This window comes from Musa acuminata, chromosome BXJ3-10, assembly GCF_036884655.1.
Source record: "Musa acuminata AAA Group cultivar baxijiao chromosome BXJ3-10, Cavendish_Baxijiao_AAA, whole genome shotgun sequence".
NCBI classification, from domain to species: domain Eukaryota; kingdom Viridiplantae; phylum Streptophyta; class Magnoliopsida; order Zingiberales; family Musaceae; genus Musa; species Musa acuminata.
In genome coordinates, this window is record NC_088358.1 from 21,817,105 (window position 1) to 22,037,500 (window position 220,396).

Sequence of the window (220,396 nt, forward strand, 5' to 3'; positions counted from 1 at the left end):
CGAAGTGACATATTTTAGAATTATAAGGACTATAATACGATAACTCTAGTTTGAGTGGGCTCGGTGGCTTGGAGGACACGTGGCGAGCATTGGAGGCGGCTGCGATGGCAGGATGGCGATCAACCACAAGTTGGAGAGAGAACAAGTGAAAACCAAAAAGAAACACTTGAACGCGCAATCCACACGCTTTTAACTTCGACTCACCGGTCCCACAATTTCTGTCCAATAACAGAGGGGTGGTGGAAGCATTACTGACGTGTGTGGGGCGCAAAAATGTTGCGTGGTTGTGGTTCGAGGACCAATCTTCCTTCTTAAGACTTGGAGACGCGTCGAGACGTGGACACGTGCAATTCAGTTTGGCTGTCCGCTGCGAGCAACGTCACGAGTAACGTCACGTGCCCGAGTGAGTCAAGGGGATTACTCCCAGTCGTCGGATATCGTAAGGGCCCCACCACGAAGCATTAAATATTCCTTCGACCTTGGCTTTGGTTTCGGTGCGTATCAGCGCACATAAACAAATTAGTTTGATCATGTTGTATGGACGGCTGAGATGAAGGAACGGAGTTGACGGGTGGTGCAAGATCTTGATCGGCCGCGAGATTTGAAGCATGTGGGCCCGAAGAACCAACGGTGCTTCATCCAATGGTGCGGAGAGTTCATGCAGTCAGTTGTCGGCATATGGGGGTGGAAATGTCACGTGAGAACGGAAAACGTACGCAGCTTCCAAGAAGGTCTGCCTTCACCACCCCTCCCCTTCGTGCGACTTCCTCGATTATATATCCGGCGCCCCGTAGCCCGCATCTCCCTACCTTAGCAAGTCGCCTCCACCCGAACTAGTGTTAGATCTTATCCACTGCTCGGCGATCATGGATGGGCTCCTCCTGGTTGATGCGGGGGCGCGTCCGCGAGACGACGCACGAGGCCGGAACGTCGTCAGCCAGGTTGTTTTCCTCGTCATGGTGTTCTGCCTGTGCGACCTTTACTATTCCATTGAGAACAGCCCTGCGCCGGGGGAAGAGGCCGCCTTCGTGATGCACATCTTCACGGTCTACGTGATGTGGCTGCTCGCGCTGGTCCTCACGCTGCTGCTGGTGATGCCCCTCCCAGGCCACCGCTGATGGTGACGGTGGCTGCGCAGGTGGCGAAGGGCGTCTTGTTATTGTAGTATGATCTCCCTCTTTTCGGATTCCCAAGGAGAACTGTGAGTTGTTTGTTTAGCGGGATTTACCTTGCGTATTTTCTGTACTGAAAACAGATGCATAGTGAAGAAAATAAAGAGATTTCTACCCTGTGTTTTAGTTCAAATGAGGTTATCATGCTACATATCTCAAGTATTCCTTTCTACATATGAATTAGCTTCTACTTTAAATGGTTTACAAAGGTTTCTGGATTGTCCCCATCCGCAAGCTGAACTTTCTTTTGTTTCTGAAGTGCTTCTTGGGAATTCACCCCGGCGAGGTTTTACCAGCTTATCCCACACTGGTGTAAAAGGAGGAGGAGGAGGAGGAGAGAGACTTGTTTGCACAAAATCCACATAAGTTTCCTCTCTAGTAGACCCACCTACTTTGATGATTTGCTAGCACAAGCATAAAAAAACTAAGATCTGTTGTCGAATAGCCGACAAAAGAGGAATATAATGGGATGACAGGAAAAGAGAGGCAAGAGGATAAGAACCAGATAAATGTCAACCTATGTGGTACAGATATATTAGACGATACGAACTCCTTTTGGCCTTTTCTCATCTTTTCAAACCTCTTGACACATATCCAAACTATTAACGTATGTCGAGACCAAGTCCAAGGTTGTGCAAATCATAAGTGACTTGGCATGTTTCGGCATACACGACAGCACGGCCAACTAGTCCCCATCACCTTAGCCTCCTCTCCGTACTCGGGCTGGGATCGTGGGGTATGACCCCACCCGAGGAAACCGGTTCGGTGCCTCAAGATCAAAGCCGACCCCGAGAAATCGGGACAGAGCCGTCAAGTATAAAAGCTACCCCCAAAACTCAAGACGATGCTATCAAGTACAAAGCCAACCTTGGGAACTTGGGATGGCACCGTCAAGTACAAAGCCGATCTCGAGAACTTGGGACGACGCCGCCAAATACAAAACCGCCCCAATACAATAATTGATCGCACAAAAGGTACGAGCTAGTCGTTTGCAGAGGTCGATAGTCATTAGACAAACCCTGTACGATTAACCCTCGGGTGTAGGTATAAGAGTCAACCCCTTACCTGTGCCAAGGGGGAGGTTGCTTCTCGAAAAAAGAACAACTAGGGAAAGGACTTTGAGTGAGATCCAACTCCACTAACTTGATCTTCGGAGGGGTCGGGTCGGGAAAACATCCCCCCTGGCTTTGACCTATATGCAGGACTTGACAACAAGGAAGCAGATGATGAATTGCTCTGCCCGACCCGACCTAACGACCTGTCACAGACTTAGCTGGTTTTGCCTAAGTCGTGCGGCACCCTTGCGTGTCCGTCCGCAAAGTTCAGCCTCCCCAAAACCTTATATGGTCCCTTAGGACATACAAAAGAGAAAACGGGTTAGAAAAAACGCCTCACTCGGGATCAACAAGCAATCATTTCAAGAAACACTTCATAACCAATGCAAATTACAAACAAACTTTACAAACTCTGAACGGTCGCACAACAAAGGATCCAAAATGGTCCACTACAAACCAAAATCTCTTACAAGTATTCATATGACGCAATCTTTATTTACAATCCTAAAATGGCTATCAAACCCAATTAAAATGAGGTTGTTAAGCCTTCGACCGTCCCTCTACATGCTGTGCAAAGCATGAATAAACCAAAAGATACGGACATACATAAACATTACATTGAACACTCTGTTTACAATTTTGTTTGTGACATTCTCCCCCACTTATTCCTTTGACGTCCTCGTCGAAGCCTTTGTTGATGCTGCAACTCCTTACCTTTATCGAGTCTTCAATCTTCTACTCCAACTGCAATGCACCTCTTGGCTCCCATCTACTCTCCGCCACTATTATTGAGTAGTCGAACTTTTGATCCGCCATGCTGCTTTAACTCGCCTGTGACTCTGACTCTAGTGTGGGGTTGGCTGAGTTGTATTGATCCTTGTTGGTTCCTGCGGATCTTTCAGTTAAAGGAAAAGACCATCATTAATATGTGCTAGTCTCTCAAATGTCTCATGCCGCTTGAACTGGGTTGATGCTTATTGGGGCTTTAACGAGCATTATCTCATAAACTTTTGAAGTTTTTGGGTCCTTCCTCTACAAAATTTGCCCATCAACTCTTCTTTCACTTAGTTGTCACTTTCAAGTAGGTTCTTATCACTTCCGCTTTCGATTAGTATTTCATTGGGAAATGAAGCAGACGATCTACTCTTAGTAGCACTGATCACCGTTAGTGAGTATTTGACAACTATTATCTTCCATTCGGTTTCTTCGAAGGGTCTTTGAATATGTGCAGAGCTCCTCTGCTGGATAGATAGAATAATTAGGGTACTTGGTTTCGCTCATTCTCTTAAGAGTTGAGAAAACAAAGGTTACTTGACTTCGCCCGCCTCCTTGAGAGTTGTACTCCATACATTAAGCTAGTTATTGGTCTTCGCCTGCTCTTTACTCACACTTCTGAAGCACTTAAAGTGTTTGCACTCCTTACATTGAGTTAGTTACTGTGATTCATCTTCTCAATGCCATCGAACTTCTGGAATGCATGAAGTTTTCACCTTAACTTGGAGTAAGTCTCTAATAGTTTTGGTCACCTTTGGGATTATACCGTCTTCTCCATCAACCCTGCCGCCTACTCCACTGAGTAGCAAAGGTATAACACCACGTACTGCCTGCTTCGTTCTTTGGCCGTGCACTCTTTACAACGACCCGAAGTCCTTCACTTTCGGTTATATTAATAAGAAGCTCGTTAACACTAGTCTTACGAAGTTCCCTAGCCTCTGCCCTTCAGCCTTATCTCGGTACTTGGAGTTTGCCTCTGCATTCTCTACCTCCTCAGACCCTTTCACGGCCAAACGCTCTCCCCCTATGAGAGCAAGGGATCGATAACTTCACGGAAGTCCCACCTCTGTGGTACCATGGCACTACCATGCCCATGGCCCTACTATCCATCGCCTCGCATCTGCATCCCTTTCTTTACGATTAGTAGATCTACCTCTGTGGCACTGTGGCACTCCTCCGAGTCCACCTCCATTCTAACTAATGCTTGGTTTTGGGTAGCTAAGTCTCTTTGGACTCATCGTCGCTTACTCGCCCCTTTCGACCCCTTGCTCCAATACATTTGTATTCTCCGAGCAGTTCTCCTTGGTCAATGGAAAGACATACTACAACTCTCGCACATGACCTCCACGATCCTATTGCAGGGTTCGTACCGATTATGTTCTCCTTAGCTTCATTGGTAACAACGTTCGTTTACTCGGTCTTATGCTCTAACTTATTGAGCTCCCTTAAGCAAATATGAGCTCTAGAGTAGTCCAACTCTCCAACCGCTCCGATCATACCTCTGTATGATCAAGTCCCCCCATGAGACTCACTAGTACTTGCATTTGAACTTTTCCCTTGGTGGTACATAGCCCCCATATGCTAATGACCAAAGTTTTCATTTGATACAATATTCGATGCACGCACAGAAGACCTGCCTCTACGATACCTTGGCATTCACTCCTTGAATCCATAGCCTTTCTTACCATCATGTTGTTCACCGAAGTAGAGCTCCCAATAGCTCCCGTTCATAACTCCGTATGACATAGTCCTTCACGGGACTATATTCGTGTATATCATATTGCCATGAACTGTTCTACCACGATCCACTATACTATGTCGCCTCCCGATGGCATCTCCATTGTATTTTGATCCTTGTTGTCACGGCCTTAGTTGGAATTGCCTAAGGTGTGAGGCACCCTTGCGGCCAAGACGCGAACTTAGCTTGCATTGCCTAAGTCGCGAGGCACCCTTGCGGCAAATACGTGAACTTAGCTTGCGTTGCCTAAGTCGCGCTTCGCCCTTGTGATATTGCTCCGCAAAGATCAACCCACTTGTAACCTCTCGCAGGTCCCGAAGGACCTGTAAAAGAGAAAGTTGATTAGTTCGAAAGAACGAGCGACTGACAAGTCCCGACGTCTCGCGAAAAGGGGTAGCTTTACAAGCAATTCAGTGAGCACCTTGCGTGTACAAGAGAAAAGAGGGAGAGGGGGAAAACAAGGACTTTAGAGGGTTGAACGAACAGCTGCAAGTCCACAAACAGTTGCTCACCAGGTGCCGGGCGCGATAACAAGTTCTCGTCAAGGTAACGTGCGAACTTGCGAAAGGTTGTTCAACTCCTAACACTATACCGAAGCCCCATCCAGCCCTGTGCCACCTGGGGGGTTCCAAGGGGCTGAGATGGTTGATGTTTTGTGAGCGGAGGCGGACTGCAGAAAATAGCCCGTGGCATACGAAAACGAAGCTGTTATGGGCTGTTTTGGGGTTGTTTTGCTCGGTTCGGTGAGCGGTCGCTTTGTAACACTGCAACTTGTTCAAACTTATATTTTTACAACCAAAATGACTTAAAACCAAGACAAAATATGCTGCCAAGTAGCTATACATGTAGATGAGAGCGACGAATGGTTCGTTGAATGGAGTTGTTGCGGGTGCGCGACGACCGTTCGTGACATTCTCCCCCACTTAAACTGTCGACGCTCTCATCGACGCTTGTTGATAGTTGTTGATGATTGCTTCTTCATGTCGTAAGGCGTCTTCAGGCTCCCAACTGGCTTCTGTTCGGGGAAGCTTTCGCCACTTCACCAAGTACTCTGTTTGCTCGGCTTCATTGGGTAGCTTTATCTTGCGGTCCGCCAGAATGGTTTCAACTCGCTTCTCGTAGGAGGCTGTGGTGGGGGGTAGCCAAGTTGGAACACTTCGGGAAGCATCTTGCGGATCCGAGTGGTAGGCTTTTAGGTTGCTAGCGTGAAGAACGTTGTGAATTTTGAACCACGCCGGCAGCTGCAACTTATAGGAGACGTTGCCTACCCTGCTGATAATTGGGAAGGGCCCTTCATACTTGCACACCAATACTTCGTAGACCTTGTTCCTAAAGAATTGGAGTGATGCAGGTTGGAGCTTTACCAACACCAAATCGCCGACCTTGAACTCTTGCGGTCGCCTTCCCAAGTCTGCCAACTTCTTCATCCTTTTTATCGCCTTCTCCAAGTAAGCCCACGCAATATCTGCATTTCGGTGCCACTCCTTTGCGAAGTGGTAGGCTGACGGACTACTCCCAGTATACCCGATTGCCATGGTATGAGGAGTTGACGGTTGTTGTCCTATAATTATCTCGAAGGGGCTCTTGTTGGACGCAGAGCTCCGTTGCAAGTTGTAGGAGAATTGGGCAATGTCCAATATCTTCACCCAATCTCGTTGGTTGGCACTCACATAGTGCCGAAAATATTGCTCCAGGAGAGAGTTTATCCTCTCGGTTTGGCTATCCGTCTAGGAGTGGAGGCTTGTGGAGAAGTATAACTTGGATCCCAACAATTTAAATAGCTCGGTCCAGAATCGTCCCAGGAACTGAGCATCTCGATCACTGATGATATTGTGTGGGACTCCCCAATACTTCACCACATCCTTCATCATCAGCTTGGCTGCCTCCTCTACTGAACAGTGTAGGAGAGCAGCAATGAAAGTTGCATACTTTGAAAATCGATCGACTACCACAAGTATCGATCCGAGTCTCTCTACTTGTGGCAAGCTTGATATGAAGTCCAAGGAAATGCTCTCTCACGACCTTTCTAGTATAGGCAACGGCTCCAAAAGTCCCACCGGCTTCCGCTGCTCCACCTTGTCTTATTGGCAAGTGAGGCACGTTCGAACATATTCCTCCACATCAATCCCCATCTTCGGCCAGTAGAAAGCCCTCTCCACGAGAGCCAACGTCCGGTGAATACTTGGGTGTCCAGCCCAAAGGGAATCGTGACACTCTCTTAAGAGTTCACACCTCAAATTATCCACTCAAGGAACATAAACCTTATTCCCTTTTGTGTAAACGAGTCTCGCTTGGACCCAAAATCGTCGTGCCTTGCCTTCTTTAATGAGCTGCATCACGGTAACTGCCTGGGGATCACTATACAGTCCATTCCTGATCCTAGAAAGGAAGTTAGAGTGCAACTAACTTGCTTAGCCTCTGCCCTCTAATTGCACAGCATTCACATGCTCCATTTTCTGACTCAATGCATCGGCCACAATGTTTGCCTTTCTAGGCTTGTACTCCATTGCCATATCAAATTCAGCCAGGAAGTCCTGACATCGTGCTTGCTTTGGGGAAAGTTTCTTCTAAGTTTGAAAATAGCTCAGAGCGATGTTGTCTGTCCTTAGTACAAATTACGATCCGAGAAGGTAGTGTCGCCAAACTCGTAGGCAATGGATCACCGCTGTCATCTCCTTCTCGTGCATTGGATACCGCCGCTCGGTCTCGTTGAGCTTGCGGCTCTCGTAGGCCATCGGATGACCCTTCTGTATGAGTACTCCCCCAATAGCGAAGTCTGAAGCATCTGTATAGACTTCAAAGGGCTCCCCATAGTCCGACAATTTGACCACCGGTTCTTCCAAAACAGCAGCCTTCAGATCTTGGAATGCAATTTCACATTTATCAGACCACCTCCAAGATTGCTCCTTCTTCAACAATTCCATCAGTGGAGTTGCACGCTTCGAATACCCCGCTATGAAGTGTCGATAGTAGTTGACGAAACAAAGGAAGGATCTCAACTCTAGCACCTTCTTCGAAGTTCGCCATTCTGCAACCGCTTGCACCTTTGATTTGTCCATTCGAATGGAGCCATCCCCGATTCGATGCCCCAAGAATAAGATCTCTATTTAGGCAAAGTAGCATTTCTCCCTTCTCACGAACAAAGTGTTCTCCCTGAGAACCTTGAAAATTGTTCGAAGGTGCTTGACATGCTCCTCAAGCGTTTGACTATAGACGATGATATCGTCTAAGTAGACAACCACGAACTTATCCAAATACTCCTTGAATAGCTGGTTCATGAGAGTGTAGAATATGGCCAGAGCATTGGTTAAGCCGAAAGGCATCACCAAGAACTCAAACGCTCCATACCTGATCACACAAGTAGTCTTCGTTTCGTCGCCTTCAGTAATGCGCACCTACCAATACCCCGACCTAAGGTCGAGTTTTGAGAAATACTTGGCTTTGCCCAACTAGTCGAACAAGTCCGCGATGAGCGGGATGAGATACTTATTCTTCACTATCACTTTGTTGAGGGCTCGGTAATCGACGCATAGTCGGAGGCTCCCATCTTGTTTCTTCTGGAAGAGAACTGGAGCTCTGAATGGTGCTTTAGAGCTGCGGATGAGACCACCGCTTAGTAGTTCACCTAACTGCTTTATGATTCAACCAACTCTGGTGGGGGCATGTGGTAGGGTGGTCTCGCTGGAGGCTTCACTCCTGGCTCCAACTCGATGTTATGATCCACGCCTCTGCATGGTGGAAGAGTCTTCGGCAACTCGGGTGGCATAACATCAGTGAACTCTTTCAGGACGTTCGCCACCACAGTAGGCTCTTGAATGGCCTTCTCGTCAAGTGGCTCTAGCTTCATAGCAGCCACGAAGGTTAATTCACCTTTTCACACCCCTTTCTTCAGTTGCAATGCCGATATATGTTGAGGTTCCTTAGTTCCTCTCCGAGAGACGGGAACCACGCAGGGGTCGTCACCACCCATTATACACAAGGAGTTTAGGAACGACATAGGCACCAACTTCACCGCGTGCATGAACTCCATTCCAAAAATCACTTGGAAGTCGTCCAGTGGCACCGCCATTATGTTGGTGTTCCCGCTCCATATCTCGATCTTGATGGGAACTCCCTTCGCCAACTCGGAGATTTGCCTGGCCTTCGAGTTCACCTCCTTCATTCGACTTGGGCTCTTCTCCAAGATCAACCCAAGTCGCTTTGCTTCTCGATCGGCTATGAAGTTGTGGGTAGCACCCATTTCCACCACTGCACGGGTCGTTTGGTCATTTAGCTTGATGTCTGCGTACATCAGCTCACCACTTCCTGCTTTTTGTAGCTTTGTCTTCGTGTTCTCCCCCACTTGACCCCGTATGGCGTTCAACAAACGCATTGCTCCCATCCGAGGTCCTTGCGACTCCTCGTTGTCACTGCTGGATTCAGAACCGCTCGAACTAAGAGCAACAACATTGCCCTTGTCCGACCGAGGGGGGTGGATGGAAGCTGTTAAAGCATTGAGTGCCTATTTTTGTAGGCACTCCCTCACCATGTGCGGCCCTCCGCACAAGAAGCATTCGCCAGGTTTCAAGGCCTTGCCCTTCGGGCTTGGCCCTTTGTGGGAACTCTTTTTCTTTTGTTCGCCCCTGAGCTCCTTCCCTCGAGAATACTTTGGAGGGCAATTGCTTGAAGATTGTTTCCTTCTTCCCGGGTCTTCAGAGGAAACAAAGTCGGTGAGCCTTTCTACAACAGCAATTGCCCCGACCACATCGGTGACATTCCTTCGATTTAGTTCTTGTTGAGCCCATGGCTTCAAACCATCGAGGAAACTGAACAGCTTGTCCTTCTCAGACACGTCTTGTATGTCTAGCATTAGTGCAGAAAATTATTTCACGTAGTCTCAGATGGAAGTATTTTGGCGGAGTTGTCTCAACTTCCTTCTTGCGACGAACTCGGTGTTCTCTCGTAGGAACTGAGTTCTCAACTCCCGCTTCAAGTCCTCCCATATGTCAACTCGACACCGACCTTGTTGGATCTCCTCCCAACGGGTTCTCCACCAAAGTTTTACATCTCCGTTCAGATACATTATTGCTATAGAAACTTTGGTATCTTCAGAATCGAGCCTCGTAGCTCGAAAGTAGTGTTCTATGTCGAACAGAAAGTTTTCGAGCTCTTTGGCATCTCTGGCCCCTTTATAACCATGAGGCTCGGGTGCCCTCAAGTTTTATGGTGATGCAACGCGGGTGTTGCTTCCTCCTGCATTTAGTGCTCTTGTGAGCATTGCCACCCTTGAAGTGAGTTCCACCACAACTTCCTGCAAGTGTTGCACGGAGTCTTTGGTGTCGTCTGACAGTCGGTCGACTAAGGCCTCGACCTTATCGATCCTGGACTCCACTTCCTTTTGCGAGCTCTTTACCCCAACAAGCCTTTGTTGGCCATGGTAGAGTTACTCCAAGCTCGCTTCAAGAACATCCAAGCGGGTTTTTGCCGTTGAGAGTCTCTTCTTGTGACTCTTCTTTCCAGTTGGCGCTCCAGATTGCGCCTCCTCCACTCACGGAGAGTAGCCAACTTCTCGCTCATCATGTTCGCTGCCGTGCTCCTCTTGAGCAACTCCAACAGCATGAGAGCGAGTGTGCACATGCAGCCCACCTGCGGCTGCTTGGGGCAAGGATCCGGCTTGCCCCGTCTTGCTTGATTCGCCACGATGCTTTGCCATGGCGAAGTTGCGAAGTTCCTTCATTGCTCGCTCGAAGTGCTTGCCTGCTCTGATACCACAATGTCACGGCCTTAGCTGGAATTGCCTAAGGCGTGAGGCACCCTTGCGGCCAAGACGCGAACTTAGCTTGTGTTGCCTAAGTCGCGCTTCGCCCTTACGATATTGCTCCGCAAAGATCAGCCCACTTGCAACCTCTTGCAAGTCCCAAAGGACCTGTAAAAGAGAAAGTTGATTAGTTCGAAAGAACGAGCGACGGACAAGTCCCGACGTCTTGCAAAAAGGGGAAGCTTTACAAGCAATTCAGTGAGCACCTTGCGTGCACAAGAGATAAGAGGGAGAGGGGGAAAACAAGGACTTTAGAGGGTTGAACGAACAGCTGCAAGTCCAAAAACAACTGCTCACCCGGTGCCGGGCGCGACAACAAGTTCCCGTCAAGGTAACGTGCGAACTTGCGAAAGGTTGTTCAACGCCCGACACTATACTGAAGCCCCATCCAGCCCTGTGCCACCATGGGGGTTCCATGGGGCTGAGATGACTGACATTTTGTGAGCAGAGATGGACTGTAGAAAATAGCTCATGGCACACGAAAACGGAGCTGTTTTGGGCTGTTTTGAGGCTATTTTGCTCGGTTCGGTGAGCGGTCGCTTTGTAATGCTACAACTTGTTCGAACTTACATTTTTACAACCAAAATGACTCAAAACCAAGACAAAACATGCTGCCAAGCAGTTGTACATGTAGATGAGAGCGACGAATGATTCGTTGAACGAAGTTGTTGCGGGTGCGCGACGATTGTTCGTGATATTGTGGGATGAACTTGGATTGTGATCCCTCCATGTGTGGCCTCTGCTAACACATCGTAGGGTCTCTTTCATCTTTGATTGTGTTTGGTTCTTTTGATAATCGACCTTCGTCCACCCGCTCTCGGGTCACACCTAGACGAAGCACCGCTTTAGGACAGTTCGTCACATAGTAGCTCCCGAAGTCCACTAATTTCACTGAAATTGGCACACTATTGTTTGGATCCTGGGCCTCTACTCCTATCAGCACAATCTTTGCTATGCACCGCTCCCTTCATAGTAACTTGAATAGCAGCACTATGACATATTCTTTAAGAGTACCCGCCTCCATGTCCTCTTGCCCCATGCCAAGGCCTTCGGAACCCAACTTCGCCTCCGCAAGTTGAGTCGCCTTAGTTCCTCCGTAAAATACTTCTCTGAGGTAAGGTGCATGTGCCTTGAAGCTCCCTTCATCTTTGGCACCATACAGGATGAGCCTACTCCATCAAAATGAGGGACCCATGGAACGACATGATCTCGCTCTTCCCTCTACAAGAGTTCATGTCCTTGACCTCTATCCAAGGAAAGCTCTATGCCTCTACTCCATATTTCATCTTCTATGCTGGCTCCCTTCATGTGGCTTGGGTACTTCGCCAAGTTACACCCAATGTGCTCCACTCCTCGATTTGTATTGAGTTGATGATGGTCTTTACACCTACAATTCCACGAGTCAGCCCTTCATCAGTCCGATCTCCACATCGACTCCAAGTGTGCCTTCATTCGTGTTGCCTTAGATCGCTCCCCCACTTGATCTCGCAATGCATTCTCTAATGCATTATCTCAAGCAAGATCATGCGATGACTCCTCGTCGCTCGCTCGGTCCGCTGAGTTTTGTGGAGTTGTTTTGAGGTACTCCTCCTCAACATGTGTGGTCTGTTATACATGGTTCTCCCTCTAGAGATTCGGAACTTATCCCTCCTATATATTTATCCTGTCGGAGTAACTTCTCTCTTCACTTCCTTCTCTTTAAAATTTTTGGAGACCATCATCCCCTTGGACTACTCCACCTTACTGAATAAACTATACATTATTCTACCTCCCGCAAACACACTTGCTAGATTGCGACTCCACGTTAATACAATCCCTGCTGCACCCCTCAAGGCTTAGGAACATGTTGAACTCGCTGCACACTTTAGCCTCCTATAGACGTATCTTTCTCATGCTAAAGAGAAAGTTTCAATTCTCCATGGCGTCGAGTTTTGATCGCCTTGGGATGGCCACGAACACTTCATCGTTCACATACAAGTCTTTGCGTAAGTACCGAATTCTTCGAGTTAGCAATTCCCCTCGCCTCTATGAGCTTTGCATAACTCTTTCGGTCGCTGAACAACTTATTCCACGTTACATGGTCTCATCCTTTACCAATCACCTCGCTTGCCTTGAGTACCATCAAGTATGGTTGCCAACGTTAAGCCATAGCTCAAACTCAGTCATCCCAACCTTTGTGCGCTATACATTCTTCTCAGTTTGCTTGTCCTTGTGGTGCCTCTTGCACGAAGGGTTTGTCATTCCTCTGAATGCCAATCTCAGATGCCCGCTCCTTTGAGTGACTCATTTTCCCTACATCTCCATGCTCGCTTTCTCTTAAACGGTCGCGCGTGCTGGTTGCCCCCAATGTAGCCCAGCTAGGTCCCCCATGTTTGCATGCCAAGTGTTTATATAAGTGTTCGTCCCGCTCTGATACCATCTATCACGGACTTAGCTGGTTTTGTCTAAGTTGTGCGACACCCTTGCATATCCGTCCGCAAAGGTCAGCTTCCCTGAAACCTCCTATGGTCCCTTAGGACCTACAAAAGAGAAAACGGGTTAGAAGAAATACCTCACTCGGGATCCATAAGCAATCATTTCAAGAAATACTTCATAACTAATGCAAATTACGAACAGACTTCACAAGCTTTGAACGGTCGCACAACAAAGGATCCAAAATGGTCCACTATAGACCGAAATCTCTCACAAGTGTCCACATGACACAACCTTTATTTACAATGCTAAAACGACCACCAAACCCAACTAAAATAGGTTTGTTAAACCTTTGACCGTCCCTCTACATGGTGTGCAAAGTATGAATAAACCAAAAGATACTAACATACATAAGATTACATCAAACACTCTGTTTACAATTTTGTCTGTGACAGTACGACACCCTTGTATATCCATCCGCAAAGGTCAACCTCCCCGAAACCTCTTATGGTCTCTCAAGACTTACAAGAGGGGAAAACAGGTTAGAAAAAACACTTCAGTCGGGATCCACAAGCAATCATTTCAACAAATACTTCATAACCAATACAAATTACAAACAAACTACACAAGCTCGCACAACAAAGGATCCAAAATAGTCCACTACAGACCAAAATCTCTCACAAGTATCCACATGACACAATCTTTATTTACAAACCTAAAACGACCACTAAACCCAACTAAAATGAGACTGTTAAATCTTTGAACGTCCCTCTACATGCTATACAAAATATGAATAAACCAAAAGATACGAACATACATAAGCATTACATCGAATATTTTGTTTATAATTTTGTCCGTAGATCGGTCCAAAAATTTTTACAGGTGTCTCTTTAGACATCCGGAGCCGAACCAACGACTCTCCAACCATAGTGTAAGGTTCACTGACAACAAGGGGCCGGGAAGAAAAGGTTATGGAAAGAAATGATGAGAGCTGCAGAATTACTTACTGTTGTTTCTTCAAGAATGAGATATGGGAGTCATCTCCATCTATAATGTCATCCACGTAGGTGGAATGGCGTCGATAAGAATTCAACTAAGGAAGGGAAGACTGCAAAGGTCAAGGAAAACATATTCTAGATCGATTGCGTCGTAGAACGATGGTCGGCACTGCCGCTGTCGTCACCTCTTACCATCGGTGGGTGGTGGGTGATAACCCACGACACGCCAAACCTTCCAATAGGCGTGGGCTCCAAACGCAATCTACTGTAGTGGAACGAGGAAGCTGCTGGCTTGGGAGGTATCCTCTCCCGTTACGCGATCCAAGTCAACTGTTAGACCTCACGGCTTCCGAACGGAGAGGTTCTCGATCAAGACCAAGCACGAAAATTAAGAAATCGATTCGTCGACGGTCGGTTGAGATGATCTAAAGGGATGGAATCGACGGCTCGCGCGGATTTTGATGGGGATGCGGTCGAAAGAACAACGGCATTGTATGGCGATACGTTTCATGCTATAAACAGAGAGTCTGCTGCAATTACCTAAGAGCAAGTTTACGGAAGGAAAGGAATGCTGTAGAGCTAATGTTGTGAGATAGAAGTGACTGTCTCAGGAATACTTGTTTGGTTGATCATGATGAATTAATTAGTACTAATGGGGATGAACTAATAATACACTTGTTTTTTACATAAATGTCCTTGTTTCATAGGAGCTTACATGGCTCCTATATATCCAATCTTCTTGACTTATAATGCATGTCCAATCCAACTCTCAATGTTGATGATCTTTGCATGAGTTTTGGCTTGGTTTTGTTTTGCTCCGGAGAATTTTGAGCAGTTTTTAGCTTTAAATAAATTCATATCATCCCTAACCTCTCTCCCAACGCTTGCAACAGTGAAATAGTACGGAGGATATTTTGTCGTGAAGAAACCTGTTAATACGGAATAATCTTTTCCCTCTTTGTGTATCAGAATGGGTTCCTCATCAAAATACCAACTTGATATCAAAATGCTAATATCAATCAGCACAGCATAAATAATAGAGCAATAAATCAATCACACAGTGAGACCAAATCTTTTTAATGTAGAAAACCCAATGTGGGAAAAACCACGGGACCGTAGTCCACCTCAAACTTCCACTATCAATAATAATGATAACAGGTTTACAGTAGGTCTTCTCTAGAATAACTAGAGGATCAGAATAACATCAAGATCATAGATCTTGGCTCAAGGATAGCATATCTTCGTCATGTAGGATGGATCTCCTCGAAAGAGAACTCTATGTCTCACAAAGTGGATATCGCAGGAAAGTACCTTAGAGAGGGTAAACTGCAGATCAACACCGTTAGGATTGTAGAGTTTGCTGCAAGGATTCTCCACATAAAATTTGGGCCGAAACTGACAACGTTTTGCCACCGCCGCACGCTGCACTCTCACTATGCGCACACACGCACCCTGCACCCTAATTTCGTTCTCTCTAATCTCCAATTAGTTGATTTGGGCTTATGGCCCAAATTGTCCAAGCCCACATATGGACTGGACCCAACAATTCTCCCCCTCCAGCTTATATGATAAGCTGTACCAAGCCCGCTCTTCGCCTACATGCTTCAAGCTTCTCCTTAGGCAAAGACTTTGTCAACATATCTGAACCATTATCATTGGTACGCACCTTTTCCAACTGTAATTCTTTCATCTCAAGCACATCACGAATCCAGTGATATCTCACATCAATATGCTTGGATCTAGAATGGTATGTTGAATTCTTGGAGAGGTGAATAGCACTTTGACTGTCACAGTAAACAGTATATCCTTCCTGTTTCAAGCCCAATTCATGTAGAAACTTTTTCATCCATAAAGCTTCCTTGCAGGCTTCAGTAACTGCTATGTATTCTGCTTCTGTGGTTGATAGAGCAACACATTTCTATAACTTAGACTGCCAAGAGACTGCTCCTCCTGCAAATGTCATCAAGAATCCCGAAGTGGACTTCCTGGAATCAGTATCACCTGCCATGTCTGCATCTGTGTACCCTTCTAACACAGGTTCATCATCACCAAAACATAAACACAACCTGGAAGTACCTCTTAGATATCTTAATATCCATTTAACTGCTGCCCAATGTTCCTTTCCAGGATTTGAGAGAAATCGGCTAACAACTCCAACTGCATGAGCTATATCTGGCCTAGTACAAACCATAGCATACATCAAACTGCCTACTGCAGATGAGTAAGGCACTCTGGATATTTCTTCTTTTTCTTTCTCACTTGTAGGACATTGTTTTGAACTCAGCTTGAAATGACCTGCAAGTGGAGAACAAACTGCTTTGGCTTTACTCATGTTGAATCTTTCAAGAACCTTTTCAATGTAAGTCTCCTGAGATAGCCAAATCTTCCTTTTCTTCCTATCACGAAGAATCTTCATGCCAAGTATTTGTCTCACCGATCCTAAGTCTTTCATGGCAAAAGACTTACTTAGCTCTCTTTTAAGCTTTTCAATTTTTCCAACATCATGGCCAACAATCAACATATCATCAACATATAGCAGTAAAATAATAAAATCATCATCTGAAAATTTCTTCATAAACACACAATAATCAGATGTGGTTCTATCATACCCTTGGCTCATCATAAAGGAATCAAATTTCTTGTACCACTGTCTAGGTGCCTGTTTGAGTCCATATAAGCTTTTCCTAAGCTTACATACTAGATTTTCTTTTCCCTTGACTTTGAAACCTTCTGGTTGCTCCATGTAAATTTCTTCTTCTAAGTCACCATGAAGAAATGCTGTTTTTACATCAAGTTGCTCAACTTCTAAATTCAAGCGGGCAGCCAAACCAAGAATAACTCGGATAGAGGACATTTTCACAACCGGAGAAAATATTTCTTCAAAGTCAATATCTTTCTTCTGACTGAATCCTTTCACAACTAGTCGTGCCTTGTATCTTTGTTGTGAGCTATTATTTTCAGTCTTCAATTTATAAACCCACTTATTCTTGAGAGCTTTCTTCTCTTTCGGCAGCTTTACCAAGTCATAGGTGTGGTTCTCAAGCAAGGATCTCATCTCTTCTTGCATGGCTTTAACCCACTCACTCTTATTCTCATGTAGAATAGCTTCTTGGTAAGTTTCTGGCTCTCCCTCGTCAGTAAGCATAACATACTCATGTGGAGGATATCTGGTAGAGGGTTGTCGCTCTCTAGTGGATCTTCTCAATGAAATATCAACTGGTGGTGGAGGTGCCTGTTTAGTTGGTTCAGCATCATCAACTGTAGGTGTATCATCACTAGTATTCTCACCACAATCTTCTTGTTCATCTCCCCCATGATCATCATGAACTACAGGTGAAGGAACTGAACCCAAACTCCAAGGAATATAAACAGAGGTTTCTGGCTTCTCAACATTATCACCATCATCAAACAATTGGTCTTCAAGAAACACAACATCTCTGCTTCTAATAATCTTCTTGTTCACTGGATCCCATAATCTGTACCCAAACTCTTCATGACCATATCCCAAGAAGATACATGCTTTTGCCTTATTATCAAGCTTGGACCTCTCATCTTTGGGAATATGAACAAATGCTTTACACCCAAAGACTCTCAAATGATTATAAGATATATCTTTTCCTCTCCGTACTCTCTCTGGAACATCACCTTGTAGAGGAACTGATGGAGAAAGATTTATCAGGTCAACTGTAGTTCTCATAGCCTCCCCCCAAAATGACTTTGGTAACTTGGCATGGGAAAGCATACATCTAATCCTTTCTTCAATGGTTCTGTTCATCCTTTCTGCCACACCGTTCTGCTGAGGAGTTTTAGGAACTGTTTTCTCAAGCCTGATACCATAGAACATGCAATAATTCTCAAAAGGACCCCTGTACTCGCCACCATTATCTGATCGAATACACTTTAGTTTTCTGCCAGTTTCTCTTTCAACACTGACATGAAACTCCTTGAAAGCATCGAGTACCTGGTCTTTAGATTTCAAAGCAAAAGCCCACACTTTTCTAGAATGGTCATCAATAAAAGTAACAAAATAAAGAGCACCTCCAAGAGTTCTAGTTTGCATAGTACAAACATCAGTATGAACTAAATCAATAACATCAGATCTTCTAGATGATGGATATGTCTGAAATGCAACTCTATATGTTTTTTCGGCTAAGCAATGATCACAAGATTTAAGAGATGTACCTTGCAACTCTGGTAAGAACTGCTTTCTAGCAAGAGTTTGAAGTCCCTTCTCGCTGATATGTCCAAGCCTCTTATGCCAAAGATCTATACTTTCACCTTTTCGAATTGCATTAATCTCTCCTTTGTGTAACTTAGCTTCCATAACATAAAAAGAGTTAATCTTCTTTCCTTTTGCCACAATTAGAGAACCTTTAGTGAGTTTCCATTTACTTTCACCAAAATAATGTGCAAAGCCCTCATCATCAAGTCTACCTGTAGATATCAAGTTAAGACGAATATCTGGAACATGCCTTACATCTTTGAGTATCAATTTGCTTCCAATACTGGTCTCCAAGCAAATATCTCCAATACCCACAATCTTAGATGTACCATTATTTCCCATTCTGACATTACCAAAATCACCAGCAGTGTAAGATCTAAAGAAATCACCATGAGAAGTAACATGAAATGAAGCACCAGAGTCAATTACCCAATTACTGTCCTGAGCTACAAGGCTAACACACCCTTCATCACAAACAATAGTGATATTACCTTCAGCAGCAACTGTATTGGTCTCTTTCTCATTTTTCTTCATTTCATTCTGTTCTCGCTTCCAAAACCTACACTCTTTCTTCATATGACCTGGCCTATTACAGTGAAAACATTTGATATCTCTTCTAGACTTAGATCTTCATCTATAACCATATGGATTTCTGCTATGACTTCTTCCACGTCTTTCTTGTTTTTCAGTAACAAATGCACCAGAAGAAGATTCACCCTGTTCTTTCCTTCTTGCATTTTCATTTAGCAAACTGTCTTTAACCATATCTATGGTTAGAGTCCCCTCTGGCGTGGAGTTACAAATAGTCACCACATACGTTTCCCAACTTTCTGGTAAAGAGCTGAGAAATAATAATCCCTGCATCTCATCATCTATATTCATTTTCATAGCAACCAACTTGTTTGCAAGACTCTGAAATAGGCTTATGTGCTCAACAATGTTACCACCATCTTTATACTTCAAATTTACAAGCCTTCTGAGGAGAGAAATTATATTTCCTACTGTCTTTTTCATAAAGAGATTTTCTAACCTTTGCCAAACAACATCAGCTCTGATTTCATCTGAAATATGCTCATGCAAGTTTATATCCATCCATCTTCTAATATAGGCAATAGCTTTTCTATGTTGAACTTCTCATTCTTCATCGTCCATAATATAAGGTTTATCTTTAACCTTGATAGGCTTATACAAATCTTTGCAATATAGCAAATCTTCAATCAGACGCCTCCAAGTGGAATAATTTGATGAGTTCAATTTAATCATACCATCTGACTGCTCTATTTCAATCACACAAGAAAACTAGCACCAAACAACCTGATGCTCTGATACCACTTATTGGGAAGAAACCTGTTAATGCGGAATAATCTTTTCCCTCTTTGTGTATCAAAATGGGTTCCTCATCAAAATACAAACTTGATATCAAAATGCTAATATCAATCAGCAGCACAGCATAAACAATAGAGCAATAAATCAATCACACAGTGAGACCAAATCTTTTTAACGTGGAAAACCCAATGTGAGAAAAACCACGGGACTGTAGTCCACCTCAAACTTCCACTATCAATAATAATGATAACAGGTTTACAATAGATAGAATAACTAGAGGATCAGAATAACATCAAGATCATAGATCTTAGCTCAAAGGATAGATAGAAGAGAACTTTAGGTCTCACAAAGTAGATATCATAGGAAAGTACCTTAGAGAGGATAAACTGTAGATCAACACCGTTAGGATTGTAGAGTTTGCTGCAAGGATTCTCCACATAAAATTTGGGCTGAAACTGACAACGTTTTGCCACCGATCGTCAAGCAGAAAAACTCAGAAACCTTACTTTCTCTCTCTATTTCTCTCTCCTCTTTTCTCTGCGCCGCCGCAAGCACGCTGCACTCTCACTGTGCGCACACACACACCCTGCACCCTAATTTCGTTCTCTCTAATCTCCAATTAGTTGATTTGAGCTTATGGCTCCAAGCCCACACGTATGGACTGGACCCAACATATTTGACCTTGCTAATACATATTTATGTTTGATAATATACCTTCTATCTATTAGCCAGGAATTACTATACTAGCAAGTGCAGATGTCCTCAGGTTCTTGATGAAGACAAAAGAAGGCCACACAAAAGGTAACCAACATTAAGGAGGATAGAAGCTCTTTCTGGGAGTCACACCCTTAGTGAGGATAGGTTAAATCCTTGCTAGGTTAGCAAGGATATTTTTTGTCATTATTGTATCCTATGATTCATTATGGTAGGGTAATACAGCTTTTGATCTCTTACTTGAGTGATATTTAACTTTGATCAAGCATTCAAGCTCCAAAGATCCTACTGCATCTACTGAAGACTCTCCCATATACCAACCATGTCACACATTTTATGTCAATTAATTTTCAGTCTCACTCATTCTCTAATTCTAATGTTGCCCACAAATTGTTTTTGCTGTAATTTACATGCTAGTATCTAAGATAACAGAAGCTTTACTATCCAATGTTCCATTTGTTTGTTTTATGGCTATTCGATTCAAGAAAGCAATGTTGGAAGCCTCACCTTGAAGCTTCCAAGATTCTTATCATTAACCAGAAAGTAACAAGAACAAAAGAGTGAGTTCTTATTACTGAAACATGCTGGTCTTTTGCTGGATTTGCTCAACGACATACATGAAATCATTTTATTAGGATGGTCAGTGTGAGGTTTTGGATAGAAAATGTGATAATATGTCTGTAAGTCATAGGTTGTGCAAGGCTTTTCCTTTCTATCACACAGTGGGCCCACCTCAAGCCTCTCATAGCCTTCTTGCCTGGATTTTCTTCTACCTTTCACTATCCAAATTCATTCGATTCAGAATTGCATCTGTTGCTGTGTTGGGTTCAGCCCATAGCTGAGCTTGGACTGGACGTGCGCGGTGTGACAAATGTGCGAACGGAAACGTGTGTCGACGCAGGAAAAAAACCGAGAAAGGGAGGACAGAGAAAAAACAAGGTTTTTAAGTTTTTGTTAGACAATAAAGCTGCTAAATTTTATTGGTTTTGACTCAAATTTTGTGAGAATAATTTTTATAATAAGTTTTACGATCGTAAAGATGTTAGATCTATGATTTATCTTTTTTGAGATACTTTTCTAATATACTTATTTCGTGAAATCTAAATTTTTCCTTTGATGAAATCGATTTTTGATGATGATATGTTATTGTTGAATCATATTTTTGATATTATTATGATCCTTTAGTTATTCTGGAGAAGACTTATTATAAATTTATTATTATTATTGATGATAGTGGAGATTTGAAATGGACTACGATCTTGTAGTTTTATCCACATTAGGTTTTTCATGTAAAAATTTGGTATTTTATTTTATGATTGATTCACTATTCTACTGTTTATGCTGCTCTGGTTAATATTTACTTTTAATAATAAGTTGATATTTTGATGAAGAACTCATTTTGATATATAATAATTTTTTCTAACAAGTGGTATCAGAGCTTCAGATTGTTTGGTGCTAGTTTTTCTTTTGTAATTGAAATGGAAGAGTCAGACGGTATAATTAAATTGAAATCATCAAATTATTACACTTGGAGATGTAGGACAAAATATTTGCTCTATTGCAAATATTTATATAAGCCCATCAAAATTAAAGAAAAACTATTGTTTGACAAAGGTTAGAAAATCTGAAAAAGACAATGGAAAATATAATTTCTCTCCTTATAAAGCTTGTCAATTTAAAATATAAAGATGGTGGTAATATTGTTCAGTATATTAGCCTGTTTCGGAGTCTTACAAATAAGCTGGTTGCTATAAAAATGAATATAGATGATAAGATGCAATGATTATTACTTCTTAGCTCTTTACCAAAAAGTTAGGAAACATGTGTGATGATAATTTTTAACTTCACACTAGAGAAGACTCTAACCATAGACATTAAAGATAATTTACTAAATGAAGATGTCAAAAGAAAATAACAAAGAGAATCTTCTTCTAGTGCACTTATTATTAAAAAAATAAGAAAGACATGGAAGAAGTCATAGTAAAAATCTACATGATTATAGAGAAAGATCCAAGTCTAGAAAAGATATCAAGTGTTTCCACTATACCAGGTCACGTCATATGAACAAATAATATTGGTGATTTTGATAATGTTAAAATGGGAAACAGTGATACATATAAGATTGTGAATATTAGAGATATTTGCTTAGAGACTAGGGAGCAAATTAATACTCAAATATGTTAGACATGTTTCAGATATTCGTCTTAACTTGATATCTACAAGGAAACTTAATGACGAGGGATTTACACACTATTTTGGTGAAAGCAAATGGAAGCTCATCAAAGGTTCCCTAATTGTGACGAGAGGAAAGAAGCTAAACTCTTTTTATATCATGGAAGCTAAGCTACACAAAAGAGAGATTAATATAATTTAAAATGGTAAAAGTACAGAAGGGACTTCAAAGTCTTGCTAAAAAGTAATTCTTACTAGAGTTACATAGTACATCTCTTAAATTTTATTATCATTGTTTAGTTGGAAAAATACATACAGTTACCTTTCATACTTATTCACTATCTAGAAAATAAAATGTTATTGATTTGGTTCACACTAACGTCTATACTATAGAAACTAAAATGTTATTGATTTGGTTCACACTAACGTCTATACTATAGAAACTAGAACTTTTGGAGGTATTCTTTATTTTGTTATATTTATTGATACCCATTCTAGAAAATTTTGGGCTTTTACTTTAAAATCTAAAAATTAGGTACTTTTCAAATAGTTCAAAGAGAAATTGACAGAAAACTAAAGTGTGTTTGAGTAGATAATGGTGACGAGTATATTGGTTCTTTTGAGAATTATTATAAGTTCCATGGTATTAAACTTGAGAAAATAGTTCATAAAACTCCTTAGTAAAACAGTGTGATAGAAAGAATGAACAAAATCATTGAAGAAAGGATTAGGTGTATGTTTTCCCATGCTAAGTTACCAAAGTCATTTTGAGAGGAGGCTATGAGAAAGATAAACTTTTCTTCATCAATTTATCTGAAAGGTGATGCTCTAAAGAGAATATGGAAAGGGAAAGATGTATCTTATGATCACTTGAGAATTTTTGGGTATAAATCATTTGTTCATATTTCCAAAGATAAGAAGTCCAAACTTGATAATAAAGCAAAAGCATTTATTTTCTTGGGGTATGGTAATAAAGAGTTTGGGTACATATTATAAGATCTAATGAACAAAAAGATTAATAGAAATAGAGATATTATAAGAAGATTAATAGAAATAGAGATATTATGTTTCTTGAAGACCAATTGTTTAATAATGGTGATAATGTTGAGAAGCAAAAAACCTCTATTTATATTCTTTATAGTTTTGGTCCAGTTCCTTCATCTATAGTTCATGATGATCATGAGAGAGATGAATAAAAAGATTGTGGTGAGAATATTAATGATGATGCTCCTATAATTGATGATATTGAACCAACTGAACAATTTGAGCAAGCACCTGTACTACCAATTGAGATTCCATTGAGAAGATTCACAAGAGAGCGACAACCATCTATAAGATATCCTTTATGTTATAATTATTGATTGGGGAGAGCCAAAAACTTACTAAGAATGTAATTTAAATGAGCACAAGAATAAGTGGGTTAAAGCCATGCAAGAAGAGATGAGATCCTTATTTGAAAACTACACATGTGACTTAGAAAAGTTGTCTAAAGAGAAGAAAGCTCTCAAGAATAAACGAGTTTATAAATTGAAGACTGAAAATAATAGCTCATAACAAAGATACAAAGGCATAACTAATTGTGAAATGATTCAGTTAGAAGAAAAATACTGAATTTAGAGAAATATTTTCTCTTGTGATGAAAATATTCTCTGTCCGAGTTGTTCTTGGTTTAATTACTCGCTTGAACTTAGAAGATGAGTAACTTGATATAAAAACTGCATTTCTTCATGGTGACTTAGAAGAAAAAATTTACATAGAGCAATCATAAGGTTTTAAAGTCAAGCGAAAAAGAAAATCTAGTGTATTAGCATAGGAAAAACTTATATGGACTTAAATAAATTCCTAGACGATAATACAAGAAGTTTGATTCCTTTATGATGAACCAAGGGTATAATAAAACCACATTTGATCACTATGTGTTTACAAAGAAGTTTTCAGATGATGATTTCATTATTCTCCATCTATATATTGATAATATATTGATTGTTGACCATGATGCTAGTAAAATTGAGAAGCTTAAAAGAAATCGAAGTAAGTTTTTTGCCACGAAAGACTTGGGATTGATGAAATAAATACTGGGCATGATGATTCTTCGTGATAGGAAGAATGAAAGATTTGACTATCTTATAAGACCTACATTGAAAAAGTTCTTAAAAGATTCAACATGAGTAAAGCCAAAGTAATTTGTTTTCTACTTGTTGGTCATTTCAAGCTTAGTTTGAAACAATATCCTATAAGTAAGAAAGAAAAAAAATCCAAAATACCTAACTCATATGTGATAGACAGTTTGATGTATATAATGGTTTGTACAAAGCCAGATATAGCTAATGCAATTGGAGTTGCCAGTCGATTTCTCTCTAATCTTGGTAAAGAACATTGGATAGTAGTGAAATGAATATTAAGATATCTAAAATATACTTCCAAGTTGTGTTTATATTTTAGTAATAGTGAACCTGTGCTAGAGGGGTACACAAATGCAGACATGACAGATGATACTAATTCTAAGAAGTCCACTTTGAGGTTTTTGATGATGTTTACAAGGGGAGTAATATCTTGACAATCTAAGTTATAAAATTGTGTTGCTCTATCAACCACAAAAGTAGAATACATAGTAATTTCTTCTGAAGTCGGCAAGGAAGCTTTGTGGATGAAGAATTTTTTACAGGAATTGAGCTTAAAATATGAAAGATATACTATTTATTATGATAGTCATAGTGTAATTCACCTCTTTAAGAATTTAACATACCATTCTAGATCCAAACATAAATGTAAAATATCATTGGATTTGTGATGTGCTTGAGATGAAAGAATTACACTTGAAAATTATGCTTACCAATGAGAATGGATCAGACATATTGATAAAGTCTTTGCCCAAGGAAAAGCTTGAAGCATGTAAGCGAAGAGCAAGCTTAGTACAGCCCACCATATAAGCTAGAGGGATAGAATTATTGGGTTCAACTCATAGTTAGGCTTAGACCTGACGATTTGAGCATTGAGCCCAAATTTAATTTATTAAAAAAAAAAAAAAAAAAGAAAGTGGAGACAGAGCGTGGAACGAGAAGCGTGTCAATGGAAATGTGTGTTGATGCATAAAAAGATAAAAAGATGAGAGAAAGAGAGGAGAGAGAAAAAATTAGGTTTTGAGATTTTTGTTAGATAATTAAACGGCTAACAAATATCTCAAGGATGAGGAGAGAGAATTCTTGTAATAAGTTTACGATCCTAATGATGTCGATCTGCGATTTATCTTCTCTGAGATATTTTTTGATATACTCATGTGATGAGATCTAAATCTTTTCTTTTAAAAAAATTATTTTTGGTGATTATGATATATTACTATTGAATCAAGATATTGTTTTTGATGTTATTGGGATCCTTTAGTTATTCTGGAAAAGACTTTATTATAAACCTATTATCATTATAGGTGATAGTGGAGATTCGAAGTGGATTACATGATTTTTTTCATATTTGATTTTTCATATAAAATTTCAGTGTTTCATTTTGTGATTGGTTCATTGTTTTACTATTTATACTGTTCTGGTTAATATTTAATTTTGGTAACAAGTTGATATTTGGATAAAGAATATATTTTAATAAAAAAAACTTTTACAGTAACTTTTCCCGATATACTGCTTAGAGCAACTTCATCTGCTTCCTATGACACCACTAAGCATCAAGTCTTCATTTATTTATGATCATCCTAGGATCCACTCTCCCTCAAACAAACAAACAAGAGCTCTTGCCATGAACCATCGAGCTTCTGTGACAGCTTCACTCTCAGTTCTTTTAGCCCACTGGTCTTTATTATCTTATCCTTGATGACTTCTCTTGTCAGAAGGGGTACATCAGCACATGGATTTTGTGGCATGTTTTACAGAGGTTTCTCTTCCTTTGTTGGTCCAACCTCCGACTTTATTAGTTTCATCCACCTACAAGCAACGTGACCACCACCAACTCCAATCCCACTTGCTTTACAAAATGCACATAGTTTATGCTAGTCTACGCAAGCAAGTTTTGTGCTGTACACAGCCTACTTCTCCACCTTGGAAAACCTTGATCGTTTGTAGCTTGATTGATCTCCCAGTCTCAATGCACAAAGAACAATAATTCACTGATCAGCATAGTTGTTGAAGACAATGGAAAGGAGCAGAGGTCAGGCTGATGACAATATGTTAGTCTTCTATCAAAGTAAACCAAGCAGCACACATCTACTTAAATAGTAGGTATCTGACTCCAGTTACTGCCTCAGCTAGATTAATCTTTGACCAACCAAGTCTTTCTGCGAGCTATAGTAGATTTGTTGAGTTCTTTAATTCAAGAAGCTTTCATGCTGTATTCATGCTCCAGGAAACTCTTTCTTTCAGCAATGGAGTGACTGATGCAACATAGAAAGCCTACTCACAGTTTCGTACTTGTTTATATTGCAACTTGCCTGGAGCTGCCAAAAGAAGATAAGAGAGTCAGAAGATGATAGATCGTCATTAAGAGTATTGGTTTCGAACAATCGTGCAAAGTAGACGGCTATCAAATTGTGCAAATAGGAATTGTCAAGTCAAACTTGATGGTATTTTTTATATTATACATTTTTCATTTATATAATTATACATATAGTGCAGTTTTCAAAGCTTATACAATTCCCCACTAGAGAAGAAGAGAGAGAAGTGACAGCAACATGAGAAAAGTAGACGACTAAGACTTCGCAGTAGCTAACGTAGTTACTATCGACGCAACTGCACGTGTACGTCCTCAGACTACATCACCTTCCATCAAGCGGGCCCCCGCCGCCGCAGCCTTACGGTCAATGGCGCCGCCATCTCGCAGGACAGTCGCAGCACCTCCGAGAGGTCGACTCCACCAGCCGCCACGTCGTCGGACGCCGGCAGCCACTCGAACTCGTGCGCCAGCGCCGCCACCCAGAGCTCGACGGCCGCCATGGCCAGTCCCTTCCCAGGGCAGCTCCGCCGCCCGGCCCCGAACGGCGCCAGCCGCAGGTCCGACCCCATCACCGGCAGCTCGACCGCGTGCCCGTCTGGCCCCAGGAACCGGCCCGGATCGAACCGGAGCGGATCCGGCCAGACCGCGGGGTCGTGGGAGATGGCCCACATGTTCACCATCGCGGTGGTGCCCGCGGGCACGAGGGCCCCGCCGACGATCGCGTCCGATGTGGCCATGCGGGCCCACGACATCAGCGGGCCCGGCGGGTGCATCCGCAGCGTCTCCTTGATAACCCCCTGCAGGTACAGCAGTGGCCCCGACTCGTCGGTTCCCGTCACCGCCCGGTCTCTGCCCACGACGGCGTCCAGCTCCTCGTGCACCCTCGCCTGCACGTCCTTGTGCATCACTAGCCTCGCGAGCACCCACTCCACCAGCACCGCGACGGTGTCCGTACCACGAAATATCATCTCCTACACAATTTGCCACATCATTAACTCCACCAAATCACTCTTCACAATAATTCCTCCGTAATAATTCTAATTATATGAGCTAAGAATTACCCAAAGGACGGCGATTATGTCGGGATCGGATAACCTATCGGCGCCCTGCAAGGACAGCAGAACATCGACATAGTCCCGCGGAGCCGCCTCCGGGTCGCGCGCCCGCCGTGCTCGGTGTTCCTCGATGATGCCGGTGACGAACCGGTCGACCCGGCGGACGAGGGCGGAGCAGCGATGCCGGATTCGCTGCAGGTCCAGGCCGGCGAGCATTGGCAGGTGGTCCGACCAGTTGAGCTTGCCCAGGAGCTCGTAGCCTTCTTCTACCATGCTTCTCAGCTCCCTCATCTCCTCGGTGTCCTGCTCGATCGCGTACTGCTTCCCGAAGGCGAACCACATGACGTGGTTGAGGGATGCCTGTTTCACGATGTTCCGTACTTGGACAGGCCGAGAGACGAGGTCGTCGAGGGCACGTACCATCTGAGCGGCGATCTCAGCTCGGTGGCTGGCGAAGGCGGATATCTGCTTGGCGGAGAAGAGGTGCGTGACTGCGATCCTCCGCAGGGCGCGCCAGTAGGCGCCGTAGGGGGCGAAACCGATGGAGCGGTCAAACAGAAGCCCGTAGGCCGTCTCGTTGGCCGGCCGGTCGGCGAAGTCGGGGCTGTTGAGGATGTCCCTGGCTACGTCCGGGTCGCAGGTGACGACCGCTCGGGTGTCGCAGAGGCTGAGCGCCATAAGCCTCCTGGAGCCAGGGACGGCGTCAGCGGCGGCCGCGAGCTTCCGGTGGGCGAGGCCAGACATCAGGTCCATGCTCCCGACGACGGGGAGTCCCCGGGGACCCGGGATGACATGGCCGAAGCCCCACAGCCGCCGCCTGCTCCACCAGTACCTCCCCCACGCGGGGCCACCGGGGGAGGCCCAGTGCAGCAGGAGAGTGGCGAGCCAGCAGACCGCAACGACGACAGCGAGAGAGAGAAGATGGGCGGGGTCGGTCGAGAGCTCACCGCATTTGGCGGCTACGGAAAGCAACACGAACCACCCGTTGTCTGCCTTGGATCCCATGAACAAGAGTTCCCTAGTACCGAGAGAAGCAGCAGCTCCCACGAGAGTGGTGTCAGTGTTACGAGAAGAAGAAGATCTCAGGCTTCACGTATTTATAGAGAGAGAGAGAGAGACCGAGGAAAGCCAGCAAAGGAAACCAAACCATCATTAACATAGCAATCAAAGTAAACTAAGCGCAGAGACCGACGCCATGAAAGGCAAGAAGGGAGTAGGGCAGCCCGGGAGAGAAACGGACGAGGGACAACTACATCATGGCTGGCGTAGGTATGTGTACCCTAGTTTTCTAGTCCAAAAACGTGGATTTGACCATGACGCGGTACACGAACGAGTGCAGCACAGTGCGTGATGGGCTCCGTACCTCGGGATCCTGTCAGAAACAAAGACATGGCATGGCGTGCCCTTGTGTTCTAAGCACCAAGTCACAGGCTTACGTCCTAACGAGAAAGCCATGGAGTTCCGTCGCTTGAGGGAGGGCTGATTGGCTCCACACTTGGGGCATGTCGCAGAGGATGAAGACATGGTGTTGTTGCTCATGTCTTTAAAAACATGCATGCCAACGTGATGGGAAGCTTTGAAAAGTATTAATCCATGGATTAATTCCACATTAGGCTATTCTTAATCTAATAATCCTCTGTCCAGGATCTGTAATCTTATGCTAAAGAGAATGAACTCAAGGACTAAATGCAAACATAAATTATTAGAACAATAATTTAGAGAGTAGGAAACCATGCCATTCTGCAGTCACAAAGACCTGACCAGTTTAAAGTCAACAGTCAAGGAAGCAAGAGAGTCTAAATTAGGTGCAATAATTGCTGGTATTATTGATAATAAGTAACTGTGAACAGCTAAATGTATAACCCATTAAAAAGAAGAAGAAGAAGAAGAACAGATTCCACTGGTAATGCTTGAGGCATCTCTCTATTATATGTAGTGGGTGAGCAATGAATCTAACCTCACAGATTTTAGCCAAGCAAATCATATCTTCTAAGGCAATCTAACAGCAAGTCATTATCCAAAAGGCATCAAAGGACTGTCGATCTTAGTAGCCTGACCCTTGTCCGGATGTCTGGTGGAGATACCCAAATCTATGAATGATCAAACATATCGTATCATTCTCACAAAGGAATCATTTCCTTGTTTGAGTAGAGTAGATGAGGGTGCAAGTTGCAGCGTTTGAAACTGTCAACATGACAATGCATTCTATGTTGCAGTCACTGCATTGCTTGAAGACTTTCTTGGAGCATGAACATGGCAAGCAAGCTTTTTGAGGCAGATGTGTGCTGCATTGACTCTGCTGCCTAGTTTGCTTTGGTCTTCGACACCTCCTCAAACTCAGGAGCAAACAGCGTTGGATTGCAAGCTCACGTGAGCTCTGATTACTGGTAGTTGATATCCCTCCTGGCTGAGCTGAGTTCCTCATCAGCGATAGAACGATAGCGATTCGAGGATCGATCATCTTCGTAGCTTTAACAGATTGATAAGGACTTCCTACCCGTCACTACAAACTATGAATCAGGTCAAGCTTTGAATGAGCTCATCCCTCACTTAGGATAAGGGAGAAACCAGCTATGATCATGGCTCTTTCTTAAGCACAAGCTCTGTTACAGATTTATTTAACTTAAACTGGTTTCCTGGATGCTTCATTTATCTTCCCAATTAAGCACTCTTAAGTAAGCATGAAGGACTTTGAGCGTAAGCTTACCAGATAACAATGGCATCATTTGATCTTATGAATGGTGGACAATCAAGCTGTAGATTAAATGGCATGATGAAGTCTTCCATTGTCAAATATAGGCTGTGGACTGCCCAAAGCTTAGCTGTATAGACCAACATAAACTATGTGCATTGTGCAGCACAAGGCAAATGGGATTATAGTATGTGCTTTATGATGCTAATGTTGCTTGTAGGTGGATTAAACTTGTAAGCTTGGACCAACAAGGCAGATGATGTCTCTATGTTCCATGCCATGGAATTTTGTGTGCTGATGTATCCCTCCTGACCCCTCGACTGAACCAGATGATGGCTTGTTCTACTTGACAAGAGAAGAAAAGTCATCAAGGAAGAAATAAAAAGCATTAGGACTAATGGACCACAAAAGAATGCCACAGAGACAACAATTCAGAGTTGGAAGCTTGCTGCTCTGGTGACAGGAGCTCTTAGTGGTTAATGTGGAGAGACAGAAAGAGAGAGTGGACCCAAGGAAGATGATCATAATTTAACAAGGATATGAAGACATTTTTTTGTTCAGCTCAAGCAGAATCATATCCAACTCTAAAGGGGCTGTGATGGTTAAATTATAGATAGCAAATCCTGGCAAGATGCTATGAAAGATTTGTTGTTGGGTGGATGAGTAGAAAGCCTTTCATGTGATGTGACTTGCAGACACATATCATCACATCTCCTATGGAAAACCTCGCACTAAGCATCCTAAATAAAATGATTCGTAGGATGCTGATGTTGAGCAAATCTGTTTAACCATATATGCAACTTGCAGAGGGTGAAATGGATTGCTGCTTTTGGGACAGGAATATATCATGGAGAGGCACTGGTGGCAGCCAGTTGAAACCAAAATTAATAATATATTATGCAGTTAACATCACCTATAGTTGTTTAACATAAATATGATAATAACATTTTCAGAAAACCTTGGTCACCATGTATAGCTTTCTGTGCTCTGTTGAAGATTCCCTGGTTTCAGATTTCTTTGATTTAGGCAACTCATGGTGGACACCCAAGACTGGGGAATGTTCAAAGATTAGGTGGAGTTTATGGTCTAAGCTGATCAAACATGACAATTAAATGAGTGGAGTAGGAGGATTTTGATGCTGGTGTGACATCACAAGAACAATATGTGCTACATTTACTGAAAAGAAAGATGCACTTAATTGCAGTAACACTGAGAAAATTGGGTGAGCTCATATGGTTTCTTGTGTTTCCTTTGAGACTGCCTTAGTTACACATCAATCTTTGGGCTTGATTTGGTCAATGATGATCACTCCTGCCATCCATTTGTGAATGCCAGCCACTACAGACAACATCTGGAGTTCTGATACTGTAGAATGTTGTGTCAACAGTGTTCTTAGTATCAATCAGAACTTTGTTTTCCTTGTCCTCTTAGGCATGCAGCTCAGCCTCCATCATTCTCTCAACCTCATCCTCACAAAATGGCCATTAGATGAGCCAATGGTGATGTGGTGTTCCTTCACTGTTGCATTGTCTTTAGCAGAGTTGGCATCAACATCAAATGCTGACCTCAGTCTGCCTACCAGCTCAACTTCACCAAAGAGCTTGTTCATGTTGACCTGGGGGTCATGGTTGTCAGGGACAGTGGAGAAAACCTGAACATGGCAACAAGAACAAATCTACTACTAAGAAATCAAGTAAGCAAGTTCATGTTGCATATGGAACAGAAGAAGAAGAAGAAGAAGAAGAAGATGATGATGATGCCAAAATCTGGAGATACCACTTCATCTAAGGGATAACATGGTTAATGATATGATCCAGAAACCATATGCTACATGAGATATCAAGGTAATTCTTCCTTGTCATAGTGTCCCCAAACTTAGTGTGCTTGTGTTCTTAATCTGATGCTCTTGACTGTTTTGCTCTACTTAGCAAATTGAGGTAATTCGTATACGCTCGTAACAAAGATGTTATTTTCATGAATCAAATCCTAATCACTCAGATCGTGAAGAACAATCTTAAAATCATATCAACACTTGCTCCAACTTTGTAGATGCTGTATGAATCATATACTTCATTTTCATTTCAATTTTGTACAAACAATTTACAATCTCAGTAAGGTTTCCTGTAAGATCAATTAATTTGGATCAATTCTGTTCTCTGACTGTATCTAGATAAGAATCTATTGTGCACTATGCCACCAGAATCTAAAATCCTATCTTGGCACCTTCGTCTACCCTTTTTCTTTCCTAAGTTGGTGGTAATTTTTTTCTTAATGTTTGTCTCATTTCAAATTTGCATCTGATGATTCCTAAATCCTGCATTCCACTCTAATTACAGAGAGAGATGCTTTTTGTAGCAGTGTGCAATTTTCTATCAAAATCTTTCAGCTAGCAAACAAATTATCTCAGGACATCAAATATCCTTGTGCAGATACATAAGCATATGAGAACAGTTGAAACTTGCATCTCCCAGAAGAAAAAGAGAGACAAAGAAACAAATTTCTTGACTCTTCTTTGTTAGAATAACTAGTGACATCTCCCAGAAGAAAAAGAGACAAAGAAACTTGCATCTCCCAGAAGAAAGTGACAATGGAGTGACATCCACAGGAAGACTGCCACCACCCAGGGTTGCAGCTCCCTCCCTCCCCACTGCAACAGTTTCATCAGGCTCACTCTCTTGCTTGGATTTCTTCCCTCCCAAGAACTTGGCAGCTCTGCCAGCATCCAAGCTCACTGGATTGGGAATTTGTCTCTGTTCTTTGCTGGCACTCCACAGGCTTTCAGCTGTTCCAACCACTGACTCTGATCTATTTTACCAAGTATCTGTTTACAATTCTACAGCATTAGTGTTTACTTCCAATAAACATCTTGTGAGCATGTAATCCAACTTAAGCTTGGCTTGAAATCAGATCAAGAACTTGAGAGCATGGCTATCTATTTACAATTAAGAAACTAACTTGAGAGATTACATAATAATAGATTCTAATAAGATTTAGGTTAGTGATTTGTTAACCATAGGGGGTAGTGTTTCTATCATTAATAAGATTTAGAAAAAAAATAAATTATTAGTTGTTTTGGCAAAAAAAAAAGAAAAAATAGATTATGAATCAATTAAATTATTTACCAGCTAAGTTTAGAAAGAATCATTATTTAGGTTAACTTGATATTAAGTAAATAAATAAAGGGCAAACAATGTTGTCAATAATAACATTAAAAAGGAACTTATTTTATTTTTTGGCTTATGTTTTATTAGCCATCTAATTAACATATTTGTTGGGTTATGTTAACCAGAAACAAAATAAAAGTGGTATTTTTAAGAAAATTTAAAAATATTATATTAAATGTAATAATGTATAATTATATTCAATATAATTATAATATTTATAAAAAAATATTATTTGAAAATTAATAGTTTTGGAATAATCTAAATTAGTGACTCATACAATAATAATATATAATAGCAAAGAAATTGATATTAATACTCGTTCCAATGCCATTACCCGTACTTCCCCTCCCAACTCCCCCCTTTGGTCTTCGTTCGATCTTGCATGAATACCCCTCCCCGGCCTCCCCAAGCTTGATATCGGAATACAGAGAGCGAAAGGAGAAGGCGACGCGATGGTGAAGCTCTACGTGAAGACGGTGCCGCCCACGGATCTGAACAAAAACACCGAATGGTTCATGTACCCCGGCGTCTGGACCACCTACATACTCATCCTCTTCTTCTGCTGGCTCCTCGTGCTCTCCGTCGTCGGCTGCACCCCCGGCATGGCATGGACCGCTGTCAATCTCTTGCACTTTGCGGTAGGCGGCCTTGGCTTCACTTCTTGACCCTAAAGTTTTGATTTTTCCCCACTTTTAGCGACTGTCGAAGATTTCGGCTTGAATTATGATGATAGTAGGGTTTTGGGGTTAACGTTGTGGCTTGTGCAGTTCGGATTCGGTGCTGAATCTGGATTTGGTGAGAAGGAATAGGGAGACTACGATTTTTCGCTCTCTTTTTTTACTGGGTTTGGGTTTGAGTTCATCTAAAAGATTCACCTTTAAGTGTTCTACTTTCCGTCTAGAAAGTATTATGTCGTTCCTAATTGGTATCGTAGGGTTGAAACAGGCTTCATACGTTGATCAGTGCGATAGAAAGTTCTATGGATGAGCATTCCAAATATTATGGTCAAAAGTTATAATCTTTGGCACGTCTCTTTATCTTTGACTTGTAACTGGATGATATAAGGGATAATTGGCACAAGTCAAAAAACTTTTCGTCCAAATTATTAAAGTGGTTGACTTTATAGTTTACTTTTTGTCATGCCAAAATATGATTCAGCTGCTTAAATGCTTTTACAGCCAGTTGTGCTTCAATGTGGAAACCTGAAGCTGATTGTGGTTGTCTGAATCATGATTGCATCATTTGGTTGAATTGCTTTTGTTGAATTTCATTTTATGCTGTGTACTGAACATACTGAATGATTCTTCCAAAAGAGTTTGTACCCACGGGTTTAGTTAAAGCAGATTAGCCTTTTGAAGTTCGAAGTTTGATGTTTCTTGCATATCGTTTTGGTGGTTAGTGAATATACCTGATAAGTCGCAGCAATACCGATTCTCTTTTCAGTATTTTCTAACATCAGGATTGACCGATACATTAGCAGTATGACTGTGTTTGAATTGACAGGTTTTGCTGAGTTTCTTGGTTTCCTTCACTCAGAAATTTGCCATGTTTACTTTGTTTGCCCACGCTCACTTGCCTGGAATTTTGATTGTCCACATAATGATTTCTAGTTAACTGCCTTTCAGGTTACCTATTACTTCTTCCATTGGAAAAAGGGCACTCCCTTTGCTGAAGACCAAGGTATCTATAACAACTTGACCTGGTGGGAGCAGATGGATGATGGCAGGCAACTAACCCGTAACAGGAAATTCTTGATTGTTGTACCTGTTGTCCTGTGAGTATCTTCTTTTAAATCTCTCTCTTGTGTATAATTTTGATACACTATGAGTCTTTATTAAAAATCATGAAAGTTATGTTTATGAATAGCTATTTTGTGGATAGGCAGTTTGATATTCCAAAGACTAAAACTAGGATGACTAGTCATTCTTCTTGTTGTAGTTCAGTAAGTCAAACCAGATATTGTTATGGCATCCTTATCAGCAGGAAACCTTTACCTTGCAACTCGATATACTTATGGCATATCATGTGTTCTATTAGCATATAACAAAATAAAATTCAGTACATGTATATAATATGTACTTGATGATATTTATTAATGTCATTTAGTTTCAGAAATGTAACAAGGACAAATGAAATCCACAGGAATTCTGACTCAAGAATCCTTTAATATGACAAGCACTAATTAATAAAAAAATTGTTGTTGAGTTCATAGCTTCAGATCTTTTACCATTCTTGTTAGTGACCCAACTAGCTGTGTATCTACTTGGTTAAAAAGTCAAAGCATGTTATTTAATATAACAAGTGACCTTAGTAAGCAAATCAATGTGTATCATGATCCTATATCCATCATGTGTCTCCATTCGGGACATTCCATGTTCTTGGCACCTTTTCTTTACTATTTCTGCATATCTTGAGCAACTGGAAGATCTTTTTTAAGGCCTGATAATTGAGATACCTCACCTTGTAAACTCTTAGACCAACACAGCACAGAATCAAGATATGAAAACTTGGGTGATGCGGATACGATAGTGATGCGATAAGTGAGTACCGTGGGATCATGCTTTGACAAACGTGTCCATTGTCATATTGCTAACATCAGTTTCATGGTATATTGCACATTCAAATCCTTTGGATAATTCGTTCTTCACATAACCATAGGGTTGATGCTACTAGGACATGGTGCGGTTCAGGTGCCAATGGTCTGGATGAGCCTCACTTATTAACTGTATTGTGTCTGAGGCTTGCATATCTTATGTAGCGAGAATTACCTGCTGAAACATTAAGCATTACAACCTTGAACATAGCTTGTAAAAGAAGATATTGGTGGTTGAACATTAAGAGAACTGGTCCCATGTCGTCAATATTTGGAGTGAATATTTTATACATGGTATAGACAACTAGGGACTGATATCGACAATTAACAGGATATTGTTGCTGATTCTTTATGCTAATGCCAGCTGCTCTTTCGAGTTATATTTCTGACATGCTGAAATATCATTTTGTCATTATATCATCTTTACGTGTTACAATTCTGAGAAATATGTGACCGAGCATGTCGGACTTGTAGCAATTATTTCGCATGCTTTGTCAAAAACATGTGTATTTAACAAGTTAATTCTATCAATGTTTAGTGATTTTACTTGGGTATCTAGTATATGCATTTTATTTTATAGGTTTACGGTATGATTAATGCATGTGTATCCTTTTCTTATATTCTCATAATACTTCATCCTGATATACTGGGGCTATTCAACATACCCATTAATGTGTTATTTGTTATTGTCTCGAGAAAGCATCCATATACTTTGTGCATTGGAAGACAATTTCTTTGCATTGTTATCTGTTCTATTATTTCCTCAATTTGATATCTTTTGCTTTCTGTATCTGGTCAGGTATCTGATAGCCTCGCACACAACGGACTACCGACATCCAATGCTGTTCCTGAATACACTTGCGGTAGCCATACTGGTAATTGCCAAGTTCCCAAACATGCACAAGGTCCGCATATTTGGGATCAATGGATGACTTGTGCTGCATCACCACCCCATATATAACTTGATTGTTATCTTTTTCATTGATAACTAGGCCAGTAGGTAATACCTAACATTAGTCCAAGGCCACAGTCATAGTTTGTGTTAGTGTACAGTACTAGTGTTCTGTATTCTCTTTATGAATTTTCCATATCAACAAAGTGTTCATTGGGTATAAATATAAATTTTTCTTCCTCTTTGAGTGTACTCATAAGTTGAATAACATGCTGAGACATGGACTCTCCAGAAATTTCTTACTGTGGCTGCATCAAGTTGCATAGACAAACTTTTCTGTTTCATCTATGTGAGTTTATTGTTTTACACAGTAGATTGAGCTTAGAGAAGAAATTATGTACAAATAAATCAATACATCATTATCATACTACAGTTATATATATATATATATATATATATATATATATATATATATATGACCAGTAAAAATATTAAAAAAAATCTAATTTTGATGTTCATGAGATGGACAAATGATTATTTGTTTTTATATATCCAATACATGTTATACATAAACAATGAAATGAGCTCAATTATGTGTCCATAGAAGTCGAGCATATCCCAAGACAATCGATCATAGAATGCAATTTCACCCTAACCGACAAATAGAGATGATTTAGACTCATATTGGCCCGATTAATAGATCTATACAAGTCAACCTAAATCTAACTCAATAATGTTTAACTCTAAATAATCGAGATATTACAACTTATTATTGTCTTTATATTCCTTCCTTTGTCGGAAGTGAGGAACACTCGGCGTTTCTCTAATCACACGCAAAACGTAGGAGAATCAAGAAGTCTTCACTGCGGTAATGGCTTTTCAATCGTAGAAAGACCTTGGAACGATCAACAAGAGAGTGAGCTATCTCCTGTGCAGCTAAGATTCTAATATAAAGTTTCAACTTTGTAACAACCATGCAAGCATCAACCTATCGGTATGATGAAGAAATCATGAAAGAGAAAAAAATTGCATTATAACTCTGAATAATCTGCCATTATTTTTATAATGTGTTTTTACATGCCTGTAAAGCTTTAAAAATATATATATATTTCATTATAGAACACACATTCATAGTCCAACCAGACATGATCTGATTCAGGCTAGGATGCAAACATATTACATTTGCTCAAAGTACAATTAGGTTTCTTATCTTTCTTCCCGATACGATCACCCGTATCTCCTTTCATGGATTCTGCTTCTCAGGACACCGTATAATAACTTCAACAATTTTCACACTTCTACTAGATCATAAAAATCGGAACAGTGGAATTTGCCTTCCAAACATAGAGACTAGGAACGGGAGCGCAATCACCTTGTTCTAGACCTCCTCTGGTGCTTGGTTGCTGCTCTATACAATGTTGTACTTGCATAAGGGGCAAGTGGCATTGATGTAGAGCCATTTATCTATGCAAGCACAGTGGAAATGGTGGCGGCAAGGAGGCACCCGCAGCTCTACCCCATCCTTGTAAGCAAAGAGGCAGATGCAGCACACCTACATACACAAAGACGGCGAACTCACGGCATAACTAGATGGAAATTTAAATTACTAGTGTTCTTTTATGGAACCGCAGCCATTTAAGAAACAGAAAAGATACTTGCACTTAGGTCCCAAGTATAAGAAAGCAAAGGAAAACACAAATATAAAGAAAGATCACAGTTTATCAAGTCAAAGAACTATCTGCTCTGACCTTCTTTGAAGAAGATAACATTCGAGATTTGGATTTTAATTTATTCATTTTGATAACATATTTAATTGATAAGCTTTCATATTTGTAGAATGATGGAAGACGAGATTTTCAATCAAAAATTGTACATAGATCTTAATGTCAACCTTCAAACGAAGGTAGCAGGTAAACGTTGATGTGTCTTGCATTCACTTAGTCCATTTAAATAATAAATTGGAATATTAAAGAATGAGATATCCATTTGGCCTTTAGCCCATGGCAGACTGGCAACCTCCCAAGGCAATCTAAAGGGTGCCGCCATACAATCCAAGCTACTCAGTCCATCTAGGATCTTGGAGCCAAATCCTACATAGAAGTTAAAGGAACTTTCTTGTCTTTCTTCTAGTCAGATTGCAAGTCTACAAAAGCGAAAAAGAATTCGAACAATATTTTTAAATTTATTTGGGTTTTGAAGGAAAAACAACTTAGATAAAAGAAAAATATTTTGGCAAGGTACAGGAACATTAGCAGTTATATTAACCTCTCTCAAAGTATTTATAACAGTTCCAATCGGATTAGGCTACAATCAACCTGAGATGAGTTTTGGCTTTGTTTCATGTCAGAACACATCGGAACTTTTTCAGCCGATACCTCTTATCAAGAAATGGTTAGTGTGGAAGATAAGAAATGAGAAAAAAATAAACTAAAAGAGAAAATGAGCAGAGGTAAACTAAAAGGAGTAATAGGGCCAAGGGAAGCAAATGCTCATAGTCATAATACACAAACAGCAATAAGCAGTCAAACGAGAGAGCTTACAGCATCCTCTGCTGATAGAACATGCTCAATTGGTTCGTCACTGCCACACTCGATCATCATCCCACCTTTTGATCTTTGTACTTCATTGAAAAGTATCTCAGAATTGTCAATCCTTCGGAATTTGTACGTGGGAAGCTGGCGGATATCTTCATCAGATGCACCTCCTTGCTTTAAAAGAGAATAAGGCAAATAACTATTTGTCATCTCTTTAAACACTTAGCAACAAACAAAAGAATCATTGACTAAATTATTAACATAAAATTAAAGTATGTTTTAAAATATCTTACTCTGGTCGCACCAGCACAATGATGTATTTTTATTAATCTGCAAATAGGCCCTAAGCTTTTCATAATCAGGTAATTTACAAGATGTGAGTTGGTGAGCACTTAAAATGCTCCGGATATATGGCAGTCTACACATCAATGGGGTGTGCAAGCTTTTCAGAAAATAAAAATAAGGCACCCATTCAGAATAACAAGAGATTCTTTTGTTTCAAATATTGAAAAAAATAGAATGTCCTGCAAAATAAGGAAAATATTCTAAATCTTAGAAGTTCAAATGCAGTATTTTGTCAAAATGTCCAATGAATTTGAGTTTACAGGGGAAAAGGAGCAAATATCATACTTTGACCTCGCCATAAAAGCTATACATGTGCATTCAATAGCAAAAGTATGAACACTTAGTATGATAACCATTAGAAGAAAATTCTCTCTTTTGCAGTATTTATTTTAATGGATCATAGGCCCATAATTAATCAAATTTAAGCATTTAGGCCAAACATCTTTCTAGGTACACATAATACCAAACTGAACCATGCCTCAATTTTGATCCTTGCAAAACTACGAGGCTTTGGACCAAAGAAAGCTCCTTGAAGGAATGGATAGTAGACCAACTTCGGGCAAAATAGTTACCATACAAGTACAGATATGGCTTATATCCGCAAAACATAATTTGAGATTTATAGAAACATAAGACTAAAACTGAAATTATATGGCAATAAAACCAAAAAAAATCCTCAATCGTTTTCTATTGGTATTGCTGATAAAAACATAGTGACCTTATGTATTAACTTATACAATTTATCATTGGATATTGAATAAATTATGGATGTCCCGATCAAGCATAACAAAACTTTAGCTATAGAAAAAACCCTATATCGGTGTTTAATTTGTCATAAAAGCAAGTTGTCATAGATAAAAAGGCTGTCATTAGTGTGAAATACCTGATCTGTGACAACATAAACAATGTTGATGATACATACGCAACAGCAAACAGCAATGCTAATGCCAATGCAATCAAATGCTAGGAAAACTATGCAAAGCCTGAAAAGACAGATCAAGCAGGAAAAAAAAAAAGTAAAGACAAGACAAACATGCATTATAATCCAATTATTCAGATATTTATTTAGGACAGTACCAGTATAGCTGTGGTGCATCACGTATCAAGGCTTGGCCTCCAGCGGATACACAGTAAAAACCAACGAACCACCATATGCATGAGAACATATTGCTTGCAAACTCCAGATCCTTGGCAACACTACATAATTAGTCAACAAGAACATATGATAACTCCCAAGAACACAATATCAAAATTAGCAAAGTACATCTAAAGAGAAGCACCCTCCAGCCCGAACAGGATATAGTTGAGGATTTCTACAGAAAAGACCATAAATTACAAATCATAGTTCCAATTTCCAACCAGTATATGTCATGATAAAGCAACACAACCCCACAATGCATAATTACGGCTAGTCACCATTTTTTTCCCAGAGCATTAGTCCTAAACAATCTTAATCAACACAAGCATCACCATACAAGATTGTCAAAACAGAACCTAGAACTAGTTTTTCTACAATAATATTGCTCATGGTTTGCATTTGTTTCTGTGGCAACCAACTTATAAGCTCCATTCATGGACCATTGGCTATCTTGTTGTCATAATGGAACAAATTCTTCAAATTCAACAGAGACCTAATATAAGATAGAACTGAAACCACTGCGGAAGGGCATGATTCAGCTTATCTTACCTCCTCGCCTCCTCGTTCTGAGCCTGATCAGCATTGCAACCCCTGGCTTCCACCACATCGCTTGGAGAACTAGGGCCCAAACCCCCCCGATCGTGGCTGCTCCGCTCCTCCACGTCCCTCTGCAGATGCCTCCGCTGGAACCGAACGCAGACGCACACAATGAAGAGCACGCACTGAAGGGCATACCCTCCAATCCACAGCCTCAGCGGCATCGACGGAGCCTCGTCCCGGCTCAGGACGAGGACCCCGGCCGCCGCCGCCACGAACGCCAAGTTCAACAGGGTGTCGAGGAACACGACGGTCCTCGAGTAGGCCCAGTCGCTCTGCCGCTCCTCCAGCTGCTCCGTGAAAGCCTCCCAAACCAGCAACCACGGCTCCATCATCACGCGCCGGCTGCCGGCCCGGCGGATGGAATCCGAGACGCAGCGTCGGTCAGAGAGATTTCGAAGCAGCAGCATCGGCAGCCGCAGCAGCCCAAATAATAAATTTTGGATTCTTCGGGTTCGTATTATGCGACTCGCCTACCACTTGGGTTGCCTGCCTAGCAATTCTCACATGGGACCCGCAAAAGTTCTCAATGCCGCCAATCAAAACGCGGGTAGATCAGAGAGTCAGTTTGTAGCATGACGGGCTTACACGATCCGAACCCGAACACGTTTAGCCATTTAATCTTTTTAGGTGATTTCCCTATAAACTATTTATATTTTGAATACCTTATCAAACCGTCATCCTTATTTTCTTTTTTTAAAAATATTATTTTTTAATTTATGAAAAATGCCTAAATTGTCTCTTGAAATTTTCTTTTTTTTTGACTGTTATAATGTTTTGATATATGTTATAATATTTTTTTAGCTTTTTATAATATTTTGACTACTATAGTAAAAATATTATAAAACCTATTTGAGTGCAGAGTTAGCACTATGATATGATGCTGATCGATCGGGTTCTTGATCGATCGATCATTATAATATCGATCAGTTGGAGATCCACATCGCCCTCCAGTAGGAGAACCTAATACTACAAGTAATATAAATAAACTTCTCACTTTAATCAAACTAAATATAAGTTTAAATATATGATATTATAATGATCTATGAGCAATCACAAGATGTAATATGACATCATTTATAGTATTTTTAAATAATATTTAAATATTGTTAGTATATCAATAAAACACAGCAAATACTATTAAAAAACATGAGTCAAATAAAACATGAAGATTATAAATAAATAAATAAATTGACAAAAAACAGTTAGGGATATTTTGAGAATTCTTTAAATTAGAGATATTATTTAAAACAAAGATGTGGCACCTTTTAAAAAATATCTAAAATATAAATATTTTCTAAGAAAATCATCCAATCTATTTATAAAAGAACCAAACTAATTACAATATATTATAAATTAAATTAATTTTTAATACATATTAACTAAGCTATAATTATAAATTTTCATTACCTTTTTTTCTTTATTTTTGGTAAGTCAAATTTTCATTAACTGATTGAATTGTGGATTAATTTAAGTGGCTATGAAGAGTCCAACCCACTATATTCCTAATTTAATTTAAGTGCCCAGGTTCTCACATATATCAATAAATCTAGCATATATGGAAACATAAATAATATGCATGTGTTATCATAATCTAAAGATATCTTTTATAATATATATATATATATATATATATATATATATATATAGGTTGAATTAGTTTAATCATGTTTAAAATAAATTTGAGGTTTAAACAATATGTATATGAAGGATAATAAATTACTTAGGTATGGATGAAGTAATAGATAATTAAGTAAATAGAAAAAACGAAAAAAAAATGTTATACTAAAAATGTTATATATAAGTGAGAGTAAAGGATGGACTTAAACTAAAAATGCCATCTTTATCAAATCAAATTAGACTCTGTTGTGACATTAAAAATATGTTAGTAAAATCTTAGATCTCAAGCAACATCTTTAAGTATCTCTACTCTATTTTAGCCTTAGCCTCCTTACCCATATGATAATTTATGACTTCTTTCTCTCCCTCGTTCATTCTTTTCATCATATCTTCGTGGAGACCAAAAAAACCCGAACTCTAATAGAAGCTCTCTAACACACCCAAGCATTGAGGAACAGGGCCCTTCGATGGAAACTTCATTGTACATTGAATCAGGTAAGTATATGTTTAACTTACTGCAAAATAGTAGTTATATATATATATATATATATATATATATATATATATATATATATATATATATATATATGTATGTATATATATATATATATATATATATATATATATATGTATGTATATATATATATGTATGTATATATATATATATGTATGTATATATATATATGTATGTATATATATATATGTATATATATATATATGTATATATATATATACATATATGTATATGTATATGTATATATATATATACATATATGTATATGTATATATATATGTATATGTATATATATATGTATATGTATATATATATGTATATGTATATATATATGTATATGTATATATATATATATATATATATATATATATATATATATATATATATATTGTACGAACTCAAATATATTTTTAAAGCACATATTAAATGATAAGATAGTTATGAGCTTCACCTAAAAGAATGTCTTGAAAAATAAGAACAAAATAAACTTAAGGTGTGTTTAAAAGCATATTTTGAATGATAAAATGATAATGAGTTTAATATATTTTTGAAAGTATATTTTGAGTGATAAGACCTAGGTTTACACTGTTAATACGTACATTATATAAGAATGAAAATATATAAATTATAATGAAAATGAATGATATGCATGCATATGTTATTATATGTGATGTAAAAGTGGACGTATACATTATAACGTGTAGTGTGTGAATATACAGACATATTTATATGTTATCACGAATTTAACTAGCTTTGTTTAAGTTATATGCCATCCTTGCGCATCGACTTATAAAGGGTTAGTCTCTCTGAAACCTCTTATGATCTCATAAGAACCTACAAAAGAGAATATGAATTAAAGAAATCATTCAACTCGAGTTCCCATAAGTAAATATTTTGATAAATAGTGTAAATTATAAATATAAACTTTGCAAGCTTTAAGTGACAATGTGACAAAGGGTCCAAGGTGGTCACCAAAAGTTTCCATAAATGCTCACATAACACTGTTATAGAATAATAAAGTGAACCAGTCCTAGACAATACCCTAAAATCTCCATAAATTGCTAACATTTTGTACCACCTACGAAGCTAGAAAACTCACCAAAATAATTATATAGATGACCTATTTTTAGGCAATTTTGCCTCTATACGATAACTGCACATAACCTGCATTTATAAGATAAACGATTATAAAAGTCAATCAAAATAGGATAACTAAGTCTATTATAAGTCTTCTGCATGTTGTACAAAATATTAATAAAATTGAAAGACATGAATATACCCAAATATTATATTGAATACCTTATGTACAAATTTGCATAATATGTAGAGGGTTTACAATAGACTTGGTAGCCCCTTATATACAGATTTGTCTGTAACATTCTACATTACTTATTCCTTCGACGTTCTTGTCGAAGCCTTTGGTGATACTATATCTCCTCGCTTTTATTAAATTTTCAATTTTTTGCTTTAGCTGCAATATACCTCCCTTTGCTTTCAACTACTCTTAATCATTGTTGTTGTTAAGTAATCAAACTTTGACATACGAATACTATTTCAACTCACTAGTGATTGTGACTATAGTGTGGGGTTGGTCTAATTGTGTTGATCTTTGTTGATTTATATGGATCTCTTAAAAGAAGAAAAAGACTCCTTATTGTGTGTTAGTCTCTAAAGCGTTTGCTAGTCATATGTGGCCTACAAGCCAATCACGTGAGTGATGGTATACGTGACTTGACACATAATTTTTTTACTTATTATTATTTAGTATTTTATCACTTTATAATTGAATATTATTTGAATATATTGTGACGTCCATGGGTCTGCGCAATGAGAGTCGAATCGTGATGAAATCACGATAACGAGATCGATTTACCTTTAAACATAGATCCTAAATAATCTTGATCATAGATTACTCGAGAGGGATATCAAGATAACCGGATAGACTGATTTGTTGTATACTCATCCATATGATATATGCAATTGGTCTCATAGTTGCTCGTGTGGGAACACTATGGATACAATACAAGTGCTCATTGAGGAATGAGTTCACTAATTGATCCGCTTACAAAATACTGAATGGTTGATAATATCTTATTATTAAACAATGATTCCATTGTTCCAATGATATATCTGGTCCTTAAACTTGAGATACTAAGGATGTCCTGTATGAGTACTCCACTCTTTAATATCAAACTTATAGGTTTTGATATCCCAAATATAGCACAGGTGGTTATCGGAAGTGGTAGTTAACCTTACGAGGGTTATTGAGTACCGATAGAGGATCATTCACTCTTTATGTCATGAGAGGAATGTCTCGTGTGTTCTTGCTCTAACAGTTGTAGCCAAGGTCATTCGGATTGAGAGAGAAAGAATTCTCCAAGAGAATCCGATTAGAGCGAGACTCGAGTAGAAACCGTATGGGTCTAACAGTTGTAGGCTAGGTCACATCCATGAGGGAAGGATTCAAAAGTTGCTAAATGATGGATATCTAGATCCATTCGACTATGAGTCATATACAACTTACGATGACTCATAGTCGTCGATCATATGCCTTGCTTTCGTGGAAAACTGACCAACTTTTCATTTAGTGGAACTGGAGAAAAAGCCATTGAGCTATTGGAACTCATATATAGTGATGCATTTGGACCGATGTCAACTCATACCATTGGTTGTTACTCCTACTTCATTACCTTTACTGATGATTTCTCAAGGTATAGACATGTGTAGTTAATAAAATACAAGTCCGAGGGCTTTTGAGAAATTCAAAGAGTATAAGAATGAAGTTGAGAACCAGATTGGAAAGAATATTAAGACTCTTTGATCAAATCGAGAAGGTGAGTACTTACGTACAGAGTTTACCTAGTTCCTCAAGGACCATGAGATTATATCCCAATGGATATCTCCTTATACACCTCAGCTCAATGGTGTATATGAAAGGAAGAATCGTACGTTGTTAGATATAGTACGGTCCATGATGAGTTTCGCTAACTTACCTATCTCATTCTGGGGATATGCCTTAGAGGCCACAACTTACCTTATGAATATAGTTCCAACTAAGTTGGTAGTATCTACACCATATAAGATATGGAAAGAAAAAAAGTCTGATCTTAAGGTTGTTAAGATTTGGGGCTGTCCTGCCCTCGTTAAAAGACACAACCCTGATAAGTTGGAATCAAGGACGGAGCGATACAAGTTCATGCCCAACGAAACTTATGGGTATTATTTCTATCAGCTCGAGGACCAAAAGGTCTTTATAGCCAAGAGAGCGATGTTCCTTAAAAAGGAACATATTCTTGGCGAAGATAGTGGGAGCATGATAGAGTTGAGCAAGGTTGGAGAACCTAGCTCAAGCACCACTCTATAACCCGAGTCTGTTCAGGTACCTAATACATAAGTTCCAACTTTATGTGGGTCCGATAGAGTATCACATCCTCCTAAGAGATATGTGGGATATATTGGAGCAGAGGATATTGAGGAGATTGATCCTTAGACCTATGAGGAGATTATTATGAGTATAAACTTCGGGAAGTGGTAAGAAGCCATGAATTTTGAGATAGATTTTATATACTCTAACAAGGTTTGGAATCTAGTTGATGTGCCTAAGGGTATTGTACCCATCGGTTGCGAGTGGATCTTTAAAAAATAATATCGGAGTAGATGGAAAGGTAGAGACCTATAAAGCAAGGCTAGTGACTAAGGGGTATCGTCAAAGACAAGGTGTTAACTATGACGAAACATTCTTACCCGTAGCCATGCTAAAATCCTTCCTAATTCTATTAGTTATTGCAGTACACTATGATTATGAGATCTAGCAGATGAACGTGAAAATCGTATCCCTCAATGGCAACCTCGAGTAGGAGGTGTATATAATACAACCCGAGAGATTCATGTCCAATGACTGCCTAGATAAGGTATGCAAGTTACATAGATCCATTTATAGACTAAAACAAACTTCCCGAAGTTGGAATATGAGATTTGATGAGGCAATCAGATCTTATAACTTCATTAAGAACGAAGATGAGCCATGTGTGTACAGGAAGGTAAGTGGGAGCGCTATCACCTTTTTGGTGTTATATATGGATGACATCCTGATCATTGAGAATGATATATGAATGCTATACATAGTAAAGACTTGGTTATCTAGATACTTCTCCATGAAGGACTTAGGGGAAGCATCTTATATCTTGAGGACTCAGATATATAAAGATATATCTAAGAGGATGCTTGGTCTATCAAGTCCAGGTACATAGACATCATTGTCAAAAGTTTTGGCATGAAAAATTTCAAAAGAAGTCTCATACCGATGAGACATGAGATATCGCTTTCTAGGAGTATGTCCCCAAAGAAATGGCATAGTGACATAGTAATATCACAATCGATGAATTGAGTGAATCATTATGGAGATAATATTTCATTGAGTTAGAAGGAGTTCTGATAGGTATGACTCACATCCAGCTTAATATTGGGCCTAGAGGATCACACACATATGGTAGGCATTGTGATGAGTAGATGTTCGGATATGAGATATCTATCAGAACCTCATATCTTATTGGATATCTAATAAGCCCCTGAATTATTGCATCATATGGATGAGATCCAATAAGAGCTCATGGGAGATTATTGGATATATATCCACTAATCTAAGAGGCTTAGGTAGTTGGATGGAGATCCAATACCCAATAAGGGGATGATCCATTAGGGTTAAGTTGACAGAGAACCTCTATAAATAGGAGGGATTCAATAGTTCATAAGCTAGAGTCTTTTGCTTCCTCTCTTATTCTCCTCCACCTCACAGTAGACGTGAAGTCTTCAGGAGTGTCATCGCAGTCCTGTTATGTGGATCATCGCTAGAGAGGAGGTCGCTTGACCTCCTTCACCATCTCTTAGAGATTTATAGGAATTCAAGGATATACGATCTCCCTAAGTAATATAATTTATTTCAAACGTGGTTTTCTATTTCATAGATTTTTACGCATCAATCTTTGCACGACGACGAACATATTTTTACGCACCCTTGGATGTCCATTCGTAAATAGTCAACCTCTCTTCGATCATTATCTTGCTAGTATCAAGTTTCCCAATATGTAAGATCAGGTATTAGTTGGTATCTTCAATTTTCTTGTCTATTTTTTATGGTATGCAAAGCACTACATCAATAATTTATATTTATTTAAAAGTTGATAAAGCTTATGTGTTAATACATGATGTGGTATATATGACATGCATTGGTATATATGACATGCAATGTGGGAGAATACATTTATACATATGATAATATATGATGTGGGAGATCATACATGTATTACTATTTTATATTGCAAATGTTACAACCTTGTACAAATGTATTATGACTTATCTTGAATAAGAGTTTTACCTCTTGATTATGTATCTTTATCTTGATTATGTAACTTTAAAGAGGCTATAAAAAGATGAGTTCATAATAAAATGTTTATTGCATTTAGTGCTGTGGGGTTGCAAATATAGCACAATGCATGCTCACCTTCATATATTAAATTAGAAATTAGTATTTATTGAGTTTTCCCTCGTAGTATACACCATGTTTTATAGGTAAAGATATTGTTAATCCATCCATATAATGGGCAAAGAAATGATTAAATATAGGCATTTGCCAAAAACAAATATAGACGATACCCTATGACTATCTTTTTATGCACATGAGTTTAAATAAAAAATACATATACCATATATTTGAGTGTATATGTTTATAATCAATGTGCATATATTAAATATCAATTTATATAAGAAAAACTCTATCATTTTATTTAGCAAGTTAGGATGTTCAAATTTGTACACTTTGCTGATGTGTAATAGCATTGATAAATAAAAAATATAACATCATATTTTAATAATATATGTAGGATATAAATGAAATTAAAAAATAAGATGTTATAAGATAAGGACTAAATAGCTATCAAGTTTCCCAATATGTAAGACCAGGTATTAGTTGGTATCTTCAATTTTCTTGTCAATTTTTTATGGTATGCAAAGCACTACATCAATAATTTATATTTATTTAAAAGTTGATAAAGCTTATGTGTTAAAATATAATTATATATAGATAATTAAAATTTTAATATATTTAAATTAACGTTATTGTTGTTATGATAAATTCTGAATATTCGACTCATGGCAAAATTATTAAAAATTATTATTTAAAATTTTACTTTCATGTATGAGGTAGTTTATAGTAGGTTTTGTATCTGCTTCAGTTATAATATTTTTCAATAGATTTATAATATTTTAGTAAAAATATTAAAAATTATAAATCTATTCAAATATATTATAAATATCACTGTAAATCTTACATGTAAGAATTAGACTGATCCACAGTACTGTATTAATCGATCTAAATTGATGAACTGATTCATCATATCAATCCATATGTATATGAAAAGCAGCAACCACAAAAAAAAAATAATAATAATAATAAAGATGGGTTTTTCCGAAAACTCGTCCAAGTGTAAGGGTATATAAGTACTAAACTAACATATAGTTCTTTCGATTCACGGCCGAAACGCACGCGGCATACATTGGTTCGCTGATTCTGCTGTGTGGTACATCAACGACGTTCCTTTGCCATCTTCATTCTCTACGTGCCACACGCATTCCACAGCAAGCGCCACCGGCCACTCCTCACACGAATATTGACGCACATCGGACGGTCCTCGTCGCAGGCCCTCACTCCGGGCCCGGCCGTAAACACAAGGCACCTCGCCTTCTCCCAAGTCACGAAACCTTGTATTCTTTATCCGTCGGTCCGCCTCCATTTGCCCTTTATAGAAGTCTGTGGACGTCTTTAGAATTCGCTTCCACCGCTTTAAATGCCTCCCCCTCCTCGATTTTAGATCGTTTCCGCCCCTTCCCTCTCTGCGATCGAATTTTGGACCTGCAGCAAACCCTAGTCGACTCGGGCGAAGCGGGAGACATGGCGAGGTTCTCGCGGGATGCGATCGACACCTTCATGAGCATCACCGGCGCCCCCGAGGCCGTCGCGCTGCAGAAGCTCGAGGTACGATCCCCTAGCGCGGTCCCGACGGTTTCTGGTTGATTCGCCTTGGGTCGGATCCAGAATTGGGTTTTTTTTCCTTTTCGTCTTCGTTCTTCTTTGGCGACTTGCGATCCGAATCGTTAGTTCGATTGCTGTTCTTCGATTAATATGATTGCTTAGTGTAATTTGTTGGTTTCTTTAGATTAAATCGATCGGGCCATCACTTGTCGTGAGGGGATGTGTTCTTAAGGTAAGTAAAGTGACCTTAGTGGGGAATGTGTTAGGTGTGCTTGATAAAATGGCTTCTCAAATATGTTCTGTATGAATAGTTATTAGCTTGCATGTAGCTTTTGCAGGTATGTAACGTTCTTATTATGCTTAAATTTAAGGCAATCGTGAAGCATTTTTGTTTTCCTTTGGTTGATGTTCTTATCTTTCCCTTTTAGAAGCATGCATTCTTTACGTAACAATTTGAAGAAAACTTTGTGCGATTGGTACAACCTTTCATGAGAACATCTCATGCGTCATGAGCAAAGGAGAGTGGATCAGTATGGCTACCTTGACTATATTACTTTCTCACACTTCTTGCTAAAATGCGTGTGAATTTTGGGAATAAATCTCGGTTTATTAATATATTGTTTTTGACGGTTTCTTAAGCTTATTGTAGAACAGTGAGTTAGGTCTATGGAGCAAGGTTTTAAATTTTCGTTTCATCTCACATGAAAGGGTCTCAATTGAGCAGTTTTGGTTTCATCCAATACTTTATCTGGGATGAAGTTATGTTCCAAGGATGAATAAATTGTTGAAATGCTGACTTGAGCTATGTACTGTGAAACTTTTGGTCATCCTTTTTTGCTCTTTTTTCTTTTTTAATCCTTATCGAAACTACGGCATTCAAATGGTTTGTGAGTTAAGTTGGCTGGATTGTTGGGAAACTTAGTAGAAGGGTTGGGCTAGGTTTTATAGTTGTAAATTGCATGAATGTTAAATAATATCCTTGTTTCTGTTATGACTGTAATCATGTCGTTCCATGTGTTCGACTTTAGTGCTTTTTCTTTTGTTAGATCAAATTAATCAGATGGATTTACATTTTTGCAATCTTAACTGGAATTTCTTCTCCTTACAAAATCAAATTTTTCCATGAATGATACTCAGGAACGTGGTGGGGACCTGAATGAAGCTATTAATGCTCACTTTAGCGAAGTAGATAGGGTTAAGTATGTGGTCTACACTTACTGATATGCTCTTACTTGTGATTACCGGGTTTTTACTTAGTTATCAGTTACATCTAACAACTGTTTTAATATCCAGCACAAATCAAGGGTCTGTCCCTCCTCGTGAAGATTTGATGCAGACAGATGACGCTTTTGACAGTGGGCCTCTAAGGCCTTCTTTTCCATTATTATCTGCTACTCGAGATGTGAACCCATTTTCTCTGCTTGATTCAAAATTTGGCCTTTTTTCAAGCCTTTTTGATGGTGGAGGTGCTTCCAGTTTTCCTAGACATGGTCCACGTGTTTCTCACCCAAGGGAGGTAAGGGAAATTCCCATTGATTTCAAGGATGACAACAGAGGAAGTGGACCTTCTGGTGTAGGACCTAGAATTGAGGAGGTCACTGGAAATGAAACTGCACATGGTCATGAGATTCATGGCACTGTCATCATTGATGATGAAGATGATGATGGCATTCAACCTACTCATGGTGGTCATGGTGTTAAATCCTCTGCTGACACCTCTCTTGGTCAGTGTGCTGGACCAAGTGTTTCCCCGTTGGCTGATATGACTGATTATAGCAATGAGATAGAAGAGGAAATGATCAAAGCTGCTATTGAAGCTTCCAAGCGAGAAGCTCAGCAACATGTAATTAAACAGTTTGATGATCTTATAAATCTTTGATCTGTAACTAATCCATCGTCTTACCAATCATTTTCACCTGTGTCGCTGTAGGATATTCATGATCACCCAAAGTCGCCTGCAACTGATGATACTGATCTTGCACGAGCCGTTTCATTGTCCTTGAAGGTCTATTTTATGCTTATCTACTCTAGTATTAAGTGGTTATTTTATCTGTACAATGTTTTGATGTTTCCTTAATTACAGACAGCAGAACAAGAGAGAGTGCTACGTCAACAGGGTGTGTATGTTGGAGAGAATCCATCTATTATGGAAGTAGATGATGCAGAAAAAGATGCTGCATTTAATGGAAGGTGTGGATCTTTTATTACACATTGATGTGGAAGTAGAATCCACAAAGGTGCTGCATTATTTCTTTGTGGCCTTTTTCTAATCCTATTATCATCAGATAGGGAATGGTATCGTGCAAATATTCTAATTTTTCTACTTCATTTCTTTTAAGTCTCTTGTGTGCATGATCTTATGTGTGGCTGAACCTAATGGAAGTTGGCTGTTTAATCAAGATCAGCTAGAGTCAAAATGGAAGAACACTGTGTGGAGGGAGGGAGGTGGGAGGGAGCAAGTGTGCGGTTGTGTGTGCATCAACACATGGCCAACCAACTGGCACACACCTGCATGTGGGTGTGTGTGCGGGTGTGCAGCATGTCTTAACACATGGCCATCCACCCTGATGTCTTTTTCTTCGGGTAATATTAGATGGTATGTGTCTGTTCACTATCTGATGTACTGGAACCATATCAGTCCAGTAGGCTATTGAAACCAGTATTAGGCCAAGATTTAAATCCTTGATTCAATCAAACACTCTTGGAATTTATGATGATACTTAATTCATCTAATAGTGGCAGTAAAATACTTAGAGCATTTAATACTTTCTTCTTATGTTTCAGTAGGCATTATATCAACAGCGGATAAATAAGAGGTTGTTTAGAACATTTTTTATCTAATGTATTTTTGTTGAAAACTTGTAGAAGCTTTTGGAACTAGTTCTATATTTGTTGTTTTCCTCATTTTTAAAAAAAATTCAGTTGCATTCTGAACCAATGTGTGACATTGTTGAGTGTCAAAGCATGCAACCAACACCTCATGCATGGTCAATTTTGGCTGTGCTTGCCTTGCTGGTCATGAGTATCCATCACATGTACCTTTCTTGGTATGTGATTTTTATGGCTGCTGCAACGCATATTTCATGGTATGTGCTATAGCTGCCCATTCAGTGTGGTACTATTGCGTGGCTTGACATTTCCTCGATTAAAGCCTTGGAGTAATGTTGTTTTGGTCTTATTTTGGTGACATTATCCTCATTCAAATAGTTTAGGTAAAAATTCTATTATGTCTAAGTTGTATCCATGCCTATGTATAACATTCTGCCTTGATGTGCAACAGTAGTTGAAATAGTCTTTTAGGAGACCATCAGATATCCATTTGTGGAGAAGTCCACATTGTTCTTGATGTCTCATGATGTTGCATGAGTTATGCAATCTGTTCTAGATTTTGGTGACTACAAATACTATTCTGGTCATTCTTCGTGAAACATTTAACTAATAATTATTTTGATATGAAAAGATTGTATCTAGTGAATTGCCTAAATGATACTCTTGTTATTGATACATGCCCTTTTGTTGTTGGAGGCATGGATTTGTTTCAGCTGACACTGGAACCTCAAGTCAAGTGAAATCAGAGGAGGAAAATCCATTTGTTTTGGAAGAAAGTGAAGACATAGAGGAACAACCTTTAGTGAGACACCGTTCCAGGCATTTAACTCCTGCTAATGTAGATTCTGCAGACTCTGGACAAGTCAGCTATAGTGCTTCAGGTCCTCCACAGCCTATAGATAGGCACCCTCAGCATAATGGACATGTTTTTGAGAATGACGAGGTAGGCATACGAACGATGGAGTATGTTATTATTTTGTTCATGAATGAATTGAACTCAAACATCATAGTAATATGAACAATTTTCTCTTTATTCTTTGGATAAGTGGGGTGGGATATCTTCCGAGGAGCATGATGAAGCTGTCATGCTTGAGGCTGCAATGTTCGGTGGTATTCCTGATGGAACATCATATCGTTTTGGATATCCACCTCGTCAAATGCCTCGTCCACCATCCCCTACACTTACAGCACAGCGCTTGTTAAGAGAGCAACAGGTTCGATATGCCCTTTTACTTTCAGTTGGTTGCTGCTGCAGTCAACTTATGCAAAGTGTCGTTGATTTCAGGATGATGAGTATCTTGCAGCACTGCAAGCTGATAGAGAAAAAGAATTGAAGGCCCAGCAGGAGGCTCAACTTCGCCATTTGGAAGAGACTGCTGCCAGGGAAGCTGCTCTTCAGAAGCAGAAGCATGAAGAGGAGGAAAATCAAAAGAAACAGCTTGAGGAAGAGGTAATACATACTGTCTCTACATGGCGAACCAACAGCAATGGAGATGGTTTTTTGGACTAAATTATTTACTGCCTTAAGGTTTATAGTCTTAAGATTTTAAATATCATGTTGCTGCCAAATTAGCTATATATAGCTATAGTGAGAAAAATATGACTTGCTATTATATTTATATTAGTTCTGTAGATACTGTGGGCACCCTTGAAGCCCTAGAGTTGTATATCTTAATTTATTTGTATGTGTCTACAGAATTTCAGACTTCACATTTGTAACTAAAATTTGGATGGATGACAAATTACAATGATTTCATATACTTCACAATTTTAGTACTATTAGTTTTTATATTGTTTAAAATATGAAATATAAATTAAAGACTAGCAGCTATAAAGTCTTGTTTATAACATTTTTGACATGACTTTCGAAAATAGAGGTACGAGGGAGAAGTTATATGATCAAGGATACAAGAAAACCCATTTTCATTTCAAAAAACTGGAGAGATGAACTGAGAATAGAGATTATATACATGTGTTTCTGAACAAATTTTAATGGTACGACAAATGAGTTTTTAAGCTTAATAGTCATCTAGTAGTCTTTTGCTTTCTTGAAGTTTGTGTCTAGTTGTCTTGGCATGGAAAATTAATCGACATTTTGACATTCATCCTCCAGCTGTACTTACCTATGATTAAGATTACCTTGTGGGGAACAGTTCAGTAGTCTGTCCTTAAAGGTATATTATATGCAGAATGTGCAAGTATTATTAACATACAACAAAGACTCTTTTTGGGTCGATACTTATTGGTTTAGTGGTTGGGATAACCTGGTTTGTTGCAGGAACTTGAGTTGAAGCTTGCTGCAAAGCAATCATTATTACCACAGGAGCCTTCTTTAGATGATGGAAATGCTGTGACTCTTCTCGTGCGTATGCCTGATGGAAGTAGGCGTGGACGTCGCTTTCTGAAATCTGACAAACTTCAGGTTGAACTTTTGGATCGGCCATCATTGACAAAGCATACAGAAGCATTTAATTCTTCTTTTTTTGGGGGTTATATCTTTAATCACACTTTTGCCATTTGTTGCAGTTGCTTTTTGATTACATTGACGTTGGAAAGGTGGTTAAGCCCGGCTCCTACAGATTGGTAATACTTCAGTTTGTGATGTTTTGATTTGTCGCTCTTTTTATAATCACAGTACCTTTCACTTCTGGAGAACTGTCATATGTCATATGTATGTCAGACTCTTCGATTGGCATGTTTCGATTCAGTTGGTCTTGTTATGGGGTTTGAAAATAAGATTTGGTTGTCAATGTTTCCGAATCTAACAGCACACTTCAAAGCTGCTTTAGTCTGCCTTGTGCATCATTTCATTGCGTCGTGTGGATCTATCAATTTATTTGCCTCGAGTTTCAGTATTATCATTGTTGCCCTCATTTCATTTCTCTGAATCTGACAGGTGAGGCCATATCCTCGTCGTGCTTTCACCGAAGAAGAAACCCAACTATCCTTGAGCGAACTGGGCCTGACGAGCAAGCAAGAGGCACTGTTTCTAGAGTTGATTTAGAGCCTGCGATGCTTGGAAGTGCTAGAACAATAGATCAACTTATCACATGAAAATTGGATGCTTCCACGGGTGTTTGCCTGAGATGTTGGTGGTCTCAAACCATGACACAAGTGTTTGGTTGAACTCAGTCCATGTGTGAAGACTTGGTGATTTGCCCCTTTTGGTGAGATTTGAATGCTCTTTCAGGAATGGTTTCATTTCTATGTTTGCAGTCGTCGGTCCAGAAAACCGTGTACATATAAAGAAAGGTCGCCACGAACCATGTTTGCTACCAAAAAAATGAAAAGAAAAAATAGAGGTTTAATAAAGAGAAACTAATATTCTCTTCCTTGAATTATGTTAAACTATGTGAGCTGACAGCCACTTTCAGAAAGCTCAACCAAGGAAATCCGGCATTATCTTTTCTGACCTATTGAATCATGAATTCAGTAAAGCTGGAAATTTCTTCGAGCAGCAGCAGGTTTTGTTCCTCGATAAGCTTTTGCTGCAGCCACAGAAGCTTCTCCCTCCCTCCCTCTTTTAAGAGGCCAAGATGTCTGTACGTACGGATACCACGCAGCGTTAGCGATAGAATACATATGCATAAACCATGCAGCGTTACTAGCAACGGAATGGAGATTTCCTATGTCACTCGAGGCCAATTAAAGGCCATCTTCTTAGAACTCGGTGGGTGATGGAGAGGCAGAATGATGGATGGAGGGAGTCGAGTAGATAGGTAAATTGTGTCACATTAAACTACATGTAGTAGACTAATGAATTCTAGATGTTCTTGTCTTTCCATTTGTTTCTCACTGAAGTTGATCAATCAAGATCGGTCAACCCCATCTCTCTCTCTCTCTCTCTCTCTCGTGGTAGAACTCCAAGAGCGAGGAATTAATCTGCTTCCACTCTCTGTTAATCCATCGATCGGGCTGCGAATATAGGATCCATTGCACCATTTTTTGATAAGAGTCCACAGCACCACTCACCAATAACGAATCTGGACTCGGAACAACGACGTAGGATGACTCGCCGAGTCGATCCGCAACGACGACACTTAGTCCCACATCACAATTACCAAGATATCTTCAAGCTATATTATAACCCCAACGGGAGAACAGAGCACGACCTTACTTGAACAGGATCTGTTCTATAGGTTCGTACAACTGTCTCTTAGAACTCTAACGAGACAGGCACAAAAGTCTGATTGATGATTCAGGACCTCAGGATCGGAGCGTGATTAACGGTGGGGATCTCTCGAGGTCTCTCACAGTAGGGGATCGTTCTCAGCTGTTGTTGCCCATCGGCTGGGACGATCCTGGGGTTGTCTGACAGACCCAAAAAACGTTTTTTGGACGTTCGACTCGAATGTTGGGTCAAACACTTCTTTATATAGATATGATAATGAAAGGAAGAGCTTACGAAGATAATTGTGAGAGCAATAACAAAAATATTTTGAAGTAGTTTTTTTGACGTGCACACGTGACGAAGATAGAGAGAGAAGAACCTGAAGCTTAGACGCATCGCTCAAGCGGATGATATCGAGATGCGTGAGAGAGAGAGGAAGAAGAAGAAGAATCGACTATTGTTTACAGCTTAAGGAACCCCAACCTGAATCTCGTACGCATCGTTTAGAGAGAGAGGAATATGGCAATGTATGTAGCTTGGCATCGTTTAGAGAGAGAGGAATATGGCAATGCATGTAGCTTGGCAAACACCAGCCTGAAGCTGGCGGGCATCATGACGTGACAAAACTCGCCCAACGCTTCTCTTCACTCGTGATAGAATTATCCGCTTCATAGACAGGAATCCAATAATATCAAGTCCCACATCCTAAATATCACAATGTTCCAAGCCATATATTAGAGATAAAACCAGCAAATTAAACGTTACACGTACTATGACCCTTGGGATCAGATAGATCTCTCTCGAGGTCAAAATAGCAGGAGACTACAATCCGCTGAGCTTGTGGTTTTCTGTGGGTTTTTTTGTTTTTAATGTACATGAGTTTAAATGAAAAACGTATATATTTATAATCTATGTGCAGATGTTAAACATCAATTTGTATAAGGAACATTTTATCGTTTTATTTAGTAAGTTAGGATGTTTAAATTTGTACACTTTTCTAATGTGTTATATTTGATAGCATTGATAAATAAAAAAGGTAACATCATATTTTAATCATAAATATAGTATATGAATAAAAGTGAAAATAGAGTGTTATAACATAAGAACTAATTAGAGATCAGGTATTGGTTGGTATCTTCAATCTTCCTATTATTTTTGGGTATGCAAAGCACCACATAAATAATTTATATTTATTTAAAAGTTGACAAAGTTTATGTGTTAAAATATAATTATATATATAATTAAACTTTATACATGTTTAAATTAACATTATCGTTGTTATGATAAATTATGGTTATTCAACTGTTGGCAAAATTGTAGAGCCAACCAATATTAACTTCTAAGTTTGGTATATGTTTTGATTTACATAGTGCATGATATATCCGACAAGACCCGTATGATACTTAAATTAGTATTGAATTACATAGTTCTATCAGATATTAAACGAAAATGGTATAATTCATGACAGGGCTTAAGAGACAATCCTCGAAAAAATATATTGAAGTCTTTTATAGTACGATATGTGACTATTGGGTTAAGATCATAGTTAATGTTGGGAATGGTTATCTAATCGTTAATGAGATTATGAAATCATGCCATGAATTTAATAATATAAAGTAATAATTTGTCGTTAATGCTACATGGCCAAGCTCGAGCCCACGTGATGTATCGATCAAATGAGATTGGAGTATAAGTTAAGTAGAGATGAAATTATTAGGAACGAGTCGACACTAAGAGTGGGAGTGAATTAGTGCAGCGGTAAAAACATCGATTTAAGAAAAACTCTTCGATTAAAATCGATTTTGAAAATATGCTTAGATTGAAATCATGTTTATTATCGCATTGACGATAATTTGCGGTTAATGTAAATTGTACAAAGTAAATGTAAAACAAATTTTATAGTTGTTCGGTCGTTGTGACCTACATTTACTCCGTCGATGCCACTAACATCCACTATTGGTCTTTCTTCACTAGTGTACAAATTTAAGTTAGGATGTTTAAATTTTTACACTTTTCTAATGTGTTATATTTGATAGCATTAATAAATAAAAAAGGTAACATCATATTTTAATCATAAATATAGTATATGAATAAAAATGAAAATAGAGTGTTATAACATAAGAACTAATTAGAGATCAGGTATTGGTTGGTATCTTCAATCTTCCTATTATTTTTGGGTATGCAAAGCACCACATCAATAATTTATATTTATTTAAAAGTTGACAAAGTTTATGTGTTAAAATATAATTATATATATAATTAAACTTTATACATGTTTAAATTAACATTATCGTTGTTATGATAAATTATGGTTATTCAACTGTTGGCAAAATTGTAGAGCCAACCAATATCAACTTCTAAGTGGGGTATATGTTTTGATTTACATAGTGCATCATGATATATCCGACAAGACCCATATGATACTTAAATTAGTATTGATTTACATAATCCAATCAGATATAATTCACTATAGGGCATAAGAGATGTATTTATAAGCTTCAAGTTGATTCAAACTTGGAGCCTAAAAAGATCTCATCGTAGGTTTCCTGGGTCCTAGCGGTACCATCGCCTGCAGCACTGACACTAGGTGGTATTACTGCTTGGAAGACTATGTTTGGATGGTACCATCGCCTAGACTAGCAGTACCACCGCTTGACATAGTCTCGGAGACTATGCCACGACGATGCCACTTGTTGGGTCATTGTTTGGGCCTTCTACTTAGCCCAACATAGCCCAAACTTGGGTCACTGAATAACCCTTTCTTTTGGCCCAAAACAGTCTTATTTTTGGCTTAGTTGGCCCATAATTGAGTTGGTCTAATTACATTCTAAATCGACTCAATTATACTCTAAAATCTAACTCGATCTAGGCAAATTATTACAAGCAATCATGTATTGTCCGACATGTCATTGGTTCTTCCGATGCTTCGTCCGATCCTTCGACGCTTCGTCCTCTTTTGCGGCCTTTGCCCAATCGGCATGTTGACCTTTGTAACTCCGATCTCCTTGGCGCAATGTTCGTTCTTCTAGGATCGATGCCTGAATTCTCGACCTGAAGCCTTCTGCTGACAAGTCGACCATTCCTCCGGCCCAACGTCCAATATTTTGACATGTTCAATTTGTCTCTCCCGATCAACGTTAGCCCTTTGTTACTCAAACGCATATTAGAACAACACTATAATTGGTTTCATCATCAAAATCCGAGATTTAACAAAAATATTAACTAGGTGTCAACCAGATCGTGATGACATTTCGACCAAGTATTTAATTTCTTAGTAATCATGTTTTTGAATAATGGAAGTGCTAAAAATAAATGTGATAAAAGTATTGTAAACATAGTTAAAAATACTAAAATTGATATAGAAGTTGGTTGTTCTTATTTCTAAACAATTAAAAATTATTTAAAAAATATTTTTCTGTATGAGCTGATTTATATAAGGTTTTGTATTCATTTACTTCACTCATAATGTTTTTCAATAAAAAAATTATAAATCTATTCAAATATATTATAAATATCACTATAAATGTTACATGTGAGAATTAGAGTGAGCCATAGTTCAGTAGTGATCGATCTAAATTGATGAACTGATTCATCATATCAACCAATCCATATGGTGTAATGTGGTATTTTAGAAACGTATCTCAAGAATTATGATGAATAATAATATCTGAGAAATATGAAAAGCAGCAACCTCGAAAAACAAAAACAAAAATCCATCGACCGGGATCCATTGGCACCATTTTTTGATAGAGTCCACAGCACCACTCACCAACAACGAATCTGGACTCGGAACAACGACGTAGGATGACTCGCCGAGTGGATCCGCAACGACGACACTTAGTCCCACATCACAATGTCTGAAGATATCTTCAAGCTATATTAGAACCTCAACGGGAGAACGGTGTACGACCTTACTTGAACAGGATCTGTTCTATAGGTTCGTACAACTGTCTCTTAGAACTCTAACGAGACAGGCACAAAAGTCTGGTTGATGATACGGGACCTCAGGATCGGAGCGTGATTAACGGTGGGGATCTCTCGAGGTCTCTCACGGTAGGGGATCGTTCTCAGCTGGTGGTTCCCATCCGGCTGGGGCGATCCTGGGGTTGTCTGACAGACCCACAATCCTTTTTTGGACCATGCATATTTTGTTTGTTAATTGGACACGCATCTTCTATTGCTGTTTAAGTTCTTTTACTTGCAAAAAGTCCTCAATTAAAATGAGACATATATATCTAATGTTAAACATAAATATAATTATATTTGTATATATCCATGTTGTTCAGATGGATATATAATTTTCGCTTTTTTAATAATAGTTGGGTTGTATCATCCCATTATTTAAAATAATAAATATTGCGCCCAGAAGAATTACATCTGTTGTTTCTTTGTTTCTCTCCTTAACAAACAGTCAGTGCATCAGAACATTCCTTCCATCTCCATTATACCATAAAGCTCGAAGAAGCTTTTATATATATATATAGCCCACATCTGGTCCAATCAGGCAAGTGCTACTTCTCCCAATCATTCAATTCAAAATTCCCTTAGTTTCATTGATTGGTATACAGGCAATGTTTAAAGTAAACTGCTACTCTGCATCTCAATTTCATTCAAACATAGCATAAGGTGCATGAACTGAGATTATTGACAAATAACTCATGCTCTTATGCCTCACTTAACAGGTTAGATACTGAACATCTTATTGTTTTCCGTGACAATGAAAGGATGGAGTTGAATCATCCACACACGTGTTGATGAACAAATTGTATCGAATCAAGAATTGATAATTAGCTCTAAGCAGCAGCAGCACTTTGTTGTTGATCTTGCACTTGTGTCCATTCTGCTGGCCACCAATCCGGTATCATGGCCTTGATTCTCACTTCATCCTGTCCCTCGATGCGTAGGTTTGGTGACTGCTTGAGGACCTCTTCCAGTCTCACCAGTCCCATACCACGGCATCCGAGAGCTGTTGTCACAGTCCCGACCTTTTTATCGGAAGCATAATTTACTATGTCTGAATTGGGCGATACTGCTTGCTGTAGGTCTGAACAAAAGGATGAATGAGCACAGATGATCATATGCAAAAATTCAAACCCAAAAAGTCGTCTTGAAGCCAGCTATATAGAAATTAGAACCTTCTCCGTTGTCGTTTACAAACTTCAGTGGAAGCAACCGCTTGCGGATGACACCTCGATGATGTGTCCGAGCAACAAGCTCCTGACCTACATAGCATCCTTTATCGAAGGAGATGGCATTCAACCCCACAAGATTGTATTCAAGAGGAACTGCCTCACCTATGGTGAAATAGAAAGAACAAAGGGTAATAATCTACAAAAGTTCTCGACTATCAATGGCCACCACATGAGAAGGTTATGAAGAGCAACTTGACATGAGTTATGGAAAGGAAATCATATATGCTGTCATGTCTGGAGCGCAACCATGCAGTGAAACAATCATAGACTAGATCTACACTTAGATTCTACACTCTTACTTATTTTCACATCTTCAAAGTAAATATCTACTTGATCTTTCCCTAGCTCTGTTAACTTGATAATTGTTTTTTTCCTCGTACTTAATACCTGCTTTACTAAAAATAATCATAGGCCTCCTTTTATGCCATACTTGTAATTTATTTTCCTCTTTTATCTACTATAGTTGTTCTAGAATTTTTTTTTTACAGTTTTGTCAATATTTAAAGTGTGTCGTCTGTAGTGATTGATTTTTGAACTTTCTCAGAATCATCAATTCTCTATTGAAGCTATACACCTAGCTTCAAACTTTCCAAGAATCTCTTTTGTCACACTCCTAATCTCAGTGACTATCAGAGTCCATATGACAGATATTATATCAGTCTAAAATTCCAAGCCTCTTCATTGTTCATCTGAATTTTGAAGAGTCCTATATTATTTATCTTTAACATTGTACCATCTAATTCTAGAATCGAGCCAGCACCCCAGATACCTCCAATTTCATACTGAAAATATATGATAAGAGTGTGAGCATTTACAAGCTTTATGACCTATTCATCCTAAAAGCAACAAAATTTGTTAATGTAATGAACCAAAAATGTAGAGAAGGTAGACAAACTTATGATGAATTTGAAGATGAGATTATCATTTAAACCTCACTGCATCAGTACAAGCATCAAATACATTCTCCTAAGGTATCAATGTCTACACTTTGGATATCAACAATTAAGAAATGCATTCTCGTAACAAGAATTCATAAACGAACCAGCGCATCAGGTTCCAACTTATATTCGATGTCTTTACAACCAATTTATGTTATGAAATCATGAGACATAACATAATATGTCTCCTTTTGTTGTTAGTTCTGTTTACAAAACTATTGAAATGGTCCAGTCCTCAAAAAACATTATAGGATATCTGAATTGATTTCTAAGATGTTTGATGAGTAACCAGCCAAACCTTTTGGAATCTCAGTGGAACCTTCTGGAACTCCTTTCTCTAATCTCCACTGTAGGTAGTGCCATTCACTAGCTTCCTTATCAGCCTCCACTAAGGGTGCTGCATAGAGAAGTAAAAGAAGTGAAAATTAGGATATCAATAGTGAATCTTTGTTTGCACTCTCATGACAAGTAGTTGACAGAATGAAAGACAATTTAGTAGCCTCACGAGTTGCATTAGCGGGGAAGATTCCTCTAAATCCTAGGCAATTCAATCTAGGATCCTTGAACCATTGCCAACTAAGATCATTTCCTTGTGCAGCAGCTATACCAGCATAACCAACTCCTCCCCAACCAACCGATGCAGCCTCAGGTTCTTCAGCTGATGCTGAATTACTAGAAAGGTTGCTGCCAAATCGTTGCCAGCAGGAGAATTCCTTGTCCACGTTGTCTATCCCAACCTTTGATCTCAAACAATACCTATAGCACATGAATAAAAGAACCATAAAAGTGACATCCTTTTTGGTTGCTTAAATGAACGGCAAGGTTTTCTATAAAAGATTGATAGTATAGAGAACACTGGGGACTGTGTTTTATGTCTGTCTTCCAATCTTAACAAATTGACATTGGCAATTCATGCTCCATCAGTTTTGGACATCCCGCACTTTAGCAACTCCAATGGGCCATGAGAAATTCAGTAAACTGATGTAGAAGAAACAAAAGTGTTGAAAATAAAAGACTATCTTGGATTCCAAGTAACTGCTATCAGATGTTGGCCCTGCTTGAAAAGTGGCTAATTGATGTTAATTGATCTTATGTATTCGCTTGTCTGCTACGTAGCAAAGAACTATTTCTAGTTTCTATCTTCTTTTTACTTCATCTTTTTTTTTTTGAATGACATCTATCACACTTTTCTGATATACATTCAGTTATTAAGCTGCTGTAACCTGTGATCTTTAATTACTAGGGTTATCATCAATGTTATTACTTGCAACAGCACTGACAGCAGAACAGCAGTGCTTAGTCATCTAGAAACTCATTTTTAAGATAAATGATAATCCTTATATGACAAACTGTAAAGAAGCAATCAGCTAAATTCACCATATTTTCATTTTAAAAATTTTGAAACAGCACTAAATACCTAACTATAACATATTAGTCACTTTATAATGTTTGATAAATGACAAATTGATGATTTCTATTCAACAAAGAAGTACCATTTTCACCACACAAAACCTGAAAATACAGTAATACACACAGTTACAAATAACTATCACTATATTGATAGATAAGCAAATAAAAATAACTGGCAATGTGTAGTCAATGGGGAATCTTCTCGTATAATTTCCAACCAAATGCTCCTAAAACTTACAGCCGGAAGAAGATAGGGACATTGAATACCTCACTAGCAAGATGGCACTTAATCAAACTGTAAACACTCCAGATGTACTAAATTCACTTATCCTCCATTTTAATTGAAAAAACTTGAATTTTTAGCATAATATGCAAGACAAACTTCTTCATTAGTCCATGTTTATCCTTTTTGTCATTTCTTTTCCCTCTAAGAGTTGTGCATCCATAAGCAAACTTTTGACTCGGGTAAAGAGACAATATGATTAAACATAACAAATATCAAGTTAATTAGAAGTTTTCAGACAACGAGAAGACTCAAGCTGCCAACCAAAATATGTTCATAGCTTCATTTATAGTTAAAATATCATGCTATAATGAAATGAAATAACAATTAGTGGAGGTAGGAGAGGTAGAGAGAGACCTATGAAATTTTATTAGTGAAAATAAAAAGACACTCAGTTGCTCTTACAATAACAGGAAAATTACCCTAAACATGGACATGGATCCATGATGGAGAAAGATCCATAGAGCATTACAACTGGTTGTTGTTGTTTTAGCTTCATCCATGATCTGGTTAGTCAACTCTGTCATTTGTAGAAATTTACAGATGTCTTATACCCAAATTTAACAAAATTGAAGCAATTATGTCTTCATTGTTGAAGTGTTTGATTGACTCTCCAAATGCATGCAAGATCCTCTAATTAATCTTTGATGTTAATTGGAAGGATGAGGTCAGCACATACAGATATTTCTTCTTATAATCAGATCTAGCTTAATAAAGCCAGCATATATGATGATAACACAAAAAATTGAAACCCAACACCTTCATAGTTTGATGCAATACTGCCAGTGTTTGCATATGACAAGGACCAGACAAAACTATCATATGTCAATGTGTGCATTCAAACTAATGCATAGTTTCTACTGAGGATATGTCAATGTGTGCATTGAAAGCAACGATCTTCCTGCAATATGAATTTAAGGGGAAAAAGGAGAAAAGGAAAGGTATCGAACCCTTACTTCTTGAAGCAATCAAGAAGATCATCCACGACGGCGGTGTCGACATCGGCGAGCAAAGTGAAGGGCTCCTCAGAGTCGGCCGAGCCGGACCCCGACCCAGTCCGCCCATCGAGCTTCTCGTCGGGCCGAGGGGGGCGGTACAGGAAAAGGTCGTACAAGAACCTTCCTTGGGGGGTGAGCAGGGCAGCGTATATCGGCGGCGGGGAACGGTAAGTGAGATTAGGCGTGGGGAGGTAGGAGGCCTGAGAGACGCGGCTGTCAGTGGGAGGGGTGCGGGCCGCAAGGGGGCGGATGTCGTTGGTGAGTAGGCCCTGGAGGAACTTGACCGTGTCGGGGCCGCGGAATCGGAGCACGGAGCGGGACTCGAGGCGGCAGGCCAGGGGCCCCGCATCGTCCAGGCGACGCCCCGGCGAGGTCTGAGAGTGGACGCTTCGGAGGAAGGAGCTGGAGAAGGCGGTGCGGAAACGCGATCCGAAACGGAAAGAAGACATCTTACTTGCTTTGTTACTGTTGTTCCTCTCCTTCTTCTTCTTCCTCTCTTCTGCTCCTCCTCCTCGTCGTTGAGGGGGCGGAGGCGGAGGAAGCTGCGGCGAGAGCGGACGCGTGTGGCGAGGAAGACGTGACAGTGAGGTCACGTGCGAGAATGGATCTATTCCTTGGCGACCCTTCATCTCCACCCTTCATTCTTCGAATCAGATGATCTCAGCCTTCCACCCGCCGAGATGATGGGTGTTTCCACTCCGGATGGTGGACCAGCGGAGGATGCTTGATATCATAGGATTGAACGGTAAGTAATGGAGTATGGGGGAGATGGAGGGTAGAGATGGTGGATTGGAGGGAAACGAATTCATATGAATTGCATAGGATCCGAACACTGATTGATCTCCGAGTTTTTTTTGCTCCGGTTTGATTTCCTACTAATTGAACCGGTTCAACTTTAGAGCTGAGGGATATTAAATATAATCTAATTTATAGATTCCAAAATAAAATTCAATTGAAAATTAAAATATGATATAATAAAATACTATTCTCATGCAGACATTTTTTGTTTTATCAAATATTTTAATGAAAAATAATATTAGTCCACATGTTATAGCTTATGTAATATATATTAACATAAATTATGTCAAAACTTATTAGCATAATTTGTATTTCACTTTGATGTCAATGATAAAGATAATAGACTTAAGTGTTATTTAAGTAATCATCTACTTTTGACATAAGACATATGATATATTTCCCATTTAAATTATATGTGTGATGAAAATAATTATCTTCCTATAAACTTTATCTTGATGAATTGACAATATAAAATGAAATTGGTGTATTATCTTTAATTTTTTTTATTTTGGAAGTTAATTTCTCTGGTAAAAATGGAAATTTATTTCTCTAAATTTAAATTCAACACATAAATTTATACTAAAATCTTACTACCTGCCTTTGTGGTCATTTGATTATTAATTAAAATTTTAATTAACATTAGTTTATATATAAACTCAAATTAGTTAACGTTATCATAATTAGGATAATTAAATTGAGTTTTATAGATGGATGCATTGATATGGTAAAGTTTGAAGGTACTACTTTTCTTCCGTACCTAGGTTACCCCGCTTGTCATTGGTGAATCAATGGGGCCGGAGACACGCTGTCTTTAATTTCGGTGTAGGTAATTTTGACAGGTATTTTTTCTATGTAATGATAAAATAGAAGCGTAAAGTACTCGATTAATTGGCTATTCGACTATAAATCGAAAACGTCACCGATAACCTCTCCTCGTGAGAGAGGGAGGGAGAGACTTGGCGGCAGAAGGGGCGGGAGTGGTGATGGTGTTCTTTTGGCTCACTGCCTTCTTCCTCGTCGTCATCCTCATCGCTCTCGTAATCCACCAGGTACCCCTCCATCTTTCGCCCAACAATCATGTACAGTTTCGGGCTTTATCCGTGCAAAAACCCTCCGTAGAATCGAACTCTATCCCCGTTCTGATATTTGAGGGAGGAAAAATATGGTGTTTGACAGGATGGATCGCGTTCTTTCTCGAAAATTAGACCTTGTAGTTCTTTGTTCCGTTTGAAGCCAGCTAGATTGAAGTATGGTTCGGTAACTTATCGGGATATGAAAGGGGTCTGATTCCAAGTTGTGACAGCCAAAGTTCCGATTTACTGTAGTGTCATTCTGTTGTTTGGTTGTGAAACAGGAGAAGAGTGAAATAGGGAAAATGCGGGTTCAAGAATGGTCAATGCCCTTAGTCCTTTGGTTGATTATTAGGACTATTGGGTGTTTTTATGACAATAGTGCTGAAACCAGATCCAGCAAGTTAGTTTGGGATTTTTGAACAGATTGCGAGGATGTTTGCTGCTACTCATGTGGGATTCGGCACCTGCTAGAATCCTTGGGTGAAAAGAAGTGTTAAGCATGCAAATTTCCATTTTTGTCATCAGCAATGCACTATTTCACGAACTGACCAAGCATATACATGTCAATTTTCATTTCAGCATGAAGCTAGAAATTATCCAGGGATTTTTCTCCACAACAGTTTTGGTGGAAATGCAATGTATACCAAGTTTTTCAAGTTGTTTATGAAGTGTTTATCTGTTTCGTGAAGGGTATTCAATGTTTTAGTTTAAAGAAACATGAATCTTGGTTTGATTAGTCCAGCATGCCCACGAGACGATTTTTGGCATGTAGTTGTGTCTCTACACCTGTTGCTAAACAGAGTGATGTAGTTGCCATGTGTTTTATTTAATGACTCTATGCTATAGTCACAAAGGAAAATTATGCTTGACATTCTGCTTAGTCACAACTTTTGCATGAAACACAGGAAATTTATATCACAGAACTGTAGTCCGTTAATATTATTTTCTGTGAACATGGTTGTGTTTTGTTGTCTTAAGTAACACAATATGTGCTACTTTTTTGGCACTATTGAGATCTGTTTTGCAGCACAAGTTTCTATATACTTCTTGTAGGACATTTTTGTAATTTTTTTTTCTTTTGAAACACCGGTTGGAAGTTGGACATGGATATTAGTTACCAGTTTTTAAACAAGGTGGCTTAGGTTTGTCATATTCTAGTCTTGCTACATTAGGTGGTTTAACTACGCATTCTTTGCTCACTTTTAATGCCACCTGGAAGAACGTTTCCTGAATAATGATTGTTGACATTGTGTTTTGCAGCTCATGTGCTTGGCAGACCTAGAATTTGATTATATCAATCCATATGACTTAGCTTCCCGGATAAATAAGGTGATATATCCAGAATTTGCCTTGCAAGGAGTCTTGGGTCTACTCTTTCTCTTGTCTGGAAATTGGTTGATGTTCACGTTTTGTGTTCCAATCATTTTCTACAATGTGAGATTGTAAGTTGCTCTCATTACTATCTTGTTGCTCTCTCATAATTTATACACTATATGTGTAAGAAAGATAAAGCAAACAACATTCATAGTCTATTTTCAAATGTGTCGCACTACTGACCCTTAATTATCTTCTTGTGCATTACAATTATGAAAATCTGGCTGAAATCCCTGTTCTGTAGAGGTGATGGATACGCATGTCTATAGCTACTACTAGTTCTGTGAAACACTAACTCCCTTTTCTCTGTTTGTCCACATTGCTCTAATGGATATATGCTTATGGTATTCAGCTCTAGCTGTAAACTGAAGACTATTGCTGTCTTAATGAACTCCATCCATGAAGATTGACAAAAATTGGAGTTTATCATCCAAGCCTTGTCCAACGCATGTGTTCTATAGAGCATAACTCTTTAAGTCAAGGGATCCATGGTAGATTTAAGCTGAATTCAAGGCTTCTTGTCAACCAGGGTCCAGGCATGCACACACAAGGGCTGATGCATGCGTAACAATCACAATTAGAAAAGTGAGAGACATATATAACTGTAAGATTAGAAAAGCGCCATCAAGCCTGAAGACTAGTCAAATAGTAGGAAAAGTTGAGATAATAGTTTCAGAACTGACACAACCAGGGAGGTACATAAAATTTCTCAAAATTTGGAAAGAGTCTGCATAGAACCAGAAATGAGAATCTTTGATCGTAGGAGCAAAGACCTTTAAAGCCAACATTCAAGTGGAACAATGTGTATCCATTTTATAATGTAGGGCCTAATCTAATAATTTTCCTAACGGCTGCATGTGCTACTTTAACAAGCTATATAGTGATATCCAGAGTAGTAGCACTTGATGTAATCAAAGTTTTAGTTGGAACCTCATTTCTAGAAGAGATGGAATGTTGGAGCAGATCAGATCCATGGAGCTTTTTTTTTTGTTTGATTGTTGATATCAGCAGTTGATAGAATATCCATCTCAAATTGATAGGATTTACATGTTCATTTTCAGTTTCATATCCAGGCCCCTACACAGAAAAAATTAGGGAGGATCCTCAATTAATGTCCCAAAGTCAAGTACTTGGTCTCAACCATGAAACAGTGGTGAGCTTTGGACTAGGAAAACAATGACAATCAATTTAGGATGTGGATACATAGAATTCAGAAGTTTGGAACTGTTAAAACCCAAATGGGTTCTCCTTCTGGGTTAAAGAAATCCTAATTTTTCATAGCTTTGGATTGGCTAAATTTCAGCGTTTGATATTACTCTCTCATCTTCAAATAATAGCATAGAAAGATTGATTGTCAGTCTGAAGGTTGAACAAATATTTGCATTATTAACAAATTGTATTAACTTGGCACTTAATGTATGCTATAATTTACTTAAGAATGATATCCAAATTTGTGCATCTCAAAAGGTAAATCATTTTTGCTTCATTTCAAAACAAGCTGTTGCATCTTATTTTGGTGCATTTTGGCATCAAAATATACTAATTTTTTCCACCTAGAATATTTTCAAATGACAAACTTAATATAAAATGGTTCAAGATTGAAAATTTGGTGTTTTGGTTGTTTGGAAAATCATTCCGCAATAAATAGCACTTATTTCAGGCATACATATGCACTCAGTAAGATAAGAAAAATGCCAATTCTAAGAATTAAAGGGTGATGCTTGATATAATGTATAGAGATGGCATTATGCAACTATACTGTCTTAAGTAGATATACACTAAGCTATAAAACTGGTGAACCCCATGAGCATGATTAAAATTGGATTTTTAACATACAAAAAACAAGGGTATCTACCAAACAAGTCATTTTGTTTTGTATTAGAACTTGCAAGTTTCTGTCTAACATTTTGCTTTGACTAAATATTTATGCACCTTACATAAGGTTGACATATGTTGTTACTTACCGAGTGTGTGAATCGTGGAAATAACTTGCATTGGTGGAAGCCTCAGTGTACTTGATCACCCATTTTCTCTCGAGTTGTGTTCTATGCAGACCACATATGCATGTGCCGTACTAGTAGTTTTACACAAAAGTTAATGCAGTCTTGATCGTTACTGTTGAAAGCAGCTGCATGTGTCAAGTAAAACATAGAAGTGTGAAATTATCAGTTGATTTGTTGTCTTTTTACAGGTACCAGCGGCAGCAACATCTAGTAGATGTGACTGAGATCTTTAATCACCTCAACAGAGAAAAGAAAAGGCGTCTTTTCAAGCTCATCAATCTTGTTATTCTTCTCTTCTTGTGTTTGATTTGGTAAGTGACATACATTGGATCCAAAATTGAATATTGACTGGCACACGTTATGCTAATTGTTGTATTCTTTCATGAACTTTGTAGGATGATTTATAGCATATTGGAGGAGGCTGAATAGTTCATGAACTTCCATGTCCTCAATTCATACTGCATGCTGACATAAAGGTCAACTTTAGTTTCTTTTTATCCATTGATAAGTTAAACTTCTTGGTCTCCTGTTCCAATCATAAAATTCATCAGTGATCTTCCATAAGCTCTTGAAACTGGAAGCATCCATCACCTCTCATCGATCAGCACTTGGTCTCTGAGCTCGTCTTCAGCAAAGCTGTCATGCTACTCTATCCATGTAAAAATGCATCTTTCGGATAGTGATGCACTTGTTTTTTTTTCCTTTGATAACTGAAATATTCATTGTTGCATGATTAACATTGTCTTACAAAATAGAATTTCTGATAAATGATTCCGAACTTTGCTGGCATTTTGCTTTCACTTAAAAGTAGATTAAGTTGTTCCGCGAGTCCTAATTTTATTCGCGGCATGACACTAATTCTGTAGGCTTGGTGCCATGGTAGCATTCTTTGTTTTGACACTTGATGATCGACATTTGGCTTGTGTAAATAACTCTTTTCTTGAACGATAAGATTATAAATATTGAATTGACAACTTGCAATGTTGTCTTTTAATGTTGGAGAGATCAGTATTAATTGTTGATGGTAGCTTTGAAATCTATCTTTTTGGTTGTACACAAGTTCCCAAAGTAATTTCTTTGATTCTTATGATTGAAAAATGACTAAATCTAAATTGAGTTGAACAACATGATTTAATCTCTCTTATGTAATAGGGATTAACAAAAGATTAAATAACTAAGAAGTCAAAATTAGAGATTAAAAATGATACTAAATAGGAAGTCTAGATTTGGATAGCTTAAAATTCACATTTTAATATTTGGAGTTGCTATAGTAAATACCAAATTCACATAATCTTCTTAGAACGCAATCTTTTCCTGTTCCAAAAACCCTTCCTGTCTTAACCTCTCCCAACATTTTGGGGGGAAAGGAGTAAGTATCCAGCAAACCATAGAATCTAATAGGTCAATAGATCTACTCATCGATCTCACTGTCTTCTCCTCTCACATGTGACAGAAAAGAAGCTCCCTTTTGTCATCATCAGTCCAACACTTCTCTTCCACGCATGGAAGTCCCCTGGCCATACCTCTCTCTCTCTCAAATCCATCTCCATCCTATATATAAATGGCTTTCATCAGATCTCTCAGTGAAGTGGTACTTCTCGTGTACATCACATCTCCCAGTCCCAGCGCAGTGACACTTGACGACGAGGGGACGCAATGCACGGGCGCCTCGGTGACCGTGCGCCGGCCCTGACGCAGTGGATCAGCGGCCGCCCAATCCGCGCGCCCTTAGCGCTGACACCCCATCAAACACTGCGTGGGCAAGGTTAGTGGTTGGTGCGGAGTGGTTGGATCCAGCTCGCCTGCCACGGACGAGTCACCGACCACGAAAATTACGAACGCAGCTCGTCCCTGATGCGGACCCCGGTGCGGGGCCTACAGAAGGAGACGCACTGTCCCCCCTGTACGGCGTTTTCTAGTTCTCTGCAGATGGCCCCTGGAGGTTCGTGCCGTCCCGACATCTGACTTGGCTGGAGATCCACATGCGTCCCCACTGGATTCTGATACGTCCAGGTGTCGCTCTTACTTCGACTACATATTTTAATGACACCCGCAACACACCAGTCTTGTGATCGGAGGAATCGATGTGGATCCCAGCCTCTTACGAGAGGACTAGACGGACGGGTAGCATCGTAAAGCGTAAGAAAAACAACTTTGTCACCGGTGACGGATTCCATAACGTGGGAGCCACGCTGTCTCTAAAGTCCAAATCGAGGTGGTCACCCCAATAATATCAAATTCCGTGGCACAGCAATCAGAGTACAGCGTTCTAAACCAATCGTGAACGTTCTTGAATCAGACAAAGCAATACTATTGCTGGAATACGGCGAACTGCATTCGCCATGGACACCGAATCTTTGGATACTGCAGGGTGCTGATAAGTATGAAGGGGTGATCTTTTCTACAGCAAAGCTAACCTTGACTGGGAAAGCTCAGAGGCAGTTCGAAAGATTGTCGTTGGATTGACTGCTATATAGCATACAGAGAAAGGAAGAGACGAGGAAGAGGAAGGGAGGAGATCTGGATGGGGAGAGGGGTTGATGGAGAAGGAATCAGTTGGGTTGGGACAGAGACAAAGAGAGGAACAGAATAACTATATAACAACGGAGACACCAAACTCCACCATCAATCATGTCTCTCTCTCTCTCTCTCTCATCTCTCATCCCTCCACCCTTTGACCTCCCCTAACCCTAACCTTCCCTCCTGAAGCAAATCCCAAGCCCACTTGCCTCCCTCCTCCTCCTCCCCTTCCTTGCCGCCGGGTAGCTAAACAAATACCAAGCGTCAAAGAAAAATGGCACAGTTGATGGAGTTCCTTTCCACACCCAATTAGCAGGGTTTGATTCCTTGGGAAAGCGAAGAAAGGAGAGACAGACCGCCGCCTTCCTTTTCCTTTCTACCTTATCTTTTTCTCTACTGGATTAGATCGTCAACCGTCTCTCGATCTTTGTCTGCAAACTATCAGCTATCTGCTTACCTGTACTGTTCCATTTCCTGAGGTCGCGCACTAGCTAGCCTCATGGATCCGATTAAAGCCTCCACACATGGCCACCATCTCCCTCCTCCGTTCCACAACCGAGACTTCCACCACCCGCTCCACCCCTTCCAGCATCTTCAGCAGCAGCAACAGCCGCCGCCTGCTGTGGAAGAGGAGCACAGCGGCACCAGTGGCCTCCACCGCGGCATGAAGCGCGACTACGACGGGGATAACAACGATGGGAACGATGGGGGAGACGGCAAGGAGCTGGTTTCGGCGCTGTCCGGCGAGGGGGATATGGTTCGGAAGCCGCGCGGCCGCCCCGCCGGGTCCAGGAACAAGCCGAAGCCGCCCATCATCATCAACCAGGACAGCGCCAACGCGCTGAGCTCCCACGTGATGGAGATCGCCGGGGGGTGCGACATCGTCGACGGCGTCGCCACCTTCGCCCGCCGCCGGCAGCGCGGCGTCTGCGTCCTCAGCGGCAGCGGCACTGTCGCCAACGTCACCCTGCGCCAGCCGGCCTCCCCCGGTGCGGTCGTCAACCTCCACGGCCGGTTCGAGATACTCTCCCTCTCCGGATCCTTCCTGCCGCCGCCCGCGCCGCCCGCGGCCACGGGCCTGACCATCTACTTAGCCGGCGGGCAGGGTCAGATCGTCGGCGGCAGCGTCGTGGGGCCACTGATAGCCTCCGGCCCAGTGATCATAATGGCAGCATCCTTCGGAAACGCCGCCTACGAGCGGCTCCCCCTGGACGACGAGGAGCCCCTTCAAGCTCAGCAAGGTGGCCTTGGCTCTCCGGGACTGGTCGGCCAGTCTCCCCCACTGCAGCAGCAGCAGCTGCACGACCCCAGCAATCCACTTCTCCATGGTCTGCCGCCGAACCTGCTCAACAATGTGCAATTGCCAGGCGAGCCTCACGGCTGGGCCACCGGCGGAGGAGGACGCACGCCCTACTGATCCCAGAAACATCTCGTTCGTCTCTCCAAACCCTTGCCAGTCCAGGTAAAAGGGATCAGCTGATGCCGAGTTGATTCAGGCTTTCTTTCTCTCGTCATTTTCGTTCTGCATAGGATCATGATTCGTCTTTCTTCTCGTTTGATGATGAACGAAGGCTTATGGGTTAAAGCCATGGAGGAAGAGTGAGAGAACGCAAGAACAGTGTGATCGTCTCCTCACCTCTCACTCCAACAAAAGCAAAGAAGATTAACCCTGGAATTAAAGAAGAGGTTCAACGTTGTACTTCTGCTCTTAATTCTGCTACTTCGAAGCCTTGCAACCATAGTTGTAATCGTAATATTGCTGCATGCATATACTGTATGCTGTTCAGTTGAGCGTCTGCTTAAAGTTAGAGATCCTTCTGCTCTCACAGAATCGAATCAGTCAAGCATTTTGTTTGATCCGTAGGAATATATATGCATGCGAAGTAGACTGATGTATTGTTGATCCATTACGATTTAGGACTTGCATGCGCATCTAATCAGTAGATATGGTTGGACACACCACTGCTCTGTGAATTAGGATCATCAAATGCCATTGGCAAAAGGCATGCACACGATCTCTTTCCTAGATTCTCATGCATGAGATTGGTTTCTTACATATGTATGGTCTTAGAGCAATGCATGGAGATTAGAAACTTAGCAAATAGATCGATGAACACAGAATCTTGAATTCGTTTTCTTTTTTTGTCGATTAGGTGATCGATTTCCGAAGAATTAGGTCAATGTAGTGAGCTTGACATTGGTAACCTTTTGGGCAAAATGGATGAGGATAATGTATTTGAGTCTCAATATTGTGAAGGACTGTATCCTTAGAACCGATTTGTTTTTGTCCAAAATTAAAAGCCAAAACGAATCTATTGCTAATGATATTGTTGTTCTTCACAATGCCAATTTCTTATGCTTAGAGTGTGCAAATCTTCTATAGAAGTGAGACATGAAAATGTGCATCAAAGGGGAAGTATATAGGATTATCATATCTTATAAACAAACTTTTTTTGGGGAGAAAAATAGGTTAAATGATGGAAGAAGAGAAGATAGAAGATAGTGAGAAGAATCAAAGGCTTCTAATTGCCATGATTGATTAGCCAAATATTGATCAAGGCTGATCAACTCATACATAAGATGAGATTGGTGTAGACTTTATCAGTTCATCTCAAGGTTTTGAGATCAAATTCCACCTTCATTACTTACCATTTGTACAGAAAGAAAAAGTCAAAGGGAAGATGAGATTTGGCATCCACTATCTGCTCATTGTTGAGCACTGATTGGGATTTGATTAGATACCCAAATTAGTCAATTTCTCCTCACTGGCTAATCCTATGAGTGAGGAATTCATAGGTGAATACCAGTTTCATCTATCATAGGCTAATATTCTTGATAGCTTGTTGAGATATATTGAATTTAAATTGGATCTTCTATGATATGTGGTGTCATATAAGATGTAGTAATTTTGTCAACTGAACTCCTCTCTCCATCTGAATGAAACTAATTGGTATCTTCTTATAATTCTAATCCATTTTGGATTTGCATATGACTGGGTTTTCATGACTTGAGCCTTTTCCCCTTAGTCACAATGGACCAATTTTAGCATAGTATCAAAGTTCATCCTCACTAGCTGTAATATGCCAAGGATGATACTAAAAACTAGTTGTGTTTGATTTTTAGGAGCATTATCTGGACATTCCTTGTCAAAAGAGCCATAAATAATTATAATGTCAAAAGTCTTGTGTTTCAACTTCTTGACAAGTTCTTCATTAATGAAACTATTAAGTTCACTCTATATCCACTAGACCAGTGGTTTTGTGATTCTTGATGAGTCACAAGCTTTGCAAGCAGGAAGCCTTCCCCCTCCCCATGAAAGGCAAAAGGATAATTGAGATTGGTATGTGGCAGTGCATTGTTTCTTTGAATCTTTCTGTACTCTTCATTGTAATTAATTGTTCATTAGCATATCATCATCCAAAGAAGTTGAGTCTCAGTGTCCTACACTACATTTTTCATGATAATGAAAGAACAGACCTTTGCTGCTTTGCAAGGTCAGAGGTAGTAGGAATTCCATTGTGCCTTGAAACTTTCTGTTGTGGAAGCCATGAAAGAAACCAATTTTGACTATAAAGTCTTACCAAATCCTTTTTATAGAAAATTGGGTGAATATGAAGGTTTTGGATATCATTGATGGTGAAACCTTTTTTTTTTTTTCTTTCTTGCTGCATGAGCTTGTAAAACAAACTTTAAGATGAGTTGTGGATATATATATATGTCATAATTTATATATTTTTATGCTTACAAAATACATAAATTTACACTCAGCTCATGATTAGCTCACGATAACTATATTAGTCGAAACATGCTTTTCAAAATACATTATGTATATAATGATTTATACAATAATTATTTTATAGTAAATTAAACTTATACTTACGTATCTCAACATTTAATATTACACTCTTATTTTATTTACATCTTCATTTAATTTTGAAATTACCTACCTTCCGTTATACTCTTATTAATAGCAATAAAAAAAATTGAAATGTGACATCCTACTTTAATCATGTGTGTAAGGTATGGGTGGAATTAAAAGTAAAATATTATATATATATATATATATATATATATATATATATATATATATATATATATATATATATATATATATATATATATATATTAGATGATTAGAATTCGCTTGATTAAAAAGCTTGGTATTCAAATTGATGTGGAATGAAATATTTTCGTTTGTAAAAAACAAGATAAAGTAGAACTTATGATATAAGAAATAAACTGAAAAAGAAATCTCCTCTTACTTCTTTCTGAGTTTATGGTAGGTTTTACAATTAGTGTTTTAGTTCGTGAATCATTTTGCCTCTCATATATTTATCAGTAATCGGGTTGATGGATCCAGAAAAGCGGATCCGTAAGTATGGAATAGCCGAATAGGTGTATCACTGTACCTTGAAACCCTTTGTTGCTGCCCTAACCTCACCTCACATGGCCTCCGTCTCGGCCTCTAATCCCAAGTCAGGTGTGACCTCCAAGAATATAAATTCAAATATCTTTTATCTTAGGGAATCACTATTTCTATTTTTTCGGATGATATAAACGGGTTGACGGATCTATTTGCACGAGAAAAAAGGCCACATTCGATGCGATGGATTGAACGGCAAACAAAAGTATAAACTTGCACGAGAATTCCGATCAAGTGGTTATCGGGTTCCTAATTAATCCTTCATCAAATAATGAAGGCACAATCAAATTCAATTCGAGTAAAAGTTGTGTACATTAAGAAATTTATATTTATGAGATTAAAAAAAGATAAATAAAAAAATGGCATGGTTTATAGAAAAAACAAATCTACCGATGAATTCAAAGATCTTTGGGTTGACAAGCTGACAAAAATAACGATCAAACAGGTAGACGAGGAACAGCCTGATTTGGTGGGCTGAGACTGATACCACTTTTTCGATGGGGCATTACGTCAAACAAAACCAACAGGAAACGTAATACTGGAATTTAGCAGCTGATACACGAGTCTTTCACAGAAGAACACAACAATTAAAGTGCCTATTGATTAGAAGGTCAGAATGAAATAAATCAAACCACTCCCGTTGTTGCTTCGATAGAAGGACTGTTGCAGAATGCGCCAACGGCAGCAAGCATTAGCATATCTTATCAAACGCACCGGAGGTAGACGAATTCAGAAGGCTCCACTGAAATCTGAGGAACAAGTCACCTGTCAAATCCATGAGTACAGATGCCCAGTCAACCAACCGCATAATTTGCAGAATGTGTAAGAATTAGAATACGGTGTAACCCCTGTCGTCAACCCACAACCATAATCGCATCAGCTGAAGGACAAGATTTCTTGCTTGTGATTGTGAGAAGCACCTAATCGAACATGTACTGTGAAGATTTTGTGTTGCTATTAGATGCTTGTGTGGTTCTGGGTCTGTGCCTCAGGAAAAACGGGACCCGATGGAGGCGGTCCATGTCGCACATGGAAGAAGAGAGTGCGGCTATTAATATCTATTGGTCTCATCTATAAAGCATTATGAGATTGCATGTACAGAACTGTGCAATCCTACGGCATAGATCACAAAGAAATTAATGCTTGTGGTACGAGTTCAAAATAAATAATGTCCTATAATGATGATACTCTGCAATCCAGGAGAAACCACAAAAAAAGATCATGATGATTTAATATGACAAATAATAGGCACTTGTCTAAGGGTTTTGAAAAATATAAAATAATGGGTTAGTGCAAGTCACAAGTTGATATATTGTGGTGCTTTCTTCCATTTTTTTGAAGGAGGGGGGAAGTGTTGAGAGGTCTTACTTGAATAGGTATTTCAACTTGAGGTAGAGTGTTACCTTGACAACAAACAGACCAACAGGTATTAAGGTCAGTCGCTTCCAAATTCCTCGTAACTGACTCCTTCAGATATGGTGTCTAGCTTTCTAATGTCTTCCTCTAAACAGAAAGAAAATATAAGCACCTCAAGGTGGAAAAAAAACATTAAAAAAAAAAAGAAAAGAGAAAGAAAGAAACAGCAAAGTTACCTTTAAATTCCCTTGCCGGAGAGTCTGATAAGTTATTTGAATCAGGTGGAAGATAAGGAGACCGATCATAGTTCTCCAGGATATCTTTTAAATGAGAAAAGACAACATTAGTATATTGTTTGGAAGAAAGAAAGAGCATGCAAAGGGAAACAAAACATACCAGAACAGTGAGTAAAGTCATCTGCTAGATCCGAAAAACTGAAATTTCGGGGAATCTGACCAAATCCAAGCGAAGATGTATCAATATCGAGGAGATTATCTTGTAATGGTTGGCCACTCAACTCTGAGCTACCAAAGGACCCAGCTGAAGTATCTCCAATTGGTTGGTGTGCTTCCAACATGCTGTTATCATTACTGAATGGAAATTCAGAATTGTTGGGATAATTAGGTTCTGACTTAACAATCATTCCGTTCATCCCAGGAATCCTTCCCATGTTGGTGTTTGGAGTGGATAGCATACTTGTTGAGGCATTCATGCTCCCAGCAAGAATTGCAGAATCATTCCCAAGGTAGTTTCCATGTCCTGATGGCCCACCATTTACAAGAGCACTTGTGAAACCTCCAGCACAAAGCATGTCATCTAGCCTTGATGACGTGGAAGTTTGCTGAGACATATAGCACGATGGAGCTTGATGCACTGAAAAAAGTTATGAGAGTCAGATATTTCAAGAGTCACATGCCAAAACATTGCCTGTCCAATTTCACATGTTTAAATAACCAGGACTTAAGAAAACATGTAAATTTTAATAAAAAATTGAAAATACACATCCATCGCATGTTTGCATCTGGATCAGCATTTGCTATCTGGAGATGTCAATATTGGTTGAGATTGACTTCAGACCTCAACATATATTATTAGGATACACCCAGAAGTAACAACAATTATGCAGACTTTTCAAGTGAAACAAATACGGCTGGTTCAATGTGTTACAGGGTCTATTCTCTCTGATACTCTTATGACTGCACCACACCCATATTATGAATTTTGCTCATGCAATTAGTATTGGTTTAAATGCTTAATATGGGTAGCTGATCAATCTATATTTCTCTTTTTCATATTATCATTCAACGGTAACACCTGAACACATTTTATGGTTAAACCTTTGCTATAACAATGCCCTCATGCAACTTTTTCGACCATCTCTTTATTGTGATGGCACCTCAGGTTGGTTCATGGGGTAAATCTCTTTACCTCCAATGCAAATATGACGGCACCTTTGATTGCTTTCTACTGCTCACAACCCTCTCCTTATCATAGCGCTATAAGAAATATGTATAAGAATAACATATTTAATAATCCCTTGAGGCTAATTAGAATTGCCCCATCCTCCAATTTGGAGAAGCTTCACTTTCAATTTTGTTCTCATTATCAGAATCATGTTCCTTCAAACCATCCACTACTTTCTTTTCCTTTGTAGATATTCTTGGCTTCCATAGTAAAAAAAGATCATCACCATCAAAAACAAGCAACATTACTTAAGCACCAAATACCTGACCATCATGCACAGAACAAATGTAATAGTGATGAATCTCATATATTAGTTCATAGGTTGATGCTCAGGGCAATGGAACACTAGGTTCACCATTAGGCATCTTCATCATGAATGCCAATTTGTGCATGCAATGGTCCTTCTATCATACAGATGATTGTACTTGTGGTTATAATCAGAAGTTTATAATCTTTAGTCAGATATTTGGTAGAAAAAGTAGAAAATAATACATACATTGCAAAACCACAATTATGCCACATTGCTGTTTGCAGTTCTGTCCCACCTACAGTGACTTTTAAAAAAACAGCGATATTAAATAGTCACTTAACTCCAGCTAGAAATTGGTGTTTCTTTGATCAGCATAAAAGGGCAATCATTCTATGAGGACATTTTTAGAAAGGAACATATCTGTCTTGTTTTTGTTACATTTTAGCACAAGAAAGGTGTCTTTTCTTCACTTAAGCTAGTTTCATTTCAATCCTACTTCTTGTTCTTCTCTTCCTATCCCACACTGCTACTGCTAACTCCAAATTGCTTATAGTCAGATTTTCTTAAGTTTAACTCTAATCTCAGGTATCAAGGAAGAACAGTGACAGACAGGTGGAAATTATACATCTGAAGAATTTTAGTTCTTAGTTTCTTCTTAATAGAAAAACTTTAATTCTATTGTATGATTCAGTTACGAAATACTTAACTGCATATGGAATATGCAGTTATTTGATCCTCAATAGACGGAGCTTTCAAAAACTTTAATAATCAAGCAAACCGGATCACACCATGGAATATCAACTAATTCAAAAAATGATACCACATATCTACTACGGTGATCTTATAAGCAAGTTATTAGGAGGTTTCCTAGCATCTCTGACCAAAAAACCATCAATGGTATAGCTACAATATCTCAAACTACATAATCCAAAACTGATTCAGTGAAAACATGAGTTTCTACCAGGAAAACTGAGAAGACCATAAGTCCCAATACTTCCCCATTAACAATGTTCTTCACTACTTTCCACACATCGAAAGAGGGCATATGTCAGTAAACATAAAACCTAATGAACCTTAAAATTAATATTTGATCTCTCTCCTTTTGTATCTAGCAACATCCACCATTAAACACCAAGAAATGCAATTTCTATATAACAGATGAAAGAGACTCAGTAACAGCATGAGGTTTTCCCATTATATGGATAATAAGGGTTAAGCACAGCATGATAAAATAGTCAAGGAATTAGATGGTGGCATTTTAAAAGAAAGTGATATACAATATAGCAATGAGTTATTCACTATGATAGCAAGCTCCAGGCCATTCGCATAAGTGACAAAAACAATAAAATATTAGCAGCAAAATTAGAGATCGACATACAAGCAGGAGCATTAGAGCCATTGGGAAGGGATATGGTAGAAATTCCAGTAGGACATGCTTCCTGCATCAGCTCAACCTGTTTCTCAAGAAGCCTGTTAAAAACCAATATTTGGTTCTTAAGAATCAGTCTAACATGATATGCTTCGAAAAATTCTCGATTTTCCTCCTCAAGTTTTTGCCAAACTGTAAATCAACCAAATACGAAAATCATTAAAAGCATAAACTAGAAGCATCATAAACTGTATATAACTCCTAAAATACATATCAGCAGGTTTCCTGGAAATAGCTATAAAATAATTGTCAACAGCATTTCGGTCATGAAACATTCAAGGAATGTTTACAGTCTGCCATTCACTAACTCTGAAACATGGCAGCGGTCATTACATAAATTAGTTGGTTTAAATTGGTTCAGATAAGAATATGAATTAGGTCATACAAAGATTAAGAGACATTAGTGTCTATGAGCATGAAAAAACATCTAACATACCAACATCTACAATGTCAGAAAAATAAATTAATAAAAATTAGCAGTTCCAATTTCATGGCTCTACATCAGCTCAAGGATAAAAATTATAAAAAAATGCCACTAGAACACAAAATTTTATAATATTCACCACTTACGTTCCAAAGTGCACAAAAATAATATTCATCTCTTTTCAGTCTTTGTTGATGCATCTGAGAAAAGAAGAAAAGAAAACCAAGAAGTTTCAAGCCAAATGCACCTAACAGAACCAAAAGGACAGCCCAGTGCATCAAATGGGTCTTCAACTGCTAGATCTAAACACCAGAAACAGTGATCTCAATATATAGACATTAGAACATATAAGACCAAACCTTCAACCAAAGTGTATTTATGAGCATTGAATGTTCACATTTATGCGTATATCTTGGTTTCCTTGTGAATCAGCCAGCTAACTTTGATGGTATGCTTGCATATTGAACAAAGGAATAACCGATACTAGTATTACTTTTTGAGAATATTGCTCCAAATCCACATGAAAAAAATCTCAAAAAGAGCTTTTGGTCAAATAATGGACACGTGCAGATGATTTACTCTGAAATTACCAAGTTGAGTAAAACTAGGCTCTATCTTTGCCTGCAAAGATAAAGTTTCAACTACTTCTTTCTGGTCCATATACAGCTGCAGGCATCGTTCAATAAGATTCTGAACCTGAAAATTCAGAAAACCAATGAAAAGAAGATCACTGTCTTACCTCAGAAAATTAGATAAAATGAGTAATATATTATCAAGCATAAAAAATCTGAAAAAATAAGTTGAAATATCCTCTTATGATTAACTAGGTTCTTCTGCAAAGAAGTACATCGCTATCAAGTTGTCTTAGGAACAGAAATGTAGAAAAAACCATAAATTGAAAAACCAATAAGGCAAACATAATTATCAAAGATTGACACTCATGCATTTGGCAAAAGTTTAAAAGCTTAATAGTATTAGTTGTGCATCATACAGGTATTGTATCCAAGAAACATAAAACATTCAATCTAAAGAATCGTTCTTATACCATTGACTTGGTTGCTTCATGAAATTCCAAGAAGCTTCAAAGCTGTATGCCTTCAGAATACATGAAAATGTGGAACTATGAAGACAGAGTGACTATGATCTAAGCTCATTATATCAGCAAATTACACCAAAAATGTGTATCTTAGACAATCTATGGTACAAGCGACAAGAACTTGTTGTATTTGCTAAACCTAAGTAATTGAATGCTCCTTCAATCTAACTAAAACCAGAAATGTATTGCACGCAAAGAAGGAACTGAAACCAGAACATTGCATACAAATTTAATATATAAACTGAAAATGAAGCACACAACCTGTATTCGTCCAATACTTCAAAAGTTCATAAACTGCAAAAAACGAAGCACGTGATATAAGAACTACAGCTCCCAATCAGTCATCTCTTGTTCAAATTTGTCACCAAGTAAAGACCCTCAATCGTTATTCGAATTCTAATGACGAATAATTTCAACCCATCATATATATGCAAGCAAATAAATGTACAACTTAAATCAAATCAGATGCGCAAAAGGCACAACTACTGCGATCAACGGAACTGAGCAAAAGCGAAGAACAAGCGAAGAACAAACATAAACATAGAAAAATCCGCTTACGAGTTGTATGTCCTGACGGGACACCTTCCTTACTTCTCCACTCGACATCTTTCCCGGCTTCCACCGAAACGAATCCCAACACCTTGAAGACTCCGATCCACCCTACTTGCCACACGCACGATCGCAGTCTCTGATCATCGATCGTCAAGAATAACCCGGTGGACACATCAATTGCAGCCGATTAAACGAGAAACATAACATGATCCGACAGAAACAGAAACACATCAAACAGCAAATTGCATAAAGGCGTAGGTAGATCAAATCGGCTACGGGTTATGATCGACGAGGATCACCTTACCTTGTTGCGAGAGAGCGAGGAACTCCCGGTGAGAGATCGGTCACTTCGTCGCTTCTAGTACATGGCGACCGCTCAAGCGCACCGAGTGGGGATGGGCGAGATGGCACCAAAGGGAAGGGAAACGAGGGTGTGCTGAGTTTCCCGAGGCGCGTGTGTGCCCGCCCAGGAGGGGGAAAGACGATGGCGACGGATCTGATCGAGCCACGTTGCTAAATCAGTGGGTGATCCAACGGCTTCTGATGGGAGCTTTTGGAAGCAAAAATTATTTCCCATTGTTGACATATACCCGTTCCCGTACCCGCCTCCGTATTGGCGAGTCAGAATACACCGCCGATAGTCCCCACTAAGACTGCGTAATATTTACATATAAATTATTAAAATATCCTCTTATCTAAAATGAAGTTATGTTTTCCTTAAATCTCGATCTATTTAACTAATAAAGATTTTGACGGTTAACGATAATCTTTTAAATTTTAATCTCATCCTTATCACTTATCTTTTGTAAATTTTATTTTAATTTATTATTTTTAGTTAGAAATTCCTATCTTATTATCTTTATTTCACAATGAATAAATAAAAATATGATAATAGTTTTTAAAATAATTAAAATAATCATGAGCAGCTATAAGTTTTTTCTCTTAGACCAAATCAAGAAATAAGTTTGATTGTATATTTTATATATATATACATGAAATCGAAGCAATTTGATGTGTAATTCGAGCCTATATGATATATCATAATCAATCAATAAAAATATTCTAATATTTTATTTTTATTTTATATTTCATATATCACATTAGATATATATTATATTCATAGACTACGATTTAGAACATGAATATTTGAATCGATTTCAATACATATTATTGAGAATATTCATTGAATAAGTAATTCAATAATAGATTTTAGATCGAACCAATATTAATATACCAAGTATTTTATCTCTTGATATAAAGTAGTCCTAGTTGTTGGAATTGGAATAAGTTCGACAAGGGGATCACAAAATCTTGACGATCTTTCGATTTATGCTACATATATTCCTATATACGATTATATTCATAGTGGTGAATAGAATACCTAAAGAAGGTCACATCTTTTTTTGGATCAGCTATAGATTATTCTCCTCCATCTTTTACAAACTATAAATAAGAGAATTGACTCTGTTGACTTTTGCTATAATCTTAACATTATAATAGACATTCTAATCAAACGATACAGAGCTCCATGTAATTAATAGATTAAACGAGCAGATTAAGTTGATAAGCTTGAGATTAAGCTTGTGATAGTTTCTTTTATTCATCGAGAAACGAATCAAACTGCTGAGCTGCTTAACCTAATAATATCATAATTATTTTCTTATTGCTATATCTAATTTATTGTTCATATATTGTACTTTATAAATTATTTCTTAGTAAATATAAATATAAATTTAGAAATAAAAACGAAATTTACTAATAATTAATTACAAATATGTTGATTTCTGGACCGAACCGATTTGAGCTGCTGTTTGCGCAGACTATAGACCGGCCGACGGGCGCCCTACCCGTTGAGTGGATCCCATGGGAGGACGAGGAGGCGACGACGACGGCGACGGAACGGAGGTGGCCGTGCCGCTGGGTTGCGGCTCGCTTCACCGCGCGCTCCTGCAGTGCCACCGGCGTGCCGGGGACCCGCGGCAGCAGGCGGTGCTGTGCCGACACCTGAACCGCTCGCTGGCCGAGTGCGTCGTGTCCGCTTGCTGCCCCGAGGAGTCGGAGGCCGTGCGTAGCCTCTGCTCCAGCGCCGGTACCTCCCTCAAGCGGTCGCAGTGCCAGCGCGCGCGTCTCGCTCTCTCCGTCTGCCTTTCCTCCCCTCAACCACCGGATTCGTAGGCGTGGCAGTATCCTTCTCGAGATTACTGACCCTTCTGCACGCGGGCTCGTGTCTTGTTGGTTTCGGTAAGGCTTAGTAACTGAATTTGAATGGCAAATTTGTTATACCTTCTTCTTCCGCTTTTGATCTAAGAAGAACAATATAATTGTGTGCATTAATTTTGTCTGTGGATTGATTTGATTGTGAAATAGATATCTTTGTTAATTTTGTTTGTGGAATTTTCTTTTGTCCATCTGGTGGGAATCGTTCTGTTTGATTCTGTATTTCAATATTCCATATTCTAAGAGTTTGTCCTGTAACCAATGATGCAATAGATAGCGGAATAGATTGAATTGACTGGAAAAGAACGAAACTGCTGAATTTTGAGAAACAGATTAAACAGACAATACACAGGTTTTTTGAATTCTGTAGTCATGAGTAGGCAAGCAACAACAAAAGAGAAGCTGACATTGCAAAATCAATAGCTAACTAGAACTTAATTTTTTGTAGAATAATTTACCTGAAATATATTTTGAAACAGCTGAATACTTCCCCTTTCAACAGAGACACCAAAGTCTTGATGCTTCCCTGAATTAAAAGAAGTTTCTGACAGAAAAGCTCTACTCCAAAGACATTATATTATCACATTCCCAAATTCTTCTAACTTTAGATAATAATTCCAACCATTATGTTATTGCAGAAAAGCTTATGAAAAAAAAAAATATTTTTTTGTGGCTTGTGTTGTTTTAGTACTGTCTTTCATCTGAACATTATTCCTACAGAAACGTTTTTCCATTTTTTCCTCCTAGACTTTTCCTAAGCTAGTCTTTTATGTTTTTCTGCTAGCACATATATGTTTTTGTTTCTTAACTTAGAGGTTTGACTATTTGGCCGCTTATTGTAAAATTTTATCAAATAGTCCAATAAGCTTTCCTGATTTTGAGAAGTGCTCTGTAGTCCATCACCATATGATGTCTATTGATGCAATTACCAAAATTTTGGACTTTAGTGCTTCAAAAATGGCAATGACAAAGCAATTTGTAACAACTTTTTGTGGTTGACTGCATTGGTCATTGAGCTTTTTCAAGGGCAATACCTCTAGTCAAAGCAAAAGACATTAATTTACTTTTTGTTATTTCTAATAAGCAAGGTTCGTAATGCTCGGTACAGTACGCTAGGGTGTACCACTCGGTACATATGTGTGTGTGTATATATATATATATATATATATATATATAATATTACAAAAAAAGAAGAAAAGGCCGCAGATGAGGAGAAGGCCGTAGATGAGGAGAAGACCATCTTCTCCTCATTTGGCACAACGAGGAGAAGAAAAGGAGGCGTACTGTTACGGACTTAGCTGGTTTTGCCTAAGTCGTGCGGCACCCTTGCGTGTCCGTCCGCAAAGGTCAGCCTCCCCGAAGCCTCCCATTGTCCCTTAGGACCACCAAAAGAGAGAACGGGTTAGAGAGAATGCCTCAATCGGGATCCACAAGCAAACATCTCCGAAAAACACTTCATAGACAATGCAAATTACAAACAGACTTTACAAGCTCTGAACAGTTGCACAACAAAGGGTAAAATGGTCCATTACAGACTGAGAATCTCTCGCACGTGTCCACATGACACAACCTTTATTTACAAGCCTAAAGAGGCCACCAACCCAACTAAAATGGGACTATTAAGCCTTCGACCGCCCCTCTACATGCTGTACAAGGCATGAACATGCCAAAAGACACGGACATACATAAGCATTACATCAAACATCCTGTTTAGAAGTTTGTCCGTGACATTCTCCCCCACTTATTCCTTCGACGTCCTCGTTGAAGCCTTTGTCGACACTGCAACTCCTCGCCTTTGCTGAGTCTTCAATCTTCTGCTCCAACTACAATGCGCCTCTTGGCTCCCAGCTGCTCTCCACTGTTGTTTTTTAGTAGTCGAACCTTTGATTCGCCATGCTGCTTCAACTGACCAATGACTCTGACTCTGGTGTGGGGTTGGCGGAGTTGTGTTGTTCATTGTTGATTCTTGCGGATCCCCCAGATGAAGGAAAAGACCATCCTTACTGCGCCAGTCTCTCAAATTCCTCATGCTGCTTGAACTGGGTGGATGCTTGTTGGAGCTTTAACGAGCATCGTCTCGCAAACATCTGAAGCTTTGGGTCCTTCCTCCACAAAATTTGCTCATTAACTCTTCTTTCACTTAGTTGTCGAATCCAAGTAGGTTCGCATCACTTCCGCTTTCGATTGGCATTTCGTTGGGAAATGAAGCGGACAATCTACTCTCAGTAGCACTGATCACCGTTGGTGAGGATTTGACAACCATTATCTTCCATTATCTTCGAAGGGTCTTTGAACTTGTGCAGAGCTCCTCTGCTGGATAGATAAGAGAATTGGGATACTCGGTTTCGCCCATTCTCTTAAGAGTTGAGAAGGCAAAGGTTACTTGACTTCGCCCGCCTCCTCGAGGTTGTACTCCATGCATCGAGCTGGTTACTGGCCTTCGCCTACTCTTTGCTCACACTTCTGAAGCACTTAAAGTGTTTGCACTCCTTGCGTTGAGTTAGTTACTGTGATTCACCTTCTCAATGCCATCGAACTTCTGGAATGCAGGAAGTTTTCACCCCAACTTGGAGTAATTCTCTCATAGGTTTGGTCGCCTCTGGGATTGTACCGTCTTCTCCATCAACCCTGCTGCCTACTCCACTGAGTAGCAAAGGTACAGCACCGCGTACTGCCTGCTTCGTTCCTTAGTTATGCACTCTTGCATGACTCGAAGCCCTTCACTTTCGGCTATTTTGATGAGAAGCTCATTGACACCGGTCTTACGAAGTTCCTCGGCCTCTGCTTCTGCCTTGTCTCGGTACTTGGAGATTGTCTCTGTATGCTCCACCTCCTCGGCCCCTTTCACGACCAAGCGCTCTCCCTCCATGAGAGCAAGGGATCAATGACTTTCACGGAAGTCCCACCTCTGCGGTACCATGGCGCTGCCATGCCCATGGCCCTACTATCCGTCGCCTCGTATCTGTATCCCTTTTCTTCACGATCAGTAGATATGTCTCCGTGGCACTCCTTTGAGTCCACCTCCATTCTAACTGATGCTTGATTTTGGGTAGCTAAGTCCCTTTGGACTTGTCGTCGCTTCCTTGCCCCTTTCGACCCCCTGCTTCAACACCTCTGTGTTCTCCAAGCAGTCCGTTTGGTCGATGGAAATACAGACTGCAACTCCCATGCATGGCCTTTGTCATCACGTTGTAGGGTTTGCACCGATTCTGTTCTCCTTAGCTTCCTTGATAGCAACGTTCGCTTACTCGACCTTGTCCTCTGACTTGCCGGGCTCCCTTAAGCGAATATGAGCTCTGGAGCAGTCCAACTCTCCAGCTGCTTCGATCATACATTTGCATGATCAAGTCCCTCCCATGGAACTCTCTGGTACTTGCATTCAAACTTTTCCCTTGGTGGAACACAACCCCCATATGCTGATGACCAAGGTTTTCATCCGATGCAAAATTCGATGCATGCCCGGAAGACCCGCCTCTGCGGTACCATGGCCTTCACTCCTTGAATCCATAGCCCTTCTTGCCGTCGTGTTGTTCACCGAAGTGGAGCTTTCAGTAGCTCCCGATCATACCTCCATATGATCTAGTCCCTCACGGGTCTAGGTCGTGTGTATCGCATTGCCACGAACTGTTCCACCACGATCCGCTGCACCATGTCGCCTCCTGGTGACATCTCCATTGCATTCTGATCCTTGTGGAATAAACTCGAATTGTAAACCCTCCATGTGTGGCCTCTGCCAATACATCGCAGGGTCTCTTCCACCTTCGATTTTGTTCGCTCCTTTGGCAATCGACCTTCATCCACCCACTCTTGGGTCACACCTAGATGAAGCACCGCTCTAGGATAGTCCGTCGCCTAGTAGCTCCCGAAGTCCACTGACTTCACTGTAGTTTGTGCACCATTGTCTGGATCTTGGGCCTCTGCCCCTACCAGCACAATCTCCGCTGCGCACCGCTTCCTTCATGGCAACTTGAATAGCAACACTGTGGCATATTTTTCAAGAGTACCCGCCTCTACGTCCTCTTGCCCCGTGCTAAGGCCTTCTGAACTCAACTTCGCCTCCGCAAATTGAGTTGCCTTAGTTCCTCCATCAAATGCTCCTCCGAGATAAGGTGCATGTGCCCAGAAGCTCCCTTCGTCTTTGGCACTATGCAAGATGAGTCCGCTCCGTCAGAATGAAGGACCCATGGAACAACATGATTCTACTCTTGCCTCTGCAAGAGTTCATGTCCTTGACCTCTGTCTAAGGAAAGCACTGTGCCTCTGCTCCATGTTCCAACTTCTATGCTGGCTCCCTTCATACGGCTTGGGTACTTCGCCAAGTTACACCCAAGTTGCTCCGCTCCTCGTTTTTGCATTGAGTTGATGGTGGCCCTCGTGCCCACCATTCCACGGGTCAGCCCTCCCTTGAGTCCGATCTCCACATCGACTCCAAGTGTGCCTTCATTTAAGTTGCTTTGGGTTGCTCCCCCACTTGATCTCGCAATGCATCCACCAATGCATTCTCTCGAGCGAGATCATGCGACAACTCCTCGCCGCTTGCTCAGTCCATTGAGCTTTGTGGAGTTGTTGTTTGTCGAGGCACTCCTCTTCAACATGTGAGGTCCGTCTCACATGATTCTCCCTCTGGAGAGCCGGGACTTATCCCTCCTGGATAACTGTCCCATTGGAGCAACATCTCTCTTCGTTTCGGAGACCACCATCCCCTTGGACTACTCCGATCTACTGAACAAACTGTGCATTGTTCTGCCTCCTGCAAACGCACTTGCTAGATTGCGACTCCACGTCAATACAGCCCTCGCTGCACCACTCAAGGCCTAGCAACATGCTGAACTCGTTGCACACTTCAGCCTCCTACGGACGTATCCTTCCCATGCCGAAGAGAAAGTTTCAATGCTTCATGGCGCCGAGTTTCGGTCGCCTTGGGATGGTCACGAACATTCCATCATCCGCATACAAGCCCATGCATGAGTACCAAATTCTTTGAGTTAGCAATTCCCCTCACCTCTGTGAGCTTTGCATAACTCTTTTGGTCGTTGAGCAACTCATTCCACCTTGGATGGTCTCATCCTTTACCAAGCGCCTCGCTTGCCTTGAGCACCATCAAGTATGGTTGTCAACGTTGAGTCGTAGCTCAAACTCAGCCATCCCAACCTTTGTGCGCTCCGCATTCTTCCAAGCTTGCCTGTTCTCGTGGTGCCTCTTGCGCGAAGGGTTGGCCATTCCTCTGAATGCCAATGTCAGATGCCCGCTCCTCCGAGCGACTCATTTTCCCTACATCTCCATGCTCGTTTTCCCCCAAACGGTCGCGCGTGTGCTGACTGCCCTCAACGCAGCCCCGTTAGGTCCCCCACGTTTGCATGCTAAGTGTTTCTATGAGTGCTTGTCCCGCTCTGATACCATCTGTCACGGACTTAGCTGGTTTTGCCTAAGTCGTGCGGCACCCTTGCGTGTCCGTCTGCAAAGGTCAGCCTCCTCGAAGCCTCCCATTGTCCCTTAGGACCACCAAAAGAGAGAACGGGTTAGAGAGAATGCCTCAATCGGGATCCACAAGCAAACATCTCCGAAAAACACTTCATAGACAATGCAAATTACAAACAGACTTTACAAGCTCTGAACAGTTGCACAACAAAGGGTAAAATGGTCCATTACAGACCGAGAATCTCTCGCATGTGTCCACATGACACAACCTTTATTTACAAGCCTAAAGAGGCCACCAACCCAACTAAAATGGGACTATTAAGCCTTCGGCCGCCCCTCTGCATGCTGTACAAGGCATGAACATGCCAAAAGACACGGACATACATAAGCATTACATCAAACATCCTGTTTAGAAGTTTGTCCGTGACAGTACGCTACCTTGGTGACATCGCCTCTTTTTCTTCTCCTCGTTGTGCCAAATGAGGAGAAGACAGTCTTCTCCTCATCTGCGGCATTCGACGAAGGCGTCGAAGGCCGCAAACACCTCCGACCTTTGGCGAAGAACATGGCGAAGAAGAAGCCGAGCCGTCGCCTCTCCGTTACCTTATGAATCGGGATTGTCGAGGGAGGGCAATGCCGGATCAGAAAGCGTCGAGGTTCTCCCTCTTCTTCAAGCGCCTTCTCTCTCGATGCTTCTTCTTCCCTCGTCGTAGCCAGGCTGATACCTTCCGGTAGCGGGTGGTCCACGTACCGATATGTACCGCCCGGTACGGACGGTATTATTCGAAATTAAAATCCTTACTAATAAGATATTATGAGGTACTCTTCTACCTCATCAAATTGCTAATCCTCATTAAATCACATCATCTAATTGGTGCATTTGCATGTCTTATTTGAAAAGGTCCATGTCAATTTGAAAATTTTTAATTATAATTATTCCTTGACTGTGATTACCTCTGCTTGTTTATGTATATAAATGTGTTATTTATTTTTGTTGTAACCCCAAACATTCATAACAAAGATACCAATGTATTTGTACATATTGTTTCTTAATCATCTTGACGTATCAATCCATATAGTATTAGCTGATATTGCAATTATCTTATAAATTTATTTGTTTATTTTATTAGCTCTTTATAAATTGAAATTTGAAACATCTAAAAGGTCTGTCATTGTTGCTAAATTGTGACTATGTGACATATAATTTTTTACTAATATTTAAGGCTTCAAGTTTCTAATATTGATATAAGAAAATTAAAATTCATACACATTATCATACTGTTTAATGGGGAATTTTAAGATTTTGATATACATTTAAAATGAACACATGATGATCTTGTACACTAACAAGGAGAGAGAAATTTGGCTAAGGCATCCAGAAGTAACATTTCTGAAATATGAAGTCAACATGATTTTCAGCGTCAAATATGCAGATTTGGGACAGTGGATGATCATCTTGTCTATTGACTTGCATCACCTTCATAAAGGTTACAGATGCTTTAGGGAACTGATTAACCATATCTTATTTAATTATGTTAACTCTTTGATGGAAGTTTCACGAGTTAATCAGCATACTGTGAAAAAAACTTGGTTCTTTCGTCACTTACAGACAGCTTTTTATTTTTTTCAAGCTCACTTCATAGTATGAAGCTGAATATGGGAAGATTGTTTCTTGGAAATGTCGTTTGTTGTGTTTTACTAAATGAAGAACACTAATAGCGCTATTAATTAGATGCTTTGGGACCCTAAGATAATGCTGACCTTCAATAGGAAGGTCAATCTATGGCCTTATATAAAAATATAGTTGTTCTATGTTTTGTCAAAAAGGATTTCTTTTATGCGTTTGTCATAGGCTTATTTTGTTACATGTGCAGTACTGATCTTAAACGATGCTTCATTTGTTTATGTAATCAGATTATAGGTAAGTTTTAAATATAAATATTTTCACATTTCGGCAGATTGACCATTTAGTTTTGATATCATGACATTTCTTAATATTGTTGTGTTCGCTTGCACTTTGGCATAAATCAAAATTGTCAAATGACTTCAGTAGCAGAGTTATGTTTGAGAACTATGTACCATATGGATAGTAAATGATAACTTGCTTCCACATGGATGGCATATTGCCTAAAATAAAAAGAAGAATGTGTTGCATGCTTGGTTAATCCTTTGAAAGCCTTGTTTTTCTCTTGCATTTGCTTATGTTGGTTAATCCTTTGAGATTTTTGTCAAATTCTCAAAAGTTCACATCACTGTGTTAATCTAATATTTATTAGGTAACTTCTATCCAATCTGATGCATTTGTTTATGAATTATGCTGGATAACTTCCACCACCCAAATGCTATGCATTTTCTCCAAGTTTTCAGAATGCTGCTTTGTTATTTCTGCAGCCATTCTGCTGGATAACTTCCAAGCAATTTATGTTTAAGTGGTTAGGACTTCAGAAGTCTGTAGAGAGATACTTAAAGGTTTCTGGAGTTCATCTTTATCTGTAGCTGATGTCTGTATGTGCTTGCTGCTTGTAGAATTGACTTTAAACTGCTATAATGACAAGTGACAGAAAGTGCTATGTATGAACTGTTTTTCTGCATGCTTACAAGAATAAAGAAGGTCCACTAATCATTTTGTTTCTTTTCATCTTTTTGATCCATTATTTCATGATTTGAACAGCATAAACTGTTGCAGGAGTTGTTGCCGAAGGCCTATTTGTCTCTCCTTCAGATTTCTGGAAGATCAGCCATCGCAAGAGACCTGCCTATTCTGCCTTTGTCACACAGCTTATGTTTTAACAGTTACGAATACTTCCCCCTCATTCAAGGAGGTGAAAGGCAAGTTCTAAACATTTAGGTGTAGAATCACTGCAATTGCACACCAACATATGAAAAATATGGATGATTGGTTTAACTGTAAGTCCAACATCTCTTCTATCAGTGCCTCATTGTTTATGTAGTATATACATTGGTCACACATAATTTACACATTTTTTATGTGTAAAGTTGCAAGTGTAGAAATGATATTGTAAATTTGGAAAATAATAAAATGTGTATGAAATTAAACATAAAAGCAGAGCTTTGATTAAATTGATTCAGATGATGTTGGTTTTAGATGAGCATTGTTAATTTTCTTATTGTACAGCCTGTTTTAATAGTAGTTCTCGGTTCCATGATTTCTGCACCACAAGAACATTCGGGCAGCACATTTAGTAATAGTTTCCATCTCACACAAATCACTAAAGCATGGTTATAGCTTTCTTCACTCTTCTTCCTGTTAAGAGTGGGTCTTTGACCACCACCTTTGCTTTCATTAGCTAGCTTTCTTAAGAGTAAAGCAAAGAATGTATTGATTGCAAGCTTTTGCAGATAGTCCTAAACCTGGAGGTGTCCCACATTATTACTGTTGGTTTGTTGAATCATGGCCTGCCAAGTTTTGATAGTCCTGTTTGTGTCATTGCTCTGACTTCTTTAAATGACAGGATCACCATTTCTGCAATGTGAGAACATCCACTGTTACTTCTTCCTGGTACAAATTCTTGTTATTTTTAATATCACAAACAAATTTTTATTTTTATTTTTTTGCACAACAAAGGTGTCATTTTTTCTTGTAGAAAATGCTTCCAAAATTAGTGATTTTCCTCCTTGGTCCTTTAAAATTAAGTTTTTTTTCATATATATATATATATATATATATATATATATATATATATATATATTCCTGTAAAACTTATAAGCTTATATGTATTTTATTGTAGTTATTTCTGTCTGGATCATCATTAGATTTCAATTATTAAAATCTCTTCAAAAACATAAATAGTTATTCTATGATTGCTGATAGGAATGAGAAATGTGTATGTGATGTAAATGTTTGGGGAAATATATGTGCTATATTATACAACTACAGACTTTGAAAGAGTAGACATTATCTCTGCATTGATTCTTAGAACAGAGATTTGACTTGAGGAGAGTGTATGTAGCAGTCGCCAGACGCACATGGCTGTCATCTCCATCATTAAATAGCACATGAGGTATGGTGACCTGCCTTCAATCACTGCGTGATCTCATGTCAAAACATGGATGGTTATATAGTAGAATCACTCATAAAGAACTTGCAATGGGAATCCCCCCCCCCCCCCCCCACATGCATTGTAGCCTTTCCTTAAGTTGCTGTGATCAAAGTTCATGGTATTTATCCCCTTAGGAAATCTAAAAGCTAAGTCTAAATGATCTAAATTAATGTTACAGAGAATTGCCTTCTTTTTAGCTAAGTATTATTGTATGAGCGTGGGTACATGGAAGCAATAGATACATGGCAAAAGCGAGACATGTCAGATTCTAAAGCCAAAGGCAAAGTTGATTCAAACCTGTTAAAGCCCTCAGTCTCCTTCCTGCACAGAACATATGGCCATGGGAAAGATGAGCAGGCTGTGTCTTCTCCTCCTCTCCTCGCTCTCTTGCTTCTCTGCCATTGCCTTGTCATGGCAGCAGCCTCGCCCAGAGACGGTCGACCTTGCGTACCACATGGGGCCTGTCCTCACCTCCCCCGTTAACGTCTACACCATATGGTATGGCCACTGGGAGGCAGCTCCACAAGGCATCATCAGGGACTTCCTGCTCTCCCTCTCCGCCCCTTCTCCTTCCCCCTCCGTCGGCGACTGGTGGCGCACCGTCCGCCTCTACACCGACCAAACCGGCTCCAACGTCACCGGCAGCTTCGTGCTGGCCGGCGAGCTGCACGACTCGGCCTACTCGCACGGCGCCACGCTGTCCCGCCTCGCCATCCAGTCCGTCATCAGGTCCGCCGTCGCCGCCCACCCGCAGCGGTTGCCGCTGGACCCGCGCAACGGGCTCTACCTGGTCCTCACCTCGCCCGACGTGGAGGTGGAGGACTTCTGCCGGGAGGTCTGCGGCTTCCACTACTTCACCTTCCCGGCGGTGGTCGGCGTGACGGTGCCGTACGCGTGGGTGGGGCACAGCGGCTCGCAGTGCCCGGGGATGTGCGCTTACCCGTTCGCGCTGCCGGAATACATGGTGGGGGTTCACAACGCGAGCGGCGGCGTTCGGGCTCTCGGAGCGCCCAACCGGGACGTGGGCGCCGACGGCATGATCAGCGTGATAGCCCACGAACTGGCGGAGACGTCGAGCGATCCGCTGATCAATGCGTGGTACGCGGGCGACGACCCGGCCGCCCCGGCGGAGATCGCCGACCTCTGCGTCGGGGTCTACGGGTCGGGAGCGGGAGGCGGGTACGTGGGGAGCGTGTTCAAGGGATCAGAGGGGGAGGCTTACAACCTGCATGGGGTGAACGGGAGGAGGTTTCTTGTGCAGTGGGTGTGGAACCCTGTAAAGATGACTTGTTTTGGTCCAAATGCCATGGATTAAAGGGCTGTTGTAATCTTGAGTTGAGGGAGGGAATAGCCTCAATCCCTCCTGCAGACACACACAAGAAAAGGAAGAAGAAGACACAGTTTGTCACCTTTCATTTTGAAGTTCTTCAAGAACAAATGCCCCAACTAAAAGCAGATTGTTTTACATTCAAATAGCCAGTTTTTGATTGATTTCAGAGCTGAAGTTAATTAGAACCTACAGTTCTTTGGCATGAGATGTCAAGTCCTTTGTGTATCATATCATATTTACAGAGTAATTCACTGTTAATTTTCGAAACATAATTCTGAAATAATTATCCAGAAGAAAAAACAAAAAATGGAAGAGAATGATTACAAAGCGGACCCAATCTTCGACAGAATAATCGTCTTTTAATGGACTGTTATCGTGTAGTTGGGCTCTTCTTCTTCTTCTACGCCGTCGCATGTGCTCCTCCCTCTCGTCTCCGGCGGCCAAACCACGCACATCCCACTAAAACCGAAGCGCGTCGAAGGCGGCGCAGGCGCTGAAGAAGGTCCTCACCTCCGCCGCCACCCGCCACGCCTTGGCGGTCACGAACTCGCACCGGATGTTGAACGCCGCCGGCCCACTGGAATGGGTCGAAGAGGAAGCCCACTCAGCGGCACATTATCGGATTCGGGTTCCGATTGCGGTTGAGATCTGCCCTAACTTATCGGATCCGGATTAAGATTTCTCAGATCCAACCCGACAACGAAGCAAGCCGCTCCCACACCTTAAGCCGTTCGATACAACTGACAAAGCCGACTCCGCCCTCGGTCGTTTCTCGCCGCCGTCTCTTTCTCCTCCTCGCCCTACCGCTTGCGGCTGTCTCCGGTGGCGTCGAGCTTCTCTGGCCATTTCCGGACAACCACTAAACTGAGGTGCGAGTCTCCTTCTCTTGATCTCTTCTGACAAGATCATTGATTTACTAGTTGTTGCAGAAGAGAAGGGAGTCCATTATGGCAGTTGCAACTCAGACATTTAAGGGAAACTTGAAGGTGATTGTGATCCCTCGGCCCCTTATCTTTCTCCATTCTTTTGTTGTGCTATCGTTTGGGAATTTGATCTGAAGCATGTGCTAATAATCTGGTAATGTGAATCAGTTCTTGCCCATCTCCAAGATATAGATAACAAAGAGAAAACCAAATTAGATTCTTGGGGCCGCTCTTTATACATATTAGAAATTTGGCGTAACCACGTAGAGTTGATTTCGTTCAACACAAGGTAAACTCCTTTCGAGGTTGTAAGATAAGACTGAGGCCAAAGTGAACGTTTGGTTGGTTGAACTTAGTTGTATATTTTAATCCTAAACTTCTTGTATAACCCTATTCTATCATAATTTATGAGGTCGACTGATTTAGAATCAGTAGAAAATCTAGATTTCTCTATCTGGCTCTTGTAAACAATCATTTCATCCTGTTTGCTTCAGAGACACATGATATAATTCTCCCCTTCTCAATGTTCTCTATTGTTCCTACAACTGCTTATCCAATTACTGTATTGTAGTTTGTTTAGATCTATTTTTACTTAGACTTCTATATTATGTACTTGAAAGACAAGGGTCTTTTTCAAAGGCTAAACTGTATTTTGTTTTGTGTCTTTGTCTTAGGCTTATTCACTTCTCCTAATCTTCATTTTTTTCACATCTGGATCACTGTAAACTGTACAGTTGAGCAACAAAGATTATATTATTGTAATTACTTGGTGAAATTTGTTGTTGCAGAGCCTATATAGTAACCTAGAAGAGATCTTCCTGTCTGAAGTTGTGTTTAGTTTCATGGATCATTTACAAAGTAATGTGTTCGTCATAATATAATTGAGAGTTGAAAATAACCATATCATTTTATATTTGTGTTAGGCGTATCTGAATTTTTTTTTCTTGTCCTCATTGGTGGTAAGAGCATTATGCTGTTATATTGCACCTGTGTAAACTTGGTATCGACAATATACGCAGAAAGCACTGGCTGGACTGAGGAGAATCGATTTAGACGGTTTACGTTGGCGAGTATTTGATGCAAAAGGCCAGGTTGTTATTCTCGTCCTATGTTTGATATCTGGCATTATATTTTTCTCTAGTAAACTCAGTATTATGCTGCTAAGTATGTTTGATGTGGTCTTTAACAATTTGACAACTAGGTCCTTGGAAGATTGGCATCTCAGATAGCAACTGTAATTCAAGGCAAAGATAAACCTACCTATTCGCCACACCAGGAAGATGGAGATATGTGCATTGTGCTCAATGCAAAAGATGTATCTGTTACAGGAAGAAAAATGACCGATAAATTTTATCGCTGGCACACTGGGTAAGGGCCAAAAGCTATTGTTGTTTTCACTAATAATTAATTTGGGATGTCCTTGTTTCCTTCCTTAGACTACTTTTACATGTGTATTGTCACAGATACATTGGCCACTTAAGAGAAAGGAGCTTGAAGGACCAGTTGGTAAAAGATCCAACAGAAGTGGTTCGTAAAGCTGTCTTGCGCATGTTACCACGCAATAAATTGCGTGATGTAAGTGATAATTTATTACTATGTTCAAAGTTTAGTTTTACCTAAATTCTAGATAATTAAGCAGCAAATCAATTTGTAGCTCTTCTTAAGAAAATTTTCAAGATTCAAGATGCTAGAAATTTTCTCTTCTAAAATGTTTTCTTTGAACTGTATCATATATGATAAAACTAGTTTGTGGATCCTAGCAATTTGTAAAATGTCTTCTAAAATCAAGCGGCAAATCAACTTGTACCTAAAATGTCTTCTTGTTAGCAAGCGTGAGCAGGTTATCAGTTTTGAAGTTCTGATACATGAGCATGTTCATTGCATGCTATCTCTTGTTTACACTTGCAGGAACATGTACGAGCATGTTCATTAGTTCATAGTTTATTTCCAACTAACAAATTTGTTGTTCTAATTGTATATATGCAATTAGTATCCTAGTAGATGAAATATTCTTGTAAAAAAGATCGCTTCTGGATGACATCCCAACCTGCTTGTCGATAAATTTATGCTACTTCAAAATTTTCAAGTATATAACCTATAATCTCAGTAGAGCAACTCCTAGTAGTTTGATACTTTGGTGGTTACTTCTTGGTCATTGATGGCTAATAAAAGCTCTATGTATCTGTAGCCTGTTTGTTTATCATTTTAATATTTTGCTAATTTTCTTTTGTGTTGAGCAGAACATTTTTATGAGCATGTACTTTATGGCAATGACAAAATAGATATCACTAGCATTAATCTTGTGTTTCATGCTTATTTAAAAACCTACTTGTTTAAGATTTTAGACAAACGTTAATAAATTTGTCAAGTATCTGGAAATTTTATTAATCATGGTCATCATGTAAAATTTCATGGCAATGACAAAGAGATCAAAGTTTTGAAGTGACCTAAATTACAATGGTACATCTTTGACAATTTGTTTTTGAGGAGATTGTGTCCCTCATGGTGTATAGGTTCAGTGCTCTTCTACTCCCAAAATACTATCTGGCGCACCACCAACTAGTCTAATGTGCACAAGAGTACACTGATAAATGCTTCAAGGAGACTGCCTTTAGTTGCCCAATAACTATTACAGGGCCATAATCATGAGTGGGATGTAACAATTTAAATTGTCCAGTTGTTTAAAGATTTTAACACAAGGTCTATTGACCAGAGGATGCATGACAAGGGACATACCAAGTGGATTGGTACCGATTCAGAATATTCTTTTTACATTCAACCATTATATTAAATCTTTACCATTTTAAATTAAAGAAAATCATTTTAATTTTTGACAAAGATGGTATCTGATAGCTGATCTTACACCTAGTTATGTATAAGCTGATGATTTAGGGTCTTAAGCTGTCTCATCAAACAAGTGAAGAAGAAAGCTAGACCTCATTCGCTTAATTTGCATTCACTGACCAACTAAATGCTGAATGTGTTCGTTAGCTCATTAGTTTGGCTTCAAATAGAAGATTTTAAGCTCTAGTTGGTTTGTTTGTTAATAAAGGATGAAAGATTCATCTGGACATCTACAAAATAACCAATGAGGTAGGACTAATCTTACTTTTAAGTGTCTTTTATTATAGATCTACTGGTTTAATGCTCCACTCTTGATAATAGTCTTTCTTTGTGTTCATAGACTATTTGTGCCTGCAAATTATGATTCATTAAGATTGCATAAGTTTTCCTACCTGTATACTAGGAACTTATGTCAAGGTCAATATATGGCAAAAATGCTTTCAAACTACATAACATGAGCATGCACTGGTGGAACAGTAATGATACTAATTGATTCATGTATTCTAAAACTCTGCAAGAGACAGTGATTTTCCCTTTTGTCATTGGGCCAAATGAAATTAGCTGCTGGTAAATGTATACGAGTGTGTAAAACACATTTTATATAGAATTGAATAGGACGACATCTCTGATGGCTAAGCTGTTCTCTTATCAGTGCTGTCACATATATGCTTGATGTATCATCATCCTTGGTTGTTGTCTATTAAGCATGTTTGTCATGCACTTGCTGACAAATAGGAAGTATTGGATCTTCATAAAATTGCCGAGACTTAGAAAGTATGATCGTTATTCACTTAAAAAAAAATTGCTTAGGAGTTATATACAATTGAACACAAAGCATACTACACAATTGATGCTGGTATAGTGTCCATAAAGTCTATGAATATCGCATGTGCCCTTTTTCTAAGAATACTTGCTCTCTATTTTTATCTTGCTGTAGAAACTTGTGAACAGTATGAATCTTTTCCGTGGGCTCTGAAAATGTGTCTATTATATTTTTAATTGTACTGTAAAAATTATGAATCATAAGGGTTCCTTCAGGACCGTGACCGCAAGCTCAGGATATTTGCGGGAAGCGAACATCCATTTGTCGATCGTCCTTTGGAACCTTACGTGATGCCACCTCGTAAAGTGCGGGAGATGAGGCCCCGGGCTAGGCGTGCACTAATTCGGGCGCAGATAAAGGCAGAGAAAGGCAGCGCCGGACCAATCGTAAAGAATAAAAAATAAAGAAGTGAGTTCATGAGTCTAGGTTTTTTCACAAAGGGTTCTCATCCTCATGGTTTGGCCCATTCCATGATTTCACATGTAAAATGCTCCAACCGAGATTCTTTACTTGGATTTGATGGTGTATTTCCATTTAACAAGTTAGATTTTGGGTGTCTTTACATTTCTGAATAATCCTTTGACCTGTTATGTTATAAACGAATATAGAAGACAAAAGACTATTTCTCTAGCAGATCGAATCCTCGTTATGCTTTGTGGTCAAGAACTTGGCGTTTCTTCAAGGCCTTGTGATGACACCGGCATGTGTTCATTGATGGAATGTAGCCTCCAGCAAAGTTATGCAAGTCTTTGTTGTTGTGCATGTGAATTTAGAATAATCCCTGAGCGTCTGATTTGTTGTATGACAAACCACCATATGCTATCACACGATAAGGGGTGTAATATTAAAGCCGGTCGAGATTTCTCTTCAGTCTCCAATTTGATCTGATGGCATCGTTAGTACAAAATTAAGATATAAATTCAGCATTTGTCGTGCTATTTTTTAAGATTTTCAAATCTTTTAAATATAAATTTTTATTGTATTAAATGAGAGCTAATTATATATTATCTTTTGTAATTAATTATCTTTAACATATCAATCTTAATGTTTTCAAAAGTTATATTGAATTTCTATATTTATGTAAACAAAATATTTAATCCTATTAATTTGAATGTTTCAAATATAAAAATCTCAATGTAACTTCTAAGAATATAAGGATCAAAATACACTAATTATAAAAGATAATTTATAATTAACCTGAATATAAATGTGACAATCAAATTTGAATATAAATCTGAAACATGTTACTTGTGCAATAATATATTAATCAATCGGATATCAACACAACACAAATGATGTTAGGTTATAAGTGCAAGCACACCATACTACACGTGATCTAATTGTAGACAATCAAAGCCTTGCATATGAATAATCTGTTGCAAATAGGGTTACAAATGAAGCACTTGTGGTCGTACAAAACAGTCCCTTAATACATGTGGCATCGATAACCAAGTGAGTTTCACCTTTACATTCATCTCACTATTGTCATGGTGAATATGATGAACCGATAAATTTCACCTTTACATTCTTCTTGCTATTGGTATGGTGAATATGATGAACAGGCTGAGACCGAACGGAGACGATCATCGTTCAGGCATATACAATTTATTGGCACAAACAAAGATGTGATTCCACATCAACCAATAATACAGATGAAGGTGTTGAGCTAAGCTGAACACAGACAGGCCTTTTGCTTCGCTAGCGAATGTTTCAAAGTCTTAATTAGATTTGGGTTGTCATGCAGGTAGCTCTCGAAGGACTCTCTTAAACTTTGTAGCAGCTGCACATCACTTCCATTGGACCTCATGTTAAGCAGTTGAGAAAATAATGGCTTCCACAAATCGGAATTCCAATACCTGATGACCAGAATGATCAAACCATTAGAGGTTCTCTATTTGTAACATGAAGACATTGTTAAACCTTGGTTGGAAGAACATTGTCCAGCCACCGTCGCATTAGTCGACAGGAAAAGAATGAACCAATACCTTTTAAAAGGTAATTTTGGTCCATAATGGTAGCTCCCATCTGGATTAACCTTCTTCTCTATGGTCATATATGATCCATGGAGCATCATGTGGACAATGACACAGAGGCCGTATGTGTCAACCTTGCATAACAGAGAAATCATGTGAAACAGAATGATTGGTAACATTTGCTAAACACTTGGCATGATACTTGGAATGATTTGAACTCAAGAGACAGACCTGATATTTCCACGGTTGATTGTCTTGCATCTCTACACATCGAAATCCAGATGTTCGGCAATCCCCGATAAATCTTGTATCAGCAGGGAAAAGGCTTAGATCAATGCCCCTTCCCCAATCGACAAGGCATAATCCCTGCAACAATATACCATATTATCCTAAGAAAACTAACTTGAAGCTTATGATAGTTGACTTGAAGCTTCAAGACAAGGACAAGCTGATTTGACCTGATCTCGCCAAGGTCCACTTCTGGTGATGAATGAAGCTTCTGTCAATTCTTCCCTTGCATATCAAAGAAAGATCATCAGATGCTCATGTATCATTAGAGTAAAACACAAATAGCCTTGAATCACCACTTTGATGACTTCCAATCTTATTAGGAAAATACAGAATTTTATAATAGTGGCAATCTATAATAAAATAAAGAAATATGATTTTTTCTGAAGAAAAAGAAAAGTTTGGAGTCAAATCTTTAATATGCTAGAAATTAAATGTCCAAAATTCATATTGAGTTTGAAAGCATTCATATGCACAGACAGAATATTAATAGATTGTGCATATTTCATGTACAGATTGAGAGTGATCTCATGCATGAAGGGACAGAAACAAGATACTAAAGAATATAACATGATGGAAGTGTCACAACATCCTTGTTTTGATAGTAATCAAAAGGGAGGTACTATAGTTTTCTCATAGTTCAGAACACCATTGGAGAAGGAACATTTATGTTCAAATTCTCTACATCAAGCATTTTTTCTTTGTTTCTGTTCACAAAAAAAAAAGTCCAGCGACTAAGATTATCATCTAGTTACATGTCTTGCATAGATGTTTATTATGGAAGAGATTATCATTGAAATAATGTACAACATCTCTAGTAATTACCTTGCATAGCGAACTAGTAGATTATCTGGCTTGAAATCACCATGAATAATGCCAACACTATGCAAAGTCTCCAGCATGCGCAGCATCTCAATTGTGTAGTATATGCATAGAACTTCTTCCATAAGCTTGTGCGTCACCAAGTTTGAATTTATAGCATCCTGCAAGAAGCAGAGCTACATATGACCAAGACACTCGAAGCAGAAAATCTCAGAGAACAGATATTGCAGACTTAAAAAATAAGTAGTGACTAGAGAAAAAGTTGACCAATGATTCACTTTTTTCACAAGATTCGATTACCTGAAGTGTTCCATGGGACAAATAATCACAAACTAGTACACTCAAGTCAGCAAAGATGTGCACTTTATGAGCAAAACCAAAGCTTGATCTCTGATAGCAAAGCTTGAGTGTAAGCAAAATCTATAAGCATACGTCAGGACTGAAGATAGAAATCAAGGCAATGGCTAACCTCAACATCAGGGATGCGCTTATCAAGTTGACGATACATATAAAACTCCCATGGAAATGCAGGTTTTTGAATCTGACGATACAACATAAGTACTAATGCTAGCTATTATTAGACATTACCAGAATAATAAAACATGGAATAAATTTTCACCTTCAGTGCAAGGACATCATCAGGATTGCTGTCGTTGTAAGCCTTGTATACCTGAGCAAACCCACCAAGGCCTGAGCAGCCTTTTATCTGGTATTTGCAACCACCTTCAAAATTGAGATAATTAAAAAAAAAATAGTTTCAGTCCGTTATAAGCCAAGACAAAGGCTGACTCAGCATAATTTTAGATGGAACAACCCAAACGTCCAGTTTTCAGATGCTTGATATTGAAATAGCATTGAATATGAGCATACTCACTCCTGTTTCATTTTTATCCAACACATCTTCGCACAATACTCTAACTGGAATTAGAAAATCTCATCAATATTCCTGTGGAATCTTAAAAGTTGATTGTCATCTCTGCAGAATGCTCAAGTAACAAATATAAAGATGCCTTAACACATGTGCTAACAATCACGCATCATTTGATTATTTCATGTCACTGATAATATGTCAAATTTAGGTTCAGCCTCTCAAACCTCCATATACTGAAGCCAACTTGCATACAAACGGAACGATTTAAATTGATCTAAAAAACCCATAAGAACTGTTTATTCTCTCAGATGCATTCTACAATTCCATGAGAATCAGTTAACATCCCATCTACAGCTTTTCTTTATGCTTAGCATCTGAAGATCTGCAACCTTTCTATTCATCATAAACATGTTATAATTTTGGTTGTCTTCATGCATTTACTGTTCTCCAAAACGGATGCACTGAAACAGCTAAAACCCACTATCATTATCTCAAAGACCAAAACAACGATAGAATCGAATGATTGAAAAACAGTTAATGATCGCCCACGATATACCTCCTTTTTTTAATAACCTAGAAGCAATATCTATTTAAAACAATTTTTTTATATAAATTGGACCATTATTTTTTATTCAAATGTGTGCGAGGATCAATGATTTAAAAAGGCGCTCAGGCGCTCGAGCGAGGCGAGGCGAGGCCCGAGCGCCTCGCTAAACTTCTAGGTGGCGCGCTTCGAAGAGGCGCCACTTGGGCGCTTCAGGCAAGCGCCTAGGTTAAACCAGGTGACCGAACCAGGATTTTAGGTCTAGTTCGGTCTCCGGTGGTTAGTTGGTTCAATCGAACCAACTAAAACCGATATCAGCTGTCGCTGCCCAATCCTAACCCTAGTCGTTGCCGCTGCCGCTGTCACCGCTCCCGCTGCTCGCCGCTCCTGCTCCCGCTCTCGCTGTCGCTACCTCCTTACACTCCCGCTACCACTGCAGCTGCCTCCTTACACTCTCGCTGCCGCTGCCTCCTTACACTCCCACTGCCGCTACCTCCTTACATTCCTGCTCCCGCTACCGCTGTCGCCGCTCCCACTACCTCCTTACACTCCCGCTCCCGTTGCCGCTGCCTCCTTACACTCCTGTTGTCGCTTCCTCTTTTCTCAATCAGCACCCCTTACACTCTTCCTTCTTCTCCTTCTGTATACTGTATACTGTTAATATTGTTAGGTTTATTTAAAATTATTAATTTTGACATTATGATTTTGTATCTTAGATTTTCTTAATTTAATAGTATATTTTTATTTAAAATTTTAAATAATTATATTTATTAATTATATTATATATTTTTATATTTTAGCGTCTCCCTTCACTCGGGCGAGCGCTTGGGCAAGCGCCTAGCGCCTAGCGCCTAGCGCCTAGCGCCTAGCGCCTCAGGCGTTTTTGGACCTTAGCGCCTAGCGCTTTTTAAATCACTGGCGATGATCACTATGAAAATTCATTTGTACAATCTTGCCATCATTAGGTGTCATAAACTATCTAGTAACACAATTATAAGAGAACAAGTGGTACAACCAGCAAAGAAGAGAGAATGTAATACCTAGCTCCACGATTTTATTTCTTGAAGAATTCTTTAAGGAAGATAAAGATACCTTCCCTGAATATACCTTACTGCTACGGCAATAACCCTGTAATGAGTTCACAAAAGCAGAGACTGTCAAAAAGAAAATATTAGCATATAAATATGACTCGTTTGCAAGTGAAGCTTACATTATATTTTCTGATATTAGTATCCATCTTTTTCAGCAAATCATCAATGGTAGGCATTGACCATGGATTGACAAGAGTTGGCTGCTGATTTAGTGACCTACTACTCATGTCACTCTACAGAATAAGCTTGTAAGACATAAGATCGCTTGTTCTCACATTTGAATTATGGTATGCACACTAAAGATAAAAGTGTGCAGCAACGGAAATATAGATAACAAGCAAATCCACTCAATTTAAAAGAGCTAAAGTATGCCCATTATGTAATTATCACACTGGCATGAAGCAACAAATTCCTATATGATTATTATCAAGACCAACTAAGAACGATCTGTAGATTCACATACTTCTCGCCACAAAAAAGCGTGGCCCAACCAATGCAATAAACTATAACATCAATAAACATCACTTTGATAATTCCAAGTACTAGTGAATAAACATGAAAATTTGATGTAAAGTGCTTTCACTTATTTCTTTTCTCATTTGCCACGAAGTTGATATTGCATTCTAGCATATCGTGACAGGTCTCCTGGTACATATACAAATAAAATTAGCAAAAAATAAATAATTTTTTTATGCTAAAAGTTTCCATTTACTTTCATAATTCATAAAACATCTAACTTTATGAAATTGAAAAGTAGAAGATCTAAGAAAAAGAATGACAAAAATAACAAAGAATACTTAAAATTAATTATATACATCAGACAAAAGACTTGAAGGCTGTTCATCTGTGATTATACAGATAGAAACCCATCTCCATGGCTAGAAATGATGCAAATTTTAAATCAATCTTTATGATGAGGCTAGGGTCAGCTAATAGTCACTTACAAGAACCTTCACCTTGAATTTGATACTGACTTTTAAGCTCTCCATTTATGCAACCCTACTTCCCTTTTAATTTTGTATATGGTCAAGAATGTTTTGAGTAATACAGGTCTAAAAGATATACTGGCCACAACACAGTAGACATCCACAAACCACTCTACTGCAGTTCCTTTTTGTAATAATCCCAATAGTACATCCTAAAAGGAGATGGCCAATCTGGGCCAATTCAATTAAGGCCTAGAATATGACATTGCCACAAGAAAGATGTCCGTTTAAACCTAATGTTTTTGGATATTAATGCTCACACCTCCCTTTATTGAAAATAACATCCTGACCTCTGAGTTCCAACCTATTTATACTCTGCCCCTAGGTTCCAACCTAATTACGTCTACTATTTCTTGACATTATTTGTTTGCATGTCATCTTACATTTTTAAATGACACACATCCCATTTAATTTAATCAAATCATAAAAAACTGGATCAAACTGAATCTATTCAAAATGTTATTGAATAAGACCAGATCACTATATTCAATTGAATCTGATCATATATAGCTGGATGAAGTCCAGTCCATCCACTCTGTTACTAATTAGGTTGGATCACAAATTGGACTATTTGAAACAAATTGCCAGTCCATATCAGTCTTAACATGACCATGAATTAATTACTTACAAGTGTGCCAATCATTGTCCCTGACATATGTTACTTAATATACAAACTTGTAAGAACTAGAGGACCACAAAACAGTTGATGACTGCTTGTATCAAATGCCAAGAGAGTCCTTGAGTTTAAAATTGCAGGATGGATGTCAGCAAATACCAGTTCAAGCAAAGGGTTAGAAGAAGTAGTAAGATGGAATTGAACTAAAACAAATAAAAGTAATCTCTTATTACCAGTTTGATATCTTATTAGGAAGCATGATGGGCACTTATTAAGAATAAGCAGATAGACCCAGGAAAAAGAGTCCCCAACCAATAATGTCTATCCAGATAATTTAAATGAGACCCTTATTGATGTCCATTAAAAGGCATACCAAGAATATGGTTGTGGCATATAGCATAATTTTGTTATGCATTTAATGAAGTTAACGAAAGGCCAAAACCAAGGCAATAGAAATGGCTAGTAATATTTTACCTTGTTTTATTTTTTTTTTCTCCAAAAGTTTTGCTCTCATTTTTGTTTTTATTAAGAAGGGGCAGTGCCATGAAAGAACAAGATTTGTGTATGCTGAACTACCTGGTTTTGACATATAATTATTGAGCATTCAATAACAAAAAAAAGCCTTCAACTCATAAAAATAATAATCTATATCAACAAAAATGTTAATAGGATATACACCATGTGCATAAATTAACAACACAAGTTTCACCTCATTGTAAATATCTGGTTTTCGTTGCTCTATACATTTGTTTGGATTTCCTTAAGTATGTGAAACTTACAGTTGGTCTATAAATAGAAAAATTTCTATAGCTGAAGTAAAGTTGTTATGTGAAAGTACTGTTTTTTCTCTGTTCACAATTTAAGCTCAATTAATATGGCAGAAGAGGCAGATATCAACCATCTAACGCACCATACTGATAATGGAGTTAAATGAAATAAATGAAGCAAGAAACCAATAGTACAAAAGCAAAGATCGGACCTTCGGATCAGCAGCTGCATTCTGAGCAACAGCAGCTAAATGGTTCAGGAACATGCCATGCATCTTCTTTAGTCTATCAAGTGGCTCCGCGTTCCTAATTCACCACACATGTCACCATGAGTTAATCAGCGTCATTGTCATCTTTGACTCCCCAAGATAATAGGGGGCTGAGAGAGAGAATGATGAAGGATCGAACTTGGAGATCCCCAGCTGGAAGACTTCATGGGCCTCCACCAGCTTCCCACCCGCAACAAGAGACATGGCGTACGCCTCGTAAAGCAAAGAATGCGCCTGGCAGATCCCCTTGACTTCCATGATCCTGAAGATCCTCTCGAAATCCTGAATCGCGTCCCCCTATACCATCGCTCACAATAATACAAACCCCACCAATACGCGTCACGCAAAGGATGACAAGAAAGTGAGAGCAGGGAATGTGCGGCGGCTCACGTATAGAATGCAGATCTTGAGAAACCTGACATCGTCCCGGTACCGCTCATCATCAGCGAAGCTCCTGACGCAGTCCTCCAGGAGGTCCCTGAAGCAGGCAGCGGCGGTGGGGTCGTCCGGGTGGCTACGGGATTCCGCCGCCGCCTCGTAGATGGACCTGAGCCAAATCGAGCGCAGGTTTGAGGACAGAACCGGAGGTTAAAAAAACGAATGAATCAAGCAGTAGCGGGGGGCGTGACCGGAGCCGTGGGAGGATGGGATCGACGAGGGAGCGAATAGATGGTTCGTCCTGCGTCGACCTGCAACAAATAGGAAGAGATTAGAGACGAGGGGGATAACTGGAAACGGAAGAGATTGGGATCGGGAGGTACCATGAAGGATCCTTGCGGAGGGGGTTATCGTCGCAGTCGAATTGGACCATCTCCGGCGGGTTTCTTTGATGGTGGTGACGGAGTGAGGAGGCGGAGAGGGCGGAGGCAGTGGCAGCGCCGAGAGTGAGGAAGAGAGGGAATTTTGAAATTTGGGATCCGCCACTTTTGAGTTTGCGGGTCACGTGCTCGGGAGCAGTGGGTGTGGGGGACACGGAGGGTATAAGGCCATTAATCGACGGTTTGGATTGAATCAAATAGAAGATGGGTTTTATTGGGCCATCCATCTATAGACGCACGGCCCATTCTGATGTCGAGCAAATTGTTGGAACGTATCCCACACTGATATACGTTATTATTTTTTTTCCAAAAAAAAAGTAAAAAAAAATGATATTACTTCAAAACATTTTGGAGGCCAATTGGGCCTTTTGACAGAGGCTAGAATGTCAATTTGTGGACAAACTATGACAGTCATAATGGTGGTTTTACAGTTCAAATTATGTGGATGTAATGTTACCTTCAACCCATGACATCTGTTTGTGTGAAAGCCCAAGTTGGTTCTTCTTCATAGCAAACACAAAGACACAAGACTGTCGAGAAAACAGAGCATGATGCTACAGGGAAGGCTTTCTCTCAACCAGATCTCACTTCACAGGGTCATAAGAACAACAAATACTTATGAATCATGCCAAACGTCTGAATTCAACGAAGGCTGATGGGTTCCCCACAGAGTTGCCCGACTTCTCCTTCCAAAAGCTGCAGTAAAGCAGCCTTAGTCCTCCTATACACCCAAGTCTTAGCCGTCGCATCCCAGTCGAACCTTGCAGGACCACTGCAAGAAGAAACAAGATACATGTCTGTAACATCAGATGAGATATGGGGAAAATATGATTGATGAACTGGCCGGTGGCCATAAGAATGAGTGCGAAAGCCATGAGTACTATTTCAAGCGGAGAATCCAGGATGTGTAACATGGTAGATGATGATCCAATTTACAGTTACAAACAGTTGCGGCAAAAACTATCATCTTAAACATGACCTCGAGGCATGAAAGAAGTATATGATTTCAACATCATCCACAATGGAAATTATAAATTTTCATAAAAAACTCCTGCACTACGCCTAATTATTCACGTCTTGACCATTTGGAATGTGGCAACAAACATACAAGGATGGATGTAACAATTTTGACCATTTGCCCAACTCATTTGAACAAGAATGACCACATACGACTATTTCCAAGTCCAAACTATAGGACACCTTGCCTCTTTGTCTTTAGAGAGACACCACAACTCCTCCCATCCTCGACCTGATTGTCTTTAGAGAATTTGCATAAGGATTCAAATAAAGGGAAAGCAACAGTTGGTTCTGTTAGTATACCTTTAATCCAACGGCAAAAGGTACACTTGATAGTTTGGTTATAGTTTACCTATGGGCTAGGCTAAAATGTGTTGATTATGCTAATAAAGGACCATGACAGAGGCCAGGATGTCAATTTTATAATAGCTATTGGCCAGGGTTTGTATTCCAAGAATCCTACTGTTAATGATTAAGGATTCGGTGAGCTATATAGTCAGAATTTTGTTTTCCGTCATAGAGAAGTTCTGAAACTAGGCAGCAATATATGATATGCATTTTCCCCAGATAACTACAACAATCTGGAAGATGCAACAACCAACCTAGTTCCAGAGAAAATTAAACCAACAAGAACAAGTTGTTCTTTCCTTTCAGAGCAAGCAAAATTCATCTGTTCTTTCTCCAAGTTAGTTCCACTTCTGCATCAATTACAACTCGGCAAACATACAAGTCGATTCCTATTCATATACCATCATCATATTTTGTGCCTCGTTGTAGCACAATTAGGGTTAACAAAACAGCATATTGCAGAATTCCAGAAGCAAAATGCTAGAGACCATAATGTTGAATTTCAACGTGCATGTGCAGTACAGCATACTGAGCACGTATCCACCCATGTGCTCTATTTTGTCACCAACAAGAATCTAGAACATGAGGCAATATCATGGGATCGGCTACATGATACCCAACTTCCAGATCCAGTAGGCAACCACATTTTCATGATAGCATGTACGCATTTATCTTCCTCTTGACACTCACTGTGCTTCCTAGGCAAGTCAAAATCATGTTAAGTGATTTTATCTTGCTTCTAACAAACCATGTTTAGAATCACATGGGTTTAACCTTCCAAAAGATCTCTAAAGTTGCCCTTGAGTAATAATTTCATGATGCTATGTCACGGATAAAACTGTAAATAGGGTGTTTAATGTAATACTGATGTATGTCCGTGTCTTTTGGTTTGTTCATTCTTTGCACAGCATGTAGAGAGACGATCGAAGGCTTAACAGTCCCATTTTAGTTAGGTCTAATGACCGTTTTAGGCTCGTAAATAAAGGTTGTGTCATGTGGACACTTGTGAGAGATGCTCGGTTTATAGTGGATCATTTTAGACCCTTTGTTGAGCGACCGTTCAAAGCTTGTATATTCTGTTTGTAATTTGCATTGGCTATGAAGTGTTTACTGAAATGATTGCTTGTGGATCCCAAGTGAGACGCTTTCTCTAATTTGTTTTATCTTTTGTAGGTCCTAAGGGACCATAGGAGATTTCGGAGAGGCTGACCTTTGTGGACGGACACGCAAGGGTGCCGCACGACTTAGACAAAACCAGCTAAGTCTGTGATAGCTAGGTTATCATAATTTCCTTCACTCATTCCTAAAATGGATCATTAAGTATCTAGGTCCTATTGAAGTGACGATCAATTCAAGAAGCACAACAAACCCCTCGTACCACTACTACAATTACTAATTTTTTTTTGTCACCAAACAAAAGTTCATGATGAACAATAGGTTCCACAAGAAAAGTTGATCCTTAAGGGTGGTAGGGATCTATAAATTATCCATGTTAAAGATATCACTTGATGTGGAATCTTCTTGGGCATATATCATATCATCCTTCATACATGCTGTTCCAAATAACTTAAAGATACATGAGCTGGTTCCAGAAATTACAAAAACAAGGAAAATAATCTTATTAACTAGCAAATGTAAAGCACAGATTTCAATTCATCTGAACACAAAAAAGAAATGGACATGGATTCAAAATTATAAGCAGCATTAGAATAGAACATGAATATATGCTGGAACTTACAAAAAGCTACCAGAAAATAAAGGTGAAAAGATACCAGAGTATGGTATCCAAGAAATGGCCAAAATCAAGATTTAGCTATGGTAGCCAAAAAAGGCCCTGAAGCAAGATTTAGAAAACTAGATGATTTGATGCCTTGTTATTTCTGGTTAATAGTAAGAAATTTCTACCTCAAATAGTTTAGACATTACAACTTCTTGTTGTTGCTTTTGTCAAGAAACCTATATGTTCCTTACCCTCAAAGCAGAAGCAATCCACAAAATGACCTCTATGAGGAGGGCATTCCAATTGTTTACATTACATGCCAACATCTACTTTCCTACTAGTTAATATACTATGCTATGGTTGCTACATTCAACCCTTGTTATTTCTGCCCATTCAAAATCCTACGTTCTGTCATTGTCCCTCTTATTCCAGCTCATTTTAAGAGGTTATATTTTATATTGGCAGAATCATATACATAATCACCAAGCTTGAGATTGTTGTTTTAGCACCTAAGCTGAAAAATTAGTTACAAATTCTAAGCTATGCAGGTAATCCACGAAATTTGAAGCCTTCCTCAGTCATGGCCCTTCTTGTATAAATAGAATTCCTAAGAACAGGCAGTACACCGATTTGACCAATCACGAACAAATTTTAAACTTCAAAGGTAAGCATGTCTAGCAAACTCAAGCATTAAAATGGTATTACTGATTTTGAATATGAAAGCAACCATGCAACTCCACAATATAAACTTTTATTTTTTCATTGACGACCTTATCACCTAAAACAGTAAAATACATAGTTTTATGTATAAAATCAACAAAATTTCATACTCCCAGTACCTCACCGGCGACGATAACCAGATTTGTCTATTCGGAGTTTGCTTGTTTATGACGTAAGTTCCCAAACTCCCTAGCTTCAGTGTCAAAACGTGATTCTGCTCAAGATGCATTGCGATGAATCAACTTAGCCAACTAATAAAGCTCAGAGATGAGTGAAAAAGCAGAAATATTCCATCTCAACTCACCCCATAGTCTACTTCATAACCATCAACTTGTATGGCATCACCGTATTCCTGCCAGAAGAAAGAAGGTACAAAACCAATCAAGACCTCCTAAGTCGTGCACGCTTTTCAAAACAAGAAATCACAGAGATTGATCACAAAAGATACTTCGAACTTTTCCAACAAGTCATGTATCGTCTCATCTGCTAGGGTTTGGAATTCCTCCTCCGACATGAGAGATCTGTCATATAAAACGGATTAGTAACGAATCGAGGAACATATGAGAAGAAGAATCAAATCAAGGGTAAAGCTCTATCTCATTATATCGTCGGATCCCAATCGGAGCCTCTTTCACAAACAAGCTCTCACTCCAAAGAAAAAGGAAGGGATTGTATGGGGGAACCACGCACCGGTAGTCTATGGCAGCCGGGTTCTGCCTTTCGTCAAGAGCCGATGGCCGGGTGGAGAAGGAAACCCTGGAAACGCATCGAGGGCCGAGAGCCGACCGCGGCCCAGGTGGAGAGAAGAGACCGCCACCGCCGACGTCAGCGGGAGCTTCGGAGGCTACCAGAATCGATGAGGTCCGCCGAGCTCTTCTCAGCGTCGATAAGCGCTGGAGAAGAAGCCTCGGAGCGAAGCGCGACGCCATGGCCGCTCAGCGAAGCGAAGCGGGCCGCGGCGCACGGTGGGATTTAGTGGAGGGTCGGTGCGTGGACACGGTTGAGTCGAACCAAATTGTAGGCGGACCGAGCCACAACGTTGAACCAAATTGTAGGCGGACCGAGCCACAATGTTGAACCAAAAGGTCTAATTTCATGTGATATTTTATTAGAGATTGATGTCATAGATAATTTCGAATCTCATAATTAAGAAATTTTATAGTTATATAATTAGAAAAATAAATTAGTATTTAATCAGTATCAAAAATAAATTAGTAAAAAAGTAAATTAATATTATAATTAAAGGATTCTCAATCTATATAAAACAATTCATATTATAGAAAATAAATTATAATTAAATATTATATAAAATTAATAAATTAATTAGAATGAATTAATAAATTATGTATAGAAAAATTAATGAATGAGAAAAATTATATTCACTTATATTCATGATATTAGAGCCCGATTTCTTAGGAATTAATTTTCTTCTTTCTTTTAAAAGTTTTTTCTTTTATTTTATCACTCTTGGGATCAATTCTAATTATTTCTTCATTCTTTATTTGTTTGTGAGAATCTATATTAATATATCTAGAGAAGAGAAGATGAAACAAATGCTTAGGTGACAAGTCATCTTTGTTAATTATAACGCAAAAACGCGATGAACAAAACTTTCTTCATTCGTCTTAGTCTATAAAATTATGTATTTAATGAAAAGGAAAGATGGGTTATTTGACTCAATCAATAATGACAGAGGATAATCAATAGCATTTCCCATTTGTCTTGAAAACTCTAAAATAAAAATAGTTGATGGATTACTTCCTTCTACAATAGGAAAAGACACAATTATAATTTTGTTCTTCATGTTCTTAATTTTTCTTGTAACTTATTGTATATTAGCAAACTTATAAAGGATTTACATTGTATTACTAAATTCTTTCCTTCTCTCTATGAATTTTATAACATGTATTGGAGGAAGACGATTGACAGTGGTAAAGAGAGTGAAAGACTTTATTCTCTTTGAAGATGATGCGACTTAGAAATGGACAAGCTCATTTAATAATAAATAGTAATGAAATAATGTTGTGGCATTATAGATCATACCACCGAAGCTTTCCTTATTTGTGAAGGCTTTTACTGCATTATTTAGAAACAATAATATTTTTCTATTTTAATGTAAAATTTGCTAATTTGCTAAACACCATTGCACTATTTTTTTTCTTCTAAAAAAATCAAAATCATTTAATCTTATATATAGAAACATTTGGGGTCCTTCTAGAATGATAACATTTATTGATGATCGAATAAGAATATGTTTGGTTTACCTCTGAAAAGAAAAACCTGATGCTAAAAAAATAAATATTTAAGAACTTTCATACTATAATCCAAAATCAATTTAAAAAAATACAAATTTTGAGAACTAACAATAGTAGAGAATTTTGCAATACCATTCTTAGTAGGACTTTATGTGTTGATAGCCCCAATAAAATGATATTACAAAATGAAAAAATAGACATGAAGAAACATGCTTTCTTTTATTTACCACTTATATTCTTAGGTATCTCCGGGAGATATCATTCTTGTTGCTTTTATATTTGATTAATCGAATATCTACTATAATATTTAATTTTTAGACATCTCTTGATTGTTTATCCTTCATTTATCCATGTATAAAACTGTTTAGCTCTCTTTCGCTAAACGTATTTGGATGTATTACTTTGGTCCGTATCCATAACCATCATCCAAGTAAACTTGAATATCATAGATTAAAATATCTATTCATTTTTAGACTCAAAAGGATTACAAATGTTATGATTCTATATCGAAAAAAACAGTTGTCACTATAAATATAATGTTTTCGAAAACCAAATATATTTTCAAAAAACTCATCTTTAGGGAGAGAATTCTGAAGATTGTTTTTAAAAATTATCTTTATCAATTCATATTTTCTTATCAAATTTATCTCCCTACTTTACTCTACTAAACCTACCTAACCAACAACTAACTAGTCCTATTGATACTCCTAAATCCAAATCTTCAACCTATTGTTATCTCTTTCAATTAATTTTGAATAGTCTTTACATCAATTAGATATGAAAAATGTCTTTGTCAATGAAGAAGTAGAGGAAAAAGCATACATGGATCTATCATTTATAGAATATTCTATAAATGGTCAGATAAAAGAGAATACTATTCTTATAGTTTATATGGATGATATTATCGTAATAGGCAATAATATCTCGTAATTAGAAAAATTGAAATATATTCTAGATAAAAAAATTTGATATGAAAATAACAAGATCAAAGAATAGAATATTTCTTAGGCACGAAGGACGATGACATTTCATAAAGGAAAAAATTGAAGAAAGAATTGTCTATATGCCATTGGAAGAGAAGCAACTAACAAATATTCTTATTATACTAAAGAATCTTTTTACAAAAATCTGACTAATAAGCTGAGAATGATTGACATATTCGAGCCAGCATGTGTAAACAATCCCATAATTAAATAATTAAAAAATAATAATAAATAAAAAATATATTATTTTATATTCACATCTTTTTCATAAATATCAAAATACCCTTCAATTGATTTTAAGAGGAAAACATCTTTTATGTCGAATTTAATTTCGGATAGGACGAAATCCATAATTATATAATTCTATAATAATGACAACAAATCAATTGTTACATAAGTTAAACCTAAAATTAAATTAAATATTAAATTATACCTAAATATCAAGTACGAAAATAAATATTAAGTTAACCTAATATATTGATCTCATGATGATGTATTAGACTCACTCATCAAATATGGAAAATCTAAAACCTCATGTGACAACTCAAAACAGGCTAGCTAGCTTATTTTATCACTTCACTCAAGTATTCTCTATTCTTGATATGTTTCCCTTACCTTGTAAAACTTTATTTCTGTCACTCTGTAAAATCACACTCTGAGATGTGAGATAATCATCTAGAGAGAGATGAAATTGAACACCAATGTGATATTGGAGAGGGGAAAAAGATTGCATCTTGATTGCTGCAGATAGAGGAGGTGAGGGTTTCAGCTTTGCTACTTGAGGTCAAAGCTTTCATATCTCTCAAGCTCATAATAATTTCTTTCTATTTCAAATAAAACTGATTCTAATGATAGCAACATACAACAATAACAACAAAAACATATAACAACATAAGCAACAAAAGCCATAATAACTCGAATACAATGTTTACAATCATAAAACCATGTGCATGTGTGATGGTTCTTATTATTTGTATCAGAGAGGACAGGAAATAAACATGCAACTCTACATGGGCATCATGCAAACAGGGCATGGTTTTGGAAGCATAAATACTTTTCACAAAGCAATTGAAACTTTTTGATACTAAGAAGACTCTGAGGAACAGAAAAAGATACTCATCCATCATCGAGCCAGTAGATAGTGAAACAAGGGACAAATTGTTGAACTAGATTCATTTGATAAGGCTGCGGAGTCGCCTCATTCTCAGCTAGTCTCGTATGTTTCTCCCTTTGATACTTGGCCACAGAACTCTAGCAAATTGAGATAATAGCACATGGAATAAATTAACGACAGCCAAAATATACCGTATGACAAAAAAGCAAAACACATATATGTAATCATGAAATAGCAAGGTCGAAGAACCGATCGAAGGCCAAAAGAGAAGAAACCGATGGGAAAATGTCACTCAAGAGAAGGATCTTGAAGCAACATTTCAAGATCTTGAACTCATGAATTAATAAGGATGAAACAACTATCAAAGACCAAAAGAAGAAAATGATGGAAAAAAGTCACTCGAGAGGAAGATCGTGAACCAGCATTTTGATATCTTGAATAGGTTATGCAGGCAATTGATAATTTTGCTTAAAACAAGATAACTCACAAACAAGCAAACATATGGAAGCCAAGAAGGTAAAATGTTGAATAACAATCACTTATGAAACACAAAACTGGTACAGAGATTGCTATTGGTATTAAGATTTACTGACTATTAAAAAATAGTCACTAAAACTTGATAATTTCTAACCTTGATTCAAGAGAACCATGCCAAAATCCATTCGCTTGTCAATCTGCATGAACATAGAATTAGTTTAACAAGTGAATCTTTGGAGATTTTGCAAACTCAGAAATGTACATGATGATGAAGGTACAATCTTATCAACTTTTAGGCAGCATTTCAGATTTTGGAATTACTATGAGATCAGAATATGTTAATTCTTGTAAGCTAATGTAAGTCAGAAGGACAATGTCCAGAGAAAGGCCCCTGTTTCTCATATATCCAACTTAAGGACCATTTTTTCTTCCTTTTCCCCCACCGAAGCCCCACCTGCACACCATTGACCCTGTGTTACACACCTTGCTCAAAAACTATGCAAGATGTGTAATAAAAGGGAAAAGGTACATAAGGAGGACTGTCTGTGGGAGAAATCCAAGTCAAATCCAAATAAAAGTAAAATAAGTTGTATTACACTAAATCAATGACGCCAAGTAAAGGATATCTCCCAACAAATGAGCTGTTGCAAAAAGTTTAATCAATATAAATATAATGCCACCTGTTTGTAAAATACTAAGAAATCAAAGAGATGAAACCAAGAAAACAGAAGAAAAAATTATTCTTTGCTAGAACAGCAGAATTTCAACGGCATTCAGAATCCTAAACAATTCCAGCACAAAAAGCCCGGGGAGGGAATAAAGGCATAACCGTTGCTGGTACTGAAGCCATAAATCTCATTCTCAGAATCTACATGGCATCTGCTAACCACAAGCTGTTAAAGAAATCTCGATGAAAGCAAGAAAAAAGTCAAAGAAGATTGTTAATATGTTATGCAAACATGTAAAATCAGAATAACACCCCTAAACAGTCAACGACCAGGTCATCTACACAGTTCCAGATTTCTGGATCATTTTATACAGAAGCAAGATCAGATCCAAGCTAATTGTCAGGATCATATTAAACTCATTAGTGGTCTAGCAGAAACATGGATCTCTCAAGAAAATGGAAGACCGCTTACTAATAAGCCCAGAAAGAATGAATTGAAGTGTACTCCTAGAGTTGAAGCAATTCTTGGCAGAAAAATATGATATTGCACTCGCTATGGATTGGCTGCATGATTGCTAAGGCTTACCATACTAGATGAGAAAATGTCACAGCATTGCATTTAGAGGAAAAATTATCACAATTTGTTGTGAAAGAACGACACAACCCCTTATGAGTATAAATTAAAAAGTAACCACATAGGATTCAATATTGGGTCATGAAATTCATCTTTCAACGGAGCAAGCGAAGTGAATATGTTGGAATCCTTTTAGTGGATTTTTCATTTTTGAACATATGGTAACTAATGAACCAAGAACGCAAGGATTGAAGTGTACTACTCCTAGAGTTGAAGCGAACTAGGTGGAAAAGTATGATATTCCACTTGTTATGGACCGGCTGCATGACTGCTAACGCTTATCACACATAATAAGAAAATTTCACAGAACTGCATTTTGAAGAAAATTCAATACAATTTGTTGTGAAAAAATGGCACAACCACTCTCGAGTACAAATTGAAACTTGACCAAATAGAATTCATGAGTGGGACATGAAATTGATGTTTCGAGAGAGAAAGATAAGTGAATTTGTATGGATATTTCTAGTAGATCTTTGAGTATCCGGGTGTACCTGACTTAAACTAGGTTTGGATAACTTTTAATCGAATTTGAGATTAAGTCAGGTAGGAAAATAGATAATGTGCTTGGATTTGAGTATTCACGTGACTAGTTGTGTTTGGATTTGAGTAGGACTAAACTATTATACTCCCATTTATATGCACTAACTTTATGACATAGTAGTTCGAGTTTAAAATATGAAACAAAACATGACTTACATTTAATTCTTATTATGTTTTATGATGCCAATTTTGCTAATGCTTCTAAATATCAGAAAAAGATTATACATCTGTAATTGTAAAGCATCCTTATGGATCCTATATCCATAGAAAAGGGACCCATTGTCTTTTGGGACAAAAGCTACAATCTATCTCGATGAGATGTTTTTTATAGTAAATCATCCTCAATATAAAATTATTAGTAGAATGAATTTGATAAATAAATTTATCCAATGACTTAAATAGTGACTCAATTCAGTTAATAATCAAATTGGAGATGGTTCAAGGGTGATTAATAGGAGCAATGTTGATCTCACTATCTGTGTTATGTACAACATACAGTATATTGTTTTGTAAATAACAGCTAGGTTATATCCAATAATGGATTTCGAGCCAAAATTATCACGTAAAGAATACTTAATTAGCTTGCATCTTGATCCATAACCGCCACACATGCATGCAAGGCTGTCAATGGATGGAAACCCAGTAAATCCAATAGTACTATATTCCAATATGGATCAAGTTTACATCCCAATGCCCCAAGAACAACATATGACACATTCAACTCTATAATCTGTCTTCCATTCTTGTTGGTCACTGACACAATGTTTGCCAACCAATCGGGATGTTTCTCTTATGAAACCCACTAAATTTCTTTCTCTTCCCTCTCTTCCTTTCCCCAGACTCATCCAGTTGCAGGAGTTCAGCCAATATAGCCATAAATATAAATAATGAAATGGTCTATCATTTTAGTAATTATTTTTATTCAACTTTATAGTGTGAGGAGAGATACAGAGTGCCCTAAGGAGATTTTACTATAAACTATAAGAAGAGATTTCAACGCTTTTGATTTAACAACAGCTTTTATTTTATACAAAATGACAAAGATTGATGTAGCCAAATAAATCCATAGAGCGGAACCCAAACAGTGGGGAAATTATGGCTAGTTATTGTAATTGTTGAACAGATAAAAAAATATCATTCATCGTCTTACATCAAAGTGGACATTACAATAGTCTAATAAAAATATCCTTACCCCAACCTGAAGTCCTAAATAGAAGAAAAATAAAACTGATCCTATGCATCAAGTTGGATGCGTAACAAATGGTCACCTGTGATCCCACAATTTCATATTGCATAGCCAATAAGACATGCATCCTTATCCAACCCTCTCTTATTTAAGATGCTGAGTACCTACTACTTTCGGAATTAATAAAAGGTTGAGGCACTCATAAAAGCTCCTATAATTGAACTGGTCCTGGTTTTCAGCTTCGTGACAAGACACTCTGGCAACCAAAATGCGTACACTTGATACAAAAAAAAGGTAAACATTAGGTTGAGGCGCACTAATTATTAATGAATACTCCTACAGATGGAGCTAACCACAACCTACATATCAATAATTGGTCAGAGATTGAATGAAACTTCAAAAATCAATCCCTGAAAAGCCTTGATAAGAAACTTAAAAGAGAACAAAAAATTGCCTGAGAAGAAAATTTGTAGTATTGGTCAACCAAATTCTGTTCGTTACCGTATCAGTAAACAAATATTACCTCCAATATAAACTCCCACTTCATCCACTGAACAGAAGGATAAGGGAGAGAAACCACAGTCACAGGCACTAAACCATATCCAAACACGCAACAACCAAATCTATTTGAAACTAAAAAAAGTTGTTCGTATGAGCATAAAAGAACAAAATTCCATTATTCCTTTAATCTATTGTGTGAAATCCAGATCAAAGAACACATTTCATAGAAGATGGAAGACTAATGAGCGATCCATGGAAGAAGGCCTAACCTTTCTGCTCACTGGATGCATCATGGAACTCATCCTCTTCTGGCACGGGTTGCAATTCCGGATCCTTCCCTGCCGTGCCCAAGGCAGGCACTGCATTACCACCATCGATAGAGCCTGCCTCCGCAGCGTCGCTGGTCCCTTCATCAGGATAGCGCACCACCACCACAGGGCAAACACAATGATGAGCACAGTAGTCGCTGACGCTTCCAAGCCTCCCCTTGTTAGTCCTCCGCGCAGCTCCGAAGCCCCTGCTCCCCATGATCACAGCACTAAGCCCGAGCCGCTCCACCTCCAAGCAAAGCCTCTCCTTCAAGTCATGGTCCTTCACGATATGGATCTTGAACGGGATCTGAGCCTGCACAAGGGGCTGGGCGAGGTCCTGGGCTTTCGCCGCCGCTAAGGCATGGAAGTCGTCCTCCAGCTTCCGCTGCGACTCCTCGGAGCCAGCGTCCTCCGCTTTCGCAGCATCGGCGGCGGAGACAGAGACGTCGATGGCGCCCCAGTCGGCGCCGTAGAGGACTGAGGTGGGCCGAACGTGGAGTAGGATTACGGCGTCGCCCGGGCGGAGGTAGTTCTGGACTGCCCACTTCACCGCGTAGGCGCTCTCGTCGCTGAGGTCGACCGCGATCGCGATCCTGCGGTGGGAGCCAGGCGAGGGGCAGGCAGCTGCGACGGAGGAGAGGAAGAAGCGAGGCGAGGATGGTTGGATGGCAGCCTGTGCTACCGCGGCCGCCATCGTAGCCGCAGGTGGCGCCGTAGAGGCCTGTCGATCCGGCTCCGGTCGGGTCTGCGGGGGGTTCATCCCGTAGAAAACTAGAGTCAACTTAGTGTTCCCGAACCTTCTCTATCGAGAGAGAGAGAGAGAGAGAGAGAGAGAGAGAGAGAGAGAGAGAGGAGCGAAGAGAAAGGGGTTTGCGAATGGATAGGTTCGAGGAAGAAGGAGAGGCGTATTAAACAAGCTGATGGAGTATAAGAATAAAATGGAGAAGAAAATACGAGAATTAAGAAAAATTCTTTTTTCTTTTATTTTATTTATAGCCGAGAAAACCTTTTTCCATTTAGTCTTAGTGAGAATAAATTGAATATATATATATATATATATATATATATATATATATATATATAACATTGACATCATTTCTCTTAATATCAATTTATATAGCAAGATTGAGATCTTATAGCAGACACCAAACTGGATGTGATGAGAGAGATGAGAGATGGACGGCTACTGAGCCCATTTACCCGCCGTTTCCATGCTGACTCTTTTTTCCCAGCAAAAGTCAACTCCCTCGCTTCAATCCTACAGCATTTTATTGAATCGAGTTGCCCCTTCAAAGGCCAAGCTCTTCACGCTCAGATCATCAAGTTTGATCTCCAAGCTAACACCAACATATCAATCAAGCTCCTCATCCTGTACCTCAAGTGCGGTTCGCTGGTTCATGCCCGCAATGTGTTTGATCGGATGCCAAGGCGAACTCTATCTGCTTATAACTACATGATTGCTGGGTACTTCAGGGAAGGCCGTTCTGAGGAGACGTTAGATCTTGTACGGAAGCTCTCGTTCTCGAGTGAAAAGCCAGATGGGTTCACCTTATCGATGGCCCTGAAACTGTTGGCGGGCTTGGCTTCGTGCAGATTTCCAAGACAGGTCCACACTCAGATTGTCAGATTAGGAATCGATTCTGATGAAGTTGTGTTTGCTGCTCTCATTGACTCGTATGTGAAGAATGGGAATCTTGGGTATGCTAGGAGTGTCTATGATGCAATGTCGGTGAGGAATCTAGTGTGTTCTACTGCGCTGATAGTTGGGTATATGAATCAGAGGGCCTTCGGTAAAGCCGAAGAGATATTTCAGAATATAACAGAGAAGGATGTGGTTGTGTTCAATGCTATGATCGAAGGGTATAGCAAAGAGTTAGAGGCAGCGACAAGTTCAATTGAGGTCTACAAGCTGATGCAACGGCTGAATTATCGGCCAACAATCTCCACCTTTGTAAGTGTCATCGGAGCTTGCTCTCTCTTGTCAGCTCTGGATGTTGGACAACAGATACATGGCCAAATGATCAAGATGGAAATCTTTTCTCATGTAAAATGTGGGAGTGCACTCTTAGATATGTATTCAAAATGTGGAGAAGTCGAGGATGCTCGGAAGATGTTTGACCACATGCCAGATAGGAATGTCTTTACCTGGACATCAATAATTGATGGGTATGGAAAGAATGGAATCCCAAATGAGGCTCTTAATCTTTTCTATGAAATGAAAAGCGAAAATGTTGGGCCCAATTATGCCACGTTCTTAAGTGTTTTATCAGCTTGCGGGCATGCTGGATTGGTGTCAAGTGGTCAAAAGATTTTTGAGAGCATGGAAAGGGACTATAAACTTAAACCAAGGATGGAACACTATGCCTGCATGGTAGATCTACTGGGCCGCCATGGAAATTTAAGTGACGCATATAACTTCATCCAGCAGATTCCTGAGAAGCCAAATTCTGATGTGTGGACAGCTTTGCTAGGAGCATCCAGACTTCATGGAGATTTGGAGATGGCAGATGCTGCAGCAAAAGAGGTTTTTAAGCTGAGTCAAAATGGAAGGCCAGGGGCTTATATTGCTTTGTCCAACACTTTTGCAGCTGCTGAGAAATGGCAAGGTGTCAGTGAAGTAAGGGATTTGATGAAAGCAAGGGGTGTCTCCAAAGGCATTGGTCAAAGTTGGATGGAGATGGACAAAGGTCTTTGAAACTTTCTTTTTTTGCAATACCGAAATTGATGCTGATGGAGAAGACCAATCTTTTTGACTGGAAATCAAATTCTTCTGAAGTCCTGGATGACAACTTTGGCTTGAGTTTGTAACCTATTTGGATACTGATTATATATTTTGCCTGAGGGCAAGTCTCAATGAGTCCATATCCGTACAAATTTAGCACCACGGCATTTCATAGTAGCAGTGAAATCCACACTGTGGTGTTACCGGGAGTATCGAAATTTTATCTATAGTGGAAATTGGTGACACAAATGAAATCATGCTACATACTACCTGTTTGTTCTCAGACAAGCTCTGTTTGAATCAACTCATTTTGCTATTATCTGATTAGGCAAGTGAAAAGCACTTCCTCCATGTTAACTCTTCAATTTTGTAGTTGGCTGAAGTTTTTAGCATTCTAAATGGTTCTCCTTTCAAGATTTACTCGTTCCTTGTACATGGGCAAGGCTCCAGTAGGTCTATTGCCTCTCAAATTGCTTGTTAACAGGCTGGTGGGTATATGTTCTTCCTTATGATGCAATGGCAAGTCTCCTGCAGGTGGATCATGCTTCCTCTGATCCACTGGCATCATTTTTGCAGTGAGAGCAGTCAAGGAAGACTACAGTTGGATATCTCACCACAAACAATGAGACTCTCTGACCTAAATGGCTTTAGAAATTTTATATGCTAATCAAGGCGATTGCTGGAAGCAAATACTGGTACTGAGTTTTGGCAGGTGTTCTCTCAACTTCACATCTTTCTAATTTATCTATAATTCAACAAAGTGTACATGTGTATGTCTTCAGGTTCAGGTATGTCCTCTTTCTAGTTGATCTTTTTTCTCATTTCTGTTTCATTTGATTAACTCGAACTGATGCTTTGGTTTTTATTTATGAGAATATTATTGCAGCTGCCCAAACCAAAGCTTCAGACATATTCTTTTCGTAAAAAAGGATAAGATTACGTTAATAGGTGTTCATACAAAAGGTAGGAGGCTGATTGCTGCTCCAAAAAATATTAGCAGTGTTTCCTTGCAAAGTTTGTGAAGTTGTGGGCAAAAAAGTTCTGTTGAGAGCATATGGAAAATTATTGGCACCAGATGCATGTGTAAAACTCAAAGAATTGTTATAAATAAGTAAAGATCTTTATAGAAAAATGGGAGATACGTAAAAGATGACCGGACTTAGTTTAGTTTGGCTTTTCAGATCCAACTTCTAGATTAATAAAGACAAGAAATCAAACTTCATTAAGAAAATGAGAAGGTTACAAGGATCACCCCAATGGGGAAAAGATAGGGAAAATTTAAGATACAACTGCCCAATGTATGACGGAACATTGGGTTTTTTTCTACATCTATTACTGTCACACCCTTAAAATTTTTCGTTTTCACTGCAGGAGTGATCTCTTCCTAAACAACATGGAAAAATACAAAAGCCATATATGCATTGTACACATGGATGATGATGATGATATTATGGAGACATCAAATGAAGAAGAGGCGCAACCAAATTCCTCAGATGCAAACAAGAGAGACCATCAAGGTTCTGGTCAAACTATCATTAAGTCTTCAAATTTGCAGTTAGAAAGCCCATCTGCATAACTGCAATTATGATGCCCAGGAAGAATTTCTTGGTGCACATCATCTGTATCATCTTGCAGCGACGGTGGTGCACCACCATCTTTTGTATGTTCTTTTTTCGGGATTGACAAGCTTTAGTAATGCTGTCTTTGTATCCCTTAGTCGCATCTTGTAATCCTTCTTCCATGAAGCAAAATGAGATTTAAGATTTCGGAGCTCTTCATAAGGGTTTATGGCTCCTGATTTCACCTCAATGAGTAAGCCAGCATCAGTATCGAAAACTTGCCTTTGCTGATCAAACTCCTTTATCAGTTGGATAACTGCATTACACGCGGTATCATTGTTTCTTACTTGCATGGCATCAGATGCATTAGGCAGTTTAGCTAGTGTGCCTTCTGGTGTTTGAGCACCAACAGATTCATCATCTTCAGCTTCATAGTAGTGATTAGTTTGTGATGCATCTGGCCATCCAGGCTGTTTTGTCATTTCTTCAGGAACAATGCTCTTTCTTCCAGCAGTAAAACTCATCTGCAGTAAACCAATGATCTTTTTAGCTGATGTGTCAAAAAAATATAGACATGCTTTTGAGAGAATGAAACTTAACACTGTTGTTTTCAATATCGAAAAAATGTTATACCCATGACTCTATGAGAATGGAATGATCAATATGCCTACTTGACCTTTTATATGATATCATGGATTCTCATGATCTGTAACTATGTCCAACAGACAAGCAAAATAATTGTGCATAATATCTAGGAAATGTTAGTTTAGAACCTTCATGGCATACAATCTCTTCACTAACAACAGAGTGCATAATGGTTCTAAAATTGACCTGCAGAGCAGTCAGTTGTTTCTGCCAGGTTTCTTCCATAGACTTCATTTTCAACTCATACTCTGACCACCTTGTCTCATACGCCTGAAGCTGCTGCTTCAAAATAGCATTCTCCTCTTCTTTCTCTCTCAGTGCTGCTTCTGCCTTGCTCATCTGACTCTTAAATTCGGCCAGAATAGAGGGGTGAATCTGAGGAGGCTCATTGTTGTTGGTGTCCTGCAAGACGAAACTCCAACCCTTTTAACAGGGAGCACAAATATACATATAAGTTGCAATCTCTAAATCTTGATCAAAGTCAACTGCTTAGTTGGATCTAAAGAAACAACACTGCAGTGGCCAATAGTTCAAAAAAGGACATTAAAAACATTTGCCATTTGCAAAAAAATATGAAAGTTTGCATCCAGATATTTGCGGCACTGAATAGCTTCATCGTTTACATGAGTATTTTGAAATAATGTTTTCATCTTAACCAGAAACCCTAGCCCAAAAAACCAGAAGATGAATAATTTCTATGGAAAACGAGGGAAAACAAAATCAAACAAATGCACAACATCATCCTTAGTGATCAGTATTAGTCCATGAAACTGGAATAAAGTACCTTAACATGAATGACCTTTGACACCTCCACTTTCTTTAAGACCATAAAATGCTTCCTGGCCAGACAACCACGAATAACTGCAGAAGAGTGAAAATTCATGATCAGGGCAAATATCCAAAAGCAAAAAGAAAATGTACTTGAAATGTATCAATATGTTACCGGACTGCAAAAATATGATATCCTTCTGCTGATTTTTGAACACAGTTCTAGCAAGCCACAGCCTCACATGCTTTTGGATAAAAACAGCTGCCCTCCATCTCTTCGTCAAGAATTCAAAATTATGCCTTGCTCTTTCACCTCTTACAACTGTATTTTTAGCGCACATTACCAATAAAAACATTTAGGATCAGTGGAACCTTTCCCTAGAGAAAAAATGGCTTCTGTTTTCGACATAAAAGAAGATAAAAACATCTAGGATTACTCTAAGATCCATTTAACCAGCTAAAAGCATCAATTGAGACAAGTGCAAATATAACATTGCCCTATTGTTAGGCTGCTAGATTATCTAGTGTGATATAAAGTTTGCTTAAAGATATATGAGCTTCAGAAAAGCAAATTGCGGAGTTTTCTATACTATGCACGTACATGATTGCAGTGTAGTTGCTCCCTTCTTCAGCTGTTGATAGCGAGAACGAGCCCGAACACCACGATAGTTCTTTTGAAGCCAGAGGATACCCTGCAATGTTTGATTTCCAGCATCTCCTAATCCAGCAACCTGTGGCAATTATATACGAGATAAAGCTGAAAGTAAAAGACATCTTGTAATGCCAGAAGGTAAAAGGACCCGATAGATAATATGTTAACTGATTGTTATGGATGATTGCTTGTCAATGATGTATACCATGTTTTCATCCAAGTTCAAGCAAAATCAATTCACTGACAAGTAATTTAAATTGAATCCGCATAAGTCAATGAGACAGGCAATTATGAGAAAAGTATTGAAAACAAATTGGCAAAAACAATGACTAGAAATAATAGTTGAAACAAACTCAATAGTTTCTCCTATTTCTGTTATTTCTTAAAATGCTCCTACAACTTTTTACGAGACAACATATTAGCAGTAAAATGCAAAAACACATATAATCTAATAACATCTTCTAATTCTCAACAATTTTACAGATTTGTAGGTTCCTTTCTTATTATATTGGCATATTAGCAAACTCATTTCAAATGCAAAAACACATATAATCTAATAACATCTTCTAATTCTCAACAATTTTACAGATTTGTAGGTTACTTTCTTATTATATTGGCATATTAGCAAACTCATTTCACTGACAAGTAATTTAAATTGGATCTGCATAAGCCGATGAGACAGGCAATTATAAGAAAAGTGTTGAAAACAAATTGGCAAAAATAGAAATAATAGTTGAAACAAACTCAGTAGTTTCTCCTATTTATGTTATTTCTTAAAATGCTCCTACATCTTTTTATGAGACAACATATTAGCAGTAAAATGCAAAAACACATATAATCTATAACATCTAATTCTCAACAATTTTACAGATTTATAGGTTACTTTCTTATTATATTGCGCACTAATCATGCTAATATAGTTGACTCATTGGTAATATGTGCACATAACACTATAAACAAGCAACAGTGATTACCTCGTTCATGGCATATTTGATGGTACCACCACAGTCTATACTATTATTTGTCACAACTAGTGGTAGCAAATCTGTGCCATCAGCAACCTGAACTCTTTCCTCGTAGCTGACCAGGTTTGGCATCTTAATGTATGCAGATTCTACCAGTTGCTCCACATCTGAAATGATCTTGCTTCCAAAAACTTCGTTTTTGATCACCACATTGATACCACTCCTTCGTGTCTGCTCCTCTTTCTTGTCTTCCCAGTTCATGGATTTGGTCAACAAGCTTCTGGCTGCACTACTGTCAAGCTTAAGATTCACAGGCAACGACCGTTTCGAAGTGGGCAGCCGCCCTCTCGAGGTTGGCCGGACAGGCAAAGCAGGTGGCAGATCCTTGGGCCGCTCATCCCTCTGCCTGATGGCATCCAGCATTATCTCTAGCGAGCTCCGAACGACCATAGGAGCCATTGCATTAGCCGACAGCTCAATCAAGAAGCCCCCAAATCCACGGAAACACACCACCGGAATCCAAGATTCCACAATCTAGCACCATAAAGAGCGATTCCGGAGTCAAAAAACGCATCTTTCTCACAAAAATCAAAATTTCGATAAGAATCAAACAGCATCCCAGAGAATCGATCAGGACCTGAAACCGACTCTTCTTCAAGCAAGCGTAAACGACGAAAGAAGCGGAAAAGCGGAGGTCGTTCGAATCGAAGACCCGAGCCCTGACCTCAATCTCCACCGGCCGCGGACCTTTGGGGATTCGAAGCGCTGCCTTCCAAGCGAGAAATCAGGGTCTTGCTCCGCCGAAGATTCAAACTTGCGGACCCAGTCGACACCACGCTCTCCACCTCCCTCTCCCAAGGAATAAAAGACCGCAAGAAAGGCAAAAGCCGTCGTCTTTCGAGAAAATTACAACGAGTGCCAACACACACTGCAGGCTTTGGCTCGCAGATGGCACTTCCGTTAATATCTGAACCTCGATGGCTCAATTCATCTCGAGTGGCACCGAAGCGCCGAGGAGTTTTGGCAGCGTCTCCAACGGCACGAACATGTGTGAAATGACCCCACTGCCCCTATCATCTCCCGTTAGTGCTCGAGCATAACCCTATCAACAAATTGTAATGTTGTTTTCCTAATTAAGATTAATAGATGAATCATCAATAACATAAAGCATTGGGTGTGCATTGGCAATCGATCAAGATTCCTATATTTTTCTATTGAGATGATTTAGAATTGGATTTATATATCATTTAGTCGAATGCAAGCGAGAAATAACTATTTCATATGATTAATATTGATCGTTAATGTGACGTAGTAAAATCATTTATTTTTTAAGTATTATCGTACTTAGAAGAGAAAAAAATATTTTTTGAAGTGGTGCAAAACTCGATCAAAAAAAAAAAAAGATTGCATAGTCGATTATGATTTATAGATTATGGATGAAAAACACTCGAAAGATATTTTTAATTTTAGTTTAGTAAGCTCAAAACGAAGATGTATATATAGTATCGGTTTTGTAATAATCAATTTAATGAGAAAATATTTTTTAAAATGATATATTTATGTATGATGTTAAATAATAATTTTTATTATTATTTTTGAATTGATCGAAATAATGAACATAATCTAAGGTTTCAATTTGTGGTGGTAATTAAAATGGTTTTAAGAGTCAACCCTACAAAAATTAATATTGATCAACACAAAATTGAAGGAGACTCAAAACCCCAATGGATTAACTATTTGTGGAGGAGTAGCTTTGGGGGGGAGGAGGGGAAGCTCTCTTTTGCTTTAGCATCGTAATGATGGCCATAACATGCGTTCCCTCCTCGGCTTTGAGGAAAGCATGTAGTAGGAGTTGGTAGTACTATTTAGAGTGTTTACCTTTTGACCTTCTTCACCAACCATATCAAAATACTTTGATCATCTTTGATTCCACCAAATGTTGGTGCATTAGCAAGCAACGTGGTGACATCTCCATCGATTCTTCTTCTTCTTCTTCTCTCACTAACCCATTGTTTGAGGAAGATGTGGGATGAATATTAGACATGATACAAATCTCAACACTCGTTTTATGATTAGATTTTTGTGGGCGTAGTGCTTGGTGGGGTTTGGTCTCATCCAAAACACCTCTCTCTCTCTCTCTCTCTCTCTCTCTCTCTCTCTCTGATCTAACATAGATTTATGCAAGAGATTGGGTCTAGAATGGATAGAAATAAAAGATTAAAACTACTAATGAAATTTATGAAATAATTGAAGTGAAAATAAGTGAAATCTTGCATTATTTTCTATGACATTATCAACAACACATGATCCTAATAATAGAGGAAAACAAAGAAAGGATATTATTATGAGAACAGGAGAAATAAAGAAGAACGTTTTGTGAGGACAAGAAAATAATTATCTAATGGTTAGATACACCACCGTTAAATCAAAATACCTTCTCAAGATGATGATATTGTAATTTGAATCATCGAACTAAGCCCGAGATAATAGTAATACATTCGCTAAGTCCGATATGTGCATCGAGGAGAAAGGTTTGAGGATAACAAAAGCTTAAGAACATTTGGACAACAATCATGATTGCTTCTTCTGTGTCTCAGAAGCATTAGATTATATTATGAGCTCTACATAAATGGAGTTCTAGCTCTGGCTGATGATATGGAATTGGTCAATCAATAGAGACGATGAGGAGGAGGGACTCAATTGGACAACCAGAGGTGATGAATGGAACAGCCTTTAATGATAAGGAAACACACATGAAGCGAAGCAATAAAGCTGTCTTAATGATGGTGGAGCGCACTTTAGAAAGAAGTAGTGATGATGACTTCCTTTTTGTTGTTCTGAGTTCTTGCAATCAAATAGTTGTTTTAACCTTAATCAGGTCAATAGTCTTAGTTTGATATCATTTGTAATAACAAGTCAGAGAACTCACACATTAATTTGATATGCCTGAGACAATCCAAAATACTTAACTCTAAATTAATGATAATAGGTTCATCTAACCTTATGTATATAATAATATATATTCTCTTACTTTCAACGTCAGACTAAAAATAATAAGGTATTTAGAGTTAGATGCATTTAATTTGTTGTTGGGCAGATAAGCTCATTATTCAACCTATAATAATCCATGGTCCATAGTTCAAACGTTGTTCTCAATCATTCAGATAATATTTTCACTTCAAGTTATATCAAATTTACAGTGGATTCTTAATTACTTGGGGAGATTTTAGATATTATGCACAATGATATAATCCTTGTATCCCTGTTATTCTCTTATGATTGTTGCTTGAATTTTGGACAATAAACTCTAAGATTTACATGTTCATTATTTTAATAGTGGATTTTATCTTGCTTACCTCATGATTTTTATCCTTCGCATTAGAGGGATTTTCCACGTAAATCTTAGTGTCCTATTTGATTATAATTTTTATTTAATTTCATTACGTATTATGGCCTACTAGTATTTGTTCATATACAAGTTCTTTTTTATCCCATCAATTGGTATTATGGTAAGGTTTTGGTGGTATTTAATTTTTTTGTGTTCGAACATGGAGGTCGGTAATGTTTCTCGCATGATTAGTTTTAACAGAAACAATTAGATGATATAGAAACTAAGAATGTAAGATCTCTTGTAAATATTTATATAGACCTTTGTAAGGGGATAGTACAAAGCCTGCAACTATGACAGATGATAAGTGAAATAGGTTAAATTGAAAAACGATCAAGTTTATTTTACAGTGGCTCGATGATAGTGTCTTTCACCATGTTTCTACTGAAAGTTCGACATACTTTCTTTGAAACAAGTTAGAATGTCTCTGTGAGAGAAAAATGACTGACAATAAAACTTATGAATTTGAAATATAAAGAGGGTGCTTCTATTGTTAAGTATTTGAATGAAATGTAGAGAATTATTAACCAATTATCGATTATGAAAATGTATCATGATGATGAGTTACAGGTATTTTTACTTCTCAATTCATTATCAAAAAGTTGAGAGACACTAGTGGTTTCATTCAGTAATTCTACGCCAAATGATATTATCATTATGATTCAAGTAACAAATAGTTTATTGAATAAGAAGTTAAGAAAAAAAATTCAATAACATCTCAGATTAATTCATAAGCATAACTAAGAGAATAAAGGAATGTCAAAGTGATAGAAGTGGTTCATGTATGGGTAGAAGCAAATCAAGATTAAGAATATATATTATTTACTATAATTACGATGAGAAAGGATATTATAAGAATAACCTAGAAAAATAAAATAAAAAAAGTAGAGCCTAAAGTTAAAAAATAATACCACAGTTATAGTGTATGGTGGTGACTATTTGATTTTGTCTACTTTTGATGATATTTTTTTCTTGTGTGTGTCAGGATCTTGAGTGGGTGATTAACATAGGAGCTTCTTATCAGGCTACACCATGAAGGGAGTTTTTTGCTACCTACAAGTCTAAAAATTTTAATATTATCAAGATAGGCAACAATAGCACAACAAACATTATCAACATAGGCAATATCCACATAAAAACCAACATTGGTTACAAGTTAATGCTTAAGGATATGAGGCATGTGGTTGACTTAAGGTTGAATTTAATTTCAGTTGGAAGACTATATGACAAAGACTTTGATAGCAGATCTCATAGAGGGTAATGGAAGCTCAGCAATGCAAAAAGTTCCTTATGCTTCAGTAATCGAAAGTTTAATGTACGTAATTGTATGTATGAGTTCAGACGTCACATATGCAGTGAGTGTTATTAGTAGATTGCAAAAAGCATTGGGCAATAATAAAGTGGATTTTTAGATATCTCAAATGAAACTCCAAAATTTATTTAAGCTTTGAAGGTGGATCACCTGTATTGATATGTTATATAAATGTAGATATGACAATAAATATTGATATGAGGAAATCTATATCATGTTTTGTACTAACTTTTGTAATGGGAGCTATATCATAGTAATCTAAATTACAAAGGTGTATTGCTCTCTCCATCACATAGGCATAATATATTACTACTATAGAAGTTTGCAAAGAAATATTAAGGATAAAAAAATTCTTATAATAATTATGATTAAAATAAAAAAACTATGTGGTGCATTGTAATAATAAGAGCGTCATCCATTTATATAGGAACTCGACCTTTTATTCTAAGTCAAAAAATATATATATTATATACTATTAGATTTAAAATGTAATTGAAGAGAAACAATTACAACTTCAGAAAATTTACACAAATGATAACGAAGCATATATGTTGATAAAGATCTTACCGAAAGAAAGACAAGAAATGTATCAACAACTAGTTGACATAACTTCACATTGAAGAGTCATGAGATAGCCTCTCTTATGGCTGAAGGGGGTGATTGTTAGGCAAATAACCCATTATTCAACCCATAGTGGATTTTAATAACTCATAACTCACAACAATTGAAATATTTTTCTCTTTTAACATAGACCCTAACTCTTTCAACCAATTGGCTTGAGAAAAAGGGAAAAGTAACTGTGGAAGTTGAGGGTAGAAGAATAAGATAAGAAGAAAATGAAAAAGGACAAGGATAACACAAAGAGTATTCTCAATCATTCAAGCAATGTTCTCACCTCAGGTTATATTAGATTTGCAATGGATTCTTGTTGTAATCACTTGAGGAGATTTTGGATATACATAGTGACGTAATCCTTATATCCATGTTATTCTCTTATGATTGTTACTTGGATTTTGATAAGAGATTTCGAGATTTATATATTCATTATTTTTATAGTAGATTTTCTTGGCTTCATATGATTTTTATCCTTCATATTAGAGAGGTTCTCCGTATAAATTTTGGTGCCCTATTTAATTATGATTTTCATTTAATTTGACTACTTATCCACTAATATTTGTTCATATATAAATTTTTTTTTTATCACATCACTTGTTTAAACAAGATGAGTATAACACCTAAAGAACTCGATCCAAAATAAGTTCTTCTTTGTTCTACACAATTATCTCGATCTTGAAATTAGCATCAGCAACCATAACACAATGGCCTAATTATTTATTTTGACTTTTTGACCCCATATTGTATGGTAGATCTTGAAAGATCACCCTCCAAGTCAAAATAAGTAATTCGTTTTTAACCCTTATAAAAAGAAAATTGATTCTTAAACCTGACAGATGGTCAGAACTTCATATTGAGAGGTCCACTACAGATCAGAAATTTTTGAATCAAATGATATTTCTGTTCCAATTTCTGTCGCTTCTTCTCTCTCAAACCTTTTCTTGCCATAATATAATGATCTTAAACACGAGAGGTGTGCCACCAATTGGTGGTTGAAGAGAAGACTTGCTACTAAACTTGACTATAAGCAGACGGATGAATTCACCTTCAAACAATCTATTGGATCTTTATATTCCCAAGACAATGCCATGGTAAAAGGAGACCTACGAGAATAACAATAAACCCATATTATTTATTTATATCATAATCCTCACTCATAATAATTTATGAAAAAATTTAACATGACAAAGAGATAAAAATTCTAGTCATTAACTTGACATGATAAAATTAATCAGATTTAATTATTTTTCATTGAATCTGAATGAAAAGGACATAAAGTAGGAGTCTAAGACAAGTGAGATTTTCTCTTGAGAGCACAAAATATCTTATATCCCACTTAGAGTGATGACATACCTAGTGAGATTACCCTATAAAATATTATTTTTATAACCATTGATTTAATGCCAATATATTTTCATTAGTTACTATATTATTGTAGCATGTCTAGTAGTTTTGCATGACATGTTGAATTCCTCGTGCTGCATCTCAATTTATCAAAAATATTAGTCATATCATTTGTCCCTCCTGTTGTTGCTTTTGCTTGTGTTAAAAAAATTCTAAATAAAAGAGGAACAATTTGGTTGCATAAGATATTTTTTTGTTCCATGAGAATACATTATATGTAAAAGATCTTTGGGCACATCACATGATTCAAATGCTATTATTTGTCTCGGACAGATGTATCATATACAAAGCCACACAATGGTTACACAGTGCTTTATATGTCTTTTTGTTACAAGTAGTAGATATGTCAAATTTTTTTTTTTGTCTAAAATGAAAACATCTTGATTATGTCAAATGATTCATATGTGTTTTTTTTTTTTTCTCTTGAATTCATGCATCTTACAAAAATTAGTTATTTTTCATGTGTCAAATGCATCAAAAGTCTTTTACACACCTAACTGGATGCATCATGCAAATGGACATTGTGAGCCGGGCCTAATTGGTGGTGGGGCAAGAGGGTCAACCCATGATGGATCCCTTGTTCTTGACCTAGACATCCATCTTCCCCAACCTAGAAAGTTTAGTCCAAGTGATGAGTGAAGTCAATGGTTAAGTTGGGTCCCTTGCTCTTAACCTATGATGTCCTTTGCTCCCAACTAAGCGTGCATCTTGCAAGTCAAAGTGTTGCCATCTAATACGATTGCATCTCCAAGGCAGCAGCCACATGCTTCAACATCCGTCCCTATTCCCGTAACCGCACGTTTACTGGCACGCATTGCCATCCACCGACACGGGCACGTTGGAATCATGTGCTTCCTTCTCGTTGATGAAGCACAATTCTTCTGTGTCCCTTCTCCGATCGGCAATCCCCCCCGACGTGCGGTGCATGAGCTGCGCACCGGCCCAAGCTTCGTGTGCGCCGCCTCCTACGGCACGAATGGCGATGCGTCAACCCCGCGCCGATCACCTCCTGCTTTTTCTTTCCCGAGTAACTTGTGACCTAAACAAAACTCCCTATATTTCTATATATATATATAGAGAGAGAGAGAGAGAGAGAGAGACAGTAAAAACCATGCACTAGCCCTCTGTTTTCACGCTTAATTAAGATCAAGTCAACGTTGCGTTTCCCAACGCACGGTGACAGGTGGCCTAATTACCAAGGGGTCAAAGTCAACCATTTTGGGGCGTTAGTTTCGGACTCCTCTTCCCCTTTTTCTTTTCCCTATTCCAAAATATCATATTTATCCATTTTTATGGATACCAAAACACTACATTATATATGATTTTATAGTTAAAGGTGCATCCTTGAAATCAGCACTAGTCAAAAGCTTCACTATGATTACTAGTGATTTATAAATACTCAAAAAGAACTTGAACGACATATATTAATATCCTACCTATTTACTTTTTTAAATAATTTTATATGGATGAATATATTTTTTTTTGATACATCTACCTTAATATTCTCATCTTGATAACATCTCAATGACATATTGTTTCTTAATAGCATCTATAAACCATGGCTAACCTAATAATTATATTATAAGGCAAAATTATTATTATTATTTTGCAAGGTGTAAGAGCACTGTAATTAATCTGCCAATGTGGAGCGAAGTGGCGATCCACCTTCCCTCCGCTCTCGGCCCAACTTGTACTTCCCATTCCCCCACTCTTGCTTGCCAAGTCCGGCGAGCCAGCACACCGTATTATTGTTTATTATTAGCATTATTTCCTATATATTGCCTCTCCCCTCGCCAGATCTACAAGGTCACCAGTCGTTCGACCAAATCACTGCATCTGCCACAATGTCGTCCTACGGATCCAACACCGGCGTCGACAAGAAAGAGGAGAACGGCAACGGGGAGGCGCCGCAGCCTCCGTCGCCGACCCAGATCGGGGGCGGGGTGGTGCCGCGCCCCGTGCCGGGAGAACAGCGTAAGGTGGCCCTGGTCACGGGCATCACCGGGCAGGATGGGTCGTACCTGACGGAGTTCCTGTTGGGGAAGGGGTACGAGGTGCACGGCCTCATCCGGCGGTCCTCCAACTTCAACACCGCCCGCCTGGAACATCTGTACGTCGACCCCCACAACGCCGCCAAGGCCCGCATGAAGCTCCACTACGCCGACCTCTCCGACGCCTCTTCCCTCCGCCGCTGGGTCGACGCCCTGCTCCCCGACGAGGTCTACAACCTCGCTGCCCAGTCCCACGTCGCCGTCTCTTTCGAGATCCCCGACTACACCGCCGACGTCGTCGGCACCGGCGCCCTCCGCCTGCTGGAGGCCGTCCGTTGCGCCCCCAAGCCCATCCGCTACTACCAGGCCGGTTCCTCCGAGATGTTCGGCTCCACGCCGCCGCCGCAGTCGGAGTCCTCCCCATTCCACCCCCGCTCCCCCTACGCCGCCGCCAAGGTCGCCGCCCACTGGTACACCGTCAACTACCGCGAGGCCTACGGCCTTTTCACCTGCAACGGCATCCTCTTCAACCACGAGAGCCCCCGCCGCGGCGAGAACTTCGTCACCCGCAAGATCACCCGCGCCGTGGGCCGCATCCGCCTCGGCCTCCAGACCAAGGTCTACCTCGGCAACCTCTCGGCCGCCCGCGACTGGGGCTTCGCCGGCGACTACGTCGAGGCCATGTGGATGATGCTGCAGCAGGACGAGCCCGGGGACTACGTGGTGGCCACGGAGGAGTCCCACACCGTGGAGGAGTTCCTTCAGGCCGCCTTCGGCCACGTGGGCCTGGACTGGAAGGACCACGTCGTGATCGATCCCAAGTACTTCCGCCCCGCCGAGGTCGACAGCCTCAAAGGCGACTCCACCAAGGCCAGGAAGGCGCTGGGGTGGAAGCCCAAGGTCGGGTTCCAGGACCTGGTGAAGATGATGGTGGACCACGATCTGGAGATCGCCAAGAGGGAGAAGGTGCTGGTGGACGCCGGATACATCGACGCCCAGCAGCAGCCCTAGAAGGTGGGAGTCCTGAAGCCTCCGCCCCCCTCGCTTCCTCCATCGTCCACATTACGATATAAATTTCTTAGTTTGCTTTAAGCTTCTGTTCTGCTGGTGCTTCCATCAAACACAAAACTTGTTTCTTTCTACGCCTTAAACGAGTCACAGAATATTGTTATCTGATCAGATTCCCAATAAGATAAAAAAATGGATCTCAAATCTGCACATCATTACCTCAATCTTCCAAGGCTGGAAGTGTTACTACTTTTCGGCAATTATTTCTGATATGTTGGCAGCAGTCCATATTTTTCCTTGTGTGTTGGTTTCTTTTGGTCCTCAGAGTTGTGTTGCTCTTTTGATCCGCTTAATGTAAGTTGACATGAGGCATTACATTAGTTGATGTCTCTATCTTTCATCTCAAAATTAGATTACTAGTTTTGAGGATAATATCACAATTTTGAACAACGATTATAAGTGTTCTCACCAGAAAATTGCAATCTTTGAGCCTAGCTGATTGTGTTTCATCAAGATACTCACGAAAGGAAGACAACAAAGCTGCACTAAAGATATAGATCGGCATTTCCTAAATATTTATGGCTGAAGCCAATTCGTAGTCTCCCCCCCCCCCCCCCACAACACCAGATGATCAATGATTCATTGGTGGAAAATATAATATTCTTTTCCTTGTAAGAATATAGCCACATGAACAGAGATAGACTTGTCCTTGTAAGAATATAACCACGTAACTTTTCATAAAAGTCTAGTCTAACTATCAAATGCATTCTTATTCTTGTAAATCAAATGACAAACAGTTCTTCAAATATCTTATCCTCCTAAGAATATAACTACATAACTCCTAAATATCAAATGACAAACAGTTCATCAAATGTATTACCATTGATCCTATCCTTGTAAGAATATAACCACATGACTCCTAAATATCAAATGACAAACAGTTTATCAAACGTGTTATCATTGATCCTATCCTTGTAAGAATATAACCACATAACACCTAAATATCAAATGACATGAAATACCATTAATCTTATCATTGTAAGAATATAATTACATAACTCCTAAATATCAAAAGACAAACAGTCGATCAAATGTATTATCATTGATCCTATTTTCGTAATAATATAATCACATAACTCCTAAATATCAAATGACAAACAGTCTATCAAATATGTTACCATTGATCCTATCCCTATAAGCAAAGCAAACTCTTCAACACAAAAGTCTAAAGACGGAGATTATAGAAGATATATCCAGTACACGAGACTCCTGCTAATACGACATCTGGGGAGGGTTAATATTACACAAAAAAATGAATATTATCATGATTGATTCTTTTATCTAAGTTAAACTATTTTAGGATTACATTATCTTTCTCACTTAGGTAGAAGTATCCTTAAGCTAAACTGAAAGGGCAAGACGAGTAACGAAACAATAAAAAGCACAATGTTCATAAGATGCTACTACTTATAACGAAACAATAACGAAGAAACCTTTCCTAATAAAAAGCACAATCAGATCCACAAGGAGCTTATATAGCTTGCACAATACATATTAAACTCTTTGATAATTTTCACCGATTCGTTACTCTAGTGCAAGCCACTTTGGAGAAGGATTGAAGTGCATCATTAGTGGGCACCAATTCCACTTCTCAAAGATAATAATTTGCATTGACACCAAAAATTCAGAAAGAAATCAATGCACGAAGACCTTCAGTGTTCCTTGCTCCTACCACCTCTTTAGAACTATTATCTAAGGTTGTAAAATTTGATTTCAAACAATAAGAAATATTAATGGCAAAAACATCGAAAGTACTTCAATAAAATCCTAAAGATTTAGAAGATAGATGATAATTTTGCATGGTTAGCTACAAAATAGGAGCAAAGCAGATCCAAACCGACGACTCGAGGCATGCATGCACGTCGAATACCCCCTCACTATGCATATTATTAGACATCAAAGAATCGGATAGACAACTTGATTCGGAGATTAGTATTAGTTATTGTAGCACTTGCCTCAGCTAGCGGCGGCGGCGGCGATGCGGCAGGTTCGGAGACCCTGGTGGGCTCTTCTCCGAGGGGCACCAACAGAGTCGTGAAGGGGTAGAGGGTAGCGTTGGCCGTCAGGTTGTTGGGATACATCAACAGGAACAATAACTCGGAATGAAACCGGCCGGCGATCGAGGAGAGATCGTCGCCCCAAGTGACTAGATACGTGAGCAGGTACTTGATGCCGCCGGCAACCTGGTCCTCGGTGGGGCACGCGCACCGGAGGGGGACTACAAACCTGACGCCGATGGAGATGTTGACGGGGTCGTAGGGATTCTGGGCGATGAGCGCCCGGCAGGTGGAAAGTCCCTGGTACGTGTTGTTGGCGACGGTAAAGTAGGTGTCACCGGGTTTCACGGTGTAGGAGACGTTGTGCTGGTAGTGTAAGCCAGAGCACGAGCAGGTGGTGGGCACGAGGACCAGCTCGCCCTGGGGAACGACCGAGGTCGTGTCTTCGATGCCGTTGATGGCGGCGACGCTGGCGGCATCGGCGCCAAGCAGGTCTGCAATCTCTTGCGGGGTCTGGTAGGCGTCCTGGGATCGGAAGGTGAGGTAGGAGGCGCAGGAGTGATGCGTGCCGCCATGGCAGGAATAGCCCAGATTGGAGGAGTCATTGGCGCCGAAGCAGTTCAACAGCTCGTTGCCCGTGTACGACTGCTGCTGGGCATGGCAGAAGAAGATCAACCGCAAGAAGAAGAGAGATAGCAGATCAAGGGAGGATTTCGAGCACCTCGGCCTCGTCCTAGCCATTCTTCTGTCAATGTCTGATGCTTGAAGCCTGGCTCGACAGTTGAAATCTTCATTTGCATCCAAATAAAAGTAGAGGGTTAAGATGATCCAACACTCCACGTTAACTTTCAACAAGCTCGTCTCTTTGACTGCGCTCGGTGTACGTTTCTCAGATGGACACGTCGGAATGTATGAATGGATGCAGATCTCATCATTTGCTAAGTGCATAGCAAGAAATCATATACTGCATGATTAAGAGGAACAAAAAAAAGGGGCTAATTTCCAATCAACAACAGATGGAGAGAATGAAGAACATGAAACTATCTATATTCAATCTGATGCCTTGCATAATTCACTCTCTTGTCGTCATACTATAAAAATGACAGAAATGGGAACTTTTGACTGTTGGGGCGAAATAGGCGACTATGAACAGTGAATTCTTATATTCAACTTGATGCCAATTGCCAAAAGTTCAAGAGAAACGATGGGCAGATTACAAACCAACTGATGAAGGCTATGGCGATGGCAGTCTCAAAGCTTGTGCAGTGCTCATGTGAGCATATGCTGCCATTACCACGAAGCAGAATTGTAATGCCGGCAGATGCACAAGCAGCTGAAAATGTCAGTGTGGATATGATCTGCATGAGAAAATAATACATGACTAATCATAAAAAGGCAAAACAAAGGAGGAGCAAGTATTGTCCTCTGCCTGAATATTTACATGAAAACTCGTATGTAAATGATCTTTGGTTTCAATAAGAGATTTCAAACTTGCTGAAGTCTAAAGTTATAAATGATTTGTGCTCACAGATGAACTAATTCATGCATACCCGACTTCCAGATAAGAGATTCTCAAAAGTACAATTTTGTTTCTGTGACGCTGACAGTGCATTTATACGGTCAAATGTGTGACATGCACCCAGATACTTATCTACATGAAAAAAGTCAACCCTAATTAAAATGAAAACATAAAGCTAACATGCATCCAGAACCTGAGCAATTTCCTTACCCCATCCCCAATGGTAAATATACACAGAGCTCGGGGATTCCGCAAGCAGCGTTTGACTAGAAGAGCATATATATCCAGAAAAGCTAATGAGATACTCCACAAGCTCTGCGTGATGGCTGCTGCAATCAGATAGCTGCAGAATATGGAACAAATTACTTCAAGAGAGTAAGAATTGCAGTTCGGCAGACATGCCCATGCTAACTATCTTCAAGCAGCATCATATTTAAGCAATCAAAAGAGAGTTCCAAAGAAGTTGCAGGTCATAATTTCTTTAACTATGAGTTGTAGATCACACATAATGCATACTGCTACCTGAGTTGTCTATCCAACAAGCATTCATCATTCAGTAGTCATGAATTTTTTCCAGACATCCACTAATTTGCAAATTAAGTGAAAAGAAGACAGTAGAGTTGACAACAGGCATCATCAATCCTCATAAAAGCAGCTACCAGTTCAGCAGTGCATCAATTTTGTGAGGTCAAGGACATAAGTAATCATGACACACATCGAAACCTCATATTAACTTGAAAGCGGCTGCTTTTGGAAATATTTCCTGATCAAGCTTACGATCGATACGTAGCATACATACATGAATGACAGCAATCTGTATTATGAATGGAGTACTCTAAACAAGGCATCTTATAGAGAAAATTCTTGGGTTTCAAATTATGAATATAAAAGCAAACTTTACAATCATCAAAGACTCAAAAAAAAAAAAAGAGAGTCAAATAACATTATAGAGGTTAAAAAACTAATAAGGTAATTTGAAAACGGAACAACCAGTCGTTCATCATAACTCAGCAATACTAAGACTAACTTGGTCACCTGCAAATGGGCATCCTTACACTCATTACTGTTAACCTACATCTTTGTCCCAGCCTCATAGCTTCTGCTCTTAACAGGGTTACCATTTATCAGTCAGGCTAAATTATTGGAGACATGAACATTTAAGAAAAACAATGACAAGAAAATATTGCTGTGGTTCCTCAATTAGAACGTTGCTAGGCATCATAAACCGGAAGAATATCTTTCCTAATGCCATATGAGGAGTTTTTGGGCTATCGAAACTATGAATAAATGGACAAGTTGAAATAAATACCAAAATACATCCATGCTACAAAGAATTGAAGAGGAAACACGGTTGAATAAACAAAGGAGTTACTTGGAGCATGATGATGCCTTGAACTTCCACTCTTTTTTTTATGATCTTATAGTAGTGACAAAAGGAATTCTAGTACCATAAGAACTCAGCATGAGACTGACGAGACATACTCAAATTATACTTCTTCAGAGCAACCTATCGCAATTTGGGACTTCTTATCTATGACAAGGTGTTTCTTACTAGTCACGACAAAATCAGAGGCACACTGATGCTTCTGACTTTGTTGTTGAAGTGATCCTGCTGCGAGAGGGGCATCTCAGTGACATATAAGATTTAAACAGAATAAAATATCTTCCTTGTTAAAAGTTGTTTACTTTCTTCATCTCTTAAACATATGCAATGAATTCAATCAATTAAACATCGCATCTCTTCTTGTCAGTTCTTTGTATAGGCCTGCCTGTACATTGACAAAACCCATTTCTAGCTTTTGGTCACATAAAACATTGGAATTCAGCAGTACACCGTGTTGATCCTAAGGTGTTATCATTTTCTTATTTTACATCATGCAACAAGAAAACATAAATTTAGGTCATATTTTCCTCAGTCCAGTACAAATCTATTAGTTGATTCCTTTTTAGACGGGCAGTACCAAAGATTACATAATTAAGGAAGAAAAGTATTCAGCAACAAATAAGAAGCGCACAATAACCAGGCAAGAAATAAACTCCAACATTGTCATAAAAAATCACTCTGAATCGAAAAAGAAGTATAAATCCATGACGTCAAGTAACCAGAAGACAGTGACGAATCCGAAATTGCTGGTGGATTCCATGACGCCAAGCGCAGCGACCGCTAACCCAAACTGAGACAGGCGCAGGGCGAGGCCGCCGGCCGTCCCCGGCATGCCCTGGATATCCTTCATCCTCAACCTCGGCGGGTTCTCGGCCGCAATTACGGGAGACGGCGCCTCCACGGGTTGCACTGCCGGCCTGCTCACGAACATCTCTCTCACGCCAACTCCCAGATCAACAGCAGCCAAGCTAACAACAAAGCATCAAGGAAGAACTTCTCGGCAGAATCGGAGCTGCGAGGATCGGGATCGCTTAGGGGATTCGTTTCTGGTGAGGAGAACGTGATCGGGAGAGAGAAAAAGACCATCACCCACCGCGGATTCCCAAAACGGGATCGATCGCTTGTTGAGAGGGGAGAAAAAGGAAGGAGAGTTTGGAAGACGACAAGACGAGGGAAACCCAAAAGAAGGCAAGACGACTAATATATGATGGAAATTAGGGTCTATAATTAAAATTATAAATAGTTATGTAATTACGATAATACCGAAAGAGTGGGTATGGGTTTGTTTTCTTTGAAAAGATGCTACGTTAAATAGAAAGGGTTAAAAATGGGGGCTTCGGAGACATAACTAAAAATACTGATAAAGATATTTAGTCTCACGTTGATTAAAGAGTAAAGAAATCAATAATTTATAAGTCTATTGAATTATTATTACCCTCATAAGCAGAAGCTAATAAGTTTTGAAAGTTTAAAATCATACGAGTATGACCAATGTCCAAAACGGATAATTTCTCGTGAGTCTATATATACTAATGATGGACTGATCAGATGTTGACTTATCAGATTGGTACTAGAATGAGAGCTCTGAGTCCTTGACTCTCTTATCGGAGAAAGCATTGATAATGACATATAATCTCACAATGTTGAAGGAGTAGGGGAGCTAAGAATTTATAAACCCTTAAAAATATTTTTTTTAGATTTTATAAGTTTTGAAATGATAAAAATGATGATTCGTCACGAGGTTACATGCCGATCCAAAATATATATTTGCTGTGAGAGTAGCATACATATATGTAATTGAGGAGTCTAATGAGTTTTTGGGAGCAAGACAAGTGCTCATGAATGTTAAAGAGACAGTGACGAAGCTGAAATCGTTGGTGGATTTCATGACGGCAAGCGCAGCGACCGCTCATCTTGATTCGTCTTGTAGGATCAATAAAGCAGGTTGCCGCGATCAATACACGCTCCCACTTCTGGTGATTCCTCTTCACCACTCTCTCCTCGTTAGTTCTTGTTGCCTGAGAAGAGTAGTCATGGTCACCTCTCCTTCTCTCTTTGGTTGCTCCTCTCCTGCCACAACTCGGCCAGCATGGAATAGGAGAATAGGGTTAGTGATGAGGGTAATAATAATGATGGGACATGAACTAACGTCACCTGCTCCCGGCCTAGGTCATGCAGATCGAGGAGTTGCGGGGGTTGCGTGCCTCGGTCTGACCTGACAGCGCCCGGTTGAAGCAAACCAAAACGTCGATCGAGGCACGTCGTCATCCTGCAGGAGTCCGGTCCTTCATGCAACGCTAATGTCGGTGTCAGACGTTATCCAAAGTACGACCCTGCTCCCTGCAAACGAGCACATCAGGAAACGATGACCTTCCTTATAAAAACCCTCGTGTTCGGAATGAAGATGGATCAAATAAGGAAAACCCCCTGAGATTATCGACTGACTTGATCGTCGAAGGGGTCGGGCCAAACTCTCTCGACTCGACCTGTGTGTAGGGACGAAGACAAAGTGCCTCCCACCGAATGTCCTGGTGAGGGGTCCCCTCCCGGAGAAAATAGTGACCCCGTCGTAATCGGACCACCGTGGTCGACTACCTCGACAGTCTCAAGGGTCGTTCAGAAAGATCTCCAATCATTCAGATCCGAACTCAACCGTATTGGCCCGAGGTCATGACGTAAAAATGTTGACACTAACAGTTAAAATCACTATGAAGGACAAAGGAGGAGGAGGAGAAAAAAATCTTGCTTTCACATAGAATCTCTAATGATTCTGTTCTGCTGCGCATGTTCTTCACGGCAAGCAGATTTACTCTCATCCATGTACGTATGCTACTCTCACAGCAAGCACTTGTTCTTCACAGCCAGCAGTCGCACTCTCAACCCAAATCGTCCCCTTCTCCCGAAACCCACGCATCTATGCTTCCCATTTTTCCTTCTCATCAGACGTACGCATGCGACGACACAAGAGCCCATGCCAAACATCGTGACCGTCACTCTCTCTCAAGAATTCTTTCATGTATATTCCTCTTTCACCCCCTCTCTAGATTTGCTTGAGAGAAATCCAGAGCACTCAATAGCATTTCTATACATCCTCTTCTCCATCAACAGTATTGCCGACAATGCAGAAGCGTTCTATCAAAGAAGTAGGCTTCAGAACAACGATGCAACATATATAGAATCAAGTTGAGTGACAACTTGTTTTTTCGATTCAGAAGCTTTAGAACAATATAGTCACTGATCACGGTTGACTCGCGATCTATAGATAGCTCACAGTGCATCAACTGCATTGCTGACAAGCTCTTAGCTCTCGAGAACACGTTTCTCTAGTGGGCATAATCCAGGGCTGGCCATGAGCTTATCGATCACCAACTGCCTTCTCTGGCACCGAGTCATCCAAGGTAGTACAGATGGATGATGAGAGTGACAGAAAGGATACTGAGAACGAGAACAGGTGCGGAAAAGAGTAGGAAGAAGAGATGAGAGCTAATAGCAAAGGAGAGTGCAGAGAGGATGTGGAGGAGAAGAATGAACAAGGCGGCAATTCCGATCATGGTTGTGATGGTTTGCTTCGCAATCGTAAGCTTCACCAACCGGTGCAGTGGCTATTGATAGTACGTGATTTCTCATGTATCCGAATCCAACACCAAAGCTAGTGCAGAATGAACCAAACAACAAGAGACTACTATTCTTATATATTAGATTAGTGCAAAAAAAGATAACTCCTTTTATTAATTTTTCTCTTATTTAGAGAGATTTTTGATACATGCATCATTATATTTTTATCTTTTTCCTATAAAAGGCACCTAAGTGTATAATTATATACATGCATCATGGTTTTTTCTTATATAGTGTCAGTTGGATAAAAGTACTCTTAATTACACTTGTCTTTTTTGTATTTTTCTCTTGTTTTCAAACCCATTCAAATGAACCAACCAATTCAATTGAGTCGGTTTAATTAACCCAAAACTTAGATCGCCAAATTATATAATATTCAAAAATAAATATTATTAATTTATCGATAATATAACAAAAAAATATAAAATAATTATATAATTTGATCTAAGAGTTAAAAATAATATATTATAACAATGAGAAAATTATGAAAATAATACAAAAACAAATTATTTAATATAAAACACAATATGATATTATTATTTATATAAAAATAAAATCTAAAAATTCTTAAATTTTATGAAAACCTTGAACATGACTTATAAAGGCCTAAATGATAATTTTAATCATTTAAAATAAGTATTTTTTGCTTATTTTAACCATGAAATTTTTAATTTTATGTTTTTTAATTTATTCTCTATTTAAGATGGTAATGTTGAATTTCGGATTTTGATGATAAAATCAATCGATAAGTGTTTATGAATTGATATGCGTTTTGAGTGACGCAGGATGTTTTGATCAGGATGAAACAATTAAAGCAGGAAAAATCATGTTGGGCCGATGGAATATGTTAGAAGATTGGACGTCTAATTGGAGGATCAGATGACGTATCGACAAAAGGCTTCGGGCTATGGATTCGAGCATCGGGCTAGGAAGAGCGAAAATTACACCAAGAATATCGGAGTTGCGGAGGTCAACTGACCGATTGGGCAATAGACCGCAAGAGAAGACGATGCGTCGAAGAATCGGATGAAGTGTCGAAGAACCAATGACATGTCGGACAATATGATTCATGCTTAGTAATAATTGTCTAGATCGAAGTGTGTTTTTACATGTGTAGGATTAACTACGATAGCAAGGCATAAAGCAAAATGACGTCCCGAAGTCAAGAACGTGATTTTGTTGGGAGTTCAAGAGTTCGTCAGAAGTTCTATAGGAATTGACCGAGAAGTCCTGGAGCTTGCCAAAGAAGCTCATCGAAACTCGCTAAGAAGATCATCATGAAGTCTAAGAGCTTGCCGGGAGTCCACTGGAATATTACCGAGAAATCGTCGAAAGTTCACCGAAAGATTACCGGAAGCTCATCGAAAGAAACCTAGACTTATGGACTTTGTTTAGCTTAGTAAATATCTTAAAATTCATAGTTAGCACATAATAGGGATTAGAATTGGGTCAACCCAATTAGGGGACAGTTGGGCCAAGTTTAGACTGTGTTGGGCCAAGAGAAAAGCCCAAACATTGACCAAACAGGTGAAACTGTCGTGGCACAATCTCTGAAACTGTGTCAGGCGATGATACTGTCGATCTGGGCGGTACTCAGTCTTCGAGATTGTCTGGGTGATGGTACCACCAGTCTAGGCGATGGTACCACCCAGTGTCAGGCTGCAAGCGATGGTACCACCCGTACCTTGAAATTTCGGGGGTTTGAAGTTTGGGCTCCAAATTTAAATCTATTTGGGGCCTATAAATACCCCAGCTATTCCTGCATAAATAAGCAAGAAATATTGAGCAAAACCCTGTGATTCTAAAGTTGTAAATCTTAGAAAGTTGAGTTCCATCCTCTCAAAACTTAGAGAGAGTTCTAAGAGAGGTGTGAGAGAGATACCTTGTAAAAGAATACTGATACCTTGTAAAAGAAGACTGATAGTGGTCTCCAGAACCTATGAAAAAGAGAAGAGGGGTGTAAAAAGGTAGTTGGTTTTTGCCCATTGAAAGAAGACTGATAGTGGGTGCCGATGGCCTCGACGGAAGAAGAATCGACGAAGTAGATATAGATCACAACGATCGAATCATTATAAAAATCTGGTTTGCGTTTCTCTTGTATAATTTACTTTACTGCAAACCACTTTACTTGCTTTACATCTACTACGCTCTTCTGTACGCTTTCAAAGTTAATACCTTTACGAAACGGTTTTTCGTTTGAAACGGATTTAATCGCAACGAAGTTTTGAACCGACGTAATTTTTATCGCTGCACTAATTCAAACCCCTCTCTTAGTGCCGACTCTTTTCCTAATAAGTAAATTCAATGTTGGATTTTATTTCTTGCTGGACACTTCGTATATGTTACTATATATTTTTCTTCCTTTTTATGCAATCTTTGGTTCTTCTCGTTCAAAAAGGAATCAAATAATAGATTTCTCGTTGAAGTATTAGATAATAAAAAATACTGTTAAAAAATTCTGAAAATGAGTGCACTCTTCAAAAAAAAATCTAAGATGTTTATATATATATATATATATATATATATATATATATATATATATATATATATATATATACATATCTATATATACATATATACATATATATATATACATATATACATATATATATACATATATATATATACATATATATATATATATATATATAATTAGTTTCAATATTTAGTTCGTATGTTGGATTTAGAGCGTTATTGTCTGTTATATGTTCGCTCTCACCCACTCAAATTGTAATGGTATGATATGGTTCGTTCCAACCCGCTCTCCGTCCATTCCTCCCTCCCTCCGCCCCCTTCCTCGAACCCGATCCCTCTTCGTCGGTGCCCTAATCCTAATTTTCGCCCGAAGTTATCGGCCCCCCTGCTTCTCACCGGATATCGTCGATCCTCTTTCCGCTGCCCGCTCGTTGGCGGCGGTGGCAGCAGCGGCTCCTCATGGGACTCGAACGCCGAGTCCGTCCGTGCCGGAAGATTCAAGTTCCGAGATGGCGGCGCTGGAGGAGATGAGGGTGAGGGGGTTTCATGGAGGAGTGACAAGAGGCGGTGGTGGTCTGACGACTCCGATGAGGACTTCGAAGCGTTTGATGATGATCCTGTTGAGCAGGACCCTTGGGATAAGATTTGGATCTTTAAGGTATAATTTTTTACACACTTATTTCATCATGTCTTGGATTGGTTATTTAGGCGTGGAATTTGGTAATAAATTTTGGGAAAAAGTTGTTTGGTTGGATTATTTTTCTTTCTTTTGGCGATGTGGTTGTTTCTCTACTGTGCAATGATGGTGAAGTTGGTAGTCTCTGCTGTTTGTAGTATCTGTAGCTTTTAGTTTTCCAACTAAACTCTTGTGAAAGTTACAGCTTTGATTTATGCTTGATGAATGGAAAATGAAGGTTATATTTTAAACAGGAAATATATATTATTAGCTTTGTCAATATGTGAGGGCATTATTGATGGGATTCCGCTAAAGGGATTATCTAAACCATGATTTGAGTTTCTTGGACCAACTCATGATATTTTTGTGTTTTAGATAATTTGTGATATGTGAAGTAGAACTTTGAAACTAGGGAACTAATCTGTTTAATGTCATTCAATTTTAAGATATAAACATATAACAACTATTAAAGTCCATACGAGAAAAAGCCTAAAATGACAAAATCAATAAATAGTAAATTAGAAAACCAAGAAGTTTATTGTTAACTATTCAGTCAATCATAGAAAAAAAAAAGTGATACTATGACCTAAAGTCTTCCATGTTCAAGTCAAAATTAGACAAAGTTTTATTCTCTGTTTAATAATGTTTTGGTTTCATTTCCAGCTGATTCATTCTTTTAATTTCTTTCTGCACGAACCTTCTCTAACTTGTTTTGAGCATAATAACTTCTCATCAATCATCGCACCTCCAACTCATTGAATCATTGTCAACTAAAGTTTATTTTTTGTCGAAAGTGAAAAATATACTATGTGGGAGCTAGTGTAGTTGCTTACAATATGATCACCTTGCCTGACATATGGAGTCAAACTCTGGTGAGACTGTTCTGATCTCTCGGTGTATATGTTCTTTTTAAAAGCTTGACTCTTTCGTTACCATCATATACGTTACCAAGTTCAGTTTGAACTTCATATACGTTACCAAGTTCAGTTTGAACTTTGAACGACATTTTGATTATGCAATGGTATCTGCAGGTATTCAAGTCGTATGGCTATCTGCTCCCGGCTATCATCGTTTCGATGCTTCTTGCAACAGGTCCAAAGGCTTTTTTAATGGCCTTGGCATTGCCTCTTGGACAGTCAGCAATCTCTCTGGCAATCGACAAGGTCTGGGGAAAGGTACCAGAAGGGCAACAAACCAGGCGCAAGTCCAAGAAGAAGTCTTTCACAAGATCTGATGGGGGCTATAAAAGACAGTGGCAGGACCGAAGCAGCTACAACAGCCCGGGAAGGCATGACTATCAGTCATGGGTATCTATGGATCCCGGTGTTGATGACAAGGCAAAAACTTCTGAACCCAGTTTGGGGGGATGGGATGACCTGGATCGGCAGGGAGGAAGCACCAGTGGTCGTGCAAGACAACAACCATCGACCCCAAGGAGTTCACCCGAGTCTGAGCTGGTGAAGAAGGGGAAGTTGTCCAAGAGGGGAAGATACAAGGGTGCACCACTGTTCCTGCGACTGCTGATTGCAGTTTTCCCATTCTTGGGTTCGTGGACTAGGATGTTGTGGTGAGAAGCCTGATCAGTAGGATACAGGTAAAAAGATCTCGTTTTGACATCAATGGGGTGCATAACAAGCAAGTCCGATTCAATGTGGAATTCCAAAATATGAAGTCTTGGTCAAAATTATTTTCTGAAGCAGCCCAGGATGATCGCATCGGGAGGATAATACGATACAGGAATTTGCACGTTAGTGAAGAATCAGAATAATGCATGATGTTGCTGAACTACAGGCAAATGCCCGATGAGATTTCATCTCTAAAAAGCCTGTCTGAGACTTGGACACTATCATTTATATGTACAAGTGAATTATATCTGTTGCATTTGAATCATTTTCAAGTATTATGTACACAAATTGCAATGTATATTACATGAGCAATATCTTAATGATGGCAAGGTGGCTTTTGTGTTCCTATTCTTGAGCACCTGACAAAAATAGTCTGTTGTCGAAAGAACGATATATGCTACAATTGAACCAAACGTGAATGACAAACAAATGTGGCTTTTGTTTCTGAGAAAGAGGATGTCTGTCAATCCAGCATATTTCCAAGAGCCTTTTTCATACACCTCAGGTAATATGACATTCAAAAAATTAGATAAGCAATATTTTTTATCTCACCAGACAAAATATACAAGCAGACTGAACAATGTCTTTCCTTTTTATCAATGTACTCTCCTACAAATCAGTTGATCAGTGTCATACCAACCATACAGAAATTTTCCTATTCCTAATTTGATCTAAAAATTTGTAATCTTTAGTGAGCAACTAAATTGGGATTAGAGCAAAACCGAACAGCAATAATCTTCGTTATCACTGATGCATTACGAAGAATAAACAAAATCAAATAGCAGGGATGCTTAAATTTTACAGCACATATATTCACAAATTAATTGGTTGTTTCGATATAACAACAGAATTAGAGTATGCTGTATAACAACAATTTACTTTGACTTTCAGGTGAAAGAATTTGAAGTTCCAGAAAACTAGCTGGTTGGCTTCATGAGATGACAAACACCCTCAGCTCCCCTCTGTCTCCGCGAGTGATACGAGTATCACTATCAAGGTATGTGACTTCGAATTCGCCACTTCCCGTGTTGGAAGGAGGTCGCAGTGCATCGGGAAGTTGAGGAACTTCAAGAGGTGGAAGTTGTGAGTAGCTCCCCCTTGGCTTAACAGTAGTTTTTATGAATGTTATTTTTATTTTAGAAGTTCCTGCACAAATGATGGAACAATTTTTGGTACCAGTAGATTCCAAGTAAATAGAAGTGCTTTCCATAACTATGTACTTGCTATGTACCAATTCCAAAATATCAATAAGCACTGTATTCCAAGGTTATAAAAGAGCAAATCATTTTTCATTATTCCCCTGACGTACCTGTGAATCAGTACGGTCCAAAAATGGACTTAAGAAAAAAATAAGAAATTATTTGAACATTAACACTAAGACAAGTAGGTAGAAATTGGTTGGATAAACTTACCAATAAGTTCGAATTTATGAGCTAATATAGCAGTAGCCTCTAGCTGTGGAAGTGGCCATGGTGTACCAAACTGAAGCTCCACTATATTATCAAAATCTTTGCTAAGGATATCGATCCGTTGGAAAACCTGTATGGAAATTTACATAGCTCGTGATGATCTTCGTCTACACAAAATATCCAAGCTATAATGATTTCAAATTGTGTGCCAGAAGCTAATTTCATCCATACAAGCTTCTTTATTAACATACCTGTCCAAGAGTTATTGGGAGTAGCCTGCCCGTCGGAGGTCCAGGACGGCTGCCACCTAGCGCGCGAGAAGAGAATGCACTGCTATAAATTAATTTCCATTGGCCCTGAAGTTTGTCCTGGTGTTTTGTAAGATCAACTACGCCTCCTACAGCCTCAAGCTCCTTTGCTGCAGATTCTGCCCTTCTTAGATCTTCTTCATTAGCTGCAAGGCCTCTGTTCAGCCCAGAAACAACACTCTGCATCCAATTTATGTATAAAAGAAAGCTTATTATATAACAACTAAACAAAAAACCGATCATGGACCAAACAGTTCAACATATACAAGACCAAAAAGTGTTTTGAGGTATATAGTAGCTGTCCAGCTCACTTTGAGGTGCGAATTAAAACCTTGTTGCTGCTTCTTTGGTTTTAGAGAAAAAATTGAACTTGCTTTGTATAAGACACAAGTGCAAGCACACTTTGCAGTCAGAGTGGTCGTGCAACGCCATCCAATGGTTGATATCAAAAAATGCAAACCTCGAGATCTTTTGTTCATCACAGAAGAGTCAGAACAGAAATACTTTGAGCCTAGGAAGAGATTAACCTTCCAAAAATTAGGTTGAAAATTGAAGCTTGTAGATCAATTGAAGGTGGGAATCAATCTATTAAGAAAGATCTTGAAGAATACTAGGTTGAGGAATTATACATACAGAGGTATTAGTTCATTACAGAAACACAGATGTACAGTGCTACAAATCCTAATTAAAGTTAAAACGTTGAGCAATACATAATCAAACCAGACAAAAAGAGAGATGATTTAGTCTATAACACAAAAGATTGTTCTTTCAATGGAGAAAATATAATCTGATAATAATTCACCACACAAACAGAGACGTTCAGAACTGCATACAAGTTCAAACCACAGCCACCACACCAAAGTGGTAGAACATAGATGAGAACAAGAATCTAGCAAACAGGAAAAGCAAGTTCATTTATCGAAAAGGGAAAACACTAGAAGAAAACACACATCAATCAATAAGGAAAAGGAGGATGATGGAAGGAAGAGGGGGGAGATCTACTCACGAGCAATTTCAGCTTCAAGGGAGCGATGACATCGTGAGACTCTTGGAACCCGGTCGACGGGTCGAACACAGGGGACTCATCCAGCACAGCTGGTGCTGCCGGAAGGAAGAACTTCCTCCTGTGACTCGATTTTCGCAGATTTCCTATCGACGGGAAAATAAAGCGATGACGATAAGGAGAAGATGATGCAGCTGCAGCAGCAGAGGACGGAGAGAGAAGCGATGATGCAGGCGGAAGGAGAAGCGAAGCCATGACTTCCTGGCGAAAAGTCTCAATCCGAGAGGAAACTTATAACCTTTGGGGACGAAAGTACACGAATTGTCAGAAACACCCCTATCGATTTAGATATTATCAAAGCAAGCTAGATTGAGGTTATGAAGAACTTATACATGTAAATTGAGTAATTTTGAATCTAATTAGGGATAAATATGAAAAAGACCTCGATATGGGGTGATGGAAAGGGGGCGGCAAATTCGTGGCCATCCGATGACGTGCTGACACGTGTGCGTAGAAGCGTCGGGACTTGGATTTGTGGCCAGGATTGAGAGTTGGGAGGCCTCCACATGATGTAGATTTTAGTGATATATATATATATATATATATATATATATATATCCTTTTTCTTTTCGTACGGGGAGATGGTGAGGGTAACTAAATGGATATTTAGCTGTGCCTTAAATTCATTTAAGGGCTTTTTAATTGGCCAACAACAATAAGTGGAATAAAGGTTTCCATTTTACATAAAAAATAAAATTTTAATTTAAATAAATTTAAATTTACGCTTATTTTTTATGTGAAACCAATTAAGGGTTTTACCATCTCTCAAGACTCCAATAAAGCTTCTGAATTTATCGATAAATAAATTAATCTATTAATTTTATTTAGACTAAATTATTAGTCAAAATATTTAAACTAAAATTAATAATAATTTACTCATCATATCCTTATAAGTTAATCTTAAATCTGTCCGATATGAAACTAATCAAAGATGTTACATGATCACAGAATGAAAAGAAGTACTTTCTATTGATTTATAACATTTGGTTGCTATGTTCCAATTGCTGCATCTAAGATATAACTCAGGATTAAAATAGCAAATTCTCATGATTCAACACTGGGCTTAGGCTGCTTCAACTTTCTCAAGTATTAAACTATAGATTTCTCTGCCATCAATTTCAGTTGGCCATTCCCATCGCTCCTACTATTCCGGTCCTCGTCACCTTCACAAAATTTGAAGAGCTGCAATGATCTGATGAATTTTCGACCCCACTCTCCAGTACCACCCATTTCCAGGAAAGCATAGCCGAAGAAACAGAAGCATCAGGTTCATGGTATTCATGGATGAGAGGTAGCTGAGGTAGGCAGTCCAGTGATGGCAGTTGATGCGGTCCGCACCTGTTTAGGCCGTGACCTCGGGGCGGTACGGCTCGGTTCAGGGGTCCGGATGTCGAGGGTCACAGGTAGAGCTTCTTGATGTCTTTGGTGAAGCGCCCGCGGCAACCCGATCGGGGCGTGGTCTGACCGTCTCTTCGGCGTGTACCTGCACAAAGGTCGGACCGAGGCGCTCGGCCTGACCCCTCCGACAGCCGAGTTAGCGATGTGGAGGGGGTTTTGGAGGAAGAGATGGTTCCATGCAAATGTGGAGTAAGTGTGTTATCCCCCTCTGCTCCTTCTAAAGGAGAGGGTATTTATAGGGAAGCATTCTGCTTCTTGAGCTGCACGCTTGCAGGGGACAAGCTGGACTTGGCGTGTTGGACTTGGTCAGCGTGTTGGACTTGGCTTTTGCAGGACATTAATGTGCCTCGGTCAACGTTCTGATCAGTTTGACCGAGTGCTGAGGCGTGATGGGACAGGTGACGTCAGCCCGTCTTGTCGCCATTATTTCCCTCATCAGCAGTGAAGGACGAAGCTGCAAAGATGAGATTGATCCATTTTGTATACCTTCATATTATTCGTGGATCGATGCCACTGAAAAGAAGCATCAGATATAGGCCAAGAAGGGCAACAGCAAGCGAGCTACCGATCATCCAGAAGCTCGGAAGATAAGCAACTGTTGGATGGTTTTGCTCTGGAGTCCAGCTTAGCCTCGAACAGCAAGGAATAGGGAACCGGCGCGATGTCACTGTTAGAAGCAGGCTTATACTTAATGTACCAACAAAAATATAAAATATGCAATGAAGAAAGCACATAACCAGGACAAAAAAGTGCAATAAAAAAGATAAATAGATGCAATGCTAATTGAAAGCTCATTCATCTTAAACACCTATGGGATGCATGAATTCCAACTATGGAAGGATATTTTGCAGTTTCTTCTTGTATAAAAGAAGGAAAAGTTCATTACCATATCATATTTCTAACAGTTTCATACTGATCCTGCTTCACTACAAGCAGACCCACTATATGTTAAATGTGTTTATGTAGAACAAAACAAGACATATACACATACACATGTTGCATTAAGTATTTACATCTCATTTTTCCACCTATATTTATGTATTTCAACTTAGAATCATTTTCAAATAAAAAGTTTCTCCTGCAAAAACTTGTCATTTTGCAATTATCACAGAGAACACTTCCTTGAACACTGATTAACAATTTCAGTTCAATTTTTATCAGAAGAAGCACCTTGAAAGAGTGTGGGAAAGCTTCATTTATGTAAAAGTGTATGAGAACAAAAATAAGTGAACCAATTAGGAGCAGAAATGGTTATTTTATGCCTCAGTCTAATCAAGTCACTTTGAACTAGCAATGTCAAGTCTCGAACAGATAGGAAACACTGAAGCTATTGTAACATAGAGGTAACTAGTCAAGAATTACACTGACCTGATAACCTATGGTTGCCATACAGGGAAAAGGTGTGTTATAGGGTTATCTATTGCAAAGATTATTCTGAGACAAAGATCACAATCTTGAAACCAATCGGCATTGGCAAAAGAAAATAAAAAAGAACATTTAGCTTTTTTCTTTATAGAGGTGCGGCCATGGAATTTCTAACAAAAAATCATCAAATTTTCTACTCATGCTAAGAAGCCTTAATGGGTAAAATTTGTGGATTTCTAACATATGTGGCAAATAACCCAAATTTATCTTGTTTTCCCGTATCATCACTTCTCTATTATTTCTGTGTGTAACTAGCCACTTCAAATATCTACCCAGCCAAACTTTTCCTCGGCTAGCACATAAAACTTTGGAAAGCTATAACATGAGGAAATTGCTTGCAGCATTCTAAATGAAGGCAGCAATAGCCTCCACAGGAAAATACGTATTGGCACTCCAATACTGACCCACCATGGATATCCTCCAATGAAATGTTAATGCTGTTCTCACTAGATGCAAGACCTGATCGAATTGGACATGATCAACATCAAATGATTCATCACAACCATTTTCATATTTGCAATGAAAAAAAAGGAGTTGCAATTAATTTAGTACAATCCATTTGTATGCCCATTTTATGGTGTTTGTTTGGGCAACACAAGGTCTAAGCCAATAAGACTAAATTACAATGCTGGTGAAAATACTCTATGACAGTTGATCTCAAACACAAGACTCCAAGAATCCTAAAGTACAGCATGTAACACTATCCTAGAAAAAGCAAACCATGTGTCGCGCATACAGTACTTTGACATTTAGAGCAACGTTTGCCCAAGCTAGCATCTGGCCTTATGCCAATATGCCATTGCAGGAAGCATGTAATCAGCTAAGGCATAGCCCGTAAAACACATGCTGTTGCACAAATCAATGTCAAACCAATAACAGCAAAGCCAAGATGTCATGACAAGGCAATCGTTAATTTGCGAAAAACATTGCAGCCCTTTCTAAGCTAATAAAAATACAAAAAGATGAATTGGTGAAAGAAATTTCAAGTAAATGTATTGTAACATATAGATATGTATAAGATTCAAGAATACGTTCTTCATATATCATCAAAAGAATCATCAGTTCTGTGCTCACCAAATAACAAGGGAAAAAAAAAATGTATCCCTGTATACTTAAAAAAAACCTACATATCAAAAATAAAACGACGACAAGTAGAAGCAGAATTTGTACCTGAATATGTTGAAAAATGTCTACTTGGAGCTACCTGCACACTGAAAAATTAAAAAAAATATTTATAGTCCACCCACTAAGTTCAAAAATATCACAAAGACAGGGAATCCACAAACTATGATAAAGCATGGTAGAAGTTCATGCAGCCAAAGTAAGTTTTGTGGTGGCTTTCTAGTAACAGTTCATCCTAACTCATTCCGAACAAAATGCCTATAAAAAAACAAGACCATCGATTAGGCCAAACATTCAAAAATATTTTATTGGGCAATATTTTGTCCACAATGCCTTCAAGGGTAAAGAACTGTGTTTCTTCTGTAAATTAAGTCACTGATTTTAAACACAAATTAACTAACAGAAGACTTAGATTCTTGAATTTTTTTCCACTGAAAACATGATAATAATTCCTAGATACATCAGTATAAACAACAAATAGTTGATACCTTCAGGCTGCATCAGCAACATTTTCCACACCCTGAAGCATCAAAGCACGAGCCTCAACTCCAAATCTGATGTCCTTTGAGGCATAGTTTCTACTCCAGCCAAGTCTAATTCCAATCTACAGCCACAGACATAACATCATTGCTTTCTAACAGTAGATATTCCAACAACAGTTATTGTTAGTAGAATCTATCCTTATGATCAAAGTTATTTGAACAAAACAATCAAATCATCAAAAACACTAGGATTCAAAAACTAAAGAAATTGTCAGTATAAAAAGATCCAGAAGGGCACCAATCTGCTCACATCTCTCTTCAGTAGCCTTTTTGTCACCGGCTCCATCAAGAATTACAGTGGCATCTTTTGAGATTGACACCTAAAATATTGTCATTGACATGTTCAATGTTGGTGCAAAACTAAGTAAAGAGCATAATAGTTTCTCTAATATGATCATCTTAAATCAAATCAATTAATAATGATCGCAGTAAAAAAATTAAAGCAAATTATGTAAATGGAGGTTTTTAACCAAATAAAAGAACCAGAATATCAAGATAAAATTGTAAAGCAGCCAACACAGATTGGAAACTACAAGAAAATGAGACCCCTTAGACACCTCAATTAATTATGAGCTCGAATCCTTCTTCTAGTTCTGGAAACAGGTATAAAGAAATGAGAGCAAGGATTGACAGACACTAGTAACAAAGGGCCATAGAGGGTATAAGAACACAATCTGACCGTTTTGCATGTGCCAAGCATGTTGAACTCAACTTTCCCAAGGTTCATACCAAGTTCTTCCGTTATAACCTAAGTAAACAATGGAACAATTATTCTGGCAATACCATTTACAAACCATCAAAACACAACAATATTGAATAAGAAAAGATCCTCACAGATCCACCAGTGAGAGTAGCAAGATCTTGCAAACTAGCCTTCCTGTTCACCCCAAAACCAGGGGCCTTCACAACACAAACCAGTGTGATCACTATTACTTAGTCAGAATGTTTAAGAATAACCAAAATTCATAAATCCAAAATAAACAATAAATTTACACATAAAACTAAACAAAAAACGACCCTAATCCCGGCACAAAGCTTATTAAGAATTAGAGTCGTCAGTGCATCACTTTCTGTCTTCTGCTATAATTAGCAAAGGCCTCTGATGATCCGATTGACCCTTGAGCCGCTCAGATCATGCCACTTGTCTAGAGGTGTCTTGAATTCTGCCGCATGTCCCCCCCTTTCTTCGAGGTGTTCAGAAGTCAAACAAGCGACTAAGTAGTGTAATAGCCACTCTTGACCTTAATAAATAGCAGTCTGTCGCAAAACTTGTTCCTTACACCTACCTGCAACTCGGACGTCCTCGGACAATAACTTCGGCCTCGACCATTCAATGACTAAAGGTTCACGATGTCGTCATCCTCAACCTTCTCCTCAAGCACCTCGAACTCAGATAGGTGACTGATTCCATCACCACCCTCGGTGTCGATGACGGGAATTTCATCTTCAAAGGGAGCCAAGTCGATCGCACTAGTGGAGGCTGCCCATTTGGAGGTGAATCCACCCTGCAGAGCAGCTCCACCACCTATGGTGAAGTCCTTCGACTCGGACTCCATAATGTTGACCTTCGACCTGGAGGCACTCCAAGAGGTCTATCACATACCGATCGAGTACGAGCTAGCGTATACTCAGTCGGGTAACTAATCATATGCGTTGTATCAGGTATTTTGCATGTACAGGATGCACTAGACGTGGGGTTTCGCTCTCCCCTCCACCCATTTTTTGTTGAGACTTTCAATTTCTAAAAGTTCTCACCTACCCAAATGAAGCCAAATTTGTGGCGCTTTCTTAGTTTCTTATGACATTTATTGGTGAGTTTAGATGACCCCATATTCCCCCGATGCTGACTCTCCTACTAGTCTAATATAGCTTGTGCTTCAGAGGATCGACGTACGTCTTCTCCACCCAACCCGAATTATAAAAATTATTTTCATAATTTTCTCGTTTTCATAATATATTATTTGTAACTCTAAGATCAATTTTATATAATCATTTTCTTGTTAAGATAAATCATTATATATTATTAATATTTATTTTTATATAAATTAGAGATCTAAGTTTTGGGTTAATTAAATTGACTCAATTGAATTGGTTGGTTAAATTGAATGGGTTTCAAAACATAAGGAAAATGAGGAAAACACAAGTGTAATTAAGAGTACTTTTATCCAACCAAAAAAGCAAGGATGCTGTATAAGAAAAAAGCCATGATGCATGTATTAAATTATACACTTTGGTGCATTTTATAGAAAAAAAGATAAAAATGCTCCTCCAATGAACTACTAGTGATAGTTGTACACACAGCACGCCGCTAACACAAAAAATATATATCACCATAGGAAAATATGATAGTTCATAGAATAAATATGTTAAAACCAATAATTTACTTGACTATATTAAGATACTGAGAATGACGTGATAGTGTAAATGACCCAATATGTTCTGATTACTTTCGTTTCATCTGCTTGTGTTAAGCAAAGTACATGATAAACAGCACAATGTAAGGAAGCTAAACTATGATCTAAGCATGAAGAAATGTACATACCTCGAGCACAGCAACACCACCAGAAAGTTTTGACAACACCTCTTGCAGCTTCTCTTTGTTGTAGTCGGATGTGCTTACTTCAATTGCAGATCATATCTGTCACAAAGACAAATGGCAACATTTGGCCAGTATCAACATGATATCATGTTAAATTCTAATTGTCTTGTTCTTTAAATATTAAATATAACAGAAGGGCACCAACCTGCTCACAGCTCTCTTCAATAGCCTTTTTGTCACCAGCTCCATCAAGAATTACAGTGTCATCTTTTGAGATTGTCACCTAAAATATTACCATTTACATGTTCTCACCTAAATAAGAGAAAAATTAATAAAAGAAGGTAAGAGTAGTAGCCTCTTGTTGTTTGGTTCATTCTCCATGTGCTTTGGTGCTCGTACTTTTCTGTACCAATCTAGTATATAAGAGAAGTAGTCAATCTATAGAGAAAGTCAAGATCTTTCTTAATAGATTGATCCCCACCTTCAAATGATATACGAGCTTCAATTTCCAACCTAGTTTTTGGAAAGTCAAACTCTTCTTAATCTTTTCCAAGGCTTCAATTATCTCAGTTCTGAGTCTTCTGTGATAAAAAAAAGATCTTGAGGTTTGCATTTTTTTATATCAACAATTGGATGGCGTTGCACAACCACTCTGACTGGAAAGTGTGCTTGCAGATACAAAGCAAGTTCATTTTTTTCTCTAGGACTAAGGAAGCAGCAACAAGGTTTTAATTTGCACCTCAAAGTAAGCTTGGACAGCTACTGCATGCCTCAAATGCTTTTTGGTATTGTATACCTCAATATCACAACAGCATAGTGTATGCTGTATAACAACAATTTACAAATTGCAAAGTATCAATAAGGACTGTATTTCAAGGTTATAAAAGAGCAAATCATGTTTCATTGTTCCCCGGACATGCCTTTAGATCAGTACAGTCTAAAAATGGACTTAAGAAAAAAATAAGAAATTATATTAACATCAACTTTAACACAAGTAGGTAGAGACTGGTTGGATAAACATACCAATAAGTTCAAATTTATGAGCTAATATATCAGTGGCCTCTGGTTGTGGAAGTGGCCATGGTGTACCAAACTAACGCTCCACTATATTATCAAAATCTATGCTAAGGAAATCAATCCGTTGGAAAACCAGCATGGAAATTTACCATAGCTCTTGATGATCTTCATCTACACAGAAGAGGTATTAGTTCATAACAGAAACATAGACGTACAGTACTTCAAATCCTAATTAAAGTTAAAACCTTGAGCAATACATAATCAAAGCAGATAGTAGACAAAACAAGTACAAAAAGAGAGATTATTTACTCTAACATAAAAGAGTGTCCTTTTAATGGAGAAAATATAATCTGATAATAAGTCACCACACAAACAGAGAGGCTCAGAACTGCATACAAGTTCAAACCACAGCCACCACACCAAAGTGGTAGAACATTGACGAGAACAAGAATCTAGCAAACAGAAAAAGCAAGTTCATTTATCGAAAAGGGAAAACACTAGAAGAAAACACACATCAATCAATAAGGAAAATGAGGATGATGGAAGGAAGAGAGGGGAGATCTACTCACAAGCAAGTTCAGCTTCAAGGGAGCGATGACATCGTGAGACTCTTGGAACCCGGGCGACGGGTCGAACACAGGGGACTCATCCAGCACAGCTGATGCTGCCGGAAGGAAGAACTTCCTCCTGTGACTCGATTTTCGCAGATTTCCTATCGACGGGAAAATCAAGCGACGACGAGAAGAAGAAGATGATGCAGCAGCAGCAGAGGACGGAGAGAGAAGCGATGATGCAGGCGGAAGGAGAAGCCAAGCCATGGCTTCCCGGCGAAAGTCCCTAACCGAGAGGAAACTTATAACCTCCGGGGTACGAAAATTACACCAATTGGCAGAAACACCCCTATCAATTTAGATATTATCAAAGCAAGCTAGATTGAGGTTATGAAGAACTTATACATGTAAATTGAGTAATTTTGGATTTAATCAGGGATCAATATGAAAAATATCTATATATATATACGAAAATAGTAATAATCTTGAGTTGGAACACAAGAAATCTTAGATAATAGATTAATATCCATTAAGAGAAATATTTTCTTGATTTGTGGTGGAGGTATTGATCTTCATTATTAAGATTATAATACGAAAATTACTTGAAGTGCAGATTAGCTTCTTAGATGGAGCCTAAATATATGTCCTTATTTGTTATCATAGAAGAAGTAAAGACATTTTGGAAGTGGAAGTATTTTGTTAAGATTAGGTATGGAAGAGAATCTCCAATGGAGTGTTTTGAGTCATGTCCTCATTTCCTACCCATAGAAAGAAACAAGCAGTTAGATCTTGTAGATTGATGCTACAAGACCAATATTGGTTTCCATTAGTAGATTTGCTCCTCATGTGCTACCTCATTTCCTTTTGAAGCTCCAAGCATAGCTTTGATAGATGTTGTGAGCTCTTCTAAGCACAGCTTTTGCTCCATTGCATCTGATTATTTCATTTCCTTGTGAAATTTATCTTAAATAGGACCATAGAATTCTTAAATAGTTTTATCTAAACTTAAACTTTTGAAATGACTTAATAACTTATAAAATTACCTCTGACAATAAGAATAAAAATAAAAATAATGTTCCTAAAGCAAGTAGATTAGGATACTCATATACTGAAGCTGCTGAGAAGAAATAATTTCTGAGAAATTATTTGGAAATAATTAATGTAGAGAGCTGAGCTGATGCATCATAAGATTGAGAGAAAGAGAAAGATATGATTGCTAAGCAAAAGCTGAAATCCCTCCACCAACAAAAGCTTATGGTCCCCATGGCCCAATTGCCTTGGGATCTCATCAGTGCTGTGGCAGGGAACAGCTTGTGCATGCCATCATAGAAGGTACTACCATGTCTTCCCAAAGGCAAGAATGCCATCCTCAAGGAAAGACTCATGGGCTTCTCAGGAAGTAGAAACAGAGTTCCTTTTTAGAGAGGGGACCAACATGGCTTTGAGAGCCAAAAGTGCCCCCTCTCATGTATGTCTGTGTGTGTGTGTGTGTATGAGAGAGAGAGAGAGAGAGAGAGAGAGAGAGAGAGACAGAGGCCTCATGGAGGATTCAACTTTCATGGATGCTTCTTTGCTTTCCTTGGCCATAGGCAAAAGAGAGTCAGTAGCTTTTGTCAAGATGAAGGAGAACACCCAACAAATGTTATCATCTAAAACATTTTAATATATGATGAAGAAGGTAGAAATATATTCAATGCATTCTTGACCCTTAAATGTACAAAAAATTTATATTTTTCATTCATCAAAGTACCAAAAACATCAATATATAATCCTCATTTCTAACATTTGAATATTATAAGAGGATGCACTCAATTGTTCAGTTATCTCACAAATTTTAGGAGCCTCAGCTTATTTGATATCTCTCACAATACATAAAGCAATGAAACAATAAAAAAAGATAAACAAGAAATTGAAATTGACAAAAAGAGGGTACTGTGGGATCAAATTTATATATGGAATTATACTTTGGAAGTAGCTGAATACAAGATTGTGTAAATCATCATAAGTAAAACAATCTTCATATGATATGTAGCATAAAACAATATAGGGATTTGCTGTCTTATTGTACTCCTAAATAGCACATCATCAAAAGTTTAATTTCCACCAAATTTAGTTGCAACCCTATTGAATTTAAAAGGCACTTAAGGATGCAAAAAATGGAAGCTTAATTGATGGTTGAGTGGAGACCAATCAACAGAAACCATTGACTAGTACAAATAGCATGAATGGCATTTAAAATGGAGAAGAACATGAACAAGTCAAAGATCACATTTATGAACATTGAATCATTCAGTAACCAACCAATCATAGAATCCTTTAAAAAACTAGTCAACACTAGTCAACAATACCATTAGAAAAAGCCAATCAAAAACTCCAATTTCCAATTCTAGAACATGAATAAATCAAAACCACATGAAAAGGCTAGAAATGTTGGAGCAGAATTTTCAGAAAAATACAAATTAATTTGAGGTGATGGTGGATTTTAGCTGGAAAACACTTTAATTGCTGATAACAATATTTTATTGTGATAATGAAAAATGTTGATGCTGATAATTAAACATGGGACAGGCATGGAGGGTGAAATAGATGCAAGATTGATCATATGCCTTTTTGCTATCTATCAAACTCTTTTACTATATGTAATCTAAGATGAAACTTAGACACTAAGCTTTAAAGATAGGGTTGTCCTCAAGGTGACATGAGCATGTATTAAAGCTTCTTGTAGCAAGTCATAAAACCTAAATAGTCTTTAACCAATTGATTTTGATATACATAAAAAATTTAAATTAAGAAAAAAATAAAAATGAACTTCAAAAGGATTAAAATATTCTTAAATATTATTTTCTTTAGAAATATTTATTTATTTATTGAGCATGAAAGAGAAATGTTTATTGTATTTGTTATTCTCTCACTCTCTCAACATATACTTTTATCATTCTGTTTCATCAAATTATTTTATAATATAATTATATATATATATATCATATTATTAATATAATATATAATTATTATTATTTGTTATTAATAGAAAATAATTAAAATCTATAATGTCAGTAATTAATTCAATCTATGATGCAGTAATCCACCTAATATGGGACCCATGACAGCACCAGTAAAGCGCAATGGTATTCTCGTGATTCACCCACACACCCCCACCCTTTTCCCCTTCCTCTCTCTCTCTCTCTCTCTCTCTCTCTCTCTCTCAGCCCCAACCCAATTCCAAATCAAACCGATCCCGAGCAAATGGATTTGAAGAGAGAGAGGAATCGACACCCCAATTTATCCTCTCGCCGGTGATTTCTTATACGTCGACCCAGATCCCAGCTCCCTCCCTCTTTCCAAGGCAGGTATGAGCTTGCTTCGATCTGTGGATCCATTGTATCGTTCTGTTCGCAGGGTTTTCTTTCCTTTCATCCTTGACTATCGATCTGAGCTTTACTTGCGTTCTTGGTCCCCTCTCCCACCCCTCCAATTGCAGGTCCCTGTAGTCGAGTCTCTCTCTCTCTTTCTCCTTGGGGCGGAAACGGTTGTTCCCGGCGGATGTAAGAGGTAAAAGTTTAGACCTTTGCCCTCTTTTGAGCTTTTCTAGGGTTTTCTCCCCATCTCGATCAAGCGGAAAAAGAGCAGTTTTAGCTCCAAGGTTGGGATTATGTTCGCTCTTCTTTTACCTTGTTTGTACGTGTGATGTGTTCTGGTAGATGAGTATCTCCGGGCCGTAAAGGAAAGAGACATAATTTGGGGCATTTTGGGATGGAAGATCTCTCCAAGTACGCTCACAGCCCGGCCCACCTTGCTGTATCGCGAAGAGACCATGCAGGCCTCCGGCGGATCGTCGCCGCGCTTCCCCGTCTCCCCAAGACCGGCGACGTTACCACGGAGCAGGAGTCCCTTGCCGGCGAGCTCACAGCTGATGCCGTCTCTTCTGTTATCGATCGCCGGGACGTTCCCCATCGGGAAACCCCCCTCCACCTCGCTGTCCGGCTCCGTGACCCCACCTCTGCCGAGATCCTCATGTCGGCTGGTGCTGATTGGTCCCTTCAGAATGAACATGGATGGTCGGCGCTCCAGGAGGCTGTTTGCAACCGGGAGGACGCAATCGCGATGATCATAGCGCGCCACTATCAGCCCCTCGCTTGGGCTAAGTGGTGCCGCCGCCTCCCTCGCATTGTTTCGTCAATCACCCGGATCCAGGATTTCTACATGGAGATTACTTTCCACTTTGAGAGCTCGGTGATCCCGTTCATCAGCAGGATTGCACCATCTGATACTTACAGAATATGGAAGCGGGGCCCAAACCTCAGAGCTGACATGACCTTGGCGGGATTTGATGGCTTCCGAATCCAACGTTCTGACCAGACATTCCTCTTCCTTGGTCAGGGTGCCCAGGGTGACAATGGGCATCCAACGCTTCCTCCTGGGTCTCTAATTGTGCTTTCTCATAAGGAGAAAGAAATCACAAATGCACTCGAAGGAGCTGGAGCCAAGCCCACAGAAGCAGAGGTGGCTCACGAGGTTGCTTTGATGTCTCAGACAAATATGTACAGGCCAGGGATTGACGTTACACAAGCTGAGCTTGTCCCTCATTTGAACTGGCGTCGACAGGAAAGGGCTGAAATGGTTGGGAATTGGAAAACCAAGGTCTATGATCTACTTAATGTAATGGTGAGTGTGAAGTCGAGAAGGGTTCCTGGTGCTATGACTGATGAGGAGTTATTCACCATTGATAATGACGAAAGAGTGGCCAATGGTGGGGATGTTGATGGTGGACTTGATGATGTATTGACACCTGAGGAAAGGATGCAGTTAGATTCAGCACTTAGGATGAGTAACTCGCAGGGCATAGATGAATATGAGGGGAATGGTGCAGCATTTGAAGGTGTTGAAAACTCTGAATCCAATGGTGTTTCCAAGGAGAGAAAAAGCTGGTTTGGTTGGAGTGGTAAACGGACTTCCAAGAATAGTGGAGGTGAGGATACAGATGACACAAAAAATAAACACTTGAAGGCATGCCCAGAGAATGGACATCATAAGTCCGAAATAACAAAGGAGACAGGGGATACTAAGAAGGGAAAAGAAAAAGGCACTAAGAAAAGGAGTGGAAATGAGTCCAACAAACATGAGAGTGAATTCAAAAAGGGTGTTAGACCAGTTCTGTGGTTGACCCCAGACTTCCCTTTGAAAACTGATGAGCTTCTTCCTTTACTTGATGTTTTAGCAAACAAGGTCAAGGCTGTGAGGAGGCTTAGGGAACTTTTGACCACAAAGCTGCCTCAAGGCACATTTCCTGTTAAGGTGATCTTTCACACTTGGACTCTGTTCTAAAATTTTTCTTTTATTCTTCTCTAATTTGCTTTCATCAGTGTGACAGCTACTATTTGAGCTTACTTGAGATTGGCTATTAAGCCTTCTCTTGTGGTCGTACTCCTAATTTGTCACACATGTATCTGCTAATTCTACTATAAATTTTGCTTTGCTTGTTCTACTGCAATGTTGAAAGTTTTACATGTCAGTCCATATTTTTTTCTTACAATTTTTTATGCATATATTTGTGTTTTTTTTGTCTTCACATTCATGGCTCTCTTTTTTGGCTTACAAGTTTAATGGTGAAACTGCTAATACATTTAATAAAAAGGAAGAAGTATAAAATCCGAAGGAGGAATTGGTTTGCTCAACAGATCTTTGTCCTCTTCCAACTTTCCAGCTTGGGTATCTCCCCTTGGACATATGATGGGTCTTTTCCTATGTTAGTGTAACTACATCCATGTTTTGATATAAAAAAATGCAGGTTCAGAAGTGCTCAGCTTCATATTTTATTACAATAGGAGTTCTTGTCTCCAGAGATTCTCTATTGCTATTGCTTTTCTTAATTTTGCTTCCTTGTGGATCACTAAGTCCCTTTTGTGAAAAACATTTCTGTATTGATATTTTTTTCCTCCTTCTTGGTGGTAATTCAAGAATTAATATGCAATATCATGAAGATGTTAGCTAGCTTAGTTGGTAAACGCTCTCGACTGTTGTTGATAGTAAGTTCCTCGGATCAAATCTCACCACTTACCCTTTACAAAAATAAAGATGCAATATTGTTGAGCTATATCTCAATCTATTTATCTGTTTATTATTGTGCTATCATTAACTTATTTGATGGCTATCCCCTGCTTTTCCTTTTCTTAAACTTCTCAACTTTCCGTAAATGAGATATTTTGTGGTTTTTTTATGAATTTTTGCAAAGATCTACATGTTGTATTCAATTAAAATAAGGCAACTTGCAATATATCTCCTTTACATTATAGAATTTAATTGGTATTCAATTAAACAAATTAGTTAGAACTAGAGAGTTTCAAAGCACTGATCCTAATGTAAAGAAAATTCTCAGTGTGATGTCTGTTTATCTTTGATCTAATGTTAGAATTTATTGTTTCAGTCCTATTTTTGTCTTAATCATCATGTGTTCTTCCAGTCTCCGTCATGTGCAACCATACAGGTCTTCAACCTATGCCAGCTACTAAATGATGCAGTATTGAGATGCAAAAGATAGATAGGATCACAAAATATCAAGTTTAAAATGAGTGTCATTTCAGATAGATCATGACTCAAGCAATAATCTACAAGGGTGTTCTTTTTCTTTGTTCAATTCCCATTGACATATGTTCCATTCTTTCCTATTTACTTGATTTTTGAATAGGTGTTTGGTATAAAATGGACAAAAAATGTGATTTTAACTGGAGCAGGTACTGTATAAGCTTCATTTACTATAGCAATGCTTTGTTAATATCAGTCAATTAAAGAAATGAAACAGCTAGACATGTACGAGAAAACTTTGATTCCGTGAACGATAAACATAGTTCTTGACACGGCATCTGATATTACCTACTGTAGTAGTTGATAGTTTTACTTATTTATGGTTTTCACTTCAATGTCAAATGATAGTTATTGCAGCTATTTATGATGCCTTCTCAGATTTGTTATTTTTTATTTGTTCATGGCAAGAAGGGGTGAAGAGAGGGGATTTCAAAGTAAGCTTGATGAATTTGTCGCTTAGTATTTGGTTGATTCCTGATTCACTAGAAGTTGATCATGTGAAAATGTTGTATTTACCTACGATGGATTTCTAAGTAAGCTTGATAAACCTGTGGTATCTTTGTCATTTTTCAATTAAAACTAGGAACTATGAATATCTATAAAAACACAAGAATATGAAGATCTGGAATATGTGATGGAACTTGGATAGTGGTGACACAAGGACCCTAATTGGAGATGGCAGCAGGTCGGGGTTTCCTCAGGCACCCAAGTTCATCCAACCCACTTAAACCTTGTTTGTCTGCCCTTTACTCTTGTTTGAGATGGTTCAAGCAGGAAAATAGGTACTTGACTCAGGTTGGGCTTTAGATTCGTGTACCTAGATAGCGGGGTTTGGGTTCACATACCCCAACTCATCATCAGGAAAATAGGTACTTGACTCAGGTTGGGCTTTAGATTCGTGTACCTAGAGAGCCAGGTTTGGGTTCACGCACCCCAACTCATCATCATTCCTGGTGTGAGGTGGGAATGACAACAAGTCAGGTATTCTTAGGTATCTGGTCTACCCATTCTGCTTGAAGGATGTTCAGGTTCTCTTCAATCGGGTTTGGGTAGGAAGGTAACCGTACCAGGTTCAGGTGCATAGATAGCTAATCAGTTTTGGGTGCGATAGAATTCGCATATACCTGACCATTGCCATCTTGAACCTTTATGTCTGGGTGTTAATAGTAGCTTAAATGCATTAGTCATGATGTTACATAAACATCGTTTTCTATGACTCAGCTTTTTGTTATTTTTAATATGCTTGATTTAGGGTAGTTGACCAGCTTTACAAAGTTTCTCATATGTGATTATCCATACATTTCTGTTTTTAATCCTTCATTACGTAAAGATTTTCTGTATCATGTAATCTTGATTAAGGTTTGGTCTCAAACGTATTGTGTTTTCTTTTATTTAATTGACCATTAATTATGATAGGTGATCCTTTTTCTTATAATCTTGGCAGTTTGCTTTGCTTCATTAGCATTTTTTAAGTTTTGAAGAAGGTCTTTTTCTTTTTATACGGGGAAGATGGTGAGTGTAACTAAATGGATATTTAGTTGTGTCTAAAATTCATTTGAGGGCTTGTCAAGTGGCCAATGTCAATAATTGTATCAAGGTTTCCATTTATACATCTAAAAAAGGTGAATTACTTTTATACATTTTTAAGTCTCTAATGGATTTACCGTACAAGGACAAGATTTCAAGTTTATACTATGTACAATGTACTCTATTTGCATCCTTTCTGTTCTTGATAACAAGGTGCAAATTCTGTGGAACATGGAATGTGACATACCTTATCAATAATTGTATCAAGGTTTCCATTTATACATCTAAAAAAGGTGAATTACTTTTATACATTTTTAAGTCTCTAATGGATTTACCGTACAAGGACAAGATTTCAAGTTTATACTATGTACAATGTACTCTATTTGCATCCTTTCTGTTCTTGATAACAAGGTGCAAATTCTGTAGAACATGGAATGTGACATACCTTGTATCTAGTTCAACCTTTATCTTATGGTCACAGAATGGAAATAATTACTTTTGTATTGATTTATGACATTTGATTGCTATTTTCCTATTGCTGCATCTATAATATAATTCAGGATTAAAATAGCAAATTTCTCATGATTCAATACTAGGCTTATGCTGCTTCAACTTTCTCAAGCATTAAATTGTAGATTTCTGTGCCGTTAATTTCAGTTGGCCATTCCCATCGTTCCTACTATTCGGGTCCTCATCACCTTCACAAAATTTGAAGAGCTGCAACAATCTGATGAATTTTCAACCCCACTCTCCAGCCCTACTTATTTCCAGGAAAGCAAAGCTAAAGAAACAGAAGCATCAGGTTCATGGTATTCATGGATGAGAGGTAGCCGAGGCGGGCAGTCCAGTGATAGCAGTGAAGGACGAAGCTGCAAAGACGAGATTGATCCATTTCGTATACCTTCAGATTATACGTGGATTGATTCCAACGAAAAGAAGCGTCGGATGAAAGCCAAGAAGGGCAAGAGCAAGCGAGGTACCAATCGAAAGCAATCCTCCAGAAGTTCGGAAGATAAGCAACTGTTGGATGGTTTCGAATAGCAAATGGACTTCTGTATATCGAGAGTTAGGCGATTTAACACAGGACTGATATGTATCCAGAGCTTCATATTCATTTCTATTTCGGCGAGAGGTATATGATTCCCCTTGGTAACACCGCTTTTGTAGTTCCAGTTATTTCTTGTGCTTGATGGAATGTTAGTAGCGACTAGCTGGCTTCCCAATTTGAGGGTGTCTTCAGCATTATCTTGTGAATGCGTTTCTGTCATCAAAAAACAAAAAAAGAATGCAAATGTAATGTACGACACGTTTTCCAGTGTTTCGTTCAGTTCTTTTTTTCCAAATTTTGTTATGATTAATGCTGTTAAAGTTGCTTTTGTCGAAAAATCTGGTGCATTATTGTATAGCACAAGCAATATGTGTCAGGTGTTTACATAATCATATCGATCAATACATATTAGGTGCGTAGCTAACCATCTGACACTGGTTGTTTACCAGACTCATATTGTATCCTCGCATTCTACAGTGTAGTTTCAGGTATTTATCTGTTCTTTTTGGGAAAAACTTGTAGTCTTCTTGTGCATGGATGATCTATTCGGTTTGTCGAGTTTGATCACTGATAATTTATTATAAGTCAATCTAAATCTATCTTTATCAATCTTCCTTTAAAAAAATCAAAAAATCAAAGAGAGTCGACCCTATCATACTAAATATTACATAACATAATCTTTAGATGCGATACTAATAAATATTACATATGCTATGTAATATTTGAAGTTAATATATTTATTTAGCCATCGTGACTATACTTCAAGTTAATATATTTATTATGCTTTCCAAGTTCTCAACATCATTCTAAATCTAATCCTCATCCCGGAGCAGAACATATTCTTGCCTGATGAATCTGGTCATCATGACCATAATTCACCATTCGACATCGAAGATTAGTAGCATATTCATAAAAGCTTTATGATTTGGCATAAATGTTGAGAATTTCTCTATCTATATCAGCCTCTTATCTACATATTATCATCACGTACTCATCAACGTTGTCTTCGAGACCTCAAACGAGGCAGGTAGTCGGGCACGGACACCCGAAAAAAGGAAACCCGACCCGCTTCGTGCGGACGCCGTCGTGAATCCAAGTGAGGAGAGGAGTATTTCGGGAAACCCAAAGATTGACCGTTGTTACCGTTATTTTTGGCGGAGGGGAGATTGCCAGAACAATTCCTGTGGGCAACAAACGGAACAGCGCCCTCCCTTTTCTCCAACCTTTCTTGGCAAAGCATTGGGAACCCCTCGTTGCTGTCTTCTTCGTTGTTGATGCGGTGATTCCTCCGGCCAACCGGGGCGGCTCTCTCGGACCGCCGTGCTCCCCTTCAAGATGAACAACCTCATGACGGTCAGTTCTTGTTCTTTCCTGTATTGTTTCCGGAGCTTCCAGGAGCTCGATTTGCCGCCTTTTCATCGAAGTTTGGGTTCGATCTGCGAAGAAAATCCATTAATGGTCTGATTGAGGAAGCGATTTCGATCGATCCGCGGAGAAATGTGTTGTTCTTCATGTTCCAAGCTTTCTAATAGAAAACATCAGACTAAAACCTGAGGATTGCACAATGTGATTTCTGTCGTTCCTGCTTAGGCTGCAAAGACGTAGATGTGGAAATCGAGATCATGAGATGATGAAGTTTTCGGAAAAGGCATCATTCGTCATCGGTGATCCTCGAATGCTGACAAAACTAATCTCTAACCATGGAATTCTCGCAGGAATCGTTCGAAAGGGTGGTGGGTAGCTACCCAGGAGAGGGAGACATCGGATCAGGGAGGTATTCTACTGATACCAGAGATATGGGGATGGAAGGTTTCTTCAAAGAGGTACATCTCTTTTGTCGAGGACTTGAAGTTTTGCAGCATCATTTCGGTGTCCATGGATGATTCTGATTGTAATCCATGATCTGTTCCCCTTCTGTTCGTGGTGGCCTCAGGTTGGAGAAATAGATAAGCAGATCGAGAGAATTACAGGATTCTTCAATAAGCTACAGGTACCGATCGATGCTTAAACATCCTTCCAACTCCGGATCAGTATCTTCCTCTCCTCAACCTCGTCATCCTTTTCTTTTCAGGCTACCAATGAAGAATCCCAGCTTGTAACCAAGGCCTCGGAGATGAAAGGTTTGGCCTTCCTAATTCCAGCAATCGATTCTCATCCAATTCTCATTCTACTGACTGCGATGACTCTTTCTGCTGTTCAGCAATCAAACAGCGGATGGAGAAGGACGTCGAAGAAGTCAAAAAGATTGCTTTGAAGATCAAAACGATGTTAGAGCAACTCGACAAAAATGTGAGCTCATTTATCCTACGGAATCTCTGTTCTAAATGTATGATGCTCGAACACCCTCTGTTCTGAGACTTCACTGGTTGCAGAACATGATCAACAGGCAGAAACCGGGATGCGGCAAAGGGACCGCCGTCGACAGGTCTAGAATGGGAATGACTGTGTACGTAAGTTACTTTTACTTGAATCAGTGGTCTACTCCACCATCTACAATGGATCGATTGTAAGGGTGCCTTCTTACGATGCAGGGCTCTGAAGAAGAAGCTAAAAGAGAGAATGACGCAGTTTCAGGTACTCGAAGACTGCAGCAACCGATCAGATAAGAAACCATGGCAGGTTTCTTCTTTGCCTTCATGCGTGACTACTTGATCGATTGGTCTCATTTTTTCTTCAGACTCTGAGGCAGAATATCCACGAGGAGTACCGTGAGGTGGTGGAAAGGAGAGTCTTCACAGGTACTTTTCGTGTCGGTATCGGACGCTAAGCAGTAGCAATTGTTTCCTTGTTTCATGGCAGTAACACTCTGCTCTGCTCCGTTTGCAGTGACCGGAACAAGACCGGACGAGGAAGTAAGAAAAGCTTTCCATTTTGCATTAGTTCCTTCTCGGTTGCTCTCCGGCTTACCCTCTTCGGCCTCTTGTGTGTGACTTGGAGCAGATGGTCGATCAACTGATAGAAACTGGGAACAGCGAGCTGATCTTTGAGAAGGCGATCCAAGGTCAAGGTCGAGGACAGGTACGCCACACGCACGCATGCTTCGATGTGTTCGACGAATTGCACTGCGCTTTATCTTCTCTTCTGCAGGTTGTGGACACATTGGCGGAGATACAAGAACGGCGCGACACCATGCTGGAGTTGGAGAAGAAGCTTCTTGATCTACAGCAGGTGCGCAGCAGGAATCCAAAAGCTATGGATCTTGAAGCATTGATGTCGAGGTTGTCATGCGTGATCTTGTCAATGGTTGCAGATGTTCTTGGACATGTCGGTGCTGGTGGACGCCCAGGGAGACATGCTGGATGACATCGAGGCTCAGGTTTGCTGCATCTCAACGCTTCTGCGAGCTTAGAGTTTCCTCCTTTTACCCGAGTTGGTGCTCTCAGGTCACCAAATCCGTAGACCACATCGAGAATGCCACCGCCACACTCCAAGCAGCGAAGAAGACGCAGAAGAACACGAGGAAGTACATGTGCATCGCCATCGTCATCCTGCTCGTCGTCATCGTCGTTGCGCTCGGTGGAATCCTGAAGGAGGCCAAGAAATCGGCTTAAGAAACAACAACAACAACAACAACAATAAATTTGCAGTATATGAAGTTATCTTCGTTTCCTCGGAGGGTCTGATGATGAAATTGTTATGCTAACACTTGCGTAATTGTATGTGTGACATTATACCTGTGGACGTATTATTTCTTGCGATTGTGCAACACACTTGTGTTTGGTTTTGGCTTTGTTGTTTGCTTGTGATCAACCTTCTGTTTTGATGTTAATCCAATTGGATTATGCTGAATTATCATTAATGACTACATCATTAATGACTAGATCCACGGTGGTCGTGCGGCTGATGAAGAGGATCGAGAGGTAATTGTATGATGAAACAATCAATAGGATCATTATTAAGGTTCGTATCAATTTGACGTGATGAAGTGATAAATATGAAGTGGTTGTGCATTCTCGCAAACAGCATCCTTAGCCTTGCCAAATGGTTGGGTTTCCCTTCTTTGAGAACCAGCCAGCATTCATGGTAGGTAGTTATTTCAGGTTTCAGTTGCAGCTTGATCTTTTCCTTGTTTAAACTGGATCTTTGGGAAATCTGCATGCACCCTTCTCTGTTAGTTCTAAAAAATATGAATATTTGCATGTACGATGGAAATGAAGACTGTGCTCTATCTCAAATTAGTCATTTCTCGAACACAACATCTCAAATTAGTATATTATTCTTTTCAAAGATAATTATTTCCTAGTTGAATCTTATTGTTATACTTGTTTTGCAAAAATTGCTTTGGAGTTCTGAACAATAAAGCAAACCTCTAAATTATACTACAATGTACATGTTACTAATATATATATATACATATACACAACAACAAAAAAGATAAACAACTGGATTTAGTGAGTTAAATGATAAATGTAAGCATCTACCTGGACACAGCTCCCACGACAATCGAGGCAAATCAACAGCCATCTGTAATGATCATTTACCTATAACGCATCCAAGTTCTCTGTAGGACATGACATGCTAAGAGTACGACCACTTACCCATCCCATGCAAGCCTTGTGAACAGATGATCGAGCACAATAATGTATGCAACATCAAGCCATCAAAGATGAAAGTGTTCTGGCTTCAAACAAACACCACAAGCATCTGACACTGCTTCCTCGATGCTTTTGCGCCTCATCCTATTAATGGTGCTGTATGCTGCATCGCCTGTACAAAAGGCATAAAGGGAAAAAGGATTATGCCATTGACACATATCTAGCCGACCTACTATGATTGTCATGTTCCCTACTCAACAGCAGTATACTCCCATCAGTTCAGCTAGTCTTCATTACCTCTTGTATACCTCTACGCTTATCTTAACTCAAAACTACTAGTGCTACTTCAATAGATTTGCATTTCTACAACATCCGCCAGATATCACGAATCAAGACAAATAGCACATCTTTGCAGCTAGTAATACCCATCAAAAGAGAACAGAGATGGTAATAGATAGCGACAACAACCAAAAAATGCATATCCAGTTCTACCAATTTGCTTAGTAGATAACTATCGCCAGCACAGTAAATACTGCAGTTAGCTGCAACATACAAAAACACAAGGGTCCATAAGCTACTCTAGCTTGAAACTAGAGGCAGATGGATAAACTTTCTCGAAAATATAGAACTGAAAGACACAGCTAATCACACCACCAAATCCAAGTACTAGAAACTTCAAAGATAGAAATATGAGGTATCTACTACTCCTCGGGACTACTAATTCTACATTACGAATAGAGCAGAATAGCATTTAAACTGTTAAGATCAAGTGAGAGTTGCAGTTAAACTACTGAGATCAAGCCAGTGATAAATTTCGCCTTTCTCTGCTGAGTGCCAGGTAAAATGGCCCAAGAAACACAGAAGAGATGGTGATTCATTGCAACATAAGTCCTCTAGTTACTGCTGTTGGACTTGCCTGCCGTGAGGGCCACCATAACCACCTCCATAACTAGCTGGACCACCAGGGGCCCCATTCACCTGAGAAGCTCCATAGGGCCCTGCTTGTGAAGGGTCTGGCCTCCAAGCATTTGGATAACCCGAGTTTGCATTAGGAATTCCATAACTACCACCCATGTAAGCAGAACCTGCTCCTTGTTCTCCTGTATTGCCTGCAGGGCTACCACCTGGACCACTGCTGCCTCGTCCGCCGAGAGAACCATAGCCCCCTTGAGTACCATAAGGCCCTTCTGATCCTCCATATGCACCATAACCATAACCCTGACTCACATACCCAGGGGTCCCACTTTGACCTGTTGGCACTGCACCAGATCCTCCACTGGCAGCTGAAGCATTCCATGAGGCGGCTGGACCATAGGCCGCGCTTCCACCATAGCCTGCAGGGCCATAACCACTTGGAGCCTGATTACTCCAAAGGTTCCTTTGAGCACCTGGAGGACCACCTACATAACCAGCCATAGGAGCATTTGGATTTCCGTAGGCCCCAGCAGGTCCATTGTACCCAGCACCGGCACTTCCATAGCCACCAACACCATAACCGGCATAACCAACACCACTGTTTGCAGTTCCATAGCCATAACCAGGTGCACCATAGGCAGAGGAGCTGTAAGCTGGTGCTTGAGGTTGCATGTACCTATTGGCATCCGGTCTACCATCATAAGAGCTAGCATTACCACTCGAACCACCATAAGATTGATGGGATCCACCTCCCATTGATCGCCCACTGCCAGTGTTTGGATTTGCATCTTTTGGAAGGGCACGCTTCACTTCCACAGGCTTGCCATTCAAATCATGAAAAGTCTTTTGAAGAACTTTATCTACAGTATCTTCTGAATCAAAGGAGATGAACCCAAAGCCTCGAGGGCGATGGGTGTTTTGGTCATACATCACAACTGCATCAGTCACAGTGCCGAAGGACTCGAAGTACTGTCGAAACCCATCCTCTGTTAGGGTGGGAGGCAAACCTCCAACAAAAATCTTTTTGGTCCTTATGTTTGCACCGGCACCTGCTCCAGCTGATCTTCCGGAAGTGGGGTTTCCAGAAGTGGTATTGCCAGATCTGGCAGACATTTGCTGTTCTTCTCTTGAAAGAGCCCTTTTAGCATCCACCTGTTGATTAAATCAGTTGTACGGCAGACGAGATATTTATATCAACAAAATGCATCCTTAAGTAATGATTTTGTAAAATATCGCTTTCTAAATTTCAATAGAATAACAACTCCCAAAAACTCCAGCACAAATTGTTGCATGATAAGGAAAATTAAGTAAACAAATTAAATCAGCAGATTACACAAAACAACCAGTTGCTAAAATTTTTCTGTAGTGACATGTTACTTTTATCACAATAAAAATTACACCATGATAAAATTGCAACTTCAAGAAGACCAAGAATATATCACACAGAATGCTATCAAGTTAGGATACAATATATAATTACACAAAGCAAATCATTGTTGTGCAAGATAAATCATAAATATCAACCATAGTTCACATTGTAGATTGATTCCAATATGTTACATCTGATTTCTATTGATATCATCAAGAATAATCTGATTTTGACCATTTTTTCAGCCATACAGCCAAAAAAAGGCAAACTCGACAAGAACTAATAAAACTTGGCATGAAAGTTGCCTCCAATCAAGTTCCTTATTGTCTGAGGAAAGAAAAAATACACAAAATGAGATGACAAAGATGACAAAAAGAGAGAAAGGGATTGAAGACTAACTAGGACCTAAAATAATCTGGCTGACCCCTGTTTCCTAAACAAGGGTGGTTGACCATCCTAGATCAATGTCCTGCTTGCTCTACCCACATTAGGTCAAGGATGACCAGAAACTCCTTGGGGCAGGTGGCATCATCTAGCAAGTGCCCGTTTCCCAAGTCAACACATGTTGGAAAACCAAGAGATGGGTCCAATTGGGGGAACGAGATTTGTCCTACCCCATTGGAGCTCCAAGAAAAGGTTAGGCCTAATCCCTTCTAATAGGTGTTGGTAATATTTTAGGCTGCTTGAGATTCTAAGTTAATCCTAATGGAATAAGGATTGATCCATGGAGATAAAATTAAACCACATGGCATTGACCCAGCTTACTAATCTAACAAGGACTTACACTTGTTGGCGTGTAAATTATTGGCCAAAGTCGATCAAACTTCTGCACAAGGTAGAATCAAATATCACAGTGGTAGATGCATGTGTATGGACTTACTAATGCATGTGTAAATCTCTATGGGTGGGTTGAGCACCCTTGTAGCTAAACCTGTAAGATGTTCAGTCACCCCAATGAGAGTTGTCCATCTGAAATTACTCTTTGATACTCAATAGGTAATGAGTACTACAACTAACTGTCCATAAACTTCTATAAATTGTCGCCACTATCTTGTCCAATCCTAAGAATCTTCAGAGTATGTTGTTATCAAATGAGATTGTTCCCCTTCACCTTGTCGAGATGTACTAATACTCTCTATAACAAAATAAGCCAAGTATTATTATGAAATAAACATTTAGTCTCCTTTAGAAATAAAGGATAGCTCTTCTAGATCTCCATGACATTCCTCGGATGCTCTTCTGCGATCTGCCTAGGGCTTACTATATACCAATATTGAAAGATACTATATATGTCTTTCTTTATATTGGTTGAAAACTATTATTCATAAGCCCTTCAAATATAGAAGGTGCATTGGTTAATACTGAAGGGCATGGAAAACAAATTCAGTGTTTGTCATGTATTCTAAAGTGATGTTCTAAACGCCAACAAGAAAGGCATGAATATGAAGATATTCACAATTATGTAACTAAACTTCCTGTAAATCAACACAATCTCCAACTTTAGTCCCTTCTCTTGATAAGCAACACAAGTGATGAATAGCTACTCTTGGATGGCAACATTATCTAGTCTTGAGCTTCCCCTTCAACAATTTTTCCAATTTCAAAGTTTTTCAATATATGGTTAATGTTATTACTTTACAATTTAAAGAGAAACAATAGTGATTTGGTGGTCGTGAATAGACACCACTGATGTTAGACATGTATAAAGCTGAAGACTACCATACACCCTTGCTGGACAGCACTGACATTAGACATTTATAGAGCAAATTTGGAGGTCAATCTCCGATTGAGCTGAGATTTGAGGTGGATTTTTGGCACTTCAAAAGAGATATCATCAGAAGCAAGTTGTAGTTAAGCAAAAGGGTTCAAATGGAACCTGAAATCCTGCTAAACTGGTAGATTACATAGGCTAAAATTTTGTTCATCATCTTTGGACTCTTTGGTGCTATTCCAGCTATAGTTCAGGGTTTATTCTAACAGTAGAAGACTAAAGATGTGTGAACAAGCTTCAGGAATTACTGAAGGGACACATGTTTAATAGTAAAAGTGTCCTCTTGCAATTGTGTCAAACGTCTACCACGGTTACCAATTTTTCGAAGTCGCAAATAACATTCCTAACCACCTAACTACTTTCATAATTGCAGCATACAAATCAATATTTGATCATTCTTGCACGGATAAAGGTGTGTTGGCAAAATTACCTATAAGCATGTTGCCATTTAACACCATGAATTAAAATGTACTAACAAACTCCAAATTTCATCTAAATTTTAGATATATTAAATGCAATGCAACAATAGGCAGATCTAGTTGCTTATTTACATAGGAAGTAAAGCACCAAGCGACAAGTTTTTTGGATCACACTTAGTATGATATACATGAGAATTTCTAATATGTACCTAATATTTCATCCAAAGGTGGTTCTTCTTCTTTGGTATTCTCTTTGTATTCTCTTGAAAAGATATTCTTCCATCCCTTCTTCTCCTTCATCAAAATCAAATATTAATAAGCTGCATGATTATGTCTTACACATGCCGCATTATCCATGTTTAGTTGCAATAGAAGCACATTGACGTTGCCTAATAATTTTCCTATCATAAGCATCTTTGTAGGTCTCAAAGCTCCTATAGAAATCATAGAAAATGCTGACTGTGCTAAGATAGAAGTAGGAGCCTTATAATTGAAATAGGTCATCTTGTAGTAACTGATATGAAGAAGCTGCCAACTTAGTGATGGTGGTGGCCTATCTAAACAATCTAACAAAATTAGCATAGTGCAATGTCCTCTTCTTGGCAATACAAGCTTTGCTGATTAATGAAGCAACTTGTGGGGCACCGGGATATAGAAGTACAACAACCTCTTAGGTCATACTTGAACCCTAGTAGAGCCAGCCAAATGTAGGAACCAACTGCCTTTTTGACTTCATCCATATACAACAAACCCTCTTCAATATTTCTTTCTGAAAAGGAAAGAGGCGGAAGTTGCGAGGTCCTTACTTGGGTCATGTTCTCTTCTAATAAATCGTGTTATCTTTGTGGTCACTATCAAATCACTCCTTTCTACTTCAATTCAAACGCTTTGTGCATCGAGATATTGTAATAAGTGTTGATTAGGTTGAAGCATAAAATTGTTGTATCATCATCTGTATTACTAAACCTTTGAGATCTTATATTTGAGCATCGACGCAAAAATGAATTATGTTAAAGGTGGTGTTACTCTCGTCCAACTAGCTCTTTTAACAAATTGATATGATGAAGCCTTAAAACAAAATGATGTCCTAACAAGCATCAGAGTAGACAGAGGATAAAGAGAAGTTTCGTAGATTAAGGAACGAAAGAGAGTAACTCGGGAGAAAGGATAGAGAGAAGTGAGGTGGATTAAGGGGGAGAAAGAGAGGAACTCTGGAGAAATATTGTTATCCATGTGTCAAGATATATGTCCAAGGTTTATATCAAGTTTAACAGACCAAAGATGATCTATGAATGTATGAGTTAAAATAACCTAAGAATCGACTTCGTTGGCTATTATACTTATGCTTGGCCAACAATGACTGGTTGAGCACTCCTAAGTATGGCGGCCCCATTCAATGGCTACCCACCCACTGCCTTGGTTGATCAGAATAATATACCTCTGTTGTGCCCCTAAAAGGGGTCAACTCTATGTATGTTTCATCTGACACACATCCCTCATTCAGGTTAATTAAGAAGTCCATCTAAGCAAGTTTGGATGGAATAAAGATTGATCGAAGGAGCAAAGTGAATAAACCTGAATTATAATCCAACTAGAAATCGATCTTGTTAACATGTCAAATGTTGGCCTGAGTCAATCAAACTTGTAGACAAGGTGAAACGAGAGTCCACAAAGGCATCTACACATGCTCAGACAGAATAATTAAGCATCAGATACTTACTATAGGGGCTTGCAAACCATGATAACAATAGCACATAGAAATCAAGTACTAAAGAAAGACGCACCACAAATTCCAAGGTCATAATTCAACAAGATCTTGGTTACCACCAACTAATATATCAATTACAAAATGGACAATGATGCAAGAAAATAACCCATATATAAATACACATCACAAACTCATCTAAACCAGTATCACTGAATTTTCATGCATCAAGTCTATCAACAAACGATTCATGGCAATATTATTAGCATTATCAAGAAGATAAACTACAAATCACAAATAAATTGCATCAAGAAGCAGGGCCCAATCAATGTTACACACCTCAAAGTTTAGTGCGCATCAAAGAAAGATCACAACAGAACATAGGCAACGAGAAGTTAACATTATAAGAAAAGAAACAAGCATGATCAAAGCTCTCCGAGACTCCTCAGCAAGAAACCACTTAAAACTTTCAATCGAAACGAGTCGAGTGCAGCACCAGGTAACCCTAACTTCAGAGATCAAGCAAGAGAGAGAGAAAAATAAGCGAGGTAGAGAAATAGGGAAAAGAAACTCACGGTGCGGCCATCGATGGTGTGGTTGTCCTGGAGAACGCGATCGAGGAGGGAGGGATCCGCGAAGACGACGAACCCGAAGCCCCTGGGCCGGCCTGTGACCTTGTCCCTCATGATGACGGCGTCTAGAACCTCGCCGTAGTTGCCGAAGTGATCCTTGAGCTTGTCCTCGGTGGTCTCCCACGAGATCCCCCCAATGAAGAGCTTCCCCTCGTCTGAATCCATCTCTTCTCTCTGTGCCTCTCTTCAAAAACACTTCCTTCACTCTTCACTCTCTAGGATAAACTACCCGGCCAGTGGAATAGTGAGAGTCGAAGAGGAGAGGAGAGGAGAACCACCGCCGCCGGTGGGAGAGAGGAGGGGACGAAGCCCAAATAGAGGAGAATAATGTAGTTTGGGAACGGATGCGATCGGGTTAGTCGTTCCGATCCGAGGGCGGAGATCGATCGGTCGATTGCAGGGTAGGGTTATGCTTCCGACCTCGCTTTTTGTTTTTGTTTTTGCTTTTATGTTTCGGAATAAAAGGAGGGGTTTTGGACATCGACTATTTAAATATATATTGCTGATTTCTTAATTATTTTATGATGTCATGATCCTTAACATTAACGTAATATTTAATGCTACATTTATCTAAAATATTGACATCCAAATTCATATTTATATCTTTAGCCTAAGTTCTCATAAATAGCCAATTTAATGAACTAAACTAAGATTCGAGAATCTGAACATACATAAAGCAGGAGTGTGCTCACACTCGTGCATGCATTGGGCACGCAAGCGCGCGTGTTGGGTGACACGTACACGTGTATAAGCGTGTTCGATTGCGTGGCGTGGATGTAGCCGTCGGTGTATGGACCTCGAGATATTTCTCATCCCCGTTCGCTGCCACCACACGATTCGTTGTGGATTTCTGTCTAAGCTGGAACACGATGCAGGGTATGTCCACGCACTTCGTGTGGGTGGAGCCCACCTGTCCTAGATGTTTCGACAGAGTCTCCCCACCGTGTGGGGCCCTTTCTAGCTGTGTCTCATCCGGAGAGCGATGAATCACCGCCACCACTCGATCGAGATCTCCATTGTGTGGCCTGCGTCCGGCGCACATCTTCCTCCCCTCGCCACCGCTTCCTCTCTTCCCACCTCTTCATTGTCATCGAAGATCCCGCTCTTCTTCCAGCACATAGACCGCAACAGCCCTCCACCTCCATGGCTGCGCCGCTGTCAGCCACAGGGCTCAGTAACTCCCTGCACTCGACGTTCCATGGAAGCTGGGCCACCTCGTTTGCCGGGGCAGACCGGGCGATGCTGGCCTGGCCGGCCCCGGCGTCGGTTCGGGTCTCCAGGCCGCGCCGGTCTCTGCCTAAGATGGGAAACGTCAACGAAGGCAAAGGCCTCTTCGCGCCCTTGGTCGTTTTCACTCGCAACATCATCGGCAGGAAGCGGTTCAATCAGCTCAGAGGGAAGGCCATAGCTCTCCACTCCCAGGTGTTTGTCTGTGTGTGCGTACATATATGAATCGTTCATCACTTGTCTATCGTTCACATGTTGGTGTTTGCGCTCAGGTGATCACAGAGTTCTGCAAGACTATAGGGGCTGATGGTAAGCAGAGACAAGGTTTGATCCGCTTGGCCAAAAAGAACGGAGAAAAGCTTGGGTTTCTCGCCTGACATGCCATTCTTTCTTAGCTGAAGCAACTGTGCTGTATGAATTTTTCTGGTGGTTTCGTCTGAGAAAGAATGTATATATATGTCTTGTTTGGCTGCTTAATTTCAACAAACAACTGCTGTATCTTCACATATCATCATATTAGTATTAGTCTTGTGCTTGAGATTCACTTTCCTGTGGTAGGATATAAGATGTGTCTAACTCGTGCTTCATATTATGCTTCTAATAGCAACGTAGTTGAAGAGGAGCAGAATGTTCTCTACATGTAGTCTCTATGTAGTTTCCAAGTGAAAACGTAGACATGCATCAGATTACGTTATCGACACCCATTCGCAGACCAACCCATTGCTTGGTACGTACAGCTTGTTTCGTCTATTCACTTTCCACTGTCTCAGCGCACGAGAAGAACGACAGCCTCCCACTTCTCTTCCGGTTATGCCCGCCATGGCTGTTGTTTGACCGGTCGTCCCTCTCGTGGTCTGGCGAAATCTCGGCTTTCCACATCTCTAGCTTGGTCTCCAGCTCCTCCCGCTCCCGCTCCTCCACCCCACTCTCCATGCTCACCGATCCGTTCCTCGCCAGCTGCCATCCGCTGCAGTCATCGGAGGACCATCTTCGGCCGTTGGCTTTCGCCTGTCTTCCAACGGTGATATCCTTGTAGGCGAAGGCCGCCGGAGAGTCGAGGCCGAAGTAGAGCGGCATGCTCCTCACGTGGGGTTCGAGGATGGCGACGCTGAGGTTGAGTATGCCGTGGGGGCGGAGGGAGGAGGGGCGGCGGACCAGGAGGGCGACGAAGCGGCGGACGCCAGGGGCGGGGCTGAGGGAGCTAAGGACGACGCGGACGGTGCCGAGGAGATGGTCGGGGAGGGGGCTGAGGCGGCTACGGGCGGCGTGGAGGTGGACGTCCACGCAGGCGGTGTCGGAGCGGAGAAACGCGTCGTCGACGCGGAAGATGAACTTGTCGTTCCAGGTGGGGTCGGCGTGGCCGGCGCGGTCCACCCGGGTGTAGAGCTTGTGCTTCGGGTCGACCCAAGCGGAGGCGTACGTGTTAATGGACCGGGTGGCGGGGTAGAGGCCCTGGGCAGAGATGATGGTGATCTCCAGGAGGTGGAAGGGCATGAGGGCAGTGGTCGGCCGGCCGAGGTCGCCGCTGCCACCGTCCACTGCCTCCATGGTCGTCTTGGAGGTGACGAGGGGTGTGGTTGGTGGATTATATTGGGGAGGAGAGGAGCGGGAGAGGCAAAACCGGGGCAGCAGGAAGCGGCGGACGAAGGAGAACAAGGACAGGCTGTGGGCCTTCAACTGGAGTTTGGCGAGGAACGGTGGGTGGCGATGGAGAGGGACAGAGGAGCTACAGCTGGTGGCGATACTTCCTCCTGCGGTGATCAAACGGCTTGCGCAACGCTCTACGTCTGACCTGCGTGTGTCACGACGGGTGGGCTCCTGCGTGGGGCCACGGATATCTCCAACTAAAAGGGTAGGTAGTTTTGTAGGTGTCTTAAATGGAGTATTTGGTATAACCCATTTCACACTAAATATTATTTTAAATGTCTTTCAAGCTTACCTACAATAATAATTAGAAGAAAAAAATCAAGTAGGACTAAGAGATTTAGTTTAGGTTGGCTTGGATGAGCTCAATATAAGCTACTAAGTAGATGTCAAGACGCATAAGTAGAACAAAATCAAGTGTTGTGACATATAATAAGAATAAAGATGGTCTTAATTTGGATGTTAGACCTTGTTAAGGTATTGTGACTTGATGAAGGATTAATTAGGGGTTCAATAGTCCACATGATAGCATTTTGCATTGTCAAATCCACCATCAAGCACCATATGTGATGGTTATTGATCCTTCAAACTTTGTTTGTTTGCATACCCCCATGGTTACAATTTGATAGGATCATTTTCTTAGGTCAATATAATTCTCATGTGGAGTCCAATCTGGATACCTCATGTCAGCATTTGAATATGAGGAAAAACTTCATAGGCATGCTATATCACACATAAAAGGAATATTTCATAATTAAATTGATGATTACAAAACTTATCATATATAAGGCAACCTTTTTTTGTTCTAATAACTATTGAACTCATTATGTACTTTCCATTCATAGAACAAATGAATGAATATTCTTTGTCATTGGAGAGGGTTTGCTAAACAAATTGTTGCAGTTTTTCACAATAATAAAGTAAAATGAGAAATGAAATATAATTTTTTTTTACTTTCAAGTAAAATTATTTTTAGTAAGTAATGATCTTGAATTTTCTTGAAGATGTAACCTCTTTCAGATATGATAATTTCAAATATCAGATTAGTTATCTTAGATTGATAATCAAATTGTTCATATTAAAATTGAATTTATTGATTTTTAATTAAAAAATAAAATATGTAGTATACAACTCTTAGTAGGGAATTAAATTAGATAATTTGGGTTAATGGAGGCAAAACTCCTATTGGCAAATCTATAGTAAGAATGAGTTAAAGTTAATGTAATTAGAATAAGGAAGAATTCATTTGGCTACAAAAATACATCAACCAAGGAAATGAATAATCTTAACTTGTTGAGTATCACAATCAAGGAAATCTATCTTCAGTATTAGATCAGCTTTACCCAAGACATAAGTAAAAGATAATTGTTTAGATTTTACAATGATAAGCCAAATTATTTTATCTTAAGTTATTAAACTTTTAATATAAGGAATAGAATAAAATGTCTAAGTGAATGGCTTGGAGATCACCATTTTCATTATTTTCCTTTCATTGCTTTAACATAACATCTGAATACCTTCTCAATTGGATTCCCCCTAATATACTCCTTTTGCTGGAATTTCCATCATAAGAGGCTTCCTACCCATGCCCTTTTATGTCCTTCTCAACCCACAAATAATCTCAGCACTATAGAGGAAGGGAAAGAAGCAATGATATATATTTCCATTGTCTGGTTTCTTAGCCTAATCAGAAATGACTCGTTCAAGGAAATCTTACTATGCTTATTTGGATAGCTTGAATGTTTTGGCTTTTAATCAACAAGATGATCTTCCAAACTTCTATTTTTCCTAAACTGATGCCAACACCAAATTATTATATTGGTTTATTTAGATATGTAAAATTAGTTCTGTAAGTTATAATGAATAATGGTAAATTTGTCTCTATATTTTTAATTATATAATATGTTTATTAATTAAATAATGAAGTTTATAAAACTCAAGCTTTATCATATGTGCAATAATGCACTTATCGTTTATATAATTAAGTTAGGAATTAATTTGTTCCTTAATTACCATTATAATTTAGGAAATCTTAATATATTTTCTTATTTACTATTATGAATTATAAAATAATTATTAAGCATTCCAAATAGGATGATATTATTAGTGTATTAAATAGAAATAATTTATATTAAATAAATATAAAAATTAAAATAAATAATTTTTAATGGAGGCTCACCTCCTTCTATTTAAGGGAAGGGATTTCTCTCATTTGTTTCTCACCTAGCCGAGTCCAACAACATTAGGAACGAGGAGTTATAACCAACTGATGAGAGATAGGTTTTTATTACCTTCCTTGAAAATAAAAATTTTTATTTTTATTTTTATTCTTTCAATGTTGAAAGCTTATAGTTTGAAAATATTTATCAATTCTTTAAATATCAAAATTTTTATTGTTATATTAAAATCTGTCAGCTATAGTTTTTATAATGTTCTTTGACTCTTGCTTAAGGTTTTTTTTTTAGATTTAAACATGTTAAAAATTTACATGTTTTATGTATTAAATATATGATATTTCCTAGTATTACAACTTATCTTTAATCTTATCTAGATTAAAAATTTTGTTAGATTAAAATATGTAATCTAAAATTTTGATATTCTTTAATATGAAATTTAAAATGTGCTATTCTGAATGATTTAAAATTTATTTGACTAAAATATATTGAAATTATACGTGTGTTAAAAGTATGATTTCTATTTGAATTTAGAATGTTATTTCTTTGTATTAAAGCGTATCTCATAATCTATCTTTTAATATGTTATTATGTTTTTGTTTATGTAATTATTAGTGAATATATATTGTCGTATGAAATTGGATATAAATTGGATTGAAATTGCTAACAGGCCAAGCCCAACCCATAGGTTAGGCCATAGCCCACTAGCCAGGCTCTGCCCGTAAGCGAGCCCCAACCCATGGGTCAGGCCCTTGGCTTGTAGGCTAACCCAACCCAACCATTATGGGCGGTCACATGCGACGCACATGACCAGTCCATGGGCCAACCTGGTATGATACATGCCTAGTTATGTATAATGTACATCACAGTTGACCTAGTCTAGTTCAATATTATTGTTGGATTTGACCCCAAATATTAATTGAATTAAACTAGGCTTAATTAGTCTAGATCGATTCATGATGATTCTGAATTGATTAATTTATTTAAGTCAGTTTAAACCTAATCTAGTTCAAATTATACTAGTCTACGATAGTTCTAGACTAGTTAAATGAGGATTAAAGATCGGTTTAATTATGTTCTAGTAAATCGGGTTCAATTGGATCGATTGAATTGGGGTTCAAGTCAATTGAGGGCTAATTTATATTATTTGATATTGATGATATTTAAAAGAGATGTTTAAAATATATTATTTCATCTTGATATAGACATGACCAATGTGATATTATATTATTTCCCTACCAAGGGTAGGTACACGTGACAACTGGACAGTTCCTCCATCTACTATTAGGATGAACATGTCTCTACTTTGGCGAATGAGGGACACCACTCCATCCGTTGTTGGGAGTACGATATGAGTTTATCTTCGTCCGCTGTTGGGAAAACACAAACTCATCTGGTAGGATAAAGCCTCTTCATTCGTTATTGGGGGAGTGCTCCTTTGAGTATTTAATATACGCTAATGGGATAATTGATTTTTTATTATGTATTCATTTTGAGTTGACTTTTGAGGTTCCTGCTCAGCGTTACTAAGAAATTTTTAATGAAAATCAAAAGAGCTCGTTATTTTGAGAGGGGACTTCGATCATTAATTAGAAAGTCCGTTGTAGTACTGATTTTACTAACATATGCTGAAGTGTTAAATCGAGTTATAGTGGTAGAGAAATTAGATAATGAACTACAATAAGCAAAGGATTGAAAGCGACCTTTTAGTGCTACACTATCTGCGTATGGGGGATCATATTCTGGACCCTCAAAGAAAGGCAAAGGCAAACAGTTTGGGCATTAACAAGTAGGAGCTCCTAGTAATCAAGTCGTCATAAGATGTTATTTTTGTGGGAGGACAGATCATATTTCCACCTCATGCCACATGGGACAACGTGTATGTTTTTATTGTCAATAACGGAGGTGTATGTCAAAGGACTGTCCTCAAAATCAACATCAATGTCAAGCTCCACTCCAAACAGTTGGATAGCAATAGCTAGGACCCAGAGAGAGAGGACAGGTAGGAATCTACGCACTAACTCATTAAGATGCTAAAGCCTCGATATCTATTATAAAGGTATCATCACACTCTATGGTATGTCAACGTTTGTGCTTATAAATTCTAGTTCTTTGTATTCTTTTATATCACCTTATTTTGCTACGAAACTGCAAAGGAATCATGAGACAATGAGTAATGCATTAATAGTAGTAACATCAGTTGGAAATTCTTTGATAGTTAATCATATATATAATAACTACATTTTTACTATTAAAAATCATGATTTACTAGTAGATCTTATTTTACTATAATTTCAAGATTTCGATGCTATCTTGGGTATAGACTGGTTTTCAGCATACCATGCAAGTGTCGAATTGTTTCCGGAAGACTATTACTTTCTCACCCCTAGATCAACTATCTTTCAAGTTCATTAGGATTAAAGAAAAATTCTCTTCTATTATTTCAACCTTGAGTACTATCCAACTATTACTGAAAGAATATGTCAGGGATATTTGGCCTTTATTTCTAGAGAAGAATCCAAGAAGCTAGTATTAAAGGACATCCCCTTTATTTCCTAAAATTTTTGTTAGATTAAAGTATGTTATCTAAAATTTTTAATATTCATTGATCTGAAATTTAAAATATGCTATTCTAAATGATTTAAAATTTATTTGACCAGAATATGTTGAAATTATATATATGTTGAAAGTATAATTTCTATTTGAATTTGCAATGTTATTTCCTTCTATTAAAGCTTATCTCTCGATCTATCTTTTAATATGTTATTATGTTTTTGTTTATATAATTATAAGTGAATATATATTGTGGTATGAAATTGGATATAAATTGAATTGAAATTACTCAAAAGCTAGGCCCAACCCATAGGTTAGGCCATAGCCCATTGGTCAGGCCCAGCCCGTATGCTAGGCCAAACCCATGGGTCAGGACCTTAGCCCGTAGGCTAACCCAACCTAACCATCATGGGCGATCATATGCGATGCACATGACCAGTCCATGAGCCAAAGCTAGGCTAGCTTGGTGTGGTGCATGCCTAGTCATATGTAATACACATCACTAGTATATGGGGTGGCTTAATCTAGCCAAATATTATTGTTAGATTTAAACCAAAATATTGATTGAACTAAATTAGGCTTGATTAGTCTAGATCGATTCAGAGTGATTCCGAATTGATTGACTTATTCAAGTCAGTTTAACCTAAATTGAACCTAATCTAATTCAAATTATAATAATCTAGGGTGATTCCAAACTAGTTAAATGAGGATTAGATATCAGTTCAATTAGATTCTAGTAAATCAAGTTCAATTGGATCGATTGAATTGGGGTTCAAGTCAATTGAGGACTATTTTATATTATTTGATATTGATGTTATTTGAAAAATATGTTTTAAATATGTTATTTCATCTTGATATAGACATGACCGGTATGAGATTATGTTAGTTCCCTGCCAAGGGCAGGTAGAGTGATTTCCTTTCAGGATTTACGAGCCGTTAGATGTGACGGTTGGACAGTTCCTCCATTCGTTGTTGGGAGGAACATGTCCCTACTTTGGCGGGTGAGGGATACCACTCCATCCTTTGTTGGGAGTACGATATGAGTTTGCCTCCATCAACTGTTGGGAGAACACAAACTCATCCGATAGGATAAAACCTCTCCATCTGTTGTTGTGGGAGTGCTCCTTAGGGTATTTGATATACGCTAGTGTAATGATTGATTTTTGATCATGTATTCATTTTGAGTTGACTTTTGGGGTTTCTACTCAGCGTTGTTGAATTTTCTTTGTTTTTGATTTTCAGAGTAGCCTCCATCTAGTATTAAATCAGATTTCAGTGGAGAGCGGACTTTCCTCTACCGCTAGGTAGAGCCACTTGGATGATAAGTGATGTTTACTTTTCTACTTATGATTTGATGAATAAAGAAATTATAATAAATATTTATAAATGATGAATAAAATGATGTTTATCTACTTTTGGGGCTGTGAATGAATGGAAAGATATGATCCAAAAAAAAATTGAGTGTCAATTTATCTTTGGCTAATTATAAATTACTTCTTGTAATTAGTTATCATTAGCATTTTGATTCCTATATTTTCAAATGTTATATCGGGATCTTATATATTTATGAAAGTGAAACATTTAATTATGTTTCTCCTTATGTCATCAACCATTGACGAAAATAATATCATAAGATTTACTAATGAGTACGTGTTGACTCTGTCTCATTTCAATTTATTATTATTATAAGTAAAATTGATGACGTGAGGAGAAATATGATTAAATATTTTATTTTTATAAATATAAAAATTTTAATATAATTTTTTGAAGGTATAAAAATCAAAATATTAAAGATAACTAATTAAATACTTCATGAGTAAAACAATATGAGTCAGGCATGTGAAGGTTTAACGTAGACTCCTTGTTATGAATGACCTAATGGCAAGGATATCTCCACTTCGACAATCATAAGTGTCATCGAGGATATTAATCATCTTTTGTTGTACAAAACAAAACGCACTTATGTTCTCCACATGTGGATATAATATTGCATGCGGAAGCACTATGAAAACCAATCATTCATTAATAAAAGAAGAATCACTGAATACTAACCTTAAAGTGGCATGCGAAGCTGAAAGATCCTCTCCCGCACCGGTCATTATTTAATATGATGCTCTTAGAAATTTTAACAATCAATGTGATATTTATAATCAATTATCAGAATATATTTCATAATTGTAGGTGTGAATTTAAAGATGAGGCTTTGAAATTATTTACATCTTATTTCATGTATTTCATAGATAAAGAGGATATCTTAGAGTAGATTATTAGAATTTAATAGATTAATTATAAATTATCCCCTATAATTAATTACTTTCAGTATTCTGAATTTTATATTTTAAAAATTATATTAGAATCTTTATATTTATAAAAGTGAAATATTTCAATTCATTTCTCCTTATACGATAGACTCGAATGTTTTTAGTGAAAAACTAAAGTGAGACAGAGTAATATGTGCTTAGTGTTAAACTTGATATTTTCGTTATAAAAATAATATATAATTAGTTAATTAAAATTTAATAATATAGATACTTAATGATAACTAATTACAAGAGTAATATATAATTAACCCAAATTTAATTGACATAAATAAAAAAAATTAATTATAATGATAATTAGAGGTCACAATGAGTCCTCCTTTTCAACAATTATATTAGGTTTAAATTCATGAGAAGATCACACGTAAAATAATTAATGATTTTGAAAATTTTATTTTATTTTATTTTGAGATTTTAGGAAAAACAATTCAATTTGTAGTTTTCTTCGGATCGGTTTGCTGGATAGTGTAATTATTATATTTTAATTTGAATGGGTGTTGAACCGACGGCGGAGGGAAAGGCGAAAGCAAATAAAGAACGACAGAAAGGGGCAGTGAGAGAGAGACAGGGCAGAGGCGAAAGAAACTAAGGTGGAGGAGAGGAGAACGCAGATATGGCCGCCGCGGGTCTCTATCGACGAAAACTCCCTTCTCCGCCGGCGATCGAGTTCGCCTCCCCGGAAGGAAAGGTCAGTCATCTCGAATTTCCTTCGATCCCCTTCTTTCTGCTCTCCGATCCGGCGGTGGCGGAAGCCATACTTCGGCTAGCGCTATGTATCTTTCCTTCCTTTGATTTGATGGAGCGAACTGATTCTTCTTCGTACCTGTTGTCGATGCTCTTCGGGGTACGAGGGTTTTATAAATTTAATTCCTGGGAGTTCTGTCTTCGCACTGAATACCTGCATAGTGTGCAATGACACTGTTAATTGGTTCAGTGCAATAAAGCGCAACGCGTTTAGGCGTCTATGTGCTATATAACACAGTGTGCTCGAGGCCTAATGTTTGTTTTCACTGTTATCGTGTTCAGTTTGGTGAAGAGTAATAGGGTTGCCTATGTGCTAATGCTATTTCTGAAGTTATCTTCCTTTCAGGGAGTACAAATACGAAAAATAGTATCTTATTATCTTGACGTGTTTCATGAAATGTATTGTATAGTTTTTTGATAATCTTAACCTGGTGGGCTGACTTTTAATTATTTCATACTAAGCATGCAAAAGGAGAAAAATACTTCTATGAATCATATTATTTGTTTTGGCTCCTTATATAGCGATTATATTAATTACTAATGTTTCATGTTGATGGGACAGCTTTTACTTGCATTCCTTTTTGAGCTAATACTATATTTGTTCTTCTTCCCTGGCAAAATTTGTAGAGATTATTCACTGAAGCTCATCAAAGTGGGACAATGGAGGGGTTCTTCAAGTTAATTTCTCACTTCCAAACACAGTCAGAGCCTGCATACTGCGGATTGGCCACTTTGGCTATGGTCTTGAATGCTCTGGCAATAGACCCAGGGAGAAAGTGGAAAGGTGTTACTTTATCACTAATCTTCATGTTATTTCTCCTAAATTTGTTAACATCTTGTTGTTTGGATTTTTCCATATATATCATGTCTTATCTGGCAAATTCTTGTTGAGTAAAGATACACCATCTCCCCATCTTTGGTTTTTGGGTTTTTTGTTGATCTTTTTGAAGGTTCAGATTTGAATTCTGCAAGTCAATCCTTGAACAGTTTGCTTGTTTCAGCCATTTAAACATAGTTAATTAATCCAATCAGTTTATTGATTGGTTTGTTGCCATATTATAACTTCTATGTACTGCACGTTGCATTCTGTAATTATGTTTTTTTTCTTTCTGATACTAATTTGTAGCTTCTAATTGGTAATGAAAGCTGGTATCTTAGGATTTATACTGGTTTTGGACTAATGGAACTGATTTATTTATACTGTTACTATTTATCTTCATTTTTATACCTTTGTTTAGTTTTGTTACAATGGTTATATTTTACCTTTTAGGTCCTTGGAGATGGTATGATGAGTCCATGTTGGACTGTTGTGAACCTTTGGAGAAAATTAAAGCTGAAGGTATCACATTCGGGACGGTTGCTTGCTTGGCTCAGTGTGCTGGAGCTGAGGTTAAAGCTTTTCGGACAAACCAAAGCACCATTGATGATTTTCGTGCTCATGTTATTAAGTGCACCTCCTCGGAAGATTGTCACTTGATAGTATCATATCACAGGAAACCTTTCAACCAGGTCTCTTCCTAATTTTTCTTGCAAACATTTCCCTTTTGAATGTTTGCCTTATCTTAGGTTGGAAGGTCCATTGACATACTTACATAATATTGCCTTCAAGGAACTGCAAATGACTTTATCTGGGAAAGAAGATATGTGTTAAATGCAAGTTTTCTACATTTTAATGTTATAGTTGCAATACTAGCTTGTTCACAGAAGTGCATATGGGTAGGCCATCAATTTTTTTTTTTCTTATTAAATCAGTTTTATGACTTGTGACTTGTAGCTCTGCATCAGTGATTGCTTCATACAGATAAATAATTGAGTGACAGCTTTTTAATGTCTCCCATTATCTTGTTAAGAAATTTCAGTAAGATAGTGCTGCTACTCCACTGTAATTTTGATTTCTTTTGCAAAAATATCCAGAACTAGAAGTTCTTGGTGACCTCGATGCATGGGAACCTTATATTGTACCATATCTGGGTATTCTGTTGGATGTATCTGTAAAAGATAAATAGTTACCTAAACAATTATCTTAGCATACAAAGGCTCAGGGACATTTTTTGGCACTCGCATATTGTCATTTTGTAGAAAGTTAACATGATTGTCTTTAGTTTCTTTTTTTCAAACAATTTAAGCGGGAAGTACGATGTGTATCAAGTTGTAGATGGCTGAACCAAGCTGTGTTGGACCCTACTTGGGCTTTTTTTAGTCAGGAATACTTTTTTTACTGCTAAATATGTCCTGCAAATTATTAAGAATGACAGGCAGTTTTTTAAGATTGGGCCAGATTGTAACAGTTCCCCATATATCCATCTTATTACAGTGTGGAGGTATGGGAGTGTGTTGCACAATTATGTCATTGATCTTTGCACATTTCTTTTTGGCTCCACATTTTGAGGATGTCAAATGTCAGAGTTGTTGTAGAAGATAAATTCATGACATTGAATTTTATGATTACTTCATCATTAGCAACAAGGAATTGACTGATTCCTATGACAACAGTCTTCTGAACTTCATCTAGCGCAGAACTTGGGGTAATATTCATTTTGCTGCTGTTGTTTGTGTCTACTCTTTCTAGACAAAAAGTGTTAATTTCATCATTGCATCGATCTCCACTCACATTGAAACTTAGAAGGGTGCTCAAAATTTGAAAGACTTGTTTAATATAGGATTTTTCACCAAACATTCTCAAAACAAGTCTAGATAGCTACAAATATAATTACGAAATTAAAACAAAAATAATAGATAAAATATCACTGCTAGAATTGAATGAGGAGGATTGATCAGCCCTCTCCATTTCCGACTCGACTAGGAGAGTCTTGAGAAAGAATTGCTTCTAACTCGACTATGTTTCTTGAGAAAGGATTTCTTCAATGCTATTCAAGCTATGATTATGCTGCTGTCTTCTTCCTTTTCATAGATAAGAAGGCCTCCTTTTCTTTCTTAAGCCTGGGGTCACAGTAAGCTGTATTAAGCTTCTTTATGCTGCATCATATTCGATTTATGTGCTATAACCTATAGGGCTGTAACAAACTGTAGAATGTTGAACTAAGCTGTGTCAACTCCTTTTGGGACTTTGTGATAGTTGGGAATGCTGATTGAGAGCCAAATAGGCCCTGGCTAGTGTCAACTCCTTTTGGGTCTTTGTGATAGTCGTGAATGCTGATTTAGGGCCAAATAGGTTGGATGGTGTATGAGATCGAGTTGGGTTGCTGATTGAGAGCCAAATAGGCCCTGGCTATGCCTCAAGCTGGTGGGATGTTGTATGAGACCAGCTCACATGTTGACATTCTATAGTCAGGGAACATAGTTGAAAGATATAAAATTCTTCTGAATCTTAAGATACCATCCAACATTTATTTGGGAATTTAAGGGTTAGAATGTAAAATTGGTTTCGTACTCAACATGTTGAATAATACAAATAATGCTTTCTGAAAGCAATAGTACCTTGCTTTCTATGTCTTTCCATCTTGGATGTGCTTTTTTGGGACTTTCATATACTGCCTTTATTTGTATTTAGAAATGTACTTGAACGCAATATCTTGCTTTCTATGTCTTTCCATGTTGGATGTCCTTTTCTGGGGCCTTGAAATGCTGCCTTTATTTGCATCTAGCAATGTGCTTTCTAAGATGTTGACTACACCATATTTGCTGGTGGTTCTCCTCACTTCTTTTCAATATTATCTTAAAATAACTTGCTGTCTAATACAGTTTGCATAGATAAGAATTATATGCTTCACATTTGATATAGAATTATCCATGAGAGCTGATATGAACTATACTCTGGTTATGAAAGTTTACAAGTATTTTGTGCTTCTACCATATGCTTATTTGTTGTTCCAATGCTTGGAAGAATAACTGACATTTTCTTTTTCATTCATATGCAGACAGGAACTGGTCATTTTTCACCAATTGGTGGATATCATGCAGAAAGTGATATGGCACTTATTTTGGATGTAGCTCGTTTTAAATATCCTCCTCATTGGGTTCCACTTGCTCTTCTTTGGGAAGCCATGGATACGATTGATAAAACAACTGGGCGTCCTAGGGGGTATACTTTTTTAACTTTTCACGTGCTCATTATCCATCAGTTTAAAAGGAGCAATTTGAATTTGATGATAATGCTTTAAAAAAATGGATTACTGAAAGAAATAGGTTGACATAATCTTCAACTTACTATTTTTTGTGTGGAAAGCACATGTTTGAGTGCTAATTCTTGTTTGCATGATGCTACTTTTTTTCTTTACATGTGTTGGTAGTACTCAGTCATATGAGAATCAAGGGGGAAAGATGTGACATTTCTGATGTGCTTGATGTAGGTTATCTCAACTTGCTTTTATGTGTATTAGATTCCTAAAGTGGGATACTTCCAATGGATATGTTGAATTAAAACAGTTGAACCTGGTTATAGAAACAATGTTTTATTCTGACTTGGTGATGCTACTAAAGTCTGTCTCTCCATGCTTTTTCATTTTGAACAACAAAAAGTTCTTACTGGACACTTCAAATAGTTGGTGAAATTATTGAGCATTGATTGATCAGTTTCCTATCTAATGGTGTTGCATTAACATTATTGGTTGGCATTGAAAAGATTTTCTGACATTTAACATCTCGTATAGTGTCATGTAAATAAAGGCTCATGTACATTATTTATTTGAGTCCTTAACCAGTTTAGAAGAATTTGCTGCTTTAAAGTTTTAATGTTAGTTTTTTTTTGGACTAAAATAAATAAGAATTATCTTATTTGTAGTTGTCAAATAAGAATTCCACAAGAATGTGCTAATTATCAATAAATAGACATTTATAAGAAAATATTACAGAATGAGTCAACTTTTTTTTTCTCCGAAATTTTTAATTAATCCAAGTTTAAGTCTCTTCAGTCCAAGCAAATATCATTAGTAATGACATGCACCATGGAAATAACAACATATACCATGGGAGGTCTATCTTGGATGCCTAATAAGTTCACAATTTCCAATGTGAAAAGATCAGGATATAATGGTTCAACCATATGGTTCTAGGAACTCTTTACGCACACTTTTTATATCCCTAACACTAGTTACTATGCTATGATATATCTTTTTCTTAATTGAATTGATATAGTTAACTGATATTCCTTTATTTTTCAAAATCCTCTTTCTAGATCAGGTAGATACTACCCTGAATGAGTTTATTTTCAGTGTATTTGCTCTGTCTTTAAGGCTACAGTTGCTTTTTAGTCCTTTTTCAGTGTGTATTGTAAACCTTGAACCTTTTTTACGATTGACTCTTAAGATTTTAATTTCCAGGTTTATGCTTATTTCAATCCATCAGAAAGTGCCATCCTTGCTTTATACACTGGTAAAGAATTTGATCTTTCCATTCCTTTTGTTTCTTTACTAAAAATTAATAGAGCTTTCTTCTTTGGATAAATAGTCACTAAAGAGAATTGGATATGTATTATGAGGATGGTCTATAGATCATTGGCAATTATGAATTATCCTTTTGTACTTGTCACATCTAAACTAGTATACAGTCACAATTATGTATACTGTCCATGTCACCAAATTATGTCCCTTGCTTGCAAATGTTAAATTTCAAGTTATCATGGATCTTTCGTGGCTAGTTGTCACAGTCGATCATGATGGTTCTCAGAAAGTAAATGAGCATCAGTTGTCTAGGCTTTGCTTGCTTGGACCACCATATATAAATGTGTCTTCATATATATTCATATGTATGAAGAAGTTATCATAGATTTGTGCTTGCAATGCATATACATAGAAATAACTTGGTTTCCAGAAATAATGACGTGTATTATAATTTTAGCATCTAAATTATTTAGTGAGATTGCCTTTGCATGCTCTCAATGCCAATATAAAAGAATCATGATATAATTGAAATGTTACTTTTCGAAAAATAAGTACAAAACTCTTGTGATGTTGTGAAATGTGAGCTTTTCTTGGGTTGGTCACCCGGATTATCATCTAGGCCTTATGGAAGGCTCATTACCTAACGGTTATGTGATTTACCATGTTAATGATTCATTATTTTTATTGTGTGAATTCCGGAATGCTCTTTAGAGCTGCAGAGATGAGAGATGGGTGACCATGGCAAAATACTTGATGGATGAAGTACCTATACTCTTGAAGTCTGAGGACCTAAAAAGTGTTCCCCAGGTTCTTTTTATTCTGTTGGAATCCTTACCTGCATGTGCTGGATGTTTCATCAAATGGGTTTTAGAAGTTAGGCGACAAGAGGAAAATGGATCTAGCTTAAGTAAAGAGGAGAAAGAGCGGCTTGCTGCGAAGGTCTTGCTTCCTTTCCCTGCTCCGTCCTGTTTCCCTATCTTGGATATCTTCTTTGGATATTCCCTCATAATATTCTGGATTACAGGAAGAGATACTGCAACAAGTTCATGAGACTGAGCTATTTAAATGTGTAACAGACTTGTTATCTTCTTCAAACTCAAATCACAAACTAGAAGAAAAGCATTTGTTATCAGAGATTGCAGCTAATGTCTGTTGTCAAGGAGCAGCACTATTATCAGGAGAACTAACATCTAGTTCAGGAATTTGCAGCAGAACATGTATTAAATGCTTCAAAGTTAATGATGACAAATCTACAACTGTTGTCTCTGGGACAGTAGTTTCAGGTGGCAATCAACATGAGGTTGATATGCTTGTACCTGTGTCAAAAGCAACAGCAGGGTACTGTTGCAATTCCACACTGAATAATTGCACTGTGATGCACCCTGCAAGCACTGATGTTTTAACTGTTCTATTGTTGGCTTTACCTCCGACTACCTGGTTGGACATTAAGGATAAGAGCTTGTTGTCTGAAATTCAATGCCTTGTTTCAACAGAAAATCTTCCTGATGCTCTTCAACAAGAGGTTGGCTTCTCTTTGCTTTATTCTTTCTTCTCTCAAATGTATGTTGAAAGCAATTACTCTATTTTTGGTTTATATGATTAGGCAACATCATCTTTTAAAAATTTAGAATGATGGGTTAAGGTTGTACAAAATCTGGAACTGGTTCTTTGTTTATATTTCATTGTTGGACATCCAACTCGATCATTTTAGATCTAACAAGTAAGAGTGACGACTTTTGTTGATTTTTTTGTAATGGTCTGAATAACTCAACTAAAAATCTAAAAACATTTACAATTTACTTGGAGATAAATTTTAGGATGTCTGCCATTTGTTCCATCACCTGGATGCATAGCATGTAGTGACAGTAAAATATACTCTTTGATCACAACCTTAGTACCCGATATCTAAATTTAGAATCTCTTGTTCTTAAAATTTTAAATTTAACATAAACTTTTACATAACACATGTTCGTTTTTTACCAAACACAGAAGGTGAGAGTTGGTCTTATGGTAGGATTATTCCTTTGTGATCAAGGTAATCAGGATCAAAATCATGGAAATCTGCTTGAGGGGATAAACTACATACATTGACCCTTCTTAGAAACAATATTTTCTTTGTTTTACAATCAGAGACATTTTTCCTTTTTGCTTATTTTCTGTTTCTGTTTCCTCTTCACTTCCATTCTCCGTATTTTTATTTCTTTTTTTAACTTTTACGGCAATTAAATTGCCTAGAGTTGGATAAATCAGTCAACTCTGATTGACTTTGATTAATTAGTCCACTTCAACTAATTTATTATCATAATGCTAAGAAATTTTGCCAAACCAGGATGGCTTAGTCAAATAGGATCAAGTGTCTCTTATTGGAATTGGATGAGATGGCTGACTTATGAAATTTCTACTATTTTCGTTTACACTTTTGCTTGTATTTATATTTGCTTAACCTAGTAAGAACTTGTCATAATGTTACTCTTCTTGACCTATGAAACATGGATGTATCAGATTGCTTACCATATATCCATACCCCAGAAATAGTTCTGCTTTGTATCATATACTAACTTGAAGTACTCAATTTTTATAATAATTCTTTAAAGCATTCTATACTTGAAAGGGAACTTAGGTGATGCTATTCACAGCTTGCATGACTTGGCATGCCATTTCTTATGAACTGTACTATGAATGGTCTTAACAAACTCGTACATGTACATAACAGGTTTTACTCTTACGGAGACAACTTCATTATCTGAAAAGGTGCAAAGACAAGGAAGTAGATGATGATTCTACATTGTGTTGGTTCACTTGATATGACAATTTTGAGTCTGCCTTTTAAAAATAGAAGATATAGAACTTTATACAGGAGGGGGAACTTTTCTTGACAATTCATTGCTCGTACTATGATTAGTGATAGTGCCTTAATACAGCATAGTGACAGGACAAGATCCATACAATAGTTGGAACTCTGCTATTGTGTTCGTTCACAATAACACAATTGGACATTGTGTTCGTTCACTTGATATGATAATTTTGAGTCTTCCTTTTCAAATAGAAGATATAGAACCTTATGCGGGAGGTGGAAGTTTACTTGACAATTCATTGCTCGTACTATGATCAGTGACAGTGACTTAATACAGCATAATGACAGGACAAGATCCATACAATAGTTGGAATCTTAAGACTCTGCTATTGTATTGTACCCATTTGTCCTCTTTAAAGATTTTGTTGAGTGCTGTTCTGAGCATTATTAAGGGACAATATCCATACAATAGTTGGAATCTTAAGACTCTGCTATTGTATTGTGCCCATTTGTCCCCTTTAAAGATTTTGTTGAGTGCTGTTCTGAGCATTATTAAGGGGCAATATAGCTGTTAACCCCGAAGGCTCTTTCTTTTCTCTTTTGCTAACAAACTATAGACTCTATAATCATTTGGAGAAGCTGCATTAGTTATTTTCCCTGCTTAAATTAGCTTACTCTATGTGTTTTTTTAGGCTAAAGTTGACATGGGAGGAATTAATTCCTGTCACAGATTATTTGGCAGAATACTCCAATTTATACAGATAATAGCTGTGACCATCAGCAAGTGACATTTTTAATAGAATGTATACAAGATTCAGTATATGGTGTGTTTTGATATGTGATTTTATTCATTCAAATGAATTGCTCATATATTTGGGTGGTAAATGAATCTCCAATTGTGGTCATCATGGGATTGCGTTAGACCATGGACATTATTTGATTCAGCATAGGGATTTGAACTGCCCTTCATTGCATCGAACGTAAGGAAAATTAATTCAGATAAAATTGCATCAGTGTGGATTTAGCGTCATAACACCGAGTTATAACTTTATTCTGTTGTGTCTCGCTTGATTCAGAAATAAGAAAAAGTGGAGCATGTTTTTCCTTTAGATTATGCTTATATTTTTGCTCAGTGTCACTGAGACCTCTTCGAACTGATCATTCGAACAAGAAAGAAGTCACTGGGAAAAATGGAAAATTACAAACCAGACGTTTAATTGTTCTAATTTAATTGTTCTAATTCCATTATTGGATTGGAAATATGTAAGAAAATGCATATTTAATTGGATCTAACTAGATTGATTCTGAAGAACCGGCAGAACCAATTGATCCAATACAAACCCAGTTTTTTTTATTGCACCAAAAAAATATGAACAAAAGACACCTCTTTTTTCTTGGTTGAGAATATTTTTATACTATAGAATATCAACAATAATAAAACAATTTTCGACTTTTTTTTTTTTCAAATTTTGCTAATAACTTTTCAAATATTTATTCTTTTATAAAAACATGTAGTGAAAGAGGAGATAAAACATCAATACGATATGAAACTACAGTTTCAAATCATCAATATTGTACTTCTCTTTCACTACATATATTTATAAAAGAATATATATATATATATAATATAATATAATATAAAAAAAGGTGTATGTTGTCTCAACGACCACGTACACCTTCTTTTCTTCTTGTTGTCACGTCAAACGTGGAGAAAAATATGATTTTCTCCTTATATGTGGTGTTCGACAAAGACGTCTTTAGCCTTCGACAAAGAATACGACGAAGGCCGCAGGCATCTCTGGCTTTCTACGAAGAATGCAGCGAAGAAGAAGTCGAGTCGTCGCCTCTCCGTTACCTCCTAGATCGAGATCGTTGAGAGAGGATAGCGTCGGATCGAAAAATATTGAGATTTTATCGATTCTCTTTCTTCTTTGAGCACCTTCTTCCTCTTCTCCCTCGATGCACCCAAGCTAATGCTACTCAGTAGCGAGCGATCTGCATACCGGATTGGTACGTACCGTTTGTAGCATTAGAAATTAAATTCTTGATTTAAAGTATTTAATGTTACAATACCTTTTTAAGGCAATTTCTACTAATACTTATAGGTACAATGGGTTGACTGCGGTATATTGAAAGACTAATTAGGAGCATATTTAGATATTTAAAGGATATATATGAAAAGAAAAAATCCAAAGGAAATAAAGAAATAGTTGAGTTACTTTTTGTTTTCAAACTATGAGAATAATGGCCGGAATTTGTTTCCAAAACCAAAAACTAGAAAACAAATTTTAGATGGAGGATTTCTTATTCCCACGAGAATCTACCCAACTGGCATACGCCTCTTTCCCCCCGACGCACGGCGGCGATTGGCTGCCGATACGCGTTCCTTCTTTCCTCGGACGAAAGTCCGCGATTGGCTGCCGGCACGCGTTGATCTGTCGACCCGTTGTTGGTAAGCTGTCTCCTCTCTCCCTTCCTCCTCTGGCCTTGCATCGGCAAAGTCCCTGTGCCCTACGCCAGGGAGATGTGTTCCCTTGTGTTCCCTTATTCCCACGAGAATCTACCCAACTGGCATGCGCCTCCTTCCCCCCGACGCACGGCGACGATTGGCTGCCGATACGCGTTCCTTCTTTCCTCGGACGAAAGTCCGCGATTGGCTGCCGGCACGCGTTGATCTGTCGACCCGTTGTTGGTAAGCTGTCTCCTCTCTCCCTTCCTCCTCTGGCCTTGCATCGGCAAAGTCCCTGTGCCCTACGCCAGGGAGATGTGTTCCCTTGTGTTCCCTTATTCCCACGAGAATCTACCCAACTGGCATGCGCCTCCTTCCCCCCGACGCACGGCGACGATTGGCTGCCGATACGCGTTCCTTCTTTCCTCGGACGAAAGTCCGCGATTGGCTGCCGGCACGCGTTGATCTGTCGACCCGTTGTTGGTAAGCTGTCTCCTCTCTCCCTTCCTCCTCTGGCCTTGCATCGGCAAAGTCCCTGTGCCCTACGCCAGGGAGATGTGTTCCCTTGTCTCCTCTTGTCTAAGCTAGCAGCGGAACAACACCACCACGTTTGCCACTGTGGCGTCTGCATCAAACGACATCATCTTTCGTGTCTGTATCATGTGGCTCAACAATCGCGATGGGGTTTGAGAACGATACCCGGACGAACTATAGGCTATTTTGATTCTAGGAAATAGGTTAGAGGTACTTTCAGGAGACCATCCCAAGAACAGTTGCGAAATGTTTTCTATGAACAAGCCCAAACAGCTGTCCTTCATCTTTCTTCTTCTGACTGGAGATATCATCAGTTGGTGTGCAAATTGGGAGTAACGATTTATGTCGTCCCTCATCTTTTACTGTATAATTTAGCTTGCCAATGTGTCAAATCTTCAAAGTTGGTTGCGAGTGTCGTCGTGTTTTTTTAGCTTTTCTTTGCAGTCACTGTTTTGAGGAGGGAGTCTGTGAAAGACCGAAAACAAGAAACACTTACTAAAACAACCTTTTTCTGTTCTGTTTTCTAAATAGCAGAAAACTGTTCTTAAAAAGATGGCACCGAACAGGCCAGTGTCCATTATTCCCTTTTCCTATATATGTATATATTATGAGCCCATATTTCTTAGTTTGTTTCCTTTCAGTTTCTAGAGACAGAAGGTTTGAATAATGGAGAAGGATTCAAGCTTTCCAGGAGGATACGAGACGAATCTACTAGAGCAATTCGAAGTTATTTTGGAAGAAGATAAGCTTATGTAAGCTCAGCAATGTTCCCTTTTTCTTGCAGCATCATATGACAAATTTTCCGTGCCAAATATCATTTCAGCACCAAACTTTCAGGAAACCATGTAGTAATTGATAAATAGGTTAAGTGTGACCATGGTTTAAAATCTTGGTCTGGTGCTAATTTCGGTCGATGACCACACTGGTGCAATAACAGTACAGTCGACATACTGATGCTCAGTACAGGTCGGTGGAGAAAAGAGGGCAAGATGAGGAGGAAGAGGATGAGGCTTAACGGTAGGAGGAGGATGAGGTGATGACACGAATGAGGAGGAGACACCAACTATGTGGTGAGTTGGAGATTGTGATGACAGCATGACAGAGCGAGCGAGGAGGAGAGAAAAATAGAGAGAGAGAGAGAGAGAGAGAGAGAGAGAGAGAGAGCATTTGAGAAAAATATAAAGAAAAAAGGAAAAAAGGACAAATAACTGTTAAAAAAATAAAAAAAAAAGTTCATACTGATACCAATCAGTAAGCATTTTGGTACCAGTCTATTTTCCACCTGGTAAGCCTAATATGATGTTATACCAGACCGAACCAGGTAAAACCGTCTAATTAGCATCATAGTCAGCCATTGGATTGGTAAATCCCAGCCTGAACCATATTTTAAACTTCTTGGGTGTGATATGTAAAGACTAGGTTTCTTTGTACTTTATAAAATGCTCTTTAATATGGGTCCTCTGGTGGAATAACTATTTAGTGCTTTTGGGCTTGGGATGTTTTTTTTTTCTTTTTATCACATGTTTATAAATTTACATTTTTAATGATCATGCATTTTGGGTTTGCTGCTACTCTGTGCAGTGACGAAATAGGCTTTTTGCACCCATCCCAGTTTGCATCTCTTGATGAGGATTCAAGCAGTTCCTCTCCCACACTCGCAACTTCAGTTCGGTTAGCTGATGGTAACATTGAGACGAGTATTACAGAGTCAAATACAGTCCAATATGACAAGACAACCTTTTGGAATAGAGATCATAAGTTGGCAATCTCCACACATGTGCTCTGTCATTTATGTGTTGCTGCTCGGCATGCGTATATGGATGTATCCAGAAGATATAAAGCCTCTATCAACTTATCTCTGAACAGCGGTGCTTTCTGTAGTGTAACTTCTGGAGCAAACTTAGATCATCTTCTGGAAAATGAGATACTAAAACACACTAAGGCCTTATTGATTTTAAGTTTCAACTTTGCCAGTGCTTGGAATTGCAGGTCAGTTGTCATTCTATGTCTTCCTTGGTGCCAACTTGTTGACCAAATTTTGATAGACATCATACACAAACATGAGTGTTTGGTGAAATAAATGGACTAAACTTCTTCCCATTGTAAACATGGAATTTTTTGCAAAACATATACAAAGATGAAACAATCTGAAGTCTCCATAGACTATATTGTGTAAGATGTAGGGATTATGTGCTTGTATAGAGGAGCATACATTAGCAAGGTAAATAAAATGTTATTGATCAGTAGTTTGTGTCTTTACAGGAGATTAGTGCTTTCTAGGAAACTTGAGATTTCACTGTTTTTGGAGGAGCTCCGATTCTCCACACTTATTCTTGCATATGCGCCAAAATGTGATTATGCCTGGAGTCAAAGGTAACCTTTAGTTCATTTTCCACTGTAGGAGTTCTAAGCTTTAAGGTTCCTTTTTTGTTTTTTTTTTCGGTCCAATCAAACAAACGATTCGATGTTAATGAATCAAAATATTGTTATTCAACAAATATCTAGCTGAACATATTTTATGTATGTTAATGCATATGGTTTGGCATTTCTTTGCAATAGTAATTTTCTTTTTTTTTTTTTTCTTTCTGTTGATGAAACTAATTAGAAAGACTAATTTTGAATCTATAAATTTATCCAAAACAGAATCTTTTTCTTTTTTCTTTGCATTTTAGTATGCATGGATAGAAACACCAATATTTATAAAAACAAAGATGTACAACTCTTTGTATGCGTAAAAGATCTCTAAAGTCTTTCTGACAGATCAGAGGACTTGATAGTGTTTTACTTTAACCAAAAGTTTGGTTTTTAAAAAATTAAAGTTTATAATAAAATTCCAAAAGTCAAAAGAATAAATAGAAGTAAATTTATCCAATTCTTTTACATGTTTTTATAATCCTAATCAGTTTTGTAATAGATACATAGGTAATCTATTACATATGTAATAATGGTGCCTCCAGTTCATCATTCCATGATTTGATAAAAAGAACTATTATTGTCAATGTTAGACACTATTATCTGGAGAACCTATATCTGTTAAACATGGAAGGTGATAGTTAATTGTGTATTCAAATACCACCCATTTATTTGGAAATACGTGATTACTTATTGCGTTTGGTTGTAGTTGTTTCTTTTGAAGAAAAGAAAAATTTGCCAAATAATTAAGTTTAACATAGCCATTGACTCATGCTACCAGAATTCTTTTCAGGTATCAAATTCATTTGTTTTCCATTTCAAAATTGGATTAACCTGCAAGCACCACTAGTTATTCAAAGAAGTACTCAAGGTATCAAGGTACCCATGTCTAATCCCATTGGAAGGCCTCCTTAAGTTTTAAACTATGTGTAACTCCTTTAAAATCTATGATTCTACTAGTGCAACTCCATTAATTTACTTTGTCCAACTTTGCTTGGTGCATAATAATTGAGGGTTAGTAATGAGCCAAAGTTGTTTGGTAGAGGAATGAGACAAACTCGTATAATCCCTCCCTTTGAAGAACACCACTACCTTTTTGCTTCCTCTATATCAAGACCAACTGAACAATGTGTTTGTTTAGTTATTACTCATGAAATATGGATACTTGAAATTGCTTGTTGTTCTTATTGGAAATTTCCTTGTAGCATCTATTTTTAAATAACTATTAAACAGACTGGTCCTTTAAGATTGCTTATGGGACATAGGATAACTTTTAGGGAGAATTCCTTTTTTACTCGAATACTTCTAGATTATGGAAATGGATATATGAATAGATAAGTTCTTTTTTTTGTTTGTATTAAGTGTAAATCTTGTAAAAATTATTGGAATGATTTTACTATATTTTTATAGGTTCTTATCATCTCTTCTATATTCTTGACATGTTCTGTTACTAAAATAATATTTTTTAACATGAAGAGGTTAGGAGTTTTAGTCAGTTGTTATTTATCATAAATCACGATATATGAATACTTTTTCTAAGATAAATAAATGCCAAACTGTTATATATACATATAGTTGTGAACTTGTGATATTTATGCTGTATTGCTCCTAATTTTTCAAGTTTTGGTGTATTGGCTTATCCATGTCATGTCTTGTCAACATATGATATATGTATTTATGCTTCATAGGCTGCATACATTGTATGTATTTTTATTTAATCGTTCAGAATGGTCTAGTTTTCAATTTAGTTTGAATAAGAAATGTTTTTCTGGGGGTTACAGGAGATGGGTTATTAAGATACTGGGAGAGAAGTGTCAGAACTTACAAGATATTATTAGGGAGGAATCTGATCTTGTGGAGAAAATAGCAGAGGTATATTCTCCTAAATAATTGCCTTTTCTTTTCTAAGTTGGTTAACTCTTGTCCATGATGTTCTCTCCATTATAGTTGATTTAATAGCTAACTAGACACCATTAATACAAATTAAGTAATATGACCAATATTTATGGAATGTAATCCTATTTCCTTACCTGCTTATTCCTAATCGTAGTTAATTAGTACCAGTGAATTGGCTGATCTGATCCAAAAAATGGACAACCAGACCCTTGAGCTGTTTGGGTTTATAACTAGATTGAGGTTGCATAGGGACCAGAACAAACTAATTGATCTGTTCTGTTTGCTACTAAACCGTAGAAGCTAGGCTGTCTAAGTTGAGCCAGACTAGTGTCATACAGATTAAGCAGACAGAAAGTCTAAATTGCAAGCTTATACAACCAAGTAATGAGCACAATCTTGTCCTCTAAGGTTTGACATCATAAAAATAAAAAGATAAAAAAGGCCCTGAGTGCCTTAGCGCCACTGCCCTGATTTCTATGTTCCTTCGCACAACATGACCACTAGTGGCACAATAGATCTTCTATGTTCCTTCACCCACATCATTTTCTCTGCACAGAAAGGAAAATAGAATAAAGAAAAAGAAGCCAACGAAAAGAAGAAAAGGGTCTGCTGCAAAAGCAACAGATAGAGAAGAAGAAAAGAAAAGTAAGAAAAAGAAGAGGAGGAAGGAGAAGAAGACTGAGAAAATAGAAAAACAGAAAAAGAGGGGAAGAAGAAAAAGAAGCTGCCAAGTGATGGCTCCATTTTGTGATCTGGCCAACTGCTCCACAATGCACTACCACTGTCTTTAGGTCTAAAATACCAATCTGATTTATGGCTCTGGTGATTTGAGGTGTCTTTCTCATCAATTTTGTCTGACAAGCAGACAATCGAGTCCTCTTTGACCCTCACACAGAAGTTTTTAGGCATATCCCTTGCATGATCATTTTTGTTTGGTGCAGTTTTTTGCGAAAATAATATAGAGCTTGGTTTCTATCTGTTTCATTTTCTTTTAGATTTAATTCTTATGTATGGGAGCAAAATTTTGTTTTCTTGTTTAACTTTTAATTGGCTGATTCACCTTAAATGTCATATATTAGAAGCCATGTATAATATTCATGGACCTCAGTAGTATTTAATTGTCATATGATTTATGAATATGTTGTGGCATGAACAATAGATTTGATAGCATAATTTCCTTATTTATGCTATGCTAACTCAATTCTTGTATGTCTGCAGAAATCAAAGATGAATTATCGTGCATGGACCCACCGTTGTTGGCTTATATCTTACATGAAAAGAGTTCAGGTTAGATTATAGCTGATTTTCAATTTTTATAGGTAACAGAGGGCTTGATTACAAAATTATGTTATTGTGGTAGGGATGCTGATATCATGATTCATAATGCTGGTCCAATACTGGTTTCAACAAGGTCTTGGACCAGTATTGTATCAAGATAGCTAGCCATATATGAACCTGTACTTTTCAGTATCACCAAAAAAATAAAAATAAAATAAAATAAAATAAATGTATAATCAAGTATTACCAAGATATATGTTAACATGATGATACTTGGTTAATTATATGCATGAAGCACTTATTTCTTTACTCTAGATAAAGTGATGTTGAGTTGATGTTGGAGGTTATATGATTGACCAGTGAAGTAACTGCATTTTGTTCTAACATCAACAAAATCTTACGTTGTTTTGTATGCTAAAATGGTAAAGATTCTTTGATTTTTAGTGTACCTAGTTTCAGTGAACGGCTGAAACTTTCGCCATTTGTTTTCAAGCATTGAATTTTACAGCAATTATCAAGATATAATGTGCAAATTGTCAAGTATGCACTGAAATAATTGCAGGTGCTTGGTGAGTTGGACAAATCAAAAAAATGGGCAGAGCTGCATGTTGCTGATAATTGCTGTTTCAACTATCGTAGAGTAAGCTTTTTCATAATGTGTTTTAATCCTTGCATTATTAGCCTTCTTAATTATGAATTTTTCGGTATTATGTATGTTTAGGTAAATTACAACACTAGTCATTATACCATGTGGTAATTTTCATTTTGGTCCCGATTTGGCCAAATTGTCTTCTAAAATTATTAATTAACTTTTCAATCAAGTCCTACCATTTGCTTTCATTTATAATCATTGACGGAAAGTTTACTTGCCTTCACTTTAAAAATTGGCTTGCCAACTCGAAAAAACATCAGTGAGAAAAGTTATTTGACATTCCCAATATGATTCAAGACAAAATTCAGGGAACATGGGCATGTTGGATAACATTTTTTTGTTAATATTTATGCCATGTTTGCAAATTAATTGTTATTGTACAGCCAAATGAATCTTTTTATAATTATGGTTTAGGAAGTCAATTACAAAAAAGATTTGAAGTTTGGGACCCATTTGAAATTTGCCACAAAGTTCAAGGACTGGTGGTGTAATCTTTCTGTTGATAGTTAGTACATCAATTTATATACGTCCACTTGATTCTTTGAACATCATCATAATTGAATGATATATATATATATATATATATATTTATTTATTTATACAGATATTAAGCAATACATACACTTGCACTGATTTAGTCTTCTTGACTGCAGCAATTGATGCTTAACTTGCTAGAGGGCAATCATTTGAAACATGGTGAAGCTTCCACCGATTGCAAGTTTGATGTTTGTTTTATTTGGAAGGTGAATTTCTTTCATTTAGGTCATGCTAGATCATGTTTTCTTTATATTGAGGATAAATGAGAATTGAAAAATTCCTTGTGGTGTTAATTTTTGGTAAACAGATACATTCATGAGATACTAATAGGAGTTAAAGTGAATCTCTCACCATGATCTTTCTAGGAACTGAAGTCAAACCAAGTGCATGTAAATTTGTTCTAACTCTATACTTCTCTTGTTTTCACATAAAGGAGTCCACGCTTAGTATTCTTGATTAGGGCAGTGGGCCTTGGTGGAGTGTTATTTCAAAACTTAGTGCGAGTCCAAATAATAGAAACAATCAACCGTTCCCATGCTCTAGGAGTACCCTCGTTGAGTGGGCTGCTTTTTCTATATGTATACTTTTTTTTCTAGTGATGCACAGCAAGGACTCCACCGTATCCCTGTTGCTGATATCAGAAGCTAATATCAGTATCAGAAGCTGATGTCAGTATCAGGATCAATGGATTGGCGATGCACGATAGAGGCTGGTGAGGAGTTTGGTGCTTGTCAACGCTAGTTAGCTATGAGGAGTTGATGCTAACTTTTTAGTTATTTAAGGACTTTTATCAGTTTGTTTCAATTATGTTTTTATGTTTTTATTTGTTTTAGCTAGTCTAGGCATTGGGTCTACTTTCAAATCCAAGTTGCAATTAGATTAGAAAAGCATTAGAAGTATTTTGAAAGGGCATTTTGATCTCCCGGGAATTCATTAAAATTTTAAAGCCTGTGATGTAATTCCTCTTGGGCAAAGTAATCATATTCCTTTTTGTTTTTACTCTTTCTTTGCCTTTTTCTTTCTCTTCTTTCTGAAGATTTTACTGTTGACATCTTTTTAAGCCATTACCTCATTCATGCCTTATTCAATTGGTTTTATCTAAAGCCGTAAAATTTTCTGACACCCCTTTTTACTAAGATAATGCAACCACCAACAATGACACTGCAGCAACACCTTTTGCATCCCAAAACCACATTGCCACATCCCATCTGATTCATTACAGTACCATCAACTTCTGACTCCAGTATCAACAGTATATGATCCTGTCCAGAATGTCACTCATTTCAGTTATAGTTTTACTTGAGCCACATCCTATTCTTGGGTGGCCTACAAGCAACTCTCAACTCCAATTGATCAACATGTTCTTACTGCCAATTTTGCCATGTATATGGTTACTGCAGCTTTTTTTTCTTGAAAGAGATTATTCAACCTGCTGAGCTGAACATGCTTTGGATGATTGTCATTTGGTTGCTTTCTTGGTTTGTTAAGTGTCATAGGCAATGCTTGTCAAACGAAGTGTAATTTATAACTGTAGTAATTGATATTGCTAGCTTATTCTTTAACTTGTCTCAGCTATAATCCATATGCATTGTTAACTTAGTACTACATTTACCGGTTGATTTTTATTGCATACTATCTTGTTAAATTTGCATCAGCTTTAGTTGCATATCGGTTACAATTACATAATTCATGTCATCCTCACCGCTCAAATTTCATATCCACATGGCCTAATATTTTGTTGTCTCTGCCATTTTCATGACACCTAATGCCACAAATTTGCTTTCTTGTTCCTTACTAAGACACAATGATGTTTTCTTAACTATTGCAATAAGATAAAAAAACTGCGAATTATCTTTTTTTCCTTTCAGGAAGAGCTCGAATGGAATGAGTTGCTCTTAACTCGCTATATTGGAAGAGAGGTTTGGTTCATATATTCAATATCGCCACATTGTTGTAAATGTTTGTGTTGCTCTCTTAGCAATAAAGGTTTTATGATTTTTATGAAACCATAGTTAAAATTTATGAGTTTTCAGACAACATAATTTCATTTCGTTTGGATATTTTTTCAAGGCCTTATGGATCCATCGCCGGTTCCTCTCTCAATGTTGGATAAAACACTTCACGACCAACGAAGGAGCAGTCATCCTGGATCCTGATGACAATCTTATTAGCTCCAAAATCGAAAAATTTCTTGCTAAAGAGCTGCAGCTTGTAAAATCCTGCCTGAACATCTCACCTGATGAATTTGATGATACACAAGATCAAGCACGATATGGCGCTTCATATTTACTGTGGATTTTGAAGGTCCATGCATGACGATTATTTTCATTTCCAGATCTGTTGTTGCATTGAGAAACCTTATGTTGAATCATCATCATGACGTTTGATTTTGTCATTTGTCCACTTCCCTTTTTCACAGTTCTTCCTGCCTCAACAATCCAAGCATGAAGAGATCATCAAGGGAGTCAAAGATCTGAAACCCATTCTGCTGAAGACTTGCTCAGGAAAAAATACATGTTGGGAAAGTCTACTAAATTGACTGCCTACCACAGGAAAACTGTTTAAGGTGTTATCTTCAGCTATTAATCTCTAATTTTATGATACTGCTCCCTTAAAAAAGTCAATCATATCTGTAAACTGATGTGTCATTGTTAGTTTGGTTGACTGTTTTCTCTAAGTCAACTCTAATTGTATCATAAATATTGTAGTAAGAACAGTATTACTATTTTCCCATGGAAAATCTTATGAATTATTAATGTCAAAACATGAAGATTATTATTCCGACTATGCTCGCGTCACATGGTTTGGGTATCACATTGAGCCGCACAAAGCAGTGATCAGCAGATGAATCAGATACGGTCCAATTGAATGGTTGATACTATTGCATCTCGCTGCGGCTACTTCCCCAACAAATGTTCCTTATCCGGAACTCTTTATATCCTCCACCTCCAACGCTTGAACTGCTGCCCCTCTCGGTGAGCTCAGTCATGCTCACAGATGCCACGATGAACGCTCTGCATGAAGTCTTCCTCCACCAGTGCCTGCCTTCATCCACCCCCCGCATGAATCCCGTCGCCCCCCATGCCATCGCCTACGGGTGCCGGAATCCAGGTGTCCCGTCGCCACAGCGCCACCAGGTCGCGAGGGCTTCTTCAGGAACCCAAGCCTCCCGACCTCAAATCCCAGATTCCGGGGAATCCCACTACGTGAAGCTCCTCAACAGGTCCTGCAAAGCTGGAAAGTTCAGCGAGTCGCTCTACTTCCTCGAGTACATGGTGGGCAAAGGGTACAAGCCCGACGTGATCCTCTGCACCAAGCTCATCAAGGGATTGTTTGGTTCGAGGAAGCTCGACAAGGCGGTCAGGGTGTTGGACATCCTGGAAGACCACGGCGAGCCCGACGTCTTTGCCTACAATGCCCTAATCAGCGGCTTTTGCAAGGCCAACCGCATCGAGGCGGCCATCGAGGTACTCGGCCGGATGAAGAGCCGGGGCTGCCCGCCTGATATCGTGACGTACAACATCCTCATCGGCAGTCTTTGCAGCAGGGGGAAGCTGGATCTGGCGTTGGAGGCTCTGGACCGGCTGTTGGACGACAAGTGCCAGCCGACGGTGATCACGTTCACGATTCTGATAGAGGCGGCGTTGCTGCAAGGTGGAATCGGCGACGCGATGAAGCTTTTGGACGAGATGGTGTCGCAGGGGCTTCGACCTGACAACTACACGTACAATGCCATCATTCGCGGGATGTGCAAGGAAGGGATGGTGGACGCGGCCCATGAGTTCCTGAAGAGCCTGCCGTCGAGAGGTTGCGACCCGGACGTGATTTCGTACAACATCTTGCTTCGTGGGTTGTTGAGTCGAAAGAGATGGGAGGACGCAGAGAAGTTGATCGGTGAAATGCTTGAAAGAGGTCTGAAACCCAACAATGTCACCTACAGTGTTTTGATCAATTCTCTGTGTCATGAAGGCAAGGTTGAGAGAGCAAAGCAATTGCTCAAGGACATGATCAGAAGGGGACTGAAGCCTGACGCTTATAGCTATGACCCCTTGATCTCTGCTTATTGCAAGGATGGTAAATTGGATCTGGCGATAGAGTTCATGAACTATATGATCTCTAATGGTTGTCTACCAGATATAGTGAATTACAACACGATCCTGTCGGCTCTCTGCAAGAGCGGAAATCCATATCAGGCTTTGGAAGTTCTGGACATGCTTGCTGAGACAGGCTGTTCCCCAAATGTTAGCACATATAATGTGATCATAGGAGGACTTTGGAACAGCGGGAACCGTTCGAGGGCTCTTGAGATGGTCTCGGAAATGATCAATAAGGGAGTTGACCCCGATGAGGTTACATACAATGTCCTGATTTCGTGTTTGTGTAGGGATGGGATGGTAAATGAGGCCATTGGTCTGATGAGGGATATGGAGAGTAGTGGTTTCCAGCCAATGGTTATCACATACAATACGGTTCTCCTCGGATTGTGCAAAGTTCAGAGGATTGATATGGCAATTAATATACTTGCGGAGATGGTGGACAAAGGATGTCGAACCAATGAAACTACCTATATTATTCTGGTTGAAGGTATTGCTTATGCTGGCCATAAAGCTGAGGCCATGGAATTGGCTAAAGATCTGGCCATGAGAAATGTCTTCTCCGAAGATTCTTTGAAACGGTTGAATCAAAATTTTCCCATTCTCGATCTTTTCAAAGAGATCCCCCAACCGGTTGATTAGTGCTAACAACTGTTGCTTCTTCTAGTTATTGTTTTCTTTTTTTTCTTTTTTTTTGGATTTGACCCTCCAAATGATCATGTGAGCCATTTCCTCATAGCAGTTGGAAGTTAATTCTTCCTCTGTCACTGGATGGCAGAAAAGTTCTGCTGCTGCCGAAGATGGAAGTCTTGCTTTTTCTGTTCATGCTAATTTAAAGAAGGCACTACACTCTTT

General features: G+C 38.7%; 28 protein-coding genes, 1 long non-coding RNA gene and 2 other non-coding genes across 48 annotated transcripts in view; 18 read left to right on the top strand and 13 right to left on the bottom strand.

Annotated features, from left to right (window-relative positions):
- Positions 1-26,924: 26,924 nt before the first annotated feature.
- On the bottom strand, positions 26,925-29,096 carry LOC135651161 (cytochrome P450 78A6-like). The gene is made up of 2 exons (XM_065171031.1): positions 27,876-29,096; positions 26,925-27,785 (listed from the first exon to the last, which is right to left on the bottom strand). The coding sequence occupies exons 1-2, from the start codon at positions 28,872-28,874 to the stop codon at positions 27,147-27,149; spliced, it is 1,638 nt and encodes a 545-aa protein (XP_065027103.1). The 5' UTR covers positions 28,875-29,096; the 3' UTR covers positions 26,925-27,146.
- Positions 29,097-34,050: 4,954 nt separating this feature from the next.
- On the top strand, positions 34,051-37,450 carry LOC104000456 (uncharacterized). Its single transcript, XM_009422511.3, has 3 exons — positions 34,051-34,363; positions 35,351-35,499; positions 37,118-37,450. The coding sequence occupies exons 1-3, from the start codon at positions 34,178-34,180 to the stop codon at positions 37,248-37,250; spliced, it is 468 nt and encodes a 155-aa protein (XP_009420786.2). The 5' UTR covers positions 34,051-34,177; the 3' UTR covers positions 37,251-37,450.
- A 794-nt stretch (positions 37,451-38,244) lies between these two features.
- LOC104000572 (E3 ubiquitin-protein ligase At1g12760-like) lies at positions 38,245-42,248 on the bottom strand. The gene is made up of 5 exons (XM_009422652.3): positions 41,777-42,248; positions 41,167-41,286; positions 40,973-41,072; positions 39,751-39,918; positions 38,245-38,762 (listed from the first exon to the last, which is right to left on the bottom strand). Exons 1-5 carry the CDS (start codon positions 42,232-42,234, stop codon positions 38,619-38,621), a joined length of 990 nt encoding a protein of 329 aa, XP_009420927.2. The 5' UTR covers positions 42,235-42,248; the 3' UTR covers positions 38,245-38,618.
- An 8,504-nt stretch (positions 42,249-50,752) lies between these two features.
- On the top strand, positions 50,753-57,146 carry LOC135582285 (plant UBX domain-containing protein 8-like). 2 transcript variants are annotated; one of them, XM_065171927.1, is made up of 11 exons: positions 50,753-50,988; positions 52,123-52,184; positions 52,279-52,828; positions 52,916-52,990; positions 53,069-53,175; positions 54,511-54,757; positions 54,861-55,028; positions 55,100-55,264; positions 56,093-56,236; positions 56,341-56,397; positions 56,711-57,146. In XM_065171927.1, the coding sequence occupies exons 1-11, from the start codon at positions 50,905-50,907 to the stop codon at positions 56,816-56,818; spliced, it is 1,767 nt and encodes a 588-aa protein (XP_065027999.1). In that variant the 5' UTR covers positions 50,753-50,904; the 3' UTR covers positions 56,819-57,146. The 2 variants fall into 2 exon arrangements, with proteins under 2 accessions (XP_065027999.1, XP_065028000.1); XM_065171928.1 differs by lacking the exon at positions 52,123-52,184 and having other exon boundaries at positions 50,849-50,988.
- Positions 57,147-57,921: 775 nt separating this feature from the next.
- On the top strand, positions 57,922-58,135 carry LOC135652013 (small nucleolar RNA U3). Its single transcript, XR_010502029.1, has one exon. It is a non-coding gene; the product is annotated as a small nucleolar RNA U3 (small nucleolar RNA).
- Positions 58,136-61,830: 3,695 nt separating this feature from the next.
- Positions 61,831-62,045, top strand: LOC135652014 (small nucleolar RNA U3). The gene has a single exon (XR_010502030.1). It is a non-coding gene; the product is annotated as a small nucleolar RNA U3 (small nucleolar RNA).
- A 395-nt stretch (positions 62,046-62,440) lies between these two features.
- LOC104000454 (putative transferase At4g12130, mitochondrial) lies at positions 62,441-67,355 on the bottom strand. The gene is made up of 5 exons (XM_009422507.3): positions 66,705-67,355; positions 64,561-64,811; positions 64,354-64,452; positions 63,061-63,219; positions 62,441-62,969 (listed from the first exon to the last, which is right to left on the bottom strand). The coding sequence occupies exons 1-5, from the start codon at positions 67,193-67,195 to the stop codon at positions 62,719-62,721; spliced, it is 1,251 nt and encodes a 416-aa protein (XP_009420782.2). The 5' UTR covers positions 67,196-67,355; the 3' UTR covers positions 62,441-62,718.
- A 1,091-nt stretch (positions 67,356-68,446) lies between these two features.
- Positions 68,447-72,783, top strand: LOC135651347 (protein cornichon homolog 1-like). Its single transcript, XM_065171397.1, has 4 exons — positions 68,447-68,593; positions 69,878-70,059; positions 72,183-72,305; positions 72,390-72,783. The coding sequence occupies exons 1-4, from the start codon at positions 68,528-68,530 to the stop codon at positions 72,421-72,423; spliced, it is 405 nt and encodes a 134-aa protein (XP_065027469.1). The 5' UTR covers positions 68,447-68,527; the 3' UTR covers positions 72,424-72,783.
- A 1,717-nt stretch (positions 72,784-74,500) lies between these two features.
- Positions 74,501-76,328, top strand: LOC135651052 (AT-hook motif nuclear-localized protein 26-like). Its single transcript, XM_065170840.1, has 2 exons — positions 74,501-75,976; positions 76,086-76,328. The coding sequence occupies exon 1, from the start codon at positions 75,014-75,016 to the stop codon at positions 75,929-75,931; it is 918 nt and encodes a 305-aa protein (XP_065026912.1). The 5' UTR covers positions 74,501-75,013; the 3' UTR covers positions 75,932-75,976; positions 76,086-76,328.
- Positions 76,329-79,447: 3,119 nt separating this feature from the next.
- Positions 79,448-85,968, bottom strand: LOC135582291 (uncharacterized). Of its 2 annotated transcripts, none has more exons than XM_009422503.3 (8): positions 85,813-85,968; positions 85,515-85,644; positions 84,451-84,556; positions 83,386-83,568; positions 80,690-81,166; positions 80,530-80,613; positions 80,341-80,440; positions 79,448-79,686 (listed from the first exon to the last, which is right to left on the bottom strand). In XM_009422503.3, exons 2-7 carry the CDS (start codon positions 85,560-85,562, stop codon positions 80,373-80,375), a joined length of 966 nt encoding a protein of 321 aa, XP_009420778.1. In that variant the 5' UTR covers positions 85,563-85,644; positions 85,813-85,968; the 3' UTR covers positions 79,448-79,686; positions 80,341-80,372. The 2 variants fall into 2 exon arrangements, with proteins under 2 accessions (XP_009420778.1, XP_065026509.1); XM_065170437.1 differs by having other exon boundaries at positions 79,448-79,702.
- A 1,361-nt stretch (positions 85,969-87,329) lies between these two features.
- On the top strand, positions 87,330-96,232 carry LOC104000571 (uncharacterized). Of its 2 annotated transcripts, none has more exons than XM_018819462.2 (2): positions 87,330-87,749; positions 95,815-96,232. In XM_018819462.2, the coding sequence occupies exon 1, from the start codon at positions 87,372-87,374 to the stop codon at positions 87,681-87,683; it is 312 nt and encodes a 103-aa protein (XP_018675007.2). In that variant the 5' UTR covers positions 87,330-87,371; the 3' UTR covers positions 87,684-87,749; positions 95,815-96,232. The 2 variants fall into 2 exon arrangements, with proteins under 2 accessions (XP_018675007.2, XP_009420926.2); XM_009422651.3 differs by having other exon boundaries at positions 95,830-96,232.
- Positions 96,233-97,318: 1,086 nt separating this feature from the next.
- LOC135650439 (protein EXORDIUM-like 7) lies at positions 97,319-99,144 on the top strand. The gene has a single exon (XM_065169767.1). It carries the CDS (start codon positions 97,539-97,541, stop codon positions 98,517-98,519), a length of 981 nt encoding a protein of 326 aa, XP_065025839.1. The 5' UTR covers positions 97,319-97,538; the 3' UTR covers positions 98,520-99,144.
- Positions 99,145-99,263: 119 nt separating this feature from the next.
- LOC104000449 (uncharacterized) lies at positions 99,264-103,757 on the top strand. 3 transcript variants are annotated; one of them, XM_065169768.1, is made up of 6 exons: positions 99,264-99,403; positions 99,467-99,520; positions 100,477-100,548; positions 100,659-100,825; positions 100,921-101,032; positions 103,340-103,757. In XM_065169768.1, exons 2-6 carry the CDS (start codon positions 99,482-99,484, stop codon positions 103,526-103,528), a joined length of 579 nt encoding a protein of 192 aa, XP_065025840.1. In that variant the 5' UTR covers positions 99,264-99,403; positions 99,467-99,481; the 3' UTR covers positions 103,529-103,757. The 3 variants fall into 3 exon arrangements, with proteins under 3 accessions (XP_065025840.1, XP_065025842.1, XP_009420775.2); XM_065169770.1 differs by having other exon boundaries at positions 99,269-99,403; positions 99,464-99,520; positions 103,329-103,757; XM_009422500.3 differs by having other exon boundaries at positions 99,274-99,403; positions 99,464-99,520.
- Positions 103,758-104,481: 724 nt separating this feature from the next.
- LOC135650893 (mitotic checkpoint serine/threonine-protein kinase BUB1-like) lies at positions 104,482-112,488 on the bottom strand. The gene is made up of 15 exons (XM_065170563.1): positions 112,113-112,488; positions 111,981-112,040; positions 111,742-111,898; positions 111,491-111,648; positions 111,295-111,388; positions 108,833-108,946; positions 108,663-108,750; positions 106,827-106,930; positions 106,677-106,748; positions 106,508-106,597; positions 106,211-106,368; positions 105,556-105,610; positions 105,329-105,463; positions 105,110-105,231; positions 104,482-104,980 (listed from the first exon to the last, which is right to left on the bottom strand). Exons 1-15 carry the CDS (start codon positions 112,394-112,396, stop codon positions 104,791-104,793), a joined length of 1,881 nt encoding a protein of 626 aa, XP_065026635.1. The 5' UTR covers positions 112,397-112,488; the 3' UTR covers positions 104,482-104,790.
- An 86-nt stretch (positions 112,489-112,574) lies between these two features.
- Positions 112,575-116,950, bottom strand: LOC135650895 (frataxin, mitochondrial-like). Of its 2 annotated transcripts, none has more exons than XM_065170565.1 (5): positions 116,665-116,948; positions 116,423-116,495; positions 116,279-116,326; positions 116,094-116,188; positions 112,575-112,941 (listed from the first exon to the last, which is right to left on the bottom strand). In XM_065170565.1, the coding sequence occupies exons 1-5, from the start codon at positions 116,901-116,903 to the stop codon at positions 112,812-112,814; spliced, it is 585 nt and encodes a 194-aa protein (XP_065026637.1). In that variant the 5' UTR covers positions 116,904-116,948; the 3' UTR covers positions 112,575-112,811. The 2 variants fall into 2 exon arrangements, with proteins under 2 accessions (XP_065026637.1, XP_065026638.1); XM_065170566.1 differs by having other exon boundaries at positions 112,804-112,941; positions 116,099-116,188; positions 116,665-116,950.
- Positions 116,951-120,094: 3,144 nt separating this feature from the next.
- LOC104000446 (universal stress protein PHOS32) lies at positions 120,095-125,542 on the bottom strand. The gene is made up of 3 exons (XM_009422495.3): positions 124,601-125,542; positions 120,958-121,000; positions 120,095-120,463 (listed from the first exon to the last, which is right to left on the bottom strand). The coding sequence occupies exons 1-2, from the start codon at positions 125,400-125,402 to the stop codon at positions 120,996-120,998; spliced, it is 807 nt and encodes a 268-aa protein (XP_009420770.1). The 5' UTR covers positions 125,403-125,542; the 3' UTR covers positions 120,095-120,463; positions 120,958-120,995.
- Positions 125,543-125,650: 108 nt separating this feature from the next.
- On the top strand, positions 125,651-127,683 carry LOC104000443 (pentatricopeptide repeat-containing protein At1g28690, mitochondrial). The gene has a single exon (XM_009422490.3). It carries the CDS (start codon positions 125,802-125,804, stop codon positions 127,335-127,337), a length of 1,536 nt encoding a protein of 511 aa, XP_009420765.3. The 5' UTR covers positions 125,651-125,801; the 3' UTR covers positions 127,338-127,683.
- Positions 127,684-128,559: 876 nt separating this feature from the next.
- LOC104000444 (myosin-2-like) lies at positions 128,560-132,782 on the bottom strand. 2 transcript variants are annotated; one of them, XM_018818784.2, is made up of 7 exons: positions 132,678-132,782; positions 131,963-132,487; positions 130,938-131,067; positions 130,512-130,658; positions 130,353-130,429; positions 129,755-129,970; positions 128,560-129,447 (listed from the first exon to the last, which is right to left on the bottom strand). In XM_018818784.2, the coding sequence occupies exons 2-7, from the start codon at positions 132,410-132,412 to the stop codon at positions 128,989-128,991; spliced, it is 1,479 nt and encodes a 492-aa protein (XP_018674329.2). In that variant the 5' UTR covers positions 132,413-132,487; positions 132,678-132,782; the 3' UTR covers positions 128,560-128,988. The 2 variants fall into 2 exon arrangements, with proteins under 2 accessions (XP_018674329.2, XP_009420769.2); XM_009422494.3 differs by having other exon boundaries at positions 132,591-132,773.
- A 7,671-nt stretch (positions 132,783-140,453) lies between these two features.
- LOC135650495 (GDP-mannose 4,6 dehydratase 1-like) lies at positions 140,454-141,881 on the top strand. The gene has a single exon (XM_065169886.1). The coding sequence runs from the start codon at positions 140,517-140,519 to the stop codon at positions 141,672-141,674; it is 1,158 nt and encodes a 385-aa protein (XP_065025958.1). The 5' UTR covers positions 140,454-140,516; the 3' UTR covers positions 141,675-141,881.
- A 1,584-nt stretch (positions 141,882-143,465) lies between these two features.
- On the bottom strand, positions 143,466-147,787 carry LOC104000441 (CASP-like protein 5A1). Of its 5 annotated transcripts, none has more exons than XR_010501551.1 (5): positions 147,351-147,787; positions 145,458-145,590; positions 144,950-145,086; positions 144,450-144,692; positions 143,466-144,376 (listed from the first exon to the last, which is right to left on the bottom strand). XR_010501551.1 is itself a non-coding variant. In XM_065169888.1 (4 exons), exons 1-4 carry the CDS (start codon positions 147,560-147,562, stop codon positions 144,686-144,688), a joined length of 489 nt encoding a protein of 162 aa, XP_065025960.1. In that variant the 5' UTR covers positions 147,563-147,787; the 3' UTR covers positions 143,466-144,685. The 5 variants fall into 5 exon arrangements, 3 of the variants coding, with proteins under 3 accessions (XP_065025960.1, XP_065025959.1, XP_009420763.2); XR_010501552.1 differs by having other exon boundaries at positions 143,466-144,379; XM_065169888.1 differs by having other exon boundaries at positions 143,466-144,692.
- A 5,180-nt stretch (positions 147,788-152,967) lies between these two features.
- On the top strand, positions 152,968-155,368 carry LOC135651700 (uncharacterized). Its single transcript, XM_065172025.1, has 2 exons — positions 152,968-153,379; positions 154,429-155,368. Exons 1-2 carry the CDS (start codon positions 152,990-152,992, stop codon positions 154,966-154,968), a joined length of 930 nt encoding a protein of 309 aa, XP_065028097.1. The 5' UTR covers positions 152,968-152,989; the 3' UTR covers positions 154,969-155,368.
- Positions 155,369-155,810: 442 nt separating this feature from the next.
- On the bottom strand, positions 155,811-158,020 carry LOC104000439 (plastid-lipid-associated protein 6, chloroplastic). Its single transcript, XM_009422485.3, has 4 exons — positions 157,746-158,020; positions 156,683-156,919; positions 156,435-156,561; positions 155,811-156,168 (listed from the first exon to the last, which is right to left on the bottom strand). Exons 1-4 carry the CDS (start codon positions 157,995-157,997, stop codon positions 155,954-155,956), a joined length of 831 nt encoding a protein of 276 aa, XP_009420760.2. The 5' UTR covers positions 157,998-158,020; the 3' UTR covers positions 155,811-155,953.
- Positions 158,021-158,745: 725 nt separating this feature from the next.
- Positions 158,746-166,658, bottom strand: LOC135651701 (uncharacterized). Its single transcript, XR_010501908.1, has 10 exons — positions 166,415-166,658; positions 165,034-166,016; positions 164,832-164,927; positions 163,124-163,189; positions 162,969-163,037; positions 162,540-162,609; positions 162,236-162,351; positions 161,796-161,836; positions 159,766-159,867; positions 158,746-159,654 (listed from the first exon to the last, which is right to left on the bottom strand). It is a non-coding gene; the product is annotated as an uncharacterized LOC135651701 (long non-coding RNA).
- A 2,916-nt stretch (positions 166,659-169,574) lies between these two features.
- Positions 169,575-175,817, top strand: LOC135651535 (uncharacterized). Of its 2 annotated transcripts, none has more exons than XM_065171663.1 (4): positions 169,575-169,743; positions 169,875-169,945; positions 170,095-171,688; positions 175,160-175,817. In XM_065171663.1, the coding sequence occupies exons 3-4, from the start codon at positions 170,147-170,149 to the stop codon at positions 175,541-175,543; spliced, it is 1,926 nt and encodes a 641-aa protein (XP_065027735.1). In that variant the 5' UTR covers positions 169,575-169,743; positions 169,875-169,945; positions 170,095-170,146; the 3' UTR covers positions 175,544-175,817. The 2 variants fall into 2 exon arrangements, with proteins under 2 accessions (XP_065027735.1, XP_065027736.1); XM_065171664.1 differs by having other exon boundaries at positions 169,575-169,739.
- A 935-nt stretch (positions 175,818-176,752) lies between these two features.
- Positions 176,753-179,209, top strand: LOC135586740 (syntaxin-132-like). Its single transcript, XM_065170409.1, has 13 exons — positions 176,753-176,903; positions 177,266-177,373; positions 177,484-177,540; positions 177,622-177,670; positions 177,751-177,839; positions 177,923-177,996; positions 178,082-178,124; positions 178,228-178,288; positions 178,377-178,402; positions 178,491-178,568; positions 178,638-178,718; positions 178,801-178,866; positions 178,934-179,209. The coding sequence occupies exons 1-13, from the start codon at positions 176,886-176,888 to the stop codon at positions 179,099-179,101; spliced, it is 918 nt and encodes a 305-aa protein (XP_065026481.1). The 5' UTR covers positions 176,753-176,885; the 3' UTR covers positions 179,102-179,209.
- Positions 179,210-180,806: 1,597 nt separating this feature from the next.
- LOC135651249 (heterogeneous nuclear ribonucleoprotein 1-like) lies at positions 180,807-187,260 on the bottom strand. Its single transcript, XM_065171199.1, has 2 exons — positions 186,840-187,260; positions 180,807-182,152 (listed from the first exon to the last, which is right to left on the bottom strand). The coding sequence occupies exons 1-2, from the start codon at positions 187,059-187,061 to the stop codon at positions 180,983-180,985; spliced, it is 1,392 nt and encodes a 463-aa protein (XP_065027271.1). The 5' UTR covers positions 187,062-187,260; the 3' UTR covers positions 180,807-180,982.
- Positions 187,261-187,922: 662 nt separating this feature from the next.
- Positions 187,923-188,667, top strand: LOC104000434 (protein PROTON GRADIENT REGULATION 5, chloroplastic-like). The gene is made up of 2 exons (XM_009422480.3): positions 187,923-188,318; positions 188,396-188,667. The coding sequence occupies exons 1-2, from the start codon at positions 188,040-188,042 to the stop codon at positions 188,498-188,500; spliced, it is 384 nt and encodes a 127-aa protein (XP_009420755.2). The 5' UTR covers positions 187,923-188,039; the 3' UTR covers positions 188,501-188,667.
- Positions 188,668-188,690: 23 nt separating this feature from the next.
- LOC135650707 (uncharacterized) lies at positions 188,691-189,745 on the bottom strand. Its single transcript, XM_065170258.1, has one exon. The coding sequence runs from the start codon at positions 189,669-189,671 to the stop codon at positions 188,871-188,873; it is 801 nt and encodes a 266-aa protein (XP_065026330.1). The 5' UTR covers positions 189,672-189,745; the 3' UTR covers positions 188,691-188,870.
- A 7,591-nt stretch (positions 189,746-197,336) lies between these two features.
- LOC104000433 (glutathione gamma-glutamylcysteinyltransferase 1-like) lies at positions 197,337-206,505 on the top strand. Its single transcript, XM_009422479.3, has 8 exons — positions 197,337-197,500; positions 198,184-198,340; positions 198,827-199,065; positions 201,435-201,598; positions 202,836-202,887; positions 203,607-203,834; positions 203,920-204,417; positions 205,609-206,505. Exons 1-8 carry the CDS (start codon positions 197,426-197,428, stop codon positions 205,696-205,698), a joined length of 1,503 nt encoding a protein of 500 aa, XP_009420754.2. The 5' UTR covers positions 197,337-197,425; the 3' UTR covers positions 205,699-206,505.
- Positions 206,506-207,853: 1,348 nt separating this feature from the next.
- LOC135582337 (uncharacterized) lies at positions 207,854-218,228 on the top strand. Of its 5 annotated transcripts, none has more exons than XM_065171056.1 (11): positions 207,871-208,621; positions 209,299-209,424; positions 210,254-210,661; positions 210,935-211,045; positions 212,866-212,956; positions 214,199-214,267; positions 214,821-214,898; positions 215,564-215,653; positions 217,316-217,366; positions 217,518-217,751; positions 217,867-218,228. In XM_065171056.1, exons 2-11 carry the CDS (start codon positions 209,339-209,341, stop codon positions 217,984-217,986), a joined length of 1,338 nt encoding a protein of 445 aa, XP_065027128.1. In that variant the 5' UTR covers positions 207,871-208,621; positions 209,299-209,338; the 3' UTR covers positions 217,987-218,228. The 5 variants fall into 5 exon arrangements, with proteins under 5 accessions (XP_065027130.1, XP_065027129.1, XP_065027126.1 ...); XM_065171055.1 differs by having other exon boundaries at positions 207,874-208,621; positions 209,314-209,424; XM_065171054.1 differs by lacking the exon at positions 209,299-209,424 and having other exon boundaries at positions 207,862-208,621.
- Positions 218,229-218,300: 72 nt separating this feature from the next.
- Positions 218,301-220,396, top strand: part of LOC135651175 (pentatricopeptide repeat-containing protein At3g04760, chloroplastic-like) — a 3,169-nt gene continuing 1,073 nt past the window's right edge. For both annotated transcript variants that reach the window (XM_065171052.1, XM_065171053.1), the window contains exon 1: positions 218,301-220,396. This exon is cut by the window's right edge and continues 28 nt beyond it. In XM_065171052.1, coding sequence (XP_065027124.1) covers positions 218,360-220,183 — 1,824 coding nt within the window. In that variant the 5' untranslated portion in view covers positions 218,301-218,359 and the 3' untranslated portion in view covers positions 220,184-220,396.

What these genes read in the sequence shown, in the direction of transcription:
- LOC104000449 (XM_065169768.1), top strand. Translation starts at nt 99,482, where the DNA reads ATGGCAGTTGCAACTCAGACATTTAAGGGAAACTTGAAG. An exon ending in CATTTAAGGGAAACTTGAAG is followed by an intron (nt 99,521 to 100,476) that starts GTGATTGTGATC and finishes CAATATACGCAG; the next exon opens with AAAGCACTGGCTGGACTGAG. An exon ending in TATTTGATGCAAAAGGCCAG is followed by an intron (nt 100,549 to 100,658) that starts GTTGTTATTCTC and finishes TTTGACAACTAG; the next exon opens with GTCCTTGGAAGATTGGCATC.
- LOC135651249 (XM_065171199.1), bottom strand. Translation starts at nt 187,061, where the DNA reads ATGGATTCAGACGAGGGGAAGCTCTTCATTGGGGGGATCTCGTGGGAG. An exon ending in ACACCATCGATGGCCGCACC is followed by an intron (nt 182,153 to 186,839) that starts GTGAGTTTCTTT and finishes TTTAATCAACAG; the next exon opens with GTGGATGCTAAAAGGGCTCT.
- LOC135651535 (XM_065171663.1), top strand. Translation starts at nt 170,147, where the DNA reads ATGGAAGATCTCTCCAAGTACGCTCACAGCCCGGCCCACCTTGCTGTA. An exon ending in AAGGCACATTTCCTGTTAAG is followed by an intron (nt 171,689 to 175,159) that starts GTGATCTTTCAC and finishes CGTTAATTTCAG; the next exon opens with TTGGCCATTCCCATCGTTCC.
- LOC104000439 (XM_009422485.3), bottom strand. Translation starts at nt 157,997, where the DNA reads ATGGCTTCGCTTCTCCTTCCGCCTGCATCATCGCTTCTCTCTCCGTCC. An exon ending in CCTTGAAGCTGAAATTGCTC is followed by an intron (nt 156,920 to 157,745) that starts GTGAGTAGATCT and finishes AATTGGATGCAG; the next exon opens with AGTGTTGTTTCTGGGCTGAA. An exon ending in TCCCAATAACTCTTGGACAG is followed by an intron (nt 156,562 to 156,682) that starts GTATGTTAATAA and finishes ATTTCCATACAG; the next exon opens with GTTTTCCAACGGATCGATAT.
- LOC104000443 (XM_009422490.3), top strand. Translation starts at nt 125,802, where the DNA reads ATGAGAGAGATGAGAGATGGACGGCTACTGAGCCCATTTACCCGCCGT.
- LOC135650439 (XM_065169767.1), top strand. Translation starts at nt 97,539, where the DNA reads ATGGCCATGGGAAAGATGAGCAGGCTGTGTCTTCTCCTCCTCTCCTCG.
- LOC135582291 (XM_009422503.3), bottom strand. Translation starts at nt 85,562, where the DNA reads ATGTCGAGTGGAGAAGTAAGGAAGGTGTCCCGTCAGGACATACAACTC. An exon ending in TGACTTTACTCACTGTTCTG is followed by an intron (nt 80,614 to 80,689) that starts GTATGTTTTGTT and finishes CTCATTTAAAAG; the next exon opens with ATATCCTGGAGAACTATGAT. An exon ending in TCCGGCAAGGGAATTTAAAG is followed by an intron (nt 80,441 to 80,529) that starts GTAACTTTGCTG and finishes CTTTCTGTTTAG; the next exon opens with AGGAAGACATTAGAAAGCTA.
- LOC104000446 (XM_009422495.3), bottom strand. Translation starts at nt 125,402, where the DNA reads ATGAACCCCCCGCAGACCCGACCGGAGCCGGATCGACAGGCCTCTACG.
- LOC135586740 (XM_065170409.1), top strand. An exon ending in TGGAAGGTTTCTTCAAAGAG is followed by an intron (nt 177,374 to 177,483) that starts GTACATCTCTTT and finishes TGGTGGCCTCAG; the next exon opens with GTTGGAGAAATAGATAAGCA. An exon ending in GAACAAGACCGGACGAGGAA is followed by an intron (nt 178,403 to 178,490) that starts GTAAGAAAAGCT and finishes GACTTGGAGCAG; the next exon opens with ATGGTCGATCAACTGATAGA.
- LOC135651052 (XM_065170840.1), top strand. Translation starts at nt 75,014, where the DNA reads ATGGATCCGATTAAAGCCTCCACACATGGCCACCATCTCCCTCCTCCG.
- LOC135650895 (XM_065170565.1), bottom strand. Translation starts at nt 116,903, where the DNA reads ATGGCGTCGCGCTTCGCTCCGAGGCTTCTTCTCCAGCGCTTATCGACG. An exon ending in GTTATGAAGTAGACTATGGG is followed by an intron (nt 116,189 to 116,278) that starts GTGAGTTGAGAT and finishes CATCTTGAGCAG; the next exon opens with AATCACGTTTTGACACTGAA. An exon ending in TGGTTATCGTCGCCGGTGAG is followed by an intron (nt 112,942 to 116,093) that starts GTACTGGGAGTA and finishes TTCTTCTTGCAG; the next exon opens with TGGTCCTGCAAGGTTCGACT.
- LOC104000571 (XM_018819462.2), top strand. Translation starts at nt 87,372, where the DNA reads ATGGGAGGACGAGGAGGCGACGACGACGGCGACGGAACGGAGGTGGCC.
- LOC104000444 (XM_018818784.2), bottom strand. Translation starts at nt 132,412, where the DNA reads ATGGCTCCTATGGTCGTTCGGAGCTCGCTAGAGATAATGCTGGATGCC. An exon ending in TCAAATATGCCATGAACGAG is followed by an intron (nt 131,068 to 131,962) that starts GTAATCACTGTT and finishes TAATTGCCACAG; the next exon opens with GTTGCTGGATTAGGAGATGC. An exon ending in TATCATATTTTTGCAGTCCG is followed by an intron (nt 130,430 to 130,511) that starts GTAACATATTGA and finishes ACTCTTCTGCAG; the next exon opens with TTATTCGTGGTTGTCTGGCC.
- LOC135650495 (XM_065169886.1), top strand. Translation starts at nt 140,517, where the DNA reads ATGTCGTCCTACGGATCCAACACCGGCGTCGACAAGAAAGAGGAGAAC.
- LOC104000572 (XM_009422652.3), bottom strand. Translation starts at nt 42,234, where the DNA reads ATGCTGCTGCTTCGAAATCTCTCTGACCGACGCTGCGTCTCGGATTCC. An exon ending in CAGAACGAGGAGGCGAGGAG is followed by an intron (nt 41,287 to 41,776) that starts GTAAGATAAGCT and finishes CTAATTATGTAG; the next exon opens with TGTTGCCAAGGATCTGGAGT. An exon ending in TTTATGTTGTCACAGATCAG is followed by an intron (nt 39,919 to 40,972) that starts GTATTTCACACT and finishes TCTCTTTTAAAG; the next exon opens with CAAGGAGGTGCATCTGATGA.
- LOC104000454 (XM_009422507.3), bottom strand. Translation starts at nt 67,195, where the DNA reads ATGTCTTCTTTCCGTTTCGGATCGCGTTTCCGCACCGCCTTCTCCAGC. An exon ending in CTTCTTGATTGCTTCAAGAA is followed by an intron (nt 64,812 to 66,704) that starts GTAAGGGTTCGA and finishes CATGTGCTATAG; the next exon opens with GTATTGTTTGAGATCAAAGG. An exon ending in TGTAAACGACAACGGAGAAG is followed by an intron (nt 62,970 to 63,060) that starts GTTCTAATTTCT and finishes CCTTTTGTTCAG; the next exon opens with ACCTACAGCAAGCAGTATCG.
- LOC104000456 (XM_009422511.3), top strand. Translation starts at nt 34,178, where the DNA reads ATGGTGAAGCTCTACGTGAAGACGGTGCCGCCCACGGATCTGAACAAA. An exon ending in TCAATCTCTTGCACTTTGCG is followed by an intron (nt 34,364 to 35,350) that starts GTAGGCGGCCTT and finishes ACTGCCTTTCAG; the next exon opens with GTTACCTATTACTTCTTCCA. An exon ending in ATTGTTGTACCTGTTGTCCT is followed by an intron (nt 35,500 to 37,117) that starts GTGAGTATCTTC and finishes GTATCTGGTCAG; the next exon opens with GTATCTGATAGCCTCGCACA.
- LOC135650707 (XM_065170258.1), bottom strand. Translation starts at nt 189,671, where the DNA reads ATGGAGGCAGTGGACGGTGGCAGCGGCGACCTCGGCCGGCCGACCACT.
- LOC135582337 (XM_065171054.1), top strand. Translation starts at nt 208,503, where the DNA reads ATGCGCCTCCTTCCCCCCGACGCACGGCGACGATTGGCTGCCGATACG. An exon ending in GATTATGCCTGGAGTCAAAG is followed by an intron (nt 211,046 to 212,865) that starts GTAACCTTTAGT and finishes TGGGGGTTACAG; the next exon opens with GAGATGGGTTATTAAGATAC. An exon ending in TTGTGGAGAAAATAGCAGAG is followed by an intron (nt 212,957 to 214,198) that starts GTATATTCTCCT and finishes GTATGTCTGCAG; the next exon opens with AAATCAAAGATGAATTATCG.
- LOC104000434 (XM_009422480.3), top strand. Translation starts at nt 188,040, where the DNA reads ATGGCTGCGCCGCTGTCAGCCACAGGGCTCAGTAACTCCCTGCACTCG. An exon ending in CCATAGCTCTCCACTCCCAG is followed by an intron (nt 188,319 to 188,395) that starts GTGTTTGTCTGT and finishes GTTTGCGCTCAG; the next exon opens with GTGATCACAGAGTTCTGCAA.
- LOC135651347 (XM_065171397.1), top strand. Translation starts at nt 68,528, where the DNA reads ATGGTGTTCTTTTGGCTCACTGCCTTCTTCCTCGTCGTCATCCTCATC. An exon ending in TCGCTCTCGTAATCCACCAG is followed by an intron (nt 68,594 to 69,877) that starts GTACCCCTCCAT and finishes TGTGTTTTGCAG; the next exon opens with CTCATGTGCTTGGCAGACCT. An exon ending in CTCTTCTTGTGTTTGATTTG is followed by an intron (nt 72,306 to 72,389) that starts GTAAGTGACATA and finishes TGAACTTTGTAG; the next exon opens with GATGATTTATAGCATATTGG.
- LOC135582285 (XM_065171927.1), top strand. Translation starts at nt 50,905, where the DNA reads ATGGCGAGGTTCTCGCGGGATGCGATCGACACCTTCATGAGCATCACC. An exon ending in AGCGAAGTAGATAGGGTTAA is followed by an intron (nt 52,185 to 52,278) that starts GTATGTGGTCTA and finishes TTTAATATCCAG; the next exon opens with CACAAATCAAGGGTCTGTCC. An exon ending in CCGTTTCATTGTCCTTGAAG is followed by an intron (nt 52,991 to 53,068) that starts GTCTATTTTATG and finishes CCTTAATTACAG; the next exon opens with ACAGCAGAACAAGAGAGAGT.
- LOC135651161 (XM_065171031.1), bottom strand. Translation starts at nt 28,874, where the DNA reads ATGGGATCCAAGGCAGACAACGGGTGGTTCGTGTTGCTTTCCGTAGCC. An exon ending in ACATAATCGCCGTCCTTTGG is followed by an intron (nt 27,786 to 27,875) that starts GTAATTCTTAGC and finishes CAAATTGTGTAG; the next exon opens with GAGATGATATTTCGTGGTAC.
- LOC104000433 (XM_009422479.3), top strand. Translation starts at nt 197,426, where the DNA reads ATGGCCGCCGCGGGTCTCTATCGACGAAAACTCCCTTCTCCGCCGGCG. An exon ending in TCGCCTCCCCGGAAGGAAAG is followed by an intron (nt 197,501 to 198,183) that starts GTCAGTCATCTC and finishes CAAAATTTGTAG; the next exon opens with AGATTATTCACTGAAGCTCA. An exon ending in AAGAGCGGCTTGCTGCGAAG is followed by an intron (nt 203,835 to 203,919) that starts GTCTTGCTTCCT and finishes TCTGGATTACAG; the next exon opens with GAAGAGATACTGCAACAAGT.
- LOC104000441 (XM_065169887.1), bottom strand. Translation starts at nt 144,676, where the DNA reads ATGCACTTAGCAAATGATGAGATCTGCATCCATTCATACATTCCGACG.
- LOC135650893 (XM_065170563.1), bottom strand. Translation starts at nt 112,396, where the DNA reads ATGGATGGCCCAATAAAACCCATCTTCTATTTGATTCAATCCAAACCG. An exon ending in CTACTAGTTCGCTATGCAAG is followed by an intron (nt 105,611 to 106,210) that starts GTAATTACTAGA and finishes TTGATATGCAAG; the next exon opens with GGAAGAATTGACAGAAGCTT. An exon ending in ATCAACCGTGGAAATATCAG is followed by an intron (nt 105,232 to 105,328) that starts GTCTGTCTCTTG and finishes CTGTTATGCAAG; the next exon opens with GTTGACACATACGGCCTCTG.
- LOC135651700 (XM_065172025.1), top strand. Translation starts at nt 152,990, where the DNA reads ATGGTTCGTTCCAACCCGCTCTCCGTCCATTCCTCCCTCCCTCCGCCC. An exon ending in ATAAGATTTGGATCTTTAAG is followed by an intron (nt 153,380 to 154,428) that starts GTATAATTTTTT and finishes TGGTATCTGCAG; the next exon opens with GTATTCAAGTCGTATGGCTA.